The 256,095-nt window shown below is 44.1% G+C and overlaps 7 protein-coding genes and 1 non-coding gene across 11 annotated transcripts; 4 read left to right on the forward strand and 4 right to left on the reverse strand.

The window, feature by feature from the left end:
- The first annotated feature begins 5,649 nt into the window (after positions 1–5,649).
- LOC147600941 (uncharacterized) lies at positions 5,650–19,085 on the forward strand. Its single transcript, XM_086747712.1, has 33 exons — positions 5,650–5,787; positions 6,222–6,341; positions 6,646–6,765; positions 6,853–7,080; positions 7,304–7,417; positions 7,519–7,638; positions 7,891–8,016; positions 8,132–8,338; positions 8,504–8,672; positions 8,809–8,977; positions 9,214–9,439; positions 9,757–9,882; positions 10,077–10,292; positions 10,499–10,807; positions 11,034–11,246; positions 11,422–12,009; positions 12,415–12,630; positions 12,858–13,096; positions 13,179–13,308; positions 13,627–13,805; positions 13,918–14,104; positions 14,463–14,681; positions 14,918–15,101; positions 15,382–15,583; positions 15,656–15,820; positions 16,108–16,308; positions 16,401–16,944; positions 17,092–17,220; positions 17,407–17,514; positions 17,602–17,838; positions 17,969–18,392; positions 18,596–18,731; positions 19,012–19,085. Exons 1-33 carry the CDS (start codon positions 5,688–5,690, stop codon positions 19,066–19,068), a joined length of 6,708 nt encoding a protein of 2,235 aa, XP_086603838.1. The 5' UTR covers positions 5,650–5,687; the 3' UTR covers positions 19,069–19,085.
- Positions 19,086–19,838: 753 nt separating this feature from the next.
- On the reverse strand, positions 19,839–21,067 carry CLDN23 (claudin 23). The gene has a single exon (XM_086747424.1). The coding sequence runs from the start codon at positions 20,960–20,962 to the stop codon at positions 20,261–20,263; it is 702 nt and encodes a 233-aa protein (XP_086603550.1). The 5' UTR covers positions 20,963–21,067; the 3' UTR covers positions 19,839–20,260.
- Positions 21,068–44,606: 23,539 nt separating this feature from the next.
- On the forward strand, positions 44,607–68,997 carry PRAG1 (PEAK1 related, kinase-activating pseudokinase 1). Of its 2 annotated transcripts, XM_086746647.1 has the most exons (6): positions 44,607–44,682; positions 47,180–47,574; positions 48,967–50,816; positions 60,046–60,203; positions 63,521–64,260; positions 67,670–68,997. In XM_086746647.1, the coding sequence occupies exons 2-6, from the start codon at positions 47,218–47,220 to the stop codon at positions 68,705–68,707; spliced, it is 4,143 nt and encodes a 1,380-aa protein (XP_086602773.1). In that variant the 5' UTR covers positions 44,607–44,682; positions 47,180–47,217; the 3' UTR covers positions 68,708–68,997. The 2 variants fall into 2 exon arrangements, with proteins under 2 accessions (XP_086602773.1, XP_086602774.1); XM_086746648.1 differs by lacking the exon at positions 44,607–44,682 and having other exon boundaries at positions 47,457–47,574; positions 49,116–50,816.
- A 2,550-nt stretch (positions 68,998–71,547) lies between these two features.
- Positions 71,548–73,642, reverse strand: MBOAT4 (membrane bound ghrelin O-acyltransferase MBOAT4). The gene is given in 5 exon segments (XM_010129742.2): positions 71,548–71,940; positions 71,942–72,395; positions 72,397–72,501; positions 72,769–72,984; positions 73,524–73,642. Coding segments are annotated over 5 exon segments (1,287 nt in total).
- Positions 73,643–79,043: 5,401 nt separating this feature from the next.
- Positions 79,044–80,058, reverse strand: LOC147600942 (ribonuclease CL2-like). The gene is made up of 2 exons (XM_086746930.1): positions 79,999–80,058; positions 79,044–79,567 (listed from the first exon to the last, which is right to left on the reverse strand). Exon 2 carries the CDS (start codon positions 79,559–79,561, stop codon positions 79,130–79,132), a length of 432 nt encoding a protein of 143 aa, XP_086603056.1. The 5' UTR covers positions 79,562–79,567; positions 79,999–80,058; the 3' UTR covers positions 79,044–79,129.
- A 2,611-nt stretch (positions 80,059–82,669) lies between these two features.
- RPS3A (ribosomal protein S3A) lies at positions 82,670–87,120 on the forward strand. The gene is made up of 6 exons (XM_086747247.1): positions 82,670–82,806; positions 83,597–83,700; positions 85,099–85,286; positions 85,434–85,642; positions 86,246–86,355; positions 86,958–87,120. The coding sequence occupies exons 1-6, from the start codon at positions 82,745–82,747 to the stop codon at positions 87,077–87,079; spliced, it is 795 nt and encodes a 264-aa protein (XP_086603373.1). The 5' UTR covers positions 82,670–82,744; the 3' UTR covers positions 87,080–87,120.
- Positions 86,614–86,683, forward strand: LOC147600943 (small nucleolar RNA SNORD73). The gene has a single exon (XR_015258585.1). It is a non-coding gene; the product is annotated as a small nucleolar RNA SNORD73 (small nucleolar RNA).
- Positions 87,121–92,481: 5,361 nt separating the features above from the next.
- Positions 92,482–171,541, reverse strand: SH3D19 (SH3 domain containing 19). 3 transcript variants are annotated; one of them, XM_086746578.1, is made up of 22 exons: positions 171,349–171,405; positions 159,938–159,993; positions 153,223–153,262; positions 132,324–132,364; positions 126,032–126,072; positions 125,089–125,131; positions 123,729–123,876; positions 123,295–123,496; positions 121,695–122,687; positions 111,127–111,234; positions 107,632–107,744; positions 105,379–105,437; positions 102,792–103,056; positions 101,492–101,560; positions 100,608–100,680; positions 100,163–100,293; positions 97,746–97,804; positions 95,903–96,090; positions 95,586–95,638; positions 94,927–95,113; positions 93,915–94,012; positions 92,482–92,632 (listed from the first exon to the last, which is right to left on the reverse strand). In XM_086746578.1, exons 5-22 carry the CDS (start codon positions 126,045–126,047, stop codon positions 92,516–92,518), a joined length of 2,922 nt encoding a protein of 973 aa, XP_086602704.1. In that variant the 5' UTR covers positions 126,048–126,072; positions 132,324–132,364; positions 153,223–153,262; positions 159,938–159,993; positions 171,349–171,405; the 3' UTR covers positions 92,482–92,515. The 3 variants fall into 3 exon arrangements, with proteins under 3 accessions (XP_086602704.1, XP_086602703.1, XP_086602702.1); XM_086746577.1 differs by lacking the exons at positions 126,032–126,072; positions 159,938–159,993 and having other exon boundaries at positions 171,349–171,540; XM_086746576.1 differs by lacking the exons at positions 126,032–126,072; positions 153,223–153,262; positions 159,938–159,993 and having other exon boundaries at positions 171,349–171,541.
- Positions 171,542–256,095: the final 84,554 nt, after the last annotated feature.

Here is a 256,095-nt window from a genome sequence, read left to right on the forward strand (position 1 = left end):
TCTCTACAACTACCCGAAAGGAGGCTGTAGGGAGGCGAGTGTTGGTCTCTTCCAAATAACTAGCGATAGGACGAGAGGAAATGGCCTCAAGTTGTGGCAGGGGAGGTTTAGGTTGGATATTAGGAAACACTTCTTTACTGAAAGAGTGATCAGGCACTGGAACAGGCTGCCCAGGGAAGTGGTGGAGTCACCATCCCTGGAGATGTTCAGAGAACGTGTAGACATGGCACTCCAGGACATGGTTCAGTAGGCATGGTGGTGTTGGGTTGACGGTTGGACTTGATGATCTTGGAAGTATCTTCCAACCTTATGATTCTATGATTCTGGAAGAGGAGGACCTTTTCTCATTATTTGAGTTTTAACTCTGTTAGATAACGAGCTCAGCCAAGGGACACATCTCAGCCAAGAGAATGCATCTTTGCCCGGGGTGTTTGCTCTGTATGTTGAACGTAGAACTGGAGATGGGGTATGGGGTGAGGAGGAATTAAGTAGAAGATGGAAAAACAGAATAGGAAGGAAGACCTCTGCCTTCCCCCACCCCCACCCCAAAGAGTTTTCCTTCTGTTTGGGGAAGGGCAATGTATGGCCAGCTGGTTATTCTGGGGTAAGGAGCCTCCAAATTTCCTGATCCTGATTGGATCTGCCAGGTCCTGGACATGAAGGGTAGAAACATGTTGGTGTGAGGTGGCAGCTTGGCTGAAAGCAAAACTGGCTGGAGGAGTGAGCAAGAAGTGTGTGTGTGACAATGTGGTTGCTGTGAAGAGTGGAGGCACTGTGCCAGAAAGCATGGTAGGGCAGAGGAGATAAGGCCAGAGGACACAGTGAAGGGTCAGCCCACTGCTCATGAGAATTGACAAGACATCCAAAATGAGCACCTCTCCTATGAGGACAGGCTGAGAGGGCTGGGGTTTTTCAGCCTGGAGAAGAGAAGTCTCCGGGGAGACCTTATAGAAGCCTTCCAGTACCTAAAGGGGGCCTACAGGAAAGATGGGAATAAACTCCTTAGCAGGGCCTATTGTGATAGGATGAGGAGTAATGGTTTTAAAATAGAAGGAAGCAGATTCAGAGTGGACATAAGGAAAAAAATTTTTACAGGGAGGGTGGTAGAACACTGGAGCAGGTTGCCCTGAGAGGTTGCTGATGCCTCAACCCTGGAAACGTTCAAGGCCAGGTTTGAGGGGCTCTGAGCAACCTGATCTGGTTGGAGATGTCCCTGCTCCTTGCAGGGGGGTTGGACTAGATGACCTTTAAAGTCCCTTCCAACCTGAACAATTCTGTGATTCTATGAATTCAATCCACAGTCTTTATAAGCGGCAGTCAATGCTGCCCTTTGCCCAGCCGCTGCTTAATCTTTGCAGGCAATCTTACCCGTCTGTGCAAGGGACACTCAGCTGCTCATGGGTGGGTCGCCCATCTTCCCACGCTCTTGGCCATAACCTGCAGCAAGGGGGCACAGCAGCACTTCACATTGCTTTGAATGTCGTGCCCAGGATAAACTGACCTCATGGACTCACCTGGCAAGAGACACCTCAGTGGAGCAGGGTATCAAAGGACTGGGAACAATCCTTCAGCATCCATATAGGTGTGTGTGAATCTGTATTTTTATCTGTCTGTCTATATGTGTCTGTCTATACACGTGTGAGTGTGTGCGTCACCAAGCGTCCCTAATGTCCTACTAGCACAGCTATCGCCTAGAGAGACCTGCTTGCCTGCCACCCTGGGGAGACGCTCCTGCCTTGTTGGTGTGGGCTGAGGGTGATTTTTTTCCTTCCTCTTCCTAAGGTGGAAGGATCAGAGTGCCAGAGCCAGGTCAGAGCTACCAGGGCTGGGAGACTTTCCCCTCCCATCCATCCTGTCCTGGGCTAAACCTGGGCTCAGCCTCCTAGGAGAGTCTGTGTCACCCTGTTCCCCACCTCCTCGGTGAGGGTGCAGGGAAGTTTTGAGCAGGGTTTGGTGGCAGTGGGATGTGCGACAGGGGTGGCTGTAAGGCTGGGTGTGGGCCCTGGGATCTGAAAGCAGAGTTCCTGATCTCCTCCTTCCCAGGTCTCCCAGGTAACTCGCAGAGCCTGGGAAGAACACGACGACCAGGCAGGACCTTCCTGCAGCCTTCTGCTGCTCTCCAGTGGCTGCCCGGAGAAGGCACCACAGGCAGATCCCGGTGGCTGGAGATGGCGAGGGGGCTGTGGCATCTGCAAGTGGAGGTCCTGATTTTCTTCTTCACCTTCTGCAGGCTTCCTACATAACTCCCACCGGGCTGGGGAAGAGCAGGATGGCAAGGATGTGGTGGAGATGCAATCACAAGCCTGAAGTTTTTAAAAAATAAGCAAACGTTTTTAGACCCTTTTAGCACCAAACTGTACCTTCTGGGTTTGTTTTCCAGAATCAGTGAAAGAGGTTGAAACCGGCTCAATTTCCTTACCCTGATAATTCACTTGCTGCTTAAAAAAGATCGTTCTCTCCTGTTTGTTTGGTTTTTGTTTGGTTTTTTTCTTTTTTCTAGAACAAATGGCATGAGGGCAAACGCATCCAGTTGCCAGCCATTCTGAGGGTGGTGAGAGCAATGCAGCTCCTGTTACTGCTGAGAGCAAGAAATTGTTTCCTTAGCATATTCATAAAATTAGCCCTCCAGATGGCCTGAATGTTGTTTCTTTCCAAATTAACCCTGTTAATTAATGGAAAGAATACTACAGTAAAGGATGCTGTTACTTTAAGCTTCTCGCCAGGCTGTATCACAGCAGGTGCTGATATTTTTCAGCTCTCCCCAGCAGCGCCTTAGGTTTCTAAGCTTATTTTCCAGGCTCTCTGGCCCCTGGGAGGTGGGAGGATTTGCCCATGTGTCTCAGTGTTGGTGTTCCTCCTCCCTGTGCTGAGGCTCTCAGAGGCTGGAGGTGCCACTTGTGAGGCCACTTGCTTGGTCATGAAAATACCCACCAAGGCAGATGCTGCTGCTGCTCCTTTTTTGGGGGACTGGTACTGGCCACAAGGGTATGAGTTGGAGGGATGTTTAAGTAAAAGAAAGGTAGTTTTGCTAAGAAAGCAAGGTATAAAAATGACAAATGAAGGAAAATGTCTCCAGTCACTTCCTATCCCTCCGGCAGAGCATCTGTCACCCACTTTGCAAGGCTGTCCCAGGCCAGGGTTACTGGGATCAACTGGTATGTCGGGGAGTCTTCCAGCACTGGGGCACCACTCTGCAAATCTCAGGAGCGTTGTGGTCAGCATGGGCGATGCTGTGGCTTGCTGTGGGCTGGACCCTGAAGTAGGAGTTGTAGTTCTTGGGCACAAAGTATTCAGCCTGTTTGTACAGGACTGGAAAAAAAAAAGGATTTTTGTTACTTGGAAAAAGCTTCAGGTTTTGAAATGGAAATAAAAAGAACAAAACCCCTTTATTAAAATAGTTTTAAATGCTCTGAAATTTCATTTTTAGTAACTTAAGCACTGAATAAGATGTTTTCCTAGGAAGAAATGGGTGTTTCATGAAACCCAGTTTTTCTGCTGGAATAAATTTTAAACAACAGATTGCAGGCAGATTAATTTTGAGCATGGGCACACAGCACAGATCAAGTAGAACTGTACTTTATTTTTATGGCAACAATGTTGCAGTAGCTTAATAACTGATGTGAGGCAGGGTGTCCCACTAATTTTTTTTTTTTTATTTTTCTTTTGCAAGCATGACATCCCTCATCTTTAGGAAAATAGTGCTTAAAAGTTGCTGGAAAGGAAACTTTTTACACCAATAATGAGAAGAGAATCTGATCAATCACATAGCAGAAAGGATACCTGTAATTTTATGTGAACAATGTAAAATTGATCACACTATTTAATGTGAAACTGCCTTTTGATATCTGAAAAAAATTGGTTGCTGTACTAGGAATAGTTAAAGGTGAAAATGTTATTTTGCACTTATGGGGACATGGCGCTGGACTTTGCATAGCATTTTGCATGCTGCTGCTCAAGTGAGCACATATTTGCTCCCTCTCATCATTTCGGTGGGAGCCCTCTGCTATCTTCAAGCTCCCCCTCTAGCTTTTGGAGGCAGAGAAGGCAGAATCTAAATATCGGTGAGAAAAGGAGACTTCCCAACTGATGGAATTGTAAAGAAAAACCTGAAAATATCCAACAAATCTCCCCAGAAGCTGGGGCAAAATACCCCAGTACCTCAGAGCGAAAGCTGCTATGTGTGCATATGAATGTAACTGTAGACAGTGGGCCACTGTGCAGACGTGTACCTGTATGCTCTTCTATCTATACACATATTTAAAATGCTTTTTTAAAAGCGTGATTTTCAGTCAGAAATCTCCTGTGTTTTAAGAGGCTGGCCGCACTCTGTCCTCTCCATCACTGCTGCCTGAGCACCCCAAGCTAATGGTGAGGTGCACCAGGGATTTCTGCTGCACCTACTCACCTCTGGACCCTTTTCCACACTCTCTCTGCTGCTGCCTGCCCTTCCCAGCCCACTGCTTCCCAGACCTACTGCTTGGGTGCTGTGGTTACAACATGGGGGGAACCCCGATACCAGTGGAAGGCAAAGGCTGTACTAGAATTAAACCGAATGGAAGGACAGGTGGGCAAGGTGAGCCTACTTGTCTCCCAGGAGCGATGCACGTTGCACCCTCTGGTCCGGAGAACTGTGTGGGGCTTGCACATCCATGGGTGTGATGCCATGGCCCCTTCCCAGCCTGAGGAAAGGACAGGAAAAGTAGGAAAAAGACCATATATGCTGCATGGGGGCTGCCCAGGTACCGCTCTGTCCTGCATCCCTCTGTCCTTTCCCCTGGGACCCCCTTGCCTGGTGTCCCTGCCCCAGGGGTGCTCATCATTCCTGGGACCCACACCCCCTTGTTCCCTGTGGGGTGCCCGGGGAAACCAATTTCCCAGGGGTGCCGGGATGCTGTTGCAGGGAGAAGACAGATGGGTAAATCGGGCCCCCCCATCCCCCCGGGCTGCAGCACGGGTAGGGGTACAGATTAGGGCTGTGCTGTGGTGCTGTTGGCGCAAGGAGGGTACCCAAGGGTACCTAGGCACGGGGGGGTCCCTGGCGCTCGTGGGGCACCTCATCCTGGGACAGATGCTCTCTGGGGCCGTCTCATGGGTCTGAGGCATCTCCCCTCGTGTCGCTGCTCTGACCCGGAGCTGTGCAACACCCCACTCTCTCCATCTACCTGGTGGTGCCCCTGCCACCCCCCCACACCCTCGTGCCCATCCCCTTGGCTTCTCCGCTCGGCCTGGTGGGAGGGGGCTGCTTTCCCAGGCGGCGGCAGGTGCCTTATCCTCCGGCCGGGCTGTTTTCCTCCCTCAGCCGCCGCTTTTGCTTCTCCTTGTTGTGCTCCCAGCCCTCAAGGTCGCGGACCGGCAGTGGGGCCCGCGTTTTCGGAGGCTGCCCCCACCCTACCCCGCTCCTTCAAGGCTGCTGGCTGCCTTCCCACGCCCAGCGCAGGTGCTGAGGGGCCCGGTTCACACGGCCGGCTCTCAAAACAAATCCCCCCCAGCCACATGAGGCGGCCCCGGGGACCCTCCACCCGCAGCCCCCGCGGCGGCGGGGCGGGCCGGGGTCTCGCCAGCGGCGGGCGGTGCCCGCGGTGCCCAATGGCCGCCGGCGCCGGGGCATAAAGGCGCGGGCGGCGGCGGCCCGGCGCTCCCTCCCGCCGGCCGGGCCCCCCGGAGCCGCCCCCCTCCCCGCCGCCGCCATGGGCCGCCCGCCCCCCAGCCCGCCGCCTCTCCGCCTGCTCCTCATCCTCCTCAGCATCCTCCTCCTGCCGCTGCTGCTGGCCGGGACCCGCCGCGCCCGTGAGCTGGGGCCCAGGGGGGCGGGCGTGGGTGGTGGTGGGGGGTGTCCCTGCCCCATCCCGAGGGGCTGCTGGCTGCCCGCCGCCGTGGCAGCCAGCCACGACCCTGAGGTGTCCCCGTCCTCTCCCCCCCACCAGTGATGTGGGGATCACCGCCCCCTGTGGCATCCTTCCCACCCTGACAGCATGGGGGGGGTGTCTCCCTACACTGCCAAGGGTTTTTTTGGGGGGGTGGGGGGTCGATCCTTGCTTTCCCTGAGGGGAAATGACAGGCTGCGATTCTCCCTCCAGCCCCACAGGAGATTCTGGTGTGCTCCTGGTTGGGGTTTCCCTGCCATCTCCGCGTGTGCTGGGACCCCCAAGTGAGGGGCTGTGCGGGGTGCTGGGTGTAGCTGCCCGGGGCTGACTGCAGGCTGGGGTCCCTCTCTCCCTCAGCGCCCACCGGCCCCACCTGCACAGCCTCGCGCCAGGCCGCCTGCGGTGCCACCTGCATCCCAATTCCCTGGCTCTGCGATGGCGAGCAGCAGTGCCCCAATGGGACCGATGAGCAGTGTGGTGAGTGAGGGGCAGCTGGCACCCATCCTCTGTTGTGGGGTGGCCCCGGGGAGCCTGTGCCATGCAGACGTTGAGGGGCCTGGGTGCTCTTGGGGGGGGTGATGGGGCAGGGCAGGGCAGGCCAGAGGCACTTCGCTTTGTGACTGCAGCTACTGCATGTCACCCTGCGGGACACTTGTGCCCAGAGCTCTTGGGGGATGTCTGGGGCGTGGGGACGTCTCTTGGGTGCTGCCAGTGCCTGCCCCATGCCAGGGTGGAGGGGACCTTCGTGGTAGGTCCCAGTGACCGTGTGCTGTCCCCGCAGACGTTGCCTGTGGTGGGGACCCCCACGTTTGGCAGTGTGACGATGGCCGGTGTGTTTCCAGCAGCTGGCGTTGTGATGGCGCCACTGACTGCCTGGATGGCTCTGATGAGCAGGACTGCGGTGGGTAGTCTCTTCTGGGGCATGGGGGGCAGAGTGGGGGTGCCTGGGGGCACAGGGCAGGGTGTGAGTGCTGCTCTGTTCCCTCAGTGTGTGGGGCAAAGAAGGTGCAGTGTCCCGGCACCCACCACTGCATCCCGCACTGGGAGCTGTGCGATCGGCACCAGGACTGCGAGGACGGCTGGGACGAGGAGGGGTGTCCCCAGCAGCCCTGCCTGCCTGGGCAGTGGCAGTGCAGGAACAGGGTGTGCATCATGGCTGAGTGGAAGTGCAACGGGATCGATGACTGTGGCGATTCCTCTGATGAAGACGTCTGCGGTAAGCAAGCACCCTGAATGCTTCTCAGTGGAGTGAGACCTGTCCATGCCACATGCAGAGTATGGGAGGTCCCCTTTCCCCCAGCTCCCCTTGGGACAGTGGCAAGCATCCCAGGAACCTGTGGGTGCTTCACGGGGCATCCCCATGACTCTGGGACCCACGGCTTCCCCTGTGCCCACCTGGTATGGGTCTGCCCTCCTGACGTGAGTTGTGTGTGCCCTAGCCCCCTGCCCGCCTGGCATGGTGCGGTGCGACGAGGGGAAGTGTATCCTGGAGTCTCTGATGTGCAATGACGAAGACGACTGCCTGGATGGCACTGATGAACCCAGTACTTGCGGTGAGTTGTGTGAGGCTGCTGGTCACCACCCGCGTGGCTGGAGCCGCGGGAAGCTGCAGAGCCATCTCCCGTCACGCCACCCCTCCACCACGTCCTCGCAGGTCGGAGCTGCTTCGTGCGCAACGGGGGCTGCGCCGAGACGTGCACTGACACACACTGGGGGGTGCAGTGCTCCTGCGGGGCCGGCTGGGTGCTGCAGGCAGATGGGCAGAGCTGCGCTGGTAAGGGGAGGCTGGGGTGCACGCGTTCTGGACGCGTGAGGCCTCGGCTGCTGAGAGGGGGGTCTCCCTGGAGCCGACGCTGTGCAGGAACACCTGCCTCAGCCCTGCTCCTGCATGTCATGCCTGGCCTTGTTCTGGGGCTGGGGCTGGGTTTTGGGGCTTGGGCCCAGATCCTGGTGTCTAGGGCCCTTCCTGTGGTCCTTGGGGAGCAGTGGCGGTGCGGCGGTCTCCAGGCAGCACCTGTCCCCGCAGATGTGGACGAATGCTCCCTGGAGTACAGCCCCTGCAGCCAGCTGTGCAGCAACACCCCAGGCGCTTTCAGCTGCGCCTGCCTCCAGGGGTACACCCTGCGGCACGGCACCGCCTGTGAAGTGGCAGGTAGGCTGTGGCAGGTGGGCTGCGGTGGGGAGCCCGGGCTTGTCTGAGGGGCTGGGCAGTGCCCCCAGCTAGCCATGTCCCTGCATACCGGGTGACATCCCCCTCGCCCCGGCAGACAACGCGACACAGATCCTGGTGGCCGTGGGGCAGGACCTGGCCCTTCTGGATGTGCGAACCCAAGCCTACAGACCCCTGCTCTCCACCGAGACTGAACCCCGTGCCCTGGTGTACGACCTGCTCCGGGAAACCTACTACTGGCTGACAGAGGAGGGCGAGCTCCGCGCTCGCCTCCCCGGGAAGGGCACGCAGCCCCTCTACGCAGGTGGGGAGGAGCAAGGGTGCTGGGTGCCGTAGCGGGGCTGAGCTGGGTGCCGAGCGCTGGCCTGCTGCCCCAGCCCTGCCTTTCCCGTAGAGGAAGGCTCAAGCTGGGCTTTACCTCCCAGCCTGGAGTGGGGATGGTGTGCCTTAAACCCCTCTCTCTCCACAGACGCTGGAGAGGTGAACAGCATCTCTGTGGACTGGTTCACCGGGCAGCTGTACTGGGCCAGCAGCCACCCTGAAGCCATCTGCGCGGGGCTGGGCGATGGCCGGGGCTATGTGACGGTGCTGGGGAAAGACGTGGCACCAGAGCAGCTGACAGTGCATCCCGCTGCGAGGTGAGGAACGAGCGAGACAGTGTTGGCTCCATGCTCCTGGGAGAGTGATGCCAGCGCTGACCGCATCACGGCTGCTGCGGAGCTGCGGCAGCGCTGGCGTTACGCCGTGAAGTGGGCACTCAGTGCCTGCTCCCAGGTCCCTGTACTGGGTCAACCGTGGGCAGAGGGGACGGACGGTCATCGCTGCAGCTGGCATGGATGGCTCAAACCGACGGGAGCTTACGGTGGTGTCCATGGAGGAGCCCGTGGGGCTGAGCCTGGACCATGTGGCTGGCAGGCTGTACTGGATCAGCGAGTACAAGGAGGTAGGGGTGTGGGGCAGCAGGGCTCTGCCCCCCAAGATGTGCAGTGGAAGGTGATGAGGTGGGAGCAGGGAGGGTGGCCCTGGTTCTCTTGTGGCTATGGCCAAGGCATGGGAGGGAGCAGGGAGCGGTACCTGGGTCTGGTGTGCGGCCCTGGACTGGGAGCGGGAAGGCACCGCTGTGAGCCCCGTGGCTGCGTGGGGGTGCCACATGGTCACTGTGCCTCGCCTTGCCCCCAGTCCATCGAGACGCTGCAGGTGGATGGCAGCGGGCGTCACTCCTTCCCTGCTGTCCTGCGGAGCCACACGGAGCCACTGGGCTTGGCCGTGTTCGAGAGCCGCTTCTTCTGGACCGATGGCACGGAGCTGGTATCGGCTGCCCGGGCCTCCCCCCAGGAGCACGCAGTGCTGCTCCGCGCCCCCCTCACGGCTTTCACCGTGCTGCATGCGCTGCAGCAGCCTCCCCGTGAGTACCCCGCTGGGCACCCCCACCACTTCCCTGGGTGCCAAGGGAGGCCATGCCGGGTCCTGGAGCTCACCTGGTCCTGCCCAATGGCTCTCCTGGCCCTGCAGTGAGGGCTTGTGGGGTTGTGACAGAGGGGACATAGGAGCCCATGGGAAAGTTCCCGAGACCCATGGCTTTGAGCCCTTATGTCACCTACCTGATGTGACACTGCTACCCAGCCTGGGGTAGCCAGCTTGTACCCAGCCCTGGTTTTTGGGGACCAGGAGTGGCATCAAGGGTGATGGCTGCCTGAGCTCTTAATGTCCCCTTGCTCCCAGGGGACACTGCGGCATGTGCTCCGGGTCTGTGCAGTCACCTTTGCCTCCTGTCCCCTGTGCACCCTCGGGGCTACAAGTGTGCGTGTCCAGAGGGCCTCTTCCTCCTGCCCTCAGGGAAGTGCGCAGGTGAGCAGGGTCTGCGAGGGGGGCTTGGTTCTCCGGGGCGGGATGCATCCCTGTGGGAGTTGGAGGGGGGTGGCTTTGGTGGGATGAGGTTCCCAGCATGCACCAGTGCTGTTACCTTTCTACCTTATTTCATGCTGGTGACCCCGTCCGTCACCCCCAGGGCCACGCTCACACACTGCTCTTGTACCCTGCAGAGCTCTCCATCGTGTACGCGTCAGGGAAGGCCATCTCCCTGGTGCAGGTGGGCCCTGGAGCACACACCAAACGGCTGCAAGAGTGGCAGGAGCCCCTCCACCTGCAAGATGTGGACTGGCAGAGGTCGGTGCTCTACGGGACGGATGACCGTGGGACCCTGCTGCGTGTAGTGGGGCACCCTGGCAGGAGAGAGGCCATTGCCACCAGGCTGCCAGGTGAGATGCTGTGGGGTGACAGCTGCTGCTCCCTGAGGCCTGAGGATCTCCTGGGTACAGAGCACAGCAGTCCCATGGTGCCCACACTGGGGATGTGCTGAGGCACTGGGTAGCTGTGCCCTGGTTTTAGGGGCAGGGGAACCCAGGTGGAGGAGCCAGGGTTGTGGGACAGCCCCATAACTGCTTGCCTGCCTGCTTTTGCCAAGTCTGCTCTGCCCGTGTGGACGTCCGCTCGGGGGACCTGTACTGGCTGGCATGTAACCGGAGGGACATCGGGGTGATCCGGGCGCCTGACACGTCCCCACGCATCCTGCATCGTGCTCGCAGCAGCATCCAGCACCTCTTCTTGGACTGGCAGCGGGATGCTCTGTACTGGCTGGCCCGCGGGCAGCCCCTGCAGCAGCTGAGCCTGGCTGGGGGCACACCGCGGGATGCCTGGAACGAGACATGGCCTGGAGACCTGCCTGCGGCCATGGACAGCAGAGCCTTCAGCCTGCTCTGGAGCTCAGCCCTGGGTGAGGCTGGTGGTTTTTGGAGCAGGGAGCGGAGGTGGTGGCTATAGGCAGGAGTGACTAGCCGTGACCTCCACGCAGCAGGTCCCTGCCCAGGCAGTGGGGTGCTCACGGGGCAGACTCTGTCCCATGGCATGGTCCCTGCCATAGCTGTGGGTTGTGGGGGCAGGGGGTGGGCCATGAGGGGTGCCTGTGGGCCCCGGGGCACTACCGTCCCTCTGCCTCGTAGGCCTGCGGGCGCTGAGTCTGACCAAGCGGCAAGCAGTCACCCTGGCACCCAGCTGGTCCCATGGCCTGGTGGCCGCCTTCGAGCCATACCTGCTGTCGGCAAACGAGACGGCTCTGCTGCTGTGGGACCGGAGGACGCTGGCCCTTGTGCTGTCCGTGCCAGCAGCAGGCGTGCAGGGAGCGGTGGCCTTTGTGGGCTCGGAGCCACAGGCTGGTAAGAGCAGCCGTGGCTCCGTGCCTGGCGCTGGTGCTGTACCCGATGGGGCTGGGTGGCCTGTGCTGCTCCGAGCTGGGGCAGGGTGCCTGGCTGCTGGTGGCCATGTGGGGTGCTCTTGGAGGTGCCCAGAATGTGGGGAGGGCATAGCCCTGAATCTAGGCTCATGTTCCAGTGCCTGTGCCTCTGCCAGTGCCACCAAGCAAGGAGTCTGTCCCGCTGCTCCCTCCACCTGTGACCACCATGACTACCACTACGAGAACAACCACAAGCACCACTGCTGCTCAGCCCACCACCTCCACCACAAGACCTGTGCCAAGCAAGACCACTGCTGCACTCACCACTACTCCTGCACCAACCAGCAAGGCTACCACAACACCAACCACCACCAGCCAGTCCACATCAACCAAGGCCACCCCTGCACCAACCACTACCCAGACCATGCCAACCAAGACCACCACTGTGAGGCCAGTGACCACCAGCACCACTGCTCGGCCCTTGCCAATGAAAACCACTTCCCCATGGCCAACTACTACCACCCAGCGCCCAACCAGCCCTACGCGGGCAGTGCCGTCTACCCCACCCCGCCTGTCCAGCCCTGCACACTCCCTGACCTCAGTTCCCCATCTGTCCTGTCCTCGCACACATGTGCCCTGCCGTGATGGCACCGAGTGCGTGGCCCAGGAGTACGTGTGTGATGGGGAGAAGGACTGTGCAGATGGCTCTGATGAGGACGCATGTGCCCAGCTCTGCGACACCCCAGGTAGGAGCTGTTCTGCAGTCCTCTGCTCAGCTGGGTCACCCTGTGCCAGTGCTTCTGGCTGCTTTTCTGGTGGGATTGGTGGCATGGGGCCCTGGGAATGTCTGAGTGTGTCCTGGGCTCTGAAGCTTCGAATGTGACATGCTGGTTTCTTCTGAGCTGGAGCTGCTTTGAGTCAGAAGGGGACGACAGGGCTGGCCCCGCTGCTGGCGGTGACCTAGATGTGACTGAGCTGAGACTGCCTCAGTTGCCTGGCTCAGGACGTGGGCTGCTGGAGAGGCACTGACTAGGAGGAACCAAGCACTGTTGCTGTAGTTTGGTGCCACTCTAGGTCACTGAGGGGCTAGCAGAGGGTCTGGGCTACCTGGCTACCTACTGCAGGCTTAGCAAGGCTCCTTGTCTCCCCAGGGGCGTTCCACTGCGCAAACGGAGCCACGTGCATTGCAGCTGGGGAGCGCTGCAATGGGGTGCCGCAATGCCCCGATGCCTCGGATGAGGAGGACTGCTGGAGCCCTACGCAGGAGTGTGCCCTGCGCTGCGATGCTGCCACCCGCTGCGTCCCCGAGAGCTGGCTGTGTGACGGCCACGCCGACTGCCTGGACCATGCTGACGAGCAGGGCTGCGGTGAGACCCTGGGGCTGGGTGGGACAAGGGGCTTCTGGGGTGTTACCTTCCCCACAGGTGGGTACACCGGGTTTACTGTGGGTCCAGGAGCAGGCACTGCCTGGGGCAACCTGCCAAGTTGCTGGAAGGGCTGTACCCTGCTCTGCGCCATGCCTGCGCTGGTGGGATCGGGATGGAGACGGGGAATGGGGGTCAGTGCCCCCGCTCAGCCCTCGCCCTGCCTGTAGTGCCAAAGAAGTGCAATCCAGACGAGTTCCCCTGCCGGAGCGGGCAGTGTGTGGCCAGGGCCCTGCGCTGCGATGGTGACCGTGACTGCCGGGATGGCTCGGATGAGGAGGGCTGCGCCATGCCCCGGCCGCTGCTCTGCCGCACGGGCGAGGTGGGGTGTCCCCACAGTGGGGAGTGCGTGCCAGAGGCCTGGCGCTGCGATGGTGCTGCCGACTGCGGGGATGGCACGGATGAGCAGGTGAGTGGGGTGGTGGGGATGCAGCCTGTCCCCACTCGCTCCTGGGTGGGCTGGTGGCACTCGTCACCCTCTGCTTTTGCAGGGCTGTTTCTGGGAGGCAGGGCCGTGTGGGGACCGACAGTGGGGCTGCTCCCATGGCCACAAGTGCATCCCTGATGTCTGGCGCTGCGACAGAGAGAGCGACTGCACGGACGGCAGCGATGAGGCTGGCTGTGAGCGACACCCTGCTTTTATCCCCTCTGTGTGTCACCCAGGGGTGGTTGGTGGGTGTACAGCACAGAGGGTGTCTGTGCCGAGGCGAAAGGCCCCGTGTGCTGGTTGTTTCCTCCCAGCATCTGTGGTGGCTCCAGGCCCTCGGTAGCTGTTCTCCCTGTAGGACTGGTGGCCTTAAGGCTACAATAGCCTGAAGCCAGGCTACAGGCACAGCTCTGGATGTGGCTGCGGTGACCCCTGGGCACCTCGTGGGAGCAGCTGAGCAAAAGGAGCTGGTGGATGAGGCTCAGGGCAGCCTTCCCTTCGTGTCCCTCCAGGCCAACCTGCTCCCTGCCAGAGTTACGAGTACCCGTGTGGGCTGGGGGTCTGCCTGAATGCGTCCCTGGTGTGCGACGGCCAGCAGGACTGCGCAGACGGCTCGGACGAGGGGGGGAACTGCTCTGTGCCCTGCCAGCGGTCCTGCACTCATCTCTGCTACCCCTCACCCCAGGGCCCTGTGAGTGCTGGAAGCCCTGGCCCAGGGGCTTACCCTGCCATGCCCCCCTGGTCCAGCTGCAGGGGGAGTCCCAGTCCCCGAGGGGAGACCCTGACAGACCCTTTCCCCACAGCGGTGCTGGTGTGACCCGGGCTACCGGCTGGCTGAGGACGGTCTGTCTTGTGTGGACATAGATGAGTGCGCAGAGCGGGGTGAGGGAGCCTGCAGCCAGACGTGCCTCAATGCCCCGGGGTCCTACAGCTGTGACTGTCTCCCTGGCTACTTGCTGGAGCCTGATGGCCACGACTGCAAACTCACTGGTAAGCCCTGGGATGGCCAAGCAGCACTGAGGGTCCCTGGCATGTTAGGGTACACCAGGAGCCAGTGGGTACCTGTCCCACCGTGCCTGCTGCCCAAGGGGACCCCTGTAGTCCCATGAATGGCCCTGTCACCTCTGCCACGTGGTCTCCCAGGCTCCACTCAGCCATGAGCTGCTGCTTGCCAGCCCATGACTGGTCAGAAAAATCCATGTGCTCTAGCTGGGGAACATGCTGTGCAGTAGGGCTGAGTCCCAGCAGGCTCTAGTGCCTGCGAGAGCCGTGTTCCCTGCCTGTGTGCGCTGGGGCTGTGGGACCGGCAGTGCTGAGCAGGGTCTTGTGCGGCTCTGTGTTGCCCAAGGACCAGAGCCCATGCTGCTGGTGGCCGTGCAGTCAGACGTGTTGTTCTACGGCCTGCGGAGTGGGCGTGAGGAGGTGCTGCTGGCCACCGACAAGGATCGCGTTATCTTCTCACTCGACTACGACCTGGTGGAGAGGAAAATCTTCTGGATGGACCTGGCCACAGAAAGCATCCGCTGGCAGGGCCTCGACCCGGGCAAGAAAGGCACGCTAGTGAAAGGTGGGCTGTGACAGCGTGGGGTTTAGCAGGGCTGGCTGGCCTCTCCCTGGCTGTACAATCTCCGGGATGCAGTGGGGTGCCAGGCTGTGTCCCCTTGTGTGGAGAGATGCTGGCGGGAGCAAGGTTGGGAGGAGCCAGAGCTCCTGGGATGGAGGAGACCTGGGCTGGGGAGCATTGTGCCAGAGGGCTGCACAGTTGTCAGCCCCTCGTGCTGCTGACTCTTGGGCACATTGCAGGTGTGAGATCGGACTGTATAGCAGTGGACTGGCTCGGGAGGAACCTGTACTGGATAGATGGGGCGGCAGGGCAGGTGCTTGCCACTCGCCTGGGGGCTGCCTGGCGAGGGGTACCAGAGTACACGGTGGTGGTGGATGGAGACCTGGACCGGCCCCACTCCCTGGTGCTCCAGCCTCTGGCAGGGTAAGACCTGGGCAAGAGGACATGGGGACATCCTTGCCATCCTTGCCCTGCCTCACCTTCCTCCATGGAGGAGGGTGGGGAAGAGTTGGGATGGCCTCACGTGGGTGCTGTCATGTCTGTGTGACTGGGGAAAAAGGGGCCCAGGCACCTGCCCCTGCCCTGGGTGGAGTTCTTTGTGCATCCTGATGGGATGGGAAGCCCTGTGCTTCTCCTCTGGGCCGCCCTGGTACTGGGACAATGCTGTGGCAGGTCTGTGGGCCAGCACCCCTCTTCCTGCCAGGCTGCTGTATTGGTCAGAGGTGGGGAGCCGCCCACGGCTGATGGAGGCCACCATGGATGGGAGTCGACGACGTGTGCTGCTGGCCCAGGGGCTGGGCTGGCCCACAGCATTGGCCCTCGACCTCCCCACGTGGAGGATCTTCTGGCTGGACGAGAAGCTGGGCAGCGTCGGTTCTGCACATCTGGATGGCACCAGTGTGAAGGTGTGTGGTATGGGGCACTGGTGATGGAGCCCTGACGGGGGCCAGGGTGGGCGCTCATGACTTCTCTGCCAGGTGCTGCAGCTGGGGTGGGTCCGGAGCCCCTTCGCGGCAGCCGTGTGCGAGGGACAGCTCTACTGGTCGGAGAAGAAGGCATGGTCTGTGCAGCAGGTGGACAAGGCCAGCGGCAAGAACAGGACTGTGCTGCTCAAGCGACACGGGCAGCCCCACGGCCTCCAGGTGCCCAGCCTGCGGAGCCCCAAACCCTGCTGTGTCAGGTCTGCTGAGGCTCCCACCCTGCCCTGCCATCCTCTGAGTGCGGAGCCATGGAGAGCTGTACCCCTGTCCCTGTGGTCTTTAGGCAGCAGTCCCTGTGCTCTAGATGCTCTGGGAGCATCTCCACCTCGCCATCCTGCCCCTAGCTCAGCCATGTCTGGGCCTCGGGAGCACGACACGGTGCCGGTCCTGCTCAGCTCTGCTGCAGGGCGCTGGTGGGGCTGCGGGGCTGAGTCTGCCCTTCTCCGCAGGTGATGCACCCAGCCCTGCGCCCCGCGGCCCCTAACCCATGCGAGGCGCGTGGCTGCTCCCACCTGTGCCTGCTGAGCGCCAGGCACGCTGGGCAGTGCCGGTGCCCCGCTGGGCTGACGCTGGCCGCCGATGAGACCACCTGCCTGCCTCTCCGCGATTCGGCCTTTACCCTCCTGGTGTCCCCAGCAGCCGTGACGCAGGTACTGTCCTCTGGAATTGGCCCTGGGGTCTGCTGTCCTCACCGCTGTCAGGGAAACCAGGTCCCCGTCCTAGTGCTGCCTCCTTCCTCCAGGTCTACCTGAAGGACCTGCCCACGACGGCTGGATCCCAAGGCCTTCCTCCACACCGGGCCCTGCCCTTGGCCAAGGTGAACCGCCTGACAGCCATCGACTATGCAGTGAAAGACAAGAGCCTGTACTTCGCAGAGGTGGGGGGCGACTCCATCGGGATGCTGCGCCTGAAGGACTGGGGCCGGCTGTCCTGGAAGCAGGTGGTGGCCGTGGAGGGCATGGTGACGTCCCTGGCCCTGGACTGGCTGAGTGGGAACCTGTACTGGATCGGGGGGCAGCCGCCCAGCATCCGAGTGGCAGCTCCTGGGGGGCAGTGGACCCTGGCGCTGCTCAGCAAGGGGCTGCAGGGTGCTGCCTGGCTGGCTCTGTGCCCCCGTGCCTCCACCATGTGCTTTGTCACAGCGACTGACAGCCGGGGGCCCAGCGCTTCGGTGGAGTGCGCAGCCATGGACGGTACCGGCCGCAGACCAGTCTGGAGGAGAGCCCGGGCTCCCACTGGCCTCGCTTTTGGGGGTGCTGGCACCCGGCTGTACTGGGCAGACCGTGGTGAGTGTGGGCTGAGCTGGGGCACTGCTGGGATTGGGGGTGGTGCAGATGCCTGGGCTGCAGGGCATAGCACGGCACGGCACTGAGAGGCAGCCCGGAGCCCCCCATGCCCCTGCGTCTTAATGTCCTTGTGTCTGTGCCCTGCAGAAAGAGGCACCATCAGCAGCATCGAGCTGGACGGATCCCACTTCCGGGTGGTGCGGGAAGGGCTGCATGGTCTCTCGCTCTTCACCATTGGAGAAGGCTTTCTGCTCTGGAGCACGACCTCAACCAACGGTGAGTCCTTTTGCTGCCCTTTGTCCAGCTCCTCCTCCTGCACCAGGACATGGGGGTCTCCGCCAGTCCCTGAGGGTTGCAGGCTACCACTCCCTAGGGTGAAGGGCAGGCTGGGGGACTCCAATCTTCCATTCCGAGCACCCTCGGGGGAGGAGGTGGGGCAGTTCTCACCCCATGTGTCCCCAGGTTCCAGCAAGATCTGGCACAGCCGACTGGAGCGAGCTGAGAGCTCGTGGTTCCCGATGGAGCAGGAGTTGGTAGCCATGAGGATTTACAGCCCGTTCTCACAGGAAGGTGGGTCTGGGGCTGCCCCAGCCCGGGGCATCTGGGGGGCTAAGCCATGCCTCGTGGTGGGCCTGCTTACCTATGCTGTTTCGGCAGGCACCAACGGCTGTGCCAAGAGCAACGGGGGCTGTGCCCAGCTCTGCCTGCCCAACCCTGCAGGGCGGCTGTGCCGCTGCTCCCCCGGCTACCAGCTGGTGCGTGGGGTGGCATGCACGCTGGCACTGCCCTGTCCAGCTCCGCTCCAGGCCTGCCCTGACCACCAGAGCTGCATCTCCAGAGAGCAGGTCTGCGATGGGCGTCCTGACTGCGTCGACGGCTCTGATGAGTCTAACTGTGAGTACCTGCCCACAGCCGGGGTGTGCAGGGGTCCTGGCTGGGCACACGAGGGGCCTGCCTGGTCTCCTCTAATCTGGGAATGGTGGTTCTCACCTGGGTCTCTGCTGATCTATGCCCATCCCTCCAGGCCCCTTCGTGGAGGTGGGAACACAGGTCTCTGTGGTGGCACCATCAGGGATGTCCCACGTGGAAGAAGAGAAACCAGCCTTACCCACAGCTGTACCCAAGCCTCGGCAGCACGGCCCCAGTCTACCCACAGCCCCTGGCTCCCGGGAGCGTGGAGAGCCCTTCCTGGTACCCCCCAGCACTGAGGAGGTGCTGGGGGCCGTGCCTTGCAGCAGCGAGACGTGCAACCTGCGTGGAGACTGCGCCATCGAGGCTGGGCGGGTGACGTGCCACTGCGCCCTGGGCTATCGTGGCGACTACTGTGAGGAGGCGGAGGTGCAGCCAGTTGCGGGACCTATTGCCCTGGGGGTGGCCGTGCTCCTGCTGCTCGCTGCTGCTGCTGTGGGGGCCCTGGCCTACATGCGGAGACGGGACAGGCGGAGGAGGTGAGCTGCGGGATTGGGCTGGGCCAGGTACAACTGGGAATGGAGAGGGACAGGATCTCCCTGTCCAGGGACAGCGTGGTGTCCTGGGGCTCTCCCGGGCTACATGGAAAGCTCTGCGCATGCCGGCAGGCTATTACTGGGGATTGTGTCAGGATCTCTAGAAGACGGCCATGCCACCCTCAGCGTACTTATTTCCTCCCCAGGACCTCAAGCACTGCCTCCACCCGGGTGCTGACCTTGTACCACCGTGAAAGCGACCCTGAGGAAGAAGATGAGGAGGAGGAAGAGCTTCCACCCAAGAGTGATACCTTTGTCAATGAAGCCTATGATGGGAAAGAGGTGAGCACCATCTGGAGCAGGCCCTGATAGGGACCCCCCCCACCACTCTGGGGGGGCCCAAGCCTCCCCCCTCCTCTGATATGCAGATTCCTCCCTGGCATGGTGCTCACTCTTGAGGCAAGCTCTGCCCTCTTGCTGGGGGGAGAGGGGCAAGAACTGGGGGTGCCTGGAGTCTTGCTGGTACGGGGGCTGTCGCTCTCCCCCTGTGCCAAGGAATGGGGTGGGCTAAGGGAGGCTGTCTCAGGCTCATGCCTGATGCACCCATCTGTGATCTCTGCAGGAGCTGCCAGCCCCGCTGAGGAAGGGAACATCTCGCCCTGACACTGTGTTTTCATAAAGGAACGTGGTGCAGCATCTCTGGTGCCATTGTGGTTTGTGTGTGGGCCGGGGAGGGAAGGTCCGTTTGCTCTTTCCAGATCTCTAAGCTCCAGGGAACTTACACTCCAGGGCAAAAAGCTCTGGGAGGCTTTTCAGGAAGTCTCTAGCCCCAACACATTCTCTGAGCCACCTGAGTCTGATTCCCCGATGGAGGAACCACACTTGGGGCATCTCCATCCACTGCCCCTCTGCAGCAAGGCTTAGCTTGCCAGCCAGGGTGCTCTGGGCTCACCTGGAGTAGAAATCTGGCTGAATAGCTCTGCAAAGGAGCTGGCTCAGCTCTTGCCCTGTTATGCAGGGTGCCGAGCAGGATTTTATAGGGCAGTTCTGACCTCCTGAGTGTCCCTTACAAACCAGTGGGACCAGTTTTACTGCCTCACACCAAGTTAATGATGAAAGGGGAAAAATGTACACTATTTTTTTCCCCGTGATATCTTTTTGGGTTTTTGTTTTTTTTTTTTTTTTTTTTTTGTGTGGGTTGTTCTTTTTGTTTGTTTGTTTGTTTTTCCCCTGAAGTGGCTATGCTCAAGGAAGGAGAAACATCTTCCAGGCCTGATTTTAACCAGAGGGGAAAGTCCTTGAGGAAACTGCTATAAAAGCCACCTGTCCCCTTTTGTAGACCTTTCCTCCCTGCTTCAGGCAAAGCACGGGGGAGCTGGGTTAGCCATGCCCACTGGCTCTCAGCCCAGCTGGCCTGGCAGAAAGCCCATAACCATCCCACAGCGCAGACCTGTTCCTCTTCTTTTATTTTGCTGTTTGCACAGCCGTGAGTTGAGCAGAGACATGCAGGAGGTGCTCCTCTCCCCAGTTCCCAGCCCCGAAGGCTACAAAGTGCTAACCTGTACCTTGCTTGTGTGGGAACACTGGAGCTGCCGTTACCCAAGCTGCTGCTTGGATGAGCTGAAAGCTGCATGGAGGGACTGGAGCCGGGGCTGGTCCTCAACCCAGCAAGGCTTTGGCACAGTTGTGGGACCTGGAGCACGGCAGGCTTCTGAGGAGGCTGCAGAGCTTCAAGCCAGGTCCTTGGTCATGTTTCCAGCCTGGTCTGAGGTGCCCCGAGAGAAAAGGGCATGGCTTGGAGGGGCAGGAGCCAGCACTGCTCTTGGCACCGGGCAGGCAGGCCAGTCTCTGCTCCTGTCCTTGTGCTGGGGCTACAAGTCAGAATCACAAGGCAGGGTGCTCCTCCAGTGCTGTCCATCTCTCTCATCCTCCAGCACGTCCCAGGGATTGCGGTAGGCCCCAGTGGTAGAGCGTGGTCCAGCCTCCGGCACAGGACTTGGGGGCGGTTTGGGGATCCTGCACTCCTTGCAGCAGTGGTGGAAGCTGAGGGCGAGGGCCAGCCCTCCTAAGATCTCCAGGCAGCTTCCCAAATAGCTCAGCACCAAGCTGTAGCCTACAGCCAGAGTGCTGCCGGCCGGTGCGGGCAGCGCCCACAGCTCGTGGGTGTACCAGGAGGCAGGCACAAGGCTCAGCAGCCCCGAAAGGAGCAGCACAAGCCCCGCCACACCAGCCAGCACATGCCGCGGCTCCTTATGCCAGCAGCGAACCCCCAGGGTGGCCACCACCAAGCCCAAGAGGGCGACCACGAGTGAGGTAGGCATCAGCCCTTGGGCCACCCGCACAGGCACCTGCTCGAAGTAGCCCAGCTCATCGGCCTGCCCGCAGAGGCGGTCGTGGCTGCTCTGCCGCTCCCTGCACATGTCCCAGATGCCCTGCTCCAAGATAAGGTCAACGGGCTGGTTGGGTAGGAGGCTCACCTTCCTCCAGTTGGGTGCCAGTGTCCCTGTCAGCGTCAGCAGGAGCCCGCAGGGGCACAGCACCATCCCCACAATCATCGCCGGCGGGGTCCGCATGCCGGGAGGGAGGTGGGTGAAATGGACTCCGGTGTGGGCCTCCAAATCCTGCTCCTGCTCGCCGAGAGGTCCGTGCGGGCTCCGGGGGAGCGGGCGCTCGCTGCTTCTGGCCCTCGCCTGGGCAGGAGAGGTGGCTCCGATGCCCCAGGGCTGCGGGGTGCAGGCGGGGTACCCTGGGGGCAGGGCAGTGGTCCCAGGGCCTCTCTCCACGCACGGAGCAGGAGCGGGCCACCGTCCCGGCCGTGCCCAGGGCTGCGGGGAGGTGCCAGCGGCGGGAGGAAGTGCGGGCAGGGAGGAGCCCGGTGCGGGCAGGGCCGGCGGGGCTGCCCCTTCCCCGGGCCGGGGGGGCTTGCGAGAACCCCCTCGCTATGCTCCGGCCTCCGCTCTTCCCCCGCTGGCAGCGGGGCTGGAGGGCCGGGGACAGCCAGCCCGGGCGGGGGGCTGAGGGGCCGGGGACAGCCAGCCACCGGGCTGCGGTGGCACTGGGACATCTCCGCGTCACGCTGCGCTGGGTCGCTGCTCCTCCCTGCCGGGGATGGACAGGACGGCGTTACAACTCACTTCATTAAATTTATTTAAATCTCAGTTAATTTAGGGAAATCACTAATGAAGATTAAATGCTAGCAGCTCTCACAGTTGCTAAGGACCCCGTGGTCCTCCCCAGGCCCAGGAGACCTTCCCAGCCCCATGGCCTTCATCTTCTTGCTCTTCATCCCAGCGAGCATCTCCCTGTCCTCTGGGTACCGGTCCTGAGCTTGGCCCCGCTCTTCCCTCCCCAGGCCGCGCTCAGAGGCCCCCGCGGGCGCAGCGGTGAGACAGGAGTGAGACAGGTAAGGGAAGTCACCAAGTTTGAAAAATCCCTCCCTACGTGGGGTTTTGAGCCCCAAAAGGCACTGCTCTCGGGCGTCTCCAAATTTCTCTGAATCTCCGCTGGTCACGCTGAGCCCAAAAGAGGGCAGCATCCTCTGCGGATTAATTTGGGATGAACAACCCCAGCTGGTCTGGGGACTGTGTGTGTGCCCCACAGCATCTTTGCATCGCTGGTTTCGTGCCCTTGGCCACCTCGAGGTCTGGGTGGCTCTGTGCTGGACCAGCTGCTCCCTGGCTCCCTTTCCCACTCCTCCATCCTACTGCTATTCTGTGAGTGCCCCCAGAGCCCTGCTGCTCCGTGGATGCCAGATCCTTTTGGGGATAGATCATGGAGCTGTTGATCACTGGATCTTGGCCCAGCTGGAAGGCAGAGGTGGGCTGGACTCATCCAGAGGGTCCTGTCCCCAGCTGCCTCTGCAGGGCAGCAATGCCAACAGCCAGCTGCATGTAGCTCCAGAGTGGGGACACCTGGCTTTGTCATACGCAGCCAGTAGTTTGCTAACATTTGGCACTCCTCAGCTGAGAAACTAAACTAGGGGTTTGCTGTTTCTCTTTCTGTCCCATTAACTTTTTAAACTTTTACTCTAGTTTAGCTATTGACTCCATTACTGCCCTCGGAGCTTTGGGTCCACCCAACACTCCAAATGCTGCCTGCTTGATGTGCTGCCTGAGGCTCCCTTCTGCCATGGGACCCCCACCCCTGAAAGAGCCTGAAATTTTCTAGCCCTGACTCTCGCAGGAGGCTGTATTTTCCTTTCCACTGGGACACAAGGTGGAGGTTGGCTGTGAGGAGATGTAGTCCTGGGAGAGAGGAAGGCAGAGAGAAAGGACTGGTAGTGAGCTGGTTGGCACGGTGAGCCTGGGTGCCATCCATGAGGGCCTGTCAGAGCCATTCGGCTCCTTCTGAGCTCAGGAGGATTTTGCTAAGGTGATAAAGCACAGCTTGATGGCAATACTGGCAGGTAAAGTGGTGGTCGCTTGTGGACCAGCCAGGAAGAGCTGTAGCTGTGAGTAGGTGGGAGCAAGCCCTGAGCCCTACACAGCTGACGAAGGCTTTGTTCCCCATCCTAGAACAGCAGATGGGATGTGCACCAGCTCTGCTGGAAAGGGAGAGATTCTGCATCTTGTTGGATTTGCCCACATTTTTCCCAGACAGGCCAAGAAATCCAGAGGCTTGCTGCTTGGGATGCAAGGGGTGCCACAGGTACTCCCACCCTGGGCTTTGCAGTTGCCTGCCCTAGGGTGCCTCTCCCTGCAGCATCTTTCCTTTCCTCTCACCAGCTCCCCCAGTGATGCTCTGCCCTTCTTGCCCTTGCTCCCACAGGCTTGGGTTTGGGAGGTGGCCACTGCTTGGATTTCCAGCAGCAAGTAGAAGCTGGGTGCTGGGAGCATTGCAATTAAGCACCGGGGTCAGGTTTAACAACCTAGGCCTTTCCACTTTATTAAAAACACCCAGGAGAATGCTCTGCCCTTTGGGCTGGTGCCCAGGCTCCTGATTGCGGGGCAACGATAAACAGATTAGGTGATGTGGCTCTGATGCTGGATAACCTGCCCTGAGTAAGCACAGGGAAGGAAATGGGATTAACAGAGCTGTTTCCCGGTGCCACAAACTTATAGATTGTTCATTTCTTCCCTTTTACTTTTTAATGAGGGGTATGAAAGGCAATTCAAAGCAGAGCCCGGCCTTTCCAAGCTCTGGGGAAGCATTTAAAGCCATCTGGTTTCAGAGATAAAATGGTCTGGCTGAAACTGCCTTCCTTCCCACACTTCCCTGGCTGATGGGTGGGGAGAGCCACCTTACTTGGTGTTTTCTCCTTCTCCAAGGCTGTGACTTAGTTTTTCCTACCTTGACAAAGTCATCTCTTTAAGAATGTGATGGAAACTTTATCCTCTAGGCCTGGTTGAGTTGGCTCGCTTTTTTTTTTTTTTTTTTTTAACATTCCCCTTTGCAAACTGGAGGAGCAGCAGAGCTGCAGAAGGCCTTGAGCTAACTGGAACTGGAAAAGATCCAAGGCAGGATGGTCAGGGCTTGAAACTGATTCCAAGAAAAAAAAAAAAATTGGAAAAAAAAAAATCCCTGATTGGCTACTGAGTGTTGGGTTGCTGTTTCCAGCCTCAGATACCCTGCGTCGTTGAAGGCTGGGAATGTATTTGGGGAAATACTGCTGTGTTCAGCCTGTTCCCTGCCTCCCTAGGTGACTGCTTCCCGCACTGGTGGTAACGGGACCCCAGACTGGACAGGTACTGATGTCTTTTAGGTGACAGTGGCTCAGTGTAGGATCAGTGTGGATTTTGGGTTACACCATTATGGCATCAACTGAGCAGAGTTTGGTGTAACAGCTGGGCCTTGCCTGATGCCAGAAATGGCCACAGCTGGGCTACACATGCACCCAACAGTCTCCAAAGCTTCCTCTGTGATCCTCAGTCTGATCCAGACTCCCAGATCCCGCTGAGCTTTCAAAAAGTGGCTCTGGAGAGGAGAAGAGCTTCCCTGCAGGAAGGCAGCTCTGCCCCTACGCTGTCTGCTGAGCTTGTGACACTGAGGCTGGGGGGGGGGGGCACATATTTGTGAGGGGGTTACTCTGATCCCCTTCCCCTTGCTGCTGCAGGCCTTGTCCTCAGCAGCAGCAGCAGGATCTCTCAGCATCCTGTTTGCCAAGCTGGGGCCAGGGCTGCTTAGCAGGATCCTGCAGCTGGTAATTCCTGTTTACATCCCACTGACCCTGAGGTTTGGCCTGTGTCACATACAGCAAGTTTCCCCCCCATACCACTACACTGCCTGCATGTCACGCAAAGTGATATTGTACCCAACCACTTCTCGGGTTCAGAGGGGCCTCGGCCCATGCTGGACACCAAGCTGTGTGGCAGTGAGGTCTACTGACATGGCAAATGGCAGTACAGGTGCTGTGCCGCCTTGGGCTGCCCCATGTCTGGCAGTTGCCCAGCAGGCACAATGCTTGACCCTGGCTGTGCGTCCTTCGCCCTTCTCTCTCACTTTAGGAGAATTCACTTTGCAGAGCCTGGCAGCCCCCTGTGTCCTGCCTGCTGTAGAGGACAGGGACTGGCTGGGAATGGCACCTGGGGGCACTTGGAGGGTTGCAATTTCCTCTGGTCTAGCCCCTCGGACAGGTCCACTAGCCACCTGCATTTGCTTTGCTGTTGAAACCTGAACCCCTGCAGGCTGGGAGCAAAGCGGGATGGCCTGATGGGTTTTTTAGCATTAGACCTGCTTGTCTAAGCTTCTCCTCAGTCTCCATCCCACAGGAAAGTCTCATTAGGCAGGTGTCCAGGTTGAAGGACTTAGTTCTGACCATTCAATTTTGCTGCTTTTTCTTCTAGAATCTGGAGTGGGGGCGTTTCTAAGGGTGCAAACTGAGGGTTCCCCATCAACAGCTCTTTGCTTTCAAGCCACAGCCCAGGCAGCCTGTGAGTGCAGCCGCGACACGCTCTGCTTTGTGCTAACAGCTGCAGTGGCAATGGGTTTCTCTCAGACCAGCTTCCTCCCTGGACACAGACACCGCTGTCTTTGTGCCCTCTGGGAGGCCAAGGACGAGCCTCCGGGCAAGACAGGGACCTCAGTACTCCCTGCTAGCTGAATGCGGAACAGATGCCTGTGTGTCCTCCCCAGAGCGCAGGCAGCGGTGGTCAGCACCCAGCACGCCGCTCCGTGCCCCAGCTCTCCAGCCTCAGGGTCGTAACTTCTGTAGGCAGATTTATTAGCCTTCCATCTCGCTGTTGACCTGCTGCCCTCCAGGCTGGCCATGGTGGTGAGGGCAGCCCCAAAAATGCACTTTAGAGGGGTTATCAGAGACCAGGGGATGTGGTGGGTGTGCAAGGTCTTGTGCTGGCAGGTCCCACTCTGGGGCTGTGGCCCAGAGGTAGCTTATCATACTCAGGCCTGCAGCCCGTAAGAGTCTTGGCTGTTCCCCCTGCTCAAAACTCAGTGTGAGGGAGCTGCAATTTGGCGACAGCATTCTGTAACGCCTGCAGGGAGCAGTAAATCCATTAGCGAGCGCTGAGGTTGTTCCTGCTCTGTTTCTGCAGCCCAGCTGTGGCTCTCAACGCTATTCAGCCTAGATCCTGGGAATGAGTTGTTGAAAGCCTTACTAGATGCCCCCCAGCTATTCACTCATCTGGTTAAACCTCCTCACTTCCAGACTGCTGCACTTGGACTTGCCAGATTGCCCAGTGCAGCTTCTGAGTTTTTGCTTTCAATTCAGAGAATGATACAAAAGACATTATTGCAGCTACATCTATTTTTGTCTCACTCAATCCTGAAATGGTTGAGAGTGGTTTGGATGCAAAACTCTTATGCTGGATTTTGAAGGTGCAGCTCTTTTCAGACAGGGCGAAGAGGGCAGTTAAAGCTGTGTCTGGCTGTGGAAATTGCATGTTTGTCCTGTTCCTGGGCCACAGAGCTTGGGAGCTAAAGGGCAATGCCAATGCCCGTGGGTGCAGAGCATGTTGCAACTGGCAAGGCGAAGGCAGTGCTTCATGATGGAGTTCATCTTGTTACTGTAAATGTGACTCATCTGCACGTCCTTTGATCTCTCATTGGGTTGAAAGGCCTGAAATCAAAGCGCAAATGGCTTGTGACTGTGTCTTTACATATTTTTTAGCAGTTTGGTCAGCTCTGTAGGTCAAACCACGGGACATATGGCCAAGGCCGCAGAAGAAAAGACCTACTTAAACCTTTCCTCTTGAGAAAACCCTGGGTGGGAGGCAGCTGTGTCCCATGCCTGTTCTGCGGACTGAGAAAGAGAGGAACTCCTAGTCTATGGAATTTTGTTCTGATGGTGGATAGGATGAGAACATGGGTGGGACAAGACCTCCACCTTGACAATAGGAAATTCCCCCACTGTATTTATGAATTACGTGGACGTTCTGGATGGAAGGATAGTTGCATCTTGTTCCCATGTTACTTGCTGGTGAACAGACTGGTTTCCTCCACAGGACGATCCTGTCCCCTTTGGAGGAAAGCACAGGACTCTTCCAGATTAGTCAGAGAAATCTTGCAAATCAAAGGAAAATACTTTTTTTTCTTGGCAAGCTGTCAGATTCACGCAGTACAGCCTGCCTTCAGCACTCCTGATATCATCAACACATACTTTTGAGTCAGTCAGTATATCAGTGGAGGCAAAACTAATTGATTTTGACATGGAAAGGCTGGTGAAATCACCAGCCACAGAGAACGCGAAGCACAGGTACAAGCAGAGCAGGATTAGTCTTGAGTACTTTGTGCCTTCCCTTTTATACCAAGGTAAAAAACCCACCCCTCCAGACCTATGCCCTGCAGTTCTGCCAGCATTTGCTTCTTTCTAGTCTTGTGTCCCCTTGGGAAGGACAACAGGCAACCTCTGCAATCCCAAAGTGATGTGTGCTTCCTGGACCTGTTGTTTGAATGTTCAAACACACATGCTTGACTGAAAAGCCACTGACCTAGAGGCTGGGGCAAAGGGAGAGTGTGTGACAAGGAATATCACCATTCACCATGGTTCCTATCCTCTTATAATAAAAATTCACTGGGTAAAGATCATCACTGGTAGCCCTATCTGGGGGACTTTTTGCTGCTGAGTTTCAGAGACTGCTGCTAAATCATCAGGGTGAGAAAGCTCTTTATGAAATGTCACAGAAGTCCTCTCTTTTCCTGAAACACCAGGCTGTTTCAAAGCTCTGAGAGACTGCTTGACTCCTGGGAGGATGCCCAGTGTGCTCCAGCCTGTACGAAGTGCCTGGCAGAACTTGTTTCTCTCGTGAGGTACCTGATTGCCTGCTGGTGGGCCCTAAGATGTACTGGGTGCCCTCACTCAGAGACTGGGGGGCTTAATATTAGTGACCATGGGAAGCTGTCATATGGTGGGTTTAGAGCACCTGAGAAAGTATGGAGGGTTGGAGGATGGTGGTCTTGCATCCAAGATGGGGTCATCCCATGTCCCATTCTTTCCTTGGGTTGAATTGATCTGATTTCCAAACATTTCACACCTGACTTGCCTGAATTTCGTCTGACTGATGTCAAATCCTGTCTTTGACAGGTTTTTAAGGTCATCTGATTAATCTACTTTCTGGCATTCCTCTGGTCTTGTTTTCTTTAACATTATCCACAATATTTCTAAGGCAGCATAGCATGGCTTCTAGCCCACAATATGGCAGCACTGAATAATACCAAAGCCAGGACCATTTTCCTGCTGTTCCTTTCCGTATATGTCCTCCTAGTCTGACTGTAAGCCATTAATAGCTCATCACCAGATCAAGACGTTATTTTTGCACCAAATTTACATCCATCTTTCATCTAGATGGTATTTCCCATTCTGACAAGAAGTCTGAATGGAATAATACTAAGTCCTCTCTGGAAGTCAAAATCTGCTCCTTCCCCTTTATCTGCCAAATTTTTGAGAGAGGAAATAAAAATGGTTTGGTATAAAATAGTTTTTAAGAAATCCTAATTGTCTGCTTCTCAGCCCCCCTATTAGTCCCTTGGTGCCTCTGAATTAATCCTTTGTGCAGGTCAATTTTCCAGGCACTGAATTATGGATCTATAATTTGACTTCAAGCCTTTTAAGCAGGTTGCTCTTCTCATTCTGTGGCACTTCCTTGGTTTTGCTCCAGCCCTCTAGCAGTTCTTGGAGAGCGTGGCTCGGGAATTGGAGATGGCTCCTCCTCTGATAATGATTGTTGCTGTAGCTTTTACATTTCACCTAGCTGAAAGTTCGTGAACCTCTTGTTTCGCAATCCTGGCCCACTTCCCGACCCCCTGTTCGTCATCATGGCTAAATGCCGGGGCAAGAGTTTGGCTGTAGGTGTCTAAAAGAGAGACTGCTAAGCCTTAGCTAGTTATCTTTTTATCTTGGTGGTTTGTGGGGGGTAATTGATCCCTTCAATGAGTTATTCACCTCTGGTTTCAACTTTTATGTGAAACCTAAATGCAAGAAAGGCAGCAGAGTCATCAATTTGCTTTCCTCAAATGGACGACAGTGATGGTCTCACCCACCACTTGGTCCTTCCTCTTCACCCTCCTAGTTTCTTCTCATGTCCATCACTAGCTTTTCAGCACATAAGCTGTCTCCTCACTGGTAAGCAATCACTGTCAAGGCAAATACTGGGCACAGAGCTAGCCAATTCAGTCTAAGGCCACCTGCAAACATTTGAGCTTTGCTAATTCTCAGATCTTTCCTCTGCTCTTCTCTTTTCCTCTCCTCTCCCTTTTACAAAAAGCTACTTGCAAGGAATTGCTCCTGCAGCACTGGGATTTCAGCCTGGACACTGTGGAGGGGCTCATCCAAGCAATGCTGCCAAGGGTCAGCAAAATAAAATGTTCCATACCTACCGAAACTGGGTTATTCCCCTGCATCAGGAGCACATCTGCATTGCACTTGGACACAACAGTCCTTTCTTTTTCTTTGGCCAGGTGTTAGTGCCCTGTGAAGTGGCCCCATATTACTCGTATGTACAGTGGAAACACAGCACATGCAGAAGAGCTGACCTTGCATTCCTCCCTCAGGCCTGCCGCTGCATTTGAAATAGCCTTACTGAAATGTCTGAACTTGCAAGCTTGTTGCTGAGCTTTCTGAGCACCAGAATTTGGGATTTAATAGCCAGGGCTGGGAATGCTTGCATCTTTTCCCATGGCCAGGACTGCGCAGGGTGCCCTGGGTGCTGGTGTCTGTTCCGTTGTTTTGCTGTCTTTGCTGCTACAGCAGTAATTAGAATAAGGTATAATTACAAAGTTTGCCCTGGGACATATTGAAGGCCACTGAGCTGCATTGCAAAGTCCTCTGTGTTTTCTGCTCCTTTTTGTTCCGTGACAAATACCTGACCTCTGGTTTAAAGTGAGAAGCTATTGGTGATGTAGGTATGAACTGGCACTGAGTTCCTTGCTCCCTTCTTCATCCTCCAGACCTCACCATCCATCTGGCCTCTCCAAAGTAACCTATGGGCACTCAAGATGTCAAATAGTCTTGGCAGTTGCAGAGGTAAACAAATTACTGTAGCTTAGGTGCCTGGCAGAGAAACCAAGGCAAAAAAATCTGGAGATGTGTCCTGGAGGCCAGCAGGAGATAGAAGAAAAGGTGCTCCCATCTTTTGGAGACACCCAGGATCATCCAGGCAGCACCAGTGAGACCTTATCTCTTGCTGCCTGGCACAGGGGACTCACCGGACCTGTTTTTGGAGAGCGGCTCAGCCTGGCTTTCCTAGCCTTTCATGCCAGCTCCTGTCCGTGGAGGATGGAGCAAGGGGCTTGCTCCCAAGGCACACCTCAAACCTGACAGCAAAGAAGACCTAGTTTTTCCAGGAAGCTCACAGCAGACCTTGGAAAATAGTGGCAGTCTACAGCTTGGTCCCTGAATAAACCTGTGCATGTCTTTGCTAACTACGACTGATACTCTCCCCTCCGCCCTCTGATTCACCCAGACCTACCTTGTTTTTGCACGCCAGCAATGCCGGAGGAGCTGGGCAGTTATCAGAAGACAATGAATCACCTAAAACATCCGCTAACTCACTCTGTAGGAGCTGGTCTTACTCACAGCACAAATTCCAGCTCCCAGTGGCTCTGAAAATTTTCTACCCACAGTATGTGCAGCCGCTCCTGGTTGCATTTTGGCCCATCTCAATGAAGGACACAAGCCCACATAGCTAGAACCCAAGGCCAGTAGCTGCAAGCCTCACACAGGGACCAAGGCTTTCCCTTCTCTTCAGGAAGAGACCAGCACCCGTCCCTGCTGTTTTCTTTAGAGAAGGTAGGGTTTTTTTTATGGCAGAGGTTCCCTTTTGGTTCTGAGTTTGTCTGGCATTGCACCAGACAGAGACTTTCACTTGGTGACTGGTGTCTCCAGCCCAACAATGTGCCAGCAGGCTTGTCTTTGCAGAGCTGACCTTTCAGAGAGATGTTCAACTTGATGTCAGCTACAGCTGCAAAGCCAAACAGAATCCAGTTCTATCCTATTTTTTTTAAATTTTTTTCTGCCTTGGCTGGATTTGCTGCTAGACTGCTCTATAAATCATTGCCCAGCGATAAAATACCAAGGGGGACTAGGTTTGTCTGATGCTGCTTTTGAGAGGTCAAACCTTATCTTAGCAAAAACAGCCCCTGGGAAAGGGGATAGCACAGAAACATACTATATATCTTCCCACCCTGCCGTGTTTTTTTTTTTTCTGCACTGCTCCAAGAGCCAGCTGGCACGAATGCCAAGGCACTGTGCCTGTCGCACATCATAGCCTGGCACAGTACCTTGGCGTTTCAGCACTCCTGGCCATGATCAGACTGGTGTGTCTTGTCCCTGCCCTGTTTCCATGCTGGTGGGACTCTCACCTTGCTCTGCATGAGCCACCTCCGTAGGTGATACCTACCCTGGGACAGACGGTATTGCACTCTGCTTGTAAAGCAATCTTCTCATCAGCGTTCTTCTGACATGCAGTGGCTTGTCTCATCCCTGTATGCTGTTTATTGTCAGCTGCTGCTTTGTTTGGGCTGTGAATACACTCCATGAGGAGCACCAGCAGCCTGGTGCAGTGCCTAGGAGGAAGAAAGAGGAGACTTCTGAAGGACGGTACAAGAAAGGTTGATAAATCCACGTATGCCAAGGGGGGCATGAGTGTGCACTGCCTTTCCAACACAAGAACTAGGATCTAGAAAGTGTTGAATAGAGGTAACAAGTGACAAGGTTCAAAATAAGAGAGTTCTTTCCCCAGCCCAGCGCAGAATTACTTGCTGCGTGATGTTGCAGAGGGGCTCCTGCAATTTCTAGGGGCTCCATGAGAAACTGGAGTTATTCATGGAAGAGCCTGGGAATGCTAAATCCAAAGACACCAACTCTGGCCCAAGAAGCCCTGCAAGCTTACTGGAGACCAGGAGATCTCCAGATGCCTGTGCTTTTTGGCCACTGTTGAAGACATTATTATGGCCTTCATGGACCTTGGTTGTTCTTAGATAAGAACATTATTGTGGGCCCTGGAAGAGGCACAACAGTATTATCGAGTGGCTGTGCTCAAAGAAATAGGAAGATTTGGTCATCTTGGGTTTGTGGCATAAACCCTGAGGAGTCCTGTGTGGGTTACAAGCAGGAATCTGGTCAGCATGGCTGTACCTTCTTGTATCCTTTTGTCTCTTTGTACTGCATCCTTTTCCATCACAGCTACTGTGCCAGAAAGCCTGTAAGGTGTTACAGACCTCAGGTCCCAAGTGGCTTTTTGGAGGTGCGTACTCCAGCCAAGTTGGACTACAACATTCAACCAGTTTGCTCTGTCACTTCATTTGGGGTACTGTCCCTCCACTTAGTGGCTGTTTAGCAGCATCAACTGGCTCAGCACAACTGGTTCCATGGCATAAGTGTGCCCTCCTGTGAGGGGTTAGAACTTCACAGAATCACAGAATGGTCGGGGTTGGAAGGGACCTCTGGAGGTCATCTAGTCCAATTCCCCCGGTCAAGCACGGCCACCTTCTTCCTTGCTTCCACCTTCTGCAGGCTGCCCAGGGCCATGTCCAGTCAGCTTTGGAATACCTCCAAAGATGGAGAATCCACAGCCTCTCTGGGCAACCTGTGCCACTGCTCAGTCACTCTCACATTAAAAAAGGGTTAGTGTTTCCTGATCTTCAGATGGAACCTGCTGTGTTTCAGTTTGTGCCCATTGCCTCCAGTCCTGACACTGGGCACCACTGAAAAGAGCACTCTCCTTTCTGGTATTTGTATCCATTAATAAGATCGCCCCTGAGTCTTCCATTCTCCAGGCTGAACAATCCCAGCTCTTGCAGCCTTTCCTCACAGGAGAGATGTTTCAGTACCTTTATCATCTTCATGGCACTCCGTGGGACTCTCTCCAGTATGTTCACGTCTTTCTGGTACTGGGCAGCCCAGAACTGGACACAGCACTCTAGGTGTGGCCTCACCAGCGCTGAGCAGAGGGAAGGATCGTCTCCTTCTGTCTGCTGGCAGCACTCCTCCTAATGCAGCCCAGGGTACTTGTTAGCCTTTTCTGCACGGGCACATTGCCAGCTCATGTTCAACTTAGTGTCCACCAGGTCCACAAGGTCTTTTTCTGCCAAGCTGCTTTCCATCTGGGTGGCCCACAGCATGTACTGGTGCCTAGGGTTGTTCCTTCCAGGCATGTGACTTTCCACTTCTCTTTGTTGAACTTTATAAAGCCACTGAACTTCATTTGCTGTTAGCCCACTTCCCCAGCATGCCCAGGTCCCTTTGGACGGCACAGCCCTCTGGCTTATCAGACATCTCTCCCAGTTCAGTGTCATCAGCAAAGTTGCTGAAGGCACAGTCTGCCCTATCATCTGTATCATTAATGAAGATACTGAACAGGATTGGACCCAATCTTGAACACTGGGGTACACCACTAGTGACTGGCCTCCAACTAGACTTCCTGCCTGTGATGGGCACCCTCCAGGCCCGGCCATTTGGCCAGTTTTCAATCCACCTCACTTTCTGGAGTTAGGAAAGCTAAACCCCAACTTAAATTGAATTTGGACAGGGATGCTCAGACAACGTTTCTGTATTCCACTCAGGCTACCCATCCTTGCTTCCACCTTCTGTAGGCTTCCTTTCTGTGTCTGAGTTTGGCTAGGAGCTCCTTGCTCATGCACGCAGGCCTCCTGGTGTTTTTGCCTGGCTACATATTTGTTGAGATGGAGCTTGCTTGAGCTTGGAGGAGGTGATCCTTGAATATTAACCAGCTTTTTTGCTTGCCTTCCCACACCCCTCCCCTCTTCTCTCCAGGGCCTTATCCCATGGGACTCTTGCAAGCAAATCTTGGAAGAGGCCAAAGTCTGCTCTCCTGAAGTCTGGGGTTGTGAGCTTGCTTCTCCCTCTCCTCTCTCCCCTTGGGATCCTGAACTCCACTATCTCATGGTCACTGAAGCGAAGGCTGCTTTTCATTTTCACATCTGCAGTGAGGCTCTCCTTGTTGATGAGTGTGAGGTCCAGCAAAGTACCTCTCCTTGTTGGCTCCTCTGTCACTTGGAAGAGGAATTTATGATCAATGCACTCTAGGAACCTCCTGGATCATTTATGTCTTGCTGTGTTGTCCCTCCAGCACATACCAGGGTGGCTGAAGTCCCCCATGGGGACACCAGAGCCTGTGAACATGAAGCTGCTCCTTTCTGTAGAGGGCCTCATCCACTTGTTCTTCCTGGTCAGTTGGCCTACAGCAGACACCCACTACAATAACATCACCTTTACCTTTTCTCCCTTTAGTCTTAGTCCATAAGCTCTCAGCTGGCTCCTTATCTCTTCCAGGCAGATCTCCATCCACTCCAGCTGCTCTCTCAGATGAAGTGCAACTCCCCCTCCTCATCTTCCCATCCTGTCCTTCCTGAGGAGCCTGTATCCCTCCGTTGCAACACTCCAGTCGGGAGAGCCATCCCACCACAAGATTACAGCCCTGCAACTGCACTCAGATCTGTAGTTCCTCACGTTTATTCCGGTTTATACAGTGTGCATTAGTGTACGGACATGTTAGGGAGGCTCCCCAGCATGTTGAGTTCCTGCAGAGGGTTTGGGGGATTTCTCCACAATGATGTTTTGTAGGCAATTCCTTGCTCACGTACAAGTGCTGACAGTGACTCTGCTTAAGCCCTATTTTGTTGATTTTGTGATCCCTTCTGGTCATACCACCCTTTGCTCAGCCATCCTATCTGTCACTCCCTCACAGGACTGCTGGCTACTTTCTCTCTCCCCTCTCACTCCTAATTCAGAAGGTGGCTTTGAGATACAAGGGGTGTGAGCACACAGAAACTCTGACGTTCCCTCACAGACATGCCTATGCTCATTGGTGTGTCAGCCAACATTAAGTGTGCCCATTAGCTAATTGAGTTTTGCTATTTTCTTAAATTGCATACACGTAATTTGCATTCAGTTGCCTCCATTCTCCTGTGAAGTACTGCTGACTGCAACCTTTTAGGAGTAAGAGACGTCCAGGAAGCAGCTAGGTCACCGTCTTGCATCTTCCTGCAACTGAGAGAGCACAAACCAGGCATAAGAAGCTTCATCCTCAGCCCGGGCACATCGCTGATATATTTCAACGGCCCTGCTGCAGGTGAGATGCTGCCTCTCTTCCCTCTCTGGGCTAACTCTGGTAAGAGGTTGGGACGCATGCCTTTTTCACTTCCCAGTTGACTTGGAGAGCTCTCCTTTCAAAAATGTCTGCCGAATCTCCTGCAAATACAGCTCAGCTCTGAAATCCACTGATTTTTCCCCGAAATAAGCCCCTGTTTGGGGTTTTTTCAGACTAGGTGCAGCCTGGGTCAGGGTATTTTCTCTGCACCTGTTGCTCTCTGACAGCCAGGCCAAGTGCCTCAGGCTGCTCTTCTCTGAGTAACTGCAAATGCTCAGTTCTGCTAAGTAAAGAGGTTTCTGCAGGCAAACATGGCTATGTCTTCAGCCCTGGGAAAGGGAATGGTCTCTTTTGAAGCGAGAAGTGATCCAGAGTTTGATAACAGGTTGATCCCTCTCCATGGGTAGCTCCAGACTCCAAAAGAGTTTCAAAATTTGCACCACCTCCATGTAAACCTGGGGCTCAGGTGGTTGTATTCCCCTCAACCCTGTACAGGTCTGTGCACTTTAGAGTCCTCTCAGGCTTGTCTCTGCAGTGCAGTAGAGCTCAGCTGCCCTGTGCTTCCCCAGACATCCCCTCTGCAGTCATGGGAGCTGCCTTGCCTTGATGCCAAGAGTCTTTTCCTCCAAACTGTGAGGGCTGTTGTCCCTGTCCTCCCCTGCCTGTGCACTTCCCAGACTGGGAGCCTACAGCTGCGCTGCCCAGACCTTGGGTTTGGCTCGCTCCCTTTTCTCCCACTTGCTTGAGTCAAGGCACCCTGTTTTGGGGGCCAGGTCTCGGACCTTGTTCCCTGCCAGCCCTGTGTGCTGGCACTGCCTATGGAGGGGGGTGACTATCTCCATGCTGAGAAGAGGAGGTGGTGGTGTGATTTGCTTTTGAATTTTCAAGAAAGGCATTTCTGCCTTTCCAAATCCTTTTTGTGGTGGCCTAGGAGGCAAATTACTTTGGCACATTGCATGACTTGTAGAGAAAAGCCAAAAGCTGCAGTACCACCAGGAATTTTACTGACACAAACCTACTCTACCCTCTTCTCAGTGGCTTCACCCTCCCTTTCTTGATGGCACAGGACATGCAAGGTTGCAGCCTGCACCTTCCCAACATCCTTCCAGCAGCCCTGGGCTGACATAAACTGCTGGGGCCAATTTGGCAGCTAAATGGGAAGGGATGGTCTGGGAAGGAGCTGTGAAAGCTGCTCAGTAGTGATGCAGGTCCCCGCTACTCACGACAAAGTGCTTTTGGTTGATGTTCTGCCCATGGTGCGGAACAGAGACAACACAAGACCACCAGGAGCTGCCAGCTACCCCATGGCAGGACGCCTGGAGATGCGAAGCTCAGCTTCTTGCTTTGGCCTTCGATGTTCCCAAGCTGAGTTTGAAGGTCTCCAGGGCCAGAGCATTTCCCTGCCTGAGGGCAGTGCTGTGCTGTTCGTAGGTCTGGAGAGGCCCAGGGAGCCAGGGAAGAGTGTGTGACATTGAAAAGCAGCAAAGTTGAGGGACATTTGTTGGCTGAGCTTGTGGAGGCTTCCAAAGCCTCTCTTGGGAAGTACCCTCCTTTGCCTGTGCTGTTTCTTCGTGTTCACTCATCTCCTAGCCACACTTTCTGGGACACTGGTTTTGTTTCCCTTCTGTTTACTAGCTGTAGAGGTGACCTTGTGTGCTATCAGCATCTCTTTCTGTTTGGGCTAACCAAGTGTTTTGCCTTATTTTCATACTTTTCCTATCAACGTGCATACCCTGGGGCACGGAGAACTCTCCCCTGCTTTTGAGCCCTTGAAATCACAGCGAGGGGCAGACCATGGGTCCCAGGGCTATCAGTGTGCAATATAAGAACCAGTGGTAGGGGAAATCTCTTCCCCGCAGGAGTCTGTGGTGATGGGGACGAGGTCACAGAACTCGGTAAGAATCCTGGAGTTATATGCTACAGGTACACACAGCTCTGGTCCTCCCAGGCCTTCCCATACGGTCCAACCCCCAGCAGGGAGGCACAGTGAGAGCCAGCACGTTCCTCTGCTGGCACTCGTCCTTTGAGGGAACTGTTTGGAGGCTTCCTGCCTTCTCTGAGTCATGTCAAAGTCAGTCCCAAATATTCTCTTTGAAGATCTTCATGCGGAGCTGAAGCGATCTCGCCTTCAAAGCGGTTGCTAGAGACAGGCAGGCTCCTTAAAAGACGCTTGAGTGCTTTCACATCGTGTGCAGGCTGTATTAAAATTTTACCGTGCTGTTTCGCACCTCAGATGAATCGCAGTCACTCCTGAAAAGCATTAGGGGCTGGGAGGGGGGGTGGTGGGAGATGTGTGCAAGGAAGGGGCTTTTGAAAGAGATTATTAATGCACAGAGATGTTTTGGTGTCTAAGAGAGAATGGCAGCTCTGTGCTTTTTTTCCTCCGCGCTCATTAACAGTGAAGGGTGTAGCTGCCGAAGAGTGGAGAAGAGCGAGGGGAGGGCATGGCTGCTGCTCAGGGAGGGATGAGTCCAGGGAGAGGATGTGGGAACAGAGGGAGGTGGGTGCTGGCTGTCTCCCTCAGAGACAGTTTTAGGTTATGAGTTCAATACCTGCCTCCCTTTTGGGAGGCTGCAATACGGCAAGTTGTTTCTTGATGTGCAAACAATTAAGAAGAGGGTGTGTATGGAGCGGGGGGAAGATGGAGAAAGCAAACACCTCCCCCGGGATCTGGCTGCCTCTGCAGCTGCTCACCTAAGGCTCCTCTTGCGGAGGGAGTTTCACACAGGAAAAATTGCGCTGGGGGCATCAGGTTACTTGTAGGATGGAGTTTGGAAGCACGAGGTCTGTCTTCAGCCTCTGAGTAGAAAGGGTATTCCTCCCTCTTTCGTCTAGGCGTAGAGCAGATCTCTTGGGTCATACCAGGAGTTACGGTTGTCCCCTCGCTGATCCCCAAGGTTGCCCTGTAATACTGGAGAGAGGTCTATGGAGGGCTATAGGGGTGCCTTTCTTCCCCTCCTAGCAGTATCCTTGGGCATGGGGAGCACCTTTTCTGCGCTGTCTGCCTGCAACAGAGGAGAGGCCAGCTCCCCGAGAGCTCCATTTGACCGAGTTGGGTCCCTCAGCCTTATTTTCTGGAGAAGGAGAGATTTCTGGTCCCCCAGGTGAGGAAGTGCATGGCTTTGTCTCTTTCTTCCACTTGAAAGTTCCCTGCCTCCCTGCATCACCCCAACCTTGTGGCAAATAGACCCCCCTGCCTCCTGCAGGCTCACCCAGCCAGGACTCCCGGACCAGGTGGAGAGGGCAGGAGAGGAGGCAGGCAGTGGCCAGTGGGGTGGGAAGCCTCCTTCTGCCAGCTCTCCGGAGGCTGAGGTGCCGGCAAGGACAGAACATCTGGGCTGGCGGACATTCCTGTCCCAGCCTCAGGAGCTTTTGGCAGGTAGGGCTGATGGCACTCGACCCCTGCGTGTGCCAGGTGCAGGTGCAGGGGCTGCCTTTGCCAGACAGATCCAGCACACGGCAGCTGGATGAGGGGTGGGAGAAACCCAGTGTTGCTCCTGATAGGGGAGGATGCTTTTGTATTTCTGCTCACTACCTATTCGCTCCGGAGCCGGTAAGCAGGGGGGGAAACCTCCATTTCCTTTCATGCTAATTTTCCTTTCTTCTTTGCCTGTATCAGTGAGCCAAGCACAAAACCAAGGGCTCTGTACACCCTCTGGGAGTAAGATGCCCCCCACACCAAGCCCTTATGTCTTTCTACAGAAGCAGAAATGTGCCATTTCCCTTATCTAAAAGGAGGAGGAGGTGCACACAGGCCTCATCCACCCTGCTACCGCTCCCTCTCTCCTGGCTGATTTGCTACTGCCATGCCACTCAGCTTGCACTGACACCTGTCACTCTGCTGACAGCATGAGAGACAAATGCCAGTTTGCCTTGCCCAGAAAACTTGCCTCGCAGAGAAAAAAAAGCCAGCTCAGGGCTTTTCACTCGGAGAGAAAGGGAGTGAGAAGAATAGACTTGAAAGCAAATTCCCGTGTTTTTTTGCTTCGGGTGAGAGCTTTTCCCACGCTCCACTGGAAGGAGTGCAAGGAGCAAATGTTTCCCAGCCCCTGTAAACACCAAACAGCACTGAGGAGCGAGGAAAAAAGCCAGTCTTATTGGAGAGAGGCAGAAATCAGTGCTGTGCTCTTCTGCGGTGCCTCGTGTCTGTGCGTCTGCTCCTTCCACAGTGATGGCTTTTCCAGACCTAGCTGTGTTTTCTGGGTGCGGCAGGAGCGTCAGACCCTGGGGTACTGGGACGTGAGACCAGAGGGTGTTTGCTGCCCCTTGCAAAAGCTGCTCCACTGGAGGCTACTGCTGCTTCTGTGAGAGTCCCAGTAACTGGACTGGGAAGAGGCTGGTGGGTTTATTTCCCAAGCTGGCGCCTGGGAAGGTGCTTGACACTTATTTGCAGTCACCTGGCACTGGTCAAGGGCTGTTAGCTTGTTCTGCAAGACTCCTGCTTCCCCGTCCAAGGAAGACCGGGAAAGCAAGCTGGCTCACTGCATCTCCTCTGCCAGTCACTTTGCCTGGCCCAAACCTCATCCCTCACCAGCCTTCCCTGATCTAATTCCCGAGTCTGGTCTTCACAGAATGGAAAAAACTCAGTGAATATCTTGCCTTTTGGCAGTCCTCAGCCCTGGCTCCAGGAGCAACCTTTTCCAAAGCACCAAGTGCCTTGGGGCCCCCCTCATCCTTCCCAAGTCCATCTGCTTTCCGCAGAGAGCCGACATTTAGCAGCTGGTATATGCTAAACCCATCCGTGCGTGGGAGAGCTTGCCCATGCAACTCGCACCCCAGGAACCGGTTCACCAGCTCTGCAAGCGGAGGCCTGCCTCTGGCGAGGGAGTCTCTGTGTCTCGGTACGTGAGGGGCTATGTGTCTTTAAAACGCTTCGAAAAGGCAGATGAGAGATTTGAGGGCAGCTTTTGGAAATGAGAAACCAGCTGAGGCTGGGGATGCTCATCAGGCATCCACACGGATTTCGTTCAGCTTTTCAAGGAGACTGGTGCAGGGGGAAGTTTGGAAGCCAGTGCCACTGAGATGGTTAGAGATGTGGGCCCTGCTTCATCTCGAGGTGGCTGGAAGCGCTTGGAAGTCTGTCCTGAAGGATGCCCCAGCAGCCTGGTGAGCCTGCTGCTTTTCCCAGCTGGCCAAGCAAAGAGCATTCGTGGTAACAAAAGCCCTGCCCAGGGGTCCCAGTTTCAAACAAAGCACCGGTGTCCCATTGCTGGTGCATTTTAGCATCTTCCCATCAATGAGAAACCATCTCCTTCACCCCCTCTCCCCTTGCCTTTGGTCTTGCTCATAGAAAGCCGTGCTGACAAGCACTGTAGCCTGCATGCGCTCGTATCTGCTCCTGTGATCTCCCTTTGTTTGGCTGCCAGCTTTCTGCACCTGCATGCACGCCTGCTCTCCCTCCCCGCTGCGGTTAGTCCTTCCCTCTCCCAGCCCACGGGCAGGAAAGCAGGTTTTAGTTGGGTCCAGGGGGTAAGGCACTGCTTGGCACTGGCAAGCATTCCCACTCCAACAGCAGCCATGGGTGGGATGGGGGGGACACAGGCACCTTGGTTATTCGCGGATGAAGCACAAGTTGCCCTGTGATTAACCCTCTGGAGAGGTCCTGCCTGCATCGATCCCGATGGGAGCTGGAATCTCCATGCTTCCTTGGCTAATTGAGCCTGCATCGTATGAGCTAATCGCATCTCCAAATCCCCCAGCTGTTCAAAGCTCAGGAAGAGCAACCACACATGCCGGCTGGGAGCCTGCGCTCATGTCCTGTTGGGACAGGGATTACAGAAACAAAGTGTATGTGGGTTTTGGGGTGCGGTTTTTCTGCTTGGGAATTTGGGGGAGGGGGTAGGGTTTTTTTGGCAATCTGTAGCCAGCTGCCATCATCACTATCTCCCCATTCGCAGAGAACATGTGTCATAAGAAAAAACCACTGTCATCAAGTGATGACAGGTGAGGTAGAGCCAGGGGTGCACAGAGTTAATATGGGTTAGACACTGTGTGTTCCGTGGTCCTCCCTCTGCCATGGTGCCCACCCCCAGGGTTGTTCATTTTCTTGCTCTGCTTACTGGGACAGGCTGGTTGGGAGCTAATGGCCTGCCCTGCCCTTTCCCAGAAGGATGCTCCAGGTTTCCACCAGGCTCCACATCAGCACCACCAAAGCCCTTGGAATGATGGCAAGGAGCAGGTGGGGGCCTTGGCCAGCACGGGCTGCACATATTGACCGGCTAGACAGGGAAAGGAAACAGACTGGGGGGACACGCTGGAGGGCATTCCCTGTCGGGGAGGCACTGCAGCAGCCAGACCACCAGCCTAGAGCAGCCTCTCCTCTCCAGAGCCCCTGCCTGAACGGCGGGGGGAGATGCTCTGCCGCAGCTTTGCTTTTTAAAGAGAGGCAGGGACTGAATCACTAAAATCTTATCTGTGTGATACTTGTTTCCTTTAGCTTTTGTAGCCTCTTCTCCCACCCAAACTACCTCAAGTGGGAGAGGGGGCTGGAGCAGCTGTGAGAGCCCCTGTCCAGGGCATACAAAGCCCACTTGTTATCGGCACTGTCATATGCCTCCCTGCCCCCTCCCCCTTCCCAGCCCCACCAGAACTGCTGCATCCCAACAGCACGAGCCGAGCATCCATCAAAAGGACTATTATCCCGCGATTTCTTAACAGTCACTGTTGCTCTTGAGTACAGAGAACCGAGCTCCCCCTTTGACACAGTCCCCCCCAGTGAAGGGACAGCGGTGCCTGTTGCTGGCTGGCATACTGATTTGCAGCCCATCACAGCAGCCAGGGAGGGACAAGGGGCTGCCCCCTGCACACGGGGTTGTGTTGGCAATTTAGGCCTTTGCTCTGGTCCTACAAGGTAGAGGGGTCCTACAGGGATCACACTTTGGGCCTCTAGATGTGAGCAGTGGGGGAAACTCCCACAGAGGGGGGTTAAGAGACCACGTTAGGGTTTCATTCTTTATGGCTGATGCTATTAATCTGCTCTTCCCAGGAAAGAGGGGCTGGGTTTTGAGGGATTTTTGGAGTTGAGTCTCACGGTGTCATTTTGAACAAAAGGGGCACCTATGGACCCAGGTATATTCTCTTCCTACAGCAAGGTGAGGTGCCAGGGTGGCAACCATCTCCCCAAGTCCCAGGAGAAGTCCTGGGGGTGGGAGGCAGGCACGGCGGAGGGCAGCCAGCACCTCTGTTCTGGCAGGAAAGGGAGGGCTGGGGGAGAAAAGAGGCATGGCAAACAAAGCTCCCAACCTCTGGAGTAGGAAAAGGGTCTGCAGTGCACAGAGAGGCAAGTTCCAGGGTCATGCACCTTGACCAAAGCAGGCGGTTGAGTTTCCATCTCCAGAAAGCTTTGGGTTTTTTGTCTGCCCACAGAGAAATTCCCTGTTTGTCTTTCTGTTCTCAGGGCTGGGAGGTGGGGGGGAGTTTCTCTCACTGACATGTTGAAAATAAGACTCGGTGACGGTCTCATTTTGGCCAGAGAAGAACGGTGCTTGAAGCTCCAGTCAGCATGAAGTCTCCCTTTGTGCCGTCAGGGTTGCTCCCAGCCATGTGCCTTGTTGCTGAGTCAGCATTCTGGAAAACAATACTTTGGAAGATATATGGCTGGCTAGGACATGTGGTCGCGTCTTAGCGGGCTTTGTGTACTGTTTCCCACTTGAGACGGCTTCTTTAGGGCAAGTTTTCTTGGCCATTGAGAAAATACCTAAAATGAACAACGATGAATAACTGTACTGGAGAAGCTATGGGAGTTTGCAGCCGTCATGCCTGGTCTCAGACCTTACAGAACAATTGTTTTATGAAAATTTCAGGTTATTCAATTTTCCACTGAAATCTTTGGACACAAAGAGGATGACTTCACTAGAAAAAAAAGAGAATTTTCATTATCCTGTAATCTCATGGCCTCTGGCATGGGAAAGGTTTCCCTACCTGGGGCGAACATCTCAGGACAGCTCACCCAGCAGCTCCACTGCTGTTCCAGTGTGGACCTAGGATTAATTTTAAATCAGCTTTTCCTTCTCTAAGATGTCCTTGGCTCCTCACTAAGAAGGCAAGCTGAGAAAATCATAGCACCTCAGCTATTAGAAAATTATAGCGCTCTTATTGAATGAAGGAGAGGCTCTTTTTAAATTTCCAGGTATGAAATTCAGATGCTTGAATTAGGAGATGTTTACCATCCTCCGAAATTAGCCAGCCATACAGACCTCAGCTACAACCTCAGCTGGGCTGCTGAGAACTGGGTTCTTTCACCCAAAACCTTTTGAAATAGGGAAAATGTTGGAAATTTTGGCCACTCATTTTCCCAACTTACTTTCCCCTCTCCCCAATGGGCCGTGGCTCTGTGCTAGCAGAGGGGTTTCTGTCACCGTGAAGGCATTTCTGAGAGCTAACTTACAGGTCCGACGGCACGCTGGTACTGGGATCCTGCCTGCAAAAAGATGTGGCAAATTGATTGTGAGTGGTTTGCTTGAAGGAAGAAGTGGGAAGCATGTTACGCAGATGTCTTCACCGCCATGTGGCGAATTAAGTGGGGGAGTTCCCCTGTTTTCCTGTGTCTCTGCTTACTGTGGGGTCTCCGGATTATTTTAATAACGGATCAAAAAAGAAGGGAGAGCATGAGCAGAGAGTTGTGACGGTGGAAGAGCAGCCAGCCAGAATGTTTGCAAGCAAAGGGTTTGCAAGCTGCAGTACTGCTCAAATTCCCTGAAGTAGAAGAATTTATGGGGATGATTGGTTCCCGAGAGGGATTTTTTTTTCCATGATGAGTGCTGTGCATATCTCCAGCTTCTATTTTTCTACTTGAGGCTTCAATTTCCCTTTACATCAGCCTATTTGCCTTTTTAATCCAATATTTTCTCCTGCAGTGCATGAGGCTGGGAACACCTTGCTGCGCTACAGGAGAGGTGGCTTAAGCAAGGAACTGGGCTAAGGCCCTGACCAGGGCAGAGGGAGACCTGGGGTTTGGGTTTTTTTCCCCTACTTTCAGAGAATTTAGATGCTCAGAACTGGACACCACAGAGCAAGCACCAGGGTGGGGGAAGACCACTCCTTTTCTAGCCTGCCCTAAAGAGCAGCTCGGACATGACAGGGAGCAAAACCTTATCCTGCTCTCTTTTTACGATCCCCAGCCTCCCAGGCCAACAGAAGTTTGGGATTTTCTTGAGATGCCGTCTGATTTTTTTTAATTTTTTTTTAATTTAATTTTTTTTTTTTTTTTCACTCTGGGGTCAAATCCTGCCAACTTCTCTTCCTCTCACAGCATCCCTTCGGGCTGAGCTTTACCAGGTCCTTGTCTGGCACCCTCGGCGAGGAGGAGCGAGCTCCCTGGGTCCCGGTGTCTTCCCGCCGGGTCCAACACCATCCTCAAGCCTGGTGCGGGGGTACAAGGGGTGCGGGGCGTGCGCGAGCCGGCTGTGTCCCTGCGGGGGGTGTGTGGGTGTGCGTGGGGAGGACCCTGCGGGGCTGCTGGGGTATGTGGGTGCCTGCATCCCCCCCGAGGGGGTTGGTACCCACGGGAGACGGTGCATGACTTCGTGAACGCTTGCTGGGGCCGCGAGGTGCGTGTGCTCCCGTCAGTGAGCGGGCGCGCTTTGTGCGAAGGGAAGACACGCGTGTGCGGGGGGCGCCGCCCGGGCCGCTGCCCACGCCGTGCCCCGAGGGGGCGGGCCGGGAGGCGGGGCGGGGCGGGGCGGCCGCTGCCCCCCGGCCCACGCGGGGCCCCGGTTGCCACTCGCCCGGTGGCGGCGGCGGCGGCCGTGGCCGGGCGCGGAGCGGAGCCGAGCCGCCGCGGCGGCGGGAGGCTGGTAAGCGGGGAGCGGGGCCGGGAGCGGGGGGCCAGCGCCGGGCCTCCGCCTCCCGGGACAAAGCCGGGGCTAGGGCGGGGCTGCCGGGGGTCCGGGGCTGCGGGGCCGGTGCTTGCCGAGCATGCGGGCGGGGCGGGGCAGGAGGGAAGGCGGCCCGGGGCGCCCACCGGTCCCCACCGGCACCGACACCCCGCCCCGGGAGGCCCTGCCCGGTAAACTTTTCCCAGTCCCGGTGGACGCCCGGTGCCTGGGAGGGGCCGTCTGGCAGCCAGCGCTGCTTGGGTTGGGGGGGCTTAGGGATTAGGGGGTTTCCTTTTGCGCCGGAGCATCCTAGTGTGCCCCATCCTAGCATCTCAGTCCTAGATAACCGGGAGCCTTCACCTCGGGTCCTTGCCGGTGCCCCGGGGCGCGCGGGGGCTCCGGGGGTGCCTTAGACCCTCTTGCCCGGGGTAGCGGGGGGCGGTTTCCCCGCACGGCACCGCGTGGGTCGGTGCGGGCTGGGTGCCGGCTGCCCCCGGGGTCTGGGCAGCGAGAAGCAGCGGCTGGTTTCGCTGCAGAAAGGGAAATCCCGGTCTCTCAAAGGCAGTTGGCAGCGCCGATTGTTAAAGCAGGAGTGAAGAGTGTTTTCTGGCTCCCGTCCCTGCCTTCCTCCCTTTGATTTTTTTCCCTTTTTCTCCGCTGGCTCTCATCAGGACACTTGTTCAACTTCGGGTGATGCCGGACACCACTTGCTAGGTCTGAAAGAAAACAAAGCAACAGTGCTGGAGTTTTGTTTTTGTTTTGTTTTTTTTTTTTTTTAAAGATGCTTTCCGAGTAAATGATGTTAATCTTGTTGAAGGTGTTGGGGTACATCCACGAGTGATTTGCTGTCCTTCACTTATATTTGAACTCTGTGAAGCCTGTGAAAAAAAACTGTCTAAAACAGCCTCTTCCCTAAAAAGAGAGAGACGTGCACTAATCTGATCTGTGAATCCCGTTGATATTCCTTTTATATTCCTTTTTTTTTTTTTTCTTTCTTTTCATTCATGAATGAGATCCTAATTTATCAGCTTGCCAGAGAGAAGGAACCTGCGGGAACTAATGCTTTAGCAGATCAAAGCCCTTTTTTCCCAAAGGTGGCACGTGAATTCAGATGACGCCTGTGGGTCGGTGGCTCTTCCCCCACTTCACTCTGTCCCACCCGAGCTCCTATGAGTATTCCTTCTTTTCACCACGTAATAGGGTGGCTGTTGGGGAGGATGGCCAGGGCACCTCCAAGCCCAGAGGCTTTGCTGAAGCACAGGTTGGTTTAGGGGCATGGGCAGGTGCCAAGGTGTCCGCAGCTGGGGTGGTGGTGGTGCAGCACGGCTGTCTGGAGGAAGCGCTGAAGGATCAGGCTGGTAAACTGTGGTCTTGTGCAGTCAGGATCGGGGTGTAGATGTGCCTGTTCACTCAGACACCCTCGGGGAAGGAGCCTCCACTTGCTTTGCCTTTGCATCGGGGTCAGCTGGCTGGGAGACGATGACCTACAGTTGGTTAGGTCGCGAAGGACTCTGTGGAGGGATGCGGGGGACTTATGTGCCCTGACAGTCGTAGCAGCTGGCTGCAATTTTCCTGATCTAGTCGCATTTTCTGATCTTGTCTTCCCTAATCCACCAAGCTTTGTGGGAGTCCTCGTCTGAAGTATCTCCAAAGATGTTAGCTCCAGGTAGCTACTGGCTGAGCACAATCAGACCTGGCTGTTCCAGGAGGGGGGGGGGCACAGGAATGCAGGAATGTCTTGTTCCTGGGGCATTTCCTCCTGGGGAAGGAAGATGGGAAGGGATCCTTGTCTGTAAGTAATCCAAGAGCAAAACGTTTCTCCCCTTGCAGACAATGAATCATTTCAGCAAGCTGACACTGTTATTTGTGGCTCCTGGCAAAGCAGATAAGAGCTTTCTGCCAGGCACTTGCTTAAATCAGTGCCAGCCCCAGCTTCGCTGATTGCCTTTCTCTGTTGCACTGGGTGGGAGAGAAGCCTTTGTGTACCACGGCAGTAATCACAGTGGTGCTTCGGGCTGGAGGAAGGTTGTCGCCAGTCCCCTTGGTTACACTGTTGTGGATTCTGGTCCTCATATCCCCAGGCCTTTTTATTTTCCAGAGAGAGGATGCCACTTTGAGGAAGGAATTTTTCCTGCCTGGCTCTGCTTGTGGGGCTGTAAACAGCTACTTCCAAGATCTCTTTCCTTCACCCTTGATCTAAACCTTGCACGAGACTGGTTATACATGCTCGTTAAACAGGGAATTAAATCACATAGGAATGCTGCTCGCTTGATGTCTGCTCTATTACAGAGCTATGCTTAGAAGTTGAGGCTTTTTAAGTGATTGTGTGGGCTTTAGCTAAGCTGTGAAAAAAGCCTTGTAAACAATAAGCCTTTGTGATGAAGGCAGAGTAAGTACAATTATCACCTATCCTATTAAAAATCTTCACATTTTTGGGGCATAGCCAAACTAATCAGGCAGTGTTGTCCTTTTCCAGATAACCAGGTGATCTTTAAGAGTGGCTCTGGGAAGCAGATGCAAGATGAGCAGCGGAGGACAGTGCAGAAGATGCAGAGGGCTCTTGGTCTGAGCCACGAGGATTTGAAGATGTCTGCGTGCAGTGACTTTGTGGAACACGTTTGGAAGCCCGGCTCCTGCAAAAACTGCTTCAACCCAAAGAGTTCCCATCGGCTGCAAACAACCCCTGACGTGGGAGCTTGTGGCGTGCTCCCGAATGGAGTTAGGGCCAAGCCTGAGAGCCCCGCATTGGAAGACGAAGGTGTAAATACCTCTCCTTTCTCCAAGCCAACAATTGCTGTGAAACCAACTATGATAAACTCAGATGTTTCTGACACGTGGGCGGATGTGAACATGAATGCAGATCTGTCACAGGTAATGATTAATCCCGTCAAAGCATGACTTCCCGTTACTTACCTCTCCTCGGGAGTGCTAGGAGTATCTGTTAAATCGGTTTCCTTCCCCTTGTTTTTCCTTCTGGTCTTGACTCAGCTTTTTAAGCCATATATTGGCTTCTCAAAGTATCTTTGGCTGAAGCTGAATCAGATGTTGCTGACAAGGGATGGGCAAAGGAGCTTAAAAATATGTTGTTTGTTTAGGAACTTCCAGATTTTAAATGAGGATGCAGGTTCAAGTTATGTCCCTCAGAAGATATACTGGAAAGAAGTCCTGTCTGGTTGCAGTCAGTGCTATCTGGATCCATGGCATTCATGGATGAGGAAGGAAGTGTCCTGCCTGCCTAGTCTAGCTCTTGGGCTCCCAACCTTTGCCAGAGCAGCAGTGCCCTCTGGGTGTAGCACTGCTGCCTCCTTGCGAACTGGCAAGTCCGGGTGGTTTGGGTTGCAATCCAGATGGATGGTTCACTCCTCTCCCCAACGAGGCAATATCAGCACGGCCCCAGCCATGAGGAGTGAAGCCTGGGTTGCTGTCACCCTGTCCATGGCTTAGGTCTGCTCCTGTCTCCCATCCTTGCCCAAGAGGAGGGTCAGGGCTCACCGGCTCTTTTCCTAGCCTCCCGTTGCTCTCCCTTGCTTCTCCTCTAGGGATAAAGGGCACACGAGCGCAGGCTGCCATCATTGATGGGGTTTGATCCGTGCACACAGATTTGGCTCCAGGCTGAGTTTTTTGCTAGGGGAGCGGGTTCTGCCACTGGGGCTGGGGGTCGCTTTGCAGGCATGTGCTACCCCTGCCTCTCTTGCTCCTCCTCTCCCTTGGCAAGCAGGGTAGATCTCCTTCAGATGAAGATTTTGGATATGTTTCCTCACCTGCTCTCCACTCCCTGCTGCTGAGCGTAGCCAAGCTGCTATCCCAGGATAACCTGTGATAGTCCACGTCTGTTCTCCAGAGTGTGCAACTCTGGAGCAGCAGTGTGAAATGAAATGAAAATAAGTAGAGGGAGGTGCAAATATTCCTTCCCTCTCTGAATCTTTAATTGCACGGTGATTCGCAGACAGGATGACAGGTTGGACATGTTTCTGGCAGCGAACCCGCAGAAAGAGAAAGGCGAATGCCTTATTTCAGTGCATTCCTGTTGTTGGTAATGCAAGGATTGCCAACGGTCCAGGAAATACGACAAGTGTAATTGAAGTAGAAAAGGTTTGTGGTATTGGTGGGGTGAGCACAGAGCAAAACAGATTGCAAATGCTAGAGGACTTTTCTGTGGAACTGGTTTTTTTTTGTTTGTTTGTTTGGATTTTTTTTTAATATTTCTCTTTCATTTTGCATATGGACATCCTGACAGTGCACTTGTCTCTTTGGCCCGTGCAGGTCAGCTGGGGCATGGTTTCTGGCAAACACCTCCTTCTGAAATCGGGAGATGCACAGCGGGTCTGCCTTGACAATTTTGGCAACGGTGGTGTGAGAAAGCCCTTCCTTCACAACCCACCCAGTGACTGCTTGTCTTGCTGTCCTCCCAGCTACTCCATGGTGGGCCTGCGCAGCCTGGAGAGTCGAGTGGAGAGAAACGTCTCCATCCACAGCCTGGTGCTTGTGGGTGAGGTTGGCAAGCAGGAGGATAGAGCGAAAGACAAGTTTGTCCTGCCGCATCGGGCCCCCTGCCCTAATCCGTCTGCCCTGGGGGACAGAAGCACCACGAACTCCAGCAGAAACATTTCTTCCCAAGCCAGAGAAGGAGCAGCGCTCGCATTGGAGGGCGACTGCAGTCACGTCTCATCTGGCTTTGAAAGCGAAGGGGGCGAGTACTGTTCAATCACGGACTGCCGCAGAGAGCACCTGGTCTCGCGGGAGCCACATGGTTCGGAGGGGAAGGGTGCCCGGTGTGAGAAGGAAAGCCCTGCTCCCTGCGGATGGAGGCAGCGGGACACTCCCGACATTCCCAGACCAAGTGGCAGGGCGGTCAAGTTCGGTGAAGAGGAGCGCAGAGCTGTGAACGTGGCCTTCTGCATCACGAAAGAACAGGGTGATCCTCTCCCCTATGCCCTGTGTTCAGAGAGGAAAAAGCCAGCTCTCCGCACCGAGCCTGCTGCCCTCCCTGAGAGCACAGGCAGCAGCAAGGCGGCTGCTTTTGCTTTATCCCAGGAGGACGAGGACTCGCCTCTCCCCGGAGAGCCCTCTGTCACTGGAGGTCCCCGGCTGGAAGGTTCGAGCACCCCTCAGCAGGCTCTGGTGGAACCGCAGCGCTCTTGCCTTGCTGAGCCAGCCCGCAGTGACCCCATCTATGCCGAGAGCACCAAGAGGAAGAAGGCGCAGTTGAAGGCTGTCAGCAGACAGGCAAAAGGGGAGAAGCTGCCCCTTGGCGCTGGCAAGGAGCAAGCTGATGGGATGTGGAGGGATGGTGGCTGGGCTTTGGGTGGTGAGAAGGAATACCAGGACTCCGCCGGCCAGGTGGCGGCAAAGATAACTATCATGACCGCCCACACCGAGGATGATCACAAGACAATATTCCTCAGCAGCCCTGACTCGGCAGTGGGAGTTCAGTGGCCGTGTATCAGCCCCACTTCCCACCCCGATTTTGGGACTTCATCACCTGCTGTTGAGCCTGGAGAGATTTTTCAAGCATCTGGAAGTGAAAACAGCTCAAGATTTCATCTAGCAGCTCCTGCCAAGACCTCAGTTAATGAGAGTCCAGCCATTCCCCCAAAGATGTCCAAAAACAGCCAGCTGGGCAGTGAGGGGAACCATGTGCCCCTGGTAAGCTCCCACGTGGCAAGGTTTGGTGATGACAACAACCACGATGGAGCTGGTGTTCAGCTGCTGCCGAGGAGCGGTACGGATACAGGTGCCTTTGGGGCATCCCCTTCTCCTTGCACTCATGTCAATGGGGTCTCTGTGGAGGAGTCCAGCAGAGGCCTGGCAGGCTCATCGTATGACAGGAGGCAGAAATACTACACCCCAACGTGGACCAAGCAGTGCCGGATAGAGGAGGAGGAGGAGGAGGAGGACGAGGAGCAGGAGGAGGAACAGGAGCTCTTAACCCACCCGTGGGCAGTGGGAGCTGAGAATGGAAGAGCTGGTGTCGAACTTGTAAATGACGGTCCAACGCTGGAGAGCCAGACCGGGATCAGCAAATCATTGTCTTTTTCCTTTGATTTCCCTAAAGACAAGAGCAATGGTGTGGAGTTTGCACCACCACCACCGCCACCGAAAAAGCAGTCCAGGTACTGTCCTGTGAGTGTGTGCGTGGTGGTCTGTTAACCATTGGTAATCGGGATGTTTGCTGCAGGGCTTAATTGACTAGGAGATGCTTCCCCTTCTTTTTTCCTTCCTTTTCTGTTGAAAGGTGGGCTCTCAAGAGCCTGGAAGGTGACTGCATGGCTGACAACCTACTTACTTTTTTACTCTGAAAAGCTGTCAGATCGTTGCAAGTCATGGTTCAAGTGCCGTGCATACTTGCAAAAGCCCTTCAGGGCTGCAAGGTACGGCCTTGGCTCCCAGTGTTCGAGTGAGAACAAGGTCCATGCCCAGGATAGCTGGTGTTTCCCAGGTCAGCTTCATTCTGTCTCAGCACAGTCCCTTGACATTGAATAGGACAGAAAATCTGGGATTGTGAACTCCGCTTGTAGGTGGAACTGGGCAGCTTCTCTTGGTGCTGATAGCCAGCGCCTCTGAAATCCTCATTTTCAGCTTGGCTCTAATGTCTTTTTGCTTTTGAGGTTAACTCTTGAAGCTGAAGTTTCCCAGGGAGGATTCTTTGCCTGCAAGCAGGTAATTGGAGCTTGCCTAACGTGCACTTGTGATGTGTGGGAAACTCCTGGCTTCAGGTAGCCTTCCTCTCACCGCTCTCCTGAAGTCAGGTTTGCAGGCAGGGTGAGAGGAGGCCCTAGAAAACAAATGTGAATGAGGGAGAGCTGTCCATCTGGGAAGGAAGTAGCTCTGCTAAGCAATTAAAAAACCAGACTTATGATACTTTGTGTGCATTCAGTATCTGCAGCTGTGTGTATCACCAAAAAAAAAAAAAAAAAAAAGGAGAAAATAAAGAGAAAATGGAGGAAGAAAAATTTATTTCCTTTCCATGCAAGTAAGGAATTAGGTTGTCTGATCATACTGGGGAGGGATACTTTCACATTCTGTGGGTGTACTCTATTTGCTTTATTGCATGCGTCAGGTTTGTTACCTGGAGCTGTGAATTGCACAACAGATGTGACTCCAGCTCCTTGATTTATAAGTTGAGAGAAGAAGGGATGGGTGTTTGGAGGAGAACTTGCTCTTGTGGTCCACAGTCAAGCTTATGTGTAGGCATCAGTGACCTCCAGGTTGAGACCATGGTTGAGCTGGCCCATCCTCCGTTTTGTTCTCACACTGAATTTTCAACGTTTTTTAGGGTTGGCTAGCCTGGGAAACTAGTGTTTTAAATAGACCAAGTGGTGAACAAATTAGGTTTCTCAAAGTAAGAGAAGAGACCAACAGGAAGCTTTAGTTCTCCTTAATGCTGAGCTTCCTGCTGTGATGCTGCATGCCTGCTGGAGTCGGGAAAGAAAAGGTCCACAAGCAAGGGAGCACACAGATGAGCTTTAGTGCCTTTGAAATCAAAGAGGACGCTAAGATGTGCTTTAGCTTTGACCCTGTGAACTTTCTTTCATGGCTGCTGCCACTTTGTGTTTCCTGTCACCTCATGGCTTGGGGTTTTATTTGCCACGTGAAGTGTTGTGTTGTTGAGGCCAAGCACAGCTGTGATGATACGATGTTGTCGAGCTGTGATGGTTTAGGAAATGCCAGGCTGCCTGGTGAAAGTCCTCTAGGACCTGATTCCTTCCCCTGCAGAGCAGAGGTCACTGGGCAGGCCGGAAGGGTGGTGGCACTCAAACTCAGCGATCTATATTCCAGCAGCATCTTCCACTTGCAGTGCTAGGACCTCCTTCCACTCATGGAGGAGCAGCCATGCAGAGCCTTTTGTTTGTATTGGGGGCAAGGATGCTTCCCTGGTTGTGCTCAGAGACTCCTTTCCACCTTCACGAGGGCTGGGAGTGGAAGCAAGGGGCTCCTGGGCTCCTTGATGTGCCAGGGTGTCTCCTTGGCTGGGTGACTTGGACCAGCTGTGTGCCAAGTCAGAAGCATGCCCTGCTGTTGCCCTCTATGGGGAGTTACAATCTGTCCTGAGGGGCGTGGAGCATTTTCTGCTCCCTTGGAGGGGCTGTTTCACACTCCTGGTGTGATTGGGCTGTGCCAACTGTAGCAGTTGCTTCTGAGTCATCCTGAAAGCATTTGTCTGCTAGAAAGTCTGTTTGAAAGAGGGCAGGGAAACTAAGGTCAGGGAACACATGGGATCCATGACTGGCATCTCTGGCAGAGCCATAAACCCTGCCAGGTGGTTGAGGTAGGGGCAAGCATTGCTTTTACCCCCTGTGGCTGTAGGCAATGTGTTGTGCTGCATGTATTTGTCTCCTAAAAGCCTTGATGCCTGCAGCTGAGCCTTGGGGCACCTTGCTCAAAGAGTGCAGCCCTCCCTGTGGCTACCAAACCCCAGCACAGCCGGCCTGAGGAGCGATTTGATGAGATGGCAGGTTTCGCAAGCCATGCAAACCCAGCTGGTTGCTTTGTTTGTTTGCTTTGAGGGTGCTCTCATTTTTGTCTCAAGCATGGCTTCTCTGAGCGTGTTGATGCAGGAACTAGGGTGTTGTTACCTGTGCGTGGCAATGGCGGGGATGGCTGCCTGCACAACTGGTTAAAATCATCATAGTGGGATTGTGTTATCCTGGGCAATCATTGCTTGCAGCTTCAGGTCATGACATGACTCTTACCTGATGCTGAAGGAACATCTCCTCGGGTCTTCCTGGGCTGCAGCAAAACACCTGAAGAAGGGACGAGGTCTTGCACACAAAGATGACTCTGACACATCTGTACCCTTCTAGGCCTGCGCAGTCGGTGGGCATATGTTTGTCCGTAATGGAAGAGCCACCACCCATACTGTATGCTTATATAGTCCCTCGCAGAGACAGAGCTCATCAGCCTGAGACATTCTCCAGTGCCACAGCCACAGCCAAGGCTCCTTGGATGGATGGATGAAGATGAAGCCAGCATAGACCTGGTTGTGGCACAGTCTTAGGGGCTGGAGCTTAGCAAATTAGGGTTCATTTCAGCTGCAGGAAAGACGTGTAACCATCCTTTTTCATTCTAGATCTCCAGCTGTAGCAAGATATTTGATTTCATGATGGAAAATGAAGCTTGCCTGTTTGACTTTCCTAATTAAACTTAATTTTTTATTTTAAAGAAAACTTGCATGTGTATTCAAACTAGTTTCAAAGCAGAGAAAGAAAAAAGTGAGTCTGTAGGTTTTGTTTTGTTCATCTTGGCTCTAACAATTAAAAGGGAAAAAAGTTTGACAGGGTAAATTCCTGAGGAAACTAGTTTTGCAGTAAGCTGTTTCTTAGGATTGGTGGAAGGAACAATTTTAGGGAGTTTTAAAAGTTGGTGCAAAAAAAAGGCAAATAGTGAATTTGTGCCTGTTCCATCATATATAAAGCTACTCTGGACCTCTGTGACTGTTTTTTCATACAATTCTTTTTTCCTTGCTTGTTTGAAAGATTGTAGATATTTAAAGTATGCTTGGTCTGAAACACAATGGAAAATGAGCTTAATTACAAGAGGAAAGAGATTGGAAAGGGAAGATGGTGGCTGGTCTTCTTCCAAAAGCCGGGAAGGTAGCTGGCTACAGAAAGGGCTCACCCAGGAAACCAGGATCCCCTGGACTTGTATGTGCAATGATGACTTAAAGGTTCTTCAGTGTGAAATGCTCTAGTATGGCCTTCAGTTTCTTGGCACGAGGGACGAATCTTTGCTGAAATTTATGTCTCTCTTATGCAGAGTGTCAGGCTGAAAGATCCTAACGGTTCCTTCTAGCCTGCAAAACCTCCACGGTTAATTTATTTCATGTGCCTCTTAAAGAAAGGAAACGGTGATGCTGTGTTGCATCTTGAGCTGTTTTCATCATAATTAATGCCACCTTCAAAAGGCAGTGCCATAGATAGCTTCTGAAATTTGCTGAATGCGCTCGCTTGGAATAACAAAGGTGTATAGCACAGCACATCCCAACACCCGCCATCGCTGAAAACAGCCAGGACAAACGTGTCTGAGGTGCGCCAAGATTGCATGTTATGCTGCTGCTGCTGCCGCTGCTTGCCAGAGGGAACAGAAAACAAAAGCGTTACAAAAAAGGACAATGTTGGGAATTGGATCACCAGGAAGAGCCAGGTTTGTTCCTCGCTGGGGAGGTGGTGCTGGCTGCTGGGACTGTGCTGGCTGGTGGGACTGCACTGCGTGTTTCTTGCCAGGAATCGGTCTGTGATAGAGCAGCGCTGCACCTGAGGCAGAATATTTCCCTTTTCTTACCATACCCAATGCATTCATTTCTCTTTGGAGCTCAGTGTCAGGCTGTACCCCACGACAAAAGCAGACTAACTACATGGAGCTGCTGTGGCAAATACAGATGCAATTGGTCCCCTCTTTTCCATGACTGTGATCTCCATGACTGTGGATGATAGCAGGGACTTGCTGTGTTTATTATTATTAAAAAAAAAAAAAACCACACCAAAAAAACCCAAACCAAAACTCTGGATGGAGTCTATTTAAATACATAATTAATAATTCAGTAAGTACATAAAGCAAAGAAGGGAGTGTATGGCTCAAGCAGAAGAGAGGATCAGTCCCCAGGACAGGGAGGGAATACACCTTTTGGACTCTCCCCATGTTTTTTGTCTGAAATGAATCAGGAATTTCTCATGCTGCTTCTGCCAGAGGATCATTTTTAAAAGGTTGCGATTTGTCAGCCAATCTTTTAGCAAAGATGGTTTCTTTTAAAATGAAAGTTGTTCACTTTTCTGTGTTTTTCCTATCTTTCCACTTTAAAATGTGCAGAGTTGAAAATTGAAATGAGATTTGTTGTTCTTTTCACCACATCGGAGCATGTCCTCTTCACCACATCTGCATCCCATCCGAATTTCCCCTTGTATCTCCTGACTCCAAATCCTTGTTTCAAGTTAACCTGCGCTACATAAAACCTTTTTGGTTCAGGGAGGAGCGGTGTAGTTCTCTGGAAAGAGCTGGGAGTGTTTGAAAATCCTCTCTTTCCCTCTCTTTGATTTTGTTTTCCCCACATTTGCCAGCTGGTAGCAGAAGGATGAGCACAAATCCAAGCCTCACATGTTGTAAGCTCCTGTATGCTGTTTTTTAATGGCTCTGTGCATCCAGGGGAAGATGCTGGAAGAAACACAAGTGGAGGGAGGAGGAATTATTCACATTTCATTATAGACAAGTATATGGTACAACACTGCTTCCTCTTGTGTAATAATTATGCCCAGTCATGTATTGTGTTTAACACTGTAATGCAGTCTGGCTTTGCTCTCTGCCATGCATTAGTTCTGGTATTTTACTTTGGGAGGGGATGTGCTGTTGACATTATCACTGGCCTTCTCCTGAAGCGTGGTTTGGTTTCTGGTGGTTTGTGCATGTTCTCCTCTCTCCTCTGCTTCCTTCCCCCGTTGCATGATCTATAAAGCTCAGCATCTGTTACCTGTTCAAGCCCTGTCCTCCGTGCTGAGAAGGAGCAATCATCTCCTGCCAGCACAGCGAGGCTGGGAAACCCCCGGGATGGGGCTGCAGAGTGGGTGCTCCTAGTGATCGCGTCTCTGATGGGGGAGAGATGCCTTCCAGCATCCTCCACCACTGCCAACAGGCTGCGTCCGTGATGGCCGCTGGAAAGGAGCAAGTGGGAGGCTTGCAACTCTTGTGTCTGAGTGGCCTTCTTGACATCTCAAAACCTCTCTGCCCCTTGTGCTTCTGGAAGGTAACCGGATCCGCATGTCAAATCTCGGGCAGGAAATTCAAGCCGAAGGCATGCCCAGGATCTGAGGGATTCCTGGGGCAATATCCCAAGGCACGGGTGTCTACTGCAGTTAGGGGAGCCACGCTTTGGTGCTTGTCTCCACTCTCTGAGAAGCGCAAGGCATGCAGCTGGCGATGCTGGAGTCCTGCAGCAGCGTAAGGTGGGACCCTGATCTGTTAAGAAATATGGAATTAAACACAAGGCTACCACTTGTATATGAATGATAAGAAAGATGAACCATGCCCTGGCTGGAGATGCCATGTGGGGCATGGCAAATGATCCAGGTCCCTTTGCAATGTTATAGAACTGCAAACTGGGGGTTTTCTTTGGTTTGTTGTTTGTTTGTTTTTTTTTTTACAAGACCACTGTTTTCAACCTTGACTTATTTTAGGCAGGACTGTGAGAATTGTGTGGAAGGACAGCTGGATGAAACTGTTTAGGATGGGGAAACTAAGGAATAGTGAATGGGAAGGCTTGCCTGAATATGCCAGCATGGTGCATAGAGGATGTTAAGTAATTGAAGTGTATTTAAAGCAGCCAGGATAATTTTGAGAACTGGAAATCCTGTCTTTTTAGGTTTTTAGATTGGGAGAGATGACTCTTGTGACCTGTTCTTTATGTATTGGGACATGAAGGAGGCTCTGCGTGCTGCCAGTTATGTTTAAAGTGCTGAGCACATATTTTTGAAATGGAGGTAAATTAACCACTCCTACATCTTTCTGAAGGAGGCTGGAGCCCACAGATGTTAGCAAGCCAGTAGGGGGGCAATCCAAATGATTTCTTCAGGTTTCAGATGGATTGATAATCTCTATTTCCCATATCCTTTGAAAAGGGTGAGACAGAGAATAGCAACCTGCGCCCTTGCAGTTGTGCATGGTGGGAAGGAACAGTAGCAAAGCACGGGAAGTTCAAGTTAGACATCAGGAAAAAAAGGTTCAGGTTAAACACTAGGAAAAAATTTTTTACAATGCTGGTGGTGGAACACTGGAACAGGTTGCCCAGAGAGGTGGTGGATGCCCCATCCCTGGAAACGTTCAAGGGAGGGGGCTCTGAGCAACCTGGTCTGGTTGGAGATCCCTGCTCCATGCAGGGGGGTTGGACTAGATGGCCTTTAAAGATCCCTTCCAACCCAAACTGTTTTATGATTCTATGGTTAGCTGAAAATCAGGATCACATATGTTGTTGAAGCTATGGGTTGTTCAGCTCTTGGGGTGGAATTTTACTGAAATGGGAGAGTTTGACCCTAGCAAGTGTTGTCAGTAATTCTTTGGTACAGTGGGCAGTTTTAAAAATCTTTTTAGGCTGCTGCCCGGGCTTCAAGCAGCTCATAGGAAAAGAGGGAGATGTAAAGCAGAGATATTCCCAGGCGGTATTAGCTGGCTGGGCTGTAACATCTGAAACAAGAGCAGGATGTCATTTAAGCGGCAAACAATTTCTATTTCGGTGTGCCTATTCAGGAACTGCATTTTACATAAGTCACGGTGGTATGGAGAGGAAACGGGGCTCTCTGTACATCTGACTTCACCGCGCCGTTGAGCTCAGCAGCCATAGCAGCCAGCACGGCTCTGGCAGACGCTGTGTTGCGCCCAGGTTGCTTGGAGGAATAGGTGTGGCTGCACGCGGTGGACCTTGGACCCCACCGGGCAAAGTCCCATCTCTCCCTGAGTGCGGGAATGGTAAGGCAGCTCTGCGGATTTGTGTTTAAGTGATGGGAAGGAAACAGAAACGCACCAACTTTTTTTTGGGGGGAAGGGGAGGCAGGGAGGGGAGGAATGTGTTAGAAAACCTTGCATTTGTGCAAATCAAGACCGGCTCTCTGGCAAAATCTTCCTCTTTTCTTATGAATTCAAGTGCTTCCTTGATTCTTTCCAGGTCAGATGGTGCATCCGCATGAGTGTGCATCCATGTGGGTTTTTGCCCTCAAAAGTCTGAGAAAGTTATAGGATAAAGATCTATCTTTATAATAATAATAAAAAAAAATTTAAGTCCAGTTGGTGGCTTTCAACAGCAATAATCGTAACAGAGCTAAAAACCTCAATGTGTCGCTCACTCTCTCTCTCTTTTTTTCATTTTTTAACTGTGACTTGTGTGATGCATTGTGAAGTTTTGTAAATCATCCCCAAGAGGTTTGCTGTGGTGTATTCATCGCTGGTGCAAGACCAGTGTCTCTGCTGAGTTATACCTGAGGTGGTTTTTATAGCCTTATTTTCATCAGCCCCCGAGTATTTTTAGACCGAGGCTGCTCAGGCAAATGAGGAAGTCTGGCAGAAGTTTCTTCCGGGCTTCTCATACGCTCTGCTCTCCATGTGGTGGTGTGGACACAAGAGTAAGTGCTTTGTCTGGATGGGGAACTAAACATTTCTCAATCTTCAAATAAAAATCGCTCGTGGCATCTGCTGTGCTTGGGAGTTTTGAAAGAGGAGGGACGCGGTGCTCGTGAACAGGGTGCCACAAGAAAACGGTCGTGCACGTCTTTTGTTTGTCTTTCCCAGCAGCCATTCAGCCGTCTGATTAGGAAACGCCGGATACCTTCCAGCAAGATAGCTGGTGGAAGTCCTTTTTCTTTTTTTCAGCCCTGCCACTAACCTTTTTACATTCTTAATCAACGTGTTGAATTTTATCAGCAGATTGGCAGTTTTACTTAAAAAATGTGGACCGATAACCTTCGTTTGCTGGCCAATAGAGAGTCTGAACTGTACCAAAGCTAGGAGTGCTTGTGCTCTGATGTGCTGCCTGATTTCAACAGTTTCTGTTGTTTTCCAAGGAGGAAAAAAATGAAGAAAATGCCAGGAAAATTCTTCATCTTGGCGAAAAGTCCTTCTTGCCTACAACTGATCACTTAAACTGTAACCTGTCAGGTTATAAGCTCAGTTTATGGTGTATATATTTATTTATTTATTTTGATGGAAGCTGCATGGGAAACTGTAGGTCTTACATTGAAAGCTGTATGGTAGGTCCTGACTCTGGTAGACATTTGTTTTCTGCAGAGGTGCTTCTTCTTTCAGATGTGAGTTGTTACTGTGATGCACTGAGGAGACAACAGCTGCTAGGGACAGACTCTTCTTCCACTTACGCTTCTGCCGTGAAGGAACTGGGTTCTGACACCCAGCCTCAACCTGCCCTTCTTTAAAATGGCAGGAGTGATGCCACTCCCTTCTCTTGAGAACTTTACTGAGGGCAAACATTGGTGGGTCCCCACTTCCCAGTGACGGTGACCAAGATGGGATGTGGTCCAGGACCCGACATGTGCTAGGCAAAGGAGATGCAGCCTGGTGCTGAATGCTGTTGGCTCAGTGGTTCTCTCTCTGCTTGAGCACAGCTGGTTTGTTGTAGGGGGCTGGCACAGGGGCTGCAAGGCTATAACCTGCTCAGTATCAGTGGGATGTGATCCCCAGGTGCTGGAGAAAGAAGAAAATTGCACAGGTATGAGGTGCTGTGGTGCTGCACAGTGTCTGTATGGATGGGCAGGGACCAAGATAAGGTTGCTTTTGGTTGAGTCTCCATGCACAAGTGCATGCAGGGAATCTCTTGCCATCTCTCCCCTGACTTTTCTCTTTCATTCTCTCTAGGCATGTGCTGAAAATGAACCCAAATAATGCTGAGTTGGAGAGGGTCAGCAACAGCTCTGCCGAGAGCCTCAGCCCACCTTTCAGGAGCGTCCACGTCAGCTTCACGGCTGGCTCCACTGACAGCCTCGATTCGGACACGCAGACCGGCAGTGATGGTAGTAAGTGGCCATTGGGTGGGAGAGAAGTAGCACCAGACCTGAGGAAGGAGTTACCTCCATCCTGAGGCCCACTGCTGGGGCAGCATCTTCAGAGAAGGGATCACGAGGGTCCCATTACCTAGTTCCCCCAGCAACCCTTCATCTTTCCACTTCTCCTACCCTTCTGCCTCTTCATGCGCTTAAGATGAATGTGGCAAAGTCAGGCCAACATTATGAACTTTTTCCTCTCTCATTTGGCAAGGGCCAAAATCATTCATTCTGTGGCTCTCCTCTTGTCTGGATAAAACCTCCATGTGAAAGCAATTGTCCTTATCCTGCTTGTGCTTCATACATTGCATGAGGTCACAAGTAGCCCTGCCATAGAAAGTCCTCCATAGCTTTGAGGAGTACCAGAAGGAGTCTTGTGCTAGAGGTGATCTCTCCCTCTCATTCTGTTCCCAGTTATTCGTTAAAGAGGAAAAAATTTGCCTGCACTTGTTTAACTGAGATTAAAAAATACTTACTATGAAGTCACTTTTTTCATCAGTGCGTAACCTAGACATGCACTAACGTGTTCAGCAGCTCAGAAAGTATTTCCTTTGCAAAAGCAACCTTCATGTAGTGGAAGTTCTCTCTTTCCAAAAGCAACAACATGCAGCAATAAAATTAAGAGCCTGAGCTCTGGAAACTCTATTTTTCCACTGCTAACTTGGAGTTGGAGAGTGAGACCATGCCAGGAAATTGTACAGGGGGAAGAAAAACTCACGTATGTTGTATCTTTACTTGCTGGGCGCAGAAGCAATTTGCTGTCAAAAATTATATGGGACAAGAGGATTTCTCTGCCTCCACTAACAGAAGCAACTGTTTCAACTGATTTCAGGAAAGCTGAGTTTTTTAATTAGTAACTCGGATGCAATTTTTGTTGCTGTCAGATGTTAAAATACAAAAGGAGGGGACCTTTTAAGCCCTTGATATGCTGAAGGACTTTATGCTGAAAGGGCAAAGCACTGTTAGGGAAGTCGTGAAAGAGTTTCATTTGTCACTTTGTGCTTAGGGCAGAGCCCAGCAGCATGTCAAAAAAAAAAAAAAAAAAAGAAGGAAAAAAAAAAGGTAAGAGCAGTTTGGCATTTGTGGGCTAGGCATGTGGACCGGTTGCCAAAGCTTCCAGCACTGGCGTTTGTTCCATAAGACTCTGTCAAGTAAATATTGCCTCTTGAAACGGGGATTCAGCTGTGTGTCCTGGCAGAGATGCCTCTGTTGAGATGCTCTTGGGCTGCGTGCTTGTGGTGGTTTAGCCCTTTAGTCCTTGGTCTCATTAACAACAACTCATATCATCAGAGTGTTTTTATCAACATTCTTCACACACGAAATCCAAAACACACCGGCTACTGAGAAGAAAATTAACTCCATCCCTGCTGAAACCAGGACAGTGCTGAAGAATTTCTTTTGGCTGGATCCCCTGTCAAAGCCCTTTGAACTGGAAGGGACAAGAGATGCTATGCTGAACAACCCTGTCTGTGGCTTTTGACAGGATTTTAACAGAGGGGATCCTCCCCATGGTCCAGGCAGGTTATGATACAGATGTCTGTCTTTTTGTTAAAGCTTGGGGCATCCACCTCTTGAGCCATGGGCTCTCAAAACTGCCTTGCATGGGAAGCTCATCTTCCACAGAAGCCGAAATCAATGTTGCTCATTCCTGTGCTGCTGCTTGGGATGAGGTGTAGCAGGAGCATACAGGCAGCCTTGGCAGTGGCAGCGACAGATGAAAACTCATGTCATTGCTACCAAACTCCAGCGGGGAGGGACAGGGCCAGATTGTGCCGGCATCCACTCTGGTAGCTGAGAACTAGGGGACCTGCCCCCACCTTACACGGTCTCGGGTGGCAAGCAGCTAACAGAGATTGCTGCTCTGGTGCAGGTGGGACAGCTTTGAGCCTGTGTGTGACACTGCACAGACACCCCATGACAGGCTGGGAGCGCAGGGATCCGAGCCCCTGCACTTGGAGCTTGTGCGTGAAAGCTGGTGAGTCACCAGGGTTGTGATGGAGACAAGGAGACAAGCACCTGCTGTTGCGGGCTGACATGAAACTGCTCCAGGGTGTCCTGTGGGGCAAGCAGAAATCCACTGCGAGGAAGCATCTGCTGGCAGCTGGACTCTCACTGGCAGCCTCTGGAGGAAGAAGGATGGCTTGTGCTACTGCTCTGCATCTTTGGAAGCTGGGTTCACAGAAACCAATAGATCCTGCTATCTGCTGGGCTTGCTTGAAGCAAAAGCCCCCCCATGCACCTTTTAAGGTCTACATTTGCATGCAAGGTGTTAGCAGAACTCAAATTTTATCAAGAGTCCTGCCTGTCATTCAAGTGATGTAGAAAATTCTCTGAAATAATTATGTCTCTCCTTTTAATTTCCCCTGCAGACCACTCCACTTCACATTTGCTCTGTCTCCATGACCTGAAATTATTGCTCTTTATTTCAATATCAAATAATGTTTTTTTTCCTCCTTCCCTTCCCCTTCTTCCATGCCATGCAACTGTATTACCTGTCTCCAGTCTGGCCAGGGTACAGCTACAGCTGCCTGAAATGAGCCAACCCAATCCCAGTCCATGTGCAGATGGCATGTGGACCTGGTGGGGGTTTAGTCGTACGTAGTGGGGCCAGGCTGCCCTCTGAGCAAAGAGGTCTGGCAATAAGCTGGGGGACAGGCAGCAGCAGGGGGCAGGCCAGACTTTTTCAGGAGGATGGAAATTGCCAAAATCCCAGGCTTTGTCCCATGACCCTTACCTGGTGTGAGGCAGAGACAGGTTCAGTATACTTCTCAGGCTGCTCTGGTCATGCTTAAGCCGGAGCCACGTAGCGTGAGTCACTCTCTCCTTGTCACATAGTGCGGCTGAAGCACTGGGCGGCAGCTCCCAGGTGAAACAGGCTTTGTTTAAGACATCGTCCTCATCTCCCTGAGTGAGTGCTTCATTCTTACCTCCTTGTGGATGACATCACAGCTTAAACATTTACCCTTTACTAGCTTTTTACTACTGTCTCTGCAGTTCACAGGGGAGTGGTTTCAGAGGAGGCATTTCTCTAGGAGGCTGGTTGCAGCCTGCTTTGCAAACCAGTTGTGCTACACTGGATTAAATCCCGAACCCCTCCAGTGAAGCTTTGCAGCCATGAACAGATGAGGGCTGTGTGCTGGGTTCAGATGTAACCTGGCTTGCTGCTTTGTTTCCAGCCACTGCCGTGGGAGACGTAGCCTGGGGGGGGTGGCAGGGACGCGGAGAGGGACCTGTGCTCCCAGCCTGCAAGGGCCACTCATGGCATCTTCTTGTGTGTCGCTGTCTCCTAGGGCACTCATCTGAGCCAAACCACTCGCCCCCTCCAGCTGAGAGCCAAGTGTTTCCCCCCGTCCCTTTCCTTCCTGCCTCTGGTGAGGATGCTCCCTCCTCTGCGCCCAGCTGCCCACCCCCTCTGCCCCAGAAGAGGACAGTGAGCAGAACAGTGTCTTCCCCAGACGGCTTTTTTGGGGGACAGGCGTCTTCAGGCAGAGCAGCCGGTGCTGCCAGCCCCAGGCTGAACATCAGCCACTCCGAGAGCAATGTCTGCCTCCGAGAGGAGCCTCCCTTCGTCCACTCAGCCAGCCTGGGGGGCCGCCCTGGCACCTTCTCCTCCTCTGAGTCCCTGGAGAAAGGCTCCAAAGGAAACAACTACTGGGGCTCAGCCACTGGTAAGAGCACAGGAGCTTGCGTCCCCAGCAGAAACCTCCAGTCCCTTTCCTCCTCACAGCTCAGTGTGTCCAGCCAGGTGTCCTCAGGCTCCAGCCTCCAGCTCCACAACCTCCTGAGCAACATCGACAGCAAGGAGGGGGTGTACGCCAAGCTGGGGGCCCTCTACGCCGAGTCCTTGCGCCGCCTGGTCACCAAGTGTGAGGACTGCTTCATGCGGGAGCAGAAGAATGAGCTGCACTTCAGTGAGAACAACTGGTCGCTCTTCAAGCTGGTGTGCAACAAGCCCTGCTGTGATTCGGGGGACGCGATATATTACTGTGCCACCTGCTCCAAGGATCCTTCTACCACCTATGCTGTGAAGGTAAGCCCACATCCGGCAGGCACCCAGGCATATCTCCATCTTCCAGTTGGGAGGATGAGGCAAAGAGCTGTAGGGCCCAGGGCTGTGTAGGGGTCCATAGCTGAGCTGGGACTAAACTTTTGAGCTTTTTTCCCCCCTTATGGTGTATGGATTTGAATGAAAGTGTGGGAAGCAGACTTAGTGGTACGCCTTTGAAAAGCACCATCAGCATGCAATGCCCTGTTTTCTCTGCTTGTCTTTCTCACAGGGGAAGTTTGGCATGCAAAACCACTTCCAAAATTGCAAAGGTTAATTTGCAGAAGTAGTTTTTGTTGTAACAGATGCCACTCAGATGCTTATTGCTGCAGACTAGTAGGGTCCGCAACCCAACCAGTTTCTCTCTAAAAAGTCTTTGTGCAAATACTGTGTTGTAAACTCAGAGGTATTTGCCTCTGCTGGCACAAGCTGACGAAAGGCTGCTCAAACGACAGCGTTTTTGCCTCTGCCTGCCTTTTAAGTGGAAGGTCTGACCCAGAAACTGTGTGAGTGCTTATATGATCTCGAAACTACAGGCGTTTGATATTGCAGATCTCGATTAAACAATGTGAGGCTGACCTAGACATGCTGTTGAGGTCAGGTCTGAAATATTTTCCTGTAACTCTATGGAATCCATGTTTGAAATGGAAACTTGAGGTGCAATAGTTCAACTCTTTGAAACCTGGATAAGTAAGCTTATCCAACTCGTTTCACACACATCCCATGGATTTTGGGTTCTTGACCCATGTTACTACTTGAATACAGGACCTTTAATTTCTATTCTATCTTAACCCTAGGGGCATCTCATTGCTGCTTACCCTTCTGGTTGTTTTCAAAACCTAAAGTAATTCCCAAAAAAGCACCGTCAGAAATGCATTAAGCAAGGGGAAAAAAAAAAAAAAAATCTCTGCTGAATCGTTTCCACCATTATGAACCCCAAGGGGATATTTTAGTTAAGTGGTAGCTTTAAAGCCAGTTGATATTCTGAAGGAAATACAGTCAACCCAACAGAGGGGGCTATAAATAACCAGAATGGAGTTAGATGAGGTCTTACACCCATACCCCCAGTCCAGCACTCAGAGCAGCATCTTCCCTTGCAGTTGCTTTAGGTATGAGATGCAACTTCCCTCCTGAAACCTGAGAACTGCATGGTGAACTGGTGTGCTCCTTTTCCCAGATGTGGTTCCCTGGAAACACACCTTTGCACTTGCCTACTGTGTCAGGTGGGGTTCAGAGGCTCAGCTCTATGGCTGTTGCGCCTGAATTCATGCCAAGGCAGAAACAGCACATTTCAACCTCTTAACGGGACTGCACTTTTGTCCCTGTGTGTGATGTAGGCTTACTCTGTGCCTTTGGTATGCTGCAGAGCACCTTAAAAAAGCCCAAAACACTCCACCAGGGCCATACGCTGGGCCAGTGTAAAGTGAAGTGGTCATGCATGCGTACACCTCCTGCGATGTTCCTGTGTGCCACCTTCCTTTTGGTAGCCGGAATAGAGAATAATTGTTAAACTTTACAGCTGGCTGATTCCTAGCTGTCCCTTCTGGCTTCTAGTACAGATTTTCTGACATGAAAGAGATTACAGAACTGTAGTTAAAATTAGACTTGGAGAGCTCAAAATGGGCAGAGGATCTGACCTGAGCCAAGGAGCCTGCTGAGCAGCAGCAGACAGAATTTGGGCTGTGCACAGGCAGACACAGATACGTATAAAACAGTTAGCAGGAGCCAGGGTTACATGAAATGGCTTTAGAGGAATTCAACCAAGATATGCTCCACACCTTGGCTTCTTTCTCCGCTTAAAGATGCGTGACTAAGCCAGCCTCAGGCTCCTACTTGGAGCTTGCTGCACGGAGGATGCCTCTGATGCAGCCAAAGTCATGAAGAATGGCGGCCAGGGAGGATCTCCCTGTCTTCATTTGGTTGCATTTATTCTTCCAGAGACTCCTCTCTCACAGGGGTTCCTCCCCTTTTCCTAATCCTTATACATCTTCCCTGTGTGCGGAGGAACAAGCAGGCTTGTTCAGCAGGCCTCTTCTGCCTTTGGGGACCTTCTCCATCTTCCTCGGACCTGCTGTGCTAATCTGCAGTCTGCCTAGCTCTCCAAACCTTGTCTTCCCACAAAACAAGAATGCAGCCATGGCAGGGTATTTTTGTTTAGAAAAGAGAGGACAATAGGGATTTGAAATGCCCCATCTCCACAGTATCTTCTCATCTGAGTGAATTACCTGTGAATGCCTAGATTCAAACCATTGCTAGAGGAATACAAAAGCAGCCCACTTCTCCAGCTCCTCTCTATTCTTGCGTTTATTTTAACTCGGAGGCAAAATTGATTTCTTGTCCGACTTTGCACGCATGCTGTGACTGGCAGTGGCATGCTTCAGGGTTTGAAACCTTTTATGCTGAGTTTCAGCCTGTTGCTGATTCCTGTGTGTGAGATATAAATACATTGCTAAATAAAAGAACAAAAAAAAAAGTGTATAATAGAAACGCCAGAAGGCCCCATAAGCTAATGGATACTCCTATAATAAACCTAGGTTTGAGTTTATTTAGTTTTTAATGCAGTCATAAAGCTAAAATACAGAACAAAATGAAGAGAAAAGTCATGTGGGTTTAAGAGAGTCCACATTATTAAATGCTGTTTCCCCCCTCGAGTTTGCTGCACTCTTATTTTGAAGCCTGTTGTTAGCTCTCACTTTCTCTCTGCTGTTTTTTCCCTGTGCTGATGAGTACAGTTTGTTGCTGGTTTCCTTTAGCCATTGATCAAGGGTTTGAGAGTAGTCAAAGGAAGCAGAGGGTTTGAAGAGGATGTGAAAGTGGCTCCAGGGCTGAGGACCAGAGGAGGGTTAGGTGGGAAGAAAGAGCTGGAGGTCTCCGTCCACCCCTCGCTCCAAACAGGTCCACCCTCACAGCGACATCACGCCACATGAGGCCTCATCCAGGCGACTGTTAACCATCTCTGGAGGTGGGGTCAGCACATCTGCCACAGGCTTTGCTTTTCTCTCTGCACACTGTCTCCTGGGTTGCAGGCAGGAATCTCAATGGCATCCGTGATGTAAGATCTATGTCACTTCTGTTGGCAATGAAACAAAATCCCCAGAAGTTACTCACGGGAGGACCACCTTCCTTCTTTCCTGCAAACACTGGGCACTGCCTGGCAAAGGAAGCATGCTCAGAAATGGGACCCAGACACCTGGTTGCTAAGGTTGGAGCTTTGCAGGATAAGAAAGATCCTCAAGCCAGGAGATATTTTAAAGTACTAAAGGGACCTATGTGCACCTTGCTTCTACTGATGTCTTCCTTAGCATGTGCAAATCTCAGCTTAGGAACCCAGCTCTGAACTTCTGGTCTCTGCCCTGTCTCTGTCACTGTCTTTTCTTCTGGTCTCTCCTCACAGATTTGTAAAAGCCAGGAGTCCAAGGTGGCTGCTTCATACTGCAGCCCTGCGGTGCCAGTCCACTTCAACATCCAGCAGGACTGTGGTCATTTTGTAGCCTCTGTCCCCTCCAGCATGCTGCTGGCCTCAGACGTGGGAAAAAGCATGCCTGGAGATGGCCTCCATGCCTCCCGCACTACCAGCGAGCATGACTGTGTGGTGGTCATTACCCGTGAGGTGCCAAGCCAGACCACTGCTGACTTCGTGAGAGACTCGGTGATGTTGCACCAAGCCAAGCCTGAGCTGTATGAACGTCGCGTTTGCTTCTTGCTCCTCCAGCTCTGCAATGGCCTGGAGCATCTCAAAGAGCATGGCATCATCCATCGTGACCTGTGCCTGGAGAACCTCCTGCTTGTCCCCTGCAAGCCCCCCATGAGCTGTGTGAAAGCCAAAGATGACAAACACTTACCCCGCCTCATCATCAGCAATTTTTTGAAAGCCAAACAGAAGCCAGGAACTGGAGACTCCAAACTGAAGAAGAGTCAGGCCCGGCTGGCCCCGGAAATTGTGTCAGCTTCTCAATACAAGAAGTTTGATGAGTTTCAGACTGGTATTCTCATCTATGAGCTGCTACACCAGCCTAACCCCTTCGAGGAGAAGGTGCACCTCAGGGAGCAGGAGTACAGCCCTGAGGACCTCCCTACTCTGCCCAGCCTGTCCATCTACTCACGGGGGCTCCAGCAGCTGGCCCACCTGCTGCTGGAAGCAGATCCCATCAAGCGTGTGCGGATCACTGAAGCCAAGAGGATGTTGCAGTGTCTGCTTTGGGGGCCCCGGAAAGACCTCACCGAGAAGCCCCTCAGCCACGAGGAAGCCCTCTGCCGGGTGCTTCAGAACTGGGTGGACATGAAGCGTGCTCTGCTCATGATGAAGTTTGCAGAGAGGGCTGTGGACACGGAGCGGAATATTGAACTGGAGGACTGGCTGTGCTGCCAGTACTTAGCGTCTGCTGAGCCGGCCTCCCTCTCACACACATTAAAACTGCTGCAGCTGCTCTGACCTTGGGCGTCTCTCAGAAGCAGCTGAGGGCTCCCAATGGCCTTATGGCCAGAGGTACCCAGCCCCTTTATACAGGAGAGGCTTGAGTCTCAGCTGTGAATGCACATTCAGCTCCTGCCCCGCACTCCGATCAGAGTGCGCAAGACATGTTTAGTACCCTCAGCACTGTTAACTTGTGAGCAGGCAAAACTGGGAATCTATCCCTATTTCGGGGGATTTTTTCTTTTTTTTTTATGGTAAGTCTGTGGACTAATAAACTCCTGCCTGCGTGTGTGCATGTTTCTAATGAACTCAATGCACTTGAGTTGATTTCACACCTGTGAGGATCCTTTGATCCCCAGTGCCTCTAAAGCATCAGAGCCTCTTTGCCTGGGAACAGCACTGCTCTCCAGAGTGGATGGCAGGGATGAACAGTCGGCTACTTCTCCTGGGGAGCACGAGCAATTCACGTAATGTTCCTTTGCAAGGGAGAACCAGGAGGGGCTTTCAAATTCGCATCTTTCATGGATTTTGCCATCCATTTTGCTTCTCACTTTAAAAACAAAAATTACTGCTTGTTTCTGTGTATTAGCTGTATTTTCCATTGTGGGCAATTCAATATCAGCTGCCTATTACCTTCGTTAGATATTAACACAGCATTGCTTTCCTGTCTCGTAGTGCAGCCGCGCAGGCTATTGATCGTGAAAGAGTGAGAGAGAGCTCAGGATGAGTCTGTTTATGAGGACGATGCTGCATGCTGGGAATTACCCCTTGTAAAGTTAATGAAATGGAAAATCCCCAATTCACCTTCAAGGCCTTGAGGGGGAAGTCACGGCCAGGTTGCTTTGCTTTCCCCATCTCTCCAGCTCCCTCCTTTCACCTGGTAATTCACCTGTCCCTTGTGTCTAGTATTTATTTAACCCCTTTATCAAGAGATTAGCTGGCATGTGGTCTGGGAGGCTCTTTGGTGTTTGAAATAGAAATGCATAGGGCTGGGTGCACTGCGAACACTTCATACACTTTCTGTGAATATTTTGAAAGCTTCTCACCTGGAATTTTTTTTTAATTATTATTTTTTTTAATCTGTTTGGCTATGGTTGCTGCTGATGGGAGGGGATGGTTCCTTGGCTGGGCACCCATTTGCAATGAATTTCCCCCCATCCCCTTAGGGAGGAGGCCATGCACGTCCCTGCCTGCTGAAAGAATGTGGGATGGCTCCAACCATGGCTGGTGGGGAATTTTTACATTCTGGCTTTCTTGCGTCTGACTCTTGGGTCCACTTCCCTCCGACATAGGTAGCAGGAGCCTTCTGGCTGTCCCTTGGACCATCCTGGACACATCACCCTGGAAAGTCTGGCCCTGGCTTGCTGCATGCGGTCTCACATGGGCCAGCAGAGTCATTAAACAGCTGGAGAACCTGCCTGAAGGAGCCCAGCATGGTTTTCAGAGATAAGATGAAGAGATGACTCATTTTCTAAGCATGGATGTAGGGAATAAGTTGGAGGTAGCTCTGCAGGACAGCACTGAAGGAGACAGGGCCTGGCCATGACAAATCCAAGCTGTGCTGGCAATGGGGAGATTATATGCGAGGCAAGGGGCTTCTGAGGCTTGGGTTGGGTACTCAGAGGGACTCAAAAAGTAGCCAGACATCCAAGAAGCCCACATAAAACAAGGTTGGATCCATTTTGTATGCTAAGTTTCAGTTTAGTGTCCAACACTGATAGAGATATGGGCACAGGGCCTGCACAGCGTGGGCTGTTGACCTCATCAAAACATTCTTGAGTTTGAGCATTTGGAGTGGTTCTGATGTTGGTCCTGATACTCTGCAGCAGCATGCCCAGCAGACTAGAGGCCAACGCTAGTCTTACAGCATTTTCAGCTATATTATTTTGAGATTTGGTGGGTGGCTTCTTGCTCTCATATAAACAGAAACTCTTAGCTCCATGTTTTCCTGATACCTTCCCCTATGGTAGCTCATGCTTCTTCTCCAGCCTAAACAGTCCTCAGCTTTTGGGTCTTAAGCCAATGTGTGAGCTGGAGAAGTGCATTAGGGTTTCTGCTGTGTATGTTTGTGGGGAAAGTGACACTTAAGCCTCAGTTGAATGGCACAGCTGAGTTCAAGGACTTTGCTAAGCTTACTCCCCCTTGCCCGTGCTGTCCTCAGCACACCATGGACAGTAGCCCTCCTTTTCCCAGCAGACATTGTTGCCCCCATGCCCAGGATCCTCTGCAGGAATGGTGGAGGGGATGGATCATCCCTCTTCCCTGTGTGGCAAGCGACACAGCTGATCCTGTGCCAGGCATGTCACACACTTGGTGAAGGGATGGGTATTGCAGGAGACAACTACTTGGGAACAGTTTGGGGTCCACATGTCACAGAAACAGTGCTGAGCAGCAATTGCTGCCACAGACCTATGCACCTCAGTAGTATCGCTGGGTGAGGAAAGGGGTGTTTCTTGTCTTGTGCTGCCCCCAGACAGACTGCCAGCCCCCTTCCCTGTGCCCAGGCTCACAGTGGTCTCTGCACACAAGAAAGGTGGCAAGGCAGCTCTCTGCCAATGCCTGCTATCACCACTGATGACAGATTCCCAGGAGCTGGGCACAGTTGCCAAATGGTGCATTTGTAGCACAGATGAATTTGGTGAGGAGGTTGTGTGCTTCCTACATGAGATGAGGCTGAGACCCAAAGCCCTATGACAAACACTGGGTGGGCAGTACTGCTAGAAGCCCTCTTGCCCAGTTCTCTGGTGACCTCACCTCCCTGCTTCAGAGCATCCCTCAAAGCTGGGGGATATCCTAAAAGCAAAAGCCAACCTGGTTCTCTGGAGATGCTGTGATACAAGACTGGCAAATAGTGCTTCTCACCCTATGTGCTCACGCATGCAGGGATGTGCCCCACCAGCCACACAAGTTTGCCCAGGACAGGCTCAATTCTGCTTCGGCTTCTTGGCAAGTAGCAGCAGCAGTGGGAAGCTGTAGGAGATGGGAAAGATGCTGTTGCAGGAAGTCCAGAGCAGACAGAATGTGGAGAAGCTCTCAGTCTCCACAGCCACCAGGACGTAGGTGATGATGAGCTGCCTGAAGATCCAGGTTGTGCCACAGTAGAGGAGCTTTACACCCTTGGAGGTGGCCCAGGTGCTGCGGAAGGGATGGATGAGGTAGTTGGCCTCCACCATGACAGCCCAGCACAGGAAACTGAAGATCTGCCTGGGCCGGAGGCCATGCCACCAGGCAGAGAAGGCAAAGGTGGCTAGGGAACGGCTCGGCCAGGCAGCGCTGGAAGAGGAGTCTCCTCAGCCAGTGGGACGTGCTCTTGTTCCAGGTTCATGTGAAGACAGCCAGACAGTGAGTGGTCTCCAGCGTTCACAGGAGGGAAAGATCTCCCTGGCCCGCCTCTGGCCTGAAGCCCACCAGCTCAAGGAGGGCTTCATCCAGCACCCAGTGCCAATAGTAGGCCAGCCTGAAGAGCAAGGCCCATGCCCAGATGTGGGGCAGGCAGCCCGGGCCGGTACAGCCCTGCTTGGCGGCCAGCCCCGTGCACAGATTCTGCAGGGCCAGTGCGCAGAGGCACTGCTGGCCAGTGGCCCTCAGCAGGCGGGGGAGAGCTCCACAGGACTCAGCCTGGGCCTGAAACCTGCTGAAGGAGCACAGGGGACCTCCAAGGAGGGCTGGGGAAAAGAGCAGGTAGCTGCAGAGGGGCAGCTTTTGCAAGCCCCTGGCCCAGCTGGAGTGGCACGAGCCCTTGGTGTCTGTCCAGGGCCAGAGACATAGCCTTCTGGGTGAGCAGTGTGATGGCAGAGAGAGCGACAGTTGGCCTGGAAGTAGAGAGCACCTGAGAGCTGCTCCCCTCTAAGGGAACGTTACAGGCACTGGCACAGGCCCACACATGGGGGATGTGCTGTCCCACATCTCCACAGCATCGCCCACGCACGGGGATGTGGCTGGAGCCATAGGGGAGACTGACAGCTGTGGAACAGTGAGCCAGTGCAGCCTGGGGGGCCCTCCACCCTCACAAAATGACCAGGAGGACCCTCATCCTTGCTGAGGGGAGGAGCGGGAAGGAGGCAGAACTGGGGTGTTACCTGGCATCCTGTGGGTCCAGCTCCTAGCTGCTCAGACCCAGGTGGCAGAGTGTCTGCCAGGACATCTGGAGGGCAAAAAGCCAGGTATGGACACAAACTGGGCTGATGGAGAGGAGGATGAGCATGGAGCCAGCAGCAGGGATAAGAAGCAACACGGTATAGCTGCCCTTAGCTGTGCCGGCAAGGAGACATCCTCCAGTGAGGAATAATATGTACCTAGAAGAGACTGGATGCCCTTTGGGGAAAATGGGGCTTCAAACTCCTGCCAGGGTGTTGATAGTGGGACTGTCTGGGTCCTGCAGCCTCCACAGTCCCCTGTGTTCTGCCTCTCAGTCTCTCATAGAGCTGAGAGATCACCAGAGCCATCGTGGCTGCAAGCAGGAATGGGGCAGGGGGGACTGGGGCAGATATTGCCAGCTTTGCCTGTTCCCCATCCTAGTCACACCAGAGACAGTCCCCATGCTCCCCTTGCCCATGTGCTCATCCTGGTACACCCCTAAATCTATCTTCCACAACATCAGAGTGTCTGGCCTGGCTATTTTGTCCTTAATGACCTTAATCTGGCCCCCACTGCAGAGAGGGGGGACAGGGGACAGCTGGGGATGGCTCACATCCAAGCCATACAAATGTCCCTACCCGAATCAGCGGGGACTTACTACCATGCGTCCCACTGCACCTCCGGCCAGGAGAGCCCCAGAAAGCATCTACAGGCAGAACTTGCCTTCAGCGCGGCAGCAGGGGTGATGACCATGTACCGGGCAGTCAGAGAGAGGTGCCCTGAAGCACAGAGGTGGTGGAAGAGAGCAGCGAAGGGGAAAGCCACCATCTGGTACGAGGCTGCAAGGAGAAGGACGAGCAGGTCTGCCCAGCGCATTGAGCACCTTGCTTCTTCAACTGCCTCTGATGCCTGGAGACAGGACTGAGCCAAGGGCTGCTCTGGCTCCTCTTTATGCACGGCAGGACCTCAAAAAAACAAGCAGGGCCAAGGAAACAGAGGTATCTGCAAGAAGAGGAGCATGTTTTTTGCATTCCTCAGTGCTGACTCCTTCAAGCAGCTCTGTCCCAAGGTTTGTGTGTAGGTAGAAAAAGCTGGGGTTGGTGATTTGCTCTGCCAGACGCCTGGGCCATTACCACATACTTGGAAGACAGTAGGAGCGAGCTGCCAAGATAAGAGCCTCCTTGAGCTGCCACATGTGCTGCGCTGGGATGCACCTCAGAGGAAAATCCCCAGGTATTCCCAGAGGCTTGGTCCTTTCTCTTCGCTTCCTCTCAGCTCAGTCCTTCCCAGAAAGCTGTGGCTTTTTCCCTGCTCACTTGTTATGGGGTAGTGGTGGGGAAGTCCCAGTCTTTAAACTGCTGGTCACAGCAAGGAGAGGATGGGTTCTGCCACTTCTCAGCGATGAGAGAGGGTGAGCATCTCAGCCCCACCACTGAGACCAAGCTACTGGGCCAGGAATAGCTCTATTCTCTCCAAACAATTTTTCTTCAAGTAAAAGAAATCCAAAAAGGACTTACAGAGATACTTGTGATGGCAGAAATTAGTCATTGCAGTTAAACTGTTTAAACTGCACATTCATTCAAAAAATGCACCCTATGAGAAAGCAAAAGGTCCTCTTTCAGGACAGACTTGAAAGGTGATTTGAAGAGTCCTCTCTAGGGTGACGTGAAGCCAGTTGCTATTGGTCTCACAATGCCATCAGTATTTCATGCTAAACAGACAAAAAAGCCCAAGAAAAGCAGTTTACAGGACTTGACTCTTCTTTGTGAGATACAGCTAAGAAAAAACAGACAAATTCAAATTGAAAGCTCATGGATTTTTGTAAAACTCAGTTGATATCTGCTTTCTTTTAGATATATGAACAATGTGAATACAAAGAGGAATACCCTAGAATTTCCTTCTGGAATAAAAAGAAATAATATAATAGAGGGACAGAGGAAATAAGGTTTTCATTTTCCTTTGATGAATGCTTCAAAATATTTAATTAGTTTGTTTTTCAATAAAAAGAGCAAAACTGGTGCCTAAAGTTACAGAAAGAACAGTTTTCATTAAAAAAAAAAGAAATTTTGATGTTAAAAATATATCAAGTCTGACTTTTATGACTGCTTCTACTCTTCACTGAGCTTTTCAACCTATTGTCATGTTGGAAAGCTTACCACATAGTTTGGATTAGTTATTTGATTATAAGAGTGCAGGAGACCAAAACCCCATGGAAAAAAATATTAGAGTAAATGCTGCAGAGAAACTGGCTGTATTTTGCTGTATTTGTGCAGGGTGTATTTCAAGAGCAAGCGACAGCACTGGAGAGAAGCTTTCTCCATGTCAATTTTGGCATGCATGGCATGCTGCAGCAGCCTGGCTTCACAGGACTCATTCTGCCAAATCCATGGAGCCCAGTATTGACTTTGCTGAGTAAATATTTCTGAAGTCCTTTGCAGTTCTTCCTTAATCAATTCCCTGCTATGGTTCTGCAAAAATGCCAATGCTTTTCAAGAAGCAGAAATGAAATTTCCACAGTAGCACTGGAAACGTTAACGTGCCTCTCATTTTACACCATCAGAGGCTGGGGGGTGGAAGCGTGATCTTAGAGCAAGCACGTGAGCCATAGGGAACCATGTGAGGGAGCTTTCTTTGCTTCATTTCCATGGACTAACCAAGCAACAGCCTGGTTCCTGGCTAAGGAATTAATTGTTTGGTGATACAACAGGTGAGAAGAGCAGGCTGAGCACTGTCAGAGCGAACTCTGGGCATGAAATTCGAGCAGATGTGACTCAGATACTAGCTTTGGGCTAGTATCTAGAAAACTTATCATTGCTTTCTTGGTGGAATATAGTGCTGTTTAGGGAAGATTTGGTTGCCGATTGTAATGCAGCCTATACCAATCTGCTGCAGGACGCACTGCAAAGTGAGACGTACATTGAAAGCATACATTTCTTATTTTAAAGAAAAAGTCAGAGTGATACAGTTTGTCTTTTTGCCAGAGAGAAGCATGTAAATGGAAATGGAGGCCATTAAACAGGGTTCAGAAGTTCTGGACTGAGCTCCTGCTTTAGACTTTCTCTGGGTCCTTAGGAAAGTTGCTTCACTCCTACCCACAAAACAGAGATGATAGTCTCTGTCTCCCTGTGGCGTTATAAGGCAGAATCAACCACAAACCTTGGGACTTTACATTTGGCTGTGACATACATTAAGTAGCTAAATGAGAATGGAATTAAGAAATAAATGCAATGGTTTATTAAAACACAAAAATGCAAAAATCCTTCCTTTATTTTCAGGCAGCAGTCCCACGCTGGCTTTTTGCTACTTGTTGCCATTACAGATTGGCTGACCACTGCCTGTGGCACTGCTGCTTGTGGCGAAGGCCTTTTTGTCTCCCTGGATAAAGGGCCGTGTCCCAGTAATTTAAGGATAGTGCAGAAGTCTCTTATTGCAGCTGTGACGACACTCATGGAGGTCTGAAGTTGTGCCTGCGGAAGGGGGAGGAACGGCATTTCCATAAATACTCATGTAACTTTTTAGTATCTCCTGTGCTTCTCAATATCCAAATCAACAATTGGCAATAAATTAAATTAAGTGACATTTCTGCAAGTCACTTTTTTTTGCCTGCAATATGGCCTTGCAGCTCTTGAGCTCTGCCACATCAGCTGAACTTAGCACGGGTGGGGGGCCAGCCCTGTGCCCTGCCCTGTGCTAGCAGTGGCAGAAGACATGATTTATTTTCAAGGCAGAGTCCCATTAGAAACTTCGTTCTCTCTTTTGGTGTTGAGACGAAGGCCAAATGGAGACAGTTCCTCTTGTATCTCCTAAGGTTTTGGGACATGTAGAACAGGGACTGCCATCACTGGAGACCATCCCCTGTGCTGGTTCTCCTCAACTTCACCTCAGAGCTCCTGAGACAAAAGGTGTGCAGCTCTAAGGACTATGCACAATAGCCAGTGATGGGGAAAAAAGGTCTAGGGCTGCATGCTGTTCCCCTTCCATCCCCTTTCACATCATATGCAGTCCCCACAGAGAGCCAGTTCTTGTCCTGACATCTGTTTTCAGAGATGGCGGGAGCGGTGACAGCTTTTCTGATCATTGTTATGAAGGCAGCAGATCAGCTGGTACTTGGCCTCAGAGATAAAGTACCTGGGTATGATCTGCATTGCCACTGGCTGCTGGAGACAGCAGATGTCCTAACACCCTCAGCATGATCCTGATTCCTTTGTGGCTGAGGATCTTTTCCCTTTAGCCTTCACAAAGAGCAGACACCAACTTATGCTGAAGAAGCAGAGTTGCTTCTCAGGGGAAAACACAGCAGAGGGGTGAACCCACAGTGCAATAACTGCATGGGATGTGTCGGAGGGGTGGAGCTGCCCTGAAGGCAATGGGGAGATGCTGGGAACAGCTCAGACTTTCCAGCACACTGAGGTAGCCTCAGCGTGCAGGGCATCCCAGAACTGGCATTGCTGCTCTGGGACTGCTGATCAGAGCTGTCTCCCCACGATGGGTGCCACCTCTCCCATGCTCTTCAGAGCCTGTAGTGCAAGGCTCATGGGGTAAATCACAGTGGTGATATTTTTCTTTCTCAGTGTCTGGATGATCTGAGCTGCCAGAGAACAGATGGAAAGGCTGGAGTCCTCCTCCAAGCCTTGAAGAACCAAGGTAGGAAGAAACAGAGCAGAAATCAAACCCTTGTCTTTGCAGAGACCCCGCACACTCCTTCCTGAGAAGGTCAGCCCATGCAGCTCCTCCCCTGGCCAGGAGGGAGCAGGGTGGAGAAGTAACTCTGCTGGAAGCTGCCAAGCCAGGAATGGCCCAAATGCCCTTGAAATACCCCAATTCTTCTCCAGCATACAGGGAGCAGAGCTCGGCTCACCGGCGTAAGTCTTGGAGCTGGAGCTCACCAGTACATGGAGGACCCCCCACGTGTCCTTCTGGTGAATTCCAGAAAAGGAGCACCTGAGTTACTCAAGGCACATGGGGAAGAGACATCTTGGACGGGGAGCAATTGAAAAGGATCAGGAAGGCCATTTGCTGTGCTTCTTTCCCTCCTCACCTACAATTTCTGTGTGCATTTGGATGGCCTTTTTGCAGCAGCACAGCACCTGGATGTCAGCACTTCCTCAGGCTCCCTGAGCAGGACCAGAGCAAAGAGGACAGCCAGCCTGCTGGGCTGCATTAGGTGGAGTGTTACCAGCAGGTCAAGGGAGGTGATCCTGCTCCTCCGCTCAGAACTACTCAGCTGCGCCTGGAATGCTGGATCCAGTGATGGACTCCCCAGACATGGATGTACTGGACAGAGTCCAGCAAAGGGCTGCTGCTGCTGAAGGGCCTGGAGCATCTCTGGGAAGAGGAAAGGCTGAGAGAGCTTTGACTATTCATCCTGGAGAAGAGAAGGGCCAGGCGGGGGGAGCTCATCAGGGTGCTGATAAATACTGATGAGGAGGACTGGAGACAACGGAGCCACGTTCTTCTCAGTGGTACTCATTGACAGGATGAGAGGTGATGAACACAAACTTGGAACACATGAAATCCTATCCCAATCCAAGAAAATACTTATTTGCATATGTGTGTGCATGTGCTATGCGTGTTGTGTGTATGTGCTTCTGTATCGTGTGTGTGCGTGCTCTGTGTTCCAAGTATGGTGTGTGGTTGTGTGCCTTGTGTGCTTGCATGTGTGCGTGTGTTGCGGGTTTTTTGTGTTCAGGGTGTGTGGGGTGATGATTCAGGGCTGTGTGTGGCCACAGCTGGTGCTTGGCTCCATGGGGGTGCCGAGGGGGCCCAAGAGCAGCCTCAGCCCCAGAAAGGCCCCAGATGGGGTCAGAGGCATGTGGGAGAGGGGACTGTGGGGCACATGAGGGTTTATGGGGTAGGCATGGGGGAAGCTGGAGGTACCCAAGGGCTTACGAGGCACATGGGGGGTTGGAAGATCCTGCAGGAGCTAGGGGCTATCCAGGAAAGCAATGTGACACCCAAAGGGTCAGGATACCGGGGGAAAGAGTTGGGTGCACATCCAGAGGATCAAGGGGACCCTGGGGGGGCTATAGGGTACCCAGGGGAGTTGTCCAGCACCTGGGAAGGAGGGTCAGGGAACATGGGGGGTGTCTATGGGGCATAGGAGAGGTCAGAGACACCCTGGGGGGTTACGGGACACCCAGGAGGTTGGGTTTATGAGGGACATGAGGGGCTAGTCCACCTTGGACAAGGCTGGGGACACCCAAGGGCGCTCAGGGGTACCCAGAGAGGGGTAAGATTGCAGGGTCCCCCCAGAAGCTGATGCTGGAGCCCAGGTCTGGTGGCACCTCCTTTATTGCAGACCCTAATGGAGCCCTCAGTGGGAGGGAGAATCCACGTCCCCACCCATAGCCCCCATGTCAAGCCTCACTGGGTGGGTGGGTGGGTGCCAGCAAGGTGCACGGGCAGCCCGTGAAGGCAGGTGACACGCACGTGGTGCTGGAGCTCCCGGGCCTGGTAGGTGCAAGGGGGCTTGGTGTTCCCTCCCCGCAGGCGGCAGGCTGTGACGCTCATGGGTTTTGGGGTGCTGTGGAACCCCTTTTCATCAGGCGTCTGGGCACAGGCAGCCACCAGCTCCTCGGCCGGTTCATGCACGAAGGTGTTGGAGGGTTTGCAGGGCCGCCCAGCGGCTGTCACCTGCCGACGTGCCAGCATGGTCTCACAGTAGCGGTGTGCTGCCGGCGTGGGTTTCCGGGGGTGGTCCACATGCTGCCGCAGGAACTTCTCGTAGCGGGTCTCACGCACCGCCCCTGCCAGTGCTGCCAGCACCACGACCATGCATAGGGCCCAGCCCGCCATGGGCACCTGTGGAAAGGGGGGGTCAGGGCTATCTGGACTTCTGGGTCCCCGGTTGGAAACCCCACCCTGGACACTCGATTCCTCTACAAATTCCCCCTCCAGACAGCTGGGTCCCTTACAAATCTCCTGTAAATGCACACGGACCCCGTTCCTTGGACTACTGGGTCCACTACAGCCACCTCCCGGACCCCTGGGCCATCTGTGGATCCCACCTGGATGCCTACAGAACACCCCATGGACACCTGGGTCCTCTACAATTCTGCACCACCCAGAAGCCTCGGTCGCCTGTGGAACATTCCCCCAGACCCCCTTATAGATCCAGCCCCTGCCCGGACACCTGGATCCCCTACATATGCTCCCCCCACCAGAGGATGCTTGGGTTCCTCACAGTCCCCTCCCGCAGATGCTCTGGTCCCCTCCGCATCCCTCACTCACACCTGTGTGTGTGCCTCAGTTTCCCTGACGGCCTCGGGGTCTCTGGGATCCCTCCCACTCCTCTGCGCCTCTTTTATACTGGCCCCAGCTGGGCCCAATGGGCAAGGACCCAGGAGGAGGGGCAGAGCAAAGAGCAAGGTCCAGCGGATGTGTCGGGGAAGCCAGGTGCCCAGGAGGCCCCACTCCCCCTCGCGGCTCCCCCAAGGTCATTAGGCAGTCATTAACGACCAATGCGTCAGGCTGCCCACATCCCCTGGGGTGCCATCTGCCCACGTTGCCTTGGACCATGCATTCTGGCCTGGGCCACGTGTCCCATGGTGGGCAGGACACCTGGGTCCCCTTGGGCGGCAGGGCAAGTACCTAGTTCCCTGGTAGAGGGGCAGGATGTCAGCATCACCTCTGGGGCAGCTGACAGATGCTCCTGCCCCTCTTGGACGATGTGGTATGTCCACGGCTGCCCCACATTGCTTCAGGAGCGATGTCTCTCGTCCCCCTGTGCCCCCCTGCAAGCAAGTTCACACCCCTGGGAAGTGCCAGGATGCATTTTGCCACACCATTACCTCACATGCTCCCTGCTGCTCCACTGAGGCAGAGACAAGCAAAGAGCCAGGAGCTAGCCTGAGCCCATCAAAAATCCACCCCTTTCTCTCAACTATCAGGGAGAACTTGCTGGAGCCCCAAGGAGAGTGTGTCCCCTCCAGAGGGAGAGGCACACAGCACCCAAGAGAGGCTGTCACCACTGGGTGCAAGTGGTCTTCATCCTTCTCTTCAAAGACAGGATAGAGACTGATGAGAAGCAGCAAACGGAGGATGAGGAAGAAAGTGGACAGGAGCCCTTGGCTGCCGTTCTTCCACATGAGCAACCAAGTTTGACCCTGCCAGTGGTTCAAGGAGGACAATGACACTGGAAGCTGACAGTCCATGAGTGGGCCTCAGCACTAGGGTCACCGGCTGGAGAGAGATGCACCCTTGGACAGTGTGCCCTGCCCCAGGCAAGGCAGGCTCTGCACCCCTGTGCAGAGGGGAGAGGAGGAATCCCTTGGGGCAGCCCAGACCAGCAACTTGTAGTTGGCCCCTTGGTGCCCCTGCTTCCTCACAGAGTGGGAAGGGCTGGGTGGCCTGGCGCTTTTTGGAGAGGATGCCTGGGGCCTCTGCAGACATAGGGGTTTGACCTCCGCTCTCTTTCTTTCTATCTCAGCCCTTCAGCCCTTGGAGAATGACCACCACATCTCTTGCTCTCTGTCCTGGCAACACAGACCATCATCAACCTGAGGCCTGCAGAGGAAAAGCCCCTGCCCAGATTTAACCTGTGAGCCGTGGGCTATGGGCTGCACAGAAGCTGCAGGAGGTGGCACCTGGCTTTTGGGCTTTTGCTCTGTTTGAGCAGAGCCAGAGCAGCAAAACCCATCCCAGGCTGTTTTGCCCACTGTGTTCAACCAAGGGGCTGCAGAGCAGCATTCTGTGTGCTCCGGGGGCCAAGCACCCTTCTGGCTCCCCGAGGACCCAGGGTTGGACTCTAAGGCACACAGAGCAGGTTGGGGTGCCCCTAAAAGGCGCTCTGAGGGCCATGGTAGGCATGGTGGGTTGTGTGGTGGCGTGAGGCTGGGAGAGAGAGGCAGGGCCAGGCTCTTTCTGGATCTCAGGAAGAAAGGCCCAACAACAGGCAGCTTAAGAGGAGAAAAGCTGTAATAAGGTAGAAGAAGAAAAATATAGATAGCGAGTAAAACTTAACATCTCACGTAAATCATAGATAGTGAGATAGTCTTACGTCACAGGCCTGTGCCTGCCCAGGCTGACTGCGATGGGGCTCACCAGCTGCTAAAAGCGCAGTGGAAGGGTTAGGATCGGCAGGTTTCACCCCCTGATCCACACGCCGTTTACTGTTCCCAAAGACATTGCACGTTACAGGTGACCTAAAAATGGAGGGGCTTCTGCAGCCCGAAGGATGGGACCCAGCAGAGCCGGCACGGCCTGTCCAGGATCACCAAGTCCTCAAAGACGGGGTGTTCCACAAGGCTCTCAACGCACTGGGCACACCGACAGGTGCAAGGAGGGTCCCGGAGCACCCCGAAAGGCACGCAGAGGCCGCTGGGAAACCCCGAGAGGTACACGGAAGCCCCATGATGACCCCAAAACACACAGGGAGGGACCTGGGATGCCACAAAAGGCACGAAAAGGCCAAAAGTGATGCGTGGGACAGCACGTCGAGGCTGCCTTGGGGAAGGGACGGGACCAAAAGGCACAGGAGGGCTCTGCGGGGCCACGAAACCGACGTGGGAGCACCGGGAAGCAGCGGGAGGTGGCTGCGGTGCACAGAAAGGCCGCCGTGGTGCCCGGGAAGGTACACGGAACGCTGGTCTCGCCAGACCCCGGCTGGCCCGGGAACCTGCTCCCGCCTGCGCCTGCAATGCTCCGCAGCCGCCTCTCCGCCCCTGGGCGCGGCGCCCGTGTCGCGGGTGGGCTGCGCACGGGAAGCACAAGGCCCCGAGTTCTTGCGGGTTAATTTTTCAGGAGGACGCTGGTGCGTCCGCAGCAGCAGCGACCCCCGTCCCCCCGCGCGGTTGGTGCCGCCCGGCTGTGGTACATCCCGAGGGGGGAGCCGCCCGCCCCCTCCCGGCGAGGTGCGGCCCCCGTTCCCGCGAGAGCAGCGGCGCCGCCGCCGCCGCCCGCAGTTCTCGCGCGAGCCCCGCTCTCGTATAATCTCGCGCGAGCGGCGCCGTCTGGCCTTTCCGTGGGCGGGGCGGGACCATGGCGGTCGGCAAGAACAAGCGGCTGACCAAGGGCGGCAAGAAAGGCGCCAAGAAGAAAGTGTAAGGGCGGCCGGGGGAGGAGGAGACGGGGTGCGGGGGCGCCGCGGCGGCAGGATGTTGCGGATGCGGGGCGGATGGCGGCGGCCGGCGGCAGCGGGGCCGCTGCTGTTATGGCGGCGGCCGGGCGCGGGTCGGGCTGCGTGGCGGCGGGAGGGGCGGGCGGCGGGGACGGCGGTGGCCGCTGCCGCGGGGAGAGCGCGGGTCCCGGCCGAGCTGGGCTTCCTGCAGCCCCGCGGCGGGAGAGGCCCCGCTGCGGGGAGCGCTTCGCGGCCGGGCGGCGTGCGGGAGGGCAGGGCCGGGCCTGCGCCCGGCGCCGGGCCTGGCTGGGATGCTGGGGGCGAGGGCCTGGCGCGGTTTGCTGACTGTAGAAGCGGCGGTTCTCGGGTGGTGGTGGTGCAAGGTGCGTTGCGTCTGGTGAGTTTTAGGTACAGAAGTCAAGAAATGAAAGCGAGTCTTCATGGGGAAGTTAATTAAACTACACAGCTTGCTTGTATCGCTCCTCAGCGGTTGCCCGAGCTGTTTTTTTTGTCAGTTTAGCAGTATGATGTTTCTGCAGTTGATTTCCATGTTTCTGAACTAAATTGAAATGAATGCCTGCCTCACTGTAATGGGTAACGCTGACTGTCTGCCCTCACGTACGTACCAGTCCGTCCACGTTAAACTTGAAAGCACAAAAACTTTGACATTTGCATTTCCGTTTCGCAAAGCTTATGGGGAGGAAGGTCTTGCGTCAGCTTGGTTTAATCTGAGAAAATTAGTAAAAAAACTTTTCTGTTTTATTTAAATTAAGGGTTGATCCTTTCTCCAAAAAGGACTGGTATGATGTCAAAGCACCAGCGATGTTTAATATCCGAAACATCGGCAAGACACTTGTCACCAGGACTCAAGGAACTAGTGAGTAGTGGGTTTGGTGCAGTAGAGGGAGATGTGTTTGTTCCATGTGCTAGCTCCAAATGAGCCTCTGTTGAAGAACTGCTGACAAATAGGTTTTGCTCATAGTATTGTGAACCTGGAAGTTTAAAAAAAAAAAACAAAACCACACATTAAAAAAAAAGGTGCCTCTAACTTAATTGCTTGATTTGAGTGAGTTTTCTCAAGTTGATAGAGTTGTTTAAACCAATGAGCTGAGTTGCTGGGAAGCTAATGTGATGTGGTCCTTGTTTGTACAAGAGTACCAAACCATGGCTGTGACAGGGAGCACATGCCTGAAGTTTCTAATGAACTGTTGTTGTGGTAACCTGATGAGTTTGAGAAAAGTTAAGAATTAAAGATTCATTTTGATCTCAAAGTGGGAGATGAGGAGACTGGTCATAATAGGATCAGAAACCCAAAAACCGTAAACCCAGGATCCAACCCAAACTCTTCTGTGATTCTCTGCCTTAGGAGGGACTGAAATGTGAAGCTTTTGGGTAAAGAGATCTGTTGAGAGCTAGAATTGCTAACTTAATGGGAGCAGATGTAGATGTATCACTGAATGATAAAGGTTTTTTTTATGTGATCTGACACACCTTAGGAATTGGAAGGCTTTGTTAGGAATGCAGGGTGGTCCAGATGGAGGTAACAGTATTTTTGGAAGGTTAGTTTTGTTGAATGTCTAAATAGTTCCATTATACTATTCTAGTTGCACTTACATTTACAAAGATGATCATTGTTTTGAGCTGTATGCATGTAAAGTAAGTAAAATAAGCGTCACTGCAAAGCAAGTATTTGTCAGACAGTGTTAAAATAGTTAATTGTTGGAGGTAGAGCTGTGATATTACTGTACTAAAGTGTTTGTTGCTGCTTTATCTCTGCTGAGTACATGTGGCTTTTTATGTTTACCTTTTAATTATTCATAATTTCCAATACTTTGTAGTCTCTTCCACTTGGAAAAAAAAATATTGACTGGAATCTGCACTATACTGGTATTTGTGTTCAGCGTCTGATATAATGAACTTAAAAAGATTCCTCACAAAGTTAACAAAATATGATATTTGGTTCTAGGAGCTGGTTTGTTCATGTTCAAGATACTTAGAGATGCCAGAACTGTGAAGCTAGTGGCTTCACCTACTGTTAAAAAACATCAGATGTAAATTCAGTATTGCCCCATCCCTGGAAACGTTCAAGGCCAGGCTGGATGGGGCTCTGAGCAACCTGATCTGATTGGGGATGTCCCTGCTCCTTGCAGGGGGGTTGGACTACATGACCTTTGAAGGTCCCTTCCAAACCTAACCATTCCGTGATTCTGTGATCTGATTGGAATAATACTTGTCTGTGTTGATAAACGGTGTTTTGTTTTGTTTCATCATACAGAAATTGCCTCAGATGGACTGAAGGGTCGTGTATTTGAAGTGAGTCTGGCTGATCTGCAGAACGATGAGGTTGCCTTCCGTAAATTTAAACTGATAACTGAGGATGTTCAGGGCAAAAATTGTCTGACCAACTTCCATGGAATGGACCTCACTCGGGATAAAATGTGCTCCATGGTCAAAAAATGGCAGGTGTGTAAAGAACAAGGTCTGCGCTAGTGCCTGATGCGTTGCAAAGCTGTGTTTGGAGTGGCATCAGCAGATACTAATGAATGTCGGATGCATGGTTTTGACAAGCCTGTCTGTTACGTTGGTGATAAATGCCCGTTTCCTTTTTAGACAATGATTGAAGCCCATGTAGATGTCAAAACCACCGATGGTTACCTACTGCGCCTCTTCTGTGTGGGATTTACGAAGAAGCGTAATAACCAAATCCGCAAGACTTCGTATGCCCAGCATCAGCAGGTTCGACAGATTCGCAAGAAGATGATGGAAATCATGACCCGAGAGGTCCAAACCAATGACCTGAAAGAAGTTGTCAATAAGCTGTAAGCTTTGACTATGTCTTCTTTTTTTCTCCCCTAGAATTTAAATAATTGTTTGTTGGCGAGTAGTTACTGAGTACTTAGGGAATGCTGGTGCTTCGTGTACTATTTGGCAGAGGCCAGGCAGGGTGCCTCTTGTGTTGAAAAGCTGATGTGACATTTTCTTTGAATACTCTCTTAGTTTCTGCGTTGTATTTTCTCCCATCAACCGTCATGTTTGCATAAATGTAAAATCAGTCTCTGCAGAGATTTTTTGATTCATGTTTCTACAGACTAAAATTGTAATTCTGATCAGTTGGAGTGGTGAATGTTCTGGGTTCTTCTGATAGAAGGAAATTTTCCAAAGTGTGATGTTTGCTTCCAAAAGTTTAATTGCAGATTAGCTCTCAAAATGAGCACCCTTGCACTATATCCCTTCTAACATTGCAAGGAAAATGTCTTGGATTCTAAACTTACTTGAAGAACATTGTCATAGAGTGAAGGTAGTGATGCAAAATTCTGAAGAGTATTTTGTATTCTTAAGAATTCTTTTAAGCCTGTGTTGCTGGTGAAGAAGCAGGCACAATTTTTAACATTCTGGCACTGATGTGCTCTCTGATTTCTCAGGATCCCAGACAGCATTGGCAAAGACATAGAGAAGGCGTGTCAGTCCATTTACCCTCTTCACGATGTCTATGTTCGCAAGGTTAAGATGCTGAAGAAGCCCAAGTTTGAATGTAAGTCAATTACTGCAAATATTTAGTGTTCTTAGAGGGCGTGGGAAGCCATTAGTTTAAAATGCATCATTTGCTTTTGGATAAAGATGTTAAAGTGGCATCATAAGCTTAAGTAGCTGTAGTAGTAGAAATACTTGTCCTTCTAGTCTGACGTTTGGCTTTTGGGCTTGAAGGTCAAGCAGTGATCATTCAGTTTGGAGCTTTTATTTGAAGTCTTGCCTGAAACTGCTGCCAAATGTTTAAAGGCTGTGTCTTGGGAATGAATGATGACAAAATGTTTCGGTCCCAGATGACATGGAATGATTCTATTTTCCCATTTTCTGACATTCCCATATAATGCAATAGTAGATTCTTGACTTGACCTCTTTAAAAAAAAAAAAGTTTAATTTGCATTTCATTATGTAGCACTTATTTCACTGCTTGTTTTTGTCTGACTGTCAGTTACTGCAGCAGCATCTCCTTGCCTGAGCTTTCTAGAATGGACTTGATCATACCTACATTAAATATTCTGGTGGTTTAATTTGTATGAGACGAGCAATTCAGTGGCTTAAAACTGTTTAATAGGTGCATCTCTCACTATTTATAATATTTCTTCTTTTTAGTGGGCAAGCTGATGGAACTGCATGGTGAAGGTGGTGGTGCTGGAAAGCCCTCTGGGGATGAGGCAGGCACTAAAGTAGAGCGAGCTGACGGATATGAGCCGCCTGTGCAAGAGTCTGTCTGAAACAAAAAATTGATTGAAAATAAAAGTTTTAATATACAGAAGTAATGTTTGGTTGCTTGTGTTGCCACTTGACGATACTGGATATGTGGATGGGGTTTTAATAAGGTAAACCTAGTGCCTTGGTTTAAAAAAAAAGAAAGAAAAAATACTTGTTTTGGAGATCTCTTTTTCGTGATTGGTGTTGCGAGATGGGTGGAAGAAAGGTGGGTTGTCCTTCTTGAAAGATTGTTTTTTTCCCCAATAATTTTGGTCCTCACAAAACCTTGTGGGTGCGTGCAGAGGCTGTATTGGTGAAAGGTGCTTCCCAGAGGAGTGGTGTACTGGACAAATGGGGTGCCACACAGGGAAACTTACTGTTTCAGAATTTTTTTATTATAGGGAAGTCTTAAGGATTTATCCAGACTACTTACTTGAGAGTTACTTTTGTGTATGTGTAAGCTTCTTGGTGGTAATTGGATACGACCTGTCATGGGATAGATTTGGTGTCTGGCAGGCAAAAGGTGTTAAAAGATCGTTAAGTTGTAATTTTGATTATGGAAGCAGTGTTAGTTCTGAGCAGTGTAAAAATGCCGAATGTGTTCCAGCAGGGTTTTATGTAGTTTTTTTAACCTGAATCAGAACTGAGGGGTAACTGTAATCACAGTTGAAAAACCTGTGGAACTTCAGGGAAAAAAAATTCTACCGTAAAAAGGCAATGGTCTATGTTCTGAAAATAAAGCACGCCTAAGTGATTTGCTGAGTAATTTTAAGAGTGCGTTTTCCATTATCTCGTAGCATTTTTGCCTGTTGTTCAGCTTATGCTGGCCTAAAAATTGAAGAGTGCATTTTTCTGGTTAAAACAAGTATTTTGCACTAATAGCATGTTTTTAGGATTGGGCAACAAACCATGTTGGTAAGTTTGTGATTTAAAACCTGAGAACAAAATGGTACTGAGCTATTTGAGGAGGTCGCAGAGATAGTGGTGGCTCTGGGAGGCAACAGTGAAAGAGCTTAGGCCAAGACAGGGAGGCAAGTAGTGCTGCTGTTGCAGCAAAGACACTAGTGGAAAGGTAGAGGGAGGCTACCCATGGGCTGTGCTCTTCAGAGTCAGGGTTTTTCACCTTTTCCTAGTTGGTAATTCTGGTTTGGAGCAAATAATAGGCAAAATGGAAAGAGTGTTTTCTGATTTATTTAGAAGACTGCAGGTGATGTGATTTCATGTTGTGATTCCATGTTACTATTTTAATATAGGGGATGACATTTAGAATAGCCTGTGACTTAATATTCAGGTAACCATCTTTATTGGATTGTAAATACAGGCCTACTTGTTCTGCTTTTTCCAGTTTGGGTAGTGGAAGGGTAGTGAGTGCTCAAAACTTCCACGATGCTGAAACAGGAGAAAAGCACAGTGCTGCTTTTAATCTTCTGCTGTGCTCTTTTCATCTGTGCTGTTGCAGCTGGTGTCATTCTCCTCCCAAGAGTCCCAGACGGTCATGTTTTTTTAAGCAATAAATTGCAAGAAATGCCCCTTCACTTCTATTAACAAAAATGAGAACTTTTCGCTGGAGTAAAAAAACCAAACCATGATTTAGGGTGAGAGTGGTGAGGCTGAAAATCCTTGAACCTCCTACAGTAAGCTTAATGCAGGTGTGTGCATATATATATGTGTGCATACATTCAAGCCATGCATTAGAGCAAGATCTGTCAGAGCTTTCTAGTAGCTGGATGTGTGTTGGCTGCATTTTCTCAAATCCCAAGGCACTGCAGCTGGCCTGTACTCTGTAGTTTAGGAGTTAGAAATCCTAAGGTGGTGTTTCTGAGCTCACTTCTGAAAACTTGTCTCAGTTACTTGTTCCTTCAGCTCTGTGTCTGAGGAGTGTATGTTGCAAAAAGGCTGGTCCAAGAGGATTTGGGGAAAGAACAAAAACTTGCTTTTTTTCATTTATTTTTTTGGAACAGTAGACTGCTTGCATTCCCACACAGGGGCTCTGGGTAAATGTATGCTTTATAAAATTATTTCAGATGGGGTAAAAGTAAGCAGGAAGGAACATTTTATGCATCCTCTGTATTCTCTGTACAAACACCAGATGAAAAATCATGGTGTGCGAATGGCAGCAGTGAGCAGAGCACACTTAAAAGTATGTGTACAATCACTGATCAGCTCAGGCTCAGCCTGTGCCTTGCCACAGCAAGAGTACAGAGCATCACTGTCTTGCGTGCAATATACCCTGTGACGACAGCTGGCTGCTGCAGGCAGCAAATGTCACAGATTCTGCAGGTGGTGTGAACCGTACCTGAGTAAAGGCTTGAATAAAGCGTGTTAAAGCCATCACGATTCTCCAACTGATTTGGACTACTTCTTAAAGGATGCCATACTATTGTATTATTTGTTTGGGTGTGGGGTTTTTTCTTCTGCTGTTGGGTTAAATATAGAAGCACAATGAGATCCATAAAACTGTTGGGTCAAGTGGAAAGCTCAGCTCTCCACAGCACAAGACAATAAAAATGCCATCATGACTTAATTATAAAAATTTTATTGGTTAAATACATTCTTAATTTACATTGGTACCATAACAAACTTACCGGATTTAACAAAGATTTCTTTAGGACACTGTTAATTGTACACAGAACAAATATCTTCCTGAAGATATTTCCACAGGGTGGGTCAAACAGGAAATGTTTTGATAAATGAGACTTTTATTATCATATTAACGTATGGAGGTCTAGCTGAATTTCAAGGTTACAGCTGAAATTTGCTACTATATTGCAGTTAGAATTTGTGCTCCACCTTGTTTTTTTTTTTTTTTTTTTTTGCAGATTATGTACTGTACACCTTGGGAATTTTATATTATGATCTGTATGCAGTTTCATGGTGATATTGGGCATTAAATCTTAAGATCCCTTCCTGTAAAAGCCAAGCATGTAACAACTTCCTTCAGTTTTAATAAATATGCTGCCTGCAGTAGTGCAAGCTGCCTTTAGATGCCACTCCTTGCTCTGAATATAAGGCTTTGCTGCTCTTCCTGCCCTGCATAATAGGGAGGAGATGATTAAAAGCAAGCAGACAGGCACTGATTTTAAACATTCAGTGGAAGTTACAAAAACAACTGGTCAATATACAGTTATATAAACGGGGAAGAGGAAATTGAAAAAAATATAAAAATTCAGTTCTACTTTTGAGACTTGTATCAAAATCTTAGAAAACTGCCAGACAAACAGTAAGTAAACATCACACACCTAAGCCTCATCCCACCACCACGGCGATGCAGTATGTCTTTGGGGGAGCTGGGGATTCTGTTTAGTGGTGTGAACTTTGCTTGGTTCTGCTGTTCTCCCCCTGCTTTGCTCGCTGGAGCTTCAGGAATTGTGTTGGCACAAGTCATGGTGGAGGAAGCCTGTTTTAATAGGGTGAGCTACTGAAAGTTTATGGTTGAAAAGTTTTGAGTGGGTGCTTTCAAGAGCTAGGAATGCTCTCTCCGTGTATTTGTTTCCTTGGATTTCTCTAGAAGGAGATGGCTGTTTTATTGGAATAAATAACAAGAGACTTTGGAATCTCCTGGCAGGAGAGCTGGGAGAGTGGGAAGAGTTGTCCTTGCAGGTGGGCTAAAGTTTGATTCCACAGGAGTTACAGATAGGCTTGCTGGGGACGGTAAAACTGAATAATAGCTGTATAAATTGTTGTGTTTCCATCTTTCTAGAATAGCACATAATTTATAATTGTTTTTATAATGTCAGTCCCCTTAAAGGCAGGAAAATTCAGTTCTCCGCTCACTAAAATTTTGATCTTCCTCCCCCTGTTGGTGCAGTTTAAATATACAACACTTCACGTTCATGAAGCTTCTAGTGAAAAACAGAGGGCTAACACCTCTGTCTAGTAAATAAAGTACTATGGTGTAATAGTGACTGAAGGTCAGTCATCATGATTCTAGTCTCCAGTGTCTGTCTGTCACCCAACTGTTAGCCCTTTTGCAACCTGAACTTCCAGACTCCTGAAGAAAAACCTTGTAAGGGTATCTTGATACCTAGTGACCTGCATCTCCCTGAAGTAATGACTCATGCCAACAGCTCACTGGTTCCTTTTTGTTACGTAGAACGAAAGTAATGGAATACTGTCAGCAACAGAAGAGCCAACTGCAGCATATTTTTTCTATTCCTGTCTGATGAAGTTAGCAGTTAATCAAGATGCATTTTTTTTTGTCAGAAGCCAAGTGTTGCAAAAAGGAATTTACTACCAGAAGGTCTATGATGTGAAGCTACCTTTTATCACGTCTCTCTTAGTTTGTTGTTCAAGTCACACTGCTTTTTCCTAAATGCCTTTGTTAGAGCTTCTTGAAGTAACCTCTTGCCAGGCGTGTCTTCCTCGTGACCTCGACAGACCATTTATAATGATGCTCAGTATAGCTGGTATGTGGTAACAAACTGGAAACTAATCCCATGTCTGCTGAAAGTTAAAACCAAGGCAGTATAATATCCTCTATGTTAAGGATAGGAATAGTGTTACTGAAGTACGTTCCAGTGCTTGAGTGACAAATGAAATGCAGACTGAGTGAAGACTGGCTTTCCACTTACATGAAGGGGGTGGAAGGGCAAATAGTTGGAATAGTGCAGCTACAGCATGGAGGGGATCTGAGAAAGCTCAGTAACTGCTGTCTGTCACAGCTCACTTGGTCTGGGAAGGAAGGGTAGGATGGTGCTTGAAGAACACTGGGCAGCAGAAAAATCTAAACCTCTATCTAGAAAGGATTTTGGAGGAAGGTCTAAAATGATTCATACCAATTTGAACATTATTTGTTAAAGTGGCAAAATACTGTTTTACTTTTGTGATCTTCCTGTATGAGCAGCCTGGGCTAAGAATAGCAGAGTACTACACAAGGGTTTGCTTCTGAGTTTTCCCTCTCACCAGTATGAGTTTTAATAATTTTCTACCATGAAATATCAGTTAAATTCATTATCCTCTAAGTCATAAAACAAGTGGATTGTACTGCTAATGTGGAAGTTAAGCAGTAATGAAACCTGAATATCAAATTTGATCTACATAACGAGTGCTGTAGTTATATCTTAAAAACAATTTTTTAAAATGTGGATTTGAAAAAGTTTTCAAGGAAGCCCAAAGAAACTTACTTTCTGCAGACCTTGTGCATGATAAATGTAATACCAGATAGTAAACATAGTAGAATGCTATTTAAGTTAAAATGGTGTTGCACCACAGTATTTCCCTTGTTGGAAACTGCTAAAGATCCTGCTTGTATTTACTCTCAGAGCATTCATGAAGCATGACTACGTACACTGTCACAAGACTAAAATTTTCTTATTTCACTTCAAGATACTACTATGACTGTCTAGAAAAAGTAGTGCAAAACATTGATAGTCAAAACATGTTGATGTCTTTCTTTGCTGTGCCTTTAGGATAGAAAACATTCTCTCCCACATGCAAGGAGTATGAAGAGAGGCAACACTTCATGGTGTTTTTAAAATCTGAACAAAGTTCTTGGGAAATATCCCAGACTTCCCTTGTACCTCTCCACTCATCCAGTCCTCGTCAACAGATTCCAGCTCTGTTATTGTATCACCTGCCTGTAAGAGAAGGAGTAACGTGAGCTGGTACAGTTTACCGTGCAATGTTAATGCATGCATAGCTGATGTTATTCAGAAGCAATTAGTATCAATCAAATAGAAGAAGGATGTGGCCAGTCTCTCCTGTTGGTTACATCTCTTTGAGACTGTTTGCCAAAACCAGCTGAAGCTTCTCTTAGGGTAAATACTTTATGCTGAAAGCTTACTGCCTTCCAGAAGGAAAGAATAGCACTTCTGGATAACAAGTTGTGTTGCTTCAGCTCTCCAGGTAGGTAGGTATGTTAGAGAGCTGGCTCCACAGCCCCCTGCCTTCTTACTTGTGAGCATTTCTTTTCTTAAACCACTTCACAGGGTTTGTTTTTTTTGTGTTTTTTTTTTTCCAATTTAGTCCCAATATTTTCCATCACTTAAACTTTCCTCTTTCCTTTGGAAAGCAATTGTCTAAGTAGCTCAGTGTGGCTGTTTAAAATAAACTGCAGCTCCTGTATTTGATCCTTGTTCCCATTTTCAGTGTCCTATGCTGCACCCTTCACTGGCCTGCCTTTTAGTATCTCTGTTCCTCTTTTCTGCTTTAAAGAATCATTGCAAGCTGCTAATGCTGAAATGAATTATTTTACTAAGTTTTAGAAGAGAAATTAAGTGTGTTCTAGCTGACAAACACAATTTTTGGCCAGCTGTGAAAGTCTACTGTTGTTCTTAAACTTGCTTTTGAGGACACAGTTACCAAAATAATGACTTTTAACCTAAAAGTGCATGCTGCTGCTTGGTATTACCTGGGCATCCAGCAAGTATTTCATTTCTTCTACGGCAACTATGTATTCTGCTGCCAAACTTTTAGATCTTACTGTACTAAAAGTCCCTTAGAGGCATTGCTGCTCTAGCACTGGCACTGTTACTGTTATCCTCCTCATTGTTGCTGTCTTTCCAGTTAAAAAAGGGGCTCTCTTTACCTTATCAACCAACCAAGAACTGAATGTACTGCAAAATGAGGTTTGTTTGTCTAGTCATGTTTACTGGATCAGAGAAGTCAGAGGAATTATGCAACTCCTGACCTCTTTTCAGTCTCTCCAATGAAGATTTTGCCAATTTGAAACAGAAGTGGTATGGGCAGAAAAATTTTTAGAGACACCATTTATCAAATGTGTTGGTATCTATGCCTATTGTAGGTGCTTCATTCTTTCCTATTCTCAGCCTGTTTTCACAGTGGATAAATGTTTGGGGTTTTTTGCATTCTTTGGGAACATAAGACCTTTTGGGAAATTGGCCTAAGAGAGGTACTTACTTTGAAGGAAAGCTCATCTTCATTTTCTCCATGAAAATCATAAAGAGCTTTGGCTTTTCCTTTCTTCCCTCCTCCAGACTGTGACAGTTCTACCCTTGCTGCAGAACAGGGAGAAGACAAGTTAATTGGATTGGAGTTAAATAAATCTCTATTTCCAGAGAAGTTTCCTGTCATTCTCTTGTTTCTTCCCCACTAGTGTGCTACAGCGTGTCTGGGTGTTATTACTCCTGCTACTTAGCAAATTCACTGTCCTATATGAATTATCTCTACTGACACCAGTTCATTTTACAGTGCTAACACATTCTCATGGTTCTGCTTCTAAGAAGACTAAATTTAAAGCTTACTTACTTGAAACGTTCCAGTGTTGATACCTAATAAAGCTGTCTTTTCCTCTTTGTACTTGGAGATGAAGCAGCACTTGGTGTGTGCTCTTTGCCAGTTACATGGAATTTGTTTCCTGTCAACTTTCACTCATGGCTTTACTTGCAAAAGCTATGGGAAAAAATTTTCATTTTCTGTGTCCTTGTGAAGGTTTTGACTGCATTGATTTGGGGACCAAACAGAAGACTGAGGACAGCACTCCTTGCTTCACCAAGGGGATTACAATAATTCTGTGCCAAGACACAGTAGTTCTTGTTATTTACAGCTCTACCAGCTCTTTGGCTGTGCTGCAGTGTTTCACTTCAGCTGAGGAAGAACCTGCCTTCTACATAGTCTACACCTTTTGTACCCCTGAAGTCCTGATAAAGGCAGCTCAATGGTCCTGTTTTTCCTGTGCCCAAACCACACTTCAAACCATACCAGAATCTGTATCATTTCCTCCCAGATTATTTACAGACTAGAGCATTGTATTGCCATTAGTAGAGAGGATGGTTCAGCACCTAGTTTAGCTTTAGGACCATGGTGGTGTGTGGCTTGTTAATGCAGTGGAATAGTTGGGTTCTCCCAGAACTCTCTCATGACTGTCACAACCCAAGGAATAATGAATTGCCCTCTAGGAGGAGCACTGCACCTGAGCAGGTCCGAACAAAAACTGCTGGGAAAATTCCTTCCTTTTCATTCAGTCTTCCTCTATACCACTCCGAATCGACTTGTTCCAGTATTTGGATGTAGTCTCCCTTTTTAAAGGATAAATCATCTTTGGTTTCTGCTGTAAAATCATGAAGTGCTTCACACCACTCTGCTGAGCGTCTGTTGTTCTATTCAAGTGAACAGAAGAAATGCATTAATTTTAGAAGTGTTAATGGAGCCCACAAGCTGATGGATACTGGTGAAAGCAGCTGTAGAAAACATGGGTGTCCTGACTTTCTCTCATACAATAGTGTCACTGCAGATGTAGACTTGAATGGCATTTCAACAATTACCACAGAATTTCATCAAGGCTCAGATGCATTCCTTTATCATATCGAGGCAGGGGACAGGATTAATAAATTCAAAATTAGACCACTGCAGCAATACTTAAAATAGAGCTAACAAGAATTTGCTTAAGCACAAAGGATAAAAATTTACTTATGTTAATTTGCCAGAAGCTATGAATTCAATCAGTTACAATTCAATTGAGTTACATTCAAGTTTAAAGTTGTGCAGCTAATCTGACATTTAACAGAAAGTTGATGTAAATCTATGAAACCATGATGTAAATTCTGGCCCTCGCCTATAAAGCTTTGTTACCTGAGGAAGCGAAGAAGAAATGTCCACCTTGCTCTTCAGTGCTGCTTCTGTACCTACATAAGTAAAGGACAACTTAGGACAGCAGCAATGACTATTAAAAACATTATTAATGATAGATATTTTAGATATTCAAAGTGATTATTAAGAACAGCTTCTTAGGAAGTCCTACTATTGCTTTTGATTGTTTTAATCTGTCTTCTCTCCCTTCCTACCTCCTTCCTGCATTTATTGCCCTTTTGGACTTCTCTCCTATCAGCTGCCTGTATGCATGCAGTACAAAACCATGTTCTTGAAGACTTTTGCAAACATATTCATACCTGTTCTAGGCAGATCTTCAATTACTTCCACGAAGTTCAAGGGGAAAATTCCAGATGTGCCTCTGAGCTCTCCTTTGGCCCACTCTTCATTTACATATTCTTTAAGAATAATAATTTCGCCTTCTGAAAAACTGAGCTCATCTTTCTGATCTCCGATATATTCAAATCGTGCTACACATCTTGGGCCTCTGCACAAAAGAGAAACTTACTTTGCTTATTTATTCTTATTGTCCACTTAATAATAGGGCAGCATTGTGCAAAATATGGATTGATATTTTTAATTAAAATGATGAAAGAATGCACTAAAGATAAAACAGGTGGAAAATTGGGGTTCTCATCTCTGCTTTCTGAGGAAGATAAGTATGGAGTCTGGACAAGCTGGATACAACTTCTGCATCCCAGTTCCTGGCTGTTACAGTATTTTGCATAAGACCCTATTTCTCTTCCAAACAACAACAAAAAATATAGCACTTTGTTTCTGGGCTGCCTGTCTCATTTTATATTTTTGCCTATATCCAAGCGTCCTGATACACTTTTGTTTGATTTTTTTTTTTGAGCTAGCATCCAATTTAGATGCAATCAAACAAGGGCAGGGGGTGGGTATTGTGTGTTTGTCTCAAATTCCAAATACGTGGAAGTTTCATAGGGTGAAGCTAGTTTTTAACTACTTTGACAAACTTTATTCTGTAAAATCTATCCTAGGCATGGGGAAATAACTTAAGAAGAAAGAAACATCAATGCATCTGATAAATTTTACATAATTTGGTGTAATACTGAGAAAATGAATTAGTTTTTTTTTCCTCACTTAAATAGATTAAATAATTTAATAAACAAATAAAATAAATTACTCTAAGAATATTTTTGATTTATCAGAAATACCACACTGGAAAAAAGTGGTAACAGGCTTTAATTTTTTCTATAGCATCATAGCATACAACCAATGTAAGAAGCTTGATTCCCACCCCTGTCTCCCACTGATATCTTTGCAAAAGCTTCAGGACAGAGCTAGGACTTTCTGTTTCTTTCTTAGTTGCAGAAGTAACTTTTAAAAAATAAAGTTTTGTTTAAGACAAGCCAAGCTCTATCTGAAGAACAAACTGAATGATCCCATTGATAGTAGTAGTTCCTGCCTCTGCCTGAACTTGCTTTAATTGCTGCAATGAATGATTACAAAATCCAATAAATTATCATTAAGTAAAAATAGCAAGATAAGTCATTCCTTGCTCACAAATCTTAGTACAAGTTTGCAAATCAGAAATAAAAGTGCTTGAAGTATATTTGATAATTTATCTGAAGAATTTTAGATTCACCTGTATAGTTATACACTTTTTAGATAGATTTCTCTACTTAAAGTACAGCTATATTCTGCCCCATTTTATCTCGTTCTTTCAAATGAGTAGGAGCCCTACTGTGTCACATCTTATGGGGATACTGGAAGAAAGTAACAAGGCCAGGAGCAAAGAGTGGAGAGTGCAATGCTGCTGAAGTTATCAGATTGGTTTGCAGTTTCTGTAACCAGTTTTCATGAAAAGTTATGGGAAATGGTCTTCTAATACAGCTCATAAGAGGAAGGAAAGTGAGTGAAGAGGACTATATTTATATAAACATTTATTATTGAAGCTATGTAGTGAGTTTTTAGGCTTTTTTTTTTTTACCTGAATATGAGTCTTATTGAAACATCATAAACTTTCAGTTTTGAGAGATTAATTTTTAAAATATATTTTGGTGAAGAAACTGTTAACCATATTAACCTCAGCACAGGTAACATGTCCTTCAAAGTTATATTTCTTTTTACTTCCTAGTAAATCAATGTGAGGAAGAAAATAAGATTTATCTGACTCACTTAATAGATCGTGATGAAGAGGGTATTTTTTTCCTGTTGCCTTCTTCTGGAACATCAATCTAATCAGACAACAAAATAAGTAAAATCTTCCATTTCAAGCTCATGGCAACATATAATAAATTTGGAACTGGTTAAAATAACCTATTTTTCAACTAAGCATCAGCTTCAGTTATGACTCCATGTGATGCTCTACAGTCACTGGCATGCTATGATATATTAATGCAGATTTCGGTTTTGTATGGCTGATTTCTCATTTTTCAATCTCATGCAAACAAGGAGCACTGTTTAATGTTTTCTGTTATGAAGCTCATTTATTGCTTCCACTTGTGGCATGACAGATTGACAGAAAATGGGACTGGATGCTAGTACATGTTGTAGCATTTAGCTCCCAACTTTCAATTGGTAATTGTTCTCTATTATTTCCTAGCACAATATATCACAATAGACAAAATTATTGTTTGCACTTATCCTTTCTGGGCTTTGGTAACCAGCTGTCCTCCAAACAAAAACGCATCTCAAATCTCACTTGCATTGGAGAAATGTAATTTAGAAAATCAATACATGGATATATCAAACAGGCAGCATTCAAGTCCTTTATCATAAGAGGATGTCAATTGTACTTTTTGTGTGACACAAAGGAAGATCTGTGAGATGTACAAGACTACAAGACTGGGTACTCTGGCAAGGAGCTCTGGGTTACAGCTCACTATCACATGCGCCAGTTCCCACAAAAATCAACCAAAATGTTTCGTTAGCTTATGTGAAAGACTGGAGGAAATCATGCTGCCTTTTAGGACAAATAATCTTTGCAGTGCTCTTGTTAGAGGAGCTGGTATCTGTGGTACTCTGAAGGTTCTGTGGGAAGTAATAACCAGGTATTGTTGTGAGGTGTCCAGACCTAACCTGCTATCCAGCTCAATATTGTAAAACATACTCTAGCCTATTGTATAGAGACCTTGTATCAAGATCAAATCTGACATGAATGAACAGGAGAATTCACTCAGTAAATTAGCCTCATGTACTGCACTCTTTTTCCTTTTTTTTTTTTTTAATTGATTTTGCTGAAACAAAAGATTTTTGCACTCAAAGGGTAACCACCTTTTACAATTAAAATAGAAATTTGAAACTTATCTTCCCTAGCTTTTATGAATTGTATCTGTCTGTACCGATGCTGAATTTGACTCAAAATACTCATTCCACAGCTTTAACATAAAATCTTTTCTCTATTGGCCATCAATAGTAAAAAGAGCTTTTAAATTAAATTGTTGATCTATGTAGAAGCAGCTAATCAATGTAGCCTTTCCTGTGAAAGCAAATCAAGCATGGTTCTATTTTACTAGCCCTGAGTTTAGTTTTTATTCTTCAGCACATCTCAAATCTTAATTTTTTTTTCTCCAATAACACCATCACAAACTAAGCAGACACCCTACAGACTCTGATGGTTACCAGATACTTGGTATTGCCCATGTAGCAACAGTGCTCATCTCTGCCAGCTGCCTCAGCTCGACAGAGACTTTTACCATCTTTAATGCCCAGCCACACACTTCCACTGCGTCCTGGTGTCAATTCAGCATTCCTCCATGTCCATATGGCTAGTGTGGATAGCCCAATGGCCCTTTCTCCTGCCACAAAATGGACTTCAATCTCAGACTCAGCCTTGCAATAGATTTGACCCAGCTTTTGATGCAGTGAACCATACCGTATCCTTTTAAAGATGAGGCACTCAATTAATTCCTATTGGGCTCCAAAACAGCACCTGTCTCTTGCCTGCTGTTTACTGTCAAGTGTCACATTCAGTAACAGGATTGCTTTAAGCCGCTCATTTGCAACACCACAATCTCCTTGCTCTGTGCCAGCACAACCATTTGTGCAGCCACTTAGTAAGCCACTTAGGCGAATTGATCCAGCTGGAAAAAACGTATTCTGGGAAGAAAAAAACCCATGTTGCGCTGGGCCCAACTGCTGCTCTGACCCAGTTCACTACATGGCTATAAAAGTGATGATTCCAGCACAGTTCAAGGGACAAGAACATGAGAGAAGCTGGAGGGTGGGAGGGAGGCACAAAAAGCAATCATCTTACTGAGTGTTGATTCTTACATGCAGCTGTGAAAAATAATTTGCTCTGTAGACCCTGAGAAACTACCCAGGTTGACAAAAAGAATCTGGTTAAGGGCCATGATTTTCTCACTTGGCTTCAAATTAACAGCAAAGTAATCACCATAACACAAACTGGTAGTGCCAAATTAAGCATCTTTCTAATACTATACAAACAAGTTGATACGTCTTCTGCGCTGCCAGAGGGAAAAGAGATTACCTAAATACAGAATGGAGTTAAACACACAGGAGCTATCGTAAAATAGAACCAGAAAACCAATGCAATAGGATCTTATGTACCAATGTATACAAAGCCTACATACAACTACTTTAACAAAGCTGGCAGGAAATATCCCTGTGCGATTCCCACATTTTCCTCTGTACCACTCGTTATCGATTTTCTCCAAAAGATAAACGGTGTCTCCAGAATGAAGGTCCAAGTCATCAGCATGGTCTGTAAGACAGCATAATTTCAGTTAACAGTAGTTGTCACACCTGTCGATTTTCTCTAAGTAAAACCTTCTTAATATAAATACCACAGACAAAAGTAGAATGAGTTTTCAAAAAGTCTTCATTACACTTGATAAACCAGCTAGCTTTAACTAAAAGACTGGCCCAACTATAGCTGAACCCATGGATTTGAACAACTTGGCACGCAGACCTTACAGGTTGAGCTTCCTCTTAATTTTTGAGCTCTAATTCCTAAGAAAATACCCATTTGAGAGTCTTGGAGTAAAACAAGCTTTCAGAATATTCACATTTACTTACCTGCAGGAAAATCATGCAGGACTACAGCATGAGGCGCACTTGCGTCAGAAACTTTTGGAGGGTGGTTTGAATCCTGACAACAACAAAAAAATCCAAGTAGTTTATAAACCATGGAAGATACTAAGAGAGATTCTCTGTAACATACTCTGAAAGTAATTTTCTGAATTCAGAAACAATGTTGTTGAGCCTTCTTCTCTATCCCACCCACCAGGAATTTTTAGACTGTACTGATGACAATCACTGTGTGAACTGCATTCAAAGTAATTCATTGCGTACAAAAAACCCAATCAAGAAAGCCCAATATGGACAAAGTTAAGGCCAAAATAATATGGATTACAACAGATTGCATAAAAATCTGTTTCAGCCATGTAGGTTTCTGATAATAATCACAAAGGCTGCTCATACCTATAATACATACTAGCTATTTAATATTAATACAGTCATACCCTAAAAACAAGTTAGGTTCTGCAGAAGCCAAGAGAGGAAAATGAAGTCTGTGTATCAAAGCCAATTCACTGTTCTATCACGTACAGCACTTCATAAAACTAAGCGCTTATCTTTTGCCCACTTTTCAGATACTCAGCCAAGGGAGTGATTATTTTCATACGAGACAGAGGAACTTTACCAGTTTCCTCTCCCTTCTGGCACTCCAAGTAATTACTGTTGCTCTGCTCCGTAAGCAGAATGTCCCTGTGCTGTAAGGCAAATCACCATTATTGAGTTTTGTTTTGGTGGTTGTTTTGTTTTTATTAAAGAAATACAAGGATTTAATAAACCACTATTACATTTCTCAGTGTACCCTTTAAAGCCTAAAGCACTTGATACTTTAACGCAACAAGAGTCTTGCTCATTAAATATTTATCAGCAGAAAAAAAATGCCTTACCTTACAGGACGGTTCTGCAGGGTTCCTGGGAAGACAATCTTCCTTGGCAATTCCATGAGGCACAGGTTGCTTGAATAGAAACAGAGGCAAATGGAAGAGTTTATTTCACTTATATGTACCTGAAATTCCCACTGCAAGTGAAAACTGCTGGTGATATGAACTGCCACTTCGAGAAACCCAGATGTCATCATCTGCTTTAAAAGTGTCTTAGCCACCGAACCGGTATCATACCATACCATACAGTACATGACGTTCAGCAACACTGCCACGGAAACGTATTCATTTGTCACGGAGGGCACCAAAAAGAAAACCTGGGAGGAAAATTTCATTGACAGTACACTTGAGGGCAGGGGATTCCTAGTGATCTGCTACTGAAAAAAATCTCATCTACAACATACATGTATGTCACACGTTTCTTATGTAAATGGGTGTGGCTACACCAGAAAGGAAGCAACTTGTTTCCCTTATCTCAAAGCTGTTCCTACTATCGACTTAGATACACCTTTCTCTTTCTCGCTCCTTTGCTCCACCAAGGATCTAAATGCAGGAGTGAAGATCAAAGAGGAGGCAACAGAAAGTTTCCACTTCAAGCAGAATGTTGATGTTGTTCATGCTACAGTTGCATGGGTGCTTTTTTTGACAACAGCACTGGTTCAAGCAGTCGCCAGCTCTGATCACTGACCAGTTTCAAGTACCTGGGGAAAGACTCTTCCCTTTTATCTGTAATTTTGATCCATTTATACTTAATATTCCCTAACAACACATGCAATACCAAAAAGAAACATTTTTATAATGAAAAGAGATGGCACCAATAGGATGAAAATGTAGGATAAGTGATGTTACATTCCTCACTCTTTGCTGGCTCGATTAAGCAAGGTAAACGACTTTTTAAGTTCTAATGCTTCCACAATTTTCTTAAGCATTTTGACATATGCAGGGGAAAACAATATACAAATGCAATTATTTAGCATCATTTTATGTGCTGTAATAGAATTCAGAATTGGTGACTATAAAAAGAGCCCCAAAAACCCAAAAGCTATGCATTACAGATATATACATACAAATTACCTATATACACAAAAATACACACATATCTATACTTTGCACGTATATACTGCTTTCTCTAGTATTAGCTTACAGTACTTATTACTATTTATCTATTAGTATTTTGTAAGGAAGATTATGCTGATAGATGCACTTTGAGAGCCACATCATAGTAACCTATCTCACCACCTTTTTCACTACTGTTTTAACCAGCACTGTTTTATAAACAACAGTCTCACAATATTGCCACTCTCACCATGTATTTATTGTAGAGAGGATGACCCGGTTTAGGTCTAGGAGGTAATGCTGGATCTGGATTTTTAATGACTTGACTTTTTGCTCTCTTGGGTCCCAGTCGGAACTTGCTGGGTTTTTTATCAGAAGCGATGTCAGAAGTAGATCGTGAAAGAGCATCCTTCTGAGAGGAGGTCTTGGCAACAGACAGTTTCGGTGGAGGCGGCCTTCCAGGAACACCTTTAGGTGGGGGAGGTCGAGCAGGTATAATTTTTCCATCCACAGGCCTAAAAATTGGGCAAACCATCAGAGAAATAAGCATATTAATAAAGCCTGCTACCTCATCCTCCACCACAGCCCTAGCTATAGAGTGTGCAATAAGGAAACGCAACTCATGATGACTACAGAGTGTGTGGTATCTGAAGCTTTTTGGGAGTACATGAACCCTTCAGATACTGGGACTGGATGATCAAGTCCCTTTGACTCTGTATTTCCAAGTCTGCTCACCACTTTTGCTTAGCAGCAGCCTGTCAGCTTTCTCGGGAACCCACTACATAAGCAGGATTTCTTTCAGCAATCCAACTTTAGAAAGAGCTTTGTCTGAAGCCGACTCAGGATGGAGTTGATCCAGTGGAGAGCTTTACTGAAAGCCCCAAGAAGCTCTGCTGATCTATCTGGTCTTCAGGAACGAGCCTGGCTCATTCCCCAGGATGTCACTTACCTGAAGTGATTTTTGAGCCTCTACTGAAACTCATGACATATGACACCACTTTGGACAATAGCATCAATAGTAGAATTTACCATTTTTATGCAGCGGTGCCTACTGCAGACAGAAAACACCAGTGAAAATCCTTGAGTTTTCTAGAAATGCTGGAGGTACTACACTCTTATTAGTGTACTGGTAGTTTAGAAACCAAAATCAGAGACTAGTAAGTGACAGTGATAATTAAAAATAAAAACCAAATCAAACAAACCTAAAACAAACAAAAAAACCCACTTACAAAACATTGATTTAAAAAAGCTGACTATACCATACACACGTGCCATGATTTTTAGAATCAAAGAGTGTGGCCAAATCAATAACTTGCTAATTAAAAATCACCTCTGCTATAAACAAGCATTATGTACATAAAACTTTGGCTTCCTGTTATCAAGAACCCTGGCACTACCACTATTCCAAAAATACAATATTGTGTCATTCTTACTGGGAAATCTTCAGCCAGTTACTGTAAGTTTCTGCTACAACTGTCTCTCTTTTTTTTTTTTTTCATATAGTGTAATTCAGCATAATTATTTGCTTGTGTGGATTCCTCAAGGGTCTGTAAAAATTACCAACCACAACAAATGCGCATTAGTGGATCTTTGGAGTATACTTCTGACACCACTTCTGACATATCCACTACTTCAGAAGATATTAGTGCTCTACTAATGTTCCTGACAAAAGTTCTCTGTTACTATTGGGAGTACGGACTATTTTTAAAATAAGAAAACCCAAACCATTTCCACTTCTGTTCAACTTCCGCCTCTCTCTTTCCTTAGTCTCATCCTAAACTAATCATTTTTAATATTGACAAAAGGGCAAATTCCAAGTTAGACTGCATTAAAGCTGGAAACAAACCAACCCATACATTTGTAAGGCAACTCAAGTAAAAAAGAAAACCCTAACAAGCAATTCAAAGAATTATTACTGCTTATTTAAAAAAAAAAAAAAGAAGACACAAGCATTTGAGCAGAAGAGTGAAAGCACAAAATATTTACTGCAGTTTCAGAGACCCTCAGGAGACTCAGGAATGCTGTTATGCTAAAGAGAATGGGGGTTACCCTTGTGGGTACAACCACATTCTTTCCTGTTAAGGAATACTTATTATTGGTAGACTAAGTTTAATAACTGAAAGAGTCTCTTGTCCTGACACAACAGAGCAAACGTTTAAACCCACAGATCTAGAGTGCAGATGCTGAGACAGCCACAGTGGGCTAGCTAGCCAATGCCTTATCTCCCTCCAGTTTGTCTGTGGCATTTAGTGGATATGAATTTAAGGCTGGTCCAGCTGCTTTTGCCTCTGCAGACCTTCTTTCTCATTGGTTCAAACGAATAAAAAAAAAACCCAAGCTTATAATTGATTCTGCACCTTTACAGGCATTCTAGGTCTGAAGTGAACTGTATAAATTAGCCAGGGCTTCTGGGAAGGTGCTGGCCCAGCATCTGCCCTTTTCAGGGTGGCAGCATGTGCCACCTCCATTCCTTCACCACTCAAACCCAGCCACAAGCACAAGTGCTGTTGATCAAAAGGTCAGCAACATGCAGGAGGGGATGTTCAGCTGTGGGTGAAAAGGTTAAAGATGCAGAAAGGAATGACTGTCAGCAGCCACTGTACATTAGCTGAAGAGCCAAACAGCTGTCCTCCTATAATCTCCCTGCTCATACCAATAATGTACAAACAAGTATTAATCAGCTAGCAACTTGGTCCTGCCTATTTATTAGAAAGCATAACCACCTACCCAAGCCTATTGAGTTAGGACTAGAGTTCGTAGTGTCTACATTGAAACTAACTAGGCAAACTAACTCAGAAAAACCACTTTTCAGTGAGTCACTGAAGAACTGCACTTACCTTGGGGGTAGGACAGGTTCTAGCTGAGGCACTCCACCCTGTTCTGAATGATTCAACTCCTACAAAGATTCAAAAGAAAAAAGCCACTTTTTAAGCCTAAGAAACAAAAATGATCTTGTTAAATGATGCATTTCTTATATTAAATTATATCCTACAGACAGGAAAAACAAGATTTTCTGGAGGTCTGGGAATAAAGTAATAAGTGTTATGGTGTGTTCTAGCATTTTAAAGTCTTTTTGGACACAGAAGGAAATGTAAATAACCTGGCTGACTACCTGGATCACAGTTTAAATTATGCATTAGGTATGACCCAGCCCTCTTCCTACAACATGGGAGTCAGGGCTTAAGAGCCAAATTCAGGAGAGTCATACAAATGTACAATTTCACTGCCCACAGGACTCCAACTGCTGCAATTACTTTATCAATTTTAATTTAACTTTGACAGATGAAACACTTTGAGCAGACTTAAAGCAGAAAACTTGACATTGATGCAACTTGCACAGGACCGCATCTCTTGCAAATAACATTAGCTCTCATTAAAGAAGGGATCTAAGTATGTTTCCTAGAGATCTAACAGATAAACCCTGGTGAATCTTGCTTTGGCAGATTAAGGTGTCACTCCTCCCAGCTGCCCATCCTCATGCTGCCAGAGATTACTACCCTGTAGCAAATCCAGCAGAGGGGAACACGTGCCATGTCTGAAGGGCCTGGACCACAGTAATGGATTAACAAGTTACCATCCTTTCTGCCTCCTGCTCTTCATTTTCATCCCAGTGCCAGAGATTACTGCCAGCTCCTCTGAAAAAGCACAGCTGCTTGTGGCACAGCATGGTAAATCAGAGTACTGAAATCTGGGTTCAAAAGTATCCTTTTTGAACCAGTAATTTTAAACAGGTCTGAACAGTCTTGTTTACTCAATTAGGGATACATGTGCTTGAAACTGGTAAACAATTTCTGTGATTCTTCCCACCTAGAAAATACCTAGATGTATATTCTGAAAAAATTTTGACACCTGATAAAGTCCCTAGATGAATGTTCCTAATTAAATGATCCTGATTAGAAAGAAAACAACCTGCCACTTTCAGATGGGGCTACCCTCATACCAAAAATTTTCCTCTTCTGTGTGGAAAAGTAAGAAATGTGTGCCAACTGCTGCTTATGGTCAACAATTTTTACTGTTGCTGGTTAATCACTTCCACTGACAAACAATACTAGTTTTAGAAGCACAGAAGTTCTTATCTTTCCAAAGATAAGATTTAAATGTTTCAGTGGATTTGATGCAGCCTTCTTCTTAAAAAACTCCTCTGAAGCTTACACATGCCTGTCGCAATAACTGGGATGACACTGGAAAAGTTTTGGGGTTGCACTGCATAAAATGTTATTTAGTGTCTCGTTGGAAAGTTGGAAATTATTTCTTCAGCATTATCTAGAAAAGATGGGACCTCTATGAGCAGCTTCTTCAATCATGACATTTAAAAACTCCTTTATCCTATTAGCAGAGGTAGCCACAAAGAAATTTGTTGGCAGCTGTCCATCTAGTGAGGGCTTTTGACTTGATTTGATCTTTTTACTGCCTGTGATTTCCACAAGATTCTCTGCCATTCTTGCCATCACAGCACTCAATATTTGGAAATTGTCCTATCATTTTTCTAGTTTATTTTAATTCCTTTTTGTAAATCTGTGACAAAGGGCATATAGGATACACATCTACAATGTCTACCATTATGATGTGCTCAGGAGCCAGAAGCAGAGCCTAACTTTCCAAAACAGATGATTCTACTCAGGCTCTGACAGGACCAGTAGAAAACAACTAGAAGGAAAGAGCTGAAGAAAGCAAGGTTCATTCATCTACAGAAAAGTTTCCTCTGCCTGGGAATTAGCACAGACACTGAGGTACTATGTGTATGAAGGTAGAAAAATACATTTCTAAAGGACTTTGACAGTATTTCACTATGTAGATCTCACTGGACTTTGAACTACTTTGCAGTGCTTTTGAAAGTAAATTGTAGAATATCCTGATTCCAGCTCCTAAATTCAGAAAATTGAAGATAGATGTGATCAAAGTTTAGCAAAATCAACAAAGTGCTTTTCAGAACTGAAAGCAGTCTAAATTACCTAATTAAATGAGAAGATGCAATTAAAAGAAAAAAGGCTTTTATTTTTATAACTTACTTTACAAATGCTTGATAGTCACAAGACATCTGTTAACCAAAGCAGACAAAGATGTAATACAGGAAAACAGTTCTAACTTACCACATTTTTTACTAGGTCACCACTGTTGCATTTTCCCACTGTGATACTGGAGGTGTTCCCAATAGGCTTTTCAGCAGGAAGTGGTGGAGGGCTATGCGAAATTTCATTTAAAGCTGTAAAAAACCAAAAGTTCCCAAATTAAAGTCTAATTAATAGCTCCTTTACATTAACCAACAATAAGTAAGGGAATCCATCTTGGTTCAAGGCATTTTTTGTGAACACAACTTCCTTCCTCAAAGCCAGAGCAGCCAATGGGCAGGTCCACTTAAAGACTAGTGAAGAGAAAAGGGATGTGAAGGGAATATTGCAACTCTGAGGTTGACTTTGGGAGTTACTGCATAGCAGACCTTCACTTTACTCTCAGGACACCAGCAAGTCATTCTAGGGTTCCAGAGTTTCAGCTTCAGTACTTGTTGATATAATATTAGACAAGTAGAAGAGTTTCTACTCCTGGGAATGTCAGATTCATTACTGGATACCCTGAAACACCATCACCATCTCTCAGCCACATTTCTAAACTGGCTTACTTTTTTCAGCTGTCAGCTCCTGGAATATCCTTCAGGCTGGAAAACAGCTGAGGGTTATTTCAAGTAACCCTGGAAGATCAGGAGACTTGGATGGAAGAATCTCCAGAAAGGTAAAGGCAAGAAAAGAAACCGTTGCCTGCTACAACATTCAGAGTAACAGAAAGAAAACAGAGATGGAAGCTCCCTGGTAGTCTTTAAAGAGCTAAGCAAATTTAGGACATGGAAGAGGAAACAGTACAGCTCTTCCTAGGAAAGAGTGATGATGTTCTCAGTCTCAATAAAGTACACAAAAACCTGCTCATTATATACTTGCCTTCAATGTCTCTGCCATTGAATCCTGGGGAGCACCTGGGACAGGTTTTTCCAGCATATTTATCAATCATTTTGTCTTTATATATTGGAAACTTGACATCTATTTTACAATGTATTTGCATACCAAGAAAATTCATTTCATACAAAGAACTTCAGACACTTAAGCTCTTCTAACTCCCAGCCAGTCCTGGAGTTATGTAAAAATATGTGTAGACAGGCTGGACATCTATAGACTGACAACAAAAAAAAAGAAGATAGATTCTACCCAAACAAAAACTTTCAGTTGCTCATTTAATGAAAAGTACTTTCAATGAAAAATCAGCACATAGGAAGGAGAATTGCTATTCATTTTTTTAACACCTCAGTTGCATTACTATGATCTAAAATGCTGCTGTGATGTTTAAAAATGGATTAGTTTAAGGACAAATCTCATATTCTTAGGAGCAGGTCAAAGTTACTGTTTGGCAGTGACCAAGTATGGGGGAAAAAAAAGTTAGTGAAGTTCATCACAAATCTAAGCTAGTATGATGGATGAAAAGTAAAAACAATATCTGACAGTAATTGCAAGAGAAAGCTTCTCTTATCATACCTTACTGATACATAAAAAGCACGAGAGATTTATTTATTCACACTACTTTAAATCTTGATATATAGAAAGATGGCTTAATTTCTTCACCCTTACTCTTTATAAGAACAAAATTAAAGGAAATAAAAGGAAGAAAAAACAACCCAAATAACTAGAAGACAGGTGCTATTTTCAGTGATTTTTAAGTGTAATAACTGAAGTGGAAGTTTAATGCTTCCTTTCTAATCACAGCTCAACAAAAATGCAAATGCTGAATGAGTGCTTTACTGAGTTCAAATTCTTAAACATCCAACCCTGTCCCCTTTTTGGTACTGCTAGGTAGCGGGCGGCAGGTTTCTTGGTTTATTGAGGTTTTTCTTTTTGGTTTGTGCTGGTTTCTGACAGAATTAATCTCCCTCCATACCCACAATGGTGAAAGACCCCTTGTACTGAGACTATATGACCTTCTCACAAGGTAAATCCTACTATATCCATGTTATACCTTGGCCTAGTTGTACTTTTCTCATTTTTTAACTCTTAACAGCTTAAATTTCTGTAGCAGTTCCTATCTGACAAAAGTCTACTCTGCTCTCCTGGAACCTGCTCCTGCTCCTTCACATTCCATTTATCTTCCAGCCATAGCCTTCCACAAGGCAGTCCTTCACACCCCACTGACAATTGTAGTACAGCGTGACCGGCAGTCTCCTGTGGAAAGTTCAGCTACCACTAGAGAGCAGCAAGGGACCGGTTATCTATAAGCTAGCTCAGGTGGGGGAAAAAAAAAAAAAAAAAAGAAAAGAAAAAAAAAATTGTTGTTGTTGTGTTTTTGTTTTTTTGGTGTTTTTTTAACATGGAAATTACAATTTTCCCTGTGGAGAAGAATTATGTCTTGGGTTCTTTACTAGCCTGCAAACATATTCTTCCAACTGAATAAAATTTTATTTATGATCAAGTATTAACAGAAAGACTGTTCCTCATAGCTTTATCCTCAGTCTCCTCTGCATTTTTAATCATTTCGACTGCATTTCTCACATACGCAGAAGAAAAGAAAACCCAGTATTTTGGCACTGGAGGAGTGGGGAGCGGGAGAAGGGAACTTGGGAAATAATGAGAGAAAGTCTTAGGAAAAAAGCTAGCTGGACATCTAGTTGCTGTAGCTGGCTCTACACCTACTAAGTGCAGTAAAACGTTATTTTGAAATACAAGTTTTAAGAGCTATCTTGTGACATTTCTCCCTAAGTCTTGAGGATAAAACACAAGGCTAAGCAGAAGCAAGTACGTACTCCAGCATACAAAGATCAACACAAAAACCTTGTGACTCGCTGATAAATTTCCACTCTGAGACACTGTCAGTGTCATTTGTAAAGCTGTAAAGGATTAGAGGTGGAAGTCAGAAAACTATAGTCAAAACCTGGACACAAAATTGAACACATCAGTTTTCTGCATCTAAGTTCTCACATGCCTTTTTTATTCCCTCAGCTGACACCCACTATTGCTTAAATTTCCGCAGATTTCAAATCTATCAAGGGAACTTTTTGATGTATGCTTACATCCCAACTAAGCTGTGTTTGAAGCAAAGTTTAACACACTAATGTTGTTCCTTTGGCAAGTGGGGGCTCTGCTCCCAGGAAGCTCAGGAGCAGCATTAAAATATCGTCAGCTGAAGTCAGAAGAGAAGTCACTTTGACCAAAGGTACAGCTCAGTGATACGGTTTAGCTGACCAAACAAGCTTGCTTCTGCAGAAAGGGTCTCCTCCAGCTCTTCCCTGCCAGCCTTTAGACCTCCTCACACACCCCATTTCATTTCTGATATGAATTAGCTCCGTAAGTTTTGAGGGATGCCAAACTTAGTGCAAGGGAGGGAGCCAGACAAGGTAGCTGGAAAGCATGGAGAGGGGAACATGACTCCCAGCTATTTTTCCCTCCCACCATGGCCCTTAAGGTGGCTCCTCGGTCTTGCCAGACGGTACCATGGGATTCCTCTGGCAACTAATATAGCTACTAAATAGCACCTCAATTAGTAAATAGTAAGTCCCAGTTAAAATGATTTTCTGACAGAGACTTCTCAGACAGTTTGAGAGAAGGACTTACGTTTCCCGGGCTTAGCTGGAATTCGGATCACAGTGGGTTTCCGGGCTAAAGCTGGTTGAGCTGTCTGTTCCTTTACAGGTTCACCTTTACTGAGGAACTGAAATGGATCTAAAAGTAAAAAAAAAAACCCAACATATTTAATATTTATTTGTTGAACACAAATCTTATTGGGTATTGCTTTCATTATTAAAGACATTTATATTTCACAGCCAAGAAAGTAATAAACAAAAATACAAATCAGGATGATGCAAATAGCGTACTCAGCTCTTTGTAAATAACATGTCTTTTCTGTACATCTGCATTAACAGTTGACTTAACATAAACATGTTCCAGATGCCTTCTGGGATTATATAAGCCACTGAACAAGAGCAACCACACTGCTTGCTAAGAGGGACCTGAAATCAGGACAGCTTTGGGGAACTGTTTTCAAAGCAGTTGCTCTAATATGCAGACATGGCTGTGAACACATTCACTAAAAAGTTTTAATCAATAAAATCTTGCCAAAGCTAAACAGTGAGCACTGCAGCACATAGAATGCCTAGAAAAACAAAACAAAAGAAAACATTTAAGTATTACTGATTACAAAATGTCTTTGCTGTAGAACAACTAATTCCCTGGAATATTCTGCATCATTTCATTGATTATAAATCTGGTGTCATGGGGGAGACTGGTTCAGACCAAGGAGTAGGAGTCATGCCTGAGCTGTACCCCTGCCGGTATCACTCATTCCTCTACAAGCCTGTCCAATCATTCCATCAGCAAGACAGGAGCAATGTTTTCTATGCTTCATAAACTTCAGCACTGGTCTCTTATTAATAGGCATGGGAACATATGCACATGTAGAAGGCAGCTGTAAAAATACTTGTACATAAATAAAATCCAAATCAATGCGTTCTTTCTTAAGTACATCTTCATGTCAAAGAGCAATGGTTCATTTATACCTCTTCTCTGTTGCTAACAACTGCGACCTTCTTCTCTGACGTTACAAAAAACCGCAGTAAAATGGCAACGCTTAACAGTATCGTAAACGTGTGAAGTAGAAACTGGAGAAGCACTACTGACAATAAATTCCCCATGACACATATTCATAGCCCCAACAACTGAGTTTGATCTCCTCCGGTGGCCTTTTTAGATGTGTAGCTCAATGAGATGTTATTTATGGAGTGTCAGAGTCTCAGAGAGGAAGCATGCTGGGCATCTCTCTAAATTCTTCAGGACTTTTTATAAAAAACATACCCTTTCCCAAACCTGCCACCACACTTTTGGACAAAGTTGGAAGCACTGTATTTGATAAAATTCTATCTTCATTATTTGAAAAAGACAATTTTAAAAAATTACGTAATATGAAGTAACAATTTCTTACAGACAATTTTGCATAGTATAACACAATGCAGTTTATCAAGACACTAGAAATCTGTGTCTGGGAATATACACAACATTTAAGAAAATCCAGAAATTCAAATGAACAACCTAATTAAAAACCTTTTAGCATTTTGATTAAAAAAAGCCTTGGCATTTTTAGAGAGAGGGGAAGAAGACCAAGTACATCAAGCTCTGTATTATTTTTTTATATCGAAAATAGGCCCAAAGTAATTTCAGAGAGAAAACACTGCGTAATACTGAGCTGCTGAATTACAGCGTAACGTACTGCCCTCCTGCATGCACACAACTTGGCTGTCACAGCTCCCCTGGCCTTTGCTGCTGCTTATCCTTGCTGGGGACTTCTGCCAGCAGCTGGCAGCCCCCTCCACCCGTGCCCCCAGCTCTCCCCAGTCCCCTTGCTGGCACACAGCTGTAGCAACAGCAGGGCCAACCTGCCGCGGGGCTGGGGCACGCTCGCCCCGCTCCCGTGTTCACCTCCCGCTAGCCCCTTGCTCGAGGCTCTCTTCATAGGTGTATCCATCACGTACAGGTGTGCCACGGGGGTTTGTGCCATGGGGGCTTGTCCCATGGTCTCTCTCAAAGTCAAGACATCTACCTGCCTACAGGCTCCCCAGAAATCTGCCTGGCTACCTTCATGTCATATTTTAGTAATGAATCAAAGCACAATTCCTTCTGTCAGGCTGCTGGTACAACAGATTGGAGGACACACTTTAGGTAGAAAGGATTATGACAGATCAACGATTTGTCTACGGCTAAAGGTATGCAGGCTATAGTTACAAATAAGCTCTGCTACCATCTAGACAGAAGATGGCTCCATCATGTTGTGCCAAAAGGCACTGACGCATCCAGAAACTAGGCACAAGCAACCCACAATGTTTTAGGTGGTAAGGACAGAACGAACATCTTGTTTAAGTCATGAATTAGGCTTAGGTCTCTTCAACAGAAGCTGCATCAGAGCAAGGGTTGTTCTAGAGGACTTGAAAACACAGACCACAAGTTATAATTTTCTTTTATTCCTTTATACCTACGTCTGCTAGCTACACTGCTAATATTTGAATTGCATTAAAAAAAGAAGATTTATCTAACCTGAAATCTTATGCTGATGTTCAAAGCGACTTTAGTGCAGCTGAAAAAAGAAAACCGAAACCGCGCTTTCTTCTCTCTTTCAGTTATCTGATAACTCTACAACAGATTTGAGGAGCGATGCCGGTAAGGCAGTGGGGCCCTCAAAGCTACACTGGCCCACTGGGAAGATGCAGGGTGAGCAGATGAAAGGTCAGCAGGGCTGAGTCATGGGCTCCTTGACACAGCAGGACCATAGGGAACACGCCAGCAGACAGAGCACCTCTCAAGGTAAGGTTCTGCAGAGGTTAAGGGAGTTCTACAGGAAGAATGAGGGAACAGTTTTCCAAAGCCTCCATCTTATAAAAATATAGACATCACGAGACCAAGTGGAAATGCTCTGAACACCCAAAATAATCACAGATCTCTATTCTTGTAAATTTATGGGATATGTAAAATTGTACAAAATTACTGTTTGTCAGCTATTAATCACTGTTATGTGCAGGAGTGGTTTTCTTGACCATTCAGCAGCTGGCACAGGTCTTTAAATCAATAAACCTGAGAAGTAATTTTTAAGCCTGAGAAAAGTCATTTCTAAGGCTGAGAAAACCATTTGCTGCACCTTAGTTTTCCACTCATTATCTTATGTTCAATTATACTGTTGTCACCTCATAATTAGTTTAAAACTCATTACCTTGTTTGTGTTATCCCATTTCCCAGTGTTGGGTATGCAGCAGAAATTGGCTGAGTAAAAGACTGCACTGCTCTGTGCAATAGGACTGACAACATATCAAATTTTTATGTTGTTTAACAACAATTGGGCATCGTTTGAGCATAATTCACGGAGGTGTGAAAACAGAATTGTTAATATACTCATTTAAAGCTTCTCAGCTCAAGGAAATTAATCTGCAAGGCATTTTTTTCATAACATATCAGCAGACTTCTATAGATTTTTTTTTTATTAAACTTTTATAATGATGCTTAAAGCCTGTGTCTTCCTTAGTCTCACTTTTCTACAGATTTATGTGATAACATATATTACTGTGCTTATTTGCAGGAAAGAAAAATGAAAGCTGTGTATTCAAATACATGGTGTATCATCTCTTTCTTTTACCAGTTTAGGAGAGACAGCTTTTTCCCTCACTCTCATTTACCATCCTTGTTTAAAACAAAAGGTTGGGAGGTTACAGAACAAACACTAGGTTTAGCCCATGTGAGCAGGACAGATGGCTATCTTTCTGAAACATTTCTTGGTAGTCTTTAGGTAAGTGGTAGTAACATGCCTCAGCAGCAACAAGGGGAATCTCCAAACAAATCAGATGCGGAAAGCTGAAAGCACAGAATAGTATTATTGGCTGTGAAGATGCTCAGTCCAGCAAGAAGTACTCTCAGTACATGAGAACAACATGGTATGAAAGGTGTTGATGCTGACATTACAACATGTGCCACTACAGAAGCATGCAACTGTGTCTCCTTCCACTGTTTAATTAAAATAACTAAATCAGCTGTTAAAGGCAAGGCTCACACGCTCTCTTCACAAAGAATGCAGTTGTTGTTGGGGTCTTCCAGGAACCAACCCTCATCAATGAATGGTTTTATTAAAACCTAGCTCCATAAAACCACTCCGGTATTTCTGAAAGCAGACTTAACCCAGACCTGGGTGAAGATTTTCAACAACAGGCCCCTCCTCGGAATATAGCTGGAGTGTCGATGGAAACCTGACAGATAGCATCTCAAACAGGAATGGGGCCCATGCTCAAGAAATACAGTCAAATGCTACAACCGAAAGCCTGACATTCACTCAGATGTTCTAAATCTCACGACCTCTTCACAACTATAGACATATTAGACCAGGTATCCTGGTCTAAATTCCAGCATCAGCGATTTTCTGTACCTCAGTTTTCCCTAGAATTTTTCATCACTGAAACTAACAGTTCACTGTTCTTTGAAATGGTATTTCAGACCCAGAGAGAATAATATGGACTACACCACCTTTCTCCAAATATGCAATTTGCAGCTCCCTCTGCACAGAAAACTGCCATGACCATGTCTCTCAATAGGCTGGGGAATTTAAAAAAAAAAAAAAAAAAAAAAAAAAAAAAAAGGTGAGAGAATGAGATGTAGGCTCTTTCAGAATGTAATCTGTGCATAATCTGAAAGTAAACTCAGGTGAAACTCAGGTTTCTCAGCATTCTCCCAACACGAGGAGAGTAGACCAGGTCACTCAAAGAAAAGGAATACAGTATTCAGAAGTAGTATGGCCTCAGACTTAAAATTGGAGCAGAGACAAGCAAATCTGCTGTCATAATGTTCTAGGATTTCTTTATCACCAGTCTACACCGAGGTTTTTCACGACTAGCCCAGTTATCTTGGTAGAGCCTATGAACAGCCTCTGTGGTCCTGCTTCATTCAACAATTTATTGTCCATCAGGCCAAGGAGATATGCTTTACCTAATATGGCACAGGTAAGTACCTGTTTGACTTTGGGCTGGTAAAAATATCTTACATGTAACAGCCTTTACATATAAGTAGCTTTTCCAATGTGGTTGCCTGAGCATTAGTTTTATTTCTACACCTGCTTATCCCATTTTATCAAAAGCACATAACACTGGAGCAAGCACACAGTAATTTCATAAAGTTTTATCTTGAGGATTACCTTTTCTCACATAAACATTATGTTCAGATGCCAAAAGAGAAATTTCAAACTTCTCACACATTAACAATTTTTTTTTTTAAAGAGTTGTGCAAAGACCCTAGGACAGGAAGAATTTATCCAGCAACATGTATTGCTACTCAGAGCAGAAAAAAATGTAGTGAACTACTTGCACAGGTTTTAGGCATTGCTCCCTGTTCACTGCTGACATTTGATGGATCACCACAAAAAGCAAGGCAACTCAAGACCAGTGATCACTATTTTTGAGGAATGAGTCCAATTCAAAGAATGAATAACATTTACAGGATACATGTGGAGTCTGCAGAAGGAGCCTAGCCATCAGTACAACAAAAGCGCACAAAGTCAAGGAAACATGTAGAGCTTTATATTCTCTGGGAAGTATAGAAAAAAAAAAAAAATCGCCGAGAGATACAACAGAAGATCCAACCTAAATGTACTGTTAAAAATTCAAGATGCCCTTAACTGAGCAATGAAATAGCTCATCCACAGTGTTAGAAAGTTGTAGAGCAGATAAAATAAAATCTACTACTAGAACAGTAACATTTCTCAGGCTATTTAACACCTAGTGGCAATACAAGCATTTATGGGGTAGAAAACTACAGTGCTACACCATACACGGTATATACACAGCATATGCACAGGTATAAATGGATCTTTCCCAAGCTTTCAGTGCTTCTCTCTCAAACTGTGGGATTACCCACACTTACCATCTGTGTGTATCTGAAATGCACAACTGTTTGGTTCATTGCTAGCTTGTCCATATTAGTGAAGGTAAGAGTGAACACACTGTGTTTGACACAAAGGGACTGCTTGTACCAGCAGGAGCTATCATGCAAGAGTTTGGAAGCTATTCCTATGTCATTAATGTATTTTGCTAGTTGAAGTAAGACTGGGATAGTTCAAATTGCAAGAGCCTTCAGGAGGTCTCTAATCCAACCTCCCGCCCAGAACAGGTCAGCCATGAGGTCATGTTGTTAGAAACTGGTTGCATAACCTGGTCTAACTTCAAAAATTGGATGCCAGAGGGTATTTGGGCACACACTGGGTGACAAAAAAAAGCCCAACAAAACAAAAACAAACAACCCACCAAAAAAAAAAAAAAAACAAAACCCCAAATCATCCTGGATACTAAGAAACACAGCCTTGTCCATTCTTGCCAGGTGAATGAGAATGCTTGTTCATTGGCAAGAGATCCCAGTGCCCCAAAATAGGTAAGCTGGAAATCTCCAAAGCAGAGGATAGGTGATGGAAAGCAATAGGGCATACAAGACCTTTTTAACAAAAATGTGAAGGACAAGAGAATTTATAATGTTGTTTAAAACACCTATCTACCCTCTTGCAAGAGCCTCATGTGGTTTCAGTAAAGGAAAAAATACTGGTTTATTTATAAACACTTCTTCGATCTTCAGCAATCTTTCTGATGAAAGGACATCGGCATTTTAAGTGTTATTGCGAAAGAAACAGATTTAATCATCAGAGAAGACAGTAATTCTTAAGAACACTATTACTTGTGTGTTATAACTTAACAGTATCTGTAGACGTGGAACTCAAAAGCAAATTCATTTTCATTTGACAACCTACAAGAGTCCACATCTATTATGTAGCTATGATTTTAAAACCTTATTTGTTTACTGAAACTAGACACAAGGCCCTCTCCTGTGGTAACCGTGGAGTCACTTCCAAGCTCCTTGAAGTCTCCAATTTATGTTTACTAAGCAAACATCTGTAGCATCTCAAGAGTTAATGGATGCTTGTTACCACTTCTGCTAGAGATTGCCAACCTTGCAGCAAAACCGACAGGACACAGCACAGACCTGTACCTCCACCCCACAGTAGCATGCCTTGAGATAAATCTGGTTTTGTCAGGAGTTTAAGTCAAACAGCAGATTAAAATGGACAAGACAGCTCACTCTGCTCTGCAGACGATACTTCTGGCAGTAAGTAAAAGAGGAGACAGGTAACTTCAAAATAATCACAAGAGTCACCAGAAGTAACATAGCAGAACCCTAAGAAAAGCTGCATTATTTCGAAGATATGTCTGTACTAATCTACCAGTTAGAAATATTTTAGTTCCTTTTTTCTTTTCCTTCCTGAGGAAGCAATTAAAAACAAGCAGCTGGGCAACAGCCACACAGCAGACAAATTTGGAGTTGCTCAAGCAGCAGTTTTTCTGAATTGACTACAATGTCACACAAATTCCACCATTCATGCCCCATGAAGGAATAATACATATAAATGGGCAGCAGCACTGGTTTGGCTGGATTTTTTTTTTCGCCGTACAGGCAGAAATGAACTTTTATATTGTGATGAAGTAGACAGATAAAAAAATTAAGAAGTGCAATAGTCATATTACTGGTAGAATTGAAATACACTAATATGATGAAGATATAAAAAGAGAGAGCCGTCTCCTGCTGGTAAGGTAAGGCTCTCTCTGAAATACTTTTCAAAGCATTTGGTTTAAATTGAGTTCTGGTATATCAGGCACCAAGCAATCAGTGAATTATCTGCTGTTTTAGAGAGAGAGAAGACGAGAGAGAATAACAACTCTCCACATGCAAAAAGAAATGAAAACATTCTAGTAAGATCACCTCCAGGTTTTAATTTAAATGTGTGCTTTAAATGCACCGTTACCGTATTTTCTTTGTCCAAAACATACATTCTCAGAACATTTAGCAAGCAGGCACACTACATGCTTAATGTAGCAACTAATACAAGTTATGGGTAAAATAATCTGAATCCATGGAATTTACATTCAGTTCAACATGCACTAGGATTTCATTTCCAAGCCTTTGTAAAAATGAGTTAGTGAGAAGAGCTCACCTGACAGATTACCGAAACTTTTAACCTTCAGGAACTGCACAAATCCCTGCTATAAGAGAAAGGTAAAAATACCCTAGATGATCCAAAATATCACAACTGTCATAAAAGCATTAGCACCTCAAGATCTAGAGTCCCAAACAGATGCCTTCACATTCTAAATGACTGACTGGAACAGGAGTAATTTCATTAGGATACAAATGGCTTTGAACATTATATCTAGCCTTTGAGTCCAAAATCATGGCACTTAAACCTAGCATTGATTTTGGCTGCTGATGAAAGGAAAAGTTCTAAAGATTTGTCATTCCTGACTTCTCCTTCCTGGCACTTTCCTTGGGCTCGCATCAGAGACACGAACTGGATGCAAGGTTCTGACACAGTTCCCCTCTGTGTCTCAGAGCTGTTGAGCTTCCAAAACTCCCACAGCTTCAACTGGCAGAGCGGATGCTGAAAGCTTTGAAAGGGACTTTGATAGCCAGAGTCCCTGTCTGCACCAGAACAGTTCCCCCTCTCCACATAGGCTGGACAAAGATAAAATCATTTATGTCTGGATAAGGGCAAGCTCACTCTACTAACAGCTGTGCTGGTGGAGATGCTGTCAAACATTGATAAAACCCATGGGATTGCCTGAGGTAGACTTGAAAGAAAATAATTCAGCTAGCTTTGGTAGCTAAACTACCAGTTAAACACTGACAGTTAAACTGGTGAAACTATAACACTGGTTTGCTGTCAACGCTGTTGATCTTAGCACATAAATAATACATATATATATTAGCACATAAATAATATTCAAACACTATGGAGACGGTAGCCCTCTGCTAGAGGAAGCTGATGCCTTCTGTCAGTCAACTAAATTGCTGTGGAGACTCTGAATTTGTTTTGCCTGTTTCACCTTTTCGTTCATATGCTCACTTCAACTTCTGCGCCCTCCCCATAACCAACTGAATGCTTCACCTTCTTACTTTTGCATCAGGCATTAGCAGCAGCAGTGATTGATCTGTCCAGTTCTATTTACATTAGTCTAAGTACCAGGCACGTTTACGCTGTATCAGAAAAAAAAAAAAGTTTCATGAACACTGTAATCTGTGATGTAACACTGCTCTTTGACAAACAAGCTGTTGGTGCTTAGTTTCAAACACCACTGCATAAAAGCCTCCTTCCTTTTCTAGGTTGCCATAACAACAAGCAGAGAGCTGTCATTTTGCTAAGTAATGACAATGACAAATATCTAAGAAATGCAAAGGTCTGGGGAACTGGGAGCAAGATTAGAGCTTCTCTTTCTGCCTTTACAAAACATTTTACTGTGGATTCATCTTGCAAATCCTAAGATGTTCCTATGGGAACATGAGAAATAGCTTGTGTTAGTGCTCTGTGTTGCCTCATTTTTCAGAGGCAATGTTCTTCTTATGGATGCTTTGTCAAGACAGAGCACAGCATTAGTAATCAAGGGCATAGGATATGATCTTGAGCTCACAAATGCCTGCAAAAGTCTGGAATGAATCCTAATTTTAGAGTGCAATAAAGCGACAATGATGCCAGATCTTTTTCTCTTTAGTAGGTAAAAAGGGGTTGCAAGAAGCAAAGATGCCATTTTATTGAATGAATAAAAAATGGACAGGTGACTCAGGAATAAGTCAGGAAACTATTATCTGAATAATTCTTGTGTTAGCCATGAGAATGGAAACTATTTTCTTCTTAATTAAATAAAGAATAACACCTAGGACACCAACCAGAAAGATTAAGACTGACATGCTTACCACTTCATCATGAAAGCTGTTTTTTCAGGTGTTTTTCATTTGGGATCACTCAACCTCTGATTTAACTGAAGAATTAATGTTATTTAATTTTTCCAGGTTTGTGGAAAGGCAGTCTTTTAGTGTACACAGGCAAAACATCATCTTCCTTTTTATGCACTTTCAAAATGTAAGCTATAATATTTAATGACAGCCCAACAACCACCTGTGTCTTAAACTACATAAAACAGCATTTAAAAAAATCAACCCAAAGTGCTGAATGGAATCAAACAAGGTTTATGAAAGGGATGTAGTTGTACTAATTAATCTGTTCATATGAAATAATTATTTTCACTTATTAGGAAAAAAAAATGAAGTTGCGTAACAAGCATAGAGTCGCATGACAGGACAAGACACAAAGATAGGAGAAAGAAAATAAGTAGGCACTGGTGAGATAGATAGGGTATCCCAGTATGTTTGATCATAGGTTTCCCTAAATGCAACAAACATTGCTGCTTCTCTAGATGACTAGATGGCTAGGTTTCCACTACAGAACTTCAGGCACTCAAATAAATTAGTCAGATTAGATGGCGAGAGGTTCCCCAAAGAGAACTGTGATAGATTCTGGTGGTGATAGCTAGCATATAACATCAAGTCTTTTATCGTTATTTTAGTAATCACTTAATAAATCCAGCAGGCAAGTGCTGAGATTTATATAGCCTTGAAACCTCCTGAGTCTTAAAATCCAAGTAATTTCATAGTGATCTTGACATAATAGAAAACCAAGCATTTCATATACAAACATAAACCCCAGCAAGACAGGTAGATATAACTCACACAGGATCATACACCTGCAAAGAGTAACCACAGTGACAGTTTAAAAAAAAAATCCTTCTTACCTGCTGCTGCTTCAGAAGTGATGCTATCTTTAACTATACAGGCTGGACTCAGGGGCAAAATATCATCATCAAAACTGATCAGGTCTCCTTCCACATCTAGTTTATTTTGCAAAGCAGGTGCTGGGGAGTTGGCTGCAGGTGACAATTCCCCCAGAGACTTGAAAACTTTATCTTGGGCAGATACAGAAGCCTGTGAGGGAGCAGTAATTGGTTTTAGCGAGGCCAAAGAAAGGGCAGGATTTTCTGTGCAACGTGACTTTTTAGGAACAAGAGGCCTTGGAGCAGGAACAGGAAATTTCTTTTGTCCATTGCTGTTCTCTGCAACTGATCCATTCCTTGCATCAAGAAAATCACTACTACTACTTTTAACAAGGCCAAGTTTTGGCTTCTTTGGCAGTTCAGGTTTGGTTACAACACTGCTCCCAACTACTTCAGGTTGAGGCTGCAGTTCCTTGGAAGGTGTTGATTTGCTTTCTGTCCATGCATCCCAGTCTCCTGAAATTCTGCTTACTCCTGGCTTTGGAGCAACTACTGGCTTCTTTGCAGTAACAGGTCTTGGGGCAAATGAACGAGGGGCAATTTCTGGCTTTTTTGATAATCCTGAGGTATCATTAGTTCCTTGGGATTCAAAAACTTTGATCCTTGAAACAATACTATTTTGGCTCTTTTCTGTGCTCATGCTGTCTACTGCCAAGTGATTGTCTAGTAAGCTATCATCTAAGAGAGGTGACTGCTGAATTGGAGGTTGCTGCCCTTTTGTGTTAGACTGGTTCACTTCGTCTCCATTGTCTATCTTACTTGCAGTATTTTTGACCACAGGTCTGAGATTGCTTCTTGATCTTGGCTTTGGCACAGGACGTATCACAGAACTGGGATTTTCTTGGCACCTTTGACCTTCAGAAACTTCCAAGACTATTAAAGGATTCTCATTTTCTGAAGAAGACCTATTGAGGAGAGATGCAGAAGGCCTAGGAGGTTTAGGAGGACTCTGCCCTGTTAACAGAAAAGAAAAGGTTTCAGTTCTCTATTCTAGAACACTTTGTTTATGTTATTTTTTTGTCAGCCATCAGGATGGTAAACAGTTTCATTCAGAACTTACTGCTGCTTGTGAAACTGCAGTTCTCTTTCTAAAAGGATGAATAAAAAAAATATATGAACTCTAGAAGAAGCTGAAGATTGCTGAAATGCATGGTGTCTACACGTTGTGAGTTCAAAACTACTTGTTGGCTTGCAGCATGAGGGTTATGCAAGCAACATCTAGACCAAAGAACAGTACAGTAATTTCCCCAGCTTGGTTTGCACACTTTTCAGTCTGAATGTGTAATGCTGCAGCTATTCTGATTGGACATCTGAGCTCCTCCAGCCCCAAATCAATTGCTATTAGGGCTGAACTGAGCAAAACTTTTAAGATTTAATATAGTGCAACTGTGAATCCAATGGTAGTTCTTCAGAAAAGAGGATTTTTACAGGAATTTACAGCAATAATCATTCACAGAAATTCAACTGTTATTCATACAAATGCTGCACAGACTAATGATAAATAAAATCTTCAGGAGACAGAGTAAGGTTTTTATTAATGAGAAATCCAAAACAGTCTCACCTGGATAGCCTACAGATTCCAAATGTGTAGGCACACTAGTTTTTACGTTACTTCCTGGCAAATGGCTGATTAGTTCCTCTGGAAAGTCAGTTTGTGTTGCAGAAGTAGTGGTATGTCTAGGAGCAGCAGCATTATTGTTGTTTGTTGTATTGACTTGCACTTGATTGATTTCTTTTATCACCTGCTCATATGATGGTGGAAGCTACAAAACAGAGAGGTCAATATTAATGTACGTCCAGATGTTAATTCTTTTTTTAAAAAGTAGTATATAAATGTAAAAATACTACATTAACATATGCAGAGGAAAAGAACACTGTTATAGTCTTTTATTCAATTTGATGGAAGTCTAAGCAAGCAAAACCACTGTTCCTCTCTAACTTAATGTGCTTTTTACCTTTGTAAATCAAACACACGTCATGTAAATTCATGCTTACCTCAGCTGGAATATGCTCATTTCTCCTCCACTGAGCATGAGATGAAGCAGAAGGGAATCCTAACCCCTGAGGAGTGACAGGGCTTGCACCTGGAAACCAGGATGATGGTCGGAGGGGTTCAGCAGCAACTATTGTAATTTCAGGACGCCTGGAAATGAAGGCAAAGGGGAATAATTACCCAAAAAATTTTAAAATCGTTCTTTTAAATATGAAAGACCAAATTTTTCTCAGCATGGGAAATCAAAATAGCTCAGGTCTTTTTGATTTAACCAAAGATGTTTTTCCATTATTTCAATGAAACTTACCTGACCTTTCTAATAAGCAATTAGGCTTCCACTCAAAGCACCTAATTAACTGCCTAAGCCAAAAAGTAGGTTTATTGGCTTCAGTGAAATAATTAACATGCTTAAAGTACTTAAACACAAGTGTAACTCAACTAGATGGAAGAAGTCTTAGTCTTCATGGGATAATGAGAACTAATCATGTGTTTGCCCTTAGCCTGCTACAATGTGAAAACAGTAGGACAGTTAAAACTGCTTCTGGTTGGCTACCTAAAATCTTGTCTACCCTCAGATCTCCAGGGAAAACTCCCACTGTGCTAAAGTGGGGCAGAGCAAGCCTCACAAGGCCTTTGGGACAGGGCCTACTTGCTTACAGCATCTAGCTGTAATGCATCTAGCATCTGCGACGGTTAAGGACCGGTAGGTACTACCCCTGTTCTATCACTGTAACAGCTGCTCTAGAGCATAAGCTGCAGTGAGTGCCCACATTCCCAGACCAGGGCCCCAGAGTACCACTAATCAATCTAGAGTCTCACACAGAATACATTTTGAGAAGCGAGTTTTGTGAGTAGATGAAGCATCTGCTACAGAAGCCTCTGTCTGCTGACAGAAAAAAACTCGCAGAAAGGTAACTTCAAGAACTATTGTAAAAATAATTTAAAAAAGAGTGCTACAGTCCTTCACACCTGAAATAATGAGAGACTCAGTTCACCAGCTATCCAAGTTGATGACCTCCTTTCTCAATACCCTCTGAGAAACTGGAAAGAGGCCTGAAAGTGTGCTTGCGATCCTGTAAATAGATGTCAGCAAAGTAAAACAGTTCTGCAGAAGTTGGTTGCATTCTTTTTTTGAGGACACATACAAAAGTAAATGAGAAAACCCAAATTCTTAACCTGCCCTGTGCTTAAGAAGCACAATATTTTTATTTTATTCCAAGTCTAATTTATTTTTAAACACACTAGGGATAGAGAGAAGGAAAAAAAATATCTAGAGTAGAAAGCCGTAAAAACTAATATTGTGACACAATCTAACAAGCTTTACAGTAACATCTAATTGCAATACAAATAACAGCATCATACCTTCTATCCCTTTGCTGTTCACTATGGCTAGAGGTCCGAGAAGCTATTTAAAGAAAAGAAACAAAAGTTTTGAAGAGGTTAAAATATACTGTCACAGCAGTAAGATGAGGATAATAGTATAGCCCTTACCAATCCACTATCAAGCACCTGATCATAAATTCCAGATTTTAAGAGTGGCCAAGTTTAAAAAGAAAATATTGGTATTAAATATAAGAAGAAGTTTTTAAAAGGTTTAGGGTGCAGTCTCATGATCAGTTTAAGTCACTTTATGCCCAAGTTACCACCAAGAGAGGCGATTCTGTCCCCTTTCTTCTTCTTCGTCATACGTTCCTACATTTTGCATTGTGATGACCCGAGAATTGAAACTTTTTCTTTTTCTTTAGTTAAAAAAATCCATGAATAAAACAAAAAGGTCATTAAACATGTCTGGCTTTACTTTTGATGGCTCATTTCTGAGATGTGTTCTTTAATCTTTTTTTAATGTCTCTTTTTGTTTGTTTTAGAGAAGGGAAAAGTACAAAGGTACAAAATCTAAGAAGCTATTTCACCCTCCTTTTTGTAAAAAGAAAAAATTAAGTGTTCCCATCTAGAAACTTCCAAAAGTTTAATCACTTGTGGATTAAAAGTCAGCAACATTTTTTTTTTCCAAATGATATGTTTTAAGTTACTTAGTATAAGTGAATCCTGACCTCTTCATTTTTCTATTTTTGCCATACTTATATTCAAACATCTTTTTCAATGGCCACATTATATTTTCATTTTGATTTCTTTAGAGAGAAAAGGAAATTATCCGAGGGACAAATTTTTGCACTGCAAGTACAATTTAGGAAGTGGTAGAGTCTTATTGTGCAAAAGCTGACAATTATGCTGTTCCTGTGCCATCAGAGAATCATTAGCTGAGCATACTTGATTCAAGAGTCGCATAGTGTTGTGTCAGACGTACCTCTTCCACAGGGCATTTTTGATGTGCACTATTCATGAGTGCTAGAGGGAAAAAAGAAGGGGTTACAGAAGAGGAAGAGGAGGTGAAGGAGAACAAACTAAGGCTTCAGAGTGCCAGAAACGATAATCAAATGTGTTAGTCGTACAAGCATAGTGCATGTGCCAGTGTAGTAAGAGGCCAATTGTAACCTCTATTCACAATATAGTGTCTTAAAAAACTAAAATAAAAGCAGATTTATTTTATTTCTAGTCTCATGCTGATTTTAACAATGGCTGCTTAGAAGCTCCCCTTGCAATAAATTAACCATGAAGAATTTAATTGAATATGGAAGCTGCCAATGTATTGCTCAACAAAGAGCCACTGTAGGAACGAGGAGAGGGAAGTCAAATCTCTTAGAATGCTTTATGTAGTTTAAAAAACATAGTTCAGTTGGGTCTGTGTTTTTTCCCTTCCAAAAATAATGGGTTACACTGAGGAGTTGATACAGATGCAAAGAACCTTGGGATCCCGTATTGTATACTCCCTGCCTACTAAAGAGGTATGGACAGGCAGGTTGACCCCAGTAAGAGGCACACCTCGAAGTTTTGGGCATGATTGCACATCTCCTAAACCAGTTCTGTAAAAACTGTTTGGCAAAAATAAGTAAATAAAATTCCCCTACACATCATCTTCACTTTCTTCTTCAGAGATCTTAACATAGCACTGATCTAACACATACATAAAAGATAAAAAGACAAACTGACCCAAACCAACCGATTCCAAGATTGCTTTTGCAAAGAGGATAGAAGAAAGTGTTACTTTGGTAAATGTATTTAATACAACTGCTTGGGGTATAGCCAAATTACAATGACGAGGGCATTAGAAGTGAAAGCTAATTAACGTAGGATGTAATGCTAAATTACAAACCTGTCAATTTTTTTCATTCTTTCTTCATTTCTAGATAAATTCTACAGGCTGCTTTCTCCTGCGAAACTCTAAATGTACTTCTATTTATTAAAGATATTAAAACAAATAAGAAAAACCTTAAAAAAGTCTGAAAGACTTTTTCCTTTAACATAGGCAAAAAACCTCCCGTGAGGCATCTATATAATCCATCAAAATCCAAACTCAAGTAAACAAGTAAACTCACTTGAAAACAATGCATTTAAAATGTTTATATGAAAATAACTTTACTAGTAGTTACAAATATGTCCCTTCGAAAGGGCTAATATCTAAGCCATCATATATGTTTCCAGAATGTGCTCATTCTGTTTGAAAAAAAAAAAATCTCCCACGCATTCATGGAATCAAGATAATTCCATGTACATAAACATTTGTATAAATATTTATTTTTTAATGACCTTGACAAAGTTCTTCCCTCTTTCCATCAACTGCTCCCCTCTTTTTCTGTGATGTTTCTATTACAACCACACTTTTAGAAGATCTTTTGTTTTGGAAGCTTTTAAATCCACAGTAGGAGCGGAGGTGAAAGCTACTGAATTTTCTGCTTTCACGTATTCCTTGGAGTCCCACAAATGCTAGGGAAAAGAAAATATAAACTTTCTAAATAACCCTTGCCTCCAGACTTGCACAGCTTTTATTTCTTTACCATTTCAAAGAAATGAATCTAAATTAAGAAGTGCATAAAAGAAAACATGAATTTTTTAAAATATAGCACACACTTGATTTAAAAACAAAAGAAAAAAAACCCGCAGCCATTTTTCTGACCTTATGGTCTTTTGATTTGTTAAGTCTATTCTTCATTTCCTTTGTAGGCTGCCTTGAAAAAGCATGCTATTAATTCTTCCACCAGATTTCAAATTATGACAGCTTTAAGATTTAAAAAAACCCCTTTCTTCCATCAGGAGAGTCAATGGAAATGTACTTCAGTGCTGGTTTACATACTGACAACTAGAGGCAGTCGGCTCCTCAACTTCCCCACTAAGAAATGCTCAGGGTGACTATGGCTGACATTTCCAGGAGCATACGCTTAGTGGTATTCAAGTAAAAGGTAAGCAAAGCAGTTAAAGAAGGGGCGGGAGAGGAAAAACTCAGTGCATAAAATGTACACCTTTTCATCGTATAACTTTATTGGTCTCAGGGGAAAGAAAAAAAAAGTCAGATCAACCCATAACATTAGCACCATTTATTTCCGTTAGTGTCAAGGAGGCATCCAAATGTGTTCTACCCAGTATCGTAGAATTTAAGCAAGTAAAGTGTTACTGGTAATATTGTAAATAGTGACTTTTGTCACTCATTTTTTGTACATATTTCTTACCAGCATTATTCAGGGGGCTTTATCCAATTATTTTTGAATGTGCAGTGGTAAAGGGTACTCAGTTTGTCCTGTATGCTTTTGTTTAGAATGATTTTCCTCTACTGTTCCTTCTCCAGGTCCTACTTTTCAAGTGCACGTAATATGTCACTTGTATCTGAAACACATACAGATTATGGGGCTGGGGGCTATGAGATCAAGATGCTTGTATAAGTACAACCACCATTACACCACAAACCCATAAACTGTGATGCTACACACAAGCTGGTTGCAACAGAACTCTGATGTGCACTTTTGAGTCTTTAGAAGAGAGCTGGGCTAGAATTTGCAGTCTTTCAGGCAATCTTTTAAGGCAATATAGAGGCAACTATGAAGTTCATTCAGGGATCTGCTCAGAGACACCATCCCAGTGTGAGCACTGAGCGCTTTCACAATACAGACACCTCATAATAATATTTGTATGTTTCCATTAGCAAATCTATATGAAACACTGAACAGTTTTGTCACCGTGGAGTGTTTTAAAAGCAAATTTCATTTTGCACTAAAGGTTGGATCCGTAGCCTCAAATAGCCCAAGCCTTGTGCAAAACCAACCTCCAGATTTTTCTGATGATTTTTATCTATTGTCCCTTCCAGTAGCTGCAAGTAAACATGATCCTGCCAATTAACTATTTCAGTTAACTCGTATTAACTATTATTAATAGGTTTTAAAGTAATAATACTACTTCCTACAACAAGGACGTGTGCTAATATTTAAAAACACAGCTTCTTTCAGTGCTTTTTGAACACCGGGCTAGGCATTTCTGCCATCATTCCTATTAAATATGTAAACCATTAGACTGAGAAGTTATTCTTCTTGCTGTATAACTGCCTAGGAATAAAAGCTATTCATCACAGTATTGCAAGGAGAGCCTCGCTTACCTACAGAGTAACGCACTAGGAGAGCTGACAGAATGGTCCTATGCAAGAGGCCACGCTTGCTGTCTTTGCAATACCAAAGGTGTTACATGGCTGCAGAGGCCTTTCTTCAGCGAACACTAAAATGATCAGCTAATCCTCAAGCCAAAACCAGAAAAAAAAAAAATAATCTAATTTCACCAAAGATCTGATTAGACTATTTCTGTAGAAACGGAGGTTGAAACCAATTGGAATTTTTCGTGCATATCTGAAGTAAGAAGCATTTCTCCTGAACTATTTCTTGGCACAAGGGGGAGGTCTTGCTCCTTTTCTTCTAGTTCTGTTTCCAGGCAGCTCAGAGAAATGTTAGGTTGTCTGACAGTAGAGCTAGGCTGATTTAATGCTTGAATGTAGCTAAAATAGACGGTAATGCCCAATTCCTCTTCCAAACATGGACATTTGTTGGACTTTTGAATGAGCGTTAGCACTCATATAACCCTACAATAAGTGAGGTCAGAGTGTTAAATAAAAAATAAGCACTTTCTGTACAGTTTTTGTCCATTTTATCTCCCTGAACCTACTCACCTTGGGCTCAGACCACCAACAGCACAGGGGAAGGAATGTGCCACCCCCAACAACAGTCTCCGTTTCCTGCCTCTGCTTTCCAGCTCCAGTTCTTCTTTGCACAACTTCAGTGAGGGAACCGATCAAGAACAACTTAGAGGGGTGACAATATTCCTTTTCCTACTCCCAGTGGGGTCAAATACCCTCTTCACAGCTGACCAAACTGCCTGGCACCACAGAGGTTGGCATTGCTGCTGAATAAAATCTGCATAACTGCACCCTTACAGCAAGCCTGCAGTTTCACTCAAATTTGACAATAATAATTCATGAAGGCAATCCACTCCTTCCCACACCTCTCCTTGGGGTGTATATTCCTGTCTGCACCGTTCCCTGCATTATGCCAGCCCAAATGTTTGTGCAGATGGGGAGAGAATGAGGTCACAGAATTGATCTGATTGGGAAAAAGTGGGAGCCAAAAGAACCTAGGAAGCCCCCAAGAAAAACAAAGCAAAAATGCAAAACAAACAAAACCTACAGCCAAAATTGGCTGCAAAATTGCCAAATGGGAAGCCACAGCCTCAGAGTGCATACAATCTGTTACACATCCTTAACTTAGCCACATATTTGCTTAGTACAGAATGAGAATGGAACAAGCTTGCAAGTTCTTCCAGCATTTTAAGGTAGCAGACTTGCTTTGGTAGCCTTGCTCCTTAATGCCACCCTATTCTGAAAGAGTGGAGAAGTGAGCGAAAACATCGTTCCCCTTTGTCTCACTACTGCAGCATTTGGTTTGCCTCTTTTTACTTTCTTTGGCAATCTTGTGCATGTTGCTGTCTCTGGCATCAATGGAAATAGTTTCACTGATTTCAGTGGGAGTTGGATTTGGTGGTGTGTTCTGGCCTGAGATCATCATTAAAAATCCAGGGGTAACTTCTCAAGAGTTGAGATTAAAAAAATACTCCCGAGTATATCTCATGTTCACATGCTTGCTTTCTTCAAGCAAGTTGAGCTAACTTTTCTGAAATCTACTAAGCTGTCAAACAGTTGAAACAAAATGACACCACCTTTCTATCCAGAGTTGTAGTCAAGGTGGCTGAAAGGAAAATAAATCCTCTTCCTCCTTGGCCACAAGACAGGAGATTTACTGAAACAAAGTCACACAAAGCATTGTCCACAGGTTGGAAAGTTGAAACCCTGCACATACCCATCATGTTTCTTGAAAATTAGAGATACACAGCTCACAGAAGCTGTGATTAAGAATAAAGATAGATTTTTAACTCTGTTAGGGAAATACACTTTTCCAGAGAATACCATACTTTTTCCAGAATAATGGCAAAGGGAGTTAGGAATTATTCAGGGTTCATTTTTAATTTGGGTCCATCAACAGGTACAGTTACTGGCATATAAAGAACTATGGTTTCATATACAATGTCTTGATATGTGCATCTGAATAATTCACATGGTACTTATATTTCATCATAGTTATTTACATATTACTATTATGAAGTATAATGTTATAACATATGAGCCAGGGCTTCTTGACTAGATTTTTTTTTACTTGATTGTGCCTCAAAACAAAGTTACCACCTGCTACCATATTTTCAAAAAACATTTATATCAATATGATGTCTATGATGATATCATATGGATATTAATGATATTGATTTTTTAGGCGAATTCTCAGTTAGTCAAGGTACTGGGGCTTAGGCGGTCTGAATCAATTTCTGACTCCACCACAAAAGGCCCTCTGTGATCTGCTGCTCTGTTTTCCAGTTTCCTGTCTATGGCAGCCACAGCACAGATAAAGCATTTTAACTACAGCATCACGTAGACTTGCTCTGAATAAAGCTTTGACTACCTTTGACTACCTCCAAACTAATCCATACTAATTAGCCCCTGATTAATAGGTCTAGGAGAAACATAGACCTAGTACATACACTAATTTATTTTTCCCCATAGCAGAATCCTGAGGGTTGTTTCATTAATATGAAATTGAAATCATTGGACAGAAAGGAAATAAAAATGAAAAGTGGAAGAAAAGCAGCATAAAATACTTTGGAAGATGTAGCTAAAGAAATTCTCTATGTGGAAATATCACGAGCAGGGAAAAGGAAAGAGGACTTACATGATGAAATCAGGGAAGAAGAGTTTGGACTTTCATTCAAGATTTATAAACAATTTTTTGTTTTCCAAAATGAGCCCCGTGCATTAGTCTAATCCTATCCCCAGTACAGACAATGAGAAGTTGCTGCAGATTTCTACTAAAATAGAACAATCTTCTGTTTTGTCAAGTGAACTAAAAATTGGGCAAGTGTAACCCAAGTTCTTCAGAAATGGATCACATCTGTGCATAAATGCATTAGTGCATAAATAGGAAAATACTAGCAACTGGCAAGAGGGAACAGCATGACAACAAAAAACAAAGCAAAAAGGAAAAACAGTGAGAAAGAAATTACAGCCCCCCAAAAGTCTACTAGCTACTTTGTTTTCACATATAAAGTTAAATCAGCTACTAAAAATGAAGATGTAGCAATCTTACAATATTACGATTCTCAAAAAATAGGAAAAGTAGACTTACATCTCTTGATTGCTGCTCTTATGGATGACAAGGGTCCTTGCCTTAAGAAAAAAAAAATTACAATGTGATAATGTCTCAAACAGAAAACAAAAAAGTAACATAATACAGAAGTTCCCCATATATTGTAAAGGGTTTGCCAAGTGCATTTTCCCCCTAGGTTGTCATCTGACAGAAACTTGTCCAAAACTCTTGGAGTATACAATCATACCCAAGCCCTTCTAATGAAAAACAGCTTACAACTTAGGTGCAAGACCTTGCAAAGATAGAAAGATGATTTTTAAAACCATTTTTTCTCTCAATTCTGTGTTGAAATTCACATTCTGTCTCATTTGATGGGAAAACTTGGAGAAGAGCCCATATGGGTATGCATATTCTCAGATTATAAGCATTTAATGACGTAACATTCTTAACTTAAACAGATAAGTAAAAATCTACAACCTCTTTGGTAAATATTTTTAACAGTTACTTAAAAATTTATCTTCCTCTTCAGTTGAGATTGTATTTTTCAGTAATAACTTGGTGGGTGGGGTTAGACAGGAAAACAACATGACCAAAAATTTGTTGATACACAAAGACAGAAAAATGTTTCCTTTTGCCAACTCATCTGTTTTCTTGGGAAGACAAAAGTTTCTGATGCCTCTCTTCTGAAGGTCTTATTTAACAGACAGAGCAGTCCTTACTAATTTTGCGTGTAAAAATGAAAAGTAACTTGCGAATACAATTTTCAGAAACTGTTGCCAACTTGAACAACATAGTATTAATAACCTGCCACTTGTGCAGAGCTATAGAGGAGATTAAAAAAAAAGACACCAACACACAACTACTTCAGAAAAGCAAGTCTTGAATGGTCTTTTTAAAGGCTGAAAAGAAATAGACTATATCTGGTTGAAATTCATACAATACCTTAATAACAATAGAAAGGTATACTAATCAAGTATTTTCTGGAAACCTTCTGCTGCAGCCTTCATCAGCAGTATAACAGCAGGAATGTTAGTACAGGGAGGGCACTGGCATTTTAACACCGCTCTCACTCTGCCCGCAGCAGGCGTGCAGCACACCAGCTCCATTGGGGCTCAGTTTAGCTCCCTGTGCGCTTCCACTGCAATTGCTGACGGCTGCAGTTACTCCAGTGGGATGAAGAATAGGGGGATTTGGAGGAGAAAAGAAAGGACAGTCAAAAAGAACGTGGATGAAAAATGTCCTCCCTCTACAGTCATTCTGAAAACTAATGAAGACTAGAAATGAATGTTGCTCTGACTGAACCGTTTTCTGAAATAGTTTGGCTAGTCTAGGATAAACAATGCCTATTTGTCTGGTTCCAGAAAGAGTTCAAATGTGGCTTGGCCCCTATCCACACAGCTAGCGAAGCTGCGTTAGAAAATGTTTCTATCAGTCATATTTCACTGTGCATTCTCAGTAGAAAAGGATTCTGATTTTCCTTCAAAATGCCCCATCATAATACAGCCTTATCTTTAAGAAACACTTTTAGTTGTCTATTCCTCCCAGATGTACCCCAGACTCCTGTTTTAATTCCTTATGACTCAAGTCTCTTTGTTTTGGATGGTCATTTTTGAAGCTTTGTTCTTCTGCTTTCGTTGCTGTGAATAACTACAATCATTAGGGTTTTATTTTAATCATATTTAGTATCAGACAGGAAGGAGACTGAAGTCTGGTAACACAAATCTGAAATCTTTTTGAGTAGCAAAAAATTTCTATACTCAGAATTCAAGCTTCACTTAAGTTTTATAGCAGGAAATTAGGAAATCTATAAAGTATGCATACCCAAGTATCAGTAAGAAGCCAAAGTTCTTTCTTCCACTGGCAAGAGCACTTTGACCCATTGCAATTTGTCTCAGAATTTGATGAGTGCTTTCAGATAACAACACTTATTTTTGGCTAGAAGTCATAGGAGTCATAATGTAGGCAAAAGTTCAAGTTTTCCATGCAATATGAGGACCAAAACGGTACAGAGAAGATTTTAAAATCAAAGTGCAAAGAACAAAGAAGCAAAACCTCTCATGAAACCAATCTAGTGAAGTTAAGTATGGATATATCAAGAGCAAGGCAGTTCAAGTATGCAACTATTGGTGTAATTTAGAACACAGGATACCATGGTTCTGTTAGAAAATTTATGAGCTCACAGGCAAAACAAGCTGTTAGCAGATAATTTTTCTTTTCTACTTTCCATTAACAGGTCACCCATCAACAACCTTCTGGCAAAGCACTAAATTTCCTGCCCCCATGAGAGTTTGATTCACATTTAGCTTACAACTATTTAAGCCCTTTAAAAACACCAAAATGGGAGTGGATGTAGAATTTTTTTTTCCCCATGAAGCCCGTAAAGGAACTGCAAATTCCATAACTTTGTTACACACTAAACCCCAGTAATTTAAATAAGATGCTGTTCTTGGGGCTGATTGTGATTTTGCCTGTATCTTATGCTGATCTAACCCCTCCCTGTTCCACAGGCAACAATTTTTGGTCTCTTGTCTTGTTTTGCAAAGAGAGAAGTGAGAAGGTTACTAATATCCTCCTCTGCTCCACAGTTAGCAATACACTTTCTCTCAAGCCATCCAAATAATTAACATAACCAAATCAAATTTAATTCTCCTATTTGATGAGGTAGGAGCTGCAGCAATTACTTTACTGTATGGAGTCCCTGCCTCTTTCCCAGCTCCTCCTCTTGTCCATAAGGCACAGCAATGAACCAGAGCACACACAAAATCCCCGCAAACGCACATGTCAAGGAAAAAAAGAGAAGTTGTTTAATCTGCTTGGGACCTCTGATCCTGGCTCCAGTGTGACTTCCCTGACAGTTCACACTGGAACGCCTGAGGGCACAGCGTGACAATAACTAGCCCCTGGGTTAGGGGATAGCAGCTCCTCTGTCCCTCTGCAATGTGCATAAGCAAAGTCCAAACTCATCCTGCTGGAAGAAAACAGTGCAGACAGCAGGAAGTTTCAGACTCTGACAAACATTAGCTTCCACATCACCCCAGCCACACCTAATACGGAATTGGTAAAGACACAAACTGTTCATCCGTCCCCCAAGTTATTTACCATGCAGGAGTGGACAACAGGAGCAACTCCTCCGACATCTGCAGATTTATTCTAGACCTCGCTTACTGTTAATTTAAAGAACAAACTTAGTTTCATTTCCAGCTAAGGCAGCAGCTTTGTTGAGCTTCACCTGCCAGCCCCTCAAAAGGGGGAACTAACTCACCTCTGTCGGGCCCTCTGTGCAGCCAAACCAACCCACTCAAACAGGTTCAGAGGGGATCTGTAAGCTGCTGTATGTGCTATGCTGACAGCAGTTGGGTACTTTAAGTCGGCAGGAACATGAAAAGGGTCCCATGGGTCACCATTTCTGAAAGATAAAGAACCTAAAGAACCTGGAGAGGTGTGTTTGAAGATGTTAAATACCTACTCACTCTTCCTGGTAGGCTTTATTCTGAGTTTCAAGGGCAGGTTTTCTAAATATAAACACTTGAGGAAAACACTTCAAAAGCATATTTTAGGTCTGTGCATTGGTGAAATAAAATTGCTACAAACTAGACTCGGCAAAGAGCTGTAAACTGTTTAGCGAAGTAAGTGCAGTTACTGTGTATAAACCATGGTCTCTCCCTCGTTAGGGACTCTGCTCCGACACTTTTACTTGCACTGAGCAGTGCATCTCTTCAAATGCAAGTTCAGTGCAGCTACAGTATTTCTCAAAGGCCCGCTCCTGCAGGGTGACTCCTGACCCAAAACAGCGACCGCGCGAGTATCACTCACCTGAACAGTCCCCACACAGCAGAGGAGGTGCTGTTCAAGTGGAATAAAGCTCAAATCACACAGGCATCTCCAAGTGAGCAGGCAGGGATTTGTGCATGCCCAGAGCAGGACAGCATTTAAGTCACACGTTACCCAAGCAAAGAGGTCAGGAGGTTCTGGGCTACCTTTTCACCCACACGTCTTTTAGCTGTTTCAGGAGCAGCAGTGGCTCCAGCCCAGCTGAGGGCATCTCACAGACATGTTCCCACCAGTTGGCTGATGGTGAGCCAGCTCTGCTCCTGAACACAAACAGGCAGAGGAGTGCTGGGCTTTACCTGCCTATGGAGAGCGCAGGCAGTACTGGCTTGTCACTGCTCCCTCCTGCCTGTGAGCATACCCGTAGCTATTTAGGGGGGTCTCCCTAGGCTATCTACAGCCTTCTGCCCTATGGGTTGTGGCACTGCTTGGGATACAAAACACATCCCAAGCTACCATCCCATCTCAGCATCCCTCCTTCATCCACTTCCACCACTCTCCTATTGGCTTGCATGGGATTCTCAGTAGGAATCAAGCAATACTCCACAACATCTGCTCCCTGTATCAGAATTAGGATCTTTGGTTTCTTTATCTAAACTGACATAACAATGAATATTCTACAGGAAAATTGATTGCACTTCTTTCATACATCAATCTAAACACACACAAAAGCCCAGGGTGGGAGGGGGCTGAGGGGGGTGGGGAATGAAAAAGAATGATCACTTTTTCTAAAAAATGAATATACTGAAGCATCTCTTGCAAAGTCTCAAAATCTATCCTTCACATCATATTATACAAATCTTCTCTTAAAGCATCAGTCCTTAGGTTCACACACTTGTGTAAAAGCTTTTTAACATATTTTTAATTGTGATGGTTATTGACCCTGTCTTATACACACACAGAAAGTTAAAAAAGTTAAAATGTTGCTATTTTTAATGTCTTGTGACATCTTGCAATGTGAGCCAAGAATTTTTAAATAGCTGATGTTGAAATTACTGTGAGGGAAAACAGTAGTTTAATAAAAGGCATCATATATTTATCTCAGCTACTTTAGAAATCCTGCCATCTTTATAACAGCCAGTGTATTACAGTGTAACATTTTAAAAACTTATTACAAAACATTATTCCAAACACAAAAATCTTTAAAATGCCACCTAAATGATTTCACTGCAGACGGAGTGACAGACAGACGCTACTAATTTTATGGTGAAGTTAAGGGTGGTGCAAAAGATGAGATTTACCACCACCCTGATAGCGAGCTACAGACAGACCTCTTAGTTCGATCAAAAAGCTCCCAAAGATAGGACAGATAAGTCACAGGTATCCTATCCTCATGATGTGGGTGCAGTAGATAGAACTGTATTAATCCTGTGGGTTAAGAGAATTTACACTGAAAACGTTTCCACAGTGATCAGCCTTGGCAATGCCTCCACTGCAGAGGCCTCCTGGTCCTTCAACTGACAGGTGTAAATTAGATTACACGGCACACGGACTCCAGGTGCAGTTTCCCCATCAGCGTAAGAGAAGCAGAGACCGCACAGGCAGTAGTCCCACCTTTGCCACGCTCATCATTTCTACCAGCTCTTTTGTGTTGGTGCTGACACGGTCACAAGTCTGCTGGATCAGCCATGTGATTTTGCTAACAACAAACAATCCCAAACATCCCAATTAGTTTCCAGCCAGACAGGCCAACTGCTCCAGCTGGCTGTGGAGCCACACGAGCACCAGGGTGACACTGGAGAAGCAGTGGGAGAGGACAGCCGGGGAGGCCAGCAGCCGTCCTTGGGGTAAGCAGCTCAGCCTCTACTCGCAAAACCAAACCTGAAGTCTGTGACTCTACAGCTAATCACTAAATGCTGGCTATGCATCAGGTCAGCTGTTCTTCTCACCCTTCAGTATCAATTGATCCACTCTTTTTTTTTTTCCTGTTAGTGCTGGTCATTCAGATTGGCTCACTGGGAGATCAGACAAGCACCAAAAAGAAGCAGTTGGCAGCAGCCTTGCACCACACTGGTCTCTCTGTAAAACGAAGATGCGCTCTCACATTCTCTGCTAAATCATGGGGTATCGTCATGGCTCTGCAGGTAAAAAAGGCTAAGGTACAGCCACCTAAGAAATCACATGCTCAATAGTACAAATCTGGTCATCTAGGAAATCAGACTCACCTCAGTACAACTTTACTTCTCTCTTGAGTACAGCCCCAAAAGCAAGTAATCCTGAACCAGTAATTAAGTCTGGTGAGAATTCAATCCTCATTGCCGTGCTGAGGATGTCTACTTCGCGTCACCTAATGAATGCCACAACTGTGACTTCCCACTGTCTGGACAAGCGAGGATGTATTTAAGAAGCAGCTAAAATCCAGCTGCTCAGGTAATTAAAACAGCTCACGTTGATCAGCATAGGGAAAATCTTTCAGGAATCGCTCTCTAGCTGTTTCTTCAACCACTTATTACATATTCATGTGCTTGTCACTGTCATACTTGGGGATCATATTTTAGCAACCGAACCTTCAATTTTAAGGCAGAACATAGGCAGGAAGTCAAAGCATATCATGGCAGCAGATGATAACATTTCACACACCAATTCTCAAGGGAAACTACAAGTCATGAGGTTGCAACAGCTTCCACACTTAATGATGTCCAGCTTAGGTCTTGAAGCTGAAACACCTCCCAGATTTTTTGTGAATCTGAGTCACTCAGCTTGTGTGTATCCTGAATTAACTCTTTCCTGATCCAGAGCTACAGACATGCTAGATAGATTTCCCCTAGCATTCTCCTTCAGACAACAACCTGAGCTGAACTGCACCTTGCCCCTGAAAATGACTGTATGAACGTGCCCATTCCAGAAAGGCAAATCCTCAGAAAATTATTCAAGTTATTCTCTATCTTCATTGTATATTTACTGATTTCAGCTCCCAGTAAAATGTATGTTACAAGAACAGAGGGCTCTGCTTTTTGAAGGGTTTAGCCCTCCTGTAACAACTAAGAAGATTCTCCTCTATGCCATCTATCAACATATTTTTACTCACTGTTGTGATATGCCTGCTGGTAGGTTTTGATTAGAATCAATAAATAGTATTTATGATTTAACGACAATTTAACCTCAGTAGTAAATATTTCTAGCAGTAGAAAGCACCTACAATTTTCATAATAGCATAATAGCAATGTAGCACTGTAAATGTAAATGCAAGTATCACTGAATTGTCGTAGTGACAGTGACGGGATATTTGGGCCTAGCTAGCAACATATTCAGACACAAGAGCAGGGGTTAAAAAACTGAAGGGAAGAACCAGCTCTTTCAGATAAAATAACTTAGCTGTAAACCGCAGTTTCTTCTGATGGCATTTCTTTACTATTAAAGTCTACATAGTTTCTGCATTTGCAAATAGGGAAAGATGACAGTGCCCTGCTCCTACAGTTAAAACAATACAAAACAAAGCTTGTTTCTGAAGAGTGGTTCTTTGGTTCAATTATTTGCAGTAGCATTTCAGTCAGTAAATCAAAGCCCTCTCCAGCCACTGACAGAACATGCTGCTTGCTTCAGAGCTCCAGAACCTTTGTAATTGACATCACAGATGAATAAAACCTTGTTTAATCATGAAGGATGAGCAGAACAAGGGAATAAAGAAAACCTGTTGATGTGGATCCACAGGATTCACTATATCTTTACAGGGCTTTAACTATTATAAAGTACAGATACTAGATTTTCTTCAAATAGTCTGTGTACTTCATAGAACATGTAAGTATAATGTTAAGGTTATCTTTAAAGCTTTGTAAAGCGGGAAAGTGGTATGTGAATGTCCTCATATGGCTAGAAGTATCAATAATGATCACTAAGAAAACAGGTAACACTTTGCTTTACAATAGCATCTTCAATCCCTACTAAACCAGTTACTTCCAGATCAAAAAAGAGAAAACAATGTGCGGGAGGTGGGGGGAAATCACCCAAGGTAGTCAAAAGATGGGTGTATTTCAGATGGCCTTTTGAAAACAGAGAGGCTGAGAAGCTTCGGAATAGAAACACAACAGAGCATGGCTCCAGAGAGGAACAAGCAGGAGCACAAGGGCATTCACTGCAAGGGCGAGAACTCAGCAGGACCCAGAGGATGTATGAGCTGGAGGTGAGGAATCTGGAGGTGAGAATGCTCAGGTGCTTGCAAGCATACAGACTTCAAAGACTTCAGAGCAGTAATCAAACCGAGGCAACAAGGTATAGGTGTTTCTTATTTTGCTTAGATCTGTCTGTTCCCTGTGTAAAACTAATCTGTAAAATATAGGCCCATTGGCCTCAACTGTTGTGCATCCTTTGAGGAGGAAACTAGTGCATGTGTGAGGAAGGAGTTCCCGCGGAATCCTGAGGCATCTTAAGGCCTCCAGCAGATGGGTAATTGAGTCTCATTTCCAAGGGACAGTACCAAATAGCTGCTACACTCAGCAGTTAAGATAGCATCTGGATCCTGTCTAGTCAGAGATTAACAGCACAGACTTCAGCTCTATAATATAAAAGCCAGCGACTGGAGAAGCACTCAAAATGTAAAGTTCAACTGCAGCCACAGAAGTGGGATTACGAGAAGTGTTCGATGCTGGCATGACCTCAGTGCCAAAAAAATCAGCTGAGCACTTTTGAGAATTTCAAAGTATGACAACAGCCAATGCTGACCTCCTTGAAAAGTCCCATCCTGTACGATTTCCATGCTCCTTTAGCCTAATTCAACTTCTTTGTAGGCCATCCAAAGCAAACAGTGCTGGAGTTTAAGCTTTCGCTGAGTGAAGAAACAAAAGGAATTTCCTCATTGTTTTAATTACAGATGTATGTTGAAAGCAAAGACAATTGTTGTGAAAAGACAGTCTATTAAAAAGATGTATAAATACATACGCATCAAATATAGTGAAGTCTTAACTCAGCACTTAAAAACAAGAAACAAAAACCCTTCTACACTGTAAATGTGAACCAGCAGCCAAAAAAGGTCTGTAAGAACATTACAAAGTCATCCATGTAAAGAGACATAGTGGCTTCAAACTGGCCATTTATATTTATAAATAAAATAAATCATTTAATAAGCAGCAGAAACACTCTTTTTTAAACCTCCCATGTTAAAACCTCACAAAAGGAAAACCATCTTAATGCGTGATTAAATCTTGTTCCAATGGACTGTTGACTCACCCAGTTACACCCTACAGCACATCAGGTCCATGACCTTGTAACAGTGGCCCTTACAGAATGCACAGTGTACTGAAATTGTAAAATAAAATCTCATAACCACACCCTTCACCAGACCTGTCTTTCCAGAAAGTGCCCTGCCTGCAGCTCAGTCAGAGAAATGGCATGTTTGCCTATACGCTCTTCCTTGCTCTTCCTCTAAAAACACTGAAATGCTTCCTTTTCTTCTATACCATAGATACTGACAGAGCTGTTGGTTACAAAAATACAGAAAATGATTCATCAGAAACTTGCACTACATAACAACAAACCATACATTCATACATCTGCAGGTCTACAATGTTTACCTCCAAGTTCAAATACGACCTTAAACTGCAGTCCTTTTTATTCATCCACAAAGATCCAGCAGCTCTGAGATTAAGGTCAACCATTCCCAAAAGATGCACATCAAAGATTATTTTTCAAGTCTTGTTGTAATTCTGATTCTACACGGATGAAGGTAAGATACAGTGTACAGGTAAAGGTAATATCTTTGTTAGCCCAAGTTGGGGAAAATCAGCCAAGTTTATAGATACTCAAATCTTTTCTAAGGGTGAAACAGAAGCGGCAACTATCAGAGCCAAACAGATTTTTAAAATCACACCTACACCTCCAAAACCTGCATCTGCCCTAAACACACTGCAAAACCCCGATAGGTGGGTACACCACTGAATTCCCTGCAAGAGCACTCAAAATACCTACCTCAACAACCGAGAGGAGGCCTTTACCCACTGGGGACACTTCTCCAGTGAAACAGGTCTCATCTTTGAGCAAGTCACCATGCAAACCTACTACGAGTCAAGAACTTCCTCCACCCTCAGTCCTATAACCTGTCCGTCTTACGACATCATGGACCTCAAATTATATGGTAAATCAGTAAATACTGCAGCCTCTAATGGATGGTTGCAGCTTGGAAGAAATAATCACTGTCCTCACCTTTCCCCACTTAACTAAATTTAGCTTCCGAAACAAACACCTTGCAGAACAGATTGAACCGGACTTTTCTACAGCAATGGTCATAAGCAATACTTTGCCAAAACATTTCACAGCCACAGAAACCAGTGTCCCTCCCTAGCCTGTAAGAATCCCCAAAACACATAGCTCTTTCATATGCTCCTCCATGTGCTTCAATTAGTGCACCATATGCCATTAGGTAAATTAGGCAGAGGAAATTAAGAGCCACAAAGTATCAGGTTCAGCTTACTCAGGCCACTGAAAGAACAGAAAAAACAAGGATCAGTGAGGTTACCCTTCTCTCCTAACAACCAGTTCATCTCTGACTTCTGACTCTTGATCCAAAATCTTTACAAAGACAGGCTGAGAAAACATTTTTTTTGTTTTGTTTTTTTTTTGTTTTGTTTTTTTTTTTTGTTTTGTTTTTTTTTTTGTTTTGTTTGTTTTGTTTTTTAAATCTCCAGTGCAGGTTAAAGGCTCTGTATTCAGATAACATAACAGGTAATTTCTCTTACCTCCAGTCTCAGCAACGTCCTTAACACCAAAGGCAGTAAATCATTCCTGTCCTTCTCATGCCAGCCAACAACCTTATTCCTCTCTCCCCTTGCTAACATACCTCTGGGTCTCCAAAAGTAACAGTGACTTTTCCCTTAAGACTACCTAATTGATTAACATGATCTATTTAAACCCAGAACAATGGCATTTTAATTTTACCAAAAAGCAGCAAAGCTATAGGGAATGACAGCTCAGTCTCTTACACTACAGGACATAGAAAGCTTTATATGAAACTAGCAGACATCAAATTCAAAACAGTCAAAGACACATTTCAGCATGCAACATGAGGTTAAGCTGTGCCACTGCTCACCACAAAATACTGTGGGTGCTAAAAGTGTATTATGAATAAATAAAAAAAAAACCTAAAGAAAACCCATTGAGGGCTATTAAATACAAAGCATCACCTCTCTGAGGCCCCAGGCCACACAAATCTGGATGCTGACAGAATGCATGGATACTTTCCAATGCATGCTTGTTTTTTCCTTAGGCTTCTACTTCAGACATAAGCAAAGACAGCATAAGAATACTGGAATAGGTGGACTTCCAATCTGCTCCACAAAGCTCATTTTTAAACCCTTAGTTGTCTTTCAGGATGGAAGGAGGTCACCTGTCTGAAAGCTTTGCCATTTTTTCCAGTTACTTCAGTTGTTCTAATAAGATAAATCTCAAGATAAAAGGACAAATCTTGGGTTGTTTACTTTTTAAAGACATATGAAAATCCTGAAGTTTTTTTAACATGAAAACAATCTTGGCAATTTCTATTTTATGCCCTCTAAGAACATTAATGATTTTGTTTTATATTGCCATCCAAGTACACCTGTATTACACTAAGCAAAATACTTGTTTAGCACCTGCAGCATGGCAGTTACCGCACTTAAGAAGCACATTTTGTCAATTCAAATACTAACAGATATAATTTTAAAAACCTACAAAAGACAATATGGGAACAGCAATTAAGGGAAATACAGAGAACTATGTCATCATTTCAGACCTGTTCTAGATAGAAAAAAATAAATGCTGTTACTAACAGAAAGTACGGGTAGTCTGTTCACACTGTAAAATGTTCATTTAACATTTCCTTGCCAAGAGCCTCAGAAGGAAGAAGATAGATTGGGCAGTAATGCAAATAATCTTCTGTTCTATACATCAGCAAGATGTGGCATGAAGGCTTCTCCTGCAACTGCCATTACTGTGTTTGTCCCACGATACTGTCCTCTTCCTTCCCAGCTGCCCAGCCTTCACCTGTCAGGAGCACTACATGCTCTTAGTTATTCATGGACCTAGTATTTTAGAAGGGGTAGTGGAAAGAAGGTAATAAATCAACGCAATGTTCTTAAAAGTAATTGCCCCAAATAAACTGTGTTCTTAGGAGAGGAGGGAAACTTCCTGAACTGGTCCAGTCATAAAATGGTATCAGGATTGTTTGAGCTAATACTGTATCAACACTAGATGCCAGTGTGTAAGGGGATGGGGAAGCAGAAGTCCAAATGACAGGGCATAGAAGAATTGTAATAGTAAAATCAAAGCTATTTCTTTTCACTAAGTATTTATTACAAGTAAAAATGTTGCTTAATATAACACGAGACCACTGATCTACTTCCTTTGCTTGAACTAGATATTATATTGTAGATCAAAAGAGATATTTAACAAAGTAATCATTTTTTTTTTTTTGTGGTTGGAACACTATGATTAGATTTGGACCTTCTCTTTAATTAGAAGTCAAGCCTCAGGAGATGGGAATGTCCACTATACCCAGAACAGATGATAAAACTCTCGTAACAACTCTCCCAAGATTAAGATGTAGCTATGCATCCTTATAAAGACCATACTTACATGAATACTTCCCACATTTAGGGTTGTGTGGTCTAGTATCAGTCCTCTGTAGCAAGAGAGCTGCCCATGATCTGCCTTGGTTGTAGCCTCCAGGGGAACAGGCAACACTGTTTTTTGTATCACTGAATCTTAATTCTCTTCCTGAAGCTGAAGTAGTTGGAAACAGATGCAAAAGCAGCTCATCCTAGTGAGCTCATCCTAGTGTAGTGGTCTACACTAAGGGCTAGTACCAGCTCAGTTGAGCCTGTGGTTTGTCACAGATGGCCAAAACTAGGACAAAACCCATATGTAAACATGTCCTAAATTCAAATGGTGATACCTGCAATGAGCAAAAAAACCCTGAAATTTTGTAGCAAAATCAGAAACGCAATGTGCCACAAATGACAGGATCAGAGCCTGAAGTACAGCTGTGCTAAGTGCACAGCAAGCATTAGAGAGGAGTACAGGAAGAGGGAAGAAACAATCAATGACAGGCCTCACTAGGAATATTTTTCCCCCATGATGTAGTGAGGATGCAACTGTAACATGCTTTGAAAGAGTACCTGATCAATCATTTCCATGTTCAACCTGCCAAATCAGATGCTACTTAAGGTAACCAATTACTTATACTAGAATGATCTGCAGATACCAAAGAATAACTTAGAATGAAATGAGAAAGCAGGTGAACAGTACAGAAAAAGAGAACAAAAAAAAAAAAAAAAAAGGAAGAAGTAACAATCTCTTCTCTCTTGTGCACATCAGAGTCAGAGGCCATGGAAACCAACACAAATAACTGCAAACTGAGCTCTCCCACTCAAATTCCAGACGCGAAGGAAAATGTAGATACTGACCTGAGCCTAGACAGAAACCTACACAAATCCATAGGGAAATAAACCAAAGCTCAAATATCAGCTCCAGCAGTCTTAAAATATCAACACGAAATTCCTTCAGAGAGAACTCGACTAATACTACTTCTGAGCTGGAAGGTTACAACGTGCGGAGTCTGACGCCTCAGCCCTGACACGTATCCCCTAGCAGCCCCTCCTTCTCTGTTTTCTTTGAGACTATTACAAATACCTCTGGAAAGAACTCTCTTACAGACCTATTTCCCATCCACCAGATGAATTTTATGTGCTCTTTTTCATTGAAATGTCTCGGGGAGAAAAAAGAATAATAATAAAGAAGCAGAATTATAATCATGTCTAATTAGTTTGGCCCATCATCTCTTTCTTATAAACAGAGCATTCCAGTTCTCCCCACAACTTCCATCCACCTCAAAGCAGAGTTAAAAGACAAAGCCATATGGTTATTTTAAAGATAATTATTGCCATTTTATAGGGAAAAAAAAAAACCACCACAAAGAAAACCCCTCAAAATGACCTTTAAAAGGAAAGCTCCATGATTAAAAAAAACTGCAATGTGTAATTATGGGCTTCCTGAAACTACCTTTTCTAGAACTAAGGTCTACCATGGTTGTTTATGCCCCAGACAATTCTACTAATGCACAAGGAGAGTGGCCTTGTGTCTGGAAGGTTCTCAGTACCTTCTACAGGAGTCTTCTCTGAAAGGTGACAGGACAGTGAAACTTGCTCATGTACAAAAGATGCCTAAAGGAGCACTGAAATTCTTTCAGTGAAGAAGAGTGAACCTTTTTCTCTTTATTCCTTCAACAACCATCTCATTCTCAGTATTATTTTCCATTACCAATTAGCATAACCACTGGAGAGCAGCCCAGACAACGGAAGGAGTTGTTCAGGGCACCAAAGCAAACAGTCCCTCAAAATTCTCTCTGCAGAAACCAGGAACAGAGCGCTCTTTTATTAAAACAAATCCCTCTTCTCTGTTTAGGAATAAGGAATCTGGAAGGCTGGCTAGGATGCACCCTTCACAATAACTCTTTACTGCTATCTGTGAGATGAATAGCCAAAAATCTCCAATGCAACAGTGATGAACTGGCATCATTAAAACAAACACCAGCAGCAACAGGCTCTAGAAGCCCACACGATCCCTAATTGCCAACAACTAGGCTGAACCCATCTGCCATTTATTCCTCTGCTCTACCTGTGATTTTTTTTTCTCATTTACAGATAAGTATAAACTGAGCAGGGAAAATTGCAAAAAAAAATAAATTAAACATAATGAATTACTGTGGCAAAGGAGTTGTCAAAGAAATACGCTGTGCAAAATTGCTCCAGCTTATTGTACTCCTGGGAGGAATATCTCTGACATGCACAGCACGGGCTGCTGACCAGAAACACATGATAAACGAAAGAAAGATACATACATAAGCAGATTCCAACCTCAAGTTTCACCGGTTTAAATCCACACTTAACCAGTGGGACTGCACCACGCTCCAAGTGACTGAGCCTAAAATTTAGCTCTGGAAACAAAAAAAAAATGGAGCCACATGATCCTACTTTTCAGATACCAACAACAAAAGTCATGAGCCTCTGCTTCCGGCTCTGCCATTGATTTATTGTGCAACTTGCAAGAAATCACTCTGCCCCTCTCTGCTGAACTGCTTCATGTGTAAAGCAGAGAGACAGCCATTTTTCTCCCCTGGAGATCAGCCTGCTGATCCAAGTAACCACATGAGCAGTGGTAACAGCCCAAAAAGGAGGGAATGAGATCCTTCCTTCCCGAGCAGCACGGGCCTAGCTCAGTTTGGGGCAATTGTGAAACTGCACCCCAAGCAGCAGAAGCAGCATTAGCATCAGAAGTCTGTCCATCTGACTAAGGCACAACAGGGAAGTAGAAGTCTTAGAATCATAGAATCATAGAATGGTTAGGGTTGGAAGGGACCTTCAAAGGTCATCTAGTCCAACCCCCCTGCAAGGAGCAGGGACATCCCCGACTAGATCAGGTTGCTCAGAGCCTCATCCAGCCTGGCCTTGAACATTTCCAGGGATGGGGCATCCACCATCTCTCTGGGCAACCTGTTCCAGTGTTCTACAACTCGCATTGTAAAAAATCTTTTCCTAATATCCAATCTAAATCTACCTCCCTCTGTCTTAAAACCATTACCCCTCGTCCTATTGCAACAGGCCCTACTGAACAGCCTCTCTCCATCTTTCTTGTAGGCCCCCTTGAGGTACTGGAAGACCGCTATCAGGTCTCCCTGGAGCCTCCTCTTCTCCAGGCTGAACAGCCCCAACTCTCTCAGCCTGTCCTCATAAGAGAGGTGCTCCAGCCCTCTTATCATCTTTGTGGCCCTCCTCTGGACCTTCTCCAACTGGTCCATGTCCTTCTTGTGTTGGGGGCTCCAGAACTGGACACAGTACTCCAGGTGGGGTCTCACCAGGGCAGAGTAGAGGGGGAGAATCACCTCCCTGGACCTGCTGGCCACGCTTCTCTTGATGCAGCCCAGGATGCGGTTGGCCTTCTGGGTCACAAGGGCGCATTGCCAGCTCCTGTTGAGCTTCTCATCCACCAGCACTCCCAAGTCCTCCTCAGGGCTGCTCTCAGTCCATTCTCCACCCAGCCTGTATTTGTGCCTGGGATTGCCACGACCCAGGTGGCAATCCCAGGCCTGGCTGAACTTCATGAGGTTGGCACGGGCCCACCTCTCCAGCCTGTCAAGGTCCCTCTGGATGGCATCCCTCCCTTCCAGCGTGTCGACGGCACCACACAACTTGGTGTCATCGGCGAACTTGCTGAGGGTGCACTCTATCCCACTGTCCATGTCGCCAACAAAGATGTTGAACAGGGCCGGGCTCAACACAGACCCCTGAGGGACGCCACTCGTGACCGGTCTCCACATGGACATTGAGCCGTTAACCACCACTCTCTGAGTGCAGCCATCCAGCCAACTCCTTATCCACTGAGTGGTCCGTCCATCAAACCATCCTAGTCAGGGTTACAAGAGGACCTCTCACTCTTTCCAATGCCCCATTCCAATACAGTACCCTGGATTTTAAATTTACCTAAAATACACAAAATCTGTTAAGTGGCCTCCAAAATTAGCAGTGAAATTACTCCTGAAGATGAAACAACTCAAGTTGTTATGTGCACAAATGTCAGCAGCAATTTGTGAGAGGCTTCAAACTAGAAGGGGTTAGGAGCTAGCAAGATTTCTGTGGCAGAGGGAAGGACTTGCATATTCCCCTTCAGATATGCAAAGCTGGAATTATTGACTGACTGCAGATGACTGTAATGGTTACAAGATAGAAAATCCGGTTACAAAGCACATTGATTTGTAAAAGGACATGAGTTTAACTACAAAGTAAGGACAGTTCTGCCATGTTCTCAGGCCTGTGCCTTAAGACTGCCTTCATGCTTTGTTAAAGGCTTAATATCTTAATTAAAAGGTGTCTTTCAGGCTTCACAAATGATCTGGGAAAACACACACTTAAGATATAGTCAGACCATTACTGTAATATTTATTAAACACAATTTCACAAGATCAACATTATATAGCAAACAGAAATGCAGAGAAGCCTCCAATAATCAAATTATGCTACATACAAAAAAAATAAAACCAAAGTAAGATACAACATACCATTCATAAAAATGATAGCTTGATTTACCAGATGCTCACTAAAGGGATCTATAGCCCCTTTGATCAGCCACTTCAAGTGCTTCTTTATAAAGGAACAAAAGAAGGGTTGTGTCTATGTGTATTGTTGACTTGATGTATTTTAAATAAAAAAGCCCAATTTAGTTCATTCAAATGAAGGCAACCAGCTGTAATCAGCAATTAGCAGGTAGACTATATGCCAGTAAAATCTAGAATCTATTTCTAGAAATGAACTAATTATTTTCTTCTCCCTCTTCATTTTGAGGGTAAGCTTTCAGAGTAGACTCTTAGATTTTAAAAATCAAAATATTTTACTTGACTTCAAGTGATTGATATGCTACTAAATCTCTCAATAAATTCAGGATTTTTTATCCATAATCCTTATCCCAAAGGAAAAAAAAAAAAGCATAATGAAATTAATCCAGTTCTTTCTATAGGCTTTACTCACATTCAGGGTTTAACTGCAAAAATGTGGAAGCCTGAAATCTTCTATTGTAATACTATCATGTAATTTTCAGTTTGAAAACATTTAGAGACATAGGACCAAAGGGTCTGCTTCTTTTGACCTAGCTGACCTATGTTACAGCAACGCATGACCTGAAGCTATCAGAGCCAACAGTGCGCGACCTGACAATGAAATCAAGAAATAATGATAATTACAGGTCACTGTTGCCAGTATAGACATATTTTTAATACTGTCTGACACATAACAATTGAAGGAAGGTTAATATTAGGTCATGAAATTAAATGTGTCCTGATAAAAAATTAACATAGTAATAGGTATTATTTGGAATTAGGAAACATCTGTTTTGATCTTACTAATGGGCAAACATTTAACAAAAATTCAGTGCACACTAGTACATGAAAAAGATATTCACAGGCTACTCCTCACTTTACCTAAACTGTCCTATGTGGTGGATGATTGCTAATTGCCAAAAGAGGCAAAAGATAGTGTATTAATGCACATTTTGAAAGTATTATCTGGTATCTGTTTCCCTCCTTTTAAATTGTTACCTATGCTCTTTGGTCTATCCACTCCCCAGATTTCTTCCCAGCGTCACTACCCAGTATTACCACTCAGAATACTCTACCCTCCTGTAGCATTTGATAGGCTAGTAACAAAGAATATTTGTCAGAGTTCCTGATATGGCTATAAATACATTTCACCCTGCATTATCTAGATGGCATCATCCTATAATAAAAGGAAGTCTATCAAAGACCATTTATGTACTCTTCTACCTAAACCATTTTTATGTGCTTCTCACTGCAAATGAATTATGCCTGAGCTATGTTTTAAAACTGTTCCTGCTTCATTGTATACAAGTTCTTCATCCTTAATACTGCGAAGACTCAAGCATAAGCTGATCTAGAAATACACAGAAACATATCAGAACATAATGTTGTAAAGGACAAGCTTTAGACCCCTGCAATCATAAGAAATATTGTCATGTGATTTTTTTATTAATCTGATCGTGTTCCAGACTAAAACTTAACCTTAGAGAGCCTGAGGAGGAGTTGGAGGTGATGGTATTTGGACTTTTTTTGTCTCTTCTTACCCCAGGGGTTCCAGATTTGTGATTACACTGGACAGACTTCTGGGTAAGATCTCACCAGGCTTTGTATGAAACAAATCTCTACTTCTCTGGCTCTCTCTTGGAAACACCTACACCCACTATTTCATCTTAGGATATCTACCTTTATTAAAGCTCATTGCATGTCTTCATCTGGTCAGCTAATATCCCCATGTCTACCTCCGTTATTTTATAGTAGATCTAGCGTAGAAATTCTTGCTAGTAGACCTTGACTCCAATTACAAAGACCTGCAGGGTCATTTTTGTTCCACTTTAGAGGGTTGGTATGTTGTGCTTTTAAGAGATGTATCCCACAACATACAGCTTAAGGATAAAGTAGACAAGATGCCTTTGAGCCACTGTATTTTCTCTTTCCCTTGTCACGAGCTGTCTCCAGAGAGGAAAGTGTTGTGGGTGTAGTAGCTCATCATAAAATAGCAGAAGCTATAAAACTCTCCCCAGTGGAACTCAAACAGCTCTGAAATGCTGGCCATGTTACCAGAGAAGTGCCCTTTGCACTTTATTTACAGTCTTGCATACTTCACTATTTAGTTTTCCCTCAGTTCTTACAGCAAGGGGCTCTGGTCTTCATGTGGCTACAGGTCTTTTCCCAGACATGATACGGCCACACTGGGGATAAGAATCTCACCCAGCAATTTGTCACCACAGGATTATGATTCCAACTATAATGAGAGATGAACCACAGAGGGTAACTATCAATTAGCAGAGTATGTCATCTAAGTAAGGCACGCTTGCTCCTGTTCTGGCCTAGAAGCAGCAGCAGCAAGACAAAACCACACCACCCTTTAAACAACTACTTTTCTTACTCATAGCTCATCCTGAATAGCAGAACTATCATGACATGATAGCCAGTGAGATTGAGAAGGCGGCAGAAGATACATAGATATGGTTAGAAAGCACATGCATTGCAGATAGGAATGAAAGACTATAGAAAGCTGCATTTTTCTCAACATTATCAGCAACCTACATTATACTGTTAATTTCTCTGTGCTTTCCAAATAAGAATTTGAAATCTGTAACGCAGATAATTTAGGGCAGTGTTTTATTGTCAGGGCTGGTCCACACTTGAAATTCCAATTCCATGGAAAAAAAAAAATCTGAAGTTTTATTTTGGTTTAGTTCCAAATTAGAACTTCTAAAATACAGTTCAGAGGAAAAAGGTACTGGTGGGAAGGACCAGTTGGAAGAAAGGGGAACAGACTGAAATGGTATCAACCTTAAACTAAACATTTTGATAAAATTAGATTTCCTTTTGATAATGATTTGTAGCTATTTGACTTTATTGTAATATGACATGATCTAATAAAAGTTCAAACATGTAGACTGTAACGGCATCATTTTAAGAAAAAAAAAGTTGATTATTTTTAATTATAAAAGGAAGTACAATGATTGATGTTTTAAGTAGATACAAGTAATCAAAGACAAAGGCAATACTCCCCTGCAACTTAAACTCTGCTGGAAACAGCTACAGCACTGTTGCGGATATGGGAGGGGAGGGAAGGGAAAAGCATCCTCTCTCCATCACATTACACAGCAGATACAACACATCAGCTGTGCTATAAGAAGAGGCTACAGCTCCCTCTGTTCTTCTAGCTATAAAAGCTATCCCACTGTAACAGTATAACAAAAAAATCAAATGAAAAGGTCATGTCATGTCAGAAAGCTGTACATCGGGGTATCCTTTGGAAAGGCTTTTCACAAAGGAGTGGGACAGCCAGCGTTAGCCGGTCTGCTCAATCGCTTCATTAAAATCCCATTACCCACCACAAGATATGGATGAAATCCTATTCCCTGGTGGAGAATGGAGAGGGAGAGTTTGGAAACAAGGCAAAAGAGAAAGAGATCTTTTAAAAAATGAGAGGATGAGAAGGAGAACTACAGATTATTCAGTAGCTTACGGGAAAATGTGGCCTTGCAAATAAATAGCTTAGGAAGTTCATGGCAATTGCTGATGAAAATTCTAAATAAACATAAAATGTTTGTGTGCGTGTGTTTTTTTAATACTTGTTGGTTTGCTTCTCTCAATTTTTAAACCCTAGGTATGATGGGATCAGAGCTAATAGAATAAATAATAAAGTGTTGCTACTCTTGACTGAACCAAGAATTATTTTCCCTGCTACAGAAGCAAACAGTCCAAAGAATTCAAAAGCAAAAGTCATGAGGGCTTCTTGCCTTAAATCACAGTTTTACCAAACAACATTGTAGTACATGATAAATAAACAAACCTTCTGGATTTTAAGTGCACACAATTACAGTATAGTATGCCCTGTTAATTCCTTGGAAAATTTTGCCCGTAAGGAATATAAAACAATTACCTTTAACACAGTTATTTTGATATTTCATTACTGTTACCAAAACAGAGAAGTAGAAGAATGTCATTTTTATTTTTCTGGCTAATTTCCTAGTACATCCCATAAAAGGAAAAAATTAAAGAAAAAAAAAGAAAAGAAGGGAAGAATAAATACAGAAATATGGTTCTTACCCTGAAGAGCGGCAGTCTGGTTTATTTCTTTCAGAGCGATCTGTGAGAAAGGAGGCATAGTATCAGCACAAAAGTTGGATGTTCCTTAGCAATACTAGTACAGAAGTCTTAAAAGAACTGTGGCACCATATGACTAGCAAAACCAAAAGCTGATTTCTCTTATAGAACTGTTTTTCTGCACTGGACTACTCTGCCTGAGATCAAGTAAAGTTACTGGAAGTTTAACGTTTGTTAAAATTCCTCTGCTCAAAACACAGTGTATTTAATGTTTTGTATTAATGCTTTGGAAGCTTCCCCTCCCTTTAGCAAAAATGAATAGGACTTTAGTTTAGGGTAAAAATAAGGGAGAGGGAAGAGGAAAGAAGAAAAACCACAGATTACTCAGCGCAAAAAAATCATTCCATGAATCACAGCTGGCAGAGTTCCCTGACAGGATGGGAGAAAAATCAGCAGTTGGTTGCAGCAACATCTGCAAATACACCGAATCCAGTGCAGCCCCATCATTAACTCTTCGACTTCTGGCTGTTCTAGATAGAGAATCTTACTGTGTTTTCAGAAAGGGTTTTGTTTATCCTGTGAGTATTTCAAGTAGCTTATTTACACTAATGCGATTGACTCGCAAACAAAAATCTACATAGTAGAATCATATTAACTCAGATAAACTTCTTTTGGTGAACAATTTATCAGTCGCTAAAGCCATCTCTAGATACATTTCTAAAAGTTTTTGTTTGTTTGTTTTTGAAAGCTCCAATATACAAAGAAAGTATAAAATACTTCCCCTAAGACTTAAATTATCACACAAGCATTATAAAATAACCTGTGTTGTGTTATTAGAATTAACATATTATCAGCTATACTGCAAGTGCAGAATATCTCTTAATGCATTACTTTTGAACTACCTGAAACAAGCAACTGAGATTTGTGTCCTCCTAAAATAAATATATTCTAAAATTAGACAGAGTTTTAATCATTTATTACAGCAAGATCCACTATGCAATTAGAAGGATATTCTTACAGCTATATATAAACTCCACTGACCACAGTAATTTTGCTTCTGATTCCCGTTGTGCATATTTTAAAAATAAAGCTATTTTTCCTGTGTTAGCAGACACTTTACTGAAAAGTGTGTCTATACAGAAGTCTTCCTAAAAAATTGTTCATACTCACATATTGTAGTTTTAATCTTAAAGCTCTGCATTTGAAATAAAATTTGTTCTCTTAATAGCACACATTTGTTCGTGTAGTTTTATCTCATGTACAGAAGAAATATTTTCCTATCCAAGTTTTACGTGCTTATTTGATTACGTTTTCATTAAAGTGGTAAAAAATTATTGTATGTCAACAGTGCTCAAAGAAGTATCTAATGCTTTTTCCATCCACAGGTGCTCCTATTGAGCTGTCATAGCCACACAGGGTATAATTTATTGTGTTTCCGACTCACAGCGATCTCCATTTCATCCCACCATGTGTATTCTGTTAGCTAGAAACAGCATGATATAGCTCAAACCAGAGCTGCAGCAACAGTTGCTCAAATAGACACAGAAATGTTCTTTCCATCTTGATCATTTGTTCATGTAGCCTCCTTACCTGTGAGCCCTGAAAAAAATAAGGCAGGACTTTCTACTGAAATCTGCTTGCCACGTGTTGCTTGTTATCAGCGTTCTCTGTCATACATGTGAACAAGATCACAAGATCATGTGAACAAATCAGTGAGAAGGAAGAAAGGGAGTCAGAGCCCATGTAAACGCAGCCCATGTCCAGCTGGCAGATCCACCACAGCCCAGCCACACTGCTGCACCCTGCTCGTTCAGGAAGTCAATGCAATTCCCTTTTCCTTTTTGTTTTATTGAAACACTGAAACAGGAAATATTACCTTTGTTTTTACACACTTTATTTACCACTAAACTTAGTGAAAGCACACCATACACATATACGCTGGTCTTACTAAAAAGAACAAAGCAAAATGTAATCCTACGAGCAAGTAGTTGGCATTTTAAAGCAAAAACAAAACCTGCACCTGCTAAGCTTACTGTGAACTTAATCTTTTAAATTTGATTTAGTATCAAGTGTAACAAGAGACTCAAAGAGCTGGATCTTTCAATTTAGTGCTCCAATTTAGCAATTTTAGATGCTATTTTGGCATTACGTACAAGCAACAATTCAAGTACTGTCACACACCACAGACCTCTAGAATATGAAAGCTCAGAAGAAACAGGGATTTTTTTTTTAATATACACACATATTTATGTTACATTTCTAATACACACACATGCAGATCCCATTCCTGCATTCTGCAAACTTTTGGCTTGCAAAAGTTGGATCACAAAAGTGCATGCCCACAGCTGATTCTCGTTTATTCTATACATGTTACCTCAACAACTTTTCTAACAGAAATAACAAAGACGACCATATAGATGCAAAGATCTGAAAAATCAAATCCTGCACTACAGATTTTCCTCTACAGCAAAGACACATTGCTACAAAACATTACGGGATATTACGTCTTTCTAGCACAATACTGTATATCCTTCAATTCTAAACTCTGGAAGCCAAAACCATGTCACATTGGAGTAAATATTGAATGCTTGCTGGACTAGCATGCAGAATGAACAAACAAGGCAGCCCGCACTCCATCACGGGAAATTTACAGGAAATAAATCCACTCCCAGTGACAGATACTACCTTCCCGACACAAGCTTCCACAGATGAGACACTAGCACTATTCTCCCTATCCTTGCATTGCTAAGTAATACAATTCCTTGCTGTGCATGTAGCTGTAGTCAAATAGGCTAGAGATTCCTAAGCAGCTAGTCCTTACAAGCTAGAGAACTGGATTGTTTGATTCTAAGTTTATCTTGGTTAATGAACTGTTCTTGAAAAGTCAGCATCATCTCCCTAACCTGATAGTTAGAGGAGAACAGTGTGTAGTTTCGGCTCTGTGCTAGCATGGTAGATCTGTTTCAAATTTACTGGCCACCACCCTAGAAGTGGTGCAGTGCTATCATCTCTAGTTTTACTACTACAGATTTTGCCAGCTAGTTCAGACAGCTCAGATACCACAGACATACACCAGAGAGATGGTTCTTCTGCAGGCAGAAAAAAGTTCTTTCTGCCTGTCCTCCAATCCACAATTTGCATAGCCAGTGACTTGTAGTCTCAATCCCTAAGAAGTCACATGCTACAACCTCCAGCAGTCTAGAGTTAAAGAGATTTTCTCCATTTCATACTACCATCTCCTCTTTACAAAATCTTTGCTGCCCTTATACAAATACAGTCAGTGTGGGAGAAATATATTATCCTTGTTCAGCAGCAGGACACAGTGCAAGAAGTCAAGGAGCTGGCAGGTGGAGCAGATGAGATGGAAGAAGTCAGCGACTCCTGGCTGAGGCTGGCAGAATGGAGCCAAGTTTCAAGCACTGCAGAAGAATCAAGGAAAACGTCAGGACACAAAGACCTGCTATTCATACCACAACTGTTTGGCAAATCTAGTGTTTATTTACAAAACCATGCTGTGTATTTCATCAATAGCAGGGACACCTCATGCCTTTTTTCAGCATTCAAAGATTGAGCAGCAGGTAGAAATGCCATGCTCCAGTTGCTTTTAGAGTCAGGTTTCTTCAACTGGTGATTCTCTTACCCTTCAAGCATGGGAAAATTATCTTCTTTGTTTACTTTTAATGTGACAGAACAGTTTTTCTTCTCAAGGAAAATAAAACCATCAGGAGAAAAATAACTGACTCAACATTATTTCAGTTGCTCCACAAACTCAGAATAGCTTAAGTTTTTGCCAAAAAAGTCTCCCAAAACAGAGAACAATAGTTTTTAAGGCATTCACTCTTGTCTCTGGAAGAAAAGCAAAGAAAAAGGCAACTCTCACCAAACACAGCCATTGTTTTTCTCTGTTTATTTTGCAAGCTTCTTCAAAGTATCTTGTTGCTAAGAGTGACTTCAACTGAAAAGCGTGCTCTCACTAGAAAAAAATTTAAGTATAAACATGAAATGCTGTTGAAAAACGAGTGGAAAGTTAACACATATTCTGCCACTTGGAACGTGCAAAGCTGCTGAGGAACTTCCAATGCAATTACCTCCCAGGGTAGGTAACTTCCTACTCTTAACCCCATCCCACAGCTTGATCTCTTTTAAAAGCTGAATTGGCTGAAGGGGCACGTACCATTTCCATTTTTTTCAACTTAATTATGGGTCTTGAGTTGAGTAGCCACCAGAGGGGGCAGGATATCGTAACACTCTACAGGAAGACATGCAGTTAGAGCAACCAGCTGTCTCCATCTCTGTTGTTTTTAGCCCCTGATGGCACAGCAGTGGTTTCATAAAGAAAAGTAGCATGAGATGCTTATAATAATATTCCTGTAAGGCTGGCAAACCTCTAGATAAACCAAGCAATGGGAACAGTGGGCTCTTAAGCACTGCTGGCAACACTAAAATACAAAATACACAGAGAAGTCATATTCTCAGAATAGGCAATGGTTGAAAGAGGCTATACAACTTGCCCTAATCTGAGTGCATTAATCCCCAATTAGCACACTTTTGTAGGCTTCCAGGCCTTAACAAACCTAGCTGCTTAGATCAATGCAGCAACTTTACAAGGCATCATGCAGAAATGCGATGGCTTCTACCATTATTTTAGTAACACTGTTATCCAGCTGATGATCGCTAAAAGGTGCGACAACCCCCGTTAGCCAGCCGCAGCAGATCAAGAGCCCCAAACTTCCAGTTCAAATTGCCAATGTAGATGGGGCCCTCACTCAAACTAAACTGCATTTTCTGGGAAAAATACCCACGTTTGTGCAAGATTTTCAATGCTAGTTGCTTTATTTGCACTGAGATAAGCAATAAATGCCATAGATACTGCAATCTTTTTGTCTTCCATTCTGTTAAGGCACACGGTGGCCCACAGAGACTCTTCCTTCTTTTTAGCACCTCTCTCAGGTAAGGAGTCAGAATAACACAAATTAATTCCACTATGTAGAATCTACTATAAATTTAACTCAATTTTATTAGTAACTGCTATACAGCAAACCCCATAAAACTGAACATTTATTTATGTATTTTAGTATCGTAACAGCAGAGTCCCTTATCAGTTGTTTAAAAAAGCAGAAGGCTCAAGGAGAGATTAATGAGAGGCTTGGAAGAAACTTTTTTCCTTTAGTTTATGTATACCTTTCCCTTTACTCCAAAAGGCCACAAAACTGGGACACACTCAAAGTTTATAATTGTAAAGGCAGATAGCTTTTATGCTTGCTTTAAATTCTACAGTCTGCTGCTGAATTCCAGAGCAGTACACTGCGGGGAAAAAAATACTTTATAACCCCCTCAAATGAAATTACACCAGTCTGCCAGTTTTAATACTAAATAGTAACCGAGTCTTTTTATACTTGAAGCAATGCTTTTTCCCCCACTCTTAAGCATGACTGATATATAGCTGGAGGGGGGGACCCCAATACATACCTAAGAACACATTGAACCTCTATGTTTGAGTATTTAACCTTGTAAACTACTGACCACCGTAAAGCTTGTAATTATCCAAAGATCATATTCTTTAACTTGCTAAAGAAATTATCAATAAACTATGGTCATCTTTAAAGCCTTTGTGCACTTGTACAATATATAATGGAAAAAAAGAATTCACTGGACAATAGAGGCCACATTTGCCAGTGCTACATTTGCTGCTGATTTGTTTTGGTGGCTCAGTTTCTGCCAAAAACCAGAAAAAGTGTGCGTGTATCAGTGTGAACGCATGCATCAGCATGAAAGTAGGGCTGATGCAGAAACAAGAGAGAAAGGAAACGAATTGTGTAAGCTCTCACTGCTTCTCAAAAAGGTCCATATTATAAGAACCTAGACCAAACTCAGCACTGGGAACTGGTCTTGTTCTCAGGCCATGAATGATAAACAAAGTATATAAGCAATCAAATATACGCAGCATACACATATGTTACCACATTCGTACCTTCTACCACACTTGTTTAAGAAGAAAATTTAGGATACAGTTGTTTCTAAAGCTCTTTTTTTTTCCAAGAAATTAGCCACTCCTGAAAGTACAAATCCCCATATCTTCATACAAGACATCCCAGCTGACCAATGCAATATAATTCCTTGATTATGTACCTCAGGTACAAGCAGACATAGGTATGCACATACCGCCAGAATCACAGTTGGAGCTACTCAAGACAAGCCCTACTACTTAATTTTATTTTGTACTTTCATGAGAAAAATACCGATTGGGTCAACTTTTTGATAGACAAAAAGATTTATAACCACAAAATTCCATCCTTTCTAGGCACTTCAGATATGTTAGATCTAAATTTCTGAAAAAGCACTTATCTGATGTTGGTAGCACTGGCAGTAAAAGGAAATTATATTTCAAGAGCAAGGTATGATCTTCTTCTTCCCAAATCAGAGATTTAGCATACCTGTACAGGCTCTGCATGTTCCTCAACTAGACAACAGAGCTCAGTCTTAGGGTATGTCTGCCTGCCATACGGTGCTGATACACAATATGCAATAAACGCAATACAGTTAGACACTTGTGAATAAACTTGTGGTTCCTACCCTGCATTAACAGAGCATCTTAGAAACATTCATACACCGTACTCAAGATCCAAATGTATTCAACTATTTTTCTCCTCAGGCGTTTGCCCTGCTTGTGGACCAGCACATCCAGCACCAAAAGAGCCTCCAGTGTAGGTACGCTTACCTGTCACAACGTGCCCCTTACCACACTAATTAGAGGCAAACTGCATGCCCGGAGACCTAAGATGGGCACAGAGAAATATTGCAGTTGAGTGACTAAGACAATAACGATAAAAGGCTTTCTAAAAAGACTATAAAAAGAACTATTTTCTTTATGTTTTCTACAGGGCATTTAGTTTCTTTGGGAAAATAAACTTTTCCTTTTTGGAAACTGTTTTGGGAAAATCAACTTCCTTTTCGGAAACTGTTGAATGACAGTTTCCTAAACCTGTGCATTTCTGGCCAGAGGCAGGATGATTTGAGGCTATGACTGCAGAGCATATCACTTCCATCATTTAAGCAATTTCCTTTGACCTACACAGTACAAAAACATGTGTTGCAGAAACAGCCTTTGTTGTATATATTTCAGATAATCACTTACAATTTTTGAGAAATCACACCCTATCTGATTACTTTCAAAAGATGGAATCTCCATCTACTATGCTATACAGTAAGAATATTTATTCTTAGATGTAAAACACTTCGCAAATTTCACCCTTCTCACCCTCCCTGCCAACCCAACAATCCTGTCCCACTGGGCAATTACAAGTTTTCTGAATTTGCTTACCCAGAACAATGTTTTGATTCTTGAGATTACAAACCTCAACAAAAAATGTCTACAGTATAATTTTCTGCATTATGCACTTGGAAGCTCTGCACTTTGGGAGGAATTTGGAGAGCAGGGGAATGAAATGACAGAGAGAGAAAGAAAATTACTTATTAAAATAAAAGATTGTAACACACTCAACTATAAAAGAACAACCTCTATAAAACTAGAAGAAATGTACCAGGCATATAACAGTATTTATTTCTCTTAAGATACCACTGAAATACTCAATAGCTTGTTCTTGGAATATTTTGTGGTCCCTCGTTACTATTTATGATGAAAGAATCCCCAAATTGTTTACCCAGTCCACATAAAGACACCTAACAAGAGAACATTGTTAAACCGCGATGATTTTGTTGCAAGTATGAATTTTCTATAGAAGTGCATCTGAAATTAGCCTATTAGCAAAATATTTTCCTCCAGTGACATTGGTAATTCTGCCCAACAGTCACACAGAAATAAAAAATTCTGGGAAAGTGAATGTAACAATTGCTTCTCACATGCACTGGATTTTTCTGAAGTACCACAAAATGGATTATTCCCCAAAAGGTCTCTTGCATTTTATCATAAAACAAAGATTACAAGATCTAGAAGCATCATAAAAATGACTAATTCAAAGGTGTAAAAAATTGATTTGTTTAATACTGTTGGTATATACCAATAAATTGTTGCAACCTGAGATAACCCTCATGCACTAGCTTTGAGCACATGCTTAAAAGTTGTGCAACTCTAAGCTAGTATTCCAGAGAACAAGAAGCTCAGCACTTGTCTATTCTTGAAACATGTAATATTTTAATGCATATTATTTAATAACATGGAGATCAGCATCCAAAATGCATTTTTTAAGACGTGAATCACCTGGCATTCTGAAGACATTTTACTGATGAGTTTATCCACATCTGCTTCAAGGTAAGTGTTATACATCTACCAAATTGCCTTTAAGGTACCTCATACTCCTTCATTACTGGTATAACATCTGTGTGTCTAAATCTGCACACGTGTGCCCTTCGGTCCTTGACTACTATCCTGACCAGAAGTCACTGTGTACAGCTGGATTCCTTGCACCATGATTTCACCTCTTGCAGAAGGCCTGTTGGTGCAGTAAATCTCTGCAGCCACACTTTTGCACCAGCGCAGTCCACGGGAAAAGGAAGGCGTGCAGACTCATCTGAGCAACACGCAATGAGGGTCTTAATACAACTTGAGAGAGGAATTTGAAATGGAACGCCAGTTCAAACAGTGGGAGTGCATCAGAAGTCCTGGCTAATCAGCAAGAGTGCCAAAGAGCAGCAGATCACTGAGGAAGCCCGCAGGTCCTCAGTGACTGTGACAGGGACAAAAAGACGCAGCCACTGGTCACCAGTGCCATTACCTTCTTAACACAGGCCACTTGCCTAACCAGTGCAGAACATACAGATATTCTCCCAAGCTCCAAAACAGAAGAAGATAACAATGTTTTACAAAGAGGAGGAGAAAAGAGAGGGACAACAAGGAAACAGCAAGTCACAGAAAAGAAACATCACCTGCTGTGATGAAAGAGAGGCAGGCACCCTCCCAGGGCACAGGGCTTTTATACCACTGAGTAAGAACTTCAAGCATGTTCAGCAAAAATACATATGGTTCACAACACACATCTTGGTGTATTTTGTTTTTAATTTTAAAACTGAAAACATGGTTGAATTTAACACAACTTACAAAACATATACAAATTATAATAAAAACAGTAATGTCTCTGTGTACAAAACGAAAGCTGTAAGTCACAATTCTAAGAAATGCCTTATAAACAACCGCTGATATTAGATGCATACACCTTTCATTCTTCACATGTGGCCGTTGCACTTTCTTGGGCCTCTGAGAAACTACAGTATTTCACAGAGCCTTCTTGTCTGTTTTTCCAAATGTTTGGCAATTGTAATTCCTCCTCCTTTCAGCCTCTCAAAAAATACACACTAGAAAAAGAAGCTATTATAAAAGTAATTTTTAGTTGCTTCTAGCCTTGACATCAGGCTAGTGCATCTTGTCATCAGTCTTCTAAATGCAAATTCCATCCATTCAGTTGCTACTCATGGCAACACAAAGCAGTTCCCCTACTGTTCAATGAGAGGCTTCAAAAACTGTAAGGCAACTTAAAATGACCAAGCAAAAGGATGGCAAAGCCATAAGCATCCAGAAACCTTGAAAACAAAGAATTCTGTGTTTAACGCAGATAAATCCAGGGTTCCTGGGAACTCTGGTAACGCTGGCAGAGACTGTTCCAATTCTTTGGTACCTTGGAGAAATACCTCTCCTCTTCCTACTCCTGGTACTCCTGGGCATACGCCGCAAAAGCCTACAGATCAAGTCAGACATACCCAGCCTCTGTAAATACACTAATAGGTACCTCTACATTGCTAGGGTGCCAAGAGTAAAATACCATAATGACACACCTCAATTAAATAGTTCTTGGTAATGGATCCACCCACATCAAGTAGGGTGGACAGCAATTAGAGAAATGAAGTATGCCTAATGTCACGGCAGCAGCTACCATGCGTTTCCCAGAGATGATATCGGTGCTCTACAGCAAGCTTTGCACACCAGCACGGAAAAACAGATTTTTGTCATAAGGAAGTTATGCCCATGAGCACTGGATATATGAGGTCTGCAGCATTATTCCATCTCATTATTCAGTGATACTTGTCCCATGCTGATAGTAACACTTTTGCAAGCACTGTCTTGACCTGCTTAAATAACAGACATGGTAGACTGCAGCAGGTATCTCACCCTCAGGAACTCCATTCTCAGGTGAACTTCCATCATTCCAGTTCGAGGATGACTGAGTGTTTCTTCAGACATATTTGCAAAGGTTGACAAGCTTATGACAAATGACAAAACTTACAGCACTTGCCATCAGATAAACATCAACTGGCACTTGACAATGCCATTTTCAAAGTACTAGGTAGAAGGAGAGAGATTTTTTTTCCCAAAGCTTTTAGTTTCTGCACCCTATATTTACAGTGCACACTGATGGAGTGATTTATTATGAGAAAGTTATCAAAATGCTGAGCTTGTTTCCAAGCATTTATGTCCTATTGCACCAACAGGAGAAGCCAACAGTATTTTAATAATGAATAACATCACAGCACCCTGTTCACTCAAAAATTCTTGTAAATGATTTAATATGGATGTGCACAACCTGAATCAATTTTCATGTGCAGATCTGTGATACTGAGTGCTCAGGATTTAATGTAAGATAGAGTGCATGATGAATACAAATGCATCACCTTAAGAAAACAATTGATATTAATTTTATCTTACATCTTATAAATAGAAGCAAAATGTTACAGCTGAAGAAAAAAAATCAAATGTCTTCTTTTATGCATATAATATTCCATCTACAAGGAGAGTGGATTAGATGTAGGAACACAGTGCTTGAAAATTTACCTAAGTTTTTAAGAGTGTAAATCACCATGCTCAAAATCATATTAAAAAAGCAAAATATAGATAAGAAATTTATCATAATAATTCAAGAACTAGTGAATACCCAGTATAAATACCAACCAGCACGTAAAAGGCAGTAACTGATTTTATATAATGAATAATTGTTTTCCCTACTACAATGTAACATTTGAAGATCAAAAGTCTAAGTGGATTAAAAAAAGGAATTGAATTCATGAAAGATGAATCCATTGGCAATTATTTAGCAGGGCCTTTCATATGCAGCCTCCAGGAAGTTGCTAAGACATTGACTGCAAAGGAGAAGGAATTTCTCTTGAAAGTAAAAATTGAATCCTAGTAGATGTTTCCTGCATGCTTTCCTAAAGACATTTGTAGGCAAGTGTAAGAAACAGGTTACCTAAGATGAACCTTTTGTCTTATCCAGTATGATGTTCCTAAGGACATGAAAACCACAAAACTATCACTCCATGTTTTTTTCAGTTTGCACAATGGGGCACATACGAGCTACTGTCGTGGCTCTGAGAGGCTGAGGCAGTACACGCTGTTAGTTATAGGAGAGACAACGACAATCATCTGAAATCTTCTGCATGTTCTGATCCAATCACCTTTTCTCCAAAAGCCTGAACAAGCTGACTGAGGTGGGGATTCACACACAAAATAAATACAACAACCTCTTAAAAAGCTTGGGGTGTGGGGGATGGGAAGGAAGGTAGTAGGAAAGAAAACAAACAGCAAGATCTGTTGCATTCAGCTTCTACTATGGTGTGCACATTTTCAGCCTTGCTTTCACACAGCCCATCAAGTGGGACCCAAATACAGCTACATACAGCCATAGAAAGCAGGTATAGATTTGTTTTGTAACATATGCAAGACTTCATAAACCAATTAAGTTCACCTTTGAAGCACTTTATTTAGAATTCCATTAAATCTTCTAAGAAGAGCCTAAATTCTCAAGTCAGAATGTCAAATTGATGTTTTTGGATGACATATGCAATCCATACACATTTCTGCTGACTTACAACACCACCTGAAGCACCACTGGATCAGATGGTCAATTTTAAAATATCGATATCCATAAAATCCTGCGTCTTTCAAAACTCATACAATGTTGAGGGAGAAAAGGATGTTTTCCTGCTATGCGCCATTAACCACTAAATCTATGCTTTCCCGCAAAACTTATTTTTGTCCTTCACTGAAGGGAAGGATGTTTGCCAAGCATAAACCACAGATAAACAGATGATATATTGTCTTCCCAAGTCTGCTGTTGGAATGCTTCAGTAACTTTGGTGCACGCTGTTTTTCAAAAGGAAAGTAAAAATCTTGGCCAGCAATGAAGCCAGTGCTTCCACTCCATCTTTGTACGGTTTGAGAACCTGAATAAGGGAGGCAGGACTGCAAAATGAGAAGGTTGAAGGGGACAAACTTTAGTCTGGCAAAGAGGAGGCAAAGGAGCTATGTAACAGCAGCACGCAGCTACTTGAAGGATAGCAACAAAAATTCCAAACGCAAACTCTTCCTGGTCTTAGTGGACAATACTACACAGGGCAATGGTCACAACTGTGGCTTGGGAGATTCAGGTTGAACAATGAGGAAAAATTCTCTCGCTAGGAGGTAGTGCAGCACTGCAGCGGGTTACCCACAGATGCAGTAAATCCCTTTCTTTTGGGAGACTTTTCAAGACACAGCTAGACAAAGCCTTGGATGGATGGATCTAGCCTAGGCAACAGGTCTGCCTCAAGTGGGAGGCTGGACTAAGTGACCCCATAGCTCCCTTCCAGCCAACACTTCCATGGCCAAAACCACAAAATCATCATAAGCAGCCCTCCCATGGTCACAAAAAAAAAATTATCAAAGCAAAGTAACTAAACTATCCTACATGTAAAGCACTGTATTTAATGATAGATAATAAGCATCAACAGAAATAGTTGATGTCAAATGGCTTTAAGTGCTACCAAAATAAAATTTATCTTCATATCGCATATATTGTATGAGTTACTTACTGAAACAACACACGTAGAACTACATCAACTTTTAACCGAGAGTGTCAACACCACTTCTCTGTTGTTTCCAGATTTTAAATCAAAGCTATACTGTCAGAAGTAAATACTGACAAATTTATTTACAAATATTAACGTTTTTTCCATCTATAAACAACAACGACGATGGTAAAAGCTTCTTGCAATGAGGTTATGACTCATTCTGCCCTTTGCTGCCTATCCCCATTCTTTACGCAGTAACCCTGATTTATCATTGTTACCTTGACAGGAAATTATTACTTACAACACAGATAATGGCATGGTCTTCGGGCAATCAGGACTCAACGGGTTACTCTCTTTGGCTACAAACTCACTGCTCCTTACACAATGATACATTTTTGTGCCTTGCTTTGCCATAACCTAAATGAAGAAGGTTCATTTCATCACTTATTAATATTACTAATAATAATACTTATTATTATTTGTCCTTCTACAGTTTCTTTGGCTAGGGAATCACCCTGTTGACTATCAGAAGTTATTCAGTTATTTTCCTTAGAGCAGCCTTCATCTTTAGAAGAGTTATTTCTTCAGAAGACACAACATTCTCTGTGGTTCAGTCTACACTCTTGGCCAAGTAACTGCAAGCATTTTTTTTTTTCTCGCCACTGACATTACACCTGAATTTCAAGATATGTTGGTGAATTTCCACATACAGGCTACATTATTTAACTTCTAAAAAAGCTTTAGTTAGTATCTTATATTTATTTCCAACAAGCTAAATTCAAAGACTATGAAATTGAGGGGAAATGTGTGAAGCACCTTCAGTCGGCTATGGAAAAGGTCTTATCTTTTTAATACTTACATGATGCAACATATTAGCATCAGTTAGAGTTATTACAGAAGAATTACATTAATTGTGCTCTTGGGATTTTAAGTGTTTTACTGTGGTGGTGCCTCCAGCAATTATTACAACTGAAGCCCTTGACCTGCATTGGGACTACAAAACTAAACCAGACTGAATCCCAGGAGGAAGAGGGAAGAGATACCCAGTTGGCAATCAACTCTACCCCTTCTTGAACTTGTGAGCCAACTGATTAAATAAATAAATAAAACAAATACACGCTCACTCTCCCCCCCCAGCTCTCCTCTCAGCCCTCTTTTTAAGGGCTTCTTGTGTACACGTGGACAGACTAGGAGATCATAGGTAGACCTTATGCATCTATTCAGGACCGTTGATCTGCTCTATTGGGATTATTCTTTTTTCTTCTCTGAGTAAGAGACGATAAATTGTCACTCTCGCTATGGACAAGCGGAACAATTTCTAGATCAGCACTGAAGGACACAGGCATGCAGACAAAGAAGTTTCCAACTGAATAGTGCTGACCTCTGTAAGGTACGGATCTTAAATACAAGATTTAATCAAGGTTTTAAGAACACAGCAACTAACTCTTGGAGCCACCTTTTCCCTAATCACGCTTTCTCTCTGCTCCAGGGTCACTGGCACCCCCTGGGAAGTACTAAGGTCAAACTGTTCAGGTTGTGATCCAGTGACCCCTAAAAGGACATCATCACTTAATCATTCTCAGACTTAAGAATTTCATTAAGAATCTCAGACCATCTTATTCTTTACTTCTTAAAACCAAACACATATTTTGCATTAACATGGGAACAACTGCTGAGCATTCTTCTTTCAAATTCTTAATTTATCTGTAAAAAGTCCACGATGCCTGCAAATTACTGTTGACTGAATTTCATCAGACATACTAGGCAAACGTACCCCCGTAACCTCTCAGCATGTTGAGCAGTGAAATATTCAACCTTAATTTGTTATATTGGACACTGCCCATTGTTCTCAGCTTCCAAAACAAGTCAGCACCAGTTTGATGTGGGAGTTGTGGGAGTGTAAAGAATTGATCCAACTCTGAACTAGGTCTTGGTTTGGCAAAAAAAAACAAACCCCAAAGCACTCAATCAACCAACCAAAAATAGATGATTTCACCCATAATCTAAATTGCCCACTAGAGTTGAAAAAGTTCCAAAACCCATTTGAAATAGTATGGAGAAGTAGAAATAGAGAAAAAAAAATACCATCAGAGACGTTTCAGTCAGCATAGCAAAATTTGTGTGCAAAATTTACAGCCGCTGTGTGGGAACAAACCACAGACAAGCATTGATGATAAGTAAACCAGAGCAATATTAAATTAAGTCAAAGCCTTTCCTTGTATTATTGACCATCTGTACTTTTAATCACAAATTAAAGTACAAATCACAATAGCTCTTCATTATAAACTCAAATAAATTTCATTATTGACTTCTATATTTGGCAATTTTATTTTGTTTTTAAGTAAGGAAACATCTGCCACATCCATAATGGGCTGTTCTATCTCAAGGAACACTGATCAGAATTAAAAGTGAAATAATACAGATACTGAATATGTTAAAAAATTATTATGTACTTTAGATAACTTCAGAATACTGAGATTCTCCCTCAGCTCTAACACGGTGGCAAGGACACATAATTAACCAATGCAGTTCATAACTAAGATTTACTATTTTCATTATAAACTTTCCTGCAAGTCCACTTATTTTAGTCAGTAGTCACAGAAGAAAAAGCTAGTCAGAATAGGAAAGCACATTAGATTAAGGTCCAAAGTTACAATGGAGAGAGCCTGTAATCTATGGGGAAATAGGTTTCAGTTTGAGTTGTTGTCGTCATTTGTTTGGGGTTTTTTGTTCCCACTTTATTAAAAACAAACTATATAAAAATATTAACATTGTAAATGAATGTTAATGAATTCTAAATCCAGTAAAAATCCAGTGTTCCCTATTACTTCCCAGAACAATAATGTATGTGATAGAAATATGCAACAAGGGGGGTAGAAACCGATCACATTATTTTACTTATTTATATTGCAGTAAAAAAGTAAAAGTTTCCAGGAAGACTGGCTTCCTTTCCCACAGCAGGTGATCAGATGATTCACTTTAATGAACCTATGCAGCTACTTTTATTCTTCTCAGTTTTTGAAGAATGTATCCCAGTTCTCCTCCATATCACTTAAAAAAAAACTACAGATATTAAAAAAAAAAAATCAGCATTTTATCAAAGGAAAAATCAATTCATTAGAAGAGCCTCAAATTGTTCTACTTAATATCTTCTTATAGGTTTTCCAAAAGTTTTTATAAAGCTTTCTTGAATTCCATTGCCATGACATGCAGTGGGGTAAAAACAGGCAGTCAGAAAGTCAGCTGAGCTATCTACAACTACTCCACAGACAAGGATGGCTCTGCCCATCTCATGTGCTCATGTCTCCAAGTTTTCATTCCCTGCTTTAACATCAGCTCTGGCACTTGTCTAGTGCTTAAGCAAGCGTCTTCAGCTCATTAAATCAGAAAAAAAAAATCCCAACCAAACAAACAACTCCCCAGCCAACCAAATAAAAAATGCCAAGAGTAGATCTCTAACAGCTCTCATGCTGCAGTTTCACAGCAACCTAAGCCAAACTAACTCCTGGCTGGCATAGTTGCTTACCTCCCTCCGGCTGCATGTTCCTACTCTTTCCCTTGTGCCAGCTTCAACATTCATCAGAATCTGTATAAAACCATTCCAGTGAGCTGAATCAGCAGGCTCCTACCCAGTGAAGAGAACAAGAAAAATAGCTCTCTGCTTGGCCAATGCATCAGAACAGGTTGGTGCAGGTTCTAGCGAGCACAGGGGCTCCAAGAGATGCCTCAGCAGCCACCAAGTAGACCAGCCCAAGCTGCCACCAAACCCCAACTTCAGTGACTTCACTCACCAACAGGCTGGACAAGCAGCAGAGCTGACACGTGAGAGAGAGCAGAAGTGCACATCCACAGAAGAGATCACACCTCTAGCAGCAGTAAACTGTTAGATTAGTTCAGCTGGCTTCATCCAATATCCAGCGTAGTACAACTGCGACTAGCTTCAAGGGAAAACACCACTTTTTCATTCCATGGTCTCCTGAACTCGAGTAAAACACTGCTAATGACATGTCCGAGTGTTTAGTCAGGCAGAAGCATTTGTGAACTTTCACCTTTCAACCACCACTTTGCATACACACCTTGTACGTGCAGAACAAAGGTGAGCAACTGCCCTTATGCACTTTCACGCATAAGCTGACAAATTCTGGGAACAAACTTTGTTCCACAAGAAGGCGGCAAAGATTATATACATATATAAACTGTAGAAATAATTATATGTTTTCCACTAATAAAAATCTCCAAAAGAAACACCTTTAAAAACCACACATAATGAGCAGCTTGAACATTTAGCTGTTGGGGAAATCGTACAGGGACCAACACTTTTTTTTGTAGCCTACCCTACACATGCCAAGCCACAACGGTTTCAATAGTCTCCTGCTAATCCTGCATGTGCCCAAAAATGCAGTGACATAACTAGGGTCACTGGGAGCCACAGGGTAGAAGCCACAGGCCCTGCATGTTGCAAGTCTTCCTCTGCGACCTCTCAAATTGCTGTGTTTTTGTCATCTACAAGGGGACTTTCAATTTCTTGTTGCTCAAATAGATGCAAAACCACACAAACTGTAGAAGTTACTACATTGTTAAAGCTGTATAATAATTATTAAAAATCAGAATATTTGTAATTCAACTTTAAATGTCCACCATGGCTGATATTTTCCCTGGAAACAGACCTTAGGAAAACAATTCATTCTGAAGGGGATTCTACATCGACAGAAAAAGAAATGTTGCATTCACACCTCAGTGATGACAGAAAAGCGATGCACACATTGCTTGTTCAACTAACAATGATGTCTGAATTAAATACTTCTAATTGCTGCCAGGGTTGACTGGATTGCACCATTTCAAATAAAATCTTGTTGCGACCTCCAAGTCTCTCTACAAGGACATATCCACCTGCTTGCTCCCCAGCTCCCATCTCCATGCCTTCTTGTACACATCGATCCTTGCCTCCCGTTGCCAAGGCCTGCTGCCCATACCTACGCGGAAATGGCTACACATGGCCAACTCCAATATGGAGATGTTCCTCCACCTTGGTATCTTCAAGAAAAATAGGTATTTTATTTCCTGATATGGCATCTCAAGCATCTGGATGTGTCTCCGGTGGGCAGTGTGTGCCCACCTTAGCATCAGTGCAGAGACAGCGCAGGGCCTGGGCTGAGAGCCCACGGGGAGCTCTCGCCAGCCCGTGGCTCTGATGCACCTGAGCTGAGGCCGGATGAAGCTGACCGGGACGGCACACGCCGGAGCGGCTCCGCCAACGCCGAAGCAGCCCCGGACAGAAATCCAGACCCCGGGAGACGGGGCCCGGGCTACCCCAAAGCCAGAGACGCCGTGGCCCGCCGCGGCCCCGCCCCTCACCTGCCGCCGAACCCAGGGCGACCCGCCGGTGCCTCCTGCCGAGCTCCCGCAGCTCCTCCTCGTCCTCCTCCAGCCTCCAGGCTTCGGCCATCGGCGGTGTGGTCCGGGGGGCGGACGGACGCGGCTGAACGCATTCAAGAAGCGGGGGCTGCCATGTCCGCCCGCGGCCGGGGGCCTTCCCGCCCCTGCCAGGGGAGGCCGGCGCGTCCCCCCGTGCACCGCGAGCCTGCCCCGCACCTGCGCCCTCTCCCCCTCCCCCGCTTAACTCCCGGCGAGCTTTCAGCCCGGGCCGCTCCGCGCTCCTGCGGGGGGGGCGAGCGGGGGCGAGGCGGGAACCGGCGGGCTGGCGGAGAGGAGGAGGCGGCAGCGGCGGCCTTTCCTGCCCATCCGCGGCTCTCCCGCGTCAGCAGGAAACCCGGCGGCTGCCTGGCACCGCCACAAAAGGGGGCGGAGGAGGCGGCCGTGGCGGCGGCGGGGGGAGGTACCTGGCGGCCGCCGCCGGGCAGCACTCCGCTGTGGCCGGCACCTTGCGGCGCTGGGCGTCGGTACCGAGCGAGCGGCGACGAAATCCGAGGGGGCCCGAGGTCTTCCCTCCCCTCCCGAGGAGGGTGAGGAGGGGCAAAGGGCAGTTGGCCGTCCGGGAAGGCGGGAGCACCGGGGGTGCTGGCGGGGCAGAGGAGCAGCCCGGCCCTGCCGAGCCGGGCCCTGCCTGGCCCATCGGCTTAGGGCTGCGGGAAGGCGGGCGCTCAAACGGCGGCCGGCTCTAATTCGCGGCCAGGAGGATGTGTTTCTTGGCATGGGGTTCGTTAGGGTGGTTTAAACCACTTAAGGAGAAGTAATCTTACGGACACACTTGAAACCGGTGAGGTACACGCTTCCAGCGCAGAAACGATATGAAAAATTGGGCCAGGTTTCAAGCTGGACACTTAGAAGTAATTAATTTTTTTTTTTTCTGGGCCTCAGTTACCCATATCTAAAATTGGAATTATATTGTTTCACATCATGTGGTTACTGTAAAACCAAGCCATAAATGTTTTTACAGATGACTCTGTATTGGGCACCACAAAAAAAAAAAGCATATAAGGAAGTTAAACTTGGCTTCAGAGCAGGTGAGTAAGGGAGAGTAAATAAATAAAGTACGTGACCACAAATTAGACCAGGAAGATACAACAAAACATTGAGTAATCTTAATGTTGAGCAATATCTGTGCTGACTCACTAAGCACCGTCTACTCTATACACTGAATAAAGCAGATTGTGTAGGTTGAAAAAAAAAAAGTGATCACAAAACTGAAAAATACATCATAATATATGAATACAAATGACTGTCTGTGCATTTCAAAGTATTCCAGTGCTTGACTTTACAATCATTGTTCCTTAACAGAGGCATTTTTCCAGTGGAACGTTTAGTGTTCAAGTTGTGTAATAGTTACACCTTAAAACAGTATGTGCTTACATAGCCTCTTCTAAGGCTTTATAGTATAAAAGGACATAAGGCCAGGCATAAAACTTGATGTACAGCAGGACCATGTAACAGACAAATCAAACCTTCCACTACAGTTACGTGTTCTCAAAAGCCTCATGCTTCGGATGGCCTCTGCATGGGTGGTAGTCAAAGGATCTCACCTCACAAATTTCAATGCAAGATCTGCAGGCCTTATACATGATCTAAACTGGATACAAAGTTCCTCAGTGGAGCACTGCTGCCATATGGCTCTGCTGCAAAGCCTCACCTGCAACAAAAAAAAACCCCAAAAAAGCAGTTACAATGCAGAAAGTATGAGGAAGAAGAGCAGAAGAGAGGGAAGTCACTGGTATGTGTATGTGTGAGAGAGACAAAAGAGAATCTCCCGTGTAAAACAAACAGTATGCATTGTTTGTATTCTCATTCTTTGCTGTGCAGCCAAAATGCAGCATCTGTATTCAGCTTCTAAACTCCACTAACCACAAAGAGCAACAAAGACCATCCATTTTCGCCTTCCAGAATATCTGCTTTTTATATTATGTGTTTCACTGCTGCTGGGGGTGAAGGAAAGGAAGCTTGCTATCATGTAAAATTACTAAGGAAGGAAAAAAACAGAAATATACCATAGAACATAACACAAATTCAAAGAGTTCAGAAAATTGAATTAAACCTTCTTTTGTTCCTGCTGATGAAATTAACACCGAGGCTTCCAAGCATACAAGACTGAAAAATATATTTTGAGAGATCTTAGGCCTAAGGAAAACATGCTGAACAGAGTAGTTCCAGCTATGACTAAGAAAACATTCCCCAAAATCTCAAATAATACAGTATGGAAGGATCATGAGTATTTAATGTTGACTATCATCAAGAGTTCCTTAGCATTCACAGGGAAATTCCTACTTAAAAAATGAAAGCGCAATACCTGAATTATACAAAGTGATGAAGTCTCTGAAGCAACCGCTTGGCCATATACTGAGATTTGCCAGCAGGAAATGCACTCGGGACAGGGACTGAGTTTTAGAGCTAGAGGAGCCGTTCAAGAAATGCCTGGAACTGATGGAAGACAGATTTCACCAGAAAGGAAGAGGTCAAACTAAGATCCAATTCATATGTGGATACTAGATTCAGGTAGCAATAACCAATATACTACTACTGTAAAGAGCACTGAAACAGTTTCCAATCAGTACTACTGGAAACTAAGTAAAAATTCACAGCATTTAAACAAAATTAAAATGCAAGGCAGCATTGCATGAAATACTTCAATCGTATTTCTGAAACATTTATTGCAAAAAAAACCCATTAAATAATGTGCATTGCCTCCAAAAGGAGATTGCTAGAATTCTTCATGGTATGTTGTCTGTCGGTGTACTCACACTGCCAGTCCACAAATGCCACAAGCATTCAAGCTTAGGGGTGTTTTTTATGTTTTAAATGCCTGTAGAACGAGCATATGTAGCGTAACATAGAGGAACGTGTAAGACAGTATGTTCACATACTCTTCACTTCTCTCAGCTGCAAAATCTGCTAATATGCAAGAACTCCTAAGGGAGTAGATGGAGGGTGGATGTCTAGAGCTCCATTTCCTACAAGTAATTTTTTTCTAGTGAGTGCTTGCCAGATGCACTCATCCATACTCTGCTGTGAGCTGTGCCTCACTTCTAGTTTATGTTGGTGTTTTCAGGTGATCAACAGCTTTAGGGTTTTCTGTCAAATGCAACAACACATCACTGGCTCGATACCTGATTAAGGTGTGTAAATAATGGATGGAGGTAGGTTCTTACAAATCTGCAGGAGACAGATGGGGCTCTGACAGAGCACTCCTCAGCAGCAACGGCAGATCTACCTTAGCAGTCTTGGAACAGATCCTGACACAGCCCTTTATCTGGGTAAGCAGTTTCTAGGGGGAGGAGAGAGCTGTGCTTTTGGGTCTTTAGACAAGCAACAAAACCAGCTGTTGAAATAATCAAAAGAGCCACAGTTGCTGGCTGGTCTAATAATAGCCTAGACCAGACAGAGTAATTTGTGATAATTTGGCTCAGATTGGAACACACACACACAAAAAGACTTCTGCCCGATTGCTGGGCTCAGGGGAAGAAGGAAACAAAGAGGAGAGGGGGATGAATTGGACCCAATTGTTTCAAGTACAGCAGGAACTAAAGCCATGTGGGAAATCCTCTTCAGAAAGTCAAGGAACGAAGCTCCTCTTTTACTTTTCAGCAAATAAGCTGACAGGAATTATCAAAAAGAAGTAAAAGGGGAAGAAAAAGTACATGTGGAAGTAGGTGGCAAAAGTTTTCTTAAAAAAGACGAACAAAAAAGAAGCAGAGCACTTGCTGTAGTCTCAGGTAGTTGAGAGGAACACATCAGCATGTGGCATATGCTGCTTTAAAGCCCTTCATGAAGTACAATGTACTTGTGTCTTACAAGCAGCGTGAAGGAAAAATAACTGCCTTCTTGTACTTCAGTGAGAATCTCTGCTGTGTACATGTGTGTAGGAATAAAAAGACTTTTGTATATTTTCACGGGTACACTTCACCAAGACAACAAACCTTACTGTCTCAAAAAGTCTGCAATTCGGTTGTTAAAATCTGGAAATTTCTCACTGAAATTCTACTTTATTGTATGCGTCTTTGCTGTAATGTACATACTTGGAATTTCACAATGGCAGAATGAAAGGAGGAAACAACTGAGTAAATGTCTCTTTGTACTCTCTGCTGAATGCTTACAATTAGTTGCCTTGGCAGTTATTATTTTTTAAGTATTTTGTTCTGATTTGCATCCCTGGAATTGCCACTTTGTTTGGCTCTGCGAAAAGACACTGTTTTTCAACAAAAAATATTAGCTCTATAGAACTGCTTAATTGAAGTTGCCCGTGTAGCCTCAGTGTCTATTCAGGTTCTGCAAAGCAGCTGAAGCCTGCAATGAATGTATTAGTGTTTGGCCGAGATACAGGAGCCTCAGACCACAAAAGAATGCAGACAAAGGATTTTTAAAAAAATGCAAAGGATGAAAAAGAGCGTTTTCAAAAGGGAAAATGTAGCCTTTGGCCATGACAACATTATTTTTGTTCTGAGGAGAAATAACAAGGGTCTCGTTCAATAGACGAATGACGTTGGAAATACAGCCAGTATAGGAAGGTGACATTACTGAAGGCCAAGATCTGATAATTTGATCTCCATTTGTGTTCAGCTGGTCCAATGGGTTTTAGTGTGGTTGGAGAATGACATATCAGGAGCCTGCAGGCTTCCTGAAATGTCTCCAGCTAAGTGCAGGTTCTCCTTGCATTCTTACAACTGCTTGTGGCTCCCAGCATATCAGCATGATGACAGTCTAAAGGTTTTATGATGAGTGGAGATGATTAAAATAGAAGCTTGTAAATTTCCTCGGATAAGGGCCTTTCTTACTGAAACCCTGTGAAATTACCTTTACGCAAAACACAGGATTTTGAGACTGCTCTCAAAAAATGAGAAACATCTCTGCATGAAAGCCGCAATTCCAATAATTTCAAAAGACCAAAAACTGGCCAAGTGGGGAAAACCTGTTCAGAGGGAGATTCTTACAGCTGTTAGTCTAAAAATTAGTTTTATAAATAATTTTGGTTACTTTTGCTGTTTTCCAACTTCTGTGGACTAAAACCACCCTTTCCTCTCCTGTTAACAAACATGTCTTAACAGTATTTTTCTCCTTTACTAGTATTATCACTTGCAGAGTAATAAAAATATATGTTTCTACTGCCTTCATATGCTTTCTACTGTCTTCATTAAAGAGAACAAGGAAAAGAAGTAGAAAAAAATGTGAGGACCAGAGCAGGGAGGGAAAAGAGCTGGTTCAGAGGTAAAAGCTTGTTAGAAAGAGGGGCTATCACGGCCAAATTGATCTGTAGTTTGAGTCCTGAAGTATTCATGCTTGCTCTATAACCACCGAGTTATCAGTGGACAGTGCTGATGTTATGCTAAGTCAGATGGCAACAGCATGACGTAAGAAGTATTATCACGTTGAAGTAAGAAGTATTATCACTCACTTACATGTGAGTCAAATACCTAAGAATACACAACGCTAGCCACAGAGTCCCGCTTTTCAGCTGCAGTTTGCACTTCACTGCAAAAAGCTGACAAGGGAAAACCTTATGTAAGACAGCAAACAGAGTCCTAAAGAATTTTCAAAAGGTGAGGCACGGTCTTAAATTTGTCCATTGCAGTAAAGTTAGAAGTTTCTTACAGTACTGGAATTTGTTACAGGTATGAGTAGCTCTGATTTTGTTTTCTTCTGTTCTTTGGCCATGAAATGCACGTGAAGTGCCTTTCACTGGAAATATATACAACATACAGGTGGCTAATCTTCACAGCTCAGTACAAAAATGTGCAGTCTCCTGGTTTTTTGTTGGTTTATTTTTGGGTTTCTTCTTTTCCATGCTACCACCTGTGAGCAGTTAGGCATTCTGTCATGTTTTTAGTGTTGAACATTGAAACAGTTCACACTTAGCAGAAGTGTTCACAAAGGTACGTTAATATTCAGCAAGAGGATAATTCTGCAAATAAATAATTGTATGATAATTACTAATTTGTGAGTTCAATGGTGAAAAGTTTAATATTAATGAGGTTGTATCAGTTTAGTTACATTAATATGTGTTTGCTAATGGAAAAACACTTTTCTAATGTGGAAGTTTTTCAAAAATTCAAAATAGACTATTACAAATAGAATATTATGAGTTTCCAACCTAAAAAAAAAAATTATTTTGGTCTGTTACAGACATTATCTTTCAGTCATACATTCAACAACAGAGCTTCTTAAAACAATTTGTTTTTCATAAAAGCTGAGGAATGGAAAAGCAGTTTGATAGCTTTGATTGAGTACTTGGCTAGGACCTTGACAAATTTTGGATGACACTTGCTTAATTTAAGCCAGCCAGTCAAACGTGATGCAAGATATAGCAGTGTTTCTCAGACATTTATTTTTCAATGTATCTGATAAGAAGGAAGGACCTGCATACCTCAGTAGCAATTAAGGAAAAAATAAAAATAATCCTACATGATAGTATCAGTCCTGTCTTTTTCAATTTTATACCACAACCCTTACTCGAATCACAAATTGTCAATAGAGGAATAGACGATGACAAGCATCCTCGCATCAGAGCTTTCATACTGGCTTTAAAGAGGCTTAAGGCGTGACATCCACTGGGAGATTTATGTATTTCACCCTTATGGTTTCAGGAATCTATTTTGCTTGGCCTTTAGGGGTCCTACACTCCAGGTAGACATACTTATTTAAAGAAGTGTAGTTTCTGAGCTGACAACTCCTGAGTAATCAAGGAGATACTGATATTATTTAGACAGATGGAAAATTGAGCTGCAGAACTACTCTTTTTTTCTGAATCCCAGAACTAGTTTCATGTTATTCATACAATCCTACTACAAAGTAATCTAGTGTTTTTAGTGTCAATTACTTCTTGCTAAACAATTTGATGTTGAGTTTTATTAGCAGTATAGTCCAAAAACAGAGGCCTTATCTTATTTTTTTACCTCCTTCTTACTTTGAATATACATATGCATATTCATTGGGTTCAGAACTTTTTTCCATATTCACCAAGTACAATCATAGGATTGAGCTACTCAAAAGAAGAAGATTCATGTGATTAAAAGAATTCAAAGTTAAAGTTTATAATGTGATGGCACAACAGTATCCAAATTGCGTCTGGTTTACTTACATAAATGAAAACCAAATGTCTGTCAAATGTCTGGAGCTCCCAATGAGGTCTGGTCTGACGAAGGTCAGCAGTGTTTTTGGAAAATACTGTTGGCAAAATCCTGAGTTGGATGGGCAGTTTCTCACAGAAGACTCGCACCTTGCATCAGAGCTTTGTGCTAGCCAGTTTCTGAATGGGATCTGTGTACATAACAGTCCTCAGATGAAAACTGAAGCAACTCAGATTTTCCCTAAGGCATAACTTTCAAACCTTTTCAGACTTCCCTCACATCTTCTTTTCTGTAGCATTTTATGTCACCACAGTCTCTCCTACTCGTCCCCAACACGTATATATTGTAACTCCTCTAGCCTGCCCCAAACCTCTGCCTTCCTCAAGCTGCAGCTACTCATACTGTTTATTCTTCACAACGTTTATTCCTTTACCCAGAAAGAAATAGCATTATTTCCTCATAGAGAAAGAGCCCATTCAGTCTAAATCTTACAGTTGCTTTTTCCAATTCCATTAGCTCAAAGGAAATGCCAGATTCTTCAAGGGGCTGCTGAGCAGAAAGCTTTAGAAGTGTGGAAAGTGTGAACAGCAGAGAAAAGCCTGGGTTGAACTTCCTAGGGTTTTACACCTTGGGAGGAGGTACGGGCTATCCCTCCTGTCTCCAAAAATGGCCTCACTCCAGTTTACTGGGTTTTTTGTTGTTTCCAAGGTCAGGAAGTGGCATCCAGGATTTAGTAGGCCAAAAAGGATTCCAGACACACTCACCTGTGCTTCCTATACTATTTCTGGTTGTTCCCACTGACTAACTAAATTGCCTCTACCGCCAAAATCTCCTAAATACTTACCTCAAGTTAACTTTATCAGTTCAGGAACCGCTTCACAGAAATAAATCTTTTATATCTACTGTGAACTTCCCTCCTGCTGATGCTGTCTAAATGCCAGAAGTTGTTTAAAGGATCTCTTCAGTGTTCAATTTCCAATCAGTAAGAGTTCAATGGTCTGGAAAACAAGGACAAGAGTGTCAGAATCAGTTTCTGGGATGCTTTCACAAAAATTGTGTGTTCAGCACTGTGCTGGAGCCAGGAACAACCAATCAGTCCTGAAGCAGAGACAACTTTATTCCACAAAACCTTCAGGGCTGTAACACAGCCTTTAAATTCTGAAAATCTATGGATGTGGTCATGCCCTGAATTTGTATCTGTATTTGACTTCCTTCAAGTTTAGAGAAAAAAAGGTAGATGTTCTGATTTAATTGAAAATAGAATTAAAACACAGGCTTTGATCTAGAATTCAGCTATGAAATCTATGGTACCTCCCTCCTTCTGCCCAGATTGGAGGAGCGCTTATAAAGGAGATAGGTTTGAGTTACTCTCTTCTCTGCATTTCATCTGCAGCAACATATGGAATTTCCTCCTGTTGATAGCTCTGGCGTGCACAATTATTATTGGCAAAGTAATGATTTAAGATTGAGAAAGGAATGCAAAAATTTGCAAAATGAAAATGTAAAATATGCAGATAAAACCTTGGTTCCATCTCACACAATTACAGGAAATACAGCCTTCCAAGGGGATTAACATGGGTTTATCATCCAGTCCCAGGGCAAGACATTAGAAACGTTTGTAGGAAAAGGAAAACAAATATTGAGGATTTCTGGAGTAAATTGTCTCTTCTTTTCTCTGATGCTCACAGTGCTTGAATGTTGATATACTGCTGCAGCACTAGGGCTCATCCTGTTTTGGATTAGCACTAAAAAAAATCACTAGTTTGACAGTTGTAGTAAATGAGCCTTGATGTTTTTTCTTTTTTATTCATGGCTGGTTAGGTGTGCAGGTCACGTTCCAGCCTCATTAGTGAATGGTGGCAACTTAAGTCTGGTTATTAATTCTCCAGCTTGCAAGTTATTAGCAACTGAAGCCTAATAATGATGACATAATGTTGGCTGAACCAGATATTTCTGAGACTAGCAGGACTTTTCTTTTTGTTTCTTGATGAAAAATGTCTTGCTGGGAAAAAATATACCTAGACAGGTTCACATGTGCTAACACTACACATGGTGTGTTAACAACTGGAAAAGTGACATGCTTTAATGTTTCCATTCTGATTTTTTTCTGTATTTGGCTTGATTTTTGCCTGGAGAGTTTAAAAACAGGTTTACTGAATGAAAACACTTAAATTATATTTCCTGTTCTCCCCAGGAAGTGAATTTTTGCCTGAATGCAATGGTTCTTGCTGCCTTAAAGCATCAATATTTTCTGTTCACAAGATATAATCTCTATCTTATTTACTCTGACGTACGTCGACATTCTTAGTCTTCTACTAGCAGAAGCATCCTATTCATTCTGCGTCATTACCAGGTCACAACTTTCAGGGGACAACTATAAATTTTCATGATGACTAATATATGACAAAAATTACATTCAAAGGAGGCATGAGAGATGGAAGATCATCACTGTTAAGGTATTTCTAGTGTGCCCATGATCACAATACCCTGGCATATTAACAAAATTAACTGAAGCCTAATTCAATTTATACACTTTTTTTTTCATCCTTTTAATTACAATAGCACAACTTTTATTTGTGTCACACATTTGCATGTGTTTCTGTATACATGATCATTCCTGTTTCTGTCAGTAATGAAGACACAATTCATAGAAATAAGCTAAGATTGACTTTTGGCCCTGGTAATATAATTAAAGCCCAGAACTAGATAAAGTAAAACATTATGTTGCATGACAGGACAGCATCTGTTGTCTCCTACAATTACTACTAAACTATAAAGGGAATTTTGTATGTCATTTTCCAGTCTCTTCATTATCTTATGAATGCTATTCATATATCTTTTTTTTTTTCGTCCTAAACTTTGACCTTCCCTTTTCAAAACTCCTGTAAAATTAGCATTGTGGCTTACCTTTCAATTTAAAATTAAATTCTTGGAAAATCCAGTGAAATATATCTCAGGCTATTCAGGGTTACACATATTGCTTTTCTTCCTGTGACTGTACTCTGAACTGTTGAGCTGAAGGAATATTGAAATGTCAGCATGCTTCTTGCCTATAAATAAAGAACAGGCATGTAGAGTGAGTGGTGTCAAAGGGGAATGACAAATCATGTCCACATATAACCCTATATTTCTTGTGTATATCCCCCATACAGCTCTATTCAATATTGACATGTAATTTCTGCAGTGTAATCCAAATCACGTTCAAAGGATGGACAATTTTTACTACCATTCATCCTTGTCAGGATCACTTGAACAGCGTGTGTAACTGAACTCTCCAAGAGGCAATCTTTTTCTGTGCAAAGTCATATCGGAATACAAACAGTGAGCCAAGAAGAAATAGGGAAAACAAAAGTTCACAGCTCTCCTGAGAAAGAAAACTGAACAGTTTCTACTGAACCAAGTAAAAACATTTTAAAATTATGCCCATTGGACTTAATTTTTTATTTGTCTAATGTCTTATTTCCAGAGTCCTGTCACGTGAATCTTTTAATATTGAAAATATTCATTGAAAGGTCTCCCAGTTTGCATGCTACCTGTCTTCAGTCTGCCTGGCTGATACACACATGCTACTCGAAAGATTATTTTAAGCAGGAATTTCTTAGGCTACCAGAAGTATTACTTTTATTAAGGGTTAGTGAAGAATCAGGAGAAATGGTAGAATTACTTTTATTAAGGGCTAGTGAGGAATCAGGAGAAATGGCAGAATCAGGAACCATCTAGAGGGACTATCTCGTACAACTTCTCATTGGTGAAGGACTATGACATGATCACTAATGAGAACAAGCAGTTCTAAAGAACAAGGATGTGGAAGCAAGAGAGCCAGGTAGCAAGGGACAGCAGGAGAAAAGGGAGAGTGAGGACAAACTTACTACACATTCTTATTTATTTCTGGTTTCTAAATACCCCAAACACCCCCCAGTCATTAATACCTTAATCTAAGAAATAAAAAGAATGAAAGGACATACTGAGATGTTTGTTATTTCACAGAAAGCCTGGCCTCACATTTGATATCACAGTTGTTGTGTTTGTGACATTACTCCAGTTACATTACTCTTTTGTTGTCTACAGTAAAAAGTTGTGTTTATATGTTTGTTCTTTGTATATATTTCATGCATTTATAATGACCTCATATGGTCCACTCTGATCCACACTCTGATTGCAAGGAAGTTTTGTGTAGGTTTCACCACAGCTTCAGGTGTCATGTCTTCTGCATTTCTCCTCTTATTTCTGGGAGCAAGTTCAGGGATGAATTGGAACTGTGACAACAGAGCTATATCAGCACAGCACTTCTTGGCAAGTAAGCTCATAGAAATTACTTAGGACATCTCAATAAAAGTGAAGTAGTTCTCGTGCACTTTAAATTTTTTAAAATGTGCTCTACCCACTTTATGCCTGCTAAGATAGTTGGAGTGTCCTACAAATGGTGGAGTCCTTGTTGGTGGTGATATGAAGGTATAAAGGGTATAAAAGCTGTTTATTCAAAGGCCTTTTGCAAAACACTTCAAATGGGACATGTCAGACCTGAACTAGAGCACCAGTCACAAGACAGTTCAGACCGCCAAGCAACCCACAATCAGAGCAGTACAAAGACAGTTTAAAGGTAGGCTTGCTTACCCTTCCCTAAGACTGCGAATTCAGTCCTCCTGCTTCTGGACATGCAGTGTAAAAATTCTCCCATAGTCCTGCTGCATTGTTCACTTAATTTGGCAGGCTCCTTTCTGCATCAGGATTGGATTTCTTCATTCTAAAACACAGCAGAAATATGAGTGCTTTCCCTGCGTTGTAAGCAGGCACAGGCACAGGAGCTTGGCACAGGTATTTCTGTACGCCTATTTTAATCTGTATCTGTAGATGAGGACACATATTCAAAGAATTACAATCAAAACAATGGAGTCTTTCTGCCAACTTCAGCTCATTTTGGATCAGGCACGTAAGTCCTCACATTATCCACAAAACACATACAGCGTTGAAGCAATCCAATGGAAGAACTATGAATTTTCCAGACCTGTAGTTTGATTTGATGAGATCACATTTATGGGGCAATAATGCCATTCTATTTCAGTCCTTTGCTTCTCTTCTAACAAGGAACAGCACTGCCAATTTCTGCCAGCTATGGGAAATTTTGAGATGTGAATATTTATCCATTAGGATGTGAACAGAAAATATTAAAGAGTGAAGTTTCAAAAAGCTGTGTTTTGAAGAGAAAGAAAAGAACACCCACATAATTTCATGCAATTTATTAAATATAAGACCGAAAGGAAATCAAGCCAGCTTCCTGGAGCTGGTACTGTGAAAGTGGCTCTAAGCTTTTTGAGCCTTAGATTTAATATACTACTCACAGAATTTATCACATTCAATTCTTTTATGACAGACAGTGTAACTTCATGTTTGTGTGTGATTGAGAGCTATACCAAAATGTGTTCCTGAAGTGTTGCATTGTATTGAGCAATTTTTCTCTTTACACTTCAATAAATTTACCACTGTATGTATAGTGTCCACAAAATATATTTTATAAATAACAGTACTGGAGATTCACCACTGCATGAAGGTTGTACTGGATTCCATGCATACTCAGGATAAGACTTTTGCAGTTAAGCCAGCAGGAAAAGAAATGGTAACTTAGTAAACATAACATGAAAATAAGTAGTACAAAAAGTACAGATAATGAAACAAAGTGGGAAAATTAAGACAGGAGATTATTTCAGTGCAAAACTTGATGTGAGGTGAGAGAAGGCAGAGCAATGGGTAGCTGAAGGGATCCTAACTTCAGTATCTCTTAAGTTCTTATTCTTAATTAGATCTGACCATGACCTCCACCATTTCACAAGGGTGATAGCAGGCACCCTGCTCCTCCTAATCTGCTTGTCCCTACTAAAACAGAATATTAGTGCTGTGAGAAACTATGTCTAATAAAATAAAGTGATAAAGTGAGCTAGAATACCTGGGCTAAGTAATTTATTAGCATCTATTATACCAACACAAAGAGCTTCCAGCTCAGATTGGGCCCTTTTGTGCTGGGTACTGTACAGATGCACTGTTCCTACACTGAAGAGCTTACTGTCAAAACAAATACGGAAAAAATCCAACACAAAACAAAGTAATGACACACACACAAAAAAAAAAAGGCAACACGAAGGAAATACAATGCATGTAGGAGCTGAAATACAGAAGAGTGAAATGGCCTTTCACCAGGGATGGCAGAAGCAGGTAGCTCTGCCTCTCTACGACTCGAATCCTGCTAGTTCAAGGATGCTACCAAAGGCCTTTAGAGGCAAGGGACAGGAAAACTGGGAAATCTACATTTGGGTCCTCTAGGCACTTTCTGTTTTGGCACAGCAGGATTCTGGATATAACTAAGTCACCTGGGCACTATGACGACATAAATACACAATCTGTTTGACTGACTAATTTATAGTAAACAGAACAAAGGAAAGTAAGGTAAAAGCAGGTATTTCAGTTTCTTAACACTAAGGTTGATGTGGTTTTATAAGCCTTCTCCCCTTGTGAGTAATTTAGATGCACAAGGAAGAAGAGGTGTCTTTCTTGGGATTATGATCACTCAGCAGTATTAAGACATTTTTACATTTCTAAAACATTGCAGGGATATTATTTTGTTTTTTAAAAAAACCCACATCAGTTTTAGACACCTACTGTTTCAGAAGCAGAGCCAGACCAGAAAGGTGAAAAGTATGCACTAACTACAGGCCTGTTATATGATGTCATGGTAAAAATAAAGAAACGGTGGCATTGAGAGTAGCCATGGATCATATTTGGAATTTAGCAGCATAAATAATCTATACAGTCCTGTTGCAGCCCTGTTGCAGCCCTATCTGGAATACAGTGCACTGGCATTTCCAACCATTTAGGAAGAATGTGGGAGAAAAATAATGACAAATGGCAATGAAGTTATGCAAAAGTTTCAGGGGGAAAAGATACAACATTTTGTACAAGATGGACATTTTTAGGATCTCTGTGTTAAGGAAATAATTCAGTTTATTACAACAGCTCAAAACCTATGTTAACTGTTACAGGATCTGCTTTGGTTTGCAGTTCTATTCACCATTTTAAATCAACAGATAAATTAATTCTTGCAAACTACAGCTAACCTAGCTTTTGCTAGCTGTATACCTCTGCTTGCTTGCGCATACATCTGACGCAGTGCCACCCAACAGAAAATTTTTTGATGCTTTCTCACTGTCTACTGTTGTAACTCTCACTCTTCAGCCTTGCTGGTAGGCTTGAGTGTTTCAGCTGCTGCCTGTATTAGGTGTTAAAGACTGCTGCACTGCAGTACTTGCCAGGTTTGTACACAGCACCGAGCAGCACTCTAGAGACCTCGGTGCTTCTGCTACAACAAATAAGCTACAGAGGAGGATATCGCGCTGCCTGCATCATGCTTCAGGCAGGCTCGCCTTCTTTTGCATTCCAGCCTCTGGCTATTTGATCAGCAGCCATGTCCTTTAAAAATATTTTCATTGTATTTCAGTATTGTCACTTGCAACTTCAGCGTATGGTTTTAAGCCACACCTCTTATGTTCCTCTTGCTTGCACTGACTGCTGTAGAAATATTTTAGTAAATGAGTAAATTTTATCTCCTTTTATACTGGTTTAGTTCCCATATACAAGCTGTTTCTCGGTGAATTTCTTTCTGAGCTCCTGTTTTACATTGTTTTATGATCTCCCCTTCTTTCTCAATCTCCTGTTCATATGTAATATTTCTAAATGAGGGGGTACAACTGTGAAATTCAGAGCCTTTTAATATATATTACTGTTTGGTTTATTAGAGCATAGGCACTGTAACCTTCTTCGCAGAACCAATTAGCACTTTTAACAGCAGATTCTATTTACAAACCAAAGGTGTCTTATAGCTGAACTTCCTGGAAAATACTATTCCAAGAAGTTTTATCACTTGTTATAATATTAATCTACATTAACATAAAATATTTAAATGCTATAGACATTCTCTGGAACAATGTTACTAACACGGCCAAAGGTCAGTACCTGTTTTAGTTTAAATCAATTATGACTGTACAATGGATTTTTACTTTAGTAAGAGGAAGCTGTTTAATTTTTAACAATCCTCCTTCCCCTCTGCCCTCCGGCAAACCCAGGAGTGCATACAGGACAATATTCAAAGGAAAATACAAACTAAAAATTTTGAGCTTTTTTTCAAGCTATTGGGCCTCTCTGGCCAGTAAGACCTCTTTTATTCACCTACATGAATGAACTTCCTTTGCTTTGGACTTTAATTTTTCAGATTGCTTTTGAATGGTAGGTATTGTTTACACAGAAAATAGTATCATTTGGAAGTCCTTACAATATTTTATGCAGTAACTGATGGTACTGACAGGACATCAACCAGGGACTGTGTTCTTTAGAAGTTAACATCTACAAGAGATTAGATCTCCATCTCCATCAACCTTGGAGTTTTCCTCCAGGCTTAGGTGTGCTAAAAATGAAGAGAGGAATGCATCTCAAGCTTGCTTTTATTTCACTTTCTGAACAGAAACATGCAAAATTGCCCAAGGATGGGGAATAATACCATACATATATATATATATACAGTGCCATTCCCACCCTCTTCAACATGAGTTTTGGCTGTGAAGGTCTTCACCCTGCAGAAGTCAGGCAGAACTGCTTACAGGTAGACAAACCTACAGCTTGCTCACAGTAATCCAGAAGGCAGATCTGCTAAACTTCAACTCTATCCATTTTCAGAAGCAGATGTGAAAATAGTGACTTAAATAATAACTTGCTAAGTAGTGTGTTCTAACCTTGCGTAAGTGAAAAAATTCTTAATAAAAATTTAGATACTCCTTTAACCCACTTGTAAACCACTGTGTATGGCTATGTTTAAGCCTCTACATTTAAAACACACTTCGATTCACTTCCATGACTTAGTTATGGCACATTTTCAAAAGCATCAAAACTTCGTACTTATGAAGGACACCAGGCAGATATTAGTCCAAGCATCTACTTGATTTCCTAACCAGGGTATTTTGAAAGCACATCCTTTTGCTTTCCGGCATAAAAGACTGAATATTCTCTCATTTGAAAACCCAGTTCAAAATAGCATTATTTTAGACAGCCAGAGCAAGTAGCATAGTGGTAAATTGCATGTTAGGGTAATACAGCATACACAGTGTTAATGATCAAAAAGATAGTCTGTAATGTATTTAAGATATCAGGCTGGGAGGTGTCCACGGGTGAAATGGGAGTCATTTTCTTTGTCCTTTCTAAGGTAATCATTCTCTTGCTGTAGAACATGAAGCTTAGATGTTCTACCACACATTGCCAGAAACTCCCCCAATACATTTTACTTCAGCGGAACTAAAACTGTAGTTTATGCGTACGGCCATAGAGGGGCAGCCTAGTAACAAAAAAAAAGGATGCACTTCACGTTCCAAGAAGTGGGTATTTCCTAATGGTTTAACATTGCAACAGGGTTTTAAACACTAGAGAGAAAAATGAACGAAGCATGACTAGTCCCTGGAGAAAAAAAAAAAATTGTGTCCTTGATAAAAGCTTAATACTAAGGGGAGGGAGAGGAAAGAGGTTGAAAATGAGATGGCAAAGAGAGTCAGATTACGTGCCCCCATAAGCAGAGCTGATCAAAGAGTAAGAAACTAAGGACTTGATTTATGTCTTTAAAATCAAATGCTTTTTCTTCCCTTTGATACAAGCAGTTAGTACTTCCATCATCTATGGAAGCTAGTGGGCAGGATTACATTAATAGAAGCTAATTTTTAGGTAAGCGGTTTCGCAGACTTTTCATTGATAAAAATACAGCTCAAAAAGCCTCTGAATGTTCAACCAGTATTGCAAATCTAAAATGTCAAAGAACAGTATATCATTGTTCTGTTGTTTGCCATAGAGGTTTATGTGTGAAATAAGAACAATTAGATCTCTCCGCACTAAGCTTTATTTTTATGTAGAATTAAGTGGGTTTAGCAGTTTCAAGCACACTTGAAAGAGTATGTAAAAAATCACTGAGGCTTTCTTTGCATTTATGTAAATGAAAATCAGGATTAACTCCATTAACGCTGGTCGAGTTTTAACAGCATGAAATTAGTATGAAAAAAGCATTAGCCACAGTAACTTTTAAAGAAGTAAGTTCCCAGTGCTACTAAATTATAGCTCATTATCCTTAAAACCAGAATTATTTTATATGAAACATTTATAGTTTTACTTCAAACAGCTGCAATTACCTAATTTAGTCATTACACAATAAACATCTTAATGCTGCAATTCCTGACTTCTGTATCTGTGATGTCCCCATCCTACTGATGTTCTCTGCAGACCAAAAGTAATACAAAATACAGAAAAGTGGGGAGATAAATGCCAGCCAATCAGTAATCAAATATAGGCTGCACTATACTTTCATGTGAACAACTTTCACTGCAGCAAGCCGGAAAATTACATATCAGACTGAGATATAATTTGAGAACTGAAAAGCACTCTCACACAAAGTTCAAGAAGCCTTTGCCTGCATGCTCATGTTCCTTCAAATTACCACATATCCCTTTTACCCACACATGTCCATCTGACTTACTTGGCTGACATTCAGTGCTTAAAGTAGAGAGAACTGGTAAATATAATTCTTCCCAGAGCTGTAACAATTACTCCAAATAGTTCATATACTGCGCCCTTCTGTTCCGCACCTGCTGCTTGCCATAAATTGATGTTTCTAAAGCATTAAAAAGAAAGTGAGAACCTACAACTTCCTCAGTTTCCTCCTGGATATCAAAACAAAGTCAGTATCTTCTTTCCTTCAACTTCTACCTCTCTACCACTTGGCCTGTTGATACTTTCATTTTTTAATGTGAAAAGAGATGGAAATCAAGTACTCTATAACAGCTCACACTGATGCTTCTGCCCAGCCTGATATTCCATCTTCTGCAATAGCTAAAAGTACATACTTACAGGAAGAGGACGAAAATAGCTTAATTAACCTCTCTCTCCAGCAATAAACAGTTCAGGAACTTTCTGAGCCAAAGAAAGCACCAGGAGTACTTGTTGCAATTTCAATTATAATCAATGGGACTCGTCCTCCATTTTATTTACTCCCCTCTGAACTCATTTTAACTGTTGCCTTACAACCAACCACTGTGTTGCATGACCTGTGATCTAGCAAGGCATTGTGACACCTCTTCCTAGGCTTCAGCTACTCTTCCTCACACTACCACTACCTCCTGCTTACTCACTGCTTTAAACCTGCATCCTGGACACACGGGCTGACGGGAACCTCATAAAGCTTTACAACGGGAAATGCAAAGTCCTGTGCCAGGTATGGAGTAACTTCACGCAACAGGACAGGCTGGAAGCCAGCTAGGCAGAAAGCAGCTCTGCATAAAAAAGACCTGGAGGTCCTGTTGGACAACAAGTTGAATGTGAGTCAGCAGTGTGCCCTTGTCTTTTACTGAAGGTGCAGAGCGATAGGGCAAGAGGCAACGGGTGCAAGTTAGAACACAGAAAATTTCTACTAGATATCAGGAACAAGTTTGTTACCATGAGGGCAGTCAAATAGTGGAACAAGGGCCGAGAGAGGTTGTGGAATCTCCATCCTTGGAAACATTTGAAGCTGGTCTGGAAAAAGCCCTGAGGAACCTGATTTATTTTGTCCCACTCCGAGCAGGGGCTTGGCCTAAGTGGCCTCCAGAGACCTCTTCCAAACCGAACTATTCTGTAAGTCTCTGCTTTCTACAATTAGACTCAAAGAGGTGTCTGCACAAGCACCAGAAGAAGGCAGGGAACTAGTTACCTTCCCAGAAGAGAGCAAATTGTGTCCAAGGGAGCCCTCTCTTGTTTCAGGCTCCAGCTAGGAACAGACTAACTACCACAAATTCTTTCCTTAAGTACTTAGGACTCATTACAGAAATAGTTTCACAGAAATCTGACTTTGTCAATTGAAACAACCATGAAGTGCACTTCAGCAGCACAATAATCTTCAGAAGAAGTCTATAAACTTCAACTTTGTTTTTCTTCCAATTTTAATATTTATTTATTAGCATGCATTTCTGGCTATGGTTGCAACCCTGATAAGCAATTTCAATTTTAGTTTCTGGATTCAAATGAAGGAAGTGACACATTCTGTTTTATTCTGACACTTTCCCCCTACAGCTGTACACTATTTTCCCAGATTATTTTCACAGAATTGGCAAGTTACATGTGTCTGGCTGATTAAGAATTTATTTTGCATCTTTTTAAAAATTGTAACAGAGCATTCATTAACGTATCAGGTAGGGATACCAGCATAGGAATACTTGCATAGGACTATCTGTACAGGAATACCTACTTTGTGACTGCTCTCCCAGGTTTATGGAGAGATTAATGGAGATTGAATCCTGAGGCATTATTAGATCAATCTGTCTTACTTTCTGTGCATCACAGCTATGCAATATGTTTATTGCTTAGTTTATCAAAACAAGGCAGGGAGGTGCCTTGACTACAACATGTAAGGTCATATTTGTGTTATCCAGTCCCATCTACACACACATGCACAAAAAGAATTATGTGTACATCCATAAAACATATATATACACACACATTTATACTATTCATATACATATATAGAATAAGGTATCCTGGAGCCAAGAACAATCAACTAAAAGAGAAAACCTACAGGCTTAGGTTCTCAACTACACCACAGATTTTCTTTTTAATAAGATACAGACTGATAACACGTTAGCTCTTTGAATATAATGGGATTCCTACTCATATGAATAATGCAGAATAGATGCTAGAGGACGTCAGACTTTAATACTAGTTAGCGTCATCATTTGGCAGGTGAGATATTTCCCACAGGTCACACAATTCTACATATTTATTCCTAGTGATTTCACTAATGTCTGCTCTGGAAAGCCGAGTTCATCTATGAGAGCTTCTCCTCCCATCCAATGCGGATAACTCCAGCAATAAGCCTCTAGTGACTGGAACAGATGTTGCTGTTTATTTAATTTATTTATTTTACTAATGCACAGCTGCCAGGGCCAGCAAACGAAAAACACTAAATTCCTTCAGGATTGCAATTTCCAGTGACTACATATTAGAGTCCCTAAAAATGATTTTTTTTTAAACAAGGGTGTCAATCTTGAACAAACAATTCCTTATGATAAAGAATCTCAAGACATTAGTATCGGGCAGATTAGATTCTGTAAAATATACAAGCCCTTGGTTGTGCAAACTATAACTGATTTCTCAGAGACAAGTGTGTACAACTCATGCTGTACAGCTAGGCTGTAACGGTCCAAGTTCAAAATTAATAACATTTAATTATATAATCCAATCTATTTAGGATACTAACTACTCATTTTTTTCTTTTCCTTTGTATAAGTAGAAGGCAACCATATGCAAGTTCCCTTAATGCAAGTAAAATACTACAGAATCTCATTTTAGGGAAAGAAAAGAAAAGCAAAATAACTCAACAGAAATATCCATTAAAAGGCAGATGAAAGACAAATTCCCTTGAATTATAACTCTAACTATTTTTGGCTCTCTATTTTGCCTTCAGCAAGAGTGTCAATGGCCAGATTTCCAACAGTGGTGGCACTGCCTAACCTTCAGATACTTGAGTGAAATTCATACCTATGTTGCAGGTCCTTCATGGAGTGCATGGGGAGAACTAAGCCCCCTACAAAGGCCATCCAAGAAGGCTCCACTGAGCAGGGAGCTGCTTAGAGCTAGCTAAAGGACTGTGCAATACAGATGAGCGTCACTGCAGTCCTGTCCTCTCTGGAGATTCAGTGTATGGATTAGGGCTACAAATCAAGACTTTTATAGGTGAGAGTCTAGAAACTCCTCTTAGAAAGAACTGAAGGAAGCTGTCTTCAAAATACATCTGCTGAGGAGCTGCTGTTGGCCCTAGAAATAGTTTGTTAATAGACTATTTGCCTACAAAATAAAAGACCATGGATTAATTTTAACTCAGACAAAGAAATTCAAACTCACCTTTCCTTCCTTGTATCAATATTTTTTACCCATTGATTTATACAAAGTGAGCAACTAGGGAGTCTTTTGAAGCTGAGGTACAATGCTGCAAAGAGCACAAGCCTGGGAAGAGCAAGCGAGAAGAACATGATTGTATCAGCTGGCAGCTAGGAACTAACTCTCAGAGGGAGAGACAGAGACTTGGAGCCTGGTCTTTGATCCTAACACTGTCTACGCACTTTATCCAGTGATTCTTAATTGCAAAGGGTTATAAGTCCTTCTCACTTGCCAGATGCTCTTGAAAAAATCCCAACAGGATTTTATTTACAATAATTTATTCATCTACTAATGCTGTTATTTGACCCCAAATCTCCAAATGGCCATTGACCTCCAATTCAGCAAATTGCAGAGGATTTTAGTAACACTTTCTATTGAATACCTTGCAGAACAAGGTGCGACCTTAAAAGATGTGGCCTTATGTCTGTCATACTGGAGGTTTTGTCTTGACTGTTTTCAGTCTCTTTCTGAAAGCCCCTCTCCAGCTGCCCACTCCGAGACTGTTAAGTAATTAATCTCACACAAAAATAGGTGCCTAGCTTTCCTCTTGCACCTAGTATTTATTTGGCATGAGTAAAGACATTATTGGCAAAAAATTGAAAACATTTTTTCAAAAGATTAAGTAAAGACTTCTCTCAACTAACTGTTTTATACTTATGACTCTTAACAGCTAGCCATAAACTCTGAAGAGAAGTTAAGCTACAATGTACACCGTTAAAACCAACTGAGTTTCCAGGAACTAAAACTTTTTCTGTATATCGTGTGCAAGAAACACAAAGCAAAGCTCTCCTTCTTTGCAAGTCTTATTTCTCTCTCTTATTTCCTCTATAGAAAGTAACACTTATTGACTTCGCAAAGTATCTGACAATGGTGAAGAGTCACTTTATTCTAGACCTAAGCAACGAACAAAAAAGCACATGCAGAGGAACAAAACACTACTAAGAATTACTTTTTGATTCACTATAGATTTTTTGCCTAGCAGCTGCATGGCTCATCTCCTGTCTAGTACTGGTCCATTCAAGAGGAAATCAGTATTCATATACTCACAAAGGAATGCTATTTAATAATATTTCATTGTGTTTTAAGTGATGTAAGAGAGACATGCAGACTTGGATGATCTTTCATTGCCTGTTTGTCTCTGCATCTTCCCAGGCATGCAGCTGGACAGCAGTACTATTCAGAGACCAGTGTGCTTGCACAGTATGACATTTTCTTTTCCCCCCCTCAGTAAGAATTTCCAGCAGGTGCAAATTCATGTTAGTTCAGGAAAATAAATAAATTACAGTATGTGATTTCACATCTGGAAGATAGGCTTTGTGCAACACAGACCGCAGGATTTTCCTATATCACATGAAACCTATTTCCCATTGTCAGTAGCTCCGTGATTAGAAAGTCTACCAAAACCTAGTCTATCAGGAGGAAAAAGCAAAAGGTTATACGAAAGCAGACAGAAGTATGATTTTGGGAGGGCAACATAATGGTGAAAACTAAGGGAGATGTTATGAAAACAGGGAGAATACTGTGTAGCTATTAATAAGCAAGTGCTTCTCTAAGGAATTTACACAGATCACACTGTAATTAGCTGAGAGGAAGCCTTGTATCTGAGCCACTGTTCAATAGCGCTATTGCGGTCTACTAAAATTTTCCCTACTGATGTACTGTCAACGTTCTGTTTGGGTTTTTTTTGTTTGTTTTTTTTTTAAATCTGAGATAATTATATTATTAAAACCAGATTGTAAGAGGTAACTTTTGAGGGGGTAGGAATAGAATATGTGGATGTTTTTCTGCTATTGACTATGCTATGATGTAATTTGTGTGCAGGTTATAGAAGAGTAGCTTTGGCTCTGTTTGCTTAAATATCATGTTCACTATAATCACAGTCTGTATAACTAGAAAAGCAGAATAACTCTGATAACCTATTTTCATTAAGAAATGTGTTATGTAGTTCTTGGCCAAAGCTCCCACTGGACCTTGGAGTACATCTCGTAATTAGAAAAGGAGGATGAGCCTCTAAAGAGTCTATTGCTACTCCTCCTCTAGGGATATATTTTTGTTAAATATCCTTCAGATGTATTCTTAAGGTAAGCGATTTGCTAGGGTCCAGACACAAATCTTCACTTGCAGGAACGGTTTAGTAAATCTGAAAGAAATCTATGAGAGACTGAAAAATTTTCTATCCTGCAACTACCCTGCAACAGTAGCAGCCTCCAGAGAAGGAAGGAGGTTTTGTTTTATTTCTGTGCGAAAAGAAGGCTTTTTTTCTTTAATTTTTTTAAAAAGTTATCAGTTGCCCTCCTCCTCCCCAAGTACACAGCTTGAAGGATTTACAGCACAAATCCAGTGTTCAGCTCTGTTTTTTCAAAGCAGAAAAAGAGAGTGTCTGAAAAGGACAAAGGCAAGTTCTCAGATAATGCAGAGGATATATTATAGCATGTGCTTTAGATACATACTCTCAAGCAAAAAATCTCATAAACAATAGGATAGAGCACAATTGTTTCTAGCTGCCTATCTGTTAAAGGATATTTTTGAAATTATACTTTTAGCTTCACAGTGCCCCAGCTCATTCCTGCCCTCATGCTACTCCCTCTCTTGTGCCAGGGTAAGGATTTATGTGGCGGCAGGTGAACCAGATCAAAGAACTGATCCATGTAAAAGTTAACTGTAAAAAACTGGGGGGAGTTAATTTTAATCTGGATCAGGGAACTGATCTCATTTATTAAACAGCTGCATAGATTTTCTTTGACTGCATCAGGGAAAAGGAAGTGTAAGGAAGGGCAGAATGGGTGGAGGTAGGCAAGATTACTTCTTTAGATAGCAGTGCCGACCTGTGCCATTTTACAGCATATACAAAATTATAGATTATGAATGGACTGACTTTTGGAGCAGGGTGAATTAATTTATTCTCAAAATTAGTGTCAGGTCCTTACAATACATCATAGACAACTAAATCTGGTTTTAAAGAGGAAAAATAATTTTGTTAAAGGGGCAGTCAACTTATTTTGGTTTGTCAAACAAGTCACTCATTTATAATGGTCAAAGGCGACCATTTAACTAAATCCTGTTATAGAACTTCCTTAACAAACTTTATTTTGTTTAAAGAGTTGTCTTGAAACAGGTAAATCAATACTAGTCAAGACAGATTACAAAATTTTTTAAGTTATTTCTGTTCGTCAAAGTACAGACATTCAGAATTCATTATCTCTTTTTCTTAGCAATCTTACCTTTATTGTATTCATTGTACTGCTTAAGCACTTAAAGGCAACATATTAATTTCCAATCTGTATAAATGTTTTTTTAGTAAACAGTCCAGCCAAGTGTCTGGATTCTATCCATGTAAATATAACATTTATCTTTCACATACTAATGGGTTTAGAATGGTACTACATTGTAAATTGTGTGTTGAAGCAAAATACCTGCAAAGCCATATCTCAGAAAAGCTTGGGGACATCTCTGAACATTAAGACATAAGTGTGGTTGACCAATGATTTTTCATAAGCAATTTAAGTACAGTCCTTTTATCATAGAATCATAGAATGGTTAGAGTTGGAAGGGACCTTCAAAGGTCATCTAGTCCAACCCCCTGCAAGGAGCAGGGACATCTTCAACCAGATCAGGTTGCTCAGAGACTCATCCAGCCTGGCCTTGAACCTTTCCAGGGATGGGGCTTCCACCACCTCTCTGGGAAACTTGTTCCAGTGTTCTACAACCCTCAGTGTAAAAAAATTTTTCCTAATATCCAATCTAAATCTACCTCCCTCTGTCTTAAAACCATTACCCCTCATCCTATCACAACAGGCCCTACTGAACAGCCTCTCCCCATCTTTCTTGTAGGCCCCCGTGAGGTACTGGAAGACCGCTATCAGGTCTCCCTGGAGCCTCCTCTTCTCCAGGCTGAACAGCCCCAACTCTCTCAGCCTGTCTTCATAAGAGAGGTGCTCCAGCCCTCTTATCATCTTCGTGGCCCTCCTCTGGACCTTCTCCGACTGGTCCATGTCCTTCTTATGTTGGGGGCTCCAGAACTGGACACAGTACTCCAGGTGGGGTCTCACCAGGGCAGAGTAGAGGGGGAGAATCACCTCCCTCGACCTGCTGGCCACGCTCCTCTTGATGCAGCCCAGGATGCGGTTGGCCTTCTGGGCCGCAAGGGTGCATTGCCAGCTCCTGTTGAGCTTCTCGTCCACCAGCACTCCCAAATCCTTCTCCTCAGGGCTGCTCTCAATCCCTTCCCTGCCCAGCCTGTATTTGTGCCTGGGATTGCCATGACCCAGGTGCAGGACCTTGCACTTTGCCTGGTTAAACTTCATGAGGTTGGCACGGGCCCATCTCTCCAGCTTGTCAAGGTCCCTCTGGATGGCATCCCTCCCTTCCAGCGTGTCGACGGCACCACACAACTTGGTGTCATTGGCGAACTTGCTGAGGGTGCACTCTATCCCACTGTCCATGTCGCTGACAAAGATGTTGAACAGGGCCAGGCCCAACACGGACCCCCGAGGGACCCCACTCGTGACTGGTCTCCACTTGGACATTGAGCCGTTGACCACCACTCTCTGGGTGCGGCCATCCAGCCAACTCCTTATCCACTGAGTGGTCCGTCCATCAAACCCATGCCTCTCTAGTTTAGAGAGAAGGATGTTGTGTGGGACAGTGTCAAAAGCTTTGCACAAGTCCAGGTAGATGATATCTGTTGCTCGTCCTTCGTCCACCGATGCTGTCACCCCATCATAGAAGGCCACCAATTTGGTCAGGCACGACCTGCCCTTGGTGAAGCCATGTTGGCTGTCACCAACCACCTCCTTGCTCTCCATGTGCCTTAGCATGGTTTCCAGGAGAATCTGCCTTTTCTTTCTCATATGAGGGTTTAGGGTATGTATAGAGAAAATTTTTAAAGGACATTTTTTAAGATTTAAAGTAGATTCGCTTTTTTCCTATCACTCACAGAAGGTATGGAAGAAAGGCTGTGTCATGCATATAACATGATCGGAACACATTCCCGTATTCCTCTTCATTCTTAAACAGTACCTGTTTAGCCTCTTAACACATTTCCTGGAAATCAGATCTCTTGCTAAGAAGCAATGTAGTACAGGTTTGTTTTACTGACATGATATCTAGATCACATCTAAGAAAAATCTGTCTTAAATGGGGTAGCTCAGGGGTCACCTAATTTATAGCAAGCATTCTGGTTTGTTCACAGTGGCTTGGTGTTTTCTAAGTTAAACTATTTCTATCTTACAGATTTTCTATTTGTAGTACACCTGCAACTTGTAATTGGAAAGTGTAGTTAAATTATTTGCATAAAGCACACTTCTTACTGGACAAATGCTTATACACCTTTAAAACATGTAACACGAAAAAAAATGGTATAGATATTTACAGTACAATCTATCTGCATACGTAGATAAACTTTGTCAATTTATCTGCAACAGTAGATTTTTTTTCTGATGCTGCAGGCATGCCTCTGGGTCGCAGGAAGCAGAAACTTTCTGGAATTTCTTTAGAAAGCCTAAGTTTTCTGTGGAGTAAAACTGGTGACCAAAACATATAAGCATACATGTTGTTATGTTTCCTAACTAGTATAATTACAATACAATAACTACACTGTTGTAATTATTGCTTGAACTTCACCAGAGGCGCTGCAGAATTGTACTGATGACACAAGATTCAAGATTGGCAGATGCTATTTGTTAAATCCCATGTTGCCATTACTACTTGCAACGATTCTGTTAGACAATTGTGTTTGGGTTCAAGTGTTACGCCTCATACTCTTTTACCTAGGTGAAGTATTTCTTAGTAGCTAAGAACGCCTTCAGAACAAAGAGGGCCAGTAGGAGGCTTAGTGTGAGCTTCTGATAAGCCATATTTACACTTCCATCTCCTCTAACTCTGTGTGATAGAACAGCTTATCTAATGATTAAGAGATAGGGAGGTAAAGGGACAGCTATCTCGGATTCAACATAATTATCACAGGAAAAATAATTATGGAGTGTTTTCAAAATGCTTAGAGCAGCAATAGAAAGAAGTGAAAAGATTATATCAGCATCTGTTTCAGGCACTGTTTCAGAGGCTCACTTCTTAATGATCGCCTTATGATGAGATGTTTCACACAAAGGGCAGCTTTCATCTATGTGCTGGCTGATAGTCCCATGCTTCTGACACCAAACAATTTAAACAGAAGTATCCTCTCAGTTTCTGCTAAAGTCCTCTAGATAATTTTACTAAATTTCCAAGCTGGCTTCTGCTCTGCCATCCTAGGCAGCCACCAAATGCCACTCATCTGTGTACCCAGGCTCTATAGCAGCACACAGAAGCTGCTTCCTGAACAAATGCTAAGAAATACCAGATCTAACGTAGGAATTCACACATCCAACAAGAGACATGCACACCCAGACATCTAGACAACACATTCTGGATTCAGATTATGAGAGAGGTGACATTAGTAGCTCTGCTGAGCACTTCTACCATAGCATTTGCAATAAAGAATGATGTTGAACTAATATTTCATCTTACAGTTCTGAAAACAATAAACAATAGCATAAGAGGGAGGAATTATAGTCTCTGGAAATGCCAGGTCATGCCCCCCAACCCTCCCTTAAAGCTTAGATGTTAGTTCAATGTGTGTCAAGATATTTTAAAGAGCCAATGATTCTTCCAGTCTTCCTAACTGGAGGAACCTGACTCAGGTTAGATCAGTTTTATTTCTGACTGGATTTTTGGATGATGATTTTATCCTGGGTTGGGAAATCTGGACTCTGGCACACTTAGGTGTGAGTTAGTTTCTGTGGATCTAGTTAGTCATCTTACTAAAGTATTCTTTACCTACACAGAGCATTTGGAGAGAACACTTCCTGAGCTCATAGAGAACACCATTACAGTTGGTAAATTATACATTTATTTAAATGAGCTGTTGCCCTAATAGGCCAGCATCTATTCCTATTTTGAGTCATTAGTAAAATCACAGTCAGTACCCTGACAGTCTAATTAATTTATTTGAAGCCATTAAAAAAAAATAGACAACACAATACCACAGCAAACATGCTTAACTATTCACCATAACAGTCTATCACAGTTATAGTGAAGAATTTTAAAAATAGGAACTATATAGTTTGTATCATTAGGGAATTATCTCTAATTTTAAGTAATTTGGGCTTGATTTAAAATGGTACTTCTGGCTTACAGGTTTTCCATGTAGGAGAAACTGATAGTAGGAAGCTTTCTTAGTTATTCATGGGGGCTATGTGAGTAACCCTCCAGAAGGGTCCAGGCAAAGGGCAGGCAGGTGAGTCCCCACCCGAAACCCTCCACAGCAGGGCCCAGAGGCCAGCATGCAGCTCACGGGGGAAAGAGGACTCGAAACGCTCCCGCTTGCGGGGAAACGGGCCCCAGGGAGCACCGGCACTTTCTGCTGAGAGAGAACAACACTCATACGCCGCAGTATCATCTGAAGAGGGAAAAAAAAATAAATTAGTAATAATAATTAAAAATTTAAAAGCGGGGTGTGTATAACAGTGCCACCTAGTGACTCGCATCTCTGGGGCCACCTCTCTTACGGCGTCGCTTCTAAAACACAGGTCCTATCCACCACACATTTTATTTATTTTTTTTTTTTAACTTTTTCTCCAGGAGCCTATTTCTTCCCGGGCCGAGACCTCCTCACCCGAGAACCACAACTATTTACCTCAAAAGGTCGGCAGCGACCGACGCCCTCCTCTCCCGCAGCCGCGCCCGCCGGGCCGCGCTCGCCCTCTCCGCCCGCCTCGGCGGGAGCGGCCGCCGGCCATGCCTCACCCCGCCTCTCTGACTCAGCGACCGGTGCCGAGTTGAGGCCGCCCGCTGTGAGGGGAAGGCGGGAGAGGTGAGGTGGGGTGGGGTGGGGGGGGGAAGATGCCCGCCCTGAGGGGACGGAGCCGCCGGGGCGCTCGGTGAGGGCGGGCTTGAGGGGAATCCCTCCCTCCTCAGGGATTAGCGCCGGCCGCGGCTGCCCCGTCGCTGGCGGCGATTTACCTGGGCGACTGCCTCCGTCCCTCCCTTCCCCTCCCTCTCGGAGCCAGTCGTTTCGGCAGAGGGAGCGGAGCCCGCTTCGCTTCTCCCCGGGGAAACTTTCCGCCGCGCCAGGTAGGGGCTGCCCTCCCCCACCCCGGGGTGGGTAACGGTGAGGGGGTGGCGGCGGTTGGGGAGGGGGCCGCGGACCTGGCGGCGGGGCCCCCTTCCCGCCCAAGGTGGGGTGGCGCCGGGTTTAGGAGGCGTCTCGCCCGCCTGGTCGGTGGGGCCCGGTGCCCCCCGCAGCCGGGCAGCTGCCGTCTGCCTCAGGGCCGCCGAAGGGCTGAGGGGAGTATATAGGTCACTGGAAGTAATGCCTGCCTAATCCCCTTTTATCTTTTTTGGCTCGGCTTTTTCCGATGCGGGTTTGTAGGGCGACTTCGGGCAGCGTTGGCCGCAAACTTCTGGGAGGAGGACCCGGGCTTCGCGCCGGGGAGCAGGCGAGCGCCAAGGTGAGAGCGTGGGGTGCGCGCTTTTAATTCAAAGGAGCCTGTCCCCTCACAAGTGTGACACTTTATATAATGCCTGGTATTTCTACGTGGTCTGTAAGCTGCCAGACCCAGTGCATGGGTTGGCAGTTTGGGTTCAGGCTTCTGTTTTAGCAGGCTAGTAACACAGGGTTTTTTGGTTTTGTTTTTTTTTTTTCTTTTTTTTTTTTTTCTTTTCCCTTCAGGAAACTTGTTGCATCACTCACTGAATCACTGAAGGCTGTTAAGGTATTTTCTTGGGATGCCAAAGGCAAGTAGAGGTCTCAGCAACTTCAGAAGAATGCAGTGTGTCCTGATGAAGTGACTGCTTTGAGGCAGTGAGGAACGATTAGCAAGCTCATGTGAACGTGTTCTGTCACCCAAGGCTGTTCGTAGCACCTCGGCATGATTTTGAGTTACTCCAGGTGGCCAAGTCTGTAGGCGTGGGCAGCAGTTACACGCTGTCTGTTGGGGGGCTGCGCATAGGAGGCCGGCTGGTGTAGGACAGTTTGGCAGGACAGGGCGCATGGTTTCTTATAACTGAGAAATGCTAAGGCACACCTGGTAGCATTTGGAGACTTTTGTTTCAGTCTGATTTCCTCCTCCTCCCTGGGGTGTGTGATTGGTTTTCTGGTTAGCATTAACACATCTCGTAGGTTGATAATAAGAAGAAAAATGCCTGAAGATGAGTGTATTATTTTACATGCCACTATACTTCTGGTTGAACTGAAGATTTTGAAATCTGCCAGTGTCCTCTCTCTCTTCCTAAATGTCTTCTGTAGATCAGTGTGAAACGCTGGTGCTGTGCAATAGTTTATAGCTGCATTTTTCATCTGTACAACAGTGGTTTTATTCCTCTTCATAGCCGTAAGGATTCAGGGCCTCCTCTCGTTTAGTGGTGAAGTATGATGCTTTAATCTTGTTTTCATATTCAGAGACAAGAGGGAGTGATAATGAAGTGTCCATTCAAAGAGATCTCTCACACACTAATATGGTAATAGTGTCATGCAGTACAAACATATGTTTCTGGCCTGTGCTGGTTTTATATCATAATTTCTAGAAGTAAATATTTTAGAAAAAATGGCAATTGGAAAGGTTTATTAACTCCTGAAGGAGTGAAGTCGGATTAGGGTTTTCACGTTATTGATGTTGCCTTACTTCTGCTGGGCTGTGTATAGAGAGTCCACCTGATCTGAAACTAATCTAAGAATTAGGACATAGTGCTGTAATTTGTTTCTTCCTCTCTGGCTCTCTTTAATGAACATAGAAGGTCAAAGGGAGAAGGAGAAGACAGGAAAACTTACAATCTACTTTGTAAAGTATAAATAATTGCAAAGGGCAAGATTGTACCAGGGGCATATTGGCATGAGGATGGCAGTTGTGAAGCTGATGGAACATCCAGATGCCTTTTTCTGTTATCCATCTCAATCAAGAGAAATGTTTTCAATTGACTTCTGCTAACAGCTATTTTAATCTACTTATTGAGCCGTGATGATTGATGATATGTGCTTTGAAAAATAATTTAGTTCTGTTAAAATGATGAAAAATGTGTTGCCAAAGCCCACAGAAGAAACATAACTTCACGTACATATTTTTCTTCTCATGTACGTATTTTTCTTTTCATCTACATCTTTTTCTTTTTTTTTTTTTTTTAAAAAAAACAACTTTATTGTATTCATGCTGGGTCTAACTTATCTGGTGATGATGGTAAAAATTGCATTATCCTCTGTGAGGGTTACCTCCCCCCGCTAAAAGGGTTACAAAACTTCATAGAATCTGAAACTAAGAGAACCAAAATTGGAGAAACTGCTGCTGATGTGGTTTTATTTGATCCTGGCATGAAACAGAGTTTTAGAAATCTATATATGTATTTTCTTTTCAAAAGATTATACTAATGCATTGATGCCTGTTAAGCTTAAGTCTTGAGATTTACAGACTCTCAGTATCATCTGAAGCATCAGTTTCTCTGTTAAACCGTTCATTGAAGGGTTATCAAGATTACTTTGATGTACATCAAGTTTTAAGGCTTTTTTAAAAAGAACTTATTCACAAATGCTGCTGTTCCACCCTTGCATATCTTTATTTATTAGTGCACAAATGCTGCTTTTTGATGTTTGTAGGTTTCATTGCAAGGGCTTTTCAAATTTTAATTAGGCTTATGGAGATCTCGTTTAATGTTTGAGTTGCATACTCAAGTTGTAACAAAAGGAGGTCTGCACATCCTGGGATAATCTTATTGTGACTTGTAGTTTCTCTCAAACATTTGAGAGAGATGCTCGCATTCTCTGTGCCCCATGGCATGTCTAGAGTAATTGGTATGCGTGTGGCGTTCTTAGGTGCTGCTGAGAACGGCTTTTGTGACCTTTTGTTCCAGTCATCCTTTTTGTAACAGTTTTATAACTATATTTTGGTTTACAGACACTTAAGACTCTCTTACTCAAACATGCTGATTTGGCATTGTTAGCTTACCTGTGGTCTCTTCTCAGCCTAATCAGATAGTTATTTAGTGTAAGACTGACCTACAACCCAGGAGAAATCGTATCCTCTGTCCCCATCAGAGGAAGCCCTCAGGGCAGCAAGGAAGGCTGTTGTCAAAATAGTGCTTTTTGTGTCCTGCTTTTGGGTGTGTTTGAGGTAGTGTATTGCACAAGAGTGGATGCCTGTTTTCTAGGTATGTCATAGATTCACTTATAATGCTCTGATAGTGTTGAGTCAAGACAAGCAACCTCAGGATGGTTCCAGAAGAGGCTACAAAAGGCTGCACTGGTCAAAAGCTGTGACACTAGTGATCTGGAAATTCTGAATTTCTTTCAGTCCTTTTTGCAGTACAGTACAATGGCCAACTAGAGGCTTGTGAATAGCTGCTGCTATGGGTGTTCTGTATGAATTGCTGTACCTTTAAAAACTCATGTGAACAGCCTCTAAGAAATGGTGCCTTTTCCTGATTGGATTAATCTATTTAGAAAGTAGAGCTTGGACTTCACTGTGTCATGGGGAACAGGTCAGTTAGACCTGGATCAGGCCTGAGGACTGGCTGGGCTGAATTGAATGAAAGGTTTTGAATGCCCTTATGAATGCATACAGCAATAAGTGGTTCTGGAATAATTACTCCTGTGTAATATATATACACGCCCCAGCACATTTTAAAGTGTCAACTTAAGTTTGGGATTGCTGTGATAGTAGCAAGGCATTCACAGCTAAAGTTAGTGTTATGAAGACTGAGGAGCTTTTGGAAACACATCTTGCCTAAGACTTTCTGTCTTAGGCATTGATCATAAGACTTCCTGTTATTAGATGTACGCATCTTTTACTAAATGACTCATTGATGGTGTAAGAAGAATGCTTTCCATTTTAAACCATGTGGCCAAAAAATTCTTGTTAAGTGATCCTGAAGGGCATGTCCAGGTAAGGCAGTTCCATGTGGAGTGGAAGCGGAGTAGGTAAGGTGAGAGCTGGTGACAGTAGTGGTAGAGGCTCAAGACATGTGAAGACACAATCTAAGAGAGTGTTGCCTCTGATACCTAGTGGCATTACCTTTAATTAAGAAGGAATGAGATCCTGAGTTAGTTTGTGTAAGATGTACTTGGGGCTTTGACTTCTGTTGCCTCTGAACTAAATGCAGTACATTTTCTTAGCAGTTGCAGAATTTGTCCTGAAATGTCCTGAAATTTCAAACTGTAGTGGCTCCCCGTGGGTGATAAGTTATTGGGAAATCAATGACTTTTTTTTTTTTTTCTTAAAAAAAATAAAAGGTCAAGTTGAGGTAATACTGAATTGCCTCCCTGAACAGTGACGATAGACCATGACAGTTAATTCTGATGTTATCATAATTAGCGTTGTAGAGGACATGTTATCTGCTTTTGTGTGGGGAAATACATTGCTAGATCAGTGCTAAAAGTGTTAGGCAAATACTTATTATGTGAATTTTGCCGTTTAACTGTAGAAGTATAGTCAAATGTCCTCTTCTCCCCTTGTACCTCTACTGTAGTTTCTAAACAGTACGACAGGCACATTTTTGTTTATTTAAACAGTTGCTTGCTTTAGTAGAACTTGTCCAGTTTGGTTTAAAAAAAAAAAAAGGCAAAAAAGCTGTATGGTAATAAAAACATCTGCTAGGGTCTTTGCGTAAATAACTTGCTGAAAGACACTTATGCCTATTATGCTTCTAATTCTACTTCTTTTTTACGTTGTATATTGTATTGTATATTGGTGGAGGGTAGGATTTATTTCTGTGAAAATTTTTGTATGAGAAGACCTAAGGTAGTGACTATTCAAGAAGTAGCTAGGTCTGCCTGCGGAACTGATTAAGTGATGCCAGCGAAAGAGCTCACAGCTAGAAGGATTTCCTAATTTATGTAAAAAAATAAAGTCTTTAAGCTATTGACAAGACCTATATGCCACTAGACTTTAGAATTGTAACTTAAATTTAACTGCTGGCTGTTTTTATTGCACTGTGCTGACAGCTGAAGAGTTGAACTTCTGAAGAACCAGTCCCACTTACATTCACAAAATCTTTCGTAAAACCTCAGGTACTCCGGGGCAGGAGGGAAGATAATTTTGTATTTTTGAGTTAGTTTTATTAACAAGTGACAGCTAATGTGTTTGTAATAACTAAACATTTTTCAGATGTTTGTTTTTTGACACGTAGGTCAAAGAGCAACAAATGAAAAATTGCTGTTGTGCAGCCAGGTCCAAAAAGTAGTGTGGGTTTTTATTAAACTGTGTTAACTCATTTTGATGTGGCAGGTTCCTGCCCTAATGCAACCAGGCTGAGAGGGAGTGAGAATTTGGCTTGCTGCTTCACCACTCTACTGGCATTACACTAAGAGCGGTGTTTCTGTAAGCGTTATATCTTGAACATATAAGGGAAGAAGGGAGCCTGTGCAGGGAGGTGCTGATGTTGTAATTACAGGTTGAAGTTGAAACATCCGTGGCTCGTTACCTTGTTACACTGGACCCACGTGCTTTATTAAACAGCTGTGCAGTTTCCTCCTTGCACATTTGTGACACTTAGACACTTTGCCAGTGCCATAAATATGTTTTAGTACAGTGTCATAAATTCGGTATTCTTGTAAGAAAACCCGTGGAGGACAAAGGCTTATCTTCCCTTTTGGGGAACTCCCTTGATTTTCAGTGCAGAACGTTGCAGGAAGTGCGTGCTCTCGCCCACAGTGAGATGCAGATCATTTCGGAGATGAGGACTCTGTTCCTTTCTGTGTGTGACTTAGAATTATGGTGAGTTCTTAACATCTTCAAAAAAGGGCGTGTTGCTCCTCATTTTGCTCTGATGTTGTTACTGAAACACCCCAATGTGCTTGGAATGCCTGTGGCATGGATTTAGAATAGCAATCACATTGGGACTCCTGGTTCTGAGTTTCAAAGAAGTAGTGGATTGGATTCAGCTAGTCTGTTACTTTGCTGTGGTCTTGCCTTTTTCTTTCTTTTTTTTTTTTTTTTTTAAAGTTGTCCATTTTGCCATTAAGTACAGGGAAGCATAGAACACATAGTCAGCAATAGGTGTAACAGGATAATTTCTTTTCTGAATTGCTGACGTGCGTTAAGATTAATTGTGCTTGCCTGCTTGGAGTGGTTTCAGGTAAACTATTAGAAAGTTCTTTATCACCTCCTTGAAAATGTTTCACAGGATGAGGAGCTTGTGAAGTAGAAGTACATTTTCTTAAAAGTGGAAAAAAAAAAAAGAATAGTGGAAGAAAAATAAATATGGAGGGCAGTAAGTGATTTGCCTTCACAATTATTTCTGTTCTTAATGTTTTGGTCCCAGCAATGTGAACAACACTGGGAGACATTAGTGTGAGCTGGCTGCCAGATACCACACAAGTTTTATGGATGTCAGCGGTTGCATCCGCCTTCAGCAGTGTTTTGCTGGCATGATTTTTGCAGTGGTGATGTTTGCCAACAACAGCCCAGTGCTTAGGGGTTCCTGACTTGCTAGTGTTGATACAGCAGAACACACCGTAGTCTTGAGATGGTATTGCAGAATTTCCTTAGGCTAGCTAGAGCTAGGTTTGTTTTGCTTGGATGCCAGTGGACTTTCCTTGGACTTGGAAAACTTTCTTTCTTTTCACAAGAACATTTATTGTTGGGGGGAAAAAAAAAAAAAGGCATTCAGAGAGAAGCAATTAAGGCAGCTGAGCAAACACTATGATACATGCTGTTCACAAGTTATATGTTTTGTTAGTGTTGGTTTTAGCAACTTACTTGTTAGTAAAATGGGTTAATCAGAAATGGTAAATCACAGGGTGTAGGGACAAAGGTCAAAGGAAGTGATAATGCTCTTCGTTAGATCGATTCCTGTAGCTGAGGGAGTAGATGAAGTTCTGGGCATGCAGACCTTGGTTCTGCTGACATTCAAGTCCGCTCAGTTAAAATGACTGAATTATTTGACTTTTGGTGTATATAGGAGCTATCTGAATACTTTTCCAGGTATTAATGTTTCTTTTAGTCTTTGCCTATAAGGAAAAAAAAAGTTAGCAGAATTTGCATGAACTTTTTGCATCAGGTTTCACTGAAATTCCACAGCATTCAAATTACTTCATGTGCAGATACATTTTTTTAAAAGTTAAATGAATTAAAGATGAATGAAATGTTATCTGATTCTTCCTCTTGACAATTTAAAATTCTAAAGTGATAGTAATGCCTCCGATTTCATGGATCTTGTGTTAGTTTAGGAAGTGATAAACTATGCCCAGCTTAAATTCAGTACTTGCTGTGCATTATATCATTACCATAGCAGGTAGATGTGCAGTGATTCATAATCTGGAAAGTTACTGTTTGATTTTAAAGTAGCAGCAAGTGTGGGGGATAAAATTTTGTTGTATTGGCAGCAAGCTGTATTCCATTACTGGTGGTAACATTTGTACAGAGTTTTGGCAAACATTTAAAGTAACAACAGTTTAGGTTTAAGAGGCATCAACTCAACAGCAACGTTTCAGGAGTGCTCAGCATTGGGCTCAGTGACAGGAGATAATATGTTCTAAGCAGTTATCATTCCAAAGTACACTCAGGTATTCTGAGATTCAAATATTACTTATTCAAGTACAGGAATATTGTGGTCTGTGGCATAAGGGAGTTGAAAAAACAGTTGATGGCAGAATAAAGAAATTTTTCCATTCTAAACAATTCTATTAAAGGTCTCTGTGAATAAAAAGGAAAATAATAGTATTATTGTCTTGGTAGAGGTGACTGAAGGCTAGCAAATCAGGGAGATTTTCTGGATGAGGGTGTTTTTGGACACCTAGCCTAAATTATCCAGATTACAGGATTTTAATTACTTAGGAGTGTTGATTAGAGAGTATGGTGGATGCAGATTCTTAGTAAGTTCTTGGAGGACCTTGGTAAAGCTTTCCTGGTGCTAAATATGAAGAAAGCAACTAGAGGATTGGCTCCTCCAAGCTTTGTTATAGCTGGAAGATAAGTAACTTATGTGAGAGTGAGCAAATGAGAGTCTGGGAAAAAGGACTTGTGCTAAAATAAAACAATGGATTTTTAGAAAGGCATATGTCAGGTAAGTCTGGTTAACATGAATCTTATCTGCTAGTTCCGTCTGTTAAGAGGGGAAAAAAAAAAAGAGAGATACTGTTCCTTCAGGAAATTATGTTAATAGCAGAAATTGAAACTATTATTCCACTGAGGAAAATATGAAAAGTAGCTAGAGGCAGCTGGCTTGGCTACTAGTGAGCTGCTTAATATCAAATACAACAGGGAGGGAAAGGGAATCCAGGCTGGGTTTCCAAGGACAAGTGTAAAAATAAAGCACAAGCACATATAATTAACATGCAACATGTAGAATGCAACATTCAGAGTTGACCATTGTTCTCAAGTGTCATGAGAAATCATTATAGAAATATAATGTTAATAAAAGAAAGGCAGAGAATGTTTGCTGCTGTTTGAAGGCTGGAGCTGTGGACAGATAATGCAAAGCACACTGAGGTTGTTTTTTATTTCACCTCATCTTCAATAAGAGAGACTGGGACTCGAAGTTGAACATGGTGTTCAAGGCAAGTGCTAAAACCCTAGGCTGGTGTGAAGAAAGAATGAGTTATAGAGCATTTAGATAAGTTTTTAAGTTTAAAGTGTTTAAAAAACACTGTTGAAAGGGTAAGAGCTGGTTGATGTAAGCCCTGAGCTACTGCAGTTACTTAACTCATGGAGGATGCATGTAATACTGTGGTACTGCGAAGAGTGATTATAGTGTCTGTGTTTACAGGTACTGGGGGAAGGGAGGTGGAAATGAGCAGTTGTAGACCCAGCTGTTTAACTTTGATTATTTGTTCCAGTATTTTTCCTGGGAATTAAATCCTCCTAAAGCAGTAGAAGATGACAAAGAAATTAGTAGTACCCCACATTATTTTATTTTTAAGATTAAACCATGTTAGACTAATGCAATTTCTTTCTGCGAAATGTTAACAGGAGAGGTGCAGTTGATCTCTGATAGCTTGACTCTTTATAGGATGATAAAATCATAGAATAGTTTGGTTTGGAAGGGACCTTTAAAGGTCATCTGGTCCAACACCCCTGCAAGGAGCAGGGACATCTCCAACCAGATCAGGTTGGTCAGAGCGTCATCCAACCTGACCTTGAATGTTTCCAGGGGTGGGGTATCAACCACCTCTCTGGGCAACCTGTGCCAGTGTTCCACCACCCTCATTGTAAAAAATTTATTTCTTACATCTAGTCTAAGTCTACCTCCTTCTAGTTTAAAACCATTACCCCTTGTCCTATCACAACAGACCGTACTAAAAACTTTGTCCCAGTCTTTCTTATAAGCTCCCTTTAAGTATTGAAAGGCTGCAGTAAGGTCTCCCCAGAGCCTTTTCTCCAGGCTGAACAGCTCCAACTCTCTCATCCTGTCCTCACAGGAGAGGTGCTCCAGCCCTCTGATCATCTTCATGGCCCACCTCTGGACTCCTTCTAGCAGATCCATGTCCTTCTTATGTTGGAGTCTCCAGAGCTGGATGCAGACACCGAGAGCACAGTAGAGGGGCAGAATCACCTCCCTTGTCCTGCTGGTCACGCTTCTGTTGATGCAGCCCAGAAGGCAGTTGGCTTTCTGGGCTGCAAGTGCACATTGCTGGCTAGTGTTGAGCGTCTCATCAACCAACATCCCGAAGTCCTTCTCCTCAGGGCTGGTCTCAATCCATTCTCTGCCTAGCCTGCATTTGTGCCTGGGATTGCCTGACGTGTGTGCAGGACCTTGCACTTGGCCTGGTTGAACTTCATGAAGTTTGTACAGACCCACCTCTCCAGCCTGTCAAGGTCTATCTGGATGGCATCCCTTCCCTCCAGCATGTTGACTGCACCACACAGCTTGATGTTGTCAGCAGACTTGCTGAGGGTGCACTCTATCCCACTGTCCATGTCACCAACAAAGATGCTGAACAGTGTCTGTCCCAATACTGACTCCTGAGGAACGCCACTCGTTACCAGTCTCCACTTGGACATTGAACCATTGACTGCAACGCTTTGAATATGACCATCCAGCCAATTCCTCATCCACCGAGTGGTCCATCCATCAAATCCATATCTATTCAATTTAAAGACAAGAATGTCGTGTGGGACAGTGTCAAACGCTTTGCACAAGTCCGGAGAGATGATGTCAGTTGCTCATCCCTTATCCACCAATGCTGTAACACTGTCATTTGAAGGCCACCAGATTTGTCAGGCACGATTTGCCCTTCGTGAAGCCATGTTGGCTGTCACTAGTCACCTCTTTATTTTCCACATGCCTTAGCATGGTTTCCAGGAGAATCTGCTCCATAGATATTTTATGATAGAAAATGTCAAAACTTTACTCTTGTTAAAGAACGTCTGGAGGGATTGACTGTGGATAAGTGCTGACCTGCTTGAAAAACATTGTTTTCTCTAGGAATTGACTCATGAGATAGTGTTTTGGGTGGTGGGGTTTTTTTAATACATATGAAGGATTTAGGTATTACAGTGTGTAACAAGAAAAACGAGAGTCAAAATTGTTATGTAATTGTAAAATTAGAGAATATCATACCAAGATATTATCACAGAATGATTGAATTCTGCCTTTAGTAAAGGTGGTTTTTTAATAGGACGGGGTGTCAGGTTGGGGTTGAGGCTTGCATAGCAAAAAGCATGAACCCCACAGCCCAGTTCCTTACTTCAAACACAGTGAGGCTTTAAAGTAATTACTGCCTCCTGGTTGGTAGGAGCAATCGGAGAAGGCCAGAAGGACCAAATGCTTCTCCCTGAGGCTTACTGCAGTAAACCTTTAGGATCTTTCTAGTTCTTACTGTGGGGTCCTGTGACTACATCACATACGTGAGAACAGAAGTGTATGAAGGTAGTATGAACCCATTGGAGGGAGCCAGGAGAGGACTGGTAAGAATACCTGGGTGTCTAGAGGAATGACTGAATGAACCAGGAGGTGTTATTTTAGCCTCAAAGTAGAGAAAGAGGCAGTGGAGAAATGAGAGAGTGAGGGTTAGTCTAAGTATGTGAAATACACACATTTCTCACAATGATGCTTTCTTTCCTTGGTTGGTAAGACGCTGTTGCATTGGAATATATTGTCAGGAGAACTTGTGAATAAAGAACAGGTGACGCAAGCATCTCTGGATTGTGACAGAAACATGATGGGTATTACTGTGGCACAGGGGGAAGGACCAGATGACTTTGAGGTGATTTTTGTTCCTTTGACTGGTAAATAGGAGATGGTTATTGTGATGCAGCATGATCTGTAAAATCCAGGGAGAGCACAGTACTGAGAATTCCTTTTCTCCCTACCTCTTATGTGTCATCTGACAGGGAGGATCCAGAAGATGTTAAAACATTATGCCTCTTTTTCTTTTTTTCTTTCTTTTTTTTTTTTTTTTTTTTTTTTTTTTTGCCTTTTTGCCTACATTGAGTAAGTGAGCAAGATGTAGAGCTTCACGTTGCTGTGGCTGTCGAAAAGTAACTAGAACTCTCTGCTAAAAGACAGCAACGTGAAAGGACTGCGGGCATGCCTGTACCCACACTGGCTCTGCAGGAGCACATCCTAGAACAGAGAGTGCTAGGAAATGTGGTGTGACGATGCCCAGATTAGCTTCCAAAGCAGTTTTGTCATATTTGCATGGTGTTACATCCAAGCCACTGTGGTTTTACTGCTTCCCAGCCTGTGCTAATGTCTGCTCTCTGCCATGCAGACTTAATCAGCTTGTGTTACTGACAATTTGGCAAACTTTTTTTGTGTAATCCACTGTATGTTGTAAACAACCCTATTGTGCTGGCCTTGTAGCCTGTGTTTATTTGTGTGCACTAACTGTTTTCCTTTAATTAATTGTCCAGTAACAGCACAAAATAGAGATGGCTCTTTACTATTTGATTTCTTGGCTGAATGCTAGGGCTAACAACAGTGACATTAAAAAAAAGCTTTATGAAATTAAACTGAAATGTTGACTGCTAGTGGGCAAAGCTGTGAATAGCAGAAGAAAAAAAAATTTGAGGAAGCCCTGCAATGTCAGTTGGTCTTTAAATCAAAAGGAAATAGGAACAATTTTATGTAAAATTAACAGTTTAGGAGACTTTTTTTTTTTTAACTCACAGAGGGAAGTTTACCAGGATGTTTCACTTCTGTGATGTGTTCTTTCTATTAATTACCATCATGCATATATGAAACAGAGCTAATTTTTACAATGCTTTCCTTTTAATATTTTAAAGTCCATCTGCTGTTTTTGTGAGATTTTGAATGGCATGTATTGCTACTGGGAGTGTTTATATTGATTAAAAAAATCTGTGAACTATGGTTTCTGGGGTTATTTTCTTGGGCTTTCACGTGAAGGGGAAAGATAAGAAAAGCAATTTAAATTTTCCAAACCACAAGGCTATGCATCTTTCATAATATCTAGCCTGGGTAGTGGTGTAGGGTCTGACACACGGGATGCCATACAGTCTCTAAGGACTACTTTAATCTCAAATAAAATGCAGTATAATCCTGAGCTCAAAATTAACTGTGTAAAAGAGGATGGTTAGTTCTTGGCTACTGACTTATAAATCCTTGAAAAGGCTTTTGGCATTCTGAGGATGTCCTGTAACCTCCTATTAAAAGGTTTGACAGACTTCTCTGCTGTGGGTTGAAGAAACATTGAAAACTGCCTTCTGCTATGATGTTGATGATATCAAGATATAAAATAGAGCATCTTCATTTGTGAAGGTTACTACTATGAATTGACTAGTTTTATGTTCTAAAACTTTTTAATATACGTATCACACCCATTTTAGGACAGAATTTGAGGCTATTCAAGCAACGTAAGCTGATATCTGTATTTTTTCTGATATTCATGTGATTTAAAATTATCTTTTTTTATATCTGGTTCCAAATGGTTTCAGCAGTTTCTCTATAATTTCATATTTTCTTCACTTGTCTCAGTTTTCAGAAATAAGAAGACAGAAGCTTCTTGTGTTCTCTCTCTCCCTCCCCTCCTCACCACCCCCCCCCCCTTTAGGATACAGAATGCAGATGTGTATTTTTTACGTGGTGTGTGATGTGTCTTGCTTGCATTTACAAAGCTGTGTATTTGATGCAAAAGCAAAATACTTGCTCTTCCAAAAATATTTTACATAAGGCAAGACTCTGCTTGGCAGTAATGGTTTATCAGTGCCTGGAAAGAGATCCAAGTGTCAGTGCTCTCTGGAGATGAGGATCTACTGCATTTCTTCTGGAGGTGAATGAGAGCTGGTACCAAGTACACGCTGGCAATACTGGGTGGTTAATGGGACTCTCTTGGGCCACAAGTACAGGAAGCTCGCTGTGTTTCTTTAACTTAACTACAGGGTTTTTTTAATGAAAGAAAAAAGCTGATTGGAAATTGGAATTTCTTTAGATTGTTCAATTCTTGTGATTTTGTATACTTCTTTTGCCCTCTAACTTAAGGTATGTGTGTGTGTGGTTTTTGGTTTTGTTTGTTTGTTTTTAAATGAATTGGAAAGCTAAAGGCATGTAAGTTCTGGAAAGTTACCATAGCTTGATGTTAAGGTTTCAGATCCAGATTTTTTTTTACATGTGTGATCAAAGAAGCTTTTTGTGTTCTGAACGCCTTCTCTTTAAAACCAGTACATTATCATAGAAAAATCATGCTTTTGTAGACTACAAAAGAACAGAGCTTTGTGATTTTCTTTACTGCTTCAGCAGTAGTAACAAAGATTCATTGAGTCAGTCTTGCAGTACTTTGAAGCTGAAACACTGACTATGTTAGGATAATTCAGCACCACTCTTAAATATGTGTAATATTTTATTAAGCATATAATGGAAAGCATGCACTAGCCAGATCAGACATGGGTTTGTTCCTCATGAGACTCTGTTCTTCATCGGCTATGGTTTCAGTCTCTTGTACTAATTTTCAGTTTCAGGCTTGTGATTCTAGATAAGAAATTTTCTTCAGGTTGAAGCACCCTGGAATCTTCAAAACAAATGTGCCAAGAGGCACATTCCCCTCCCCCTTAATTCTGATCCCTTGAGTCCCCTCCATGGGTGCTTCTTGCATATTCCTTTCCCGCATCTGCTGGAAACAATGACTTCTAGAGAGGATTGCGGTTACCTTCTGTGCTAGAGCTAGACTTTAGTTCTGACTATGGGTAGGGGCTATTTCTAAACCTTCCCCCCCTGCCCCCCCACCCCCTTTTCTGTTCCCTGTGATGGACTATTTCATATGTAGCTAAAAGGAGAGAAAAATGCTGGGTTGATCAACTTGTAAACCTCAATCATGAGGACTTTGTTTAGACTACATTTTTTTATTATGTATATGACAGTAGTTTTTAAGCTATGCTGCAAATTAAAGAAGATAAATCCAAGGGAGAAAATAATTATTTAAGCTAAAGGACAGCTTGGTCAAGAACACAATTATGGGCTTCACTTATAAATTTACACAGATAAATGATACAGTGAAACAAAAATAGACTTATTTAACAAGTCAAACTTATAATCTTATTTTTATGACTAGACGTAATGGCTGTATGAAGCAGACAGGAGGAGTTAGTGTTAATTACAAATTATGGAGAAATCTCCTTCCTTTAGAGCCCTCACTCAGAATTATTTTAAGTAATATGAAAATATATTTAAAATATCACGGCTTAGTGAGCTGGCACTTTGTGAACAGTATTTTACTGTTTCAGTGATGCTGCACACATCCTCAGGTTGTTGAAGCCAGCTAGTGGTAACAAAGGCCATACGCAATGCTGGGAGACAAAAGCATGCAGAGAAGTTGTCATGAGTCTCTTATGGATTTTTATCTCTACTGAGCTATGCAAAGTAATACCTTTCTGAACTAGAGTTAAAAACAAACAAACAAACAAAAATAAAAACCAAAACCAGCAACCTTTTTTCCTTATGCAGAATTAAAAAAAAAAAAAAGCCTCACATACTATTTAAAGAGTATTTTAACAAAAAACCCCAACCATAGCTCATAACATTCTCTGGATTAATCTGGTTCCATGTTGGTTTTAGGCATATATTTTCTTTTCTGTTATTTGGAGGCACAGGCTGGAGTAGGATTGAGTTAAAGGCACTGGCAGGAAATGTTTTAGAGATGATCTGGAGGATAGAGAGATTTGCCCTGGTGTCACTTCACTTGAGGAAATTGGCTAGTTTTTAGGACTACCTGTTTGTTTTAATAGAGGGGAAAAATGCTGAAAGGCTCTTACTAGACTTCTGGTTACCTCTGTGGAGGAACCTGGTATAATCATCTCCAAAATTCATGAGCATAAAAGGGCAAGGGTTCTCTTGTATCATCTAGTCTAGCCTGTACAATATGTTATATTTGTGATCTATAAACTGAGAGTGTCTTCCATAAGCACTTAATTTTTGGGTGGTTTTGTTCATGCTACTTTGATGGAAAAGCTATTTAAGAACCTGGTTTAAGCTATGAGTTCTTGGCCAAAAATTACATTTAGGGAAAATAATTATTTTCTCCTTTGATGTATGTAACTTTTTAACTTTTGCAGGATTCCTTTCAGCATGCTGAAAGGAATTTCAGAATTTAACCTCCTTGCTTATACGACAGAAAAAACTGACAGCCTCCCTGTTTTGAATTAATTTGTGTAGTCTGGAGGAATTTCTCCCAGACAGGTTAGCAGGATGTCTGTAAAATCAATTTTGAATGCTAAGCACTGTGTAAATGAATAGACAGCCTTTTCATACTTGCATTTTTTTGTATGTGTGCAACCTTGTTACGTGTCAAATATAAATTTAATATAAATGACTCCAGTGTTGACAGAAAGGTGTGGATTTCTCCTCCTTTGCCTTTGCATGTGTTTAGCTTGTTTAACAAGATGTTGTTATGATGCATTTCCTGTCTGAAAATTGAGTTTTACAATCAGCTTTTTGGCAGCCTAGCCAGCTTTAGCATTCATTGTCACACTGCTTTTTTCTGCTTTTGCGTTGTTCTGTCACCCCCGCCCCCCCAACCCCTCAGTGGTTACTTAATTGCTGCAAACATACTCGGTGTGTGATGCAGAAGTGTTCTTGCGGTGCAGCATGGATGCAAATGTTTTTGGGTTGCAGCAGTGAACAGAGGGCAGCAAGGAAAGGAAATGTAGATGGCTTCTGCAGTGGTGTGTGCTCCTAGCTGATGATGGCCTTGGGTGTTTTCAAGGGCTTCTCACCAAGGTAATGGTGGAAGGCCTGAAAGCTCTGATCTTTTCTGTGTGGACTTGTTGCGTGCTGTGGAATACACTGTTACTACTCTGGTGTACTTGAGATTTTATCATCTTCTCTTTAAGATGGTTTGGTTTTTTTCCCCCCAGTTGTTAAACTGCCAAATTTAATTCAAGTGTTGGGCAGTTACTTTTTATTAATACAGAATGATAATTTTTACTTTTCTGCTTTCTTTGCCTTTGTCTGCAGTAGAAAGGTGAATGCTGCTGAAAGGTGCCAGCTGAAGAAACTTTAGATGTAGATTGTCCACCAAATAGAACAGCTGCCAGAGCAAGTTTTTCCTTACTGACCTGTTGATGTGCTTTAATTGCAGGTAAAGTGTGTATGTGTGTGTAATAGGTAATTCATAATAGAAGTCTGTTTGCTGAACCATATTTGGAATGCTAGGTGTCATGATAGGTTTCTGCAGAATGGACATCTGTCCTCTGAAAAGTGGGCTTGAGACTTCAGTCATATTTAAAATGTCAGTTAGAAGCTCTAGGTTTAGATTAGATTTAGGTGATGCGGGTTCTGGAACATCCTGTCAGTATTTGGTATTTCAGTTCTCTTCTTGTTCACATCTGTACAGTATACTACACAGAGGCTGACAGTTGCGTAATATTCCGGTGGCAACCACAGTAATTACTTACGTATGAAATGAATATATGGCAATTATAAAATGCTCTTTAGCTGTCTCTTAGTGCCCTGTAACTTCTGGACAGCAGTAGTATGTGACCCACGTGCCCTGTAAGTCAGTGATAGATTACCAGTGGCACACTGAGGAGAACCCAACAGACTGTACACTAGGATTTTCTTCAGTTGGCAAGACTCCTCTTTTTTTTTTTTTTTTCATTTTGGAATATCTCGATGTCGTTTGGACTATGGGATATGAAATAGTTGAAAAGCCTGTCATGTGAAGAGTGTTTGTTTTCTTTTTTTCCTCTGACTCTACAGGATAGAGGAAGAGTGGAAGGAGGAAAGACTCATCTTCTCTATCTGTGTTTAAAAATTGAGCACAGAAACTTTAGAAATCCTTTTACAACAAAAACTGAATAAGCTCCTAGACTTTGATTTGTCATTTGATCATCTTACTTCATCTTACTCTGCAGTGAAACTAGACAGCTGACAGATGAAAATTCAGATAAATCTCTTCCCTGACCTGATCTACAAGCATGAGTATCATTTGGTTCTTTATGCAACATCTAGATGTGTCTTTTTTTTGTTAGATAAGCTGTTTTACCAGGTGAAAAGGGCTGGACACTTCTGAGTCGCCTTCCCAAGAGAAGCTTATTCTCAGGTTGCAAAAGGGGCTGATGAAAGAGCATGAAGAGGGGGTGTGGTCTTCATAGCTTGAATGTTTCACAGAAGAGTTGGCATCATTTGGGGAGGAGATGTGGATGTTAATTGCAAGATTGACATAAGGAAGTTGTGTGCATAAGAGAAGCCCAAGCTAGCCAGTAGGAGGGACCCTGATGTGTGGGTGTGAAATGAGACTGGGATTAGTACAGACAAGCTTGAAATCCGATAGTATGTTTGGTTTCCAGAGTTGTGTTGGTTACATCAGGTAGGCTGTTCATACCAGTCAACTAACATTAGAAAGGGGAACAAATATGAAATTATACTTTACAGTAATCACTGGTTCCTGTTTTTTATATACCCAGGGTTTATTTGAAACTGATTAGAAAAAATAGAAATAGCTGGTAGATATTAACTAAACACTAACTAGCCAGTAAACTCTTATGCCTTATTTGATTATTTTTAAAACTCTAAACTCTTGCTTTATGAAAATGAACACCATCTTTCCGCAGCCTTTCATGTAGCATGTGTCTGGTCTTATTCTCCCCTGTAATGCTACGTATTAATTCTTCCACCTCTTTCTTGATGCAGTTTATTGCAGTTCTTGATGCTGACCTGTGAATGGGAGACTTCTGTTTTGTCAAGTTGGAAATTAGGATATTCTTCTTCTCCTACTAACCCGTGCTGCTCTGTAATGGTTAGGGAGGGATCTAGTTTTTCTGGAATATATTGTACAAGTTCCCAAAGTATCATATCAAAGTATCTTTAGGAAACTGGTGGGCTGTAGATACACTGATGCTTGCCAGGTTAAGTATTTAATATGTTACTGTTTCCACTGTCTGAAGGGATTGTCAGCTCTGACAGTATTGTAAACTTGTTCTATTAAATGCAAATCACTAAAATGTTTCTGAATGTCAAGCCTTGTCTAGAAGCTCAGCTAGCAGGATGTTTGTCCAGAAGAACTACATGTTCCCAAGACAGATGGCACTGTATCCAAAATTGAATGAGTATCAGCTTTTACACGTACTGAGCTACAGCTAAGCCATGGTTCTGTGGCTGTATGGAAGCAGCTTTGATTGCCAAAGTGACTATTTCTCAGTTAATTGCTGTAGGTAAGAGTTGTTCTTCAGATGGTTTGAAGTGTTAGAAACCTTACTCAATAAAGGCAAGTCTATTTCTTTCTCCTGATAGAAAATAAAAGAACTGTTAGTTTGAACGATAGTCCAGTTTCCTTCTGTAACTTTGTTTATAGCAGTGTACAGCTTTCAGTTAGTTGTTTCTTCTGTCGCTGACCGTTATCTAATTATGCTAATGAAAAGGCAATACAGTCACTGATGGTGGGAGGTGACGTGAACTAACACAGTGATATGAAGCCTTTCTCTAGTTCCCACTAGTTCCTATTCCTTGTTAGTTCAATTGGGAGTTGTTAGTTCATCAGTTATACAAGTCATCAGTTATACTAGTATGTTTGAGTTCCCCTTGGTTTAGCTAACAATAGTAATGAAAAAAAAAATTCTTAACATAAGAGACTGCGTATCTAGTTTAATTTTATTAACTTTATCTGTGATACCAATTGGGAGTAGAATTCATAATGTTTTTTATCAGAAAATATTAATGCATTTGATATAAGTATGTTCCCATATTTTGGTTTTCAGTTAAGCTTTTCTAAGGAAAGCTTACCTAGATTCAGATTGGAGTTTCAGAATGAAAAAAGATACAAAATGGACAAAAGCCCTTTTGTTAAGTTATTTAGTTTGTATTCCTTTCAGCTATATTCTTCCTGTGTGTGTTTTTTGGGATTGGGGTTGTTTTTGTTGTTGTTGTTTTGGTTTGGGTTTTGTTTTTTTTTGGTTGGTTGTTTTTTGTTTTTTTGTGTTTTTTTTGGGTTTTTTTGTTTGTTTTTTTTTTTTTTTCCCCTGGTGAAAGGTTTGTAGGGTTTTGAGTTTGTTCAGATTTAAAAAAAAAAAAAAAAGAAAAATTGCGAAGACTCAGACTTGTGGAGAGGGAAGTGTCATTGTCATTCAGCAGTGAGTTTGATTTTAGGAGCAATCCAGTAAAAATTAGGTTACTATCAGTTATCTGAAATTAATATTGTAGAGGAAGATCCTGTTCTACTGATCTAGGTGATTTTTAAACTGCTGTTACATGATTTAGATTTTACTCTTTCATAGGATTCCTTGGGCCAGTTGCAGGCTACGTGGCATTGACTTCTTTAGGAGCCAATGATGTTCTACAAATAATTTAAACAGTTCTTCTGTCTGATCTTTCATCACTATATACTAGCATATGAATTTGCTCTTACTGTGATGCTGAGGGAGAGGTCTATAAAGGACACATCTGCCTGGCATTTGGAGAAGTATAAAGGTGTATACCTTGCTTTAGTAATGCGTAAGACACTTGCTCTTTCTCAGCTCAAGACAAATAAGGAAAAAACCTTGCTTATATATCACATAATGTGGGCTATTCATTGCAGAGTTTCAGGGTATGTCATAAAGAATGTTTTGTCCAACCGTCTTGACTTACTTGTCATTGCTTGTGTCTTGAGTCTAATTAGATGAGTGCATATTTTGCCCTGCAGATTAAAGCACAGTGCAGGGAAATTAGCGGTGTCTAATGGTGGATAGGAGAGGCCACTGGCACGAAGAAATAGAAAAATAAGACTAGTTTTCTGATAATAGTGACAGCTGGTTTTTCTCAGTTTTGATCCTATGAAAATAAAAATAGTAAGTAGGTATCTTTCCAGAATTGGCTTTACCTTAGTTCTAAATTAATGTAAATTGTGCTTGGCAGCAGCCCTGTGGAACCTATGGGGATTTGTGGTCATTATGAATAAAGGAGATTTGGTAAGTTCAATGTTAGAAATTAAAATATTTTGTGATAGTCTTAAAAAAAAAAAAAAACAAAAAGCAAACAAAAAAAAAAGTGTTGTTATATTTTTCTTTTAAAAAGTGAGCATTATCAACATGATGTTTTTATGTTTATTCTTGAGAAAAAAAACCCCATAATTGTGATGGCAGCAAATTTATAAGGAAAAAGTCATGCTAATACAAAATAAAACTGCAGAACAGAATTTCTAAGGATCAAATTCTCAATTAATGGGATGTTTTCCCATGTATCATTGTTCTTTACATCCCAACCTTTTTTAAAACAAAGAGGGTTTTCAGGTAAAGCTAACTTCATTCTTCCAAGTGTGGATTAAATTGCTTTAAAGTGTGCATTATTATTTAAAAATATAAACTTGGAGTAAATGAAAGAGAGGAGTCAGATATACTGTTAATGTACAGGCCTGCAAGAATTGAGTGAAGTGGAAGGCTAAATGTTGTTAGATTTTGGCCTATGTTTTCCTGTTGGTTGGATTTTGGTTCCATCCTACCAGCTGTGCTGACACCTGCAACTGAAATGAGAGCTTGAGAGCATCTGTGCTGGCCAGTGTCAAAGCCCAGCTCAGCACAGTGGCTGGTGTTTTCCAGTGGCAGCTGCACAGGGCAGAATACGTGCACGGTCCAAGCGTACGGCAGTATCTCTGGCCACGTGCAGTCCATGGGCTTATTTAATCAAAAGCAATAGTCTTGCTGTTCTGTAAGTTTGCTGTTTTTCTTTTTTTTCTTTTTTTTTTTTTTTTCTTTTCTTTCATGGATTTGACTAATTGCTTTTAAAAATCATACATACTTTTGGTACCTGCTGTGGTGTGTAACAATGAGTTCCATAATTTGTCACAAATTAACACTTGTGCGGGAACAGAAACTGGAAAAGGAGATACCTACAGGGAGGAGAATGCGGGGTCAAAGTTGTAGGTGTTTAAATCATGTACCATGTATGCCTTTAAATTTTTTTAAAGGATTTTGTGACTCTGCTTTAGTGTATGTTTCAGGGCTATGAATGTACATTGTCATTTATCTCCCTGGATTCTGGAGAAATTTTTTAAATTCTGGCTTGCTAGAAGTAGAATTGGATTAATGGAAAAGTAATCTGTCACCCACTTCGAGTGCACTGTTGTGTTGGGGGCAATGAATATCAGAAGCCCTGGGATTGAAAAATAAGGGACTTTCTAAGAGAAGCAAAATCGAGGGCACCTGGTGGTGGGAAGATGATAAGGAGCACCCTGTGGTGGTTAGGGGCACTGTGGGTATAAAAGCATGGAAGCAGGAAGAATAGTCGGCTCTCTGCCTAGCGTGCAGTAGAGTCTGACGCCACGACTGAGACTTTCATGTTAAGTTAAATGTTGTAAGATTTCCATTGATATTATTTTTGTTGTAAGCTTTTTAAAACAAAGATTTGGCACTGTAAGCATAACATCATTGAGCAGGAGTTTTGGAGAAACTTTTTTACTACCTGGATTAGATTAATGGGGTTTGCTGGCAGTGCCTGAGGTTCAAAGTGAAGAAATTGACTGGGTAGTAAATTCATTTATTCCATTGCCACATGCATGCTCAAGTTTACAAAATCCAAGCTTAACAGAATACTTTTTCATCCTACTTTTGTGACTCTCTTAACTAAAATGAATTGTGGCTTATCTTAACCAAGAGAAGGTGGTTAGTTAAATATGACACATTCCTGAAGGGCACTGGTTGCTGGAACTAGCATGCAGTTTGCAAAATGATTTATTGCAATGTTCTTTTTATTTCCATTCAATTCAAAAGCTTCCTCTTCCAACCCGTGAAGTGCAACAGTGTGTCTAGTACACAGGCTGTTTTGTTGCACCCATTTCCGTGTGTTACAGAAAGGTGTGCAGCTGATGACTTCAGTCCCAGGTTTTGAAGCTTTCTCTTTTTTTTTTTTTTTTTTTAAGTTTGCGTGGCAACTGTTTTATAAAACACACGGGGTTTTTTGCCTCCCTTCTGGTAGGAACGTTATTTTCAAGAGGAAGGGAAAGTCTCTGCGTTCTAGCTGTGGCACAGAGGCGGTGTGTGACAATGTGGTTGTCTTTTCGGGTTGAATCTTTTGCTAATGGGGAAATTTTGGATGACTCCCTTACTGCAGAAGGAGGCTAACTGGAAACAATATTGAAACTTTGACCCAAAGTCTGTGTTCTTCTAGGTAGAATTACTGTAACTCTTTGACTTGATTGGTACTACTGTAGGGTTTACCTTACCAACATCTGACCTTAAAGTGCAAGAAATGTATAAATATTTTGTTTCAATGCAGAACAATTGTGTTTGTCAACTTAATCACTGTACAATTAGAATCTGCTTGCTTTCTGAAGCTGTTTGAAATCCTTCAGGTCTAAAAAAGGATACTAGAAAATAACTTGGTAAATACCACTTAATATTTATTTTCTTCAGTAGCATTTCTCTGACTTCATAGCTGTTCTTCACATGTAGTAGCTATCTGGTTATACTGAGAAGACATGTAACAACATTATTTAAAAAAAAAAACCCACAACTGTGTCTCAGGATGTTGATATTTAATCATTCCTAGTTTTGCTGGTTGTTCTTAATTTGTAAAGAGCTGAAAGTTTGTTTTCCCTGTGTGCTGAAGTAAAATGTTGTAGATTCTCAAGCAGCCTATGCAAAATACTCTGCTGCCCGTGGGTAGAAAGTGTATGATTGTTGTGAGATGTGCTGGAGAGGAGCCTTCATTTTGGCTTCATGAAATAATTGTTTAGGTATACCCTTGAGCAACCAGCTGCAACTGAAAAAAAATGAATCTTTTGAAGATGCTGTGGTAATGAAGCTTTTACACGTGAATCCGGTAACTTTAAAATTTATCTTACAGTACAGTCTTTAAAAGATCTAGTTATGTATCTTCTCATTTAAAAATCAGACTCATAAAACACTGTCAGTTATGTGATTCTATGGGTGATTCTAGTAAGTTGTCTACAATATGATACTGGGAAAAAAATACGTGGACTGATATTTCACTGCTTTGGAAATGTCGTAGTATCTTCAGTGAATGTAGGAGAACATTAAAAACTTAGGCCTTGATCAATTTATGAAGGATTATAAATTATGATAGCAGATTACAGGGACTTGGTAACCAAGGAAATAGTTCCAGCTAAGCCCTACGAAGGTCACGACATGGACAAAAAACTTTCAAAAACCAAAGTAATTTAAATACTTCAGCTTAGAAACTTCAGCATAACTTTTTATTATTAATGAATGGCAAGACAGAAACTTTATTTTGCTGTGATTAGGGAAGTAATGGTAGGTGTCATCCCAGGAACAGTTCAAAAAAGTATTGTGCCTGAGAGGAACAACTTACTTTCTTGCTTCTCCCTTTGTTTTAAGGCTAAAAAATGATAAGTCTGTTTTTGCTTTCAAAAATGTGTCAGCTGCACAGCAAAGTGTGTTTTCAAAGTGGGAACTCGAGTCTTTTTACTGGAGTCATGCTAGATGCATTCCGGAATTGGTTCCCTCCATACCAAGGATCTTTGAGGGTGGGATAGAATAGATGAGGAAGTTGCTGTATCCTCTACTTTTCTTTGTGGCCAGCTGGGGACAACAACTGTCCTACTCTTAGTGGCTGGGCTGGGTGAGATGCAAAAGAATCTACTGACTTCCAAGGGTCATGTTCAGCTTGGAATGGCCATTGGCCAGACGTGGAGTTGGAGGTTTAATCTTGGAGAAATAAAGCAGGAAAACAATCTTTGAGAAACCAGAATTCTTCCAGTTCCAGAGGAGAAAAGGATGTGAAAAGTTTATTTTAAGAAAATACGGATTTTTATTAATTTGTTTGCAAAAAGAGATTAATTTCTGGGAATGTTTTGACTAGTGATCGTGTTCAGTATGTTTAATGAGTTTTTGTCCACTTCTGCTAGCGTTTTATGTTATGTTTCCATACATCTCCTTTATTGGTTTGTGACCCTTTCTCTTGCATTTGATCAGTTTGGAATAAGGTGAGACTGAGGATCCAGTGTCTCCTCACATTTTGAACATTTTGAAATGCTTGCTGCTAGTAAGTTTGAATTCTTGTAACATTATTTCAGAAGAACTAACAAAACATTAATTACTGGCTCAGTAACAAGGGATCAGCTGTAAATCTTCAGAATTTGACTTAGTGGTTCTAAATGTATAGTTATGGTAATAAAAATTGGGGAAAAATCCCAGGAGCAGCAGAGCTGATGCAATCTCTGTCAAAGGTGGAAGCTGCACAGCCTCTGAACCCCCTTCTCTTTCTCTCTGTCCACCTCCTTGGCTTCTCCGTCCATTCCCACCTTGAAGCGATGTGAGTTTACCCACTTCTGCTTTAACTCTTGGTAGAGCTGCTGCTAAATTGATTTGCTCTGTGAACTGAACAGGAAGTACAAAATAAATGTGCTAGGGATGTCGGGCAAGGGATAGGACCTCGTTCTCTTGGGAACGATGAACTGTTTTACTGGCTCACCTCATCTTTTGGAATTATATTTTTAGTAAAAACCCTATCAGGAACTCTCTAAATAGCTGTTTTGTCCTAGGAGGATAGAACTGAGATTAAGATGAATTGCTAATCTTTGCGTGTTAAAATGTATAGCCTAGAAAGCTTTATTGTCTCTTCATTCTTAAGGCTGTGCTACTGGATTATGTTTTCCTTTCATTGGTGTAAATCTACCTTAATTTCACTGAAAGTCAACCTAGCATGCAGCTGGAAATGAAAATCCAGATTGTTTAATGAGACACAGTTGAAGAGATGCAGTGAGACAAAATAAGATGAATGAACATGTGAAGCAACTGCAGTCAAAGGGAACAATATGCTGCGTTTTGAGAAATATAAACAAGTAGGAGGGTAGTAATAAAGTGTTTGCACAGAGTAAGCCAATTGCCTAGAGCTGGGTGCCCAACAGTGGTTAATTTGGGAGATGAAGCTATTGTCCCATTGCATTGCTTTCTTAAAAGAAACAAGAAAAACTGGTCTGGCACTTTTGAAATGCAAGGCAGCAGCTGAATCAGTGTAATGAATGACTCTGTTCAGAGCTTCTCACTTTTCCTGAAGGTGGAAGGAAAAAAAAAAAGAAACAAAAAAATAACCTGTCAAACTCTGAGCAGAGTTACTGACCCTCTTTTATGAATGCTTTGGTTTTTCTCTTATACTGGAGATTTTTGTGATTGTTTGCATGATTATCTTATGAACATGTACTCCAGGAAATCACCTGAACTGGTATAGGGCAGTGTATCTTATATCTGTGTCTTCTAAAACACAAACTGAGGAGATCGTGTAAGTGCATCTGTTCTACATTTTAAAAAGTATATGTTCTTCTTTTTTCAGACTATTGACTAGCATGTTGCTAATAATAAGACAACTAAGCTTGTACATGCTCTGTCAGCAAGTTTCATTTACCATGTCACCATTAGTTTCCAAAAAAGTTCTTAAATGTCCAGAAACAATATGGGCTTTGAATCCAATTGAGACAAGCCCAGTGCTGGATACTTCTGAAGGAGGATATAGCCCCCCAAACCCCTTCTCCTATCAAACTACGGAATTTATGTATTGTGTATTTCTTTTACATCTTTTCTTTTTTAAAACCTGTATGGTATATACCCTCTTTCTTGAGACTCTTAGTAAAGAGTGCTGTAGTAGCATACAAAGCATCTCATGATGTAGAATAATTATTTTAAGATTATCCATGGCAGAGTAGCTGGAACAACTGATCCCTGCAAGTGGGATTCCAACTTATGTGAGTCAGAAGTGAGATGGTGCCACAGTTTTCCCTCCCCTCAGTGTGCTCACAGCCTAAGCAGAGAGTGCAAAGAGAGGATGTTTTTTGTGCAAGTGACCAGGGGACAACTTCTGTGCCTCCAAATGGCTGCTCAGGTGGATGTTTAGCATTTTATACGAAGAGTAGCCCAATTTGTGATCTTCCAGTTACCCCCTTTTTAAAGGAGATCAGTGTGCACATTTCCCATCTCCTAGACTGTTTAAGCAAGCATCAATTACAGGCCTATGTGTTAAGAAGTTTTGAAAGACATCTTTTGTGTGAGTCAGGAGAACCGTGGTTAAGTAAACGCACATCTGTTGTGGTTAAATTTTTTTATTTACCACAAGTTTGACTCAGCATCCTTCCCCAACCCTGACTCCTGCGTAGTTAATAGCAGGAGGGTGTTCACAGAAAAATAGTCTGTCCCTGGGGATGTGCTGTGTTTGTCTGTTGGTATACAGATAATAATTTTCTTGCCCATACACTTATGTTTATACTCAAAGTAGGCTTTAAAGATTCTTATACTCCTGAGTGTCACTGTTTTTAATCTGTCACCATTCTGTTGCCATTCATCTATTGCCATCTGTCTTCATGAGGCATAGCATGGAGACATGATAAAAAGATTGAAAATATATCTTGGGCTTATAGAAAAAAATTTGTTTCCAGTATGAGAAAAATAACCTCTCACTTACTATGCTGATACCAACGTCTCTGTATATTCCGTTTTTTATTTTGGGTTGGTTTTGTTTTTTTTTTTTTCCTTATTTATCAGTTATGGTAAGAAAAATCACTCACAGTACATCCCATCTGTATCTGGGATTCAAAGACTTATGCACTTTACTTTTCATTAAACTGCGTATACTATTCTAACTTGTGAATGATAGGAAATGAAAGGTGAAATGAAATGGCTACAAGAGTTTTAGAACTGAGTAATTCCCCAGCCAAGTTACGCAGTTTCTTCAAGGGAAAAATTAACAACCTACTGTGCTTGGCATTTTAATAATACATAGTAAAGTGGGCACATGTCTGGGTGGTTTTTTTGTTTGTTTTTAATTCTGGGTTGGTTTTTTTTTTTTCATATTTTGGAACGTAAAGAGTCAAGTAAATAAATGGCATAAGGTTTATTTAATGCATATGTAACTGTTCAGGTTTTTTTAATAGCAAGATATCTGCATTTGAAACCATCATTTTTATGTTCGAGGTGTAGAAATTGAGGGCTTCATATGCTTTATATATGGCAGTGGTGGGCTTTGAACATGAATTTAGAAATACCTGTTCAGTGAATCTGCCTCTCTATTAACTATGCAGCAGCTTGATTCCTAACAGCAATGTGTATTGGCTTGTATATGTATTGGTACGTATGTGCATGGGTGGTGGTAGGGTTTTTTGACACTGCTGTACAGTACAGAAGAGGTTAGTTAATGTTTTAATCAATGCAAATCATATAAATGAATCTTTCCTTTTCAATTTTTGTTTTTCTTTATTTCTTCATGTCCCTTTTGTCTGGGGGCAAAAAAGGCAGCTTACTTATGTTTCCTTCAGTTCTGCTATTTCCGTCTCTGTCCATTTACTCTCTTCTGATAAACCAAATGCTGTTCTGCAGGAATGGTGCCATAACTGGAGAAGAGATGACAGGCTCCAGTCTGTTAAGTGGCCCTTGCTTATCTGCATCTATCCTTTTGCGCTGCGCTTCTCTCTAATTTTTCTTCCCTTTTGCTTTGTTGTCTTATTTATTTCTGTAGCTCTTCTTCCTCTGTAGCCATGGAAAATCACTACTACTTCTAATTCTTTTGAATTGGGCAGTGACAACAACTAAAAGCAAAAGGATGGTAGCAGTTACTTCACTATCTTAATTCTGCACTGCCTGGTTTACCTGTGGGAAAAGTGTCAATGAGAGCACAGCAGGCATCCAAATTGAGCAACTTAAAACAATTTCTGATGTTGGGAGGGAGAGGAAAAATTGAAGTGTGATCAGAAAATGGGAGGCTGAAAGCTTGGAACATTTTTTTAATAACTGTAAGTGGTAAAGTCAACTTTACTTTGATCTATGAAATGGCAGCAAAAAGCCAGTCCTGTTTCAGACCTGCCCTGGATTCTGCATCTTCTCTGGATATTTAAATTTATTAGAAAATTATTTTACTAGAACAAAGAAAGCTTTAAGGACTAGGGTAAGCAAAGAAGAAAGCACACAGGAGTTTTGCACTATATAATGAGAAAATGGTGTGGTAAACTTGATAAAACTTTGTTTAAAATAGTCTTCTTATAATCTGATTTTGGAGTGAAGAGGAGTCTTGTGTGCATCTGCCTCTGTTGTCCCTTAATCCGGGAATAGGTTCGTGCCTCATGCACCGGAGCCAGTGAGCGCAGAGTTGAGATCCGCATTCTGACCTTTAACACAGTTCTGTACAGAAAGAGATGCCAGGCGCTAATGCGCAAATCTAGCACACCTCTTTGGAGAGGTCAGGCTTTTTATACAGGTTACAGCAAAGGAGAAGGTTTGCTCATTGGTCAGCTTTTAGTTACCTAACTGGTGCGCTTCTGCTGCTGCAGTTCTGTACAGGTCCTGATTATTGACTAGTCTGTTATACAGGGGCAGTTGGACATTAACATGTAGAGTCTCCTCCCAGGGGTGTGATCTGTATCATGCTGATTACTTTCGGGCAACCATACTGTGACTCATCTTTGTTGATATCAGCTCATTCCATACCCCCTTATCTCCCATCTCCCTTGTGGGAAGTGACTTACCTTGCTGTAATTCTTCACTCTGAGGAACACACCTTCCTGCTTGGCATGCTTTTTCTACTCTTACCTCAGAATGAGTGGATGAGATGGAAGGGAATTTGGGGTCAATGGCACAGATTTCATTTTTTTTTATAAGCAGAATTAGGAGGTAGGGTCTAGGTAAAGGTTATGTTACTTAGGCAAACTGTTCAGGTCCTTATGGATTTGTCAACCCAATTTCTGCTTGCTTTTGTTAAATCAGAGACATTGTGCTGGTGTTTCTGCTGCTGGTTGACTTCTGTGGTACCAAAACTTGTATAAATTCTTCATTTATTGAATTGACGGTGCGTGGGTACCTGTGGTGAGAGGACCTCTCGTGTTCTAACTGAAAAATTTTAGATAGCTGCTGCCCCTTACTTTACTGAGCTCTCTGGTATTGTCCCATCCCAGTGCCACTGGTGCCAACTGTGACTTTAGTTATGGAACTTAAAATGTTTGTGGGAGGTTTTGCAGGGAGGGAGTGTTGATATTGTTGTTGAGGTGGGGAGCGGGGAGGAGGGGCTGGAAAAAACTTTGATTCTTTCTGCCTGGTCTGTTCCTTTATATGCCTCTTTTAATTTTACCCATTTTATTTTTAGCACTTAACACAATACCATCAGCAATATGGCAAGCTGTCTGCAGGAGATCAGCTAATACCAAATGACTGAATAATTAACTTTTTTTTTTCTAGATATACAGGGATTACTATAAGAAAATTGCCCTGATCATTATTATAGGTAGTTTTGAAAGAGTGAGAGAAATGCATAGATACAAGTAAATCATGACTTAAAAAAGAGGATCTCTGCTCTGTGCAGGGTATATCTGCACTAATCCTGTTTGGTGAGTCTGGATGGGGAGTTTCTGCCATTTAGAAAACATGGCAAAGCTACTTTTTCATTGTGGGGACAGGAAGGAAGGGGAAAAGGGCATACTTCATTCTGCCAGGGAGTTGTTTGAGTTGTTGTAGTATGCAAAGTAGGGAAAGACTTCATTCCTTTCAAAGTCTTGGGCTTGAGCCCATACTGTACCTTTGCTGTACCTCCTCAGTCTCCCTGCTATGTATAAAAGCAGCTGCCTCTGTGAGAGGGGCTGCTGGCTGAACTAACCCTGACAGAGGACTCTCTTGCCATCCTGGCTGAGGAAGAGAGGAGGATGTGGACGGAGTTTTTCTGGGCTAGTAAAAATAAAAGCGGCTCCCACTCCCCAGCTATAACTACAGATTCTTTTCTCTGGTTGTTTCCTGTGGATTTTGATGAGTCATTTGAATGTTTAGATGTTCTTGCAACACCTCAAAACCAAACAGAAACCTCCATATCAACTCTTAACTCTGTTTAGTCTGAAGTGATTTGATTCTTTAGCAAAGTGCTCTGCAGAAACAAGGATTTTGGTACTTTCATTAAAATTAAGCGCTTATTAAGTGCTTATTTGGAGGACTAAGATGCGGAAATGAGGATGAGAGGTATGAGTCTTCTCTGTCTGCTGACTCTGTCTTCATCCTTTGAACTTTTGGACTAAGCAAAAAGTCACTGGAGCTCCTCATGTTCAAGATCTTTTTGAGTCTGTTCTGGCTTAAACAAATGACAATTTGACCAAATATAGGCCAACCTTGTGTCAGTTAATGCTCTTTTGTACCATATGGGAAGCCTGGATTTGATTCTTCTTTCCAGACATCTTGCTCTTCTGGGGCTTAGTCCTGCAAATGCTGAGTTGGCCTTGGTCCAGCAAGGCATTTAAACATGTTCACTTCTGCAAGCACAGAGGTTTTCCATCAGTTTGATGATTGTGTTAAGCATGTGGCTGTGTTTTCTTTATTGTCTTGTCAGGTTGCAGTTAGTGTTAGAGTGTGTCCCTTGAAAAATTGAGTTTAAAGGAGGAGCCTCGAAGGAAGTGCAATAGTAATAAATAATAATGAAAATGAATCTTTTATAGTTTTTGTATTTTGCTTTAAGAAAGTGGAATCAAGTTGCCATTAAACTGAACAGGACACATCACACTGTGTCCTCTTACCAGAATAATGCATGAGAAAGTAACCAAATGCATCACAGGATTCTTGAAAATGTTAAAATTAAAAACATTGATGTAAGATATTCTATTTGTACAGTCATTGATACTTCAGTGTTAAGGAAACATCCTTGAGATATGGACTGTAACAGTGGAAATCAGATGTGCTGCTGTTGCTTTTAATGCCAGTTATGTCCTTGTCAGCTAGCCTACTTGCTGCTTGTTAACCTTAATATGTGAAATGCGGCAGAGCTGTCATTCAGTTCCTATACCTGCTTTAGTCTGACTTTTAAATTTAACCAAGCCAGATAAATGGTGAATTTTGACTTTTTTGTTCTTATTCTCAGGATACTTTGTGAGTTGGCCAAATGTGCTGCAGTTTGCACATGTGCGTGCATGCACATACAACTGTAGCAGAGGACTACCCAGTAATGCACTGCAAGCTTAAATTTGCCTTGCTGACACAGAACAGGTTTGGTCATCCAGCAGTTGAGTATGCATATGAGTTTTTAGCTGTCCAGCTTAATTTACCTGTGGATGTGTGTGATAGGTCTATTTACAATCTGGACGCAAAAGCCCTTCTAGAAGGTCAGATTTTGTTGTATATACAGAACAAAAATGATTCTGACTTGAGTCATCTTTTATACAATAAAAGCATTTTGCTCTAAAGTCATCTTTTAAAGTAAGCAATATTGAATTTTCATATTTTGCTTTTCTTCTGAAGCTGTTGCTCTGTGTACTCATTAAGGGAGTTCAAACAGCAGTTGTATTTGATCACTGGGAAAGCCTAAAAGAAATCTTGCTTATTGTGCAGTATGCTTTATGTCTGGTTATATAATTTCATAATTTATACTGTGCAAAATTTTTGTAATCCATATTGACTATACGTGTGTAATGTCAACTCACAATTATGTGTCACCAGATTATCTAGACTGTGGACTAACCATGCTGTAGATCCAACAATAGTTTAGATATGCTGGAGTTGACATGGCATGGCACAGCACTGCAGAAAATCCAACTTTAATTTTACAAAGTCAATTGTTTCTGGTAGTGGTGCAACCCATTTTGCCTGACACAGAACCACAATTAATAAATTAATTATGGACATGTGTTCCTGGAACGGAAGGCACTGGGAGGCTCAGCAGAGAAGTGCCCACTCTGCCTGAAGTCAGCTCATCTTCATCTGCGGTCAGTATTAGTTCTTGTTCTGTTGTATGTAAGCTGATATCATGTAAAGCTTGCTTAATATTAGGTTTGAGAAGATTTGTTATAGCATAATATAGCACCGTGCGAAAACATGGACTTGGTTTAGGAATGGTACCACTTCTGATCTGTAAAGCACTCCTGATGGAGCAGCGTGTTTTGTGTTGCTGTTACTTGAATTGTTCTGCAGGACACAGTTTGAATCCAGCCATGCTGAGCCAAATCTAATAAAATTAAGCCAGTATTCCTGTGGACTGTTGTTACTTTTTGGGTTCATCTACTCACTGTTGGCTTGAAAACAAAATACACATTTTCTGCTTACAATTAATTGGGGTTTATGTAGTGGGACTGACTTCTCTAGTACTTTCCGTTATAAGCTTCAAAGATGGAAGTTGCAGGAGAAAATTCAAGCTAAGTCGAATTTAAGGTTAGTGTTTGGATACCTCTCTTAAGTGCTTAGTGTTTCTTATCTAGAATTATCAAAGGCTTATCCTGGATATTTGTCTGAGTGCTCAATTGTCATAGAAACATTTCAAGTATTAGTGCACATTTTAAATTACGCCAGTGAACCAAGCAGATATTCCCCTCTGGCTCCATTGCAACTGTGCTTTAAGATGCTGAATACTTGAAGGGGACTTCCTATTTCCAGCTTGCACTTTATCAGCAGGGTGATTTGTAACATGTAAATGTAGTTGATACCTCTGCCTGGAATTTGCCGGCTTTGCATAATTCTGCTCCTTGCTGCTAATTAGTCTACTAGTCAGTTGCTTCTCATCTAGTCAATTTATATTTCAACAGTCCTATCGGCAGTACTAATCTTTCACAGATTAAGATATTTCTCTAAAACCAGCAGGCATTGTGTTAAACTCGTGATCTCAGGTGGGATACTGAGCAGAGACTGTGTAAGGGGTTCACTGTCAAATACTTTTGGAAGATGAACTGACTTTCGTAAGCAGTCAGCTTTTTCATCTTCTTCACCACATCTGTGCTCTCCAGTACCAGTATTTGAGGCATACCTCTCTAGTCTGAATATTGGTAAGCTATCTGTATAGTCATGGCTAAGTGTGGCTGCTTTTGTCTTTCTGTAGTTGTACTGCGCATAGCTTTCAGAATTCTGTTTTGATCCTACATTACATTTCTGTAGTACTACTTCAGAGGAATTAACAGAACACAGAGGTAAAGATATCCGATTCCTGCACTGTTTCCATAGTACAGAACTCTCAGCTTGTGCTTTTGTTTAGTTTTGGTTTTTTTTAAATTTCTCTTGCTTAGAACTGTTCAGCCCCCTTGATACCCCTTATCTAATTATGGCAATCTTGCAAATTAAGCTCCTGCAATAAATGCAGGATAGCAAGAAGCTTGGCCAAAATTACTGGTAACAGTAATGCTGATGTTCTAGTTAGCACTGGAAGATACTTTAGTTAATTCAGAGTGCCAAATCTTATGTTCTCAGCTGTAAGAATTGTCAGGAGGTCAGGAAAGTTGTAGCCACAGATTGACCCAGTATGATATGCTGCTAACTATAATTCTGTCTACTTCTTGGATACAAGAAGTCACTAAATAACTGCATGAATTGTTTATATAGTCTACTGGAAAAAAAAAAGTATATTTTAGAAGTGGTTCCTGTAGCAGTTTCCAGTAGGAGAGAGGATCTTTGAGATGACAAGCAGAATCAAGCTGATTGTCAACAGCATATTTCAAAATGATGACTTTATTAGTGTTGTCTTTTAAAGATAATGGAATGAAAAATTTGTGGGGTTTTGTTGTGGTGGGGTGTGGTGGGGGTTTTTGGTGTTTTGTTTTTAGTTGTTTTTTTTTAAATCCTCTATCTGGCAAAGTGGAAGTCTCAGTATTAATTTGGTGTGAGTATCTTTGACTGTTTTATCTCAGAAATAAGATTCAACTGGTGAATGGAGGGAAAGATTGAGACTATAAAGATGGAGCATTTAGGGAGGATTTGTTTCATGTAGCAGTGCGATACACAATGTCACTCATTGTTTGAATGAGTTAAAACAATAAATTGTGTGTCACATTGTCTTGTAGTATGGAATATATCCTGAAGGTTTAAAATACTTAGTAGAGTGTGGAAAGTAATCTGGATTTTATTGATAGATCCCATTAAACTACTTTCTAAAACTACTTTCAAACCATGGTGCTGTTCTCCATACTTTCCTGATGTTCTCCTGCAGAGGATCAAGGCAGTTCTTGAATAATTCTTAATTAAAATAACTTGCTTAAGAAAAGCAAGTCTTTAAGCAGTATTCTCTCTGGAGAGCAGCATGGCCTAAACACTGCAATATTTTGAAAAGCTGATCTCTCAAGATCAAATTCTACATGAGTCTCTGTTATGATAATCTCTTGTTTTGAGTTTAGAGTTGATTATTACTAGTACTATAAAAATGCCTTTAAGTAAGACTTTGTAGCATTTCCATGCAGGTGAATAGTAATACAAGCATGCGGGTGGAGAAGGGTGTATGCTAGACTTAATTTCTTCTATGAAATTTTTTATGTAAAATATTTAAAGCTTTCTCTTGCATTGAAATTCTGTAAATTGAGCCTATGAAGAATTAAAAAGCTCAGAGAGAACAGAAGTTGGTTAGAGCTGGGCTGGGTTAGTTTTGTTAGTTTCGTGTATGCATCTTTGTGCTATGGCTCTTAGTTTTCCTCTTAGTTGTTTTGAGTTCAGAGAGTGATGAGGGAAAAAAAAAGATTTGTGTCGAACAAAAGAAGGGGCTACAGCTGCCAAAATTTAGGAAGAAATCTATCTGGTTGCAAGGGCTAACCTGAGCTGTCCCTTTGTTTTCTTGACCCATCATTGATTCTGCCACTGTACATGATGAGAAGAAAATATCTGTATTGCAGGAATTGTTTGAGGTTTCTAAACTGCTTTATCTCAGGTTGACACAAACCACTCAGATCCCTGCCGTCATCTACCAGTTGGAGTGACAGACCATCACCCAGAATATTGCACCTCTCTAACTGTAAATATGTTGACTGTTGAAGAACTACAGATTTCTGAGAGTGTGTCACAGTTACTTATGAATATTTAATGTACACTAACTCTTATAATCCCACAATGTAGAATACTATTTTGGGAATGTAAGATGCATGTTAAATGAATTTAATGACTATCCCCCAAATGTAATGTGGGAAGTAACTAATATCGCAGTTTTTCTGACCACAGTGGGTCAGCCTTATGTCCCATAAGTGGGATTATAGTTTGTGCTGCTTTGCACAGGGGTTGGGGTATGGACATGTTTTTTAAAGGAAACTTTCCAAGGTGCTCTGTTATGCTACAGGCTGTAGTCTTCCTCTATGCTTCTCTCTTCTTCTCTCTCTCTTTTTTTTTTTCTTTTTTCTTTTTTTTTTTTTTTTCCTCCCAATACTGATGCTGTTGGTTTTTTTCATGGCAATAAATACAGCTGTCTAACATTCAGTTTTTCAGCGCATACTCTGTTCTTAATGAATGTGATCATTTACACAGTGTCACTGTAGTATTGGCATGCTAAATAATTTAGTGAGCTGTGGCAGGTAGATCGCTCTGTGGTGTCTATGTTACTATGGCAATACATTTGCTTAATGTAAATATTAGTCATTCTGGCCATATGAATCACAGAGCTTCTAACATTATTAGCTGTGTTTGGGAGATGGGAATCTGCGTATTTGAAAGAAAATTTGTTCTGGAAATATTAGTAGTTTAAAGATTACTTTCCTTTTTTCATAATTCCTTCTGCTTTCTGACTGAGCTACATAATCTATTGATTGTAATGAACAGAGCAGAACATTTCTTTCATTTCTTTATCATGGTTGTAATGCAGCTCTATTATAAAGAAATATGTAACTGTATTCCGATTCTCTAAAAATTCAGATGACTGGAATGAAAGGAAATAGGATCTTGAGGTCCGTCAGCTTTGCTCTTGATCACAGAGTCAAGGCAGTTCTAGAAGCACAAGAAATAAAATCAGACTTGGAATAAAAATTCCTGGGGTATTGAATCTAGTTCCACAGCTTGGAAATGAATCTAAACATCAGAGGCTCTTCCATCTCTTTTATGGTTGCCACCAGGTATAGAATTACTTAAGAAACCCCTCATTTGTCAGAAAACTAATGCATAAGCAATATGTTAATAACGTTTGTTTCTTAAATGTTTTCTAGTCCATTTCTGTGGACCGTTTCCAGGGAAAAGGAATTATCTTCTGCAAAGTCTTGTCTCAAAGGCCACCTTATTCCTGAGTGTATGAATTATTCTTTGTCTATTAGGATCTGCCAGCACTTCTGAGACAACAGATAGAAGTGGTAAAAGAATTAGATCATTCACCTTTTCCAAGTATGATATGCATCACAATTCATCAGCTGATGTGTGTCTATATAAAACTTCAGTCACTTCAAACCACAAATATTGAATGTACACCAATACTATTCATAACACTTTATGTATTGTTTTAAACCTTTACTTGTTCAACTGCTGAACTTAAGATCACTATTGAAATTAAGATTTGGCTGGAATGTGCTCCCCCCACACCGTGTTTAGAATTGTCCCCAACCTTCCTGCCAAACATCTGTAATGCAGGAGAAAAAAGTATAGTAAGCAGTGAACAACGTCTTTAATTATTTGTAGGGTAGATAGTACTGTGTGTTGCAGTCTGACATCAGTGCTCAGCACCTCTCTGTGTTTGGCCCATTAACTGTTGAAAAAGGAAATAATAAAAAATACGGTAGTAGCCAAGCACAGACTTCCAAGTTTTTTGTATTTCACAGAAGTCTTTGCTGGACTTACACAAGCGTTATTTACTTTTCCTTCTCTGAGATAATAAAAGTTTTGCTGTCAGTGCTTGCATGTAAGGTAAAGCTTCTTACTGGGCGGGAATACAAACTAGAGTTGTTAGTTGCCTTTCCGTGACACTGCTACTCACAAATGCTAGTCTGGAATTAAAGTTAACCTAGGAAAATTAATTATTTACCACTTATGTCTTTTCCTGACAAGGCTGCCTGTGAGAATACTGTGCTGCTGGCTGCCTCTCTTTTAAAAATGTAATATGCTTTAGATGCATCTGTTGTTTACAGATGCAGGGAAGTATTGAAGCATTTAAATTCAGAATACCTACCAAGTATTAGTATAGTTGAAAGAGTAATTGGAGCAGCTTCTCTGATTATTCTTTTAGTAAACAAACCATACTCATAAAATGGCTTGGGAAAAGCCACATCTACTGCAGTGTATTAAGGAAAAAGACTGCAGAGCCACTTTATACTCTGTGGGAAGAACGTGTGTAGAGGAGCTCCTGGGGGATCAGGCTGGCAGGATTTTCCCTAGGGGAAAGAGGCTTGGTGGTTCTGCTTTTCCAAAGTCACAAGCATCCATTTTCAAGACAGATTGTTGGGAGGTCCTCTGAGCACTCTACAAACACCAGGTTTGGCTTCAGGACCTGATATGTGCCATAGCGAGCAACGCTTTTGACAAGTCGTGCTACCAGTAGCTGAAAGGATATCGTGGAGCTCATCTGTTTTGGTGGTTTTGTGGCACTAGAACCTACCACTGGAGTTAACTGCTCTCATTTTTTTTGCGTCTAGCCACAGCACAGAGTTGGGGATACGGGTGTATACCCATGTATTCCTACAACCAGAGTTGCAGTGGGATGCTTCACATCAAGCCATATACCGAATCTTCTGTTTCTGAGTTCTACTGCATTTCTTTTTGCTTCTATCACTGAAATATGGCTTGCCTGTATTTTAAAGCTAGGCTGGAGAAAGTGGAAGGTATTGTATTACAAGCTGAATGTTTAAATCGGGTGATAAATTGAAAGGAACAAAAGCGCATTCCAAAAAGTGTTGCGTTTAATGCTTCACACGTGATTTGCTCAGCTAGTTTCTTTTACTGTCACACTGTAAGTGCCTTTTCACTTTTCCCCACAGAACAAAACATTCTGGTAGTTCTGCAATGCCTTTTTTATGTCCGTAATGAATGTTTGCTTTTGAATATTACCTCGCAAATAAGAAGTGGAGTTGTTTTATCTGTAGTATTTTTATGCTTTTTGTTGTCATTCTTTTTGCATATTTGACTTTGAAAAGGTAATGATGGCTGCTCTGCAGTCCTGTACTTTCTGTGGCTCTCCTCACGGAAGGAAAGCTGGTGCTGCTCTTGTGTTGGGATGGGCAGCTCCCAGAGGAACTGTGCATCTAAAGCTTGTGCTTACCAGAAATTCTTTTTGGACTGGCACATGTGAGTCCTGACACTGGTTACTGTTGATCCACGGATAGCTGGCACTTCATTATCCCCTGTCTTGCCTTCTTTACATTGCTATCACAGGGCGGATACTTTGAAGAGATTAAAATGGAAAGAATGTTATGGCCCTTGTCCTCTTAAAAATGATTGTTACCCATTTAAGTGCTCACATTAGATAGATGTGGCATAAAAATACGTAGGGTAGTGTAAGGCCTAAATTGTATTTTCAGTATCATTTTTAGTAAATGGTGAGTATTTTACAGTAATATGTGTAGTTTTGACAGAAGATGGTGAAGAAGGTGAGTAAAACCAAGCAAATATGGTCTCCAGGCTTTTGTTGTTAATTTTGTCAATACCTCAGTGCATTTTCTGTTAGGGATTAGAGAGTGTATGCCAAGCGTAATGTAATATACTGTAGATACAAAAATACTTGTCACTTAATCCTTACTGTTACTGCAATAAGACAGACAGACACTGTCGAAATCATAGTAACGAGCAATGTTTACCTGCCTATTGCATTGTTAGGACATGGCTTGGGTCTTTCAGAAGGGTCAGGAAAAAGTTGGAGAAGGCTGGTGTTTTCTCACAGCGTGAACTCGACAGGTGTTTATTTCCAGATGCAGAACACCTGACTTCAGAGCTACAGCAATACTAAAGGACGTGATTCTAACATGCTGCTTGGTTATTGTAGTTTAATGCCACTCAGCATTATAATTAGCTTTACTAGACATTAATAAGTGGGTTTAATATTCAAACCATGGTGTTGAAGTTAAGTGTGCCAACGAACCTTATCAGTGGAGCAAAATGTAAATTTTAACTCGTTTATCTCATTAGTCTTTAATAAGGCTGTGCTTCGCAAATCATGGCTGCATCATCTGCTGATTATAGCCTCTGATCTGCTAAGCAAAATAGCACTCTAATAATAGCCATACATTGCATGAAATCCTCCCACTGGTGTTCTGAAACACTTAATGTATTTTTTTTTTTTTTCATTTAGAGGGCCTTGATTGCATCTTGTCTTTTCTGCGCAATGCCAAAATGTAGAAATGAAGGTAAGATGAGAATTCATTACTTGTAGGCCCTGGGTTTAGAGATCTTTTGCCAAGTAGGAGTTTCTGATGGGGTCCGTAAGTCTTCGGTATGGTGTCTGAGTGTGGTATGTGGAGACTCTGGGAGTTTTCTGAGCAGTTAAAATAGCCAGACTGTCAACTGAATAATCATTGCTTGCTGCTTTAATAATGATCAGAGCCCTCCAAAAGTTTGTGGCTCTCATCTTACGGGAGAAACTGAGCTGAGTGATTTCCCTTAGGCTCATATAAAGGGAAAGAGAATTGGAGGGGAAAGTTAAGTCTCCTGGCTTGAACTCTTGCCTGTAGGCAGTTACTACTGTGGCTCGTGATGATGATTGTGTCCCCAGCGTGCTATTCAGAGCAAGTAAGAGGGAATTTAACAGATTTAAGGGAATTCTGGCAAGCCCAGTTAATACGTTTTCCCAGGAAACTGCTCGTACAATCTTAGACCTAAGTCCAAAGAAACTTGTTCAATCCATCTAGAAACTTTGCTGTGAAGGCTTCCCAATAAATGTTTGTAAGATTAAGTGATTGTAAATGAACACAATTGGTGCTGGTATCTGAGGCAACAAAACTCAGTCACTCTATTTGTAAGCTGATTTGGTTCAGGTTTGCATCCATGTGGCCTTTATTTTGAAAAATTTACACTAATCTTCTCAGGTTGAGTTCTCTGATTGTACCTCTTTCTAAAGCAACGTTAAAATAGTACTTCAGGTATCTCTGAAATGGTCTATCTTGACAGAATCTCTTGTTTAATTGAGGTGCAAGGTGAATCTCTTTTCTTACCATCTCATGTTAAATTGATACTTAAAACCCTTTGTAGTGCTCTGAGGGATGTGAGATGGGACAGCTGCTGTAGCACTGTATTTTAGTAGCAATAGCTGCAGCTCTTGTGGGTCCATAGAGCCCACTGACTGCTTCTGGTGTTAGGTTTGCCATGACATTAGTCATTCATCACAGTACTGTGTCTTATTTTTCTCCTTGATCTTATTGATGGTCAAGTTGGTTGGTAGATACAATGTCAGAGGGAAAACTCGGTTTTTCCCTTGTCAGAGAAAACTGTGGATCTTGGCTTGCAGTCCAGCTGAGTTAAAGAGTGGAGAGGCATTGCCACAACCCCATCTGTACATATTGAGTCTAGTGGGTTTGAATTTTCAAGTGTTGGCAACTTTGGGGACTGGTCCTTGCAATTAGGTTGGTTGTTGTGGTATGTGTAATTGCAGGCAGATGCACTTTTGGTACTGACACTCCTGAAGGGAGGTTTTCTGCCATCCTTCATTAGTTTGTCATTAGTCATATATGTTTGTTTTAGTGCTGACTTAGTAATAACACCATTTATTTTCAGTTAGTTTTTCAGTGCAGATGCTTGATTGTATGCAAATTCTCCCATAAAGTCAATGAAGGGCCTCCTGAGGCGTTCTGTGACTGTCGGCACTGGAGGTTAATGTCCTTCAGAATAGGAGTATGCTTGAGAACAGCAGGAACATCTGAAGACTGACTAGCGGAGGGATGACATATTCTGAAATAGTGTTGAAGTGCTTTGTTACTGAAGTGTCCATGGCGTCAATTACAGTGCAAGTAAAATGGTATCTATGGGGAGAGATGGGCTTGAAGATAAAATAGAGTACAGTATGGAAAAACATAAAGCAGAGTACAGAGATGTGGTGGCAGTGGAAATACTGTGAGTTTTGTTTCAGCAGAGGGATAACGTGGTAAACGATGTAATAGTTTTGCATGTACTGAAGTACTTTCCTAACAGGTACATCAAAACAAAAAAATTGATTTGACATATGCTTTCTAATTCTTATAACCTATTTCCCGTTTTAATTGAGAGGTTGGAAAAAAATCATAGATTTGTAATTCAGTGTCAAGAGCAATGTCCTCAGGAATGAAGTTGGAGGTCTTACTTCCAAACATGCTGCGGTTACAGCTGACTAACGTTCAGAGCCTGTGCATAAAGATAAACTTTCTCATGCCTCTTCAGACTACTTCTGCCTTCAGCTTGTGCTTCTCCGCTGGAGCTTTGTGAGGTCTGATATGTCATATGTGACTTTGTATAAGGCTCAGATTGCAATTTTGGATATTGATAGTTTTCAAGAAGATAAAAGTGAATTGACAAATTTGGGTGAGGGGGAATGGCAGAGGAGAGGTGCTGGACTTCAAGCATGGGAGATAAGAGTACACCTCAACTACTTTAAATAAATGAATTTTGATGCGCTGTAGCATCTGCAATTCTGACAGTCTCAGACAGAATGTCAGTAGTAGAGGTGAGAAGCAGCAGGGTTTCCAAAGATGTGCACAGACACTCCCCACTTCGGAGGTGTGCAGGCAGGAATAAGAACACCCTATTGATGGGTGGAACCTGTGCTTTCCCACGCCTGTGGAAGACTCCTTAGGTGTTACAAAATTAGATGGGAGAGGTTGTGGTTTGACTTTTGGTTATCTGTACAAAGAAGCATTCCTGCTAGGGCAGACATCCAACTGTCTTCTTTACTAGACTTTCAGTATTTATCATTCCAAGTACTAAAAAATTTAAATAGTAATTAAATTTTATTTTTACTAGCTTCTGATACTTACCCCACCTTTTAGTAGATATTGTTCTTCCGCAACATTTGTGAGATTCTGTGTTTTTCAGAGCACTCCCTTTATAAGATGTATGGTCTTCATTTGCAGTTCAGAAGGGGCTATTATTTACTTTCTTTTACCCTCCAGAGTGTGAAAGTTGCTAGTTCATCTTCATTCCTTGCTGGACTAAAAAGACACTTGTATTTCTATTCATGTTTTCTCAAAGGTTCAAAGGCAAGATTGAAAAAAAATTCTACCTGGATCATCTTCTTTAAATTGTTCCCTTGATTATTTACCAGGTTTTGGGTTTGTAGTTTTTTTTGGTTTTTTTGGTTTTTTTTTGCACGCTTCGCAACATGTCTGAGAAAAGTGTTGTATAGACTACATATGTGTATTTTCTGCCAGTGCATTCATATGTCTTATTATCCAGGCAAAGGTAAGAAAGAATGGAAGATGCTGTACTGTCATTCAGTTCCCAGTTGCAGAAGACTAGGCGGTGTAAGGGTGTAACATATTTCCATAGTAGAGTAGACTTCTATTCTGAGATCAGAGATGAGGAATTAATTTCTACTCTGCATAATGTACAACTTAATACTGTTTACATGACATACATAATTTTATTCCTAGGAAAGCTGGAGAAGCTTGAAGGGAAAAACATCTACCACCTGTATAAAATGCAATGAAACTAAATAGAAATGAAAATATAAATAACATGGGTTTTTCTTTGATTTGGCTTGTTATGCCCTAAACATCATAAAAATGCCAACAATCCACTTCAGATGCTGCTGTTTACTACCTTATGTATTAAAAGCAAAAAATTCAAGGTACATATAGGAAGCAGTAATTGGTGAAAGTTTACTCAACTTGCAAATCTGTACTAATATTTTTAAATAAGGTTGTCGCTGCAGGAGGAGAGGTTGGTTTTTCATGGATCTATGCACACAGGTGGGGGAAGTGTTATTTTATTGAGGTTCTTGACTTTGCAATAAGAATTAATATAAAATGAATCTTCAACTTCTGCTTGTTTGCTCTGAGTTGGACTAGAAAGGGAGAGGGAGAGCAGCATTTCTGCAGTTTCCTATCAGACCAAATACCTGCAGTTTTGTGCGTTATGGGAATGGGGAACTGGAGGGACTGGATAGGAATTTATAAGGAGTGCTTGTTTTGCCTTTTTTTCCTTTTCTTTTCATCTTCTTTCTCCTCATCTTTGTTCTTCAGTGACGAGTGTGCTATAGTGATTTGTGGGTCTCATCTTAAACAGTAATGTTTATTCAGTGGTTTTCCCCAAATTTGGCAATCAAGAGTCATAAAAAGGAAATGAAAAAGGATTTTGCAAGTACTTTTCTCTTATCCAAGCCTGGAACTTAATTTAGGACAAAGGGAGTTCACTGTCTTCTGGAGCTTTCTGCAAGCTAAATTGCAAATGTCTGATGCAAACAATGTTGGTTCACAGAGTGTTCTGGTCTTCTTGTTGTTCTTTTTATTTTTATTTTTTTTTTTAAAAAGGAAGAAAAGATCACAAAAGTACATTTACATTCGAAAGTGTCAGTCCACTAAATGCAACTTTTTATCACAACCCTCTACCTAATGTCAGGGAATACATAGTACGTAGGGTGAGATATGAAACCGACCTTTCAGGTTTTAGTAGCTCATTAAGTTTACTAGGTTTGAGGAGTAATTTGTGATGGGCTTCTGCCATCCTTCAGTGCAATGAAACAGTTGTCCTGAAGCTGTGTAATGATATGCTTTTGCTCATTTCCTTTGTTTATTAGTTCATCATGTCACTAACAGGTTATCATTTCAGAGTGTAGGAAAGAATGTTGACTTGGTGGATAAGTATCTTAGGGTGGTAATTCTCTCTAAAATGTGTAGTTTCAGTTAACCGTGTGCAGAAAGATAAATGACAGATTCAAGTAACCTTGTCAATTATTGTAGTCCATGTACTCTAATGAAAATATTGAGAAGTATGAGAGGGTTTTATTATGTGATAGCTACCTAAATTTAGATAAAGTTATAAAACTATTCTTTTTTCCCAGGAAAAAAAGAACTTTGTATTGTGAATGAAGCCCTGGGAGGAGACATAAATATGCTGCTAGAGTAAGTATTATGTTAACGACTGTACAATATCCATTCTATACTAACAGTTTTGATTTTATGGCATATTCTCTCCTTTTCCGGAACTTTTAATTTGAAAGAGACAGATAAAGACAAGTAACGTGCATGTGGACAGGAGAGAGGAATTCTATCTGCAAAGTGGAAGTTCTTTTCTCAGTGAAAACTTGGTGATAATCCTCTGGAGAAGTTTGTTGGTTGGTTTGTTGGTTTATTGATCAAGTAATCAGTGTAATCTTAATGATGTTTTACTGCTGATTCTTGTGCTATATTTAGAACCTGCAGAATCATCTGAGAGTTTGGAAATAAAAAATGTTTATTACTTCTTTATTGTGAAATGTGGAATGTTTTTAGAATATATGTGTATTTGCATTTTATTGTGGATTAGTGCTGAAAGCATACGTGTTGTCTTTATTGTCACTTGGTAGACTTGAGATCATTATTCTTGGACTTTTTACACTTATTATAATGCGTAGTTTGACATGTTATACAAATCACTTGAAAAATTGTCTCACACATTGCTGTGGCCAGAAAATATATAGCTTAATCTTGTTTTCTGTAATCTGCATATGATAATTACAAGTATATTGATAACTTTTTTCTAGACCATCTTTCTCTCAGGAAGGTAGTATTTCCTATTCTGTATGCTAGTGTTCCGGAAATAGTTTTAAATCTTCCATGTCTAGAGCCTTCTACTGCTTTGCTCGTCTCATTCATCTTCCTGTCAGGAAGGTTTTCTAGATAGGCAACTTAATAATTTCCTGTGAGTTTATTTTATACTTTTACCTATAGACACTGTTTTATCTTTCTGAAAAAAAAAAAAAATTTAAAAAAGAAAAGAAGTTCCATTCACTTCAGCATCCCAGCTTCAAGAAGCAGGTGGTTTTCCTGAATCATTAGCATGTTGGGGCCAAGTTTGTATGTCTCACAGATGTCAGAATTATCTTGGAAAGCAAAATTGATGTTGCAGATTGCATGGATCCTTTTGATTTCTTTCTTCCACTAGCATAACCAGAACATAAAGTAAGTTTTGTTAAATGTATGCTTTCTAATGTGTTGCTCCCTCCTGCTCCTGTAGAGTGATGAATTTTGAAATAAACTCTGTACAAATTCTCAGTAGAAGTGGGGAGGTTGGTAACAACTGTTTTTTTAAAAAAACTTGCTTCACTTATCACAAAATGAAGTGAGTAGTGTACACACAGCAGCCGATACCTGCAATTCGCCTATAAATCAAGGAATGGAAGGTAGCTTTCATTCAATGATGTGTGTTATGCCCTTTGGGGTTGTTTTTCTTTCTCTTTGAAACTTCATATGGAAGCATACTGACTGTACAAAGTTTTAAACTGAGTTTTGTTTTGCTTGTGATGCCTGTCTCACACAGTACACCACAAAATGTTTGGGTCTGTGGGCCTCAGGCATTTTAAGGACTTGGTTTTCTATGGAAACATGCTTTTCTTGGGTCAGTAGTTTTGGTGGCGATTTGGGAGTGAACCAGCAAAATTAAAGCCTTTGAATTTATTTCAGTTTGATGACATCTGCCTTCTTCAGTATATAGGTAGAAATGAACTTTTATGAGTTGCTATTTTAGTTTTTTTTTATTTCAGTTTAGTTTCAGTTTTTAATATCCCTTTTGCAGCAGTTGTCCACTAGTCGCAGACAAGATACCTCAGTCATACTGTGCCTGAGTGCTATTAATGGTAGATATCTATCTCGAATTTTAAGAAATCTAGCTGCTATTTTATTCTTAAGTTTTTAACCAACATAATCTGTGTTTTGAACCACTAACTGTTACTGAATTGCTGCCTTTTTGTAGTAGGCCAGATGTGAGGAGATCCAATAAGGAAACTGACGTAATAAGGAGACCAACATAAGAAGGACATGGAGGAGCAGGTCCAGAGGAGGGACACAAAAATGATGAGAGGGGTGGAGCACCTCTCGTATGAGGACAGGCTGAGAGAGTTGGGGCTGGAGAACAGGAGGCTCCAGGGAGACCTTATTGCAGCCTTTCAGTACCTAAAGGGGGCTTATAAGAAAGACTGGGACAAACTTTTTAGCAAGGCCTGTAGTGATAGGACAAAGGGGTAAAGGTTTTAAACTGAAAGAGGGTAAATTTAGACTACATTTAAGGAAGACATTTTTTACAATGGTGATGAAGCACTGGAACAGGTTGCCCAGAGCAGCAAAGGCTGCCCCCTTCCTGGAGGTGTTCAAGGTCAGGCTGGATGAGGCACCGAGCAACCTGAAGATGTCCCTGCTCACTACAGGGTGGGCTGGACTAGATGACCTTTAAAGGCCCCTTCCAACTCAAACCATTCTATGATTCTATGAAATACAACAGAGAAACAGGTCTATTATATTCCTTATCTTGCTCTGAAAGGAGCAAGTCATACCACTAGACTTGTAACCTTATTTTTTTCCCTCTCTAGCTTCAGATTTATGACTTGGAGATATGGATGTGTAGTTCATTCCTCCTGGGACTTTGCAAGAGTAACTTCAGTGATTGTATGCTTTTGAGTTCAAGTGAAATTGCCTGTGTGCAAATGCAAGTGGTAGTTAAACACGCCCTATGGTGTATCAAGTAAATAGAGCCCTCCTTGAGGAGATCAAGATCTCTGTGCAGTATTCTGCTTTGTTTAATGACTGTTTTCTCGAGCAATTATTGCCATTTCTCTAGCTTTGATAATATACCCTTTGATTTGTCTTTGCTAGTTAGCGGTATACTTTCCTAGACCCACTGTGTATAATTTTAGCCTAACCAATGCATTTTGGACCGTATACCTAACTGGCCTCTCTGTTATTTCATTTTGGCTGACTCACACAGCAGAAGTCTCTGAAGGCTTGGGAGTTGGCTTAGCCTGTGTCCCAGTGCATAGGTTGCCAGTGGGAGTTGATCCCCTTGCTTGCCCTTGAAGCGTGTACACTTAGGCCATTGCAGCACTGCAAAAATGGGGCTGTCGGATGGGCCTCCTGCCTGTCACTGTTGCTGTACTTACTGTGGGGGAATTGCCCTTTCATGTATCTGCAGAACCATGTATTTATTTAATGCCGTGACCTGGATCTCCTGATGCACAATAGCATAGCATTACCTAGATCACATGAAGAGGTTAACGGTATCCCAATTAGTTCTCTGAGCTACTGTGCATCTGCAATAAACATGTGAGTAGTGTAGTTCCCCAGAGATTTGAGAAAAGATGAATTATTGTTTTTAATTGCAGTAGGCTGATGGCTGATTGTAGATGGGACAGTAAGATTTTTGTCTCATTATAAAACATACTGTGTGTAGTTTCTCTCATGAGATAGACCTTGTTAGGCAGTCTCTGTGGGGCAAGTCACAAGACATTCTTACTTTCATGTTAGCAGATTGGATGAAATTGTGCTTGATGAGAACAGATTGATACTTTGATTAACTACATTGCTTTACAATTTGTGGTGACTTGTTCTCTGTTAGGCTTTTAAGCAGATAGCTTTGTCACTGTAAAGCGTATCTTCTCCCACCCAAACACTGAAGGCGTAGTGTCTTGCAGATTCAGGGTAGAAAAGATAGATTGAAGAAAGCTGACTAAATGTGAAATCTTTGCTTGAGGTAGACAGAGGACAGGACAACTGGTGGACTGCAGCATTGAAAGAGCTGAAAGAACAAATTAAGAAGGAAGATAATTGTTTGTGTAGTTTAAACTGTTTTGCTAGTAATCTGCTGTGGGTTTCTTGCTAGTAGAGCTTCTGAAGGTGAGTGGTGCTTAACCAAAAAGAGGATCCTCTGATACAGTGGCTTTTAACCAGTCATTTTCCCAGTTGCCTACCACAGAGCTACTGCTCTCCAGTGAGCAAGCTGTAATCCTTCTGCATTCTGCTGGTGAATGTATAGGATTATTAAGGGTGGGGATGTGACTGTTCTTCATAGGCTTTGCTTTTGTAGCAGAATTTACCACAAGTGGGATAAACCCTTTTGTCTGAAAGGATTGATGTCTTCCTTTGAAACACTCTTGTTAATATTGAAACCCTCATCCTGATCGTAGTCCCTAAAGAAAAGCTGACAAATTTATGCAGAAGGCTTTCTTTTCAATCAAAAATAAACAAACACTGAACAAGGTCCCTTTTAAGCTGGAACTAAGTTGAGGCATACTAAAATTTCCCACTCATTTTTCTCTTACCCTCCCTCATCCACTTATCAGAGACTGCAGAGACGTGATTGCATAGCTATGCATAAGACCATATAATTTTCCTCTGCTTCTTTGAAGTTGTCTAATTTCAAGCCCCTTTATGCTACACTGATCCGTGAAAATGTTTGGGTATGTGCTCTTTCTTTCACTGCCATCAAGGGCTTCTTATCCATATCTCTGTCTCTTGGGTACCTGGATGGAGAAGGTAGAAAGCTTTGGCTGGTAGAAGAAAAGCATACAGTATCTGATAACAGGTACGCTTGTGTGCCAGAACTGCTGGAGAACACAGCATCTTAGCATTACAACAGAAGACAACCTTGGTAATTAAATTACAGATCCTTGTGGCATACCTTACTGTAGTAGGCAGTGTATCTTTAATCTGTATGTTCTGCATTGCCTAGGAAGCCTCAGTCCTGCAAACTTCTGTGCAAAGTAGCAATTCAAAAGTGAAACTTGTGAAAAGAGATACTCCAGTGGGAGTGGACTTCATAAGGGTTCTCTGCTAGGCTGTTCTTCTGGTGTACTTTGCAGTAAAATAAGTACTTCTGTTAACTGGAGAGTTCAGCCCTACAATCAGCTATGTTAAAAGGGTTGATGATTTACAGAATTCTGAAGGAAAACTGAAAGCAGATATCCTCCATGAGTCCAGTGACTGGGTCTCAATCTCATCATTAATCTAAAGCTACCCAGCGCAGTTGTGGACTACTGCTTCTTTTAAACTGGAAATAGGCTGAATTGTGCTGAAGTTTCCTGCTCTCTTTCTCCCATCCTCCTCTCTTACCAGAGACGGCACAGACACAGTTATACACATACGTATGTGACTGCATAACTTTCTCTGCTGCTCCTTAGGGAGAGGCAGGTGCTTGTCAGCATGTTTGGATATGCAACACTTGGCCAAATTTTCAGGGAAAAAAACCTCAACCATCTAACCAAGCCCACATTGGAAAGTATTTAATATGAAAATGTTCTGGTTTTGTTTAGTGGGGGGGGGGGGGCTAAGGTGGTGGCTTCTGTAGGAAACTGCTAGAAGTCACTCCCCTTTGTTTAGTGAACTTGGCCAGGCCTAGGGCAGACCTGCTGCTGGCCAAGGCCGAGCCAATTGGTAGCAGAATGTTCCCTGATAACGCCTCTGCAATAACGTATTTAAGAAGGGGAAAACGGGGGGGGGGGGGGGGGAAGAGAAGATGTGAAGACGCTGAGCAGGGGCAGAGAGGGGGAGGCACGAGCCTTGTGGGCCTTGCAGGCCTCACCCTCTGGCCTCCCACCAGGCAGCCGACTGGGCCTGACTCGGTCTGGCCTGGCTGCAAGAAGTGGAGAGGAGATGAGAAGTGAATAAGATGTAAAAAGGATCCTGAGAGGCGTCTACCAGCCTGTTGTGAGGAACGGCTGCAGACGCCAAGGTCAGTTCAGAAGGAGGGGGAGGAGTAAAGCAGCTCCTGGCCAAGATTCCCCTGCAGCCTGTGGTGATGACCATGGTGGAGCAGGTTGTCCCCCTGCAGCCCATAGAGGTCCATGGAGGGGCAGAGATCCACCTGCAGCCCATGGAGGACCCCACACCGGAGCAGATGGATGCCTGAAGGAGGCTGTGGCCTGTGGAGGGCCCACTGGGACAGCTGTTCTGGAGGGAGTGCACCCCATGGAAGAGATGACCCACGCCGGAGCAGTTTCACGAAGGACTGTGGCCCGTGGGAGGGACCCCACGATGGAGCAGAGGAGGAATGTGAGGAGTTCTTCCCCCGACGATGATGCAGCGGCGTATAACAACACGTGATGAACTCTCTCATCCCATTCTCTCTTCCCCCCCGTGCCGCTTGGGGGGAGAAGGTGGTAGAGATAATGTTAAGCCTGGGAAGAGGGAGGGGTGGGGGGAGGTTATCTTGTTCCCTGTCTCATTCTCCTGCTTTGGTTTTAGAAATAAATGAATAGTTTTCCCCAAGTCGAGTCTGTTTTGCCTGTGATGGTAACTTTAAGGATTTCTCCCATCCTTATCTCAAACCTCGAGCCGTTTTCCTTATATCATCTCCCCCTATTCTCTCGGAGGGTGGGGGGAGTGAGAGAGAAACTGTGTAGTTTGGTCCCGATTGAGGCTGAGCTACGACAGAAACCAAAAAGTTTGTGTAGGTGCAAATTAGTTGCATAATTTCAAATACTGTTGTCCAGTTACACAGAGAATATAGGAAGGTTTTAGGGAAATATTGACTTGTCTCATTGAACCTCAGTTAGAGACAAAAGTGGTGTCAGTATAGGCAATTGAAATAGCTCTAGAAGACATATGGTAAGTGGACTTGGCTTTGTAATACAATTAAACAACTGATAGACAAGATATGGTTAAATTGCTGAAAGATTTACCTGCTAAGAAGGTTCTGTTATTATGTGGCAGAGTCAAAGTATCAAACTGAGCAGTAGTTTTTGGGAATAGAATTTTGAATGGAGTACAGGAGAGATGTATTTGCACTTCTCAGGACTATCAAATGGTGGAGAAATACCTTGATCGGGATTTAGCAGAGAGGAAACGCTAAATTATTGTAAAATTTTAACCATTAACTGATTAAAATAGTTACTTTTGTTCTTAGTGGTCCTCAAGTTCACTTCTACCCCTCCCTTCATGAATCAGTGTTTTATAAATTAATTTATATTTTCACCTTCAGACTCAATATGGTCAGGTTATTTTGTTCTTTTTATTTGGAGTTAATTTTACTTAACAGGGAATAATATGATGTTGCAGTTACTGTGGCACATTAGATCTTGCAAAATAATCAGGAAAACCTACTAATCTAGTAACAAAACCTACTTACCACAAATATAAGTGAATATATTCTTTCTACTACTGCTATAACTAGAGCATTGTAACTTTAGATTGATATCTATCTTAAAAGATAGTATCTCTTCCAATTCAATTACTTTCCTTTTTCAAATATGTACGCTGTTTTTAGGATGTACTGTGTGACCACTTAAGTTGTCAAAAGCTTTGTATGCTTTTTTGCATACTCTTATTATAAGAGTTTGAAGTCTTTGAAGCCTACACAATCTATTAGTGTTTTGTATTACTAAGGAAATCCCAGCATCCTACGATGCTGTCCAAACTGGAAATATTTGCTTCCTTAAGGGAATTGCTTTGATTTTAGAAATATTATTGCACATTGCGGTCCGCATGTTTCTGTCTTGTTACTTTTAAATTAGAGGTGATTACAAAGCCATAATATTGGCCACTGAGAGGATAGTGTTCTCTCACTACTCTTACATTTCTTGGGCTAGATGCAAGTGAACTTACCCCTCATCAACTTAATGTTTGTTGCAGGCAGGTTGTTTTCAGCTAATAATTTAAATTTGGTGGTTTTGTTCTTCATTTGGTGCTTTGTACAGTAGGAGTGAAGATTCAGAATGAACCATTAGACTGAATTTTACTGAGATGCTATTGTTTGCCACCAAGGGACGAATGATCTTTTTTTTTGTGATTCCTTGTTATTAAAGAATTAAGTGTCTTTAATCTTGGGATTGCATGTATGTGCAGTATACTGTTAGGTGCAGATTTTAGTTAGAGTACATAAATTCTGGAGGGGAGCTTGCTATTTTATAGTTTGTCAATCACACAGTCCCAAAGATCTTTACCAAGCAATGGGGTAGTGTTTGTGCCTGCAATAACAAATACAGTAAGTGGACCGGGCAGGATGCATGCAACATCAGCTTGAGGGAACCATCCTAAGAGTTTTCTGTGGTTGGTAGCAGAGACATTTCTAGAGTTAGCAACAATGGAAGCCTTTGCTGGTCTGATCTAGTGTCATCTGACTGAAAAAGATGTGATTTGAATGAAAATGTGGGCAGCTATTGATGACCTGTGTATCTGAGAACTCCCAATGTTGTAACTTGAGTGTGCCCAAATCAGGACTTGGAAATAGCAAGAAGCTCTTAAAGATCTTGGACAAATAGGACCTTAGGGGACCTTATGCAGAAGATGGAGAGACACACCTGCTTGTCTTGAATTCTTTCACAGGGGCTACATCTGTTCTTTATATATGGTGGCTAGGCTTCGGATATCCTTGTGTAGGAAAAGATGTCCATACTACAAGTGCAGACTGTTCAGTAAAATAGTGATGGTTATAAATTTTTACACAAACATCACTAAGTAAGTAGCACTTTTGTGGAAAGTAAACTTTCCTACTGGACACACAAACGTAACAGTGGCTCTGTCACTGCATCTCTTTTGGCATCTTGCTGTCCTTCGAATGTGTGGTGAAAGATGTACCATTTTTATTCACTTTAAGTCTTTTCGTAGCTGCAGAGAAGTAGGGCAATATTTCAGGAATCTGTAATGACCAAAGCACCAGTATGGAACCTCCACTTCAAAAAAGTATGTTTAGAGAGCTCCAAGGAATAGTTATTTAAGGGAGAGTCTGTCTGATGGGGAGGGAATGAATACCGTCTTGCAGTTTGTGTAGTATGCTCTGAGGCTATGATAGGGAAGAGGCATGAGGAAAAAATAAAAATGCGAAGGCTAGGGAGGACGGAGAATTAGAACAAATTAGAGGAGAAGAGAGGGTAACAAGTTAGATAGTTTTGGATTGCCTTTGTGTGGTACATCCTAGAGCTTTGCATGCATCTCAAGAGTCTTACCTAGCTGATCTTTTATTTTTATCAACATTCTTGAAAAAATCCATGATCTCCTTTACTGTTGTTTACTAGCTTAAATAGCGGAGGTTGATCTGAAATTCCCGATTCTACTCTTGGTATCATACTGCTGTACTGCTGACAGAATTTGTCATGTGATATCTAGATGTGTAGTATCAGTTTCTTTTATTTAAATTCTTAAACAACATGCAAAATCTGCACTGAAACAACCTCTAAGTTGTAAAGTCAAGCAACTCATAAATTCCAGAATTGAGCTTGCCTCTGCTTTGTTAATTAAGTTCTCTTGCTGCATCTTACGATACCATCTTTAATTACACGATCCCATTAGTTTTTCCAAAGCTGCTTCCTTCACTTCATGCACAGGACAGATCTGCTCAAAGGATGAATCAGGGCTGTGCAGTGAAGGACACTTTTGCCTGGAGGAGTCTGCTGAACTTTTACAGCAATGGGAAGATTTCTGTTTGAAGGAGAAGGCTGACAAAAAGGGAAGTGGACAGGTGATCTGAAGAATAGATTGATTAAATATTCCTTTGGATTTTTAGGTATGGTATTAGGCAAACTACTCAGAGTAGGCTTTTTCTAAATGGTCTCTAAGCATGCATCTTGTTTTCTGAGTAGTTTTTGGTAGAAAGTTTGAGGCCTCAGAGCTGCGAGCAAAAGTCACAAGAAGCTGTGTATTGATCATATCATGGTACCTACTTAAGTCAGTAATGATAAAAAATTCAGATCCTAGGCCTCTGAAGTTGGGTTCTCAAATCCACTTGCTACTTTGCTCTCTGAATATTTTTTCTTTTATTTTATTTTTAAATTTTTTTTTCCCCTCTCTATGCTGGGACACCAGTAATGTAGGAATAGTATTATTCATTTTTACAGGACTAAGTATACTAAGTACCAGTATCCTGGTAGGTGCCTTCAAGGAAATAAGCATACAGACCAAACTGTTGGGAAGGAGAGTGCTTGAAAGTGTAAGCCCAGTGCAAGCATGGAAGAGATAGGCAGGTGAGAAGTGTGAGTGGAGCAGGGGGGCAAGGAGTAGAAAGACTTCAGTGATGTTTTATAAGGAATTACTTCTGTTCCCAGTGTTGGCTGGCTCTCATGAGATAATTTTCACTGGTTTTGCACAATGCATCTGCTTCCAGGTGGTTTATTACCTGGAGAGTAGCTTGTATGGAGCACCAGCTTCGTTCTAGAAGTAGCGTTACCCAAACAGATAAACGATTCAGGATTTATGTTGGCTTCTGCACATGTGGAATGTTTTATGTGCAAAAATTGTGAACTCGATTGTGTTAACTCTGTTGCATGAGAGTGTTTAGAAAATGCATCTTATGTGCTGTAAGAAGCAAGGGTTAGGCTGGAGGAGGGAGACTCTGATCATGCAGTTGAATCTTGTTGAATCTTGAACATGTGGATATACATATATAGATATAGGAGAATGCATAACCATCTTTGGCTTTTTGCCAAAGTTGTACCCTGTATATTTTTGGACATTTTGAAAATGGCAAAAGTTGCTGCTACTTTTGAGACAGGCTGCATGTTTTCCTGTGCTAACAGTTTCAAGTATATAAGCAGAGCACACATGCAGGGAGCAGAGCTGTCCACTGCAGAGAAAAGATTTTTATCTCTTAAGATATATGCAGAGAAATACCTGCTATACTGGCATAGAATTGCTATGTGGGCTGTGGCAACGTATGGTACCAAAATTTCCTCACTTATTTCATTAAGCCAATGAATGTCCAGGGGCCCTGGGATCCTAATGAAGACTGGAGAAAAAGAGAGCACTTCAAAGTGCAGCCTCTAATGAAAATGAAAATCATAGAATCGTTAGGGTTGGAAGGGAACTTCAAAGGTCATCTAGTCCAAAAATCTGCTATGATTTACACGAGCTGTAGGAAATTGTACTGCATTTGTTGTCTTCCTAACCTCTTTCTATGTTGATGTTACGGAAGTTTGGTTTGGGTGGGTTTTTGGGGTTGGTTTTTTTTTTTGGTTTTTTTTTTGGTGGTGGTGTTTGGTTTTCAGGGTTTTTTTTTGTTTGTTTGGGGTTTGGGTTTTTTTTTTTTTTTTCAGATTTTTGGGGTTTTGGTGGTGGTTGGTGGGGTGTTTTTGTTGGTTTTTGTTTTGTTTTGTTTTGTTTTTCTTTTTTATTTTGCTATGGCCCAAAACTGAATTAAATTAAAAGCATAATGGGTTTGCAAAAAGGAGAAAAAAAATGTAAAGCTTATCGAAGGGGGAAAAAAGGGGAGGGGGGGGACTATGTGACTTAGATATTGATGCTTGAGGGAAGAATATGTTCTCTTAAGCCTCTCAAATATGTGAAAGATATCAGTCTGTTTCATTTTAGCTTTCCCCCTGCAGGTGTGCAACTACTTTTATACTCAGATATCTAGGATATTAAGTAATAATGAAAAGAATGTTTCAATGTTTGGTCTTATTCTCATAGTCCTTTAATATGACATCTCAATTTATTTGGCTTTGGGTACATTAAGGTTTTATCTTTTATGTTGTTTGGCTTTGGTTACTTTGGTATTGATACAGATACATCCTTCTACTTGCATATGGTGTTAGACAGCTGTTTTCAACTATTTATTATATGCTTTCTGACAGACAACTTTAAGTATTTGTAATTAAATTTTTCTATGGAAATATTATTTTAAAAAATAGAGAAATAACTTTTATACTTTTTTGACCTTTTTAGTCTATACAACATTAGTTACTAAGCAACTCTGAAGAGACACATGGTCAGATGGCAAAAATGCTGTAAGGGAAAGCTAAAAATGTAATGACATATGCATAAAATGTTTACTGCATAAGCTTCTGTCATGCT

The sequence above is a fragment of the Chlamydotis macqueenii genome, chromosome 4 (genome assembly GCF_036417535.1).
Source record: "Chlamydotis macqueenii isolate bChlMac1 chromosome 4, bChlMac1.mat, whole genome shotgun sequence".
Lineage (NCBI taxonomy): Eukaryota > Metazoa > Chordata > Aves > Otidiformes > Otididae > Chlamydotis > Chlamydotis macqueenii.

Bases quoted from the DNA above. Each gene is read 5' to 3' on its own strand.
- LOC147600941 (XM_086747712.1), top strand. From the start codon at position 5,688: ATGGGCCGCCCGCCCCCCAGCCCGCCGCCTCTCCGCCTGCTCCTCATC. The intron at 12,010-12,414 runs GTAGGAGCTGTT...TTGTCTCCCCAG, and splicing joins CCAGCTCTGCGACACCCCAG to GGGCGTTCCACTGCGCAAAC. The intron at 17,839-17,968 runs GTGAGTACCTGC...CCATCCCTCCAG, and splicing joins CGGCTCTGATGAGTCTAACT to GCCCCTTCGTGGAGGTGGGA.
- CLDN23 (XM_086747424.1), bottom strand. From the start codon at position 20,962: ATGCGGACCCCGCCGGCGATGATTGTGGGGATGGTGCTGTGCCCCTGC.
- PRAG1 (XM_086746647.1), top strand. From the start codon at position 47,218: ATGCAAGATGAGCAGCGGAGGACAGTGCAGAAGATGCAGAGGGCTCTT. The intron at 47,575-48,966 runs GTAATGATTAAT...TGGCCCGTGCAG, and splicing joins TGAATGCAGATCTGTCACAG to GTCAGCTGGGGCATGGTTTC. The intron at 50,817-60,045 runs GTACTGTCCTGT...CATTCTCTCTAG, and splicing joins CCACCGAAAAAGCAGTCCAG to GCATGTGCTGAAAATGAACC.
- LOC147600942 (XM_086746930.1), bottom strand. From the start codon at position 79,561: ATGGCGGGCTGGGCCCTATGCATGGTCGTGGTGCTGGCAGCACTGGCA.
- RPS3A (XM_086747247.1), top strand. From the start codon at position 82,745: ATGGCGGTCGGCAAGAACAAGCGGCTGACCAAGGGCGGCAAGAAAGGC. The intron at 85,643-86,245 runs GTAAGCTTTGAC...CTGATTTCTCAG, and splicing joins AAAGAAGTTGTCAATAAGCT to GATCCCAGACAGCATTGGCA. The intron at 86,356-86,957 runs GTAAGTCAATTA...TCTTCTTTTTAG, and splicing joins GAAGAAGCCCAAGTTTGAAT to TGGGCAAGCTGATGGAACTG.
- SH3D19 (XM_086746576.1), bottom strand. From the start codon at position 171,482: ATGCGTTCAGCCGCGTCCGTCCGCCCCCCGGACCACACCGCCGATGGC. The intron at 123,877-125,088 runs GTATGATGCTGT...CTTCATTTCCAG, and splicing joins GAACAGCAAAGGGATAGAAG to GCGTCCTGAAATTACAATAG. The intron at 100,681-101,491 runs GTAAGGCATTTT...TGTTGTTGTCAG, and splicing joins CTGCAGAACCGTCCTGTAAG to GATTCAAACCACCCTCCAAA.